The 246,260-nt window shown below is 46.6% G+C and overlaps 3 protein-coding genes and 1 non-coding gene across 23 annotated transcripts; 3 read left to right on the top strand and 1 right to left on the bottom strand.

The window, feature by feature from the left end:
* The first annotated feature begins 19,008 nt into the window (after positions 1–19,008).
* On the top strand, positions 19,009–51,432 carry OLFML1 (olfactomedin like 1). Its single transcript, XM_004016189.6, has 3 exons — positions 19,009–19,286; positions 22,194–22,482; positions 47,992–51,432. The coding sequence occupies exons 1-3, from the start codon at positions 19,158–19,160 to the stop codon at positions 48,780–48,782; spliced, it is 1,209 nt and encodes a 402-aa protein (XP_004016238.1). The 5' UTR covers positions 19,009–19,157; the 3' UTR covers positions 48,783–51,432.
* Positions 51,433–53,229: 1,797 nt separating this feature from the next.
* On the top strand, positions 53,230–216,921 carry PPFIBP2 (PPFIA binding protein 2). 20 transcript variants are annotated; one of them, XM_042233095.2, is made up of 27 exons: positions 85,649–85,750; positions 87,583–87,676; positions 110,105–110,319; positions 141,708–141,800; positions 145,787–145,900; positions 157,851–157,982; positions 170,079–170,171; positions 175,334–175,445; positions 179,214–179,275; positions 180,618–180,693; positions 181,816–181,919; positions 183,974–184,041; positions 185,617–185,674; positions 186,771–186,812; positions 189,729–189,867; positions 191,020–191,052; positions 191,470–191,608; positions 192,245–192,373; positions 200,153–200,303; positions 200,592–200,703; positions 200,918–201,006; positions 201,297–201,419; positions 202,611–202,736; positions 203,371–203,559; positions 204,467–204,643; positions 206,674–206,739; positions 207,834–216,921. In XM_042233095.2, the coding sequence occupies exons 1-27, from the start codon at positions 85,676–85,678 to the stop codon at positions 207,903–207,905; spliced, it is 2,883 nt and encodes a 960-aa protein (XP_042089029.2). In that variant the 5' UTR covers positions 85,649–85,675; the 3' UTR covers positions 207,906–216,921. The 20 variants fall into 20 exon arrangements, with proteins under 20 accessions (XP_042089030.1, XP_060255931.1, XP_060255932.1 ...); XM_042233096.1 differs by lacking the exon at positions 85,649–85,750 and adding an exon at positions 53,230–53,397 and having other exon boundaries at positions 206,674–216,921; XM_060399948.1 differs by lacking the exon at positions 85,649–85,750 and adding an exon at positions 84,749–85,523 and having other exon boundaries at positions 206,674–216,921.
* LOC101106282 (NADH-cytochrome b5 reductase 2) lies at positions 214,884–224,414 on the bottom strand. Its single transcript, XM_060399965.1, has 9 exons — positions 224,179–224,414; positions 222,244–222,387; positions 221,926–221,998; positions 218,870–218,976; positions 218,466–218,595; positions 217,859–217,942; positions 217,079–217,164; positions 215,948–216,047; positions 214,884–215,076 (listed from the first exon to the last, which is right to left on the bottom strand). The coding sequence occupies exons 1-9, from the start codon at positions 224,197–224,199 to the stop codon at positions 214,904–214,906; spliced, it is 918 nt and encodes a 305-aa protein (XP_060255948.1). The 5' UTR covers positions 224,200–224,414; the 3' UTR covers positions 214,884–214,903.
* Positions 224,415–240,062: 15,648 nt separating this feature from the next.
* Positions 240,063–240,166, top strand: LOC114118618 (U6 spliceosomal RNA). The gene has a single exon (XR_003591856.2). It is a non-coding gene; the product is annotated as a U6 spliceosomal RNA (small nuclear RNA).
* Positions 240,167–246,260: the final 6,094 nt, after the last annotated feature.

Genomic DNA, 246,260 nt, shown 5'->3' with positions numbered 1-246,260 from the left:
CCCTAGGACTCTTCTCCTGTCTCTGAAGCTGGGGCCATGCCAGTTGCTCCCGGCTGCTTCTCACATGAAGGCTGGCCTGTTTGTTCTGTGCTCCTTCCATCTCTTGGGTCAGTGTGTCCCTGAGTCTGAGGAACTGCTGTGCCTGTCACGGGGAAAGCCGTGTGGCTAGGGTGGGGCCCAAGCAGTCTGAGATTCCTATTGCCCAGACACCCAAGTGCATACCCTCTGGTGGATGTTTTTCTGAATCTCAGAGAACATCAGCTCTCTGTCCACCTCTTTCATTATTTGAGCTCCTTTTTCTGTGGGTTTGTATTTTTAACAAATGAAAGGAATTTGATTTTGAGAACCTCCTGAAGAATCTTTTAATGATCACTGATGTCTCTTGTGCATTGTAAAACCAGAACTGAAACCCTCAAAGCAGAGGAAATTCCATTCTGAATTAAATACCATACAGATTCTCTCAATCCACCCCTGAGAGTTCATCCTGTTCTGCTTCTTAACTGGAAGGAGGGAAGAGGGCAGCTGCAAAGAGAGCTCCCTGCAAGAAGGACTTCTAGATGTAGTCGTGTGAGATGAAGAAAGGGGAAAGACAGTCTGCATTTGGTTCAGAGTTAAGGCAGGAAAGAGGGAAGATGCTGAGGCTCCTTCCTGGACCTTCATCTTCAGCAACAGCCTGTAATTCCTCACCTCCAGCTTTAATAGAAATCTTGATCCCAGGAAGCTCCGCGGATTTGTCCATTAACTCCCCGTGCAGCTCAGCCCTGTGCTGATAACATCAAGTCAGAGGTGTTTGGGGCACGTACCTTCTTTCTCCAAACCGTGTAGCTCACGCAGGCCAGCATGGCCCATCCACCAGGCCCACATGAGCACTAGCTCAAGATGTGGATTTCTAGGGCCTAATGCTCTGCAGACTGTGGGAACGATTATGAAAACAAAACCACTCTATCCATTCTATCCGTTTAGTCAGTCTGGTTGAGAATATCAATTTATTAGGGGAGGAGGGAGAAAAGTGAGAGGGTTTGTGGGCACTTTTTGTAGATGCCGACTCAATTATTATTATTATTATTTTTTTTTTTTTTTGGTAAATTCTGATTGAAATTTAAATAGGAAAAGGACTAGGACCCTAACCATAGTCAGAAAAGCCTCTGCCCTCTAGTGGAGAAAGGCTCAAACAAATATTTGTGTTGACTATTTCGTTCAGTGTTTGGGCTTGGAACCCTGAACTGGTACCACCCAAGTCGGTGCTCTCTGGGAACATCAGGCGAACCCTTGGCCTCAATTCCTAGGGCCCTGTTCCCAAGGGGTTAAGTGTTCACAGGGCCCCAGAGGCCTCACTTACTTGGGAGCCTGCTCAGCAGAGAAGGAGAGACCAAAAGTACATCCTGTTCTGGGGGAGACACAGAGCCTGGATGAGACTCAGGTTCCCTCACCGACCCTGTATGCTGACAACCCGGCTCCAGGGGCCACTAGGGAAGGAGCCTGAGCTGGTGACGTCATCTCCCAGCCAGCACGTCTTCTCCAGCTGCAGCCACTTCTCTCACACCACCTGAAATCACTCATCTCATTCCGTCCTGGAGCCCATTAATTAGTTCCTGCCCCCCCCCCCCCACCCCCACCCCCCGGCTCTCCACCCTCTGTTCCCAAACATCCCCAGGCTAAGCAGACATCGGCAAGACTTCAGAGGCTTTTGGCTGAAATGAAGTTACCAGGTGCTGTAGGAACAGAGACTCCAAATAGGCCACCTGAGCCTGACCAGCCACAGCTGCCTTGTACAGCATTTGGTGCCAGTTGGGACCCAACACTGTCCTCTGGGGAGACTCAGTTCATAGGCAACTGCCTGGTTTCCAAAGCCAAACCAGAGTGATCAATATCCAGGGACTCTGGTGCACATGGTGTTTATTTCAAAGAGCAGAGTGAGGGGAAAAGGCCCCAGAACTGAAAAGTCTGTGCTCTGAATGGACTCAGGCCAGGAATGAGGAGGGCGGAGGGTAGGAAGAGGTGAGCGAGATCAAGGGAGCATCTTGGGAATTTCTCACTCCTGTCAAACTGTGAAGTTAATGATAAATGAAGAGGTTGGTGACACAGCAGACAGTCTGTGGGCGAGAGGGTACCATAGGTGTTAGACATAGCACAAGCATTTACATATGACTGTCTTGTTTGTTACCTTCTTGGGGATTCTTCCCCGACTTCCCATTTCTTCACACAAATCTCTAAAGAATTTGAAATGATTTCCCAAATATCTCATTATCCACTAGAAAAAAACCAACCTGCTTCAATAATCTCTTACCCCCAAATTCCCAGAACACTCTTCTTACTAATTTAAGTCCCTTCTGCAATATGTCTGTTCCTTTTTATTACATCTTGAAATGGCAATTAATTTCTGCAGCCACTTCCTATGGTTTCATTCCCACCTCCTTCCTTTTCACATAATCCAAAGATTTGAAAAGATGAGAAAAGCAAATTAACATGAAAATTAATACATGGAGGAGAAATCACAGAACTTAAGAAAGGAAGAGGCTGTTTCAAGTCACCCAAGCGCATCATATTTACATACAAGGAGAAGACTCTTAAGAGTCCCTTGGACAGCAAGGAGATCCTACCAGTCCATCCTAAAGGAAATCAGTCCTGAATATTCATTGGAAGGACTGATGCTAAAGCTGAAATTCCAATACTTTGGCCACCTGATGCGAAGAATTGACTCATTGGAAAAGACTCTGATGCTGGGAAAGATTGAAGGCAGTCGGAGAAGGGGATGACAGAGGATGAGATGGTTGGATGGCATCACCGACTCAATGGAGATGAGTTTGAGTAAACTCCAGGAGTTGGTGATGGACAGGGAAGCCTGGCATGCTGCAGTCCATGGGGTCTCAAAGAGTCGGACACGACTGAGTGACTGAACTGAAACCCACATCATCAGGCTTACCTGGTGGCCCAGTGGTAAAGAATCTGCCTGCAGTGCAGGAGCCACAGGAGATGCAGGTTCGATCCCTGAGTCAGGAAAGTCCCCTGGAGTAAGAAATGGCAACCCCCTCCAGTATTCTTGCTTGGAAAATTCCATGGGCAGAGGAGCCTGGCAGGCTACAGTCTGTGGGGCCTCGAAGAGTCAGACACAACTGAGCGACTGAGCCACCAGCCCCCACCTTCACAACTGGATTCTTTTATATTACTAAGTGGGTGGGTGGGTTGGTTAGTGGGTGTGGGTATGTGTGCGTGCTAGTAAATTATAAGCTCCTTGAGGACAAGGTCATGGCCTCTTACTTTCATAGCACACTGGCGTCAATAAAAGGGATTGGCTTCAGGCAGCCATCCCTTGGCATGCTTATTATAAACTATGCTTAACATTCCTTTTCCTGGAGGAGGAAGTGGCAACCCACTCCAGTATTCCTGCCTGGAAAATTCCATGGACAGAGGAGTCTGGTGGGCTACAGTCCATAGAGTCACAAAGAGTAGGACACGACTGAGCACCCACACACGCATGCACCGTCCTTTTTTGGCACTAAAACCAGTTCTTAAGGATTCTAGCTCTGGTTTTCTTACATACTGAAAGGTACTAACCCTGATATTTTTTGACAATATGGTATTTCAGTCCCCCTCTTCATTCAGTCCCCCTCCTCCATCCCAAGTGGTCTGCATTTTCAAGGTTTGACCAGCGTCCTCCAATCATGGAGGCTGGAGGATTCAGATTTACCTTTAGCAGTCTCTCTGAGGGTGGAGCAGAGGTAGAAAGGAAGATGGTTTCATTCTTGAAATGTAGAAGACCCTCTGGAGTTTTATGCTCCCTATTCAGGGAATCCTTTACAGCCCAGTGAGTGAGTGATAGTCACTCAGTCATGTCCAACTCTTTGCGACCCCATGGACTATAGCCTGCCAGGCTCCTCTGTCCATGGAATTTTCCAGGCTAGAATACTGGAATGGATTGCCATTTAGCCTAAGAGGAAACAAAACAAACTTCAGACCCTGAAAAGTCCTTCCTGACCTCTGCCTGTCGAAACTGGCAGTTTCCTTGGGGCAACTTGGGGCAAAGATTGGTGAGCTGTGCAGATGGTATTGGGGCACCACTTGGAAGACAGTGAGAGAAAACAGAGTGAGATTCCGAAGTTAGCCCATCTGAGCAGGTCCCAGATGACTCTACTGGGGTCACTGAGTGGGGTCCCCCTTACCCACTGCTGCTGCTGCTAAGTCGCTTCAGTCGTGTCCAACTCTGTGCGACCCCATAGACGGCAACCCACCAGGCTCCCCCGTCCCTGGGATCCTCCAGGCAAGAACACTGGAGTGGGTTGCCATTTCCTTCTCCAATGCATGAAAGTGAAAAGTGAAAAGTGAAGTCGCTCAGTCGTGTCTGATTCTTAGCGATCCCATGGACTGCAGCCCACCAGTCTCCTCCGTCCATGGGATTTTCCTTACCCACTACTAAGGCATGAACCTAGAGTAAAGATACTAGACGCCAAGGTCTAGAAAGGTGCTAAGATTTAAATCAGAATAATGAGCCCCAATCCAGTTCTAGATTCTATACAAGGCAGAGCCAGAAGGAATTATTGAAACAGATCATGAGCCCAGGAGACGGGGAGATGCAGAGCAGCTGAGTAGTACAATTAGGAAGTAGCCTCAGATATTTTGTGAAGCCTGAGTTGAAATAATCCCAGACTATTTCACATGCCTTGAAGGCTGTGTTTAGTCGCTAAGTTGTGTCTGACTCTTTGAGAACCCATGGACTGCTAGGCTCCTCTGTCCTCCATTATCTCCAGGAGTTTGCTCAAATTCATGTTCATTGAGTTGGTGATGCTATCTAACCATGTTATCCTCTGCCATCTTCTTCTCCTTTTGCCTTCAATCTTTCCCAGCATCAGAGTCTTTTCCAATTAATTGGCCCTTTACCTCAGGTGGTCAAAGTATTTGAGGGTACCAGCGTGATAATGAGCCAGTTTTTTTCTAAAAGGATTGGGTAAGTCAGAGAAGGAAAGGGAAAAAGTCAGAGAAAATATAAAAAGCAGATCCTAGAACTAAAAATCCCAATTGTCCTTACCCAGTAAGTACCAAAGCAAATGCCTCAACATACCTTAATCTCTGAGAGACCCCTGTACACAGTATGATAGCTAATCTTCATAATGTCACCTTATGTCATTAAGAAAATAATAATTGGCTTTTAAAGAAAATAACAAATGGCTATAAATATTTGAAAGATAGTTGGGAAGATTTCCAAGAAAATATTTAAGATTCAAAATATTTTTACATTTTCCAAGGAAAGAGAAAATTTGTACCTTCTGGAAATTGGTTTATGAAGAATATCTCATTCTCCAGCAAGGATAGAGAAAGGAGGCTTTGTGTCCTTAGCAATGCATGGCTTGTAAAACTGACACGTCCTAGGATTCAGTCTTCATAGTCTTGTGGGCTCTGTTGAACCACAGTGAAATGGGCTCACATCTGTCCAACTTCCTTCAAAATAAAATAAGATTTTAAGTCAGTGCTGAAATCCATGAAGTGGGCGTGGGTGTCTGTAATGGAGCTGACGTTTATACATCATCCATGTGAATTTCCACGTGTCTTTCAGAGAGCCTGCTAGGTGGTATGTCCTGGCTGCCAGATGGGAGTGAGCATGGTTTAGATAAGGGACCAGTTCTGGAGGCAGTTGTGAGCCCAGCTCAAGAGGAAAGGTGCCTTTCTGTTTTTCAGGAGTTAGTCTAAGCAGGACTGTATGTCTGCACAAGGCTCTAAGGGCTGAGTGGGAGACCTGTGGCAAACATAAGCAGAGCAGCAGAAATCGGATCCCAAAGAGGCATGCTTGAGCCTGAGGGGTGTCTTGCTGGCCAGAGCCACTCTGAAGGGGCTATCTGCACTCCCGCTACCAGAAGGGCACCTCGCTCACCCCCACTCCTTGGCCTGCTTTCTACTTCAGCTATAGATCTTCATTCAGGGGTAACCTACTTGCAAGGCCTTCCCCGAGCCTGAGGAATTTATTAGGGAGGAATAGGCAGACAGCCAGGGCTTCAAAACAGCAGAATTACATAATGAGGTTTGCAGACTGTCTCCATCACCCTGTCTGCTGTCTGATTGTTAGACTAGAGGGGTCTGCATGGAGGCTGTTGAAAACAATGCAGAATCTGGCCATCGGCCTGACTCCCCCCTCTCCTTACCCCTCATTTGGTCAGGAACCAAGTTCTGTTGATTCTATACTCTAAATATTTCTCAAAGACTTCTGCAGTTCTTTGATGTTCCTTGCAATGCATGTTATCTCCCCCATACCACCAATTCTCCAGTATCAGCCGGGTATCCTCCAATTCAATTCTGATACCACCTACCTGGAGGTAGGGTCAAGTCCCATAGGTTCAGGTCTCAGGCCCACAGGACTGTACCCACTTCAGAGGCCAGGCACAAGTCCAGGTTGTCATGTCACCTGTGCTTCTGACCACCTGGCTATCAATCAGTGGTTCCCACAGTCACCTCCTTGAGTTTGCTTAATTTTCTGGAGCAGCTCACAGAACTCAGAGAAACATTTTACTAGATGACGAGTGTTTTAAAAAAGGATGTAACTCAGGAGCAGTCAGACGGAAGCGATGCAGGGTGCAAGGCATGGGGAAAGGACGTGGCCCTTCCCTGCTCTCTGGGATCAGCCTCTCCTCAATCTCCACATGTTCACCAGCTGGGAAGCTCTCTGAACTCTTTCTCCTTTTAGGATTTCCTGGAGGCCTCATTACAAAGACATGGTTGATTAAATCATTGGCCGTTGGTTGTTATTTTTCAGTGGCTCAGTGTGTGTGACTCTTCGTGACCCCATGGACTGCAGCACCCCAGGCTTCCCTGTCCTTCACCATCTCCCAGAGCTTGCTCAGACTTATGTCCATTGAGTTGGTGGTGCCATTGGTGACTAATGTCAACTTCCAGCCCCTCTTTCCTCTCCCAGATAAGGGGATGGAAGTGAAAGTTTCAACTCTTTAATCACAAGATTGGCTCCACCGACAACCAGCCCCCATTCTTAGGTGATTTCCAAAGCTACCTCATACATAACAAAAGACCCTTCCATTGCTCTCATTTAAAAAAAAAAAAAAAAAAAAAAAAAAAACCTCCAAGGATTTTAGGATCTCTGAACCAGGAACAGTGAAGGAAGACCGAATATATGTATTTCTTATCATCAGTCACAATACCACAACATCCATTTGTCTCTCACTCCGCTGACACTGCTTTCATTCTGGCCCTCATGATCTCTCCATGAGCCGCTGCAGCCTCCTCATCTCTCACCTTGAATCCAGTCTTGCTGCTTTCACCTAGCCTCCAGAGAGGTCTCTCTGATATACACATCTATTTGTATAGCCCACTTCCTTGAAACTCTAATTGTTCTCTCATTCTTCTTCCCATAGCATCTAAAATACCTGGTGTGTATGTCTTACAAACGTGGCAAAGTCTGGCCTCTGCTTATCCTACTGAAGTCGGTTCTATGGCATATTGCTCAAACCTACCCTTCAGGATAAGGACACTCATTCTCTGAGCTGTGTGAGTGTGGCCACTAACAGCTCACAGCTGAGTCCTTCTGCAGGCCTTGTCCTCAGACAGAGGAAGCTGCTGCACTTGAGGCTGTATATGCTTCCTTCCCAGGAAGAACCCTCACCACTGAGTGCTCAGTGTGGGGCTGCCGAGGCATTGGCCCCTGGCCTCCATGCAGGACACATCTGAAGGACCGGCTAGGGCCAGAACGCCTTGTGGGATCGGCTGGGGCCTGTGCTGCAGCTGCATCGCAGTTTAACTTCTCTCTTTGCCCGCCCATGCTCCATTCATCCTCCCGACAGGTATTGCTCTGGAGAATACAGCCCCAGAAATGTCTTGCATCTGTAGGGGACCAAAATTTGCCACCCTAAACGCTCTTTGGCATTTGGATTGTTTCAAGTTAAAAGCAATCAAGGACCAAGACTCAAGAAGAACCTTTGACCTTGCCCCTAACTACCTCAAAGGATGTACAAAGAGGACCTCTTCCCTTATCAATTAACTTATTGAGAGCATCCTGCAGACCCCCACTGCAATCTCTCTCCTTTCTGTCCTCATATTGCTTCCTCTGCAACTCAATGCATGCTCATTAATTTGCTGGGGCTGCCGTAACAAAGTACCACAAACTGGGGAGCTTAACAAACAGGAAATTACTTCTCACAGTTCCGGGACCAGAAGTTCAGGGTCAAAGCGTCAAGAGGTTTGGTCTCCTCCAAGGAGCCTCTCCTTGGCTTGCAGGTGGCCTCCTTCTTACTGTGTCTTCACAGGGTGTTTCCTTTGGTGTCTCTTTTTAGGTTCAAGTTTCCTCTTTTCATCAGGACACTGTGAGATCAGATTAGGGTCCACCCTAGTGACCTCGGTTCAACCTCATTACCCTCTTAGAGGCTCTGTCTCCAAGTGCAGTCACATTCTCAGGCACTAATCAGCTAGGACTTTACCGTCTGGATGTCACAGGGGGACACAGTTCAGCCCATGACACACCTATGTTTCTTTTCCTCTTCCTTCCTCCCTGCCACCCCAGGGGCAGCCAGCCCACATCTCCCCATCAGGGAACCCATGACCAAATGAACCTTCCTCTCAAACTGCCAAGATTCAGATTTCAACATGCCCCTGGAAACAGATAAATGAGGAGGTTATTTTGCCTGAGGTGGAGGTGAGGAGGTGGTAGGAAAACTAGAAGTCTTAAATTTCATAGAGAATGTCGGGGAAATTAGATGTGGCAATTGTAGAGGTTTAATGTGGGGGATGATAAGAGCTAAATAAGAGGGTATAGAGGAGCAGAATTTGCTGCCCCAAATTGTGTCTCTTTGGCAAGAGGATTAATTTAGGCTGATTGTTTTGATTTTCAGGCTGAACTGCCCAAACTTAGTTCCTTGACTAGGGATGAAACCCATGCCCCTGGCAGTAGAAGCGTGGAGTATTGACCACTGGACCACCAGTGAAGTTCCACTTAAGCTGATTGTTTTTAAGGCCCCTAAAGACTCAGAAAGACCATTTCAGCCTCAGTTCAGTCACTCAGTCATGTCCAACTTTTTGTGACCCCATGGACTGCAGCACACCAGGCCTCCCTGTCCATCACCAACTCCTGGAGTTTCCTCAAACTCATCTTCATTGAGTCCGTGGTGCCATCCAACCATCTCATCCTTTGTCATTCCCTTCTCCTCCCACCTTCAACCTTTCCCAGCATCAGGTTCTTTTCCAATGACTCAGTTCTTCGCATCAGGTGGCCAGAGTATTCAAGTTTCAGCTTCAGCATCAGTCCTTCCAATGAATATTCTGGACTGATTTCCTTTAGGATGGACTGGTTGGATCTCCTTGCAGTCCAAGGGACTCTCAAGAGTCTTCTCCAACACCACAGTTCAAAAGCATCAATTCTTTGGTGCTCAGCTTTCTTTGTAGTCCAACTCTCACATCCATACATGACTACTGGAAAAACCATAGCTTTGACTAGACGGACCTTTGCTGGTAAAGTAATATCTCTGCTTTTTTATGGAGAAGGAAATGGCAACCCACTCCAGTACTCTTGCCTGGAGAATCCCTTGGATATAGGAGCCTGGTGGGCTATAGTCCATGCAGTCTCAGAGTCGGACACGACTGAGCGACTGACACACAAAATTGAGGAGATGCTTGACGGCACAAGGGTACACTTTATCTACTCTCCCATCTCCTGCATGAAGCAGGATAGGGCAGGCAGCACCTGGAAGGCAGGATGGCTCCCCAAACCCCCATCCCTTCTGGAAGTCTTGGGGCCTCAGTGCCTGCAACAGCTGGCCTTGGGCAAATAAAAGACTAAGTTGTTTACTGGCAAAATAAATAAATAAAAAGTAATATCTCTGCTTTTTAATACACTGTCTAGGCTGCTCATAACTTTTCTTCCAAGGAGCAGGCATCTTTTAATTTCATGGCTGCAGTCGCCATCTACAGTGATTTTGGAGCCCCCCCAAAATAAAGTCTGACACTGTTTTCACATTTGCCATGGAGGGATGGGACCAGATGCCGTGTTCTTAGTTTTCTGAATGCTGAGTTTTAAGACAACTTTATCACTCTCCTTTCACTTTCATCAAGAGGCTCCTTAGTTCTTCTTCGCTTTCTGCCGTAAGGGTGGTGTCATCTGTATATCTGAGGTTATTGATATTTCTTCCACCAGTCTTGATTCCAGCTTGTGCTTCATCCAGCCCAGCGTTTCTCATGATGTGCTACTGCTGCTGCTAAGTCGCTCAGTCATGTCTGACTCTGTGCAACCCCAGAGACAGCAGCCCACCAGGCTCCCCCATCCCTGGGATTCTCCAGGCAAGAACACTGGAGTGGGTAGTCATTTCCTTCTCCAATGCATGAAAGTGAAAAGTGAAAGTGAAGTCACTCAGTTGTGTCCGACTCTTAGCGACCCCATGGACTGCAGCCTACCATGCTCCTCCGTCCATGGGATTTTCCAGGCAAGAGTACTGGAGTGGGTTGCCATTGCCTTCTCCATCTCATGATGTACTCTGCATATAAGTTAAATAAGCAGGGTGACAATATACAGCCTTGACGTATGCCTTTTCCTATTTGGAACCAGTCTGTTGTTCCATGTCCAGTTCTAACTGTTGCTTCTTGACCTACATACAGATTTCACAGGATGAAGGTAAGGTGGTCTGGTATTCCCATCTCTTTGAGAATTTTTCAGTTTGTTGTAGTCCACACAGTCAAAGGTTTTGGCATAGTCAAGAAAGCAGAAATAGATGTTTTCTGGAACTCTCTTGCTTTTTCGATGATCCAGTGGATGTTGACAATTTGATCTCTGGTTCCTCTGCCTTTTCTAAAACCAACTTGAACATCTGGAAGTTCACAGTTCATGTACTATTGAAGCCTGCCTTGGAGAATTTTGAGCATTACTTTACTAGCATGTGAGATGAGTGCAATTGTGCAGTAGTTTGAGCATTCTTTGGCATTGTCTTTCTTTGGGATTGGAATGAAAACTGACCTTTTCCAGTCCTGTGGCCACTGCTGAGTTTTCCAAATTTGCTGGCATATTGAATGCAGCACTTTCACAGCATCATCTTTTAGGATTTGAAACAGCTCAACTGGAATTCCATCACCTCCACTAGCTTTGTTTGTGTGATGCTTCCTAACACCCACTTGTCTTCACATTTTAGGATGTCTGGCCCTAGGTGAGGGATCGCACCATCATGATTATCTGGGTCATGAAGATCTTTTTTGTATAGTTCTTCTGTGTATTCTTGCCACCTCTTCTTAATATCTTCTGCTTCTGTTAGGTCCATACATTTCTGTCCTTTATTGTGTCCATCTTTGCATGAAATGTTCCCTTGTGTCTCTAATTTTCTTGAAGAGATCTCTAGTCTTTGCCATTCTATTGTTTTCCTCTATTTCTTTGCATTGATCCCTGAGGAAGGCTTTCTTATCTCTCCTTGTTATTCTTTGGAACTCTGCATTCAGATGGGTATATCTTTCCTTTTCTCCTTTACCTTTCCCTTCTCTTCTTTTCACAGCTATTTGTAAGGCCTCCTCAGACAACCGTTTTGCCTTTTTGCATTTCATTTTCTTGGGGATGGTCTTGATCACTGCCTCCTGTACAATGTCACAAACCTCCATCCATAGTTCTTCAGACACTCTATCAGATCTAATCCCTTGGATCTATTTGTAACTTGCACTGTATAATCATAAGGGATTTGAGGGATTCCCTGGTGGCTCAGATGGTAAAGCGTCTGCCCGCGATGCAGGAGACCCAGGTTCCATCCCTTGGTCAGGAAGATCCCCTAGAGAAGGAAATGGCAACCCACTCCAGTACTCTTGCCTAGAAAATTCCATGGATGGAGGAGCCTGGTGGGCTACCGTCCATGGGGTCACAAAGAGTCGAACACGACTGAGTGACTTCACTCACTCACATACCTGAATGGTCTAGTGGGTTTTCCTACTTTCTTCCATTTAAGTCTGAATTTTGCGGTAAGGAGTTCATGATCCGAGCCCCAGTCAGCTCCCGGTCCTGTTTTTGCTGACTGTAGAGAGCTTCTCCATCTTTGGCTGCAAAGAATAAAATCAGTCTGATTTCGGTGTTGACCATCTGGTGATATCCATGTGTAGAGTCTACTCTTGTGTTGTTTGAAGAGGGTGTTTACTATGACCAGTGCGTTCTCTTGGCAAAACTATTAGCCTTTGCTCTGCTTCATTCTGTACTCCAAGGCCAAATTTGCCTGTTACTCCAGGTGTTTCTTGACTTCCTACTTTTGCACTCCAGTCCCCTATAACGAAAATGACAACTTTTTTGGGTGTTAGTTCTAGAAGGTCTTGTAGGTCTTCATAGAACCATTCAACTTCAGCTTCTTTACATTACTGGGTGGAACATAGACTTGGATTACTGCAATACTGAAAAATCATTTGACTTGTCCTAATTGCCTAAATGCATGTAGATAGAGGACCTCTTCCAGGAAGGGAGCTATGGCCATAGATAAGGAAGTATGAATTAGGTGTGTAGATAGGAAGCAATCTAGGAAAATTTGTTAAAATTCCTCTGTGTGTCCCAGTATCTCTACAAAGCCCAGAAACATTTGTTTACCAAACACTTGCTTGTTCATCTCTATGTAAATTGCCTTCCTCCCTTTTGAAGTCCTAAATCACTACACAACCACTTTTGTCTTTAGCTCAGGATGGTATTTAAGCTAAGAGCTTCAGTCGTTTTGGTGAGTTACTCTGTTTTCCTGGGTTTTTCTCCTATATACACATATGTACATATATTTTAAAAATTTTTGTTTGATTTTCTCCTATTAATCTGTCTCATGTCAATTTAATTCTTAGAACCAGCCAGAGGAACCTAGAAGGATAGAGAAAAATTTCTTCCTCCCCACAAGGGGTTGGCTGAGGTCACATTTTCAAGCACTTTCCTTTTGGTATAAAAGCAGCCAATGTTTTGTCTAAAGAGACATAGGTAATTAGAGACCACTCCTCTCACTCAAGCAGGAAACAATGCAGTTAGTTGTAAAAGGCTGGAAGGTTATCTCAATTTACATAGAGATGAACAAGCAAGTGTTTGGTAAACAAATGTTTCTGGGCTTTGTAGAGACACTGGGCCACACAGAGGAAGGAGGATGATTTTAAGGCAAAGAGCTATTAGGGGTGGGGGAACAGGAGTGGTGAATAAAAGATAAAGGGGAAAACCAGGGGTAAAAAGAGAAGAGAGACTTCCTGTTCAGAGCCAAATGATGAATTCTAGTATCCCAGATGGGGTTCTGTTGAATTGGCCTAAGAATACAAGTTCTCCTCCATACAGACTTTCCCAGAGTCAGCCAGCACCTCTCAATAAAGTGGAGAGTGCAGGGAGTAGAGAAGGCTCTAGAAATCAGTAGCGTCAGTTAATATGGAGGCACCAAGCAAAAGGACCACCAGTGATGAAGATGGCAAGGAATTCCAAGAGGACTGGGAAGCTGAGTGAGATCAGCCTCAGTGGGCTGGTTAGGCTGGGCATTGATGTGTCTAGTTCTGACTTGTCACTTAAGGAAAAATAGCAACTCAGGGCTGAGCTTATAGATCAAGGACTAGGGACTCAGATCCAGGCACACTGGAGAGGGACATGGTTGTAGTTGTCAAGGGCTTAAGTTTCCCCTCTCAGGATACCAGGGCAGGAGAGCAGAAGGACCACAAGTGTCACAAACACAAGTGTTAGTCGCTCAGTCCTGCCCGACTCTTGGCGACCCCATGGACTGCAGCCCACCAGGCTCCTCCGTCCATGGGATTTTCCAGGCAAGGATACTGGAGTGGGGTGCCATTTCCTTCTCCAGGGGATCTTCAGTTGCAACGGAGAAAAGGGAGTCACAGTGCTTGGTCACTGTCCTCCTTAAGGAGATTATAGCAGTGGTCAAGGCCAGAGATTAAATGCAAGGGAGGCAGAAGAGCTAAGTGAATGATTTTATCCCAACAGTAGGCTGAGGGCACCAGGCCATCTTTTCTTTCCATTGAGTTAAGGTCTGCTCTGAATAAGAAAGGCCACGGTTGGCCACTGCATATCAGTCAAAGCTGTGACTATCTCCGAAGGAGTTTAATTTTCCTTTGTGAGATTTCTAGTCATAAGAACATGAGGGTTTCCACTCTGGTTCTGCCTCATGGCTCATCAATCCTAATGGATTAGGGGATCCAGCTGCAGACTTTAGTGCCTTGGGAATCACGAGAGTAAAGGTCACCAAGCAAGACCAGGTGTGGGCAGTTAGAGGTCAGAGGCCAGGCGTGTCTCTATGAAGCAGATGAATGAGGAGAGAGCCTGTGGAGCAGAGTGGGAGTGTCTGCCAGGACTGAACTGAGGGCCTCTGACCAAGCTCTTTGGAGCCCCTTTCAGAGGCATGTGGACAAGGGCAGCCCTGGAAGCAGCCCAAGGACACATAGTACAATAAGGCCTCTTGCTTCGTTCTCACTGAGTCCCAGTAATCCTCCACGTGCCATTAGTATTTAATGTATGTGTGTGCATCCATGCTCAGTTCAGTTCAGTCACTCAGTCGTGTCCGACTCTTTGCGACCCCATGAATCACAGCACACCAGGCCTCCCTGTCCATCACCAACTCCCAGAGTTCACTCAGACTCACGTCCATCGAGTCCGTGATGCCATCCAGCCATCTCATCCTCTGTTGTCCCCTTCTCCTCCTGCCCCCAATCCCTCCCAGCATCAGAGTCTTTTCCAAGGAGTCAACTCTTCGCATGAGGTGGCCAAAGTACTGGAGTTTCACCTTCAGCATCATTCCTTCCAAAGAAATCCCAGGGCTGATCTCCTTCAGAATGGACTGGTTGGATCTCCTTGCAGTCCAAGGGACTCTCAAGAGTCTTCTCCAACACCACAGTTCAAAAGCATCAATTCTTCGGTGCCTAGCTTTCTTCACAGTCCAACTCTCACATCCATACATGACCACTGGAAAAACCATAGCCTTGACTAGACAGACCTTTGTTGGCAAAGTAATGTCTCTGCTTTTCAATATACTGTCTAGGTTGGTCATAACTTTCCTTCCAAGGAGTAAGTGTCTTTTAATTTCATGGCTGCAATCACCATCCGCAGTGATTTTGGAGCCCAGAAAAATTAAGTCAGCCTCTGTTTCCACTGTTTCCCTATTTGCCATGAAGTGATGGGACCAGATGCCACGATCTTAGTTTTCTGGATGTCGAGGTTTAAGCCAACTTTTTCACTCTCCTCTTTCACTTTCATCAAGAGCCTTTTTAGTTCCTCTTCACTTTCTGCCATAAGGATGGTGTCATCTGCATATCTGAGGTTATTGATACTTCGCCCAGCAATCTTGATTCCAGCTTGTGTTTCTTTCAGTCCAGCGTTTCTCATGATGTACCCTGCATAGAAGTTAAATAAGCAGGGTGACAATATACAGCCTTGACGTACTCCTTTTCCTATTTGGAACCAGTCTGTTGTTCCATGTCCAGTTCTAAATGTTACTTCCTGACCTGCATATAGGTTTCTCAAGAGGCAGGTCAGGTGGTCTGTATTCCCATCTCTTTCAGAATTTTCCACAGTCTGTTGTGATCCACACAGTCAAAGGCTTTGGCATAGACAAGAAAGCAGAAATAGATGTTTTTCTGGAACTCTCTTGCTTTTTCCATGATCCAGCGGATGTTGGCAATTTGATCTCTGGTTCCTCTGCCTTTTCCAAAACCAACTTGAACATCTGGAAGTTCACAGTTCATGTATTGCTGAAGCCTGGCTTGGAGAATTTTGAGCATTACTTTACTAGCTTGTGAGATGAATGCAATTGTGTGGTAGTTTGAGCATTCTTTTGCATTGCCTGTCTTTGGGATTGGAATGAAAACTAACATTTTCCAGTCCTGTGGCCACTGCTGAATTTTCCAAATTTGCTGGCATATTGAGTGTAGCACTTTCACAGCATTGTCTTTCAGGATTTGAAATAGCTCAACTGGAATTCCATCACCTCTACTAGCTTTGTTCATAGTGATGCTTTCTAAGGCCCACTTGACTTCACATTCCAGGATGTCTGGCTCTAGGTGAGTGATCACACCATCATGATTATCTTGGTTGTGAAGTTCTTTTTTGTATAGTTCTTCTGTATTCTTGCCACCTCTTCTTAATATCTTCTGCTTCTATTAGGTCCATACCATTTCTGTCTTTTATCGAGCCCATCTTTGCATGAAATGTTCCCTTGGTATCTCTAATTTTCTTGAAGAGATCTCTAGTCTTTCCCATCCTGTTCTTTTCTTCTATTTTTTTGCATTGATCGCTGAAGAAGGCTTTTTTATCTCTTCTTGCTATTCTTTGGAACTCTGCATTCAGATGCTGATATCTTTCCTTTTCTCCTTTGCTTTTCACTTCTCTTCTTTTCACAGCTATTTGTAAGGCCTCCTCAGACAGCCATTTTGCTTTTCTGCATTTCTTTTCCATGGGGATGGTCTTGATCCCTGTCTCCTGTACAATGTCACGAACCTCTGTCCATAGTTCATCAGGCACTCTATCTATCAGATCTAGTCCCTTAAATCTATTTCTCACTTCCACTGTATAATCATAAGGGATTTGGTTTAGGTCATACCTAAATGGTCTAGTAGTTTTCCCTACTTTCTTCAATTTAAGTGTGAATTTGGCAATAAGGAATTCATGATCTGAACCACAGTCAGCTCCTGGTCTTGTTTTTGTTGACTGTATAGAGCTTCTCCATCTTTGGCTGCAAAGAATATAATCTATCTGATTCCAGTGTTGACCATCTGGTGATGTCCATGTGTAGAGTCTTCTCTTGTGTTGTTGGAAGAGGGTGTTTGCTATGACCAGTGCATTTGATCTCTGTTTGTTTCCAAGGCAAACCATTCAATATCACAGTTATCCAAGTCTATGCCCAAACCAGTAACGCTGAAGAAGCTGAAGTTGAACGGTTCTATGAAGACCTACAAGACCTTTTAGAACTAACACCCCAAAAAGATATCCTTTTCATTATAGGGGACTGGAATGCAAAAGTAGGAAGTCAAGAAACACCTGGAGTAAAAGGCAAATTTGGCCTTGGAATATGGAATGAAGCAGGGCAAAGACTAATAGAGTTTTGCCAAGAAAATGCACTGGTCATAGCAAACACCCTCTTCCATGCTCAGTCTTGTCTAACTCTTTATGGCCCCATGGACTGTAGCCCATCAGGCTCCTCTGTCCATAGAATTTCCCAGGCAAAATTACTGGAGTGAGCTGCCCTTTTCTATTCCAGGGGATCCTCCCAACCAGGGATCAAACCCACATCTCTTTCATTTCCTGCATTGGCAGGCAGATTCTTTACTACTGTGCCATTTGGAAAGCCCCTAGCATTGAATGTATGAAAGTGAAGTTGCTTAGTCATGTCCGACTCTTCGCAACCCTGTGGACTGTAGCCTACCAGGCTTCTCCATCCATGGGATTCTCTAGGCAAGAATACTGGAGTGTGTTACCATTTCCTTCTCCAGTTGAATGTATACTTCATGGTAAAAATAATGTAACCATGCTATAGAAAACCAAGAAAAAGTATATCCCAAGAAAATGCCACTTCCTAAAAATTGTGTTTCACCTCCACTGGATCTTGTCCATTTTAGTTCACTATCTTGCAGTTAGGAGTTGAGGCATTCATCAAGAAAATCAACCCGAGCACTGTTGGCATAAAACTTTATTTTAAAAAGGCAGGCATGAGAGTTTTCCAAAAGAGCCTTCTTACTTGGGGAAGGAGGCTGAGCCAGCAGTATTTTTATGAGAATTTAAGAGGAAGGGTCAGCAGAGTTTCACCTGTTTCAGAGAATTTCTTTGCCTCTTGATGTCCACAGAGAATTTGTTCTAGGACCAGCGCATTCCCCACCCTGCATCCCAAAGACACCAAAATCCCACAGTACTCACATCCTTTATATGACGTGACTTAGTACACTTACATCAGCAGTCATAGGGGCCTGAACATCATCAAAGATAGTTCTTAGAAATAGGGATTGTCCTTAAGGATGAGGAACCATTGTCTGCGATGATACCAAGAGGGTGAGGAGGGACAGTTAGGCGCTAAAGTCACTTGAAAGAGAGGTAGAGGAACAACCAATGGGAACAAGGACACGCAGGGGCCACACAGGAAAATTCTTTTAGTGTCACTTGCAGGGATCAAATACAAACCTAGGTCTTCCGACTCCTGGTCAGAGTTCTTTTCACTTCTCATAGATACCCAACCTTCTCCACTTTGGTTGGTGATTGAGAAAGAACCATGAGTATCCTGGACCCAACCACAGAAGGAGAGGTTAAAATAAGTAGGCCTCAACAGAAAAGGCAAAAAACCGGAAGATTTTACCACTTGGTACTAAGAATGCGAGTTGAATCCTTTGTATGGCTGGCTTGTTCCTTCCGGTGAAGGGAATTCTGCTACTGGAGAGTGAAAAAACTCAAGGACCTCCTCACTAAGGAGTTCCATTCCTGATGGTTTGGCTCTGAAAGTGCCCCTGTATCAGTAACTGTTTGGTTCTTAATGAAAATCTTCTGAGCTTGAGTTTCAGGTTCCTCAGCTATCTCCCTGGGTGCCTAGGCCTGTGGCCCATGGGCGCTCTCTTCCCCAAGGGGCAATGGGGCCTGTGCCCTGCCTGCTTGAAGACAGACGTGTAAGAGAGCTTTCATTTTTTTCCCTTGCTGTGCCTTTAAGAGCTGCAGGAATGCAAAGAGAGTCTGGAGGCGGGGTGGGGTCTCCCAACAGGATTTCTGGGAAAAGGATCTCAGGAATTTTGGCCAGAAACTAAAATGAGAGTCCAGCTCTGAGAAGTTGGGGGTGGTGTGTATGGGGTCAGGGCTGTGATTGGACTGCACAGTTCTCTAGGGAGGAGGAAAGCAAAAGTAAAAAGAAAAGAGCGGGGAAGAGGGGAGAAATCCTCCCGGCCCCCTCCCCACCCCATACACACTCACCCATGCCTGAAGAGGGGGCAGCCACTATCTGCAGGGGGTCCCCATGTGTCAAAGGTGATGGCAGCAGATGCTGGACCCAGGGAACCCTCTACCCCGAGTTGGCCTGCAAGGCCTCTGGGGACGGACTTGCCAACAGCTGGACTTGATCACCAGTTTGCAAAGTGAGATCACGCATCAGAGGGAGTAACCAGCAGAGTTTGCTGTCCGGCTGTTTTTGGAGGATTTTCTTAACAGCGGCTAAAAAGCAGGAGACCACCACCGGGACCCTTGAGTCTCCTTCGGGAAGCAGCAGCAGGGATTCCCGCCCTGGGTGGTTTGCAGGATGATGCTGGCTCTTAGGCGAGCTTGCATTTTCAGGGCTGTGGTCTTCATGGCCTTCCTGCCCCCGCCGCCACGCGCCCAGGACCCGGCCATGGTGCACTATATCTATCAGCGCTTTCAAGTCTTAGAGGTAGGTGGCATCCATGCCCCTGACCCAGGGAACCTGCCTCCCAGAAGTCACTTTATCTTACCCACACTTCCCTACCTACTGGGATGTGTTTCTCCAGATAGTGAATGATAAGATTGCTAAGGGTACACTGAATATTTTTCATTGTCTAGTGGTTTCTTGAACAGGGCTTTCCTCTGTTGCCTGATTTGGCAGTTTCTCTCATTTGTAAAATGGGGCCATTAATAGAATTTACCTCTTACTAATATTCAGAAGATTTAATGAATTAATTCCTACTTAGAACCTTGCCTGGCATGATGGTAAATGTCTAAAATGTTATTATTCAATTGCTCAGTTTTTAAATAGGAAAATTAAACATTTTGGTCACGTTTTCTTCATGTTTTACTATATCAGGAGGATAGCACATTTTCGTTTTCTTTGTGTCTTTTAATGGTGAGACTTTAGGTCACTGTAAATAGTCATGATATTGGCTTACTGAGAAGCTTGTGCTTCTTTTGCTGAACTAGATTTGATTTTAGAAATGAGCAGGATTCAGCAGTGTTGAACAGAGAGGAAGTTCCGGGGCCTTTTTCCCAAGCATTGTAGCTGCCACTTCATTAAAATTTGCAAAACCCAACATTTTTGCAGCAGGGACAGACTCCCTGGGGCAAATGTAACCCGCTGTCCTAACCTTTAACACACCCTGGCATTGACATCAGCTATTTCTTATGTCCCGCCTTGCTTTTGTACAAGTTAAATTTTGATAAATTATTTTCCTTCTCTGAAAGGTATTTAGTTTCTATATTCCTGAAAACTCTTTAAGTCCAAACTATTTGGTTGCAGTCAGGGTAGAACACTTCCTCAGAGCAGGCTGCACTGGGTTTCTGAGGTCCGCTGAGCTGAGGCCTGGGAGCCACAGATGGAATGTTCCCAGGCCAATGGCCTCTTGCTGCTGCCTCACTGGTTCTCTCCTCAGAGACCTTCCCGATCTCACTTTCTCCCGTGTGCTAGAATTATGCTCAACTGTGGTCCCTCTTCATTTACCGCAGACCCGCCTTGGGGTTCAGGGCGAGTCTCATCCCTGCAAGCTTTCCACAAGACTTGAGTCTGCCTGCAGACGAGGGTATTGAGTACAGATGGATACTTTCATAGCTATGAAGGTGGACTGAAAAGAAGAGGGTATGATTTATGTAGGTCTTCCCACCCTGACTGTGGTGACCTTAGTAGGAAGCCAAGGCCCAGGTGGCTCCACTGTTGGCCAGGCAAACACGTGCAAAGTGATGCGATCCCACATCCAGGGGTTTGTGTGGGGTGGGGGTGGGGTAAGAATAAAAGAGGATAGATGTAGACAATTTCTCTCTCCTCTCTCTCTTTCCCTCTCATCCTCTCTGTTTCTGTCTCTGCTTCTCTCTCTCCCTCTCACACACCTCTCTCTCTCTCAATCTCTCTTTCATTCTTCAGTGAACAGTCTTACATCCTGCTGTTCGAAGTATATATTTTTACAGCTTTTGTGGAGAGCATTTTGGTAAACCACCAAATGGTCTTTAAGTATACATCCTGACCCAGAAACCCATCCCATTTCCATCCTTCATTCACTTATTCCTTTTTTTAAATATATTTTTTAAGTTAATTCTTTTTGGCTGCTGGATCTTTGTTGCTTTGCACGGCTTTTCTCTAGTTGCAGCGAGTGGGGACCACTCTTCATTGCCATGCTCAGGCTTCTCATTGTGGTGGCTTCTCGTGTAGAGCCAGGCTCAAAGTGAGCAGTCCTCAGTATTTGCAGCATGTGGGCTCGGTAGTTGCAGCTCCAGGGCCCTGGCGAGCAGGCTCAGTAGTTGTGGCACACGAGCGTAGTTGCTCCACGGCATGTGGAATCTTCCTGGATCAAGGATTGAACCTGTGTCCCTGCAATGGCAGGCAGACTCCTAACCACTGGACCACCAGGGAAGGCCCCTTAACTTATTCTTTTATTCAGTAAGTTCATATTTAGTGTGACTATGTGCCAGGTGCTGAGCAGGTGCTGGGGGTGGAGCTCACATCTGGAAATGTATCCTAAGAAAATAATCAGAGAAGTACGAATACGTAAAGACAAAGGTTTTCTTCACTATGTTTGAGTGGCGGATCATTGAAAACTACGTAAATGTCCATTATGTTTATGTGTATGTCAGTCGCCCAGTCACGTCTGACTCTGCGACCCCATGGACTGTAGCTCACCAGGCTCCTCTGTCCATGGGATCCTCCAGGCAAGAATACTAGAGTGGGTTGCCATTTCCTTCTCTAGGGGATCTTCCCATCCCAGGATCGAACCCGGGTCTCCCATATTGCAGGCAGATTCTTTACCGTATGAGCCACCAGGGAAGCCCAAATGTTCATTGGAAAGAGTCTAATCAATTTAATGGAATTGTGTTATTAAAATTATGGTATGCTGCTGCTGCTAAGTCACTTCAATCTTGTCCGACTCTGTGCAACCCCAGAGACGGCAGCCCACCAGGCTCCCCCATCCCTGGGATTCTCCAGGCAAGAACACTGGAGTGGGTTGCCATTTCCTTCTCCAGTGCATACAAGTGAAAAGGGAAAGTGAAGTCATTCAGTCGTGTCCAACTCCTAGTGACCTAAATATATATTAATTGGTTTTGAAATATGTTCACAATATATCAGCAAATTTAAAATGTTATAAAACACACATGTAGCAAAATCACATTAACATATGTTTATATGTGTATGACTAAATGCATAGGAAAACCTAAAGATTTGTACACTAAAGTGTCAATAGTTCTTTGAGTTAAGGAATTATGGGTGATTTTTTAAAAATTTCACCCCCTTTTAACTGTTTGTATTTTAAAAGTCTATTTCTATGAATAAGAGCTATTGACATTACTTGGGCAATTTAAATAACTGGAAATAATTTGAGAATTTATTTTCTGACTGAAGCAAGGACTGCAGAAATGTACCCAAGCAACAAGAGCGTACATTCAAGATTTCCAAGAGTTCTCGAAAAACATATCCGTTATGTTGGGACGATGTCACACCTACACAAGTGAGTACAAGAGCGCAGTACACAACCTGGCGCTGAGAGTGGAGCGCGCCCAGCGGGAGCTCGACTACCTGGAGTACCTGCGGGAGGCCGACGCGTGTGCAGAGTCAGAGGACAAGGCGCTGGCAGAGAAGCTGGTCCAAGAAGCCGAGGAAGAGCAGAGGGTCCGGACGCTACTAAACGCAAGTAAGAGAGCTCCATCTTTACCACCCCTTCTGGGGACTTTCAGAACACAGGCCTCACGCAGGTAGGGAGACTGACCAAGTAAGAACTGGGTGTGTGCTCTTGTGGGCACGTGCTGGGAGGGAAATCTTATCAAGGAACAGGTATCCAAAGGAAAACGTATTCTCAGAAAGTGGCTTTCCCGTTTCCAGAGAGTTCCTAAAACCTCCATAGAAGCTCAGGGCGATGGTGTCAGAAGTCAACCCAGGGAAGGGCTTAGTTTGGTAGAGGTGTGTGGTCCCATCCTTCCATGGAGAGTGGCAGGTTGGTGGATTCTCTCAGGGCCCTGGGAGCTGGGAGAGTGTGCCAAGAAGCAATATAAAATTGGAAATGGCCACAGCCAATCCTCAGGGCCAAGGACTACTGTGAATTATTATTGTTTGTGCTGTTGGGATGCTGATATATTCAAGATATTTGTCTCCAATCTTAGGATCCATCAGAATCACTTCCAGGCCATTAAGAATAAGGATTAGGAGCTCAAATGATAATAAAAAGTATCAAGCAACAAAAACATAAATGAGAAGGAAAATTTCCTGTGCATGAGTCCATCTCATTAAAAACAATGAGGGAGACAAGTCCGTGCCTCAGAAGCTGTTTTCTTAGATGGTTTCAATGAAAATAGGAAAACTTTATGTGCTAACTAAGCCTGCCCCAAATATGAGAACATTCCATCAAGTAAACAAGATATAAGCAGCTGAATGCCATCTTTAGGCTAAGCGTTTCATGTATCCTTTCCATGTAATCCTTGTAAAAGCTCCTTTGGTCATTTATAAGAAAGATCTTCCAAAATGAGGTGACGTCTGATCTGAGTTTTGAACACAGTAGTTAGAGAAAGATGAGCAGAGGCCGCGTCAAGCAAGAGCGGCAACAGATCAAAAGCAAGTAGCACTTCCACACATAGATCTGCAGGGACGGCTGAGTGGAAGCTGTGTGGGGCAGGAGAGTGCCGGGGAGCAAGGCTGAAGGGTCAGTAGCACCCAGATAGTGAAAGGCCTTGCTTGCCGAGTCCAGACGGTTAAACGTGACTAAAGAAACTATTGAGAACCATTGAACAATTTTTGAGGGCTGTTTAAGATTTTCTTTTCTTTTTCTAAAAAATTTTATTATTGGAGTTCAACTGCTTTGCAATATTGTCTTGGTTTCTAGTGTACAACATGAGAGAATCAGCTATGTGTTCTGTTCAGTTCATTTCAGTCGTTCAGTCGTGTCCGACTCTTTGAGACCCCATGGACTGAAGCACTCCAGGCCTCCCTGTCCATTACCAGCTCCTGGAGTTTACTCAAACTCATCTCCATTGAGTCGGTGATGCCATCCAACCACCTCATCCTCTGTCGTCCCATTCTCCTCCCACCTTCAATCTTTCCCAGCATCAGAGTCTTTTCAAATGAGTCAATTCTTTGCATCAGGTGGCCAACCTACTGGAATTTTAGCTTCAGCATCAGTCCTTCCAATGAATATTCAGGACTGATTTCCTTTAGGATGGACTGGTTGGATCTTCTCATAGTCCAAGGGACTCTCAAGAGTCTTCTCCAAAACCACAGTTCAAAAGCGTCAATTCTTCGGTGCACAGCTTTCTTTATAGTACAACTCTCATATCCATACATGACCACTGGAAAAACTATAGCCTTGACTAGACAGACCTTTGTTGGCAAAGAAATGTCCCTGCTTTTCAATATGCTATCTAGGTTGGTCATAACTTTCTTTCCAAGGAGTAAGCGTCTTTTAATTTCATGGCTACAGTCAGCATCTGCAGTGATTTTGGAACCCTCCCCCCCGAAAAAAATCTGTCACTGTTTCCACTGTTTCCCCATCTATTGTCCATGAAGTGATGGGACCAGATGCCATGATCTTAGTTTTCTGAATGTTGAGCTTTAAGCCAACTTTTTCCACTCTCCACTTTCACACTCATGAAGAGGCTTTTTAGTTCTTTGCTTTCTGCCATAAGGATGGTCATCTGCATATCTGAAGTTACTGGTATTTCTCCCAGCAATCTTGATTCCAGTTTGCGCTTCATACAGCCTAGTGTTTCTCATGATGTACTCTGCACAGAAGTTGAATAAGCAGGGTGACAGTATACAGCCTTGATGTGCTCTCTTCCCAATTTGGAACCAGTCTGTTGTTCCATGTCCAGTTCTAACTGTTGCTTCCTGACCTGCACACAGATTTCTCAAGAGGCAGGTCAGGTGGTCTGTATTCCCATCTCTTTCAGAATTTTCCACAGTTTATTGTGATCCACACAGTCAAAGGCTTTGGCATAGTCAATAAGGCAGAAGTAGATGTTTTTCTGGAACTCTTGCTTTTTCAGTAATCCAATGGATGTTGGCAGTTTGATCTCTGGTTCCTCTGCCTTTGCTAAATCCAACTTGAACATCTGGAAGTTCACGGTTCACATATTGCTGAAGCCTGGCTTGGAGAATTTTGAGCATTACTTTACTAGCGTGTGAGATGAGTGCAATTGTGCGATAGTTTGAGCATTCTTTGGCATTGTCTTTCTTTGGGATTGAAATGAAAACTGACCTTTTCCAATCCTGTGGGCACTGCTGAGTTTTCCAAATTTGCTGGCATATTGAATGTAGCACTTTCACAGCATTATCTTTCAGGATTTGAAATAGCTCAACTGGTATTCTATCACCTCTACTAGCTTTGTTCGTAGTGATGCTTTCTAAGGCCCACTTGACTTCACATTCCAAGATGTCTGGCTCTAGGTGTGAGTGGTCATACCATCATGATTATCTGGGTCCTGAAGATCTTTTTTGTACAGTTCTTTTGTGTATTCTTGCCACCTCTTCTTAATATCTTCTGTTTCTGCTATGTCCATACCATTTCTGTCCTATATGTATGTGTATGTATATGTGTATATACATATATGTGTTTATATATATACCCTCCCTCTTAAGCCTCCCTCCACTATTGAGCAATTGTAAGCAGAGCCATGAGAGGCAGGAACAGGGCAAGACTAGAGAGAGGACACTAATCAGGGCAATGCTGCAGCAAATGGGCAACAAGTGATCGTCTCTGCATGAAGTGTCAGTGGGGTGGAGAAGGACAGATGGGTTGGAGCGTCATTGAATGTTGGCATATGCATGGCTTTGTGACTGATAATTGAATGTGAAAAATAAGTGAGAAGGGTAAGTCCAAGATGCTTCCTAGGTTTGGAGCTTAGGCCATTGGGTGGTTGGTCTGAAATATGTTGAGATAGGAAACCCAGGAGACATTTTGGAGCACTTACTACTTCACTCTTTTTTGGGTTTTTTTTCCTGGAGCACTTTTTACTCTGAGGTCTTCTAGTTCGTTTATTTACTTGCTGTTCATTTTATGCCTCCCCATCTCATATAAGAGCCTGGATCCTGTGTTTCACGTTCAGTGTTGAGTCCCAGAGCCTAGGGTAGTGTCTATGTTCAACAAATATTTGTCAGTGAGCAAATAAGTGAACAAATGAATGAATGGGCAGAGGGACTGTTCGCGTGGGCAGAGGACTTATTAGGTTTTGATAGAAAAAAGAACACCTTATCTGTGAGTCAGAAGACAGAGAGGAGACTGCCTTATCTACAAGAAGAAGCACTTGGTCAAGCTGGTCAAGTGAGTGTCCTTTTCAGCCTTGTCTCGAGATGAACCTCCTCCTTCTGAGAAGAAGCGTGCGTGCATGCTAAGTCACTTCAGTCAGGTCCACCTCTGTGACTCTATGGACTATAGTCCTCCAGGCTCCTCCGTCCATGGGATTCTCCAGGCAAGAATACTGGGGTGGGTTGCCATTTCCTCCTCCAGGGGATCTTCCCAGCTCAGGGATCAAACCTGCGTCTCTTAAATCTCCTGCATTGGCACACAGGTTCTTTACCACTAGCACCATCTGGGAATATTCTGAAAGGGAACAGCTGAGGGTAAACATGGGTCGAGGGATTAGGCGAAAGGGTAAGGATGAGCCAGTGGAAAATGAACAGCTCCCTAAAAAGCTGACCAGGAGGAAAGAGTGGCTGCCAATGTAGCCTGAGCTAGAATGTGCCTGAACTTTCATGCCGAGGGTCAGGGAGGACCCCAAGCCTGAATCATGGTGCTGGATTGGATCCCTGAGACACTCTAAACCCCTCAGACCTTGAGGTGGCCCCTTTCTACTCCACCTAGAGCTCAACAGAGGTCCTGAGTCTGGACTTTCTGTTTTTATAACCCTTGTCCTTTGCCTCATCCCTCATACCCTGGATGCCTAAAATATCCCCTCTCTCAGCTCCATGGTGAGTGAAAACTCTTTCAACTTTTTAGAAATTGCTGCTTCCATGCCCATTGCCTTGGGAGCCCTCTTTTAATGATCTGTCTGTTTATGATTCAATAAGCACTTTTTGCCCCTACTCTTGGGTGGGCCCTGTGCTGATAGCAGGGACAAAGGAGCAAGCGGAAACACACCTGTATCCTGCGCGGGCTTTTTTACTGCGTCTCTTGCCTCTGGTCTTACCTCCTGCTGCTCTCTGCTGTTACGTGCATCTTCCCAAAACACACACATGCTCTCACTCCTCAGTGTAGACTGTTTTTGTTGTTTGTCATCAATTATCATCGGCAACAAAAAATCCCCTCAAATGGCAGCATTTTAGATGGGGAAGGCCCATCACAAAGTGGCCTGAGCTGATGCCACTCTTCTTCCCCCATAACTCACCCACATGCAGTAGCAATTTTTGTACATATATATATAGAGTTGGAGAAGGCAATGGCACCCCACTCCAGTACTCTCGGCTGGAAAATCCCATGGATGGAGGAGCCTGGTAGGCTGCAGTCCATGGGATCGTGAAGAGTCAGACATGACTGAGCAACTTCACTTTGACTTTTCACTTTCATATATAGGGTAGCCATTCCCTTCTCCAGGGGATTTCCTCGACCCAGGGATTGAACCTGGGTCTTCTGCAGTGCTGGCAGATTCTTTACTGTCTGAGCCCCCAGGGGAGCCCTGGTGGGGAAGCCACTCTAATATATATAATATATATATATATATATAATACATATAATATATATATAATTTTTTCTGCCCACCCTTCATAACTCAAAATTGCTGTGGATTCTCCAAGAACATTTCTGGGGCCCCCACCAGGCGGGTTGGCCCCTAGTGCTCCTAGAGCAGGTCGTTCAGTCTTCTGAGGCAGCACGAACACTCAGCTACACACACCTGTGTGTATTTGACACCTCAACCAGACTGTGCACACACCTGACGTCTTCACTGCTGTACTCACAGATCCAGGGTCAGGACCTGCCGAGGAGCAGTCTGTAAACATTGTCTGTAGAAGAGATGCTGATGGCGGCGCCCCTCAGAGCTTGGTTTAGGGACAGATGTAAACAATCCCAACTGTGTGGTTAGTGCTCTGGCCTACTGTTTGCAGAGGCTCTGTGCCCAGGGATGGACTTTGGGGTGACAGCGTATTCCCCTTCCATGCACTGTTTGTGTTTTACATGTTGTCCCCTCCCCCATTGCTTGGGCCGTTTCTCTTAGTAGCTTTGCCTATGTTAGTTATGCTAATACTGTGTAACAAATTGCCACAACTTTAGCAGTTTTAAATAGTATACGTTTATTGTCTTCGAGTTTCAGTGGATTCAGGAGTCCAGGTACAGCTTATCTGGACATTTCATTCAATAGTCTCTCGAGGGTACAGTCAAGGTGTTACCTGGCCTACATTCTCACCTTGAGCTCAGGTCCCTCTTCCGAGCTCACTGATGTTGACAGAATTGCCCTTCCTGTGGTTGTAGGATGGAGGCCCTCAGCTTTGAGAAGCCGCGCCTCTCCACAGGCAGTGCACAATGTGGTTATTGCTCCTTCAAGGCCGGGAGGAGAGTGCTTCTCTTTGGGAAGTGCTCAGCCCCTGTTTTTTATCTGCTTTAGGTCAAGCCCACCTATAATCATCTTCCTTTTGATTAACTCGAAGACAACTGATTTGGGACCTTTAATATTTTTTGGCTGCACTGAGTCTTCGCTGTGGCACTTGTGCTTTTTCTCCAGTTGCAGCTCATAGGCTTCTGATGTGGAACATGGGCTCTGGAGCATGTGGGCTCAGGAGTCGCAGTGCCTGGGCTCTGCAGTTTGTGGCGCGCAGGTTCTCTAGTTGCAGCATGCAGGCATGGTTGCCCTGAGACGTGGGATTTTAGTTCTCCCACCAGGAATCAAATCTACATCCCCTGCAATGAAAGGCAGATTCTTAACCACAGCACCACCAGGGAAGCCCCTGGGACCTTAATTACATCTTCAGAATTTCCTTAGTTTTGTCTAGTCAAGCAGAACTCTCATATTCACAGGTGCTGCCCTCACTCAAGGGGTGGAAGTTTGTAAGGCATGACCATAGAGGTGGGAACCTTAGAATTCTGTGCGTCCCAGCTGGTGCTGTTTCCTCTACCCACCTTCTTCCCAAAAGGCTCCTATCTTCCTGTCTTCTAGCATTGGCCGCTGGAACTGTGCCAACTCTGGAACTTCCACAGGAATTCTTAAGACTCAAGTCAGAACCCTTGTGTAGCCAAATACGGGATTATGGGCTAGGGAGGGTCACCAGAGGTCACATTAAGAGTTTCATTCATACATACGTGCCATCTCAGAGAGTGTCTTTGAAAACCTTAGAAAGATAGGATATCATAACTTTCTTGGAAAGTTCAACACTGTATCTTAGGAGATTTCCTAAGAAATTTCAACCATCAGTCTAAATGGGATGCTAGGGATAGTAAATAAGGTAGAGTTGCTCTGTAATTAAGCCTTTTTTTTCTAGAGGTGTCCTCCAGTCTTTAGCCTTTATTTAGAAGTAATCCTCAAATGATGTTCATGTGAGGCCCACAATTCCTCACAGATGGGGATGAGAGGGATAAGGTAAAATTCCTCACAGATGAGAGGGATGTTTGGGGATAAGGTAAAATTCTTAGAATCTTAACTCTAACCCATATAGACTCTCTTCTTTCTCTTTCTTTTTTTCCTCCTCTCCTTTTCTGTCTAACACACAATTTAGAATGCAGTGAGTGAAAGTTACCTGAATGCAATTTAACTTATAAAGTCATTCCAAGTCTTTGGTATTAGAATTGCTATCAGTAAAAAGAGAAATTTTGCTGCACTTGGCAACTTATGGCAAAGCACCAGTGGCTCAGATGCCCAGATTAAGAATTTAACTAACAGTCTTTGGCAGATTCCACAGGCTGCATTCTTGTGTGAATCAGAATAATATTAACCTCTTTTTAACTTGTAAACAGCTTATAAAGAAAAATTCTTGAGGCAGTCAAAACAAGTCATTATAGCATTATTTTATTTCCTGTTTTAGTCCAGCTCCTTTATTTGCAAGGATGCTTGCAAATAACCTCCAATAACTCTCTCCTTACTTAAGTAAATAACTCATATCTTTTGTTAGATCATGTTTCAGAGAAAAAAGTGTATTGCTGCAAATTCACATGCCTCTGGGATCCACTCAGGTAGTATACCTTTGAGTGCCTCACATTCAAAACTGTTAAAAATCAAACAAAATAAAACAAACAAGCAAAAATCCCACTGGAAGCCAAATAAAACGTATTTGTGAGCCAGCTCCCCAGGTCCATTAGTTTGTGATGAGTGGAACAAAACATTAAGAGATGTATAGCTCTTAAATTGTAACAGAGAAGAATATCTCCCACAAAGCTGTATACACAGGTGTAAGCGCAAGAGAGTATGAGAGTACTTGTGTTTGTGTGTATGTGTATGTGCACACATATAAACACACACAGAAGCTGCATTCACAAATCCTGGGCAGCAATACCAAATACCAGCAATGCTCAGTACCTGGGCAGTGTACATCCAGCTTATTCTGTGCTGCCTACTGGAGAGTCCCATAGGTCACTGTGCTGCGTTCAAAAAGGCCAGTGTATTTCTTGTGTATCCAACTGGAAGGCCTGTGATCTGTGAGGATACCATTAGGACCATCACACAGGTATTAAAAGAAGGTCCCAAAATTGTTTTTTTTAATATTTACTTATCATTTATTTGGCTGTGCCAGGTCTTAGCTACAGGACACAGCATCTTCAGTCTTCGCTGGGACACGCAGGTTTCTTAGTTTCGGCATGGAAACTCTTGGTTGCAGCACATGGGATCTTAGCTCCCTGACTAGAGGTCGAACCTGGATTTGATCTCACACATGGGATCTTAGTTCCCTGACTAGGGGTCGAACCTGGATTTGATCTCACATTGGAAGTACAGAGTCTTAACCACTAGACCACCAGGGAATCCTTAAGTTGTTTTAGCTGATGGCTTTTGGCTCCAGGTAGAGTGAACCTCCCCATTCATTCTCTCTATGACTCATTCATTTATTCATTCACTCAACAGAAGTCTAACTGAATTTGAGGAATATGTTGGCATTATGCCAGGCATTTGAGATGGAACTTTACCTAGGATAACATTCTTGTCCTCAAGAGGCTTGGAGCCAAGTAGGGAAACCATATAAACAAACCCAGAATAAAAGATGGGGTGATGGCTGCTCTGATGGAGGGTGTCGCAGAAGCACAGGGGCAGGCATTAGTGTGTGGACCCAGCAGTCGCAAGGCAAGGGCTTAGTTGCTCTGCGGCATGTGGGATCTTAATTCCTTGACCAGGGATTGAACTTGCATCCCCTGCATTGCAAGGCAGATTCTTAACCACTGGACCACCAGGGAAGTCTCAAGCTGAGTTTTAATCTTGGAAAAGAACTAATTAAATGGAGAAGAGAGTAGAGGGCACTTCAAGCAAATGACCAGCATATGGAGGTACATAGGCCTAGTCGGGCTTAGTGTTCTGCAGACTTCTGGTGTAGGGGGAAGTCGTAGAGAAGAGATGAAAGAAACAGACAAAAGCTAAACTCCTTTGTACTGAGCCTCTTCACCTTCTAGCTGTGGAGGATGAAAATACAGTGAATAATAGTAGTTAATAGTTATTGAGTGCTTATGATGTACCTTGTAATCTCTAAGTATTTAAAGGAGTCTTATTGGATTACATCAGGTAATTCTCACAACAAACCTATGTGATAAGTATTAGAATTAGTCTTCATTTTATAGATATGGAAATCAGGGCACTGTATAACTAAATCATGTGAACTGTGAGGAGCTAATCCCAGAGGAGGATTCAAACAAAGACAGGCTGACTCCTACACATACTAACCATTCCCACCATGCTGTTTTGCTTACTCCTATGTAAGCATGGGAGTGTCCCGGCTCAGGTAGGGGTTTTTGGAAGATCATTCTTGCCCCAGTGTTCAGAATGGTCTGGCAGTAGGGGAGTTTGGGTGCTCATAAGAGGGAGAGACTAGAGCCAGGCAGGCCATCTCCAGGGCTGTCACAGAGGTCCTCAAGTAGAAGCCCTCTGCTCTGAGTCTAAATGCCTTTATTTAGGGGCATTATTAGGGGCATTAACAAGGGGCCTTATTATTGTGGGACATGCATGAACACCACATCACACCTCTTGGTCATTATTTGATGATTCCTACTCATAAACAATGGCAATCCACTCCAGTACTCTTGCCTGGAAAATCCCATGGACGGACAATCCTGGTAGGCTACAGTCCATGGGGTCGCAAAGAGTCAGACACGACTGAGCGACGTCACTTCACTCATAAACAAATTGCTTTAAATCATTCTTTCAAATCCTGGCCAAGAAGCGTCAATTTCCCGCTCCTGCTAACCCTTGGTTTTTAATTCCCTGCCTTTCCTTCACTTATTTTTAACCAATGAAATTCCTTTGCTTTCCCCAGTGTTTGCTCAGTTAACAGAAGAGCCCCACCACACACTCCTGTGGTGGAAATCTCAGGTGCATTCCTTTGGGCCTCATCTGATAAGTCACCGTATCCAATAGATTCTTCCTTCTGAATATCCCTCAACTTTATTCTTTACCTCTACCCTGCTCTCTCATCGTCTCTAGTCCTGATTATTGTACAAGACTCCTAACTGATCTTCCTGTTCCAGGATTTCATCTTGTATTGCTACCAGGGTTATCATTGCTTTATCATCGTTCAAGGCAACTACAACCTACAGGGTAAAGCAAACCCCATAAAATAACTAAGTCCTTTACAACTTACCCCAATCTAACTTTCTTTAAATAATTTGTTTTGTTATTCTCTCTGAAAGTGATATCTGCTGATTAAATAAAAACTACGGACATAGTATATACTGTATCTATTGTATTTACTGGTTTATAAAAGTAGATAACAAGCCAACAATTGAACACAGCACCTTTTTTATTAGTTTTTTTTTTAATTATTTTTTTATTGACGTATAGGTGATTCACAGTGTTTCAGCAAAGTGATTCAGTTTTATGCATATAAAAATTTGGTTATATGTATATATTCTTTTTCAGATTATTGTTCATTATAGGTTATTACAAGATATAGAATATAGTTCCCTGTGCTATAGAGTTAAGTCCTTGTTTTTTATTTAATACATATATTACTGTCATATCTATTAATCCCAAATTCCTAATTCGTCTCTCCCTCCCTTCCCCCTTTGGTAACCATAAGTTTTGAACACAGCAGTTTTGAACATTTTCAGCTTAGTCTTGTCCCAATACTGTCTATCTCCATCTACCTGATTCTCTATGCTATGTTGAACCTGCTATTCTGAAAGCTTACTTTCATATAGTATACTAAAGTATACTGCATGCATCTCTACACTGTTCATGCTCTTTCCCCAAGTCTAACACAGTACCTGGCACAGAGTAGGGTTCAGTATTTTCTGAATAAACTGAGGAGCAGTTTATTGGAAAGTGGAAGCAACTATTTACCAGGGATCCCATGAAGCCTCTTTTGTCTGGTATGTTGTCCCATACCTATGACAACTCAGCTAGGTAGATACTATTATGACTTCTATTCAGATGATGAAACTGTGACTCAGAGTTTCTTGCTATGTTGAAGACTAAGCACCACCCCCTAGATTCATCTCAGTTTCCCTGTCTGCTCACAGTTCCCTTACCCTGGCCCCGCACCAGGTATCTGCCACCACAGTGCTATATGACAAACCACTTTGAAACTTAGTGGATTAAAACAATCATTGATTATTTCCCAGGAGTCCACAGGGTGGCTGGGCAGTTCTGTCAGCCTGGGCCAGTCTTAGCTGTTCTCAGCAGACTCCCTCGTGCATCCACAGTTAGTGGCATGTTCCCCAGGCGGTGACCGCCTAAGGACAGCCTCAGCTGCTGTGGCTTGGCTCTTCTCCACGTGGCATCTGATCTTTTGGAGACGAACCTGGCCTTGTTCTCATGGTTGAGGAAGATGTCTGAGGGAGAGGGCACACGCATACCAAGATCTGGTTGCTTTCACCAAGTTTTTTTTTGCCAAAGCAAGTTCAAGTCTGGCTCTGGAGCCCATCCTTCCAATAGAACCTCTAATAACATCCGTATGAGACTTTAGGTCTTACTGTTTTGGAAAGAGGCAGTCATCAAGATGAGTTTTTAAGTATGCAAATATCTATATGAAGGCAATGGACGGAGCATTAGTGTGACTGAGGGGAGGCTGAAGAACCTGTCAGAGGGCTGCTGCAGAGTTTAGGATGAGGTCAGCAAGTGCTACACCAGCCTACTTTGAGAAAGTAGAGAACAGCATCAGTATGACTGATTGCATAGGAGGAATTCATGGCAAAATGTCAAAATGATTCTGTTTTCTAGCTAGATAAATGGGAGGATGGCAGTATCACACCTTGACATTGAGAAAATTTTCATCCTTTTCAGTTTAAGTAAGAATATTAAAGGGAAAAAAATAAATAACCCACTATGCAGAAACCAAAACTCAGCTTAGTCTTTAAATAAAAATTAAATAAAAGCAAAAAGTTCATAATTATAAACTTGAAATGCTTAAGATGTTGCAACAGTTAGATAACTAATGCAAAACAGAGGCTGTTTGATCAGAAATTCCTTGGAGGACTGCCCAGTTCCGTGCTTTACTTGTGCATGAGTGTTGACCAGCCTGGATCCTCTAGGACAACAGTTCTCAAACTTTTGTCTCAGAAAGTCATTACATTAAAAACAAAATTACTCAGGACCCTAGAGAGTTTTTGTTGATGTATGTTAACATCTCTTGATATTTAACATATTCACAGTTAAAATAGAGGAATTGTAGTAAGTGCCAGATGCAAATCTAGGACAGGATATCTAGCAGTAAACATAGCACATTAGGCAAAAAGCCCTGCCCTCACAGAACTAACATTCTATGCTGCTAAGTCACTTCAGTCGTGTCCGACTCTTGCGATCCCATAGACGGCAGCCCATCAGGCTCCCCCACCCCTGGGATTCTCCAGGCAAGAACACTGGAGTGGGTTGCCATTTCCTTCTCCAATGCATGAAAGTGAAAAGTGAAAGTGAAGTCACTCAGTCGTATCCAACTCTTAGCGACCCCATGGACTGCAGCCTACCAGGCTCCTCAGTCCATGGGATATTCCAGGCAAGAGTACTGGATTAGGGTGCCATTGCCTTCTCCGTAACATTCTATAAGGGGGGTCAAATGACAAATATGTTAGCATGAAAATTTACCATAGTCAGGTAGAAGTTAAATACTACAGAAGAAAACCAGCTAAGGTAAGGAGGTTATGGAAAGCTGGCCTCTTCTGAAAGGACACACGTGAAGGAGGTTGGCTGTGTTGAACTCCAGCTTTAGAGACTCACAGTGGAAGCTGTGCACTCACCCCTATTCACAGGTCTTCCCAGCCTCCTCACACTCCATTCTGTTGAGCAGCACATAGCCATACAAACCAACAGCCAGGCATCCTCTGTTTTCTTTCTCAGACTCAATGGCTAATCACCAATAAAAGGAAGCCGGCAGGGCTCTGTAGTGGGTGCCATGAAATACTTTTAGAGTTGGGAACCTAGATAAACTTTTGATGTGGTTTTGCTGGGCTTCCCAGGTGGCGCTAGAGGTTAAGAACCTACCTGCCAATGCACAAGACATAAGAGACACAGACAGGTTCAATCCTTGGGACAGGAAGATTCCCTAGACAAAGAAATGGCAACCCATTCCAGTATTCTTGCCCGAAAAATCCCGTGGACAGAGGAGCCCGGCGGGCTACAGTCCACAGGGTCGCAAACAGTAAGACGCAACTGAAGGGACTTAGCATGTGGTTTTGCTAGAGTTCTGTGAAACTCATCAAAATACATAGAGCATGTATTGTACGCCAGGCTCTGTTTAAGCACTCACCCTGGACTCAAGGCCCTTCTGCAGAGCCAGATCTTCCCATGGCTCACTGAGTACCATTCCGTATAAGCTGGTCCTCCTGCCCTCCTGCCTTCCATCTAATCAGGCTTTCTAGACAGTGAAATAGCACATGCTATTGTCCACGTGTACCTCTTGTTATCTGAATCTACTTGATTTCTAAGTTGGCCTAGCATGCATTGGGGTAGCAACTGACCAATACTACATTATCTGAATCTAACTGATTCCTGAGTTTGGACAGTAAGCAATAAAAATTTCAATAGTGAATGGGGCTTCCCTGGTAGCTCAGAGGTTAAAATGTCTGCCTGCAGTGCAGGAGACCTGGGTTTAATCCCTGGGTCGGGAAGATCCCCTGGAGAAGGAAATGGCAACCCACTCCAATATTCTTGCCTGGAGAATCCCATGGACAGAGGAGCCTGGTGGGCTACAGTCCACGGGGTCGCAAAGAGTCGGACACGACTGAGCGACTTCACTTTCAGTTTCACTTTCCCAGGCCCTGTGGATAAAAAGACAGATTAAGCATAGCTTCTGTCTAAAATGCTTGCAAGGAAACAGTGAGTAGGCAATTTCAATTCAGCCCAAGAGTTGCCCTGGAAGAGGACTGCACAGAAAGCTCTGGACACACAAGAAACAGCAAGTAGCTGCTCTGCAAGAGTCAGAGATTTTGTTTTAAAGGACAAGCAGATGTATCTCAAGTTAGCGAAGATGAGCTAAGGAAAAGTAGAGGCAAAATCTCAAACTTGTGAGAGACCACGGCAAGCTTGATGATTACTAATTAGTCCAGTGTGGTGGGGAAGTGACAAAAGAGGTCAGCTGAAGGACCCTGGGTACTATGCTGACGTATCAGAAATGTGTTCTGTGGGAAACAGACTCACAGAGAATGAACTTATGGTTGCTGGGGGAATGGATGCGGGGAAGGGATAGTTAGGGAGTTTGGGATGAACATGTACACACTGCTATATTTAAAATGGATAACCAACAAGGATCTACTCTATAGCACAGGGAACTCTCCTTAGTGTTATGTGGCTTCCTGGATGGTAGGGGAGTTTCAAGGGGAATGAATAAATCTATATGTATAGGTGAGTCCCTTCACTGTTTACCTGAAACTATCACTCCATTAACATTGTTAATCAGCTATACCCCAATACAAAATAAAACGTAAAAGATATATATATATAGGGAAAAAGCATAACTGCCACTAATTTCCAGGACACACCAAATAGCTTGAAGTTTTATAATTGACTACTCATCTGAGAGCTGTCATTTTTGACATCCCCATGTAACTGTCACTTGCTAGGTACTGACAAATGTTTATTACCATGAGCATAATTCAGGTGGTTGAAGGAGTCCAAATCCATTTGCTTTTGGTTGCACTAGGTCCTCCTTGCTGTGTGAGGGCTTTCTCTAGTTGCGGTGAGCGGGGACCTCTCTTCGTTGTGCTGCGTGGATTTTTCATTGCAGCAGCTTCTCCTGCTGCAAACCCCAGGCTCTGAGCACATGGGCTTCAGTAGCTGGAGCACACAGGCTCAGCAGTTGTGACTCGTGGGCTTCAGAGAGCAGGCTTTGCAGTATGTGGCATCCCCCCAGACTCGGCACTGAGCCCTTGTCGCCCGCACTGGCAGGCAAATTCTTAACCACTGGACCGCCAGAGAAGCCCCAGGAAGTCAAAATGTTCCCTTTTGTTGGTTGACCTCAGCACTGTCATGGCACAGGTGGGTGTGCCATTTAGCTTGCTGATGTATTACAAGGAGCGTATAAGGAGGGTCAAGGCCTAGTGGATGTCAAATCTTATGCCATCTTGGGGCTGGTCAGCTCTGATCAGTTTTTGTCATGTCCTCACTGTCATTCTTTTAAAGGTTGTGCTCTGTCCCCTTCCCTCCTATCTCACAAACCTGGGTCTGGCTTATCACTCAGTTCCCACAAACTCGTCAGTTACCTGACCTCTCTTTTTGTTTCTTGAATCTGTGCCCATTTTTTCACTCCCATCACTATTTAGATTTTTCTCATCTGGATTATGCTTTCAGACTCTCCACCTGTCTCCCTGTATCCCCTCTCCTCCACCTCTACCCCCAGTTAATTCTCTGCTAATAACCAGCAGTTTTTATTTTTAAATACTTATTTGGCTGTGCCAGGTCTTTGTTGCGGCATGTGGGATCTTTAGTTATAGCGTATAGGATCTAGTTCCCTGACCAGGGATCAAACCCCAGCCCCCTGTATTAGGAGGACCAAGTCTTAGCTACTAGACCACCAGAAAGTCCCATATCACTGTTTTTAAAATATAACTCTGATTGAGTCACTCCTCATGGAGGGAAAAGTCTCACCGAGTCTGGAGAGTATTACTATTAAATAAGGGGAAAAATATTAAGAACTTTCAAATAAGTGATATTTATAAATGAATTCACTCTGAGGCCTTGGGCCAAATTCTACCCTAATTGCTTGTCTACAATTCTGCCTGAGGAGTAAATCACAGATTTTCATTCTCTGGTTTGCAAAATGTCAGTATCTCTGTTAAATAATTTGCATCTTGGCTGGACTCAAAGGTTTTCAATTTATTTCGTATCCTTCCTCAACCTTTTACTCCCGCTAATTATCTCTTCTAAGAGAGGCACAGCAGGGAGTTTTAACTTTCTCTGTTACTCAAACATTGGAAGTATATTCTCCCCAAATGCCGAAAGAAGAGAAATTTATGAAAAAAATTATAGAATATTCACCTGAATAAACTGTACAACATCCAGGTTAAACCTCTCATTTTATAGGTGGAAAAGCTAAGGCTAGATTGACCAAGGGACTTTTAGGGAGTCACATAGAGAACCAAATGGAGTTCAGACCACTGAGATCTCTGACCCCCAGTCCCAGGTTCCAGCTACAAGGGACAGGAGAAAGCTGAAGGGAGCACACAGAGGAAAATTCTGTGCTTTCTTCCCCAGAACTGTGTTTCCCTGATCAAAACCATCTAGCACTCTCTTGTTTTGCTATTTCTTCGAAGAGGAGGAGAAGGAGGAAGAAGAATGTTTGTATTAATTACTGCTGTGTTATATTATTTTTAAAAATATTCATTTATTTGGCTGTGCCAGGTCTCAGTTGTGGGACGCAGATTTAGCTGGGCATTTGGGATCTAGTTCCCTGATCAGGGATCGAACCCTGGCCCCCTGCATAGAGAGTGTGGAGCTTAACCAGTGGACCACCAGGAAAGTCCCATTTCTGCTGTATTTTAAATGAATATTTTATCACTGATGAGACATGGATTGTGTCTTGTTCTTAGCCATAGTCCCTCATAGCTGGCTACAAGTCTGCTGACTTTCCTCCAAGAGGAATGGGCAGGCTGGGAGCTCCCTAGTCAGGACAGATATCTTATCACCCTGCTAATAGGCCCCAGGGAGTCCATTGCCTTCATCTCTCCCTCTCTAGGCATACTCGGGCTCACTCATTCTCTACCCCTTCCCACCATGTCCACAAGCCCATCCACCATGTCCCTTGAGCTGGCGGGGGGCGGTCCTGGCTAGGGGTGTCCTGGCTGGCCCTGCCTTCCAGCTCAGATTGAGCTCAGAGGCTCCCTTAATTGGGTGATCTATCAGGTTACTTATCCAAACCTTTGCTTTTTTAACTTGGAAGATAGAGATTAAAATATCTACCACTTAGATGAACTGTAAGATCTAGATAAGCAAAGAAGTACCTAATCACAGTACCAAGCATATTACATGTATTTGTAGGTATTTATTAATTTATTAATTTTGTACTTGTTCCACAATAGGGAACAGCTTCTGAGCTTCTCTCATGGCCCATGGGACCACCCCTTTCCCATTAAATGTATCTGTGATCACGTATAGTCCTAAATCCCTGTTCGTTCATCATCTGTCATCACAGAGCTTGTGGGAAGAGGAGAGCATTCACATGAGACAGATTCAGCTGGTGAAACTGAGAAAAGGTATATTGAGCCCCGGCAGAGATAGGTTCTGGTAAACAGGACAGCCCACCCTTCTCTCTTCCACACCACAGCTCACAGCCCTCAGAATTCAGCATGGAGGGGGATCCTTCTGTTAGCTGCTCCTGCAATGCAGACAAAGGACCCTGAGTGCCATGTTGACGTATTTGAAACTTATTCTAAGGTTCCCAGCTGTCCCAGGTGTCTCTACCTTTCCTAGGGATTTGGTCTCTATAACCCAGGCCAACCAGGATGAAGCTGACCCAGAGGCCATAGGGAAACAATCCCCTAGTCTGGTAAAGCAGGTCAGCAATGCGACATGGTGGAAACTGTTGGCTGAGAGACTTCCATAATGATGCTGAAATGACTGCTGTGTACCAGTGTAGAATTGAATCTCAGAGACAGAGTTTGGGTGAAGTAGAAAAGAATATCTTTATTGGTTTGCCAGGCAAAGGGGACACAACTGACTGGTCCCCTGAAAACCTGTAGTCCTAACCTGGGAGGATTTGGTGGTTCTTGGGTGGTAGCTGATAAGGATCAAGATGTGTGCAGGACGTGCCCTCCTTTAATATGGCCTCAGGTGGTTTCTTGATGAGCTTCTCAAGGTTATCAAACTGTGACCTTCTCTTGAATGGAGAATGCTAACATCTTCCAACCTGACCAACCTAGACAGCCTGTTAAAAAGCAGAGACATTACTTTGCCAACAAAGGTCCATCTAGTCCAAGCTATGGTTTTTCCAGTAGTCATGTATGGATGTGAGAGTTGGACTATAAAGAAAGCTGAGTGCCGAAGAATTGATGCTTTTGAACTGTGGTGTTGGAGAAGACTCTTGAGAGTCCCCTGGACTGCAAGAAGATCCAACCAGTCCATCCTAAACGAAATCAGTCCTGAATATTCATTGGAAGGACTGATGTTGAAGGTGAAACTCCAATACTTTGGCCACCTGATACAAAGAGCTGACTCATTTGAATAGACTCTGATGCTGGGAAAGATTGAAGGCAGGAGGAGAAGGGGACGACAGAGGATGAGATGGCTGGATGGCATCACGAACTCGATGGACATGAGTCTGAGTGAACTCTGGGAGTTGGTGATGGACAGGGAGGCCTGGCGTGCTGCGGTCCATGGGGTTGCAAAGAGTCAGGACACAACTGAGCGATTGAACTGAACTGAATTGAGTGTCTTCCATTTGCTAGGGATTTTAGTTCTGCAGAAGAGCTCAAAGATACTATTATATGTATCTCTTGAAGTCAGCCAAGACCCTGCCCCAAGGCTGCACTACTGTTTCTTAACTTTGCCTCCCTCTTCCCTGATTACTGTTCCAATCTGCCCTTTGGAACTCAGGGAAGGTCATGGAAGCTGGAGTCTATTCTCTAGAAACAGGGGACACAGAAAGTCTTCTGAGCCTAGGAGCTCCACAGGGTTCTATTCAGTTTTAATAGCTTGCCCCAAAGTTTGGTCCTGGCCATGGTGTGAGCCGCGCAAGTCCTCTGAGAGCAGCCACAGATGGCATGACTGTTGGAAGGACTGACTCCCTAGGACTTGGTTCTCCCTAACCATATCCCTGCCATATGCTGCCTTGGTGACAATATTGTGTCACATTTTTAAATAAAATAATGCATTTGAAAGTATTGTAAAAACCCTAAAGTGTTTTACAAATTACTATTACTTATGACAGATCTGCAGTCAGAACTCTGGGTGTGCAGCACTATTTAAACCCAAGAAAAACATCTGCTTGAATGAACCTACCTTCCTTACTAATTCAATAGATGTTTATTGAACCCACAGAGCTCTCAGGCAGTAGAGTACAACAGTAAACATGAACACAAAGGCCTTGCTTTTGTGGATCTTATAGTCTAGTGGAGGAGAAGGACAGTGCACCAGTAAATAAAACAGATAACATAATTACAAAACTCAATAAATGATCTCAGGGAAATAAGAGAGATGCTACAGTAGATCATTTTAAATTTAGATACAGCAGTCACAGGAAGCCTCTTAAGGAGATGAAATTGAAACTGAGGTTTGAAGGATGAGTAGGAGCAGACTGTGGAGGATCAAAGTAAAGAACACTCCCAGCAGAGAGAATTTCAAGTGCAAGAGCCCTGAGGCAGAAACAAACTTAACAGCTCCCAGAATAGCCGGAAAGCCGCTGTAATCTTCACACAGTGAGGCAAGGTACAGTGAGGCAAGTTGGGAGTATAAGGAGGAAGTGGAGGATCAATCCCCAGAGACAGGGAGAAGCCAAATCAGATAGATGTTTTAGGCCAAGTTAGGAGGCTCCAGTACTCTTGCCTGGCAAATCCCATGGATGGAGGAGCCTGGTGGGCTGCAGTCCATGGGGTCGCTAGGAGTCGGACACGACTGAGTGACTTCACTTTCATTTTCACTTTCCACTTTCATGCACTGGAGAAGGAAATGGCAACCCACTCCAATGTTCTTGCCTGGAGAATCCCAGAGATGGAGGAGCCTGATGGGCTGCCATCTATGGGGTCAGACAGAGTCGGACACGACTGAAGCGACTTAGCAGGATTTTACTCCAAGAGTGGTAGGGAAAAGTGTTTAGCAAGTCAGTCACATAATTCATGTTTTTATACAGATCACTCCTCTTGCTTTGTGGAGAACATTCTGTAAACTCAGACAAATGAGTGGTAGTGGTCCAGGCAAAAGGTGAGGATTCACAGAGTGTGGGGGAGAGCAGGGGGTGCAAAGAGGAGAATATAGAAATATACTGAGCATTTTAATTTAAGCATAACATCATAATTTAAAGATAGGTTTACTACCAGCACTTGCCAGTCTGGAGAGATGGAAAGAAAGGAATCAAAGATGACTTCTGGACAGGTAATTTGATAGATGATTTTTGCTTGAAATGGGAGAGGAAGAGAGTTTGGGGAATAAAAGCAAGAGTTCTGCTTTGTACAGAGGAAGTTTGAAGGTAGCCAAAGTAGGAACATAAAGTAGGCTGTTGGATGAAAAATTTTGGGGCTAAATAGACATCTAGATAAGATGTCATTCCAGATAGAAATTTTGATTTATTCATTATTCAGAATTTACAGTGCTATTCAGAGCCATGGGAAAGAATGAAGTTACTTGGAAAGTTATCGTAAATAGAGAAAAGAAAAAGTCTGAGGACAAAACACTCCAAGGTGTATGATAAGGGACCAGTCATGAATGCCAAGAGAAAAAAAATCCAGAAAGATGGGAGGACAAAGAAAAGCAAAGGTGTTCTATAATCAAGAGAAGAAAGAGTTTCAGGGAGAAGTAGCAATCAGGTAATCAAAGTTTACTGAGAAGTTGATTAGGATGCAGACTGAGAATTGACCCTTAGATTTTGCAACACGGAGGTTGTTGGTGACCTTGAGAAAAGCTGATCCAGTGGAGCAGGCAGGGGAATTTAGACTATGGAGACCTGGAGCTGATCTGAGTAGCTTAGGGCATAAGTGGAGGTGAGGAACCTCCTCTTTTAAGGAGTTTTATTATAAAGTGGAGCAGAGAAATGAGGTCACACTAGAAAGCTTCTAGGATGATCTGATATCCTGCTTGTTTACAGAGGGGGAGGAAGAGACTGTTGGGCAGGAGAATGGAGGTAATTTCAGGTGCTAAGTCCTTGTGTTGGTGAGGGGAACAAGATTCACTGCAAAAGTAAAGAGAGCAGGAGGGAAGACAAATAGTATGGGTTCATGTGCAATTGATTAATAGATTGGTTAGTCGGAAAACTCATTCATTCAGCAAACACTGGCTTCCTATGTGCCAGTTGCTATCCCAGGGGCAAGATACACAGCAGTGAATGAAACAGATAAGACAATGCCCATGCCCTCAACGAGTTTATACTCTGTTGAGGGGAGCTGAACAATAAATATGTTAACAGATGAATTTATAATACATCAGACAGAAGATGACAAGCACTGTGGAGAACGATGAGCTAGGGTAAGGGGGTTATGCAGAGCTGGAGAAGGGGGCTGCCATTTTCAATAGGGTGATGAGAGGAGACCTTGATAATGAGGGAACATTTGTGAGCAGACCTAAATGGAGCGAGGGAGGAAGGCATGTAGTTATCTTCAGGAAGAGGGCTCCAATCAGAGGGAACAAACTGTGCCAATTTCCTGAGGCAGGAGTGTGCTTGGCACAGTCTGAGGCACAGCAGGGAGGCCAGTGTAGCTGAACAAAATGCTCAAGGTAGGGGAGTTTGCAGAAATCAAGGCAGAGAGGCAGTGGGCAGACAGCCCCGGATGGCCGGGAAGGTAGACCAGAGCTTTACTCTGAGTCAGATGGGAAGTCACTGGTGAGTTTTAAGCAGACAGGGAAATGATCTGACTTACATTTTTCAAAGATACCTTTGGCAGCTGTGGAGAATGGCCTCTAAGGTCAAGGATGGAAGTGTGGCCACTAGGTAGGAGGCTATTGCAGTAATCCATGCCAGAGATGATGTTGTTCTCTGCATCTGTTTTCTTAGTGAAATCAGAGGTGAGATCTTCCTAGGAGAGTGAGGAGGCTATGATGGAGTCTTGAGGAAAGAAGAGAAGGTACAGTCATTGTGGGTGATGAATTGATTAAAGAACTATGGTAGGGTTCCTCACTTGCAGTTATGCCCTAAGCTACTCAGATCAGCTCCAGGTCTCCACAGGTCTAAACTCCCCTGCCTGCTCCACTGGATCAGCTTTTCTCAAGGTCACCAATAATCTCCACGTTGCAAAATCTAAGAGTCAATTCTTGGTCTTCATCCTAATCAACTTCTCAGTAAACTTTGATTACCTGATTGCTACTTCTCCCTGAAACTCTTTCTTCTCTTGATGTAGAACACCTTTGCTTTTCTTTGTCCTCCCATCTTTCTGGATTTTTTTCTCTTGGCATTCATGACTGCTTCCCAAATAGCTGGCAGTACACGCAGTTTGCTAAATGCTTACTCACCTCCCCCTCTGGGACTTCTCTGGCCATACATCTTTCCTCCTTGTGTCCACTCTCTCTCCTTTCACTGTATTTCTTTTCCTCTGACTCCAGTTGGCCTCCAGTTGGCCTGGAGAACCTATGTATTTATTAAGAACAAAATGACAAGCCACTGGTACGTCCAGTTTCTTATACTGAAGCTTTTGGAAGGATTCGCAGAGGCCCGTGGAATGTTCAGTTCTCTTCAAGAGACTGTTATACATTCGACTGTCTCTCCACCACCTCACCCTATAGCAGGCAGTGAGGGAGACCCAGAGACTGCCTGTGCTTTTCTTAAGACTTTCCTCTCCTACCTATGATATAGACCTCGGCAGGATTTGAGGCAGGTGTACAGGATTTCTCATGCTTTTAGTCAGGCCACCACACCCTGCCTCTGTGACACTGCTCACCTCACAACAGACTGTCTAAACAGGGCAGTCCCAGCAACAAGCTCATGACTGGAACTGATGACCACTTTTCCAAAAATGACGAGTGGCATTCATCTAATCTTGACCCACATCTCTCTCTAACTTGTTCACCATGAGAATCCCAAGACCCTGAGGTCTTCTTGAAGATAGCATATGTAAGGGCCAGGTGGAAAGGGCTTATACCACTCTGTCTACATCCCGCTGGACAGGACATAGATCAATGGGTGCAGCTTATGTACAAAGGAGGCTGTGAATGCGTATCTGGAGAAGAGGAAACTGAAACGGCACCTGATGAACACAGACATGTGTCTCTGTGCTGACACAGAGATCAAGGGAGGGCTTCTGTGGTGATTCAGTGGTAAAAATCTGCCTGGTGTGCAGGAAACAGGGGCTCGATCTCTGATCCAGGAAGATCCCACATGCCAGGAAGCAACTAGGCTTGTTCACCACAGCTATTGAGCCCGTGCTCTGGAGCCCAGGAGCCACAATTGCTGAGCTAATGCGCCACAACGACTGAAGCCTGTGTGCCCTAGAGCTCACGCACTGCAACTAGAGAGTAGCCTCGACTTGCTGCCTCTGGAGAAAAGCCCGCACAGCAACAAAGGTTCAGCTCTGCCAAAAAATATACTAGAAATAAGTAAAAAAAAATAAATAAATAAATAAAAAAATATATATATATATTTAAAAGATCGAGGGAGGAAAAAACCTTCAAGAAGGAGGAACTAATCCATATTGCCTTTCTACAGAAAGGTCAGCTAAGATACAGACATAAAAGGTTTAAGTTTTCAGTTAGGAAATCCCTGGTCGTGTTATAAAGGGTCATTTTTGTGAAGTTATAGTGACGTGAAAGAATGGGAGGTGAAGAAATGGGTGCAGAGAGTACGAACTAGGAAAATCTAGTTCTGTAAAATGGTAGAGTGAAGTGAGTTGGAAAAGGTGTCTAATTGTGAGAGAATTGATATTTACAAGCTAAAGCACTAGTAGTGAAGGAGAAAGCTGAGATAGAAAGGGGAATCATTCATGGAGGAAATCTAGAAGACAGGAGTGCAGGTAAACTAATTAGTCTTCACAGGAGGAATGACATGGCTGCTTCTAAGATATGTGGGAGGGGAGCAAGGTTAGGCAGAGAAGGCGATGGCACCCCACTCCAGTACTCTTGCCTGGAAAATCGCATGGATGGAGGAGCCTGGTGGGCTGCAGTCCATGGGGTTGTGAAGAGTCGGACATGACTGAGCAACTTCACTTTCACTTTTCACTTTCATGCATTGGAGAAGGAAATGGCAACCCACTCCAGTGTTCTTACCTGGAGAATCCCAGAGACGGGGGAGCCTGGTGGGCTGCCGTCTATGGGGTCATACAGAGTTGGACATGACTGAAGCGACTTTGCAGCAGCAGCAAGGTTAGGAGTTGAAGAAAAAGTCTATAAGTGAGGAGCAGGAAGTCGAGGAAGTTCATGTCTAGTAGTATTTATGTTTGTAAAGCCATTATTATGAAGCATCGATGGGCTAGTTGTGGGGCAAAGGGAGGGCTTTAAGATAGTTGCCATGTGGAAGATGGGCTGAGCATGGAGAGCAGTGTAGTATTTAGGCCTCACTTGACGTTGGAGACCCCTTAGTGTCATGATACCAGTAGGCACCAATGTGAGATTTTCTTCACCAACACACAGCTCTCAAGGGCAGAGGTGGAACTTTGAACTGATCTAGGATCAAAGAAGGGAGGGTTTTTTGAGAGAGTAATAGTCTGAGTGCCAGTGAGGAGCTAGAGAAACATAGGCCCCTTCTTTTTACTTCATCTTCCTCCACCTAGTTTAGACCCTTTCATCCTGTTTGGATTACAGAAATACCTTCTGCTTGGTTTCCCTCATTTTAGTCTCTTTCCCATGTATCTATTGTACACATGACTACCAGCTTAGTTAGTCCTGTAGAACAGCTTGGCCATGTTTCATTCTTATTCAAAAGCTTCAGTAGCTTCCTACCTTCCTGGAGAATTAAATCCATATTCCTTAGCTCCACCCTCAAGGTTCCAGGCACAGAGCAGGTTTCAACTAGTTTGTTTTATGCATCTAGTTTTATACACAAAGGATTTAGCTTTTACTAGATGAAACTCCGTACTACTTCACCAAGTTTGAAGGACTTTCCCAAATGCAATTTTGTTAACTTTGGGAAAGTTTCTCCTACCCCTTTCAGAATGTCCTTCAAGGTGTTTTTCAAGGGCTAACTCAAAGGCAGGTTCCCCCCTGTATCAAATGATATATCTCTTCTCTGTCCTCTTTTTTGAAAAAAAAAAAAAAAAAATCATTTTAAGCTTTATATCTAGAGTCATGCACCTATTAAGCAAGAACTGTACCTAATTTATCATTGTACCCCAGCCCATTGTACCTCCAGCTTATAACACCTAGCTTAGTATCTCCCTTTTTGTTGGTATCCAGAGTTGGCTGATTAAAGACATGCATGCATTCATGAGTAAATGAGTAATGAGTCAATGGACATGAATTTGAGCAAACTCAAATTTAGGGAGGTAGTGAAGGACAGGGAAGTCTGGCGTGCTGCAGTCCGTGGGGTCACAACTGAGCAACTGAACAATAACAACAATGTTCTAGTAGGGTTAAGAACCGGAATCCTTCCTGGAAGGTCATCTTCTCAAGTTGTAGGGTTGATATTATAATTGTTATCCTTAGTACTTAGCACTGTTCTAAGACAGTGCTGTAAGCTAAGTATACAGCAGAGACCTAGTAAAATCTTGGCAAACACAATTGAATTAGGTGGTTCCATACTCAGTGGGTCACCTGAAGTGCTCTGGAGAGTGAACAGAGCCTAGAACACAGCAAATAGTTGTTTATATCTTGATTTGATTAACTTAACTAATGAATACTCTTATAACTGGACAGAAACTCCCTTCACAGACTCAGTTATTCTTTAAAATCTTTGATTCATTGAATCCTACAATCATTGACTGATCTTTGTGTGATAATTTAATATTAGATACTGAAGGGAAAAAAAAAGCAATCTGTGAGAAAAGCAGACATCTCATATGTTCATAAAGTAACCTCTCCTTTTCCTCCTTTGTGGCCAGGCTGTGACAATATGCTGATGGGCATAAAGTCTCTGAAAATAGTGAAGAAGACGATGGACACAGATGGCTCTTGGATGAAAGATGCTGTCAGTGACTCTCCAAAGGTTTATGTCTTCATTGGGTCCAGAAACAACACTGTCTGGGAATTTGCCAATATACGGGCCTTCATGGAAGATAGCACCAAGCCAGCCCCCCGGAAGCTGATTCTAACACATTCCTGGCAGGGAACAGGCCAAGTGATCTACAAAGGTTTCCTATTTTTTCACAGCCAAGGGACTCCCAATGAGATCATCAAATATAATCTGCAAAAGAGGACTGTAGAAGACCGGATGCTTCTCTTTGGAGGAGCAGGCAGAGCCCTGGCCTACCAGCACTCCCCTTCGACTTACATTGACCTGGCTGTGGATGAGCACGGGCTCTGGGCCATCCACTCAGGGCCAGGCATCCGCAGCCATTTGGTTCTCACGAAAATTGAGCCTGACACGCTGGGAGTAGAACACTCATGGGACACTCCATGCAGAAGCCAGGACGCTGAAGCCTCGTTCCTCTTGTGTGGGGTCCTCTACGTGGTCTACAGTTCTGGAGGCCATGGCCCACATCGCATCACCTGTGTCTATGATCCTCTTGGCACCATCACTGAAGAGAATCTGCCCAACTTGTTCTTTCCCAGGCGGCCGAGAAGTCACTCCATGATCCATTACAACCCCAGAGATAAGCAGCTCTATGCCTGGAATGATGGAAATCAGATCATTTACAAACTCCAGACCAGGAGAAAGCAGCCTCTCCAGTGATGCATTACAGTGGGGAGGGAGATGGCCAGGGATGCTGTGCTCCAGGATGGGGGCCAGGGCCCCTCTGCAATATACTGTAGTATTAATATATTAATAGCATCCCACTCATGGCACACAGGGAAATGAGGGGCTGCAAGTGGGGATGCACACACATCCTTTTCTGGATGGTACTGCCTTTTGTATCTTCTAAGAGCTTAGATGACAGTCTGTCATTCAGGAATTTTCAGGAACTTCCATTACCTATCCCAATGCCTTGGTGCTCAAGGCCTTCCACATCCTGATCCAGCTTACTTCCAACCTTTCCTTTTTAGTAAAGCATTTTGGCATGTACTTTAATAACTCTCCCCACTCTCACCTTCTCAGCCATTAGAAATGTAGGCCGGACACTCACTCCTAGCTTTTCTCCCCTCTGGCCTTTGCCCAAGCTTTCCTCTTTTATAGTTGCCTGTTGCTATTCTTCTATTATTCACTGCCCAACTGAAATACTATTTTTTGGATTAATTTTTATTCGAGTATAGTTGCTTTCAATGTTGTGTTAGTTTCTACTGTACAGCAAAATGAATCAGCCCTGCATACGCACTTATCCCCTCCCTTTTGGGCTTCCTTCCCATTCAGGTCACCACAGTGCATTAAGCAGAATTCCCTGTACTGCTACACAGTAGGTTCTCATTAGTTATCTATTCTATACATAGTATCAATAGTGTAAAGTAATATTTCTAGTTGATGTTTAATTTTGATTTCCCCTGGTACTGTCCCTACACCAAGCAAGGCGGTCGTAAAAAGAAAGTGAAAATATTACTATTTGAATACCACTTTCCAGTTATAAAGTGTCTGCACCTGTGTTAGAACTCCTCTCATCCTTATGAGATAAATGGGACAAGCCTTTATAGACAGAGGGTTTCGGTGAGTCATTCAAAGTACCAAAGCTACAAAAGGAAAGAGCTAGAAAATACCGCAAAGCCCATAATCTTGTCATTGTCCAAGAAAGCATCAAATATATGTTTGTTCACCCAACCTTTTCTCAGAAATTTGTTAATCATTTCAGCCGAAAAATAATAGCCTGCCCCTTTAGCTAGTTTCATGCCTGCACAAGACCCTCCTTTAGGCCTTTGAAAAGCTACTTCCTCTAGAAAACCAGCCTAAGGCTGAGGACCCTTCTGTAGACTCATCTTGCCTTACCTTCCCCTGCTTCTTTCTTCTTGCCTGAAACACAATAAAAGTAACACTAAGCAAATAAACCTCATCAGGTTGTATTTGCCTACATGCCCTCAGCATAAACGTTTCAGGGAGTGCTGCCTGTGCCTGGATTTACTGTGAACAATCCCCAACTCACTGAGGCCTTCAGTAAGTATTCTGGAATCTGGATGGATGCCAGATAGCAGGCAAGGGACTCCCTGCCACAGCAGGCGTGCCACGTGGCTCAGGGGACAGAGACCACCTGGGCCTGTCTGGAGGGGCTTCTTCAAACTCTTTCCCACACATTTGTTCACTGCAGGCTGGTTCGGGCCACAAGTGCAGGCTGTGGTGCCAGTCTGTGTCATGTGCTGGGGCCTCTGTCTCCCCAGGTTGGTCACATGAGAGGGTTTGCTCTGTGTGTTTGCAGCTGTTTTCGACCTCTGCCAAGCCCAGGCTGGGACCATAGGCAGTGAAGAGAGGGGTGGTTGTTTTTTCTTTTTCTTTCCCATAGCATTTGAGTAGCTGTTTGGCAGAATGGAATTGCTAACCCCATGGACATAGCACAGTTACCCACAGTTCTAACAGAGTGATACAGAGAGCTCAAATCCATTGTGGAATGAGGCAGGTATGAATAAATAAATGTGGTGATATTACCCATTCCATGGACTGGGGGCCATTTGCTGCCTCATGGGTAAAATAACATTACCTGTTTCACAGGGAAAAGGAATGTGCCTCACAGATGAGGGTAGCAGGGGCATTAATCAGAGTGGGATTACTCATAAATCCTGCATACACGGTTCCTTTGGAGGCGCAGAGAGGCTGCCTGTGATGTGCTGTCTACCATTCATGTGTGATATGCTTTGCTTTGACAGTTATGCAGGGCACACCTGCCACTAACATCACACTCTCATGCCTTAAATTTCTGTAGCTAGAATCACTTTTTTAGGTTAAGACATTTTCTCCTGGAAGCCCCCGTTAACAGGGCACTTTGTTTCCTGGGAGCCAGGGGTAAACATGTAGGTCTGTGGACACTTCTTGGGCTTCTTTCAGATGAGCTTTTCAGTTCTGGTCTCTTGTTGGATTTTACTGAGGATTGAAGCTCCTAAGATCTAGACCAGTGGTTCTTAAACCTGACTGCACCTAAGAATTACCTGAGGAGCTTTTAAAAATCCTGATGCCAAGCCATACCCCCAGATCATTCAATCAGAGCCTCTGGAGGAGGGACAAGACAGTGCTGTAATTTTTAAGTTCCCTCCCCTAAAATGGTTCCAAAGTGTGAGTAAGCAGGAAAGTCAATTATTTACACCATTTTTAAAAAATTAAAGTATAATTGATATACAATGTTGTATTAGTTTCAGGTGTACAGCAAAGTGATGCAGTATATTCTTTTTCACATTCTTTTAATTATAGGTTATTACAAAATATTGAATATAGTCCCCTGTGCTATACAGTAAATCCTTGTTTATTATATAAATTAGTGTGTACCTGTGTGTGAAGTCGCTCAGTCGTGTCCGACTCTTTGCGACCCCGTGGACTGAAGCCCACCAGGCTCCTCCGTCCATAGGACTCTCCAGGGAAGAATACTGGAGTGGGTTGCTGTTTCCTTCTCCAGGGGATCTTCCCCACCCAGGGATCGAACCCAGGTCTCCTGCATTGCAGGCAGATGCTTTAAACTCTGAGCTACCAGGGAAGCTGCTAATCCCAAACTCCTAGTTTATTCATCACTCCCCTTTCCCTTTCGGTAACCAGAATTTATTTTCAATGTCTGTAACTTACACCATTTTTAAAGATGATTTTTAAAAAGTAATGTATAGTTCTAAAGAACAGACTACCATTTTCTGAGGACTGCAGGTCCACTAGGGCAATAACATGTGGGATCTGGAAACACCCATGAACTCGTGTGAACCATGGCAGCCGCCTCTATAAAAGCCTCTGAGCTATTTTAAGGAAGTGAAAGAGAACTGAAGAGTGTCCTGTTGTAACACAACTCTTGTGGGCCCCAGCCTTCCTCTGCTGGCTTTGCCCTTGGCCTGCCTCTGGCCAGGTTCCTGCAGTGACCAGAGTCTCATGTTTGCCAGGGTGGCTTAAGTTTTGTTTGCATGTACAAGTCTGGGCACACTGGTAATTTCAGACCATCAGGATAATATAAAAAATAATGTGTCTTGTGGAGTTGATCAACAACCCAGCCTGTAGAAATGTAGATAAAAACTGAGGTTAGGGAGGTAGTGACTCCTGCCAGAGCTGGGGACTATGCCAGAGTCCTTGGTGTCGATGCCATCTGAGGCCCACAGGGATTTTAATCCGCTGAACTGAGCAACCAAGTCTTGGGGCCCAGACAGGGCAACAATCTAGCAGTACCACCAAAGGGGATTCATGCCCTACACCGGGAGAAGGCCTTGGACTAGGTCCCCAAAGGCCCAGTCCTGCCCCGATCCTATAGTCCATTCCTGTGCTCAGCAAAGCTTTTGTTGTGCCTGTGGAACCCCCGCCTAAATGCTGGGCACAGGACAGGACTACTTGTCCCCAGCTGTTCACAAGAACGGGCGCCGGCGCCGTTGACTGACGCTGACCGCTAGAGGGACCTCCACTACAGGTCGCGGGGTTCGAGAGCGGCCAGATCCTAGGGTGACTCAGTCTTCCGAATTGGGGGCGCTCAGAGACAAGAAATGAGACTGCCATCAGGCCAACCTCAATTTGAACTAGATCGCTTGGGCCCAGAAGTCCGCACACCCGACGGTTGCTGCTCTGGGACTGCCTCTAAAACATTCTTTCTATGACAACTCTTTTTGCAATTCTCGACCCAAGTTCCCTTTCTGCTTTTCGCTTTTCTTCCCTATGGCCAAGGAACGGTGCTCAAGGTCTGGAGAAGCCCAGGGAACAGGGAGCCGAGGACCGCCAGGCATCACCCGGGGCAGGAAGGGTGCTGGAGAGGGAGGTGACAAGGGCAGGGGCGGGGCTCTTAGGGGGCGTGGCCGCCGAAGAGAGGCGGGGCTTAGGGGAACGGTAAAGTCGGCTTAGGAGGCGGTGCTGGAGCTGGGGCTGGGCGGGGCTGGGGCTGGACCGGCCGGGGCTGAGCAGGTCCGAAGGGGCGGGGTTGACGAGGCAGGTCGCTAAGGAACTAGAACTCGTGGCGGTTGGGTCCCTGCGGGCTGCCACGGAGCCTAGAGGGAGGGGGCGTGGCGGAGGGGCGGTCCCGGGGGAAGGTGGGCGGTCTGGGAGCCGGCGCTCCTGGACTAGCCTCCCGAGTCTGCCGTGGGTCCCCGCCCCCGTCACGTGGGCTCCGGACGCGGCCGCTGCCGGTCGGTCCGCTGGTTGGTCGGTTAGTTGGTCGGTGGGTCAGTGGCCTGCTGTTCGTTTCTCGGCTCTCATGTTCGGAGGTGGGGGGGACAAGTGAAAGGCCCGCACACCTGAGCTGTCCGGAGAGGAGCCCCAAACTCAGGTCAGTGGGTTCTCCCCACGCCCCCCGGGCCCACTGCGCAGGCTGAACTGGGAGCCCCCGCAGGGGAATTGGCTTAGGAACTGAGATCCCCGAGTGTATCCCAGACGCGAGGGCGGGGACCCTCCTCCCCTTCTTTTGCCAGATTGCGAGGAGACTATAACTCCTGGGGATTTGCTTCGTGTCTCCTCCCAGTCCTGTCTGGAGTCTACGGACTGTCCGCGCCCCTACAGGTGCCGGGATGGCCCTAGAGATGCGCAGGGTGGCCAGTCATCCTAGTTGTGTGTAGTGTGTCAGAGCTCTGCTCAGTCGGTTGGAGCAGCGGCGTAGTCTAGAGAGATAGCCCAAGGTGGTCGGGAAGCTTACGGTCCGTTTTGCCCAAGCAAATCGATGTTCCACAGAGCGTGCGTCCAGCTACAACGCCTTAGCTGAAATCAACTCTGTATTGTAATTGGAAAAATGCAACAGGCTTTTCCAAACCTCAAGCCACAGCGTCCCAATAGACGGCAAAACGGGGATGGTTCTGTTTGAAAGAGGGTTCCTCTCCTTCATGACATCCTGACTCCAGACCTTCAGTTGTTACTCAGATGAAAATAAGATTATATATTTAAAGACCAGGGCTTCCAAAGTGCGCATAAGATCAAAACAGGCACTCTAGCCAGCATTTAGTCAGTCCTCTTAAAAGACAAATCCAGAGCATTTTTACTTTTAGAGCAGCTGGATGTTTGTCTCCCTTTGTATATTTTAGTTCACTTCCTGTCTCATATCTTTCTCCCAGTACCTTAATCAATTATACTACAAATCTGCAATGTTACCAAATTTTATGTTGCATTCTATGAAGTTTAATGCCCAACAAAGGCAGTTGGCTGTACACAGAATTCATCTTCTGTTTGTTCAGTCTTTGCTTGTTATTTGTACTACATGAAAAAATACTTGATTTAGAGGTTTTCTTTTTTACTTGAGGCTTAGGTAGTCTGTATGTAATCTGCTTATATTTAGATGATTTTGAAGTGGGAGATGAGGGGGAATGGTGGACTTTTACTGCACTCGTTCATAATTTTTACTTAATAATACATTATTGTTAGTATTACTTGAGATTCAGTGATGTGCCAGTTATTAGCATATTGCTACTACAGAGATAAACAGCATTATGGTCTCTTTACTGGGTCAGCTATGTGCCACAGGTGCCTGACAAGTAGAATGAAATAAATGGTATGAAGGAGGTAAGAGCAAAGTGTTGTAGGAATTTATTTTTCATCTGACTGTGTAAAACCTGGGATAATTTCAGGAAGGGGGTGACACGTGCATGGTGGACCTTGAAGGATTTCTCCAGGCAGAGGTAGGTAGAGTGTCACCTGCCCTGTGAGAGGCAGGCAAGCACTTCATAGCCTGAGAAGTAGCAAGTGGCTCAGCTTGACTCCAGTGGCAAGTGAGAGACAATAAAGCTGGTGATGAGGAAGAAACCTGTTCCCAGCGGGCCATGAAGGCCAGGTGGAGAAGTCTGGGCTTTGAAATCATGAGCCTCAATAATGGCTTTTAAGCAGGAGATTGATTGATGGTTGTCTGAATTTAAAGTCTGGGACCTTGGCCCTTGACCCTTTCAGCCTCCCAAACCTCTAGCCCAGTGGAGAAAATCTAGTAAATATTTGTGGAATGAATGATCTGGCAACACTTGGTAGCAGTGCTTTTCAACCTTTAACAAGCTTAAGAGTCACCTGGGGATCTCGTTCAAATGCAAATTCTGATTCCTAGGTCGGGGTGGAACCTGACATTCTGCATTTCTCGGAAGTTCTCAGCAGTACAGCCCCTTCACTTATGTATAGCAAGGATTTAAAAAAAAAAAAAAAAAACAGTTTGCAAACCTGGCTGAGACTCAGAATTGCCTAGGGAGCTTTTAAAATTACTCAGATTAAGTAGGTCTGGCATGTTCTTACCAAATTCCTCTGTGATTCTAATGAAGGCCAAGTGGAAACTGCTGGGTAAGAGACCCTCAGGTTGGTGAAGCCCAGCGGAAGATCAATTAAGATAGAAGTGACTAGGGCCTGTGCTGGATCCCAGAGAGGATACAGGTAGGAGAGACTAGAGAGACAGAATCTATGGGCTAGGGGGCCAGATGGAGAAGTGAGGAGGGAGGAACAGTCCTGAAAGAATTGCGCTCTCGAAAAGGAATGGCGTACGTAGCCTTAGGCTGTCACATTTGCGGTAATTTTTGGAAGCTGTTTTTCACTTGGCTATCAAAAACATTTCCTTCCTGATACATAGATTTGTTCATGACACTTCTGCTTGAAATCTTCTGGTGGATCCCCTTTTGCAAAACATGGGAAGGAATAGCTAATATGAACAGCACCGTTGAGGCATTTAAATGTTGAGGCAATAAACTTAAAGGTTTATTAAGTTGCCAGACTGAGCACCCTCATTCAAGAAGTAATCACTCAGGGGAAAAAAAAAAAAAAAAGATGTCACACTGTCATCACTTGGTGTGGGCACAACTAGGCTGACACTCTTGGCAGCTTTGTGTTTTCCTGAGTCTCTATTTTTCCTGCTTCCTCCTTCCTCAGAGCAGTTCCACTTGTTTTCCTAGCATCGTGCTTTGGTTTCAACACTTGATGACACCTGTGTGTCTCAGTTTTTGCAGAATCCAGTGCTGGTCCCAGAAGGGTGGGCTGTATCCTTTATAGACTCTGAAAGCCAGGACTTGCAGATCTTCATGAGGGCCATTCTTATCTCTCATGCAGTGAATGCTCTGCTAGGAGAAGCTGTCTTAGAGCATCTGTTTACCTTTAGACCTAGATCTCCTCAAGGCTTTGAGAGTTCCAGGGTGCTGCTCACTCTCAGCTTTATCTTTGGGAAATTTATGATTTCTGTTAGTGCTTCTAGGTAGTCCTTACTACGGTGCTTCCTTGTAATTCTTACTTTGATTTCCTCTTTCAGTCACAAACACATTTATGCACACGAGAACCCAGCTTTCACCATGCACAGTGCTTTTAGTCATCATGTTCCATGTTGTATAGTAATCTTGGCTTCTGTAACACGTTTGTAGATGGAAGGTATAGACAAGATGGAATAGGCTTGCCTCTGAAAGGGATAAAGTATACCATCCTTATTTGGCATTCAGAGTTCCACAGAGGCTGGCAATAATTTGACTCACCAGCTGCATCTCCACTGTTCCCCAAACCAAGTAGCTTAACAATTTCTACATTTTGTGCCTCTCTGCCTTTACATACACTATTTTCTCTTCCTGGGAAGTCCTTTTGTCCCTGCTCTGCAAGATGCATGCACTCTTGCTAATCCTTCAGGAGGCAGATCAAAGTCTTGAAACACCTCTCCCTCCCCAACCCCCAAGTCATTTTTGCTGTAGCATCCGGTTAGGATCTCTGCTATGGTACTTAATGTACATCATTTGCATGTCTCTCTGTCCACACCCTCTCCAAACTCTGAGCTGCCCTGGGGCTGCGTCAGCCCTTCTGTTCCAGCCAGCACTCAGCAGATGTTGAGGAAGAGTTTGTGGCAGAGGAGGGCCTTGAGCTAGCTGGTGTTACAGTGTTGCCTTCAGTAAAAGAGGGTAAAGACAGATGGTTTTGTGCTGGAGATAAGGCAAGGAACAAGAGCAGAACCTGAAAGACTAGGACAAGATTGATGAGTGGCCTGCAGGGCTGGGGTCATAGGGTGGGCTGGGGAGAGGACTCTGGGAGAAGTGAGGCTGGAGTCTTAGGCTGGGGAGAGATCCTGGAAGGTCTTGAAAGCTGAAGTTAAAGAATTTAAATGTAATGTCGATGACCTTGAGACTAGGTGAAGGCTGTGCTTTCAGGAGGATTCCAGGCTAAGAAGGGCAGGTTGGAGAGAGAGGGAGGGGTTAATGAGAATGTGCTATTGGAATAACCCATTGCAGTAGATTAGGACCTAAATCAAGTCAATGGGTGGAGAGGAGTGAACAGAGGTGAATGAGCTTGCCAAGAAATCCTGCAGGATTTGGTGACTGATTGGATTTGAGGGAGAGAGAAAAGAGTCAAACTGGACACTGACATTTTGTGCTAGTTTGCTGGGAGAAGAATGAAGCAATTGTTAGCAGCATGAGAGTATGGAGGAGCTCCTTGGAAGGGGGAAGGGAGATGAGGGTGGTTGACTCCCTTTGGAGTCAGGAGGGAGCCTTGGGTAGTTTCTCGCATGCTCCCTATATTTTTACCCGTGAGGATGATGACATCCACAGACACCTACCCAGGGTCACCCAGCTGCTGGTGGCAGAAATCAGGCCTTCTGGCCCTGGGTTCTGTCCTATGTAGCTCAGTGGGTTTGAACAGATGAGTGTTGTCGGAAAGTCCAGATGGAGACTCCATTAGGCAATGAAAAACGAGAAAGAGACCAGGTTTGGGGCAAATTCAGCCTGCAGAACAGCTAAGACTGGAGACTTAAAGGTCAAAGACTCAGAGGGAAGTGTCTGTAGCAGCCAAAGCCACTGGCGGTGTGAAGGCTCATGAGATCTTTCTGTTTTGTGGTGATGGGAAGTAGGGAGTGCTTTATGGTATCAGCACTCTTATACTTGTTAGTGCTTAGTGCAAGTACATGGGTATTAAATGGTTTTTCTGGGAATGCAAGCATCAATCCGTCAGTTCCACGGAAAGATGTATTCTAAGGACCCAAATGTCCCCCACCCTGCCCTCTTCTTACCACCAGCAAGTTTTAGGGACACATCCAAAGAGTTATGAGAAGTTTCCTGTGTAGTATTGGAGTGAGGGTGGTGGGGATGCCTATCTGGGGAAGGCAGTCAACCTTGAGAACCTTTTCTAGGCAAAGACCTGTGTGTAGGGCCAGTGTCAGGGATTTAGGTGGTTGAGTGAGGGACAGAGCTGTCCAATAAGGAGGGAAGGCCTTTTCTAGAATCTATACTGCTGCCAAGAGACTCAGTGGCCCTGAGGTTGGATTTCCTCCCCTCCTTACCTTTCCCTTCCGTACCTCTCTACCTGGCCAGGCTCCCCAGCCTTTCAGGATGAGTCCTACCTTTGTCGTGACACAGTGGTTACCTTGGTTTGCAGGCAGAGCTGGGTTAACATGTGTGAAGCCTTTAGATGATTACCTGGCATATGATAATTGCCCAGTAAAAACAAAGACACAAGAAATGCTGGGATTCAACTTTGAGTCAAACTTGCAAGCCTCTTGGTTCTTTTGAGTTATGTAGCTGGGTCTGACAAGTTTCTATTTCATCTTGTTTTGAGTGTGTGTGTATTTTACTGAGACCAAAGTGTGTGCATGAGCCTGCTGACCCATGCTAAAGTACCAGTGACAGCCCTAGATTGCAGACTGGATACTTGAGTTGTCCCTGTCTCTGAAACAGCTTATTCAGAGTCAAGTGGGTGGCAGGCCTACTAACAAACCTCCAGGAAGACGTTGTCAACCCAGGTGAGGCTATGGGGAACTGATCTGTCACAGCCGCTCCCTCACCTCTCAGGGTTGTGCTCTTGAGCACCTCTGTTTCCTCCCAGGATGAGGACAGGTGTCAGCAAGGAAGTAACCCAAATCCCAGGATTGCTCTGCTGGCTCAGGGACGCCAGTGTCTGCTGGTCGCCAGGCATTTTTCGTGGGCACAGTCAGAGCCATGCCCAGACCCCCAGCTAAAGACATAAATCCACAGTGCCTTGTGAGCATGGTTGGAAAGGCCCACTCAGCTGTGGCTGGGCAGGGAGCACTCTGACCAGGAGGACCATTCCTATGACCGCACTGGGGTGTCCTAAGAGGTCTGAGCAAACGTCTTCAAACTGCTCCTGATAGAAAGGTCCAGAGAGCCCACCAGAAGGAACTCCTTGTGTTGACAGTATGTGTGTATATGTGAGAGAGAGAGTTGTGTAGGAGCCAGGGGATCTGCTACAGGGACCAAGGGAGCAGAGAAGGGCAGAGCCACAGCTCAGGTTCGGAAGACCAAGAACAGGTTGCTCTTGTTCCTTGCATGCACACGTGACAACTCCTCTCTTCAGGGCAACGGTTTCCTTCCCGCAACAGGCTCTGTTTCCCTAATTCAGAGGTTTCTGCATGAACTGCAGAGGTTTCTAGCTTGACACTGAACTGCTTCCTGGATGAAACAGTTGTATGTAGACTGACCTGGGAAAGCTGCCTCCAGAGGGAAGGCAGAGAGGAACTTCTGGCTTTGGTGGGTTTTACAAAGGGCTAGTCTCCTGAGGTGGGCAGTGTTATTCCCATTTATGCGAGGGGAGCAGGTGCCAGGGAAGGAAAGTGTGTGTGTGTTAGTTTCTAGAATAGTCAATTTAATTTATTGTCCAAACTGGGACACTTCTGAGAGCGAAAGGAGGAGGCAAATGCTGAGCTGGACGGGATCCTGGGATGACTGGACTGTCTCAGGCGTCCTGGGATGTGTGGTCTCAAACTCCAAATTCAGTAAATAACTGGGAGAGGGGCTGGGGGAATAAGGGTTAATGTAGGGCGGGGGGGGGGGTGGTGCGGGTGGTGGTGGCAGGAAGGAGTTAGAACTCAAATTCGGTTGAGAAAGGAGGATTCTTTTAATTCGACATTTTACCGCAGCACAGGAGTAGTTCTTGGCTCTGACACCTGACCTCTGCTGCTTGTCATGAGAAAGTTTTATTACATAAGCTCTTCCTGCAACCAGCCAAGACATCTGGTTCTTCGATGCAGTGCCGCTCTCCCGGTAACAACAGGCACCACTGCCCTGCGTGGCCAGCTAGGTTTTCACTGCATGGCTCACTGGAGCTGCACAAAGCCTCTGACAGAGGTGTTGCCCTGCTGCTGGAGATGAGAAAACTGACTCCTCAGACACCCCCTTGACAAGGGTATGGCGGGCGGCGGGTGTCTGCCACCCTGGGGACTTGGCTTATCTCGTCGCTGAGGGCTCTGCCAGCTCAGACAGTCCTTCATTTAAATCCTGGCTCTCCTCAGACCTTCTGTTGTTCCTTTGAGCCAGTCTCCCTCTCTGAGCTTGAGATTCCTCACCTGTCATGGGAACAGTGATGGGTCGATTTCATTTGGATGTTGTGGGATGACGACACGTTATTAAATGTTGGCTGTAGCATTTGGCTCATCATAAGTACTAAGTGGCATTATTAGCCTCCTTGGCTCAGGAAGCCTGGCAAATAGACTTCGTCAAGAGGAGTGGGGTCCATCACCCAGAGGGTTTATAATGAAATTTCAGGGGGCAAGTAGTATTGTCTGGGCCTCCAGGTGTAACCCCTACAGTGGAGGTGAGCAGGAGGTCCAGGAGGCAAGAGTCCATGGCAGGGTGAGGGGACAGGCTGATTGCTGATGGCCAGTCACCAGTGTGCGGGACAAGGACAACAGAGCTCAGAGCTCAAACCAGCTCAATGGGACGTGGCGGGGTAAAGGCAAAGTCCTGCCCTTAGGCTCCCAAAATCAATTCGTACCTTTTCTACCCAGCCTCGTAGAAAAGCCCACAGAACTTGGCTTTAGCTTGCCTGCGTTAATAGAAGTCCTGGCTTTAGACCTTGCTGGGGAGGGGGTTGTCCTATTTTTCCCTGAAGTGGCCAAGGCAGGCCACACCTGAAGGTGGTACCCTGGGCACCACACTTCGGGAGCAGTAGAGGAGAGCCCCTTACTGCATCAAAACTGGAATCCCTGTCTTGTAAGCCCTGTAAGGTCCTGGGACAGACAGCAAATACAACGGTTGTGACTGTGCATTTCAGCTGCCATATTCTGTGTTGCTCAGAGAGCAGGACTGAGGAGTCACGGTGGTGATGGTAGAGAGGATTACAGAAGAGGTAGGTTTCAGTTTGACATGATGTAGGAAATTCCAAATAACTCAAGCTTCTCTCTAGGGCCAGTGACTGTTTTAGAGCATGTATTGGAATCTACCTGTAGAGGGTATTGTCCAGCCAGCATTGACTAGAGAGGAATTTGTAAAATAACAGAGAAGGCAGACTTTGCTGAAAGGTTGGAGGTCTTACTAAAAGTGCTGTAGGATCTGGAGGGATGAATGGTGTCTTCTGAGCAGAGAAGCAGTGACTTGCAGCTGATGTAGGTGGTGGGGAACCAGGGTGGAAGGCTGGGGAAGGGTGGCGGTGAAGCTGTGAAGAAGCTTCTCCATCCTAGGTCATAGGATGAAGTCCCACCCAGTGCAGGAGTTGGGAGACTGGAAGGGCTCTGAGGATGTGCCTTTGTGGGATGAACTTTTGAGGCCATGATCCCAATGTGATTGCACTACATGTATTCCCTGCTGATGCCTTGCCCTGACCACCTGACTGGGGCACCAAGGCTCTTACAGACTCGTGGGCCCTTCCTTGAAGGTTTTGCAAACACGGAGTCCTGGTACCTGGAGGACCAGGGCCACGTGGTCTGAGACACTGAGCTCGTTGAGGGAGCTCCCATCCTAGAGGGAACGGTGGGTGTAGAAGGGAAAGGTCCAGGAGGGCGGTGGGCACAACACCAGGAATTCTGATCTACTGTCTGTAGCCTGGGACACAGAGCCAGCTCCCAGCCCCGAGAGGAGGCAGGGAAGGGCTGTGGGGAGCAGGGCCTTCTTCATGTAGGCTGAGGTTTTGGGTGGGACATGCGGTGGGATGATAGAGAGTGCTGTGGTTAAGCAACGTGGATGCCTGACGAGCACACAGTCCCAGCCAGGGTGGCAGGGAGGGGAGCCTGGTAAGGCTGGTGGGAGGCCAAGGAAGCCCCCAAATGAGCGTTGTCCCACTGGATCTAGGAAAACTCTTTTAGCTGCAGAGATGGAACATAATTCCTAAGTATCCTAGAGTCAATAGACTTGTGACCTCGTTTATCATTTCAGTCATTTTTATGATTTTTTTAAAAAAATCATCTTCCATGTGGAGAACTGTTACGGTGGGAACACAGGATGAGTAAGAACATGTCCCCTGCCTGGATGGAATTTAAGGAATGTACCCCCCACTCCAAGTAGACAGTAATAACCGCAGAGAAAGCACGATGGATGCTCAAGAGGAAAGAGGGGTTGGGGCACCTGGCTTGCCAAGGAGAGGGCATTTGAGGTGTGTCTTGAAGGAAGGTTGGACCAGAGACACCCCTTTCTGTGGAGGTAAAGGAGGGCATTTCTACCAGAGGGAAAGGCGATGTACAAAGCAAGGCATGGATGGTGAGTTAAGGGGCATGTGTGGAAAACAGCCAGTGGTTTGGTTTGGCTAGAGCTGGAGGAGTGAGGGAGGTTAGCGAGGGATCCGGGGACTGGAGACTGTCATTTACTAAGCATGCAGTGTGCATCAGATGTGCTCACTTACATCTCACAGGAGCCTGTCAGGGCTCTAGCTGAGGAGGACCCTGACTCAGGATAAGTGACTTTCCCACGGTTCCCTGGCTGACGAGTGGCCGAAATAAGACTGATGCCCAATCTACCTGATCCTCAAACCGTGATTTTTCCACTGTATTGTGCCACCGCATTGAGAGTTCAGATTATTCAGAGTCTTTGGTTTATCAGGAAGATCAGCTCTTCATGTTGAGGCAGGAAGGTGGTCAGACGGCATTAGCCTGTTAGAAGCACTTGGCGGACAGGGCCAGGTTGCCGTGATGTATACTGGCCCCAACGTAATATATGCACACGCTTGCATGTGCACACACATTTATAAATTAAATCTCTAAAATAGGAGGTCGCACAGTTGTACATGGTGTCACAGAAACTCATGTTTCCTAATTGGCACTTGCTGATTTCCTGGCTGAATTCCTCTATTTTCCCTCCCACTCAAAATATAACCCAAGATAAGCCAGAATCATTTCTAATTTATACAAAAAGATTCTTGACTTTAGCTGCCTTATCGTTAGCAACAAGTTCCTTATACCCCACCTGTTAGGACCCCTATGGTGTCAGCTGTCAAGGGATGTTAAGCAAGATGGTGGGTTGGAAGAGTGGGGTGAGGGTGAGAGAGAAACCTGGGTGGTAGCCTAGGTGGAGGTGTGGAGGTGGAGAGGAGAGGCCGGCTATTCTGGAAGCGTTTGCTGGGAGCCTGCCCGTGCAGGGGTGTGGAGTGGGCACTGGGATACCTGCGTGAAAGGAGAGCATTGTTCTCATTGTTGCCATAGTGTCATGTTCAGGGTCTGAGCAGGTGGGTGCTGCTGGTGGCTGCCTGCTGCAGTTGGGAGCTCTTTCTTGTCCTGTGTCCTGTGGAGTCTGCCCCTTACCGCTGATCAATCAGGCTTACACGGGGCCCCTGCTGTTCAGTTCGGCCTCCCTCCTGGAGCTTAGAACCCAGACCCAGCCCTGGCAGCCACACCCAGCTTTTGTCCTCAGGGCAGTCCTGGAGTCCTTCAGGCTTCTAATTGGAAGGTTTCCCTCAGCCCGGGAGGAAGCCAGAGAAGACTGCCTAAGAAGGCTGATGTGCTAAGGAGCGTGTATGTGGGCTGCAGTGTCTTGGGATCTCATGTTAACAGGGCACTTAAGGGGCGGACAGCGCTCTACCTTCATGTCCTGTCTGCTCATCCTGAGCACTTGGGAAACTGTTAGGGGCTGCTCCAGGGTCAGAAATCCAGGCCTCATATGTCATGATTACTTACATTTCAAAGAAAAGTTTACTTTTAATTTTTTTGGCCATACCGTGCAGTTTGCAGGGTCTCAGTTCTCAGACCAGGGATTGAACCTGGGTCCCAGCAGTGAAAGCCTGGAATCCTAACCACTAGGCCACCAGGGAACTCTTGAAAGAGAATTTCAAATAAGCCTGGTTACAATCAAGTGAGGAATGACATTCACAGGAGGATTCTACAGGCCATGTGAAGCATGCGTCTCATTGCATCCCAGTTACACACGTGTATGGAAACCGTTCCTTAGTGACTTGGGAGTGTTGCCTGTTTGATTCTAGGTGTCTATGAGAGTGCGATGTCCACTGGGAGCAATCGTGGGCCTCTCTGGGACACCAGTACAAGTTGGCGGTCTCCTTGCAAGGCCATCTCTGAGTTACTAAGGGCTTGCCCGACATCAGTGCCTGGGGCTGGGGACCTCCAGCTCCATGGATATGGTCAGGATTTGGTCTTTCCTCTCCTCAACCCCTGGAATTTAGCCTCCATGTTTGGGATCCCCCAGGTCCATCTCCCCAGCTGTGACTTCTCTGACAGGTGCCTGCCTCCAGATGGCCCTTGAGCATCATAAACTCTGCCTCTCCGCCTCCCTAAGCTGAGTGCTGGGTGGGACTGGCAGAATGGCTGAGGAAGGCGCATGTCATCAATAGGAACCTTACCTTCTGAAGGCCCTGCAATTAATTAGGGGGACCCTACCCCAGGGTCCCCCTAATTAATTGCAGGCTGGCCTCAGGAGATTTGACAGTTTCTTAAAGAGAGTCAGTGTTGGATATGTATTTTTTCTGGATCCCAACATTTAGGCCCTGCTAAGGAGTCTTGGCTAACAGTGCAGCGGGGACACAATCCCCAAGAGGGGCCAGGCTCTGAGCCAGCTGGTTGACTGCGACCCCTCCTAACCCTCTGACCAGCCCTGTGTGAGACAGATGGTAATACCTCCAGTACACAGTGACCTAGAGGTTAATCTGTGTTACCCAAGGTCAGAAACTAGCCCAGCTCTAAGTAGTGGAGCCAGGATTTAACCCCAGGTCGGTCTGAGTCCAAAGCCTGGACTCTGTTGCACTGTGCTCTGCTCCTTCAGGTGAAGGAGGAAGGAACCACAGAGACCTGGAGCCCGTATTGGGCTGGGCGCTGGGCCTCTGGTGTCAGGACTGCCTTCCCCTTCTGTGGCCACTTTACAACACACGGGCTTCCACACCTTCCACTTTGAGACAGAGGAACTTTTCGGGTGTCTCCCATGGGGAAGTAATGGCCCTGCTTGATGGAAAAGAATGGTTGAGAAAGGTGGAAGAGAGGCCCCCTGGAGCTCTTACAGGTGCTCCCACTCCCCTGCCATCACACTGACAGACTTCCAGGAGCCAGACCTCATGGATGCCCAGGGAGGCGACACCTCGTGCAGGGCAGTCCCCAGCCGGCTGGCCTGTGAGTGTGTGTGCAAATGGGGGATTCCTGGATCGCTTTTCTTAGGAAAGTCCCTGAGCCACTCCGGCCTAAGTGCCCTTAAGGGAGGGAAATGATCTGAGTGGCAAGTGTCTTGTGACTGGTGAGCTGAGGTTAAGGGGACTGGCTTAGCCCCTCCCTTCACCCATCAAACGCTGGATTGTTGAATTGCCTTGAAGAGAAGAAGGCTGCGCTCAGGGCTCGTGGCTCCTTGAATGCAGCTTGACAGCTGGTCAAGCTGTGAGGTCTTTGGGTTTCCTACCTACAACATACCAGTGGTCTCACTGAATGGTCTTCGTCCCTAGGCAGGACTTGACTCAGAGCTGATTTACAAAGAAAAGAGAGAAAGGACTGCTAGAAACTGTCCTTACCTGGATGTTGTTTACGGTCTGGAGATACAAAGCCATCTCTTAGACTGAGAGGGAAGAGAAAACCAGTGGATGAGAACAGACACCCATGTCTCTGGAGAGGAGACTGCCTTCTTCCCGTAGCTTTGCCCAGCATGCTTCCCAGATCAGAAGGGGGAGTGTGTCAGTCTGCTGGGGCTGCCTTAACAAAATAACCACAGACTAGGTGGGTTAAGCAAGAGAACTTTTTCTTCTCATGATTCTGGACGCTAGCAGTCTAAGATCAAGGAGTCGGCAAGATTGGTCTCTTCCGAGGCCCCACTCTTTGGCTTGTGAATAGTCATCTCCTCCGTGTGTCTTCACGAGCTCTTCCCTCCGTACCCGTCTGCGTCCTTATAAGGACACCAGTCAGATTGGATTAGGGCTCACCCTAATCATGTCATTTTAACTTAATTACCCCTTTAGAGATCTTATTTCTAAATACAGTCACATTCTGAGATCCTAGGGGTTAGGACTTGAACATCTGAGTTTGGGAGAGGGGGACACAATCCAGGGTGTCCCCAGTAACAGGGTGTTTCCCAGATTCTCAGTGAACAAGGCCAGGTGTCATGATGAGGGTTGGAGAGGCATCACTGCCAGTCCTGCCAAGGGACCAGGAGAGGCAGGTAGACTCGGCCCAGCTAGTGGAGGAAGTGGGATTGGCTTCGTCCAAAGGCTCAGCCCAGAACAGTCCAGGCCAAACCATTCCCTATATTCTCTCTGGCAGCAGTGGGTTCTGCATGGTGGTTTCACCCAATTTCCATGTCCCCTCAGACCTCCAGGGAAGACAGAGTTGCTAATCCTCCACTAACACTCTCTAGCTGGCCTATAGAGAGAGCCCCCTTCTCCGCTGATGAAGGCAGGAGCCAGGCTGTTGCTGGTGCACACATCCTGTCTTTAACTTTAGTTACCTCCTATTGGTTTAAACTTTTTTATATACAAAAGGAAAGCTATTGCAATGTTTCAAAACTAAACTCTTTAACACATGTTGAAATGAATGTTCAAAATACAGAATAAATGTTGATTAATTCAATTAGTATTTACCAGGAGCCTGCCAAAATTCTGGGGCCTGTGCTCCTCCCCAGGCAGCTTGGGAGGCTCGTAGGAGGTAGCTGGCTGAAGGCAAAAGTTATGCATGAGGCCCCGAAACTCTAGATGATAGAGAAAACTTGCCAATTCAGATCTGTTTATTTCCTTGTTGCTTAGCACTCTCAAATAATAGAATCAAGAGAAATGCCTGGTTTTATCATCCATTAAGGGAAGTTACATCTTCTTCTCCCATTGGTGCTTTGTGACTATAATTGCATCATCAGTTAGCTCATGCCAACACCAACCGTGGCCAGGTTCCTCTTCTGGCAGAGCTGCTTTCGCCTCTGAGTATCAGACGACAAAGAGAGGGGCTTCAGGTGTGGTGAAAGTAAGGAAGTGGATACTGGTTGTGGTTCTCTGAGGAGACAAGTGAATAACACATCCTCCTTGCTCTCAAGCATCTTAATTTGGAAGGGGAGCCAGATATATTGAGAAATCATATAAATAGAGCTGGAAGGGAGATGATAAAGGGGAATGCAAGTGTGTCAGGAGCAGAGTGGAGGCAGTTAGCACCTTGGGGCCCCAAGGGAGGGGTGTCAAGAAAGGCTTCTTCAGGTTGGTGCATTTGTATAAAGACTTAGAATGGGTGAGTTTTGAAAGTACAGATGTAGAAAAGCATCCCAAACAGAGGAAATAGAGAAACAGGAAAACCTTTCTGTATTGAGGGAGTACAATACAACCTCTGTATTGACTGAGAGGTGGCTCAGTGGTAAAGAATCCTCCTGCCAATGCAGGAGATGCAGGTTTGATCCCTGGGTCTGGGAGGATCCCCTGGAGAAGGAAATGGCAACCCACTCCAGTATTCTTGTCAGGAATATCCAATGGGCAGAGGAGCTGGTTGGATGGACCACAGTCCATGGGGTCACAATAGAGTTGGACATGATTGAGTGACTAAACAACAGCAAGTGATGGAGAGCACAGTGAGAAGTGCAGCTGGGGAGGTGGTTCTTTCCCGAGAACTTTGATGGCAGAGCTACAGCATGCAGCTTTGCTCTGAAACAGTGGAGAGCCATGAGGGGCTGAGAGCAGAGGAGGGATGTCAGGAGCTTCGGGAAACTTACCCTGCCTTCTCTGGGAAAGATGAGTTGAAGAAGGGTGAACTAGAAGCAGGAAGTTGAGGGAAACAGCTTTGGAAATCCAGACAAGAAACAGTGAGGGTCTGGACAGTGGTGGTGAGAGTTTGCTTAGATGTGAGGACTTTCAGGGAGGCTGAACGGCCCTGCAGAAGGAACACCGTCTGCATTGTCAGGAACTTAGGTTCATATCTCAGTTCTGTTGGCTCCGAATCTGGTGTCACTCTCTGGAAAAGTCTAGATCCCTAAGTGGTGGGTTAAAGAAATAAGCAAACTTGTGTTATTTTTAAAAAAGCCTCAAACATACATACAAGTGGAAGGAATAGTTTAATGAATCTGCCTACCCCAAACCCAGCTTGAACACTCACTTCTCACTGGTTCTGTTTTTATGGGATGATCTTTGAGATAAGGCTTTTGAAAGTGTTCAGGCTGGGGCTGCATTGCAGCATGTCTGAATCTGTCCACTATCAGGTCCAGATGGTGAAATGACTTGAGGTCCATTTGTTCTTCCTGGGGCCTAAAGTTGGGTGCACGTGTGTGAGTGTGTGTCCATTTTCTCTGCCATGAGAGGAACCGAGAGGGTAGCTGCCTTTGAAGGGTGTGTGCTGGGCTGAGGAACCCCGCCCCCCTCCCAGAGGCTCCTGTCAGTGAGATAGAGTTCTGTCTGCCCCAGGGACAGGTGGGTGCGGACCGGGGAGAGGACAGAGGTGAGGATGATGTGCAGGTCCGTGGGCTGGGTCAGACACCCTCATCTTCCATCCATCGGAGGCTCCTTGTGGCCTGGGGTCTGATTCATGCTGACCAGACTGACAGGCCTGGGCTATAAACCAGACACCAACAGACTTATTTGCTTTGGCCGATGTCATCCAGCGGCCACTACGAATGCCTGTTTTCCCACCTTCCTGGCATGACCACAGCTGGGAAAGTGAATTATAAGGTCATCCCCAGGTGGCTGGGGAGCCAGGCTCCCAGAGAGAAGGCACCCTGTGGATGGGGGCATGTCACCCCAGGCTGCCATGAGGCTGCCTTGTAGTGATCACTGCTCGTACCCCCAGAGATGGTGTATCTGTGCCGCAGACCAACCCTGACCAGTGCTTCTGTTGGTACTGTTGCTTCATCCTTCACTGAAAGTGACCCTGGTTGTCAGGGGGGAGGGGTGTGTGGTAAGTGTACCACTTAAATGCCCTCTGAGTTTGGCATTAATTGAAAAATAAGACCAAGAGTCAGACAAGTGGAGACCAAGATATCAGTTCCAGGGCTAATAAAGGTGTTTAGAGAATGTGGCTAATAGTACTCAGTGTATCCTTTTGTTTTTTAATGTAAGTTTATTCATCTGTTAATTTTTGGCTGTGCTGGGTCTTTGTTGGTGTGTGGTGGCAGTGTGGGAGCGACTCTTCATTGCGAAGTGCAGGCTCTAGGGCACATGGGTTTCAGTAGTTGTGGCACACGGGCTTAGTAGCTCCGCAGCATGTGGACCACTTCCCTCTGGCAAGGCAGCCCCAGAAACAGAGGGAAGGATAAGGCTGGGCTGCATGGCTCAGTTCCCTCTCGCATTCCCACCAACCAGATGCTCAGTTGCCCTCAGCGAAAATGATCAGGAAAGATAGACTGGCACGGTCCTCCCACTGGCTGTCCCCATGGCAACACGAAATGGAAACTGAATGAAGGTGTGAGCATGTGCCCTGGGTCTCAGCAGAAGTTCTCTTGCACAGGTAGTGGTGGGAATGCTATCTTAGAGGAAGGAGAATCATCTGGACCTTATAAAATTAGTCCTGTTGGACAGACGGGAGAAAGGACCTTTAGCTTGAGGGAACATGAAAGGGCATGGCAAAATGAGAGTGCTCTCCTGGGGCTGGAGTAACAGGAATTCAGAAAGATGTGGTTGGAAGTGACCAGGCTGGAGAGGAAGTGCTGCAGAATGATTAAGAGCATGACCTTGGCGGGAACTCTGGCAGTCCAGTGATAGGACTCTGTGCTTCCACTGCAGGGGGTGCGGGTTCAATCCCTGGCTGGGGAACTGAGATCCTGCATGCCACAGGTCACGGCCAAAAATAAAAAGGAAAATGACCCTGGGACCAGACTGCCTGGGTTCACAGCCCATCTCATCTACTCCCTGGTTGTGTGATTCTACCATGGTGGTTAGTGTCTCCAAGCTTCAGTTTCCTTGTCTATAAAAATTGGATCGTAACAGTTCTGACTATTGAGATAAGAAATAACATACACTTGCTTAAGTCAAAGCAGGGTGAGTGCTCAACAAATGGCAGCCATTATTATTACTGTCCTATGTCTAGGATAATTTGGGATCAGGCTTGGATGCCAGACTTCTGAGCTTGGACTGCCATGGAAGAGGCCATGTACTGCTCAGGTGAGAGGAATCCCTTCAGTGTCTAGTTCTGAACACCTGAACCCCAGCTGGGCCAGCTGGATTGGAAAGTTTGAGATGGAGAAGCACACCCTTTAGAGAGCAAGGCCCAGGAGGCGGAGAGGAGAACCCCCAAGAAGTTCAGGGTATGCAGTCCAGGAGGCTTGGAGCTCTCAAATAGGGGCAGGATCATGTTGAGCGTTTCTGATCACGCTGAATCTCAGGGGCTGCTAAGATGTAGCCAGAAAGCTGGTGAGTCTTTGGGTATTTGAGTCTGGAGCTTATAGGAACATTCTAGTGTTATATGAGTTATAACCACGGAGATGGAATATGGTCTGTCCAGGGGGAAGCCATAGAAAGAAACAAGAATCAGCCCTCTCACCCGGGCAGTGAGAGTAGCTGAAGTGCAGGGCATTCAGTGAAGGAAGGACCCCAAGAACACTTGTCCCCAAATGCCAGAGGAGGAGCGTCCCTGGGATTTGCTGAGGAAGGCGAACCCAGCTGATGCTGACTGATCACTGGTCTCATTTAACCTTCACAACCACCTTTGAGAAAGTACTTTTATTATTCTCATCTGTATGAGGAAGCGGAGGCCCAGAGAGCAGGCGTCCTAGCCTAGGACTTGTGCATAGCCATGAGGGTAGGGAGCCGGTATTCTGACCCAGGCAGTCTGGTTCTCCAGCTTGTGCTTTAACCTCACCCTGCACGTGCTGCCCCTCAGGGAAATAAGAACTGAAAAAGCTCTGATGAGAGAGCCCCTCAGGCGTGAAAGTGGAAATCTCATCAAGGAGGGAGTGGAAGGTGAGCTCTTTGGCAGTGAAGCAGAGGAGGAGGATGAAATGGTAGCTGTGGGATGCGGGCCCAAGGAAGTGTTTTAGGGTGGCAGAGGCTTTGATGTCTGTAGGGTTTAGGAGGAAAGAACAGAAGCAGGGTAGAGATGAGGATTCAGCCCAGAGAGGGAATAATTAAGAGGTTGGGCCTCAGGGGTGACAGATTAGGGGAGGTTTGAGGTGGAAAGGGACTTGAGGGATCCCGTTTCTAAAGATGCATGGGCATTTGCTCAAGAGGAGTCTGAGAGGAAGGAAGTTTGAGGTTAAAGATCGGGTGCAAGAGTGTCTGATGGAGCTATATGCGTGGTTTCATGTCATTGAGCAGGAGGAAAGGGAGACACCTGCTCTCCAGCTCACTCTGCCTTTCTGACCATGACTTGTCCTGACTGCCCCACCTCCTCATGTCTGGGAGGCAGAGTGAACAGTGGAGCAGGTTTGGTGCAGCTGGGGGTGTGGGAGGAGAGAGGCAGGCAGAGATTTAGGGGATGGTCCTGTCTGCTGACTGCAAACGGCCCGCAGTAAGAGGCCTCCATCCTCACTGTCCAGAATGAGGGTGTGGTGAGAGGGGAAGGCGAGTCAGAGAAGTTGGGGAGAGTGTTGGAGGATTCCTGAGGTGGGGAAGGGGGAACAGGCTACCATAGGCTGGTTTACTCCAGGTGGAGGCTTTCATGGAGCCCTGAGAGCTTCTCTGAGAAGGATCCTTCCCCCAGGTCCTTGCTTTCGTTGCTGTTGTTCAGTCACTCAGTCGTGTCCGACTCTTTGTTGCTGGGGTCCAGCCCTGGTGGATCCAGGGTAATTCGAAGCAGGGACGGCATGGGTGAGGAAAAACTTATTTATTTATTTAATTAGAAATATATGATTAGATTAGGAAGAAGTGGTATAGTAGGAAAATTTAGTGGAGAAAAGAGGCTGAATAACTTGGTTTACGTGGAAAGCCAATAAAGTTCCAGACAAGGAGCTTGCACCATCTACGTTAGGCCACTGGCGTCCTCTTGAATAGTTGGGGGTGCCCCACCTTGGGCTCCCTCTCGTGTGGATCTTAGAAGCCAGGGCAAGTAAGTAGACATGGCGAGCCTCCACGCCCCAGATGGGGATTTAGCCAGAAAATAGAGTAAAGAGGAGACACGGGGAAACCAGTCCAGTGACTGGCCCGGCCTCTATTGTCTAGAAAGGCCTTTTATACCTTTTTGATTGTACATAGAGATCAATGGGTAATACAAAATTATGCAGCATCAGCAGCTCTGACTCATCAAAACCAGGCTTTCTCTCTGCATACCTAATTGTGTACACAGGTCTTAGGTGATTTACATCATCTTCTAGCCAGAGGGCCAATTAACATTTTACAGCCCTTTTCTGATAAGGGTTTGTCAGCCAGAAGACTTATTTGTGTTGTTCTACCCAAAGTCTGGTGCCACTCTCAGAAAGCACTAAATAAAGTTACATTCTTACGTAGCAAAGATACAACAATTTGTAACAAGTAAAAGGAGTACAGTGATTTATAACAAAGAAAAGTAACTAACTCAAAAGTCTAGTGTTGCTAACATCAGAACTACTACATTCCTATTTCTATATCCCTATTACATTGATTAATATCCTTCAGATGTCTAAAAGATAAAGAATATGGAGGCCTGGCACCAGTCATTGAGTCAACAGTGAAAACCCATCACCAATACGATTTTTAGCTCTTAGAAAAGGCTCTGTATCTTAAGATGCTTTAAGCTTTGTGCCTCTTGTGGTTGAGGGGCTGTAAACAATCCACAAATTGTAAAAGTCTCTAACTGTCAGGCAAGTTAGAGAGCCATCAGAGGGATTTGAGCTGAGACACTCCTTTTGCAGGAGACTGTTAACTACAGCCCCGAGTTTACTCTTCCCAGAGAGTAGTGGTGGTGTGCAGGCAGACTCTGGTTTTTGGGGGGTAGATATTCAGGAAAACTCAGGGGGAACCCCTGAAGCTAGATCACGCCTTTGCGTTTTGTCTGGCTTCCTTCCTCATGACCATTGCCTTGGGCGGGATTCCTCACACTGGCTCCCGGGACTTTGTGACCCCATGGACTGCAGCACACCAGGCTTCCCTGCCCTTCACTATCTCCTGGGGCTTGCTCAAGTTCATATCCATTAAGGCGGTAATGCCATCCAACCATCTCATCCTCTGTCATTTGCTTCTCCTCCTGCCCTCAATCTTTCCCAGCATTAGGGTCTTTTCCAGTGAGTTGGCCCTTTGCATCAGGTGGTCAAAGTACTGGAGCTTCAGCTTCAGCGTCAGTCCTTCCAGTGAATATACAGGGTTGATTTCCTTTAGGATTGACTGCTTTGATGATCTCCTTGCTGCCCAAGGGACTTTCAAGAGTCTTTTCCAGCACCATAATTCGAAAGCATCAGTTCTTCAGTGCTAAGTCTGCTTTATGGTCCAACTCTTACAGCCGTACATGACTACTGGAAAAACCATAGCTTTGACTACACTCAGCTTTGTCAGCAAATGATTGTCTCTGCTTTTTAATACACTGTCTAGGTTTGTCATAGCTTTTCTCCCAAGGAGCAAGTGTCTTTTAATTTCACGGCTGCAGTTACCATCTGCAGTGATTTTGGAGCCCAAGAAAATAAAATCTGCCACTGTTTCAATTGTTTCCCCATCTATTTGCCATGAAGTGATGGGACCATATGCCATGATCTTCGTTTTTTTAATGCTGAGTTTTAAGCTAGCTTTTTCACTTTCATCAAGAGGCTCTTTAGTTCCTCTTCGCTTTCTGCCATTTAGGGTGGTATCATCTGCATATCTGAGGTTATTGATATTTCTCCCAGCATTCTTGATTCCTGCTTGTGCTTCGTCCAGCCTGGCATTTTGCATGATGTACTCTGCATATGAGTTAAATAAGCAGGATTGCAATATACAGTCTTGGTGTACTCCTTTCCTTGTTTGCTTCTGCGTTATTGCTGGAGAAGAACAGGCAGCTTCTAGGTAGCTCCTGTCAGTGGTTCCCCGTGTCTGATGGATAAAGGCCAAGTTCTAAGGGTGAGATCCTGTGAGAGGCCCTTCACAGGCTAGTCCTGGGTTCACTAGCTGCCACTCTTTCCCAGTTGTTCTCTGGCCACACGGAGCTCTCTGTATACCCACCCCTCCCCATACCTTGAGGGTATGCTTTTTAGTCTTGCAATGTATTTGCACCAGTGCCTGCAGTCCACTTGGAGAAATCTCACTTCCTCCATGAAGCCTTCTAGGATTTCCCACACTGCACTGGTCCTTCCTCCTGCTGCTGCCCTGCTCTGAGTCTGCTGAACTTCCCTCTCGCAGGAGCACACCTCCTGCTGTGTTGTTGCTTTGTGTGTGTGTGTGTGTGTGTGTGTGTGTGTGTCTGTCTGTCTGTCTTTCTCCCTGGAAATCCCCAGGTTCTCCATGGTGCCAGGCACCCAGGAGGTTCCCCTGGGATGTTGATCAGCTTGAGTGAATGGATGAAAAGGTGAACCTCATTGTCCATAAGATGCTCAGGAAATGGCTGATTTTTGCAGTTCCACTTGTCTGAAACTAATACAAACTTGCTTGTTGAGCTAGTGACATCGGAGAATTGACATTTCACAGTTAATTGCCATCTGAACTTAATTTTAGAGAGGATGGGAATTTCAGGGAAATGATGTTTTTCTTCTCACAAAAGCATACCATGGCTGCTTTAAAATTAGACCATTAATTTATGAATTTCTGAAGTCTTAAGTTGGCAAAAGGCAAAATTTGTTAGCTTTGGCTCACAGATCCCAGATAGAGGCCAAATTCTACACGAAGCCTTCATAGTCTAATTGACATGGATGAGAGATGAAAGATTCGTGGTCTGGGGGAGATAAATCACAGAGTCTTAAATTCACTTTTTTTTTTTTCCCCTCTCATAGCATCTACCACAATGTTCACTGATGAAAGTGGGGGAAATAGTATTCGTTAAATAGATAATCCAAAAGAAATAATATGTTGATTTTGGGGGGGGTCGTACATTTTTATGAGAACTGTGTGTCTTTTCTCAGGTAAGATACTGAATTGTAACAGAGTTGGAGGGGGGCAGCGGGCAGAGTCCCCGTGAAGAATCTCAGAGCAGTGATTAGTCTCATGTCTGTAGGTGGTTTGAGCTCTTTTCGTTTGGACATGGACACCAACTTTGCCATCTTCCAGCTCTTTACTGCACTGAGCAAATTAGGATAGGGCAGTGTGGCTGGGAGAGCAGGTGCGGACTTAGGTGAGAAACAGGACCTTGTGGGTGAGCTTCAGCTGTGTGGCCTTGGCACTATTTTAACATCTTTGTATCTCAGGTGCCTCTTTTGTTCGTGGGGCTGATAACTGCACTACATCCCTCACAGGATTCTATATTATTACCAAGAAGATTAAATGAGATAATGATGACAAAGTCTATTTACACGGGCTGTTGCCACTGTAAGAGGGAGGAAGGAAACCCTCTGTGAACTTCCAGACAGATGGCTTTTACAGCTAGATGGAGACTGCACGAGCGTGGTGGGAACTGCCATCATTTGATGGATGGTGGCTGGCCAGCGGTGGGGCTCACCACGGTCTCAGTTACATCTTCCTGTTGGGGAGATGTTTGTTATCTGGGCTGGTCCTTCACATCCTAGCCTTGAAGGGGACACCCTCAGACAGGCTCTTCTGAGACTCTCAGCAGGAAGGAGAAGAACCTCCCATCCCGACTTCTCTGGGTGGCTGTAGTGAGGATACGGATGTACTTGTCATAAGCACAGTGTTGAGGAGCAAACTGATGAGGGGGCTTGGTGATGCTCTGCCCCCTGGACAGAGCTCCCCATCCCACTCCTCCCAAAAGCTCAGATTCCTGCCTCATCACCTGGTTTCCCAATCCCTCTCCTTGATGGAGCACCTGTATCCTTTGTCCTTTGAGATCTGCCCAAGCCATTCATTGGCAGGCTCACTTTAAGGCCCATGGCCTTGATCCCTGAGATTGTTGTGACCTCTTTTACACAATAATAAATCCTTGACTTGGGGGAAAAGACCAGCTTGGGGGCGGAAGGTCAAGAGCAGAACATGGGAAGTGAGGACAGTCAGGCAGGTAAAACGAAGCACTGAGGGAAACCCAGTGTCGGCTCTCCCGCCCCTTAGCCCGGACGGTCTGCTGTGCTGTCTGGGTGTGAGCCTGACACCCTCGCGTGTCTCACACCCATTTCCCAGCCAGGCCCTGGCTCCTCCTTGTGGGAGGGGCTTGTGGTGTCTCATGCTCCTGTCTTTGGGGCGGCGCTTCTCTGAAGAAGCCTGCCATTCCAAGGAAGAGAAGCATGCCAGTCCTGCATCTGGGGAACAGCTAAGCCAAGGGGAGTCAGACCCTGGTGTCTGGAGGTGAGGTTCAGTCCCCGGTGCTGTCCATTCCTTTCTTCAGAGAATAGTGTTAAGCTTTGGGACTGAACCCCTATGGCACACTGGTGGAAGAGCTGTTTGGGATCATGCAACCCTATTTAAAGGGCTGTGGTTTGGTGAGAAGGGTGAGTGCTTTTTGGGTAAATGCCAAGTGGAAGCATCTGGGTCCAGACGTGCCAAAGGAGGCTGCTGGAGGAGCAGTGACGTGTGACAGGAGCTGGGCAGGGCTTTAAATGGAAGGGCCAGAAAGCAAAGGGACTCCTTTCTGTGGGTTCAGCAGAGCTGGGCTCCAGTGCAGATATTCTTAGGGATCTTTTGGAACTCGCCCAACAGGGAGTGGCTGGGAATGCCCAGTGCACATAGCTCACTAACCTGGTACAGCAGGAAAAAGACACCAGGCAAGAAATGTTGCATCCGTCCACTGCTGTCAGCTGGCACCTCCAGCCTGCACCTAGGTTTAGGACCCTTCGGTGAGTCTGATGGATCTTGGCATCCACTGGGCTCAGCTTAACTGTCTCACTAATCCGAAAAGTCTGATCTGGGATGTTTAGGTGGGAATGAGAAGCCTTGTGTGTGAAAAACATTTCTGAAGCCAAAAGCTTTAAACAAATGCTTGTTATTAGAGTGACTGATACCATGATTAGACAAGGACAAGTTAAACGTGCTTGTTCACCTTAAGTGGCATTCTTTTATTTTCTCCTGTGCAGTTTTTCTTAGGCTGTTTAAGCTTCTATTCATTGACAAAGGAAATCAAGGCTCTGCCTCTTCGCTTTTATTAGACTCAAAGGCAGTCACCAATTCTGATGGTAGCTTTTTCAGTATCCTGGTCCCTCTACCCTGCTCTAACTCCCCTGGAGTGTCCTGACAGGATGTCTCTCTGTGTCTGGCTCCTCTGTCCTGGTGGAAAAATAATGGCCGTGGCCTTGTCCTTGGGTCCTGATACTGCGTGGGTGTCTGTGAGCCCTGGCATGGTCCTGCAGCCAGGTGTGATGCTCTTCTGCACCATCAGGCCCATCCCCTTGGGGACAAAGACCTCAAGGCTGGACAGGACCTCAGCCAGCCTCAGGGTCCCGTATGCAGACTTGCCTGCCATCCCTGTAGCCTCTCAGCTTCTAGTCAAGACTGCTGCTGCTGCTGCTAAGTTGCTTCAGTCATGTTCTACTCTTTGTGATCCCATAGGCGGCAGCCCACCAAGCTCCCCCATCCCTGGGATTCTCCAGGCAAGAACACTGGAGTGGGTTGTCATTTCCTTCTCCAATGCCTGAAAGTGAAAAGTGAAAGTGAAGTTGCTCAGTCGTGTCTGACTCCTAGAGACCCAATGGACTGCAGCCTACCAGACTCCTCCATCCATGGGATTTTCCAGGCAAGAGTACTGGAGTGAGTTGCCATTGCTTTCTCCGCCAGTCAAAACTAGTGACCTTTATTTTTTCCATTTTCTCCCTTCTGGAATGGGAATGTCTATCCTGTCCCTGTCCAGCTGTATTTTGGAAGGAGACAACTTGTTTCACGGATACACAGACAGAAAGGAATTTTTCTCCTGGTCAGCCTCCAGCTGCCTTCCTCAGACAGATGTGTGGTTCTCTTCATCCATCCAACAAGTGTAGCTGACTGGCTGCTATGGGCCAGGTGCTGGGCCCCTCTGGGCCCAGAGACATAGCTCTGCCCACTAGGAGCTGCTGCTCAGACAAAGGACCCCACATGGCTAGTGCTCTAGAGGGTTCTCTGAGGGAGTCTGGCATGGGCATGGAGAGAGGGACCGAGCCTAGGCAGTCACTTCTATCTGGGGGAAGGAGAGGATCCTGGAATCAGTGATGCTGGAATTGGGCCTTGAAAGAGGAGAGGGAATGGAGCAGGTGGGAAGGGGATCTTGGCCAAAAACATTGCATCCTGAGCAGGCCTTAGAGTAAAAGCAGTGGGGATAAAACTAGTTTGGCTGTTGTATCTAAGGAATTTTAACTGCTGTGCTTGTACACTCTCACTCAGCTATATGCAGAGGGCTTCCACATGCATTGTCTCATGGAATGTCCACAATCCTACCACATGTATGTTTCCACCTACATTTTATAATAGGGAAATAAGCTCAGCATGTTAGGAACTTGTCCAAGGTCTGGCGGGTGATGGGAAAAAAGTGGCTTCAAATGGAAGCCTGGCTACAGAGCACACACTCTTGACTATCTCCTGGGTCCTTAACTTCCTCTCTGGATGGTTTCCTGGGTGACAGGAAGCAGGTGAATTATTGTACAAGAGCTGAGGTACTATGGTTATATTTGTGCAAGACCCAGTGTGGAGGATGAGTGGGGCATGGGTTTTCCTGCAGGCAAGGAAAGCAGCCAGGAAGCCAGTGCAGCCATTCTGATGGGAGATGATGTGGCCTGAGGCCAGACAGGTGAGGATGAGAGGACAGACCAGAGAGTGGGTGAGGAAGGAGACTTTACTGGACATGGTGACCAACCGGATGTGGGTGAGGGGCAGGAAAGCTAGGGATGACCCCCAAGTTTGTGGCTTGGAGACTGTGGTGGCATGACTGAGGCGGTTTGGGGAAGACCCTATGTATTGGGGCCTGCTGAGTGTGAGGCCAAGAAGGGGGAGGTGGGTGTCAGTGTGGGGGAAGGGGTGGGCCACCTGCTGCCACTCCTCCTCCAAGCCCCCACAACTCCCAGGCTTTAGTTTCCCTCTGTTTAATGTTTGTTGTTCAGTTGCTAAGTCGTGTCCGACTCTTTGCAACCCCATGGACTATAGTCCTCCAGGCTCAGCTGTCCATGGGATTTCCCAGGCCAGGAGGGGGGATGCTCTCAGGGGCCCAGTCACATGTAAGGCTTCTGGGGAGATGGCTGCGCACAGCTGCTCTCAGCCTTTTCCTGCAAGATCAAAGATGGGGTGATCACATTTAGGTGAGCAGGTTAAACATGGTGCATTTTGTAAGCCTCTAAGGCCTGTTCTTGCCCAGCTTCAAGACCGAAGAGCGAGCCCAGAGTCGTCAACAGAGATACAAACATGCGTAGTTTAATGGAGTGGCTTACATGTCTGAAGCAAGGTCCTGGAGCAACTCCCTACCCTGTACAGCAGACAGCAGGCAGGACATGGTGGCAGTCTTTGCTCGGGAGAAAGAGAGATTACTAATTATAGGGGGAATTGATGTCAGGTGGGCTCATTAGTTACCGGGAAACCACTAGAGGGACACGCCCCTCACCATCCCTTTGATAAGCTGGGGCCTGGGGCAAGTATGCAGGAAGGTCAGTCATGTACTTAAGATAAGGGTGAAGCAGGCGCTGGTTGGGCAGAGGATGTACAGAGAGCAAGAGAACAGCCATCTCAAGTGACCTGACTGTACACAGGGTTTTCTGGAAGAGCTGGCTCAAAGAGAAGATGGAAGGTTAGCCAGCGTGGGCATAAAAGCTGGAAAGCTCCTGGATTCAGACAGTTAATGCTTAGAATCTGCCTGCTGATAGTAAGACATTGGTTGGGATGGGGTTGAGGTTTGCCATGGTGTAAGATGGACATGGGCTTCCCTGGTTGCTCAGAGGTTAAAGCGTCTGCCTCCAATGTGGGAGACCCGGGTTCAGTCCCTGGGTTGGGAAGATCCCCTGGAGAAGGAAACGGTAACCCACTCCAGTATTCTTGCCTGGAGAATCCCATGGACGGAGAAGCCTGGTAGGCTACAGTCCATGGGGTCGCAAAGAGTCGGACACAACTGAGCGACTTCACTATACTATACTATGATGGACACGTAGAGTTGCAGCTGATGTAGGTTGAATCAACTTGGTAAGAAGCATAATTCTACCCTGGCTGGTGGTGGGCCCCTGAAACTCTCCACAAGCAGTTGAGTGCCCGGTTGGGAGCTGTGTTTGCATTGCATCAACTTTGGTCAGCCTCAGGATCACCTGAGCCTCTTGCACCATTAACTCTCTAGGTGCTTCTAACAAACACGAAGGTTTGAGGAGCGTTGAGTCAGTGAGCCTTCAGTGCAGGGCGAGTGGAGAGGCTGTCTAGGGGCAGGGCAGTCAGTCAGGCTCTTGCCGTCCAGGGTGCGTGCGGTAAGGCTGGGGCAGGTAAGGTTGTGGAGCAGGTAAGGTCACCCCCAGCGAGTCTCTGGAGAGAAGATGGCCTCTGGGCTGACTCAGCAACACGTGGCACCCCTGGTTTTGTCCTCCGCTGGAAACTTTTCACATGGTTTATAGTGCACCCCGTCTCAGTTCTCCTGGCTGTTCCTCCTCCGTCCCTTTCATTGATTCTCCTCCCTGACTGCACATTTGGAGTGTTTCAAAGAGTCCTGGAGCCTCTTTTTTTTTTTTTTTTTTGGTCTCACACTACTTTTTAAGTTACTTCCTGCGGTTGTTTAAATACTGCCTTTATGCAAACGGTTCCCAGAATATCTCCAGTCCAGATTTCTCCAAATATCTTGAACTTCCAAATGGCTACTGTACTCAGCATCTCTCTCTAGGTGTCCCTGGGCATCTTAAACTGAATATTTCCAAAACCAACCTCCTAATTTCACACCCTTCCCACCCCACCCTCTCCAGCATTGTTGTTCCCACAGTTCTCCCCACTCTCCCAGAAGCTCAGGGCAAAAGCCTGGGGTTTCACTTTCTCCTGCCCACACCCAGCCTATCAGTAGAGCTTACAAGCTTTGTCCTCAACATGTATTAAGGATCAGAACATCTACCACAAGTATTCTGGCCCAAGCTACCTTTATCTCTTGCCTGGTTTTCTTGTGTTCACTGCTGCACCCCCCCCACCCCTTCACCCCCCTACCCCCAGTTCAAGTAGCAGCCAAATAATCCTTTTGAAAGGTAAGTTAGACCCTCCTGTGCTCAAAGCCCTCTACTAGGTGGGTTCCTGCCTCAAAGGAAAAGTTTAAGGAAGGGAGGAAAAACAGGGCGAATCCTCAAGCACTTTGCTTTATCTGTCTGTAAAGGGGGAGAATAATTCCTAAGTGGCACGTGGGGATTAAGTGAGAGAGTGTTGGATAAACTCTTAGCAGGCAGCTACTGACACTTGCCTGATATACAGTAGCTACAAGGAGAAATGAGTACCCAGTAATCAAGTCTCGACTCTGTGCCAGGCACACCACACACATTATCTCTTTTAATTCTTCTGATTTTTTTTAATCACTACTATATATATGCACAGTGTGAAGGCTCAAATAATCGTATACGATTTGTTAAAGTGGCCGTCTCCCCATCTACACACCCCTATTGCTCTTCCTGAGATGGAGCCACTTCAGACTCAGTATTTTTATCCATGTTACTAGAAAAAATGCTTGTTCTGCTACTTTATTCTTTTTTCAGTTGTCATTATCTAGTGACTTCTGAACTCCCACCCTGGAAGATGAATCAGCTGTCTCCAACCTTGTTCCCATCACTCAGGAGCACTTTTCCATCCCCACATCCTGTCAGTGCCGCTTCTGTTAAATCCGCATGTATGCGGTGTTTTGTTGCAAGGACTAAGATTATTTTTACTTTCTGGTTTTCTCGGAGTTCTTTTGTCATTGCTTGGTTCTCATTTTCTTATCATGGAATTAAATTCTTCAACTTTATAAATTTCTAAAGCTGTTTAGATGCATTAGATATTCCTTTAATTTCATATTACTGAAGAAATCTTTCAGAGCTTTGGAAGCCCTCCCACATGGACCAACTGCCCTTTCCTGCTTGCTGCATAGCTATTGCCCTGGCATCTCCCTTGTGTCTCTTATCACATTCTCCATGTCCTTGTGGGCTTATGTCTTTCAAAATAAATTCCTCTACTATTGTTTCAGTGGTAGCTAAATTAGATGTTTGACTTCAATCTCCTATATTTTTCTGAGCTCTGTCTCTTGTTTACTTTTGCCCATAACAATGGTGTCGGTTTTATACTGATTTTATACATAAGACAGTTGAGGCTCAGAGAAGTAATCTGCCTAAAGGCCCTATCGACTTGCAGCAGAGCCCAGGTTTTAACTCAAGACTGTCAGGCTATAAACCCGACATTCTTTCTTATTTGTCCTTTTAAAAGAATGTTAATCTTGGTTGATACGGGATGTGATAGAGAATGTAGGCACTGCCATCAACTGTCTTTGTACACCATCCTCCATCTTTATTGTTATTTTTTCATGCTAAAAATGGCTTCTTGCTCAATTATCCCAAAGATAGACGTTTCCCATATACTTTTAAGAAGCTGTCTCCTCAGTTTAGGAATAAAAACAGATATTCCTTTAAATGACCATTTGAAGAGCCAGCCACTGTGGTTTATGGATGACCAGTAAATTGTGGGGAAAGTCTCCAGTTTGTGGCGATAAACCACAAAGTATGTGGTGATGCTTCTTTACCACCTGTTGGCCACTGAGGGCCAGAGAGGTCTGAGATGAATCTGAGTTCAGTAGTGGTGGATTCTTGGCTGAGGGTTCCTCCCCGGATCTTTCTTTGTACAGGGATGCTGGGGCACGTCTGGCTGCCGCTGTGAGGAGTCAGCAGACCCTGGAGGGACCAGGACCTACTCCTGATTCCTCCGTCCAGGACACTCTGAGCCTGCCCAAAACACTTGGCATCTCTAACCACCTTTACTGAGAGAAAAGTGGCTTACTAAATGGAATGGCAGCTTGCATTTCAGCCTGGATGGAGACAAGTTAAGATTTACTTGCTCAAGCCTTACCTTAGTCAGCTGTTCCTGCCTACTTCTGATCCTCCTTTGCTCAACACAAAGGTAGTTAATACCATATCTAAGTAACTGCCTTAGAGGCCACCAGGCATTGGGTGGCTAATTGCGGCTCACCTAACCCTGCCCCTTATTCAAGTTCACAGTGCCACAGGCATCTGTGTGGTGCAGATCACTTGACTCTGGCACCTATCACAGCTGGACTCACAGCTGCAGGGTGGTTTCCTCCCTGGCTGGTAGCAGAGGGGAGGGTCTGTTGAGGGGAGCCCAGCGTTGGGGACCATGACAGGTAGGAGGATGACAGCATCTAGAGAGGCCTGTGGGGGAAGAGAAGGATGCATGAGCAATGGACCACACCTTTCCTTAAACAACATTCCTTACCTTATCTCTGCAGCTCGGTGTGAGCCAGTTTCTTGGTGTGAGAAGACCGCCTGCTCGTCAGGGTCAAATGCAGGGCTCTGTTAATAGTCCACGTGTCCAGAGAGAAAGAAAACTGCTTTTGGCCAATTTAACTACTGTCACTAGACAGTAGACTGTGTTAAGAGCACCGTGTCCTCCTCTGCCTGCACCTCTCTTTCTTGGGCTTGTGGGGTTGCCTTCGAGTCCTCAGGGCACACCATCAGTTCCTCTGCTGTCCAGCCTCCAACACCTGCTTGGGGACTGTCCTGGATCCTGCTCTCTTTCCCAGCCCTGGGGTTGCTGACTCTTTCCGGTGCGCCCTCTTCACCTTGCTTCTCTGCGGAGCCCTCCTCGCAGGCAGCTGCTGATGCTCTGTGCACTTAACCCCCACATCCCCGACGAACCCAGGTTCCTGGGGAGGCGCTGTGTCACTGTGGGGATGAACAGACACACTGAGTTCAGCTGGATGACACGTTTGCTTCTGAGACCCCCAATTCCGTGAGAGCAGGGACTGTCCCAGGGTGCGTTACTGATGGGAAGCGCCAAACTGGTGAGGGGAGAAAATGGCTGAGGCTGCCAGAGTGGGAATGGTTGGCAAATGGAATCATGGCTTCCCTGTTCAGTCAGAGTGTCCGTGCTCACAGAAGGGCCTGGAGACATCACTCCTGTGGTGTGTTTGGCCCTTCAGCGCTTCCCCCAGTACCCAACACCACTGACTTCTCACAGGGGCTGGCAGAGCCTGTTCTCCCTGCATCCTGCCATCACCTTAGACCCAGAACTGAGCTCATCAGTCGCCCAAAGCAGGTTCCGGCTCCTGAGCACTCCCAGTCTTACTGGCCCAGGTTCTGGACCGTAAAGATGATACATCTTTGACTCATGTTTCACTTCTTGCCAGCTCCCACGGGTCCACCCAACTTGCCATTTGCCAAGTACAAACATCCTTAGGCAGAGGGCCTGTGAGTTGTTTTTATGGCCTTTCTGTTGCAGGTGTCCTAAAGGGCTCGGCACTTTCTAACTGACCTCTCACCTTGCACCCCAGGACTAAGACCCCCAGTGGAGCCAGTCTGCTGAAATACAAGGTCCTTCTCTTAAAAAATCTCCATCAAGTTTACATCTGAGGCCACTTGAGCTGCCCAGCGTGCATCCAGATCCCTGATGCTGTGGGTGTGATTCCCAAGCTCCTCTTATTGAACTGCCTTAGTCACGCTTACGTAAATCCCGTGGAGGGCTTTGACTCATAGTGAGCAGCTGGGTGCTCCTGTATAATCTCGCCAACCGTTTTGGCATTTGCCACCTACATCTTGTCTTTACACGCTTCCTTCCCTTTCACACTTCCCTGGTGGCTCTGTCTACAATGCGAGAGACCTGGGTTCGATCCCTGGGTTGGGAAGATTCCCTGGAGAAGGAAGTGGCAACCCACTCCAGTACTCTTGCCCTGAAAATCCCGTGGACGGAGGAGCTTGTTGCAGGCTACTGTCCATGGGGTCGCAAAGAGTCGGGCACGACTGAGCGACTTCACTTTCCCTTTCACACACTGCCCCCCTCTGCCTGGAATCACCCTTCTCTGCTGAGAAAGTTCTTTCTCAGCCCTTATGGACCAGGGAAACTGCATACCAGCCTCTATCAGCATACCTCACATTGCATCCTAATTATTCCTAATTCTGTCTTCTCCACTACACTGCATGGTCTGAGGGAATAGGATTGAGTTCTGATTCATCAATATCCCCTCCACCCCCAGTGCCCAGCACAGCAGGATTTAGGCAGTGTTGGCCATACGGATCTATCATTTATTCACAACTATTTACTCTTAAGTTTCCTTGGGCCAGTCACTCTGCTGGGCACACAGGGGTGAGCAAAGCAGACAGGCTCGCCAGCTTCCAGGCAGAGGGTTTGCAAGGCCAGTCAGCGAGGAAGCATAGATGGACAAGATACTTTGGAACCGCTGTGCTGCCGAGGGGCTGCTTTAGATGCCGGTGTGCAAGGAAGGCGTCTCTTGAGGCCTGAGGGATGAGGCTGGATCAGCCGTGCAGAGACCCGGGATGGTGATTTCAGGACAGAGGAATGGTAGGTGCAGTTTCAGGGGAGGCAGAGGGGCTCAGAGTGCTGGGGGAATGGACAGTGCCTGAGGCTGCCAAAGCAGGGAGGTCAGGGGGGCGGGCCTTGTGGGGTTGTCCCAGCCGGATCCTGCCAAGCTGCTTCCGCAGGTCACGGTATGGATGCCAAGCTGCTTCCGCAGGTCACGGTATGGACTTTGGATTTCTTCCTGGGAGCGGCTGGGGAGGCCTTGGAGGGTAGGATGGATTTCACACTTGTACTGTCTGTATGGCTAAGCAGGTGAAGGTGCTGAAACCGGCCCTCCTCTCTCCTCCCCTTTTCCTGCTGCCTCTTCTCCAACCCCCACCTCCCAGCCTCACTTCCACTCAGACCCTGAGACCTACACCCGCGTGTGCTTTGAGCCACCTGGCTGCTCCTTGCTGCAGCCTGCCTGGCGCCTGCCACTGCCCCGAGGTGCCAGGGAGGCTCCCCACCCCTCCACGAGCCCTCATTCTCACTCCCCTGAGCTGACTGCACCCTGGTTCTTACATTTCTGACTCTTTTTGGCCTTTGCCCCTGTGACTCAGAGCCCTCCCCCCTCCCCCCCTCCAACTTGCTTACCTTGCTTTGCTGTGCCTACCTCCCCCACAGGGCCAGCCTCTTGGACATACCTAGGTTCCCCCTCCCTAAACCTGACCCACTTTAAAGTCCCTCATCCTGTGAACTATCCTGGCACAAATACGTCCTGTAAAAATGGCTAATGTTTATTGGAGCTTCCCTGGTGGCTCAGTGTTTACTGAGCCCTTACTACATGCAAGGCCTGCATTTTTAATGAAGTGTTAATTACTCATTTAACTGTGACATCAACCCTGTGAGTTTGGTACTGTCATCCTCCCCACTTTACAGAAGAAGATACTGAGGTTCAGAGATCACAGAGGAAATGGCAGAGCCAGCTTTGAACCCAGGGTGTTTAACTGTTCCTGCCTGGTAGTGCCGTTCAGCGTGGTTCTTTGTGGTCTTGACATCCTTATCCACACCCTCTCCAAACCACTTTCCTGTGGTTGCTCACGTTCCTCTCTTCACTCTGAAGATATAACTCTATGGGGGAAAGGAGCAACAGATCTCCTGTTGCCCGACCTGCTCTATCCACCCTCGGATCTGGGAGCCCTGCCTCTCTTCTCTGCAGCACTTATGCCCATTGGGCACACATGTGGGCTCTGCTGAATGAGCAGACAAACAATAGCACCTGCCTCCAGTTTACAGATGCAAGTTACGTCTAAGGATTACAACTGCTCCTTTAAGTCTCTGTCTGACACCCAGGGAGAGGGTGGGAAGTGAGAAAAATGAGACGAGGCTGCAGGAAGATAGTTTAGCTTAAAGACCTTGCTGAGTGGCAGAGTTGTCTGGAGATGGAACCAATTGCCACCTCTCTCATTAGAAGGGAGGCTCAGCATCATAGAAATGGCTAGACAGTGTATTTTTTGAGACATTCTTCCATGCTGAGAAGATGGGATTCTGCGCCTTAAATGGTCCTGGGTGGAGTAGGAAGGACTAAAATGAGAGACTGTGCTCTCCCCGCAACAGTGTGCCTGAAACCTTCCTAGACGGGGCCCACTGGCCCCCATGAGAAGCGAAAGTGGCAGCTGAGGCCTCTCAGCCTGGATCATACCTGCCCTAGGAGAGCACCGCAGGAGTGGGACAGATGCAGGTAGAAGACCGCAAATGCCTGCTGTGGCCCAGGGCTGCAGGGCATGCCTGATGGAGTCCTCGCTGTGTGCCTTCTCGAGCCTTCCCCAGGGTGGCTGCAGCTTCTGGAGCTGGGACTGTGATGATGGTGGTAGTGGCAATCGCTGCCTTGCTGCCACAGGTGACCCTGGAGAGCCCCAGTGGCTTTTCATGACAGAAACAAGTGGGATCACCTGCTAAAGATTCATGGAGTACGTGTGCTGGGACGTGGCAGAAACCCACTGTGGGCCACTCAGATTCCTATGAGAGTGCGGTTACCATGGTGGAATGAGAGGGCTCAGTGGTCTTGGTATGTAACATGAAATACTCTAATTTTTCCTTTGTGCTGTGTTTGAATCTTCAGTCGGAGGGGACGAAGGAGAGAAAAGGACTCATGGCTTCAGAGGCCAGTCATGTGCTAGAAGCTGCCCTGGAGCAGATGGACGGAATCATTGCAGGTATGCTCAGGGGTCCTGGGGACCTCCGCACTGAGAAACCATTTTCCTCTCACTGGACTTCTCCTTTGGGTGCAGAGACAAGGCCCCTGTTGGATTTCTCTTATTTTACTGTGTGTGCACTCTTTTTCAACAGTGCAAACTCAGACTCTGATAGCTGGTCAGGGTCTAGGTCTCTGCTGAGACTGCGGCTGCACCATGTATTAGCACGTGAATAACTGTCCCACCTTGGATCCTGGCTGCAACAGGTGCAGTGGCACTGATTTTATCATGAAGTTTTCAGAGTACAGCATGGTTTCAGTCAAGCTGAAACTTGCAATATTGCGGACTTTGCCCTCTAACACCAGTGTCATTTCCCTTCCCTGGCTGGTCTCCAGTATGTCTGTCAGGTAGTGATTTTGTATTGATTCACTTAATCACCTGAAGAATGTTCTTTATGCCATATTATTGCAACTGTTTGGCTTCATGTTTGTATGAACCAGTTAGGAACATTCTTTTGAAAAGATCCAGCAAAGCTGTTTAATTGGAAAGTCGCCGTGGGCTGTCTGGGCTGATTAACTCCTTGATGGGGGACAACTGAAGCCTGTACTGATTGAAACAAGCTTGTCATTGGAGATTTTTCTCTGCAGGCCGCAGGCCTTACCTGATACAAGTCAGTGACCTTATTTGCCGACTGGGCATTTCTTTGGGACTTTACTACTCGTTGTGTGGAGCTATGGCTGCAGGAGGCATGTTTGGGTTGAGTGTGACTAGAACCCAGGGCGTGCACAGGGCACCTGACTTTGCCCGGTGTCTGTCCTTCCATCCTGCAGAGAGACACCCAAGGCACTGAGGTTCTGGGTGTTTGCGCCTGGGGCAGAGGAGGTAGGTGTTTCGTGTCTTGAAACTTCTGTGTGTTGTGGTGCACAGATGACATGTTCCAGCTGTCATCTGTCAGGCTCTTCATTTTTCAGTGAACAGAAAGGGTCCTCAGGAGGTCGACCAACATCCAGGTTTTCAGAGAATCCGAGATTGGGATGTTTTGCCCCAGGTGAGGGTCCCAGAAGCCCTACTGAGAGGAGATGATCAACAGTGTGGGTTTCCTGGCAGTCTTTTCAGAGAGTCTCCCCTAGAAGTTTCCAGGCATTGAGATCAGAGTCAGGCTCTGAGACTAGCTCAGGTGGTCAGCACTGCCGAGCCCCCAGCCCAGGGGCAAGAAGGAGACTGTGAGAGTCCCTGGAGCAGGCGGAGCTCTTAGACAGCTGGGACAGGTGAGTGGGATACCTCCTTAAAGAGGCAGCCAGTGTGGGGTCACTTCCTCCTGCTGCCTCTGAAGTTCCCCACGCAGACACCCCTGAAATGACAAAGTGCCTGGCATGGTTCCTCTGTCTGTGAGCGAGGACTATGGGTCTGAATACTTGGGGCCTTGGCTTGGCTGGGGACCTGCGGTGGGTGTGGTTCCTGGAGCAGAACCAGGGACTCCCATCCTGTTCCTTTCCAGCATTGCGTGCTCCCCCATCTCCTGTTTCCTTAGGCCTCCACCCTGGCAGACTCCTTTTGGAAGGGCCCTGGGTGTCTCTGGAACAGATACAAGAGTTGTGCTGAGAGGTGGTCTAAAACATTCCAAGGAGTTCTTTGGTTGGAGGAACACCTGTAGCCAGACTGCTTGTTTCAAATCCTAGCTCTGCATCAAGTTACCTGCATGATATGTGCTTCAGCTTCCTCATATTTAAAATGGGTATAATAATATAACCCACCTAAGAAGATTGCTGTGCTTATACATGTAGGGGCTTAACACAGAGCCTGCCATATACTACGCACTATAAAGTGTCAGCTCTTGATAAATTGAGTTCTCGTTTATTCAGGTCCTTGTTTCACCCATTTGTGTGCTGTGGTTTTCATTGTCTAGCTAAGGCTTGTTCATGCCTCTTAGGCTTGCCTGGGGTCTACAAGATTAATGCAGAGTCTCTGAGTGGGCTCTGCTCTGCTCTTGCCCCCTTGTAGACTTTCTTCCACAGAGCAGCAGAGGAATCAGATCACACCACTCTCCCGACAACTCCTCAATGCCTTCGCATTTCAGGATAAACATCTAAAGTCCCCATTATAGGCAGCAATGCTGTATGCGTGCGATTTGGCCTGTGGCTGCCTGTGTGGCTGCACCTCCCATACCTTCCATCTGGCGTCTCTTGCTTTAGCAAAGGCTGTCTCAGGGCCTGTGTACTTGCTGTCCCTCTGCTGGAATGTTCTCCAAGTACACTGAGGTCAGATCTCTGCTGAAATGTCACCATGCAGAGGCCTTCCCTGACGCTCTCTCATGTAGCATCCCTACATCCCCTCCTCCCATCCTCGCATCCCGTTTTTATTTCTTTATAGCACTTACTACCATTTGACCCATTAGGTTCATATTCATCTGTTTATTATCTGCCTCCTGCACCAGGATGTAAGCTCTGTGACAGCAGAGGCTTTGCTGCTGCATCTCAGTGCAGCACAGAATACTTGTTTAATAGATGTTTGGGTCCCATGTGTATTTTATTTACTTCTGTGAATAAGCTCCCCTTTTCATTTATTAGATGGCAGTTACTGGTTTCTGTACCTATCCCCTGTCTGTCTGCATGCTGAACTTCATTGATTATTTTCTCTCTTGTATCTTTGGCTCATTCTTGTGGAATAATAAATCACTAATTTTTTCTTTTTTTAAGACTCTGTGGTTAGCATGTCCTGTGAGCCATCTCTTAAGCAGTAATTGGCTCACCCAGACATTTGACAGGAGCTATTTGGCAGATAATTCAACACTGAGGTTATTAGCGAGTGTCTGGAGGGCATATGTTCTGTGCCATTTGCGATGAAAAGAATAATAATTATTGAATGCTATTGTGTGGGATACTTTTCCTCAAGATTATTAAAGCCACCCTCATTTTCAAGCTGACTGGGCCAAAGAGCTTAGGGATTTTTGTGGTTATTAATGTAAACTGCAGTTAGACTGTTGGAGTTAGAATCCCAGCTCAGCCACTTATTACTGGCTGTGGAGTCTTTGGGCAAATTGCTTGATCCCCTTGAGCCTCAGTTTCCTCATAGTATATAGACAGTGGTAATAACAGTGCCATCTCATGTTATTGGGGAGATTAAATTAAGGTAAAGAAGGCACTTAGAATAGCGCCTGTTACCTAGTAAGTGCTCACCGGCTCTAAATTACCTTGGTTTTGTTGATACTACTATTGACATTATTTTTGCCACTTGAGCTATAGTACTGGTAAATGACAGAACTAAGATTCGAGTCCCGGCTAGCTGAGATCCAGATGTCTTCCTGGCTCGTTTCACTCCTGGGCTCATCTCATGGTGATGTGCAGCACAGCCCCTGGGGTTGTGCAGGGCTGTCTAGGGAGTTCACTGGGAGGAGGGTCCAGTCCTGTCCTTGTCCCCAGTATGTGGGTCACAGTGGCTTTGCTCTCTTCCCTTCTACATTCAGCTTCCAAGTAAGAGCTCGTTTGCTTGAGCATAGAGCAGCTAGAAGGAAGTTGAAGACTGTGGCACCAACATCATGAATCAGATTCTGTAGAGATTACATCTTTGTGTGAACATTTATATTGTCCTTTCTTTGTTTCTATTCTGTCACTAATTTGAAGTTGAAGGGTGTCAAGTACTACTTCCAGCTGGTAAAGGACTCAAACCACTACATGCTCTCACTTTATGAAAACACAGTTATGCTTATCTTAGTGAAGAAGTTTTTATGGGCTTCCTACATGCCCTAAATAGCAAGCATTTATGTAGAAACAAATGGATTCCTACTCAAATGGACACAGTTTCCTTCAGTAATGGTTATTAATGATTATAACACTGTATAACCAGAACTTTCCCTTATTAATTACTCTACAGTATGACAGGCTACTCTTCACTTTCCAAAACTCTTTCCAAAAGAGTTTCCAGAAGAGTATACTTAGGGCATGTGATATCAATGTGTATATAATTAAGCCTTTAATGCAAAAAAAAGTGCCCTCTCCTTCTGGTCAATGTAAACAGTACAGACGGTGCAAGAGATGATCATTCACAGAAGCAACCAGGCCAGGAAAACTCAGAGGACATCCTGATACACAAGTGCCAAATACGCCCCTGCCGAGGCAAGCATGGTGACCCTCATCATCGGCAGGCATTCATCTGCTCTGGAGACATGAGATAAATGCCTTCTAAGCAGAAGTAGGAAATGAAGCAGAAACACGAAGTGAAACTCCTTGTAAAGCTGAATTCTTGAAATCTGAATGGGTGTATCCCGAGTGTGATTGTATTTAAATAGGACCCAAGAATTTCATACCAGAAAGTTAGGACAAGGTGACTTAGAAAACCCAGAACCTTTGTCCAAATGAGCTGTTTCTAATACAAAAGACCAGTATTATAACTTCCAGTAAGATGTTAACCTTTGATCTGATCTTCCTCTTGATTAGTCCCTGTGATTCAGCCTACAAATAATACCATAATTGAATTACACTGTTGATGATTGAAATTGAACACTATGCTGCTTAATTGCATCCCTGTGGATGACCCTGAGCAACGACCGCATACACTAATTTTGTGTAGGGCTTCATCTGTGGGCAAATGGGGTCAGCGGCTGCTCCAGGAGGCTGTGTGTGTGTGTTGTGTGTGTGTATGACCAGAGAACCCCTTGTCAGGACACAGAGGGCCACTTATTTCTCTTCACTGTGCTGGAGGTTACTCATGGGGTTATCTACAAGCTATACCCACTGCTGGAGAACAGTTAAAAGGAATCTGTTTAATGACAGTTGAACAAAGAGGTTGCTCTGTCTGGGCCTTTTTTCCAACTCTTTTTTTCTTTTTTAAAGATTTTTTTTTGATGTGGACCTTTTTATTTTTTTAAAGTATTATTGAATTTGTTACAATATTGCTTCTGTTTTGGGTTTTGGGTTTTTGGCTTCGAGGCATGTGAAGTCTCAGCTCCCCAGGACTGGAAACTGTGTACCCCTTGCATTGAAAGAAGTCTTAACCACTGGACCAGCGAAATCCCCCTGCCAACCCTGACTAGTGTCCATTTTTTGTTTTTGTTTTTTTGTTTGTTTGCTTTCAAGATTGTGTGAGGGCAGAGAAAGTTCTGATCAAGACTGGAATTATTCCTGTGGGCCCATGAATGATTTCAGCTGTGGCATTCAAGGCTGATGATGCATCCACACTCTGAACAGTTAGTTGGCCTTATCTCCAGCCTCTCCAAGGCCAGTCAGTGTGGAGTGGTCATCAGTCACAAAGCCACCTGTTTCCAAGTCAGGACTCAGGTTGAGAGTCCTCTACTTTGACACTGACCCAAGGAGAGCTGGCGGAATTTTGGAGGTGTCTAGTGGGCTGAGATGTTAAAGGCTGCCTTTGTGTAAAGAGGTTGAGATGGCCCACAGTGGGGCTCGGAGCCCTGTTGAACAGCTGCATTCTGATTTTTACCCTTGCTGGCAGAGTCCATATCTCCAACCTCATTTTCTGTTCTCTGAAAGTGTGTAGGTAAATTAGGAATTATCATTTGTTCATTAAATATTTGCTTATAGTTAAAATTATAGGAACTGACCTGCAAAACCATCTGGACCTTGTATTTTCTCATGTCTTTTCTTAATGGCTAGGGGTAGTCAGGGTTTAATTTTTCCTCTATTGAGTTCTGGCATGCTGTATTTTTCTAGATATTTGTGTATTTTACCAGTATTTTCCATTTTGTTAGCATATGGTTGCTTATTATGTTTTATCTTTTTAAGGTCTGCTACACTTGTTATATATGTTTTTATTCGTAGTATTGCTTGTTTGTTTGCCTTTTCTTTATTTTTTGATCAGTCTTGACAAAGACTATTTTTTAATGACTGTTTTCGAAGAATTATTTTTGCTGATTAGTCCCCATAGTAGGTGTGTATATTATTTACTCTATAATTAGATAAATGTGTGTATGTATTAGCTCAGGTTCTTCAGAGAAACAGAACCAATAGGGTGTGTGTGTGTTTGTGTGTATGTATGTGGAGAGAGACAGAGAGAAAGAGACATTTATTTTAAGGAATTGGCTCATATGAATGTGGAAGTTGGCAAGTTCAAAATCTGCAGGGTAAGCCAGCAGCCTGGAGGGCCAAGGAAGAGCCAGTTTTGCAGTTCAAATCCAAAGACCATCTGCTGGCAAATCTCCACTTCTTTCAGAGAAGTCAGTTTTGTTTTTTTTTTTCCTATTAAGATCTTCCACTGATTGGGTAAGGCCCACCCATGTTATGGAGGATAGTCTGCTTTGTCAAAGTCTACTGATTTAAATATTAATTTTATTGAAAAACATATCTTCACAGAAACATCTAGAATAATATTTGACTAAATATCTGAGTATTGTGACCTAGCCAAATAGACACAAACAACTAACCATCCATATATATATATATATATATATACATATATATATATATATATACATATATATATATACACACACACATTATGTATTTATGCTTTATATATCTGCCTCTTGAGAAACCTATATGCAGGTCAGGAAGCAACAGTTAGAACTAGGCATGGAACAACAGACTGGTTCCAAATAGGAAAAGGAGTACGTCAAGGCTGTATATTGTCACCCTGCTCGTTTAACTTCTGTGCAGAGTACATCATGAGAAATGCTGGACTGGAAGAAGCACAAGCTGGAATCGAGATTGGGAGAAATATCAATAAGATATGCAGATGACACCACCCTTATGGCAGAAAGTGAAGAACTAAAAAGCTTCTTGATGAAAGAGGAGAGTGAAAAAGTTGGCCTAAAGCTCAACATTCAGAAAACGAAGATCATGGCATCTGATCCCATCACTTCATGGGAAATAGATGGGGAAACAGTGAAACAGTGTCAGACTTTATATTTTTGGGCTCCAAAATCACTGCAGATGGTGACTGCAGCCATGAAATTAAAAGACACTTACTCCTTGGAAGGAAAGTTATGACCAACCTAGATAGCATATTGAAAAGCAGAGACATTACTTTGCCAACAAAGGTCCGTCTAGTCAAGGCTATGGTTTTCCCAGTAGTCATGTATGGATGTGAGAGCTGGACTGTGAAGAAAGCTGAGTACTGATGAATTGATGTTTTTGAACTGTGGTGAAGACTTTTGAGAGTCCCTTGGACTGCAAGGAGATCCAGCCAATCCATTGTGAAGGAGATCAGTCCTGCATGTTCATTGGAAGGACTGATGCTAAAGCTGAAACTCCAGTACTTTGGCCACCTCATGTGAAGAGTTGACCGATTGGAAAAGACTCTGATGATGGAAGGGATTGGGGGCAGGAGGAGAAGGGGACAACAGAGGATGAGATGGCTGGATGGCATCACTGATTCGATGGACATGAGTTTGAGTGAACTCCGGGAGTTGGTGATGGACAGGGAGGCCTGGCGTGCTGCAATTCATGGGGTTACAAAGAGCCTGACACGACTGAGTGACTGAACTGAACTGATGTACATATTTAACTTCTTTGGTTATATATTCTTTATCATTTTCTGTTCTATTTACTTGAATCTATCTGTTCAGCTTAACAAATCAATAATATATAATATTATGTATTTAAAATTGACTGCTAACTTAATTGTAGTGGTTAAAGAGGTTTCCGATCCTTTTTGGAATTTATTGATTCTTGCTTTGTCACTTTGACTAGAACATTGTCTGTTTCTGTTTTGTAAATAAGTTTATTTGTATCATTATTTTAGATTCCACATTTAAGTGCTATCATATGGTTTTTGTCTTTCTCCTTCTGACTTACTTCACTTAGTATGATAATCTTTAAGTTCATCCATGTTGCGGTAAATGGCATTATTTCATTCTTTTCTGTGACTGAGTGATATTCTATTCTGTGTGTGTGTGTGTGTGTGTGTGTAGAAAATCTTTATCCATTGTTTCATCTGATGATGGACACCTAGGTTCCTTCCATGTCTTAGCTATTGCAGATAGTGCTGCTGTGAACATTGGGGTGCCTGTATCTTTTCAAGTTACACTTTTCATCCTTTCCAGATATATGCCCAGTAGTGGGATTGCTGGATCATGTGGTAACTCTAATTTTAGTTTCTCCATTCTGTTCTCCATAAGGGCCCCACCAATTTACATTCCTACCAACAGCATAGCAGAATTCTTTTTTCTCCACACCCTCTCCAGAATTTGTATTTGTTGACTTTTGGATGATGGCCATTCTGACAGTTGTGAGATGATATCTCAAGTAGTTTTGATTTGCATTTCTCTAATAATTAGTGATGATATTGAGCATCTTTTCATATGCCTGTTGGCCATCTGTGTGTCTTATGGATAAAAGGCTAGGTCCTTTGCCCTTTTTGAAATGGGTTGTTGCTTTTTTGTTGTTGAGTTGCGTAAGCTGTTTGTATATTTTGAAAATTAATCCATTTCAGCAGTATCATATGCAAATATATTCTCCTGTTCCTTAGGTTGTCTTTTTGTTGATGGTTTCCTCTGTTTTGTGAAAGCTTATGTTGACTAGGTCTCATTTGTTTATCAACTTTTTATTTTTTGATTTCTGCACTTATCTTCCTTCACTTCTCCTACCCTTCTTTTAATGTTTGAAAACATAGAATTGTTTATGTGTGTTCATATTCCAGCATCAAGGCCAAGTTCAGTGGGTGATTTTTTTCTAGTGACAGGCTGAGGGTATTGCCCTTTGTTTCCTGGCCTTATGCAGAGGTCTCCCATTTGACCTCTTCCTTTGCTCTGGCCTTGAACTTTGTCTCCTGTCCTCAAGCGGCCCATTCAAGCCCAGGTGTGCCAGGAACATGAGCTCAAATGCTCTTTTTCTCCTGAGCTCTGAAATTTCCTTCAGTTCAGTTGCTTTAAAAAGTATATGTTTTTTTTAAAATAAACTTTTTTAAAAGTATATGTTTTTTTTAAATATGTGTTTTTTAATTTTAGGGTGTCCTTTGGGATTTTTCTGAGTACACCTAGTCTGTCATGATGTGCCCTATTGCAGCTGTAATACCGTCACCATCCTTGGTTCACAACCCCTTCCTTCATCTTCAAAGCCAGCAGTGGCAGGGCGAGTCCTCATGTCATATCTCTCTGACCCATTCTTCTGCCTCCCTTTTCTAAGAGCTCATGTGATTAAAAATCCAGGATAATATCTCCATCTCATGATTCTTAATCATGTCCGTAGAGTCCCTTCTGCTATATTAGGTAACAAACACACCCGTACTTTCCAGGGGTGGGATGTGGACATCTTTGGGAGGGTCATTATTCTACCACAAAGGTAATAACTGACATCCCTTACAATGTTGTAAATCAACTATACTTAAATAAAAAATTTAAAAAGAATGGCATCCATTTATTCCCCTGCTTATTTGGTTCTGCGGATCAAGATTACCGGGAGAAATATCAGTAACCTCAGATATGCAGATGACACCACCCTTATGGCAGAAAGTGAAGAGGAACTAAGAAGCCTCTCGATAAAAGTGAAAGGGGAGAGTGTAAAAGTTGCCTTAAAGCTCAACATTTAGAAAACGAAGATCATGGCATCTGGTCCCATCACTTCATGGGAAATAGATGGGGAAACAGTGGAAACAGCGTCAGACTTTATTCTTTTGGGCGCCAAAATAAAATCACTGCAGATGGTGACTGCAGCCATGAAATTAAAAGATGCTTACTCCTTGGAAGGAAAGTTATGACCAACCTAGATAGCGTATTGAAAAGCAGAGACATTACTTTGCCAACAAAGGTCCGTCTAGTCAAGGCTATGGTTTTTCCAGTGGTCATGTATGGACGTGAGAGTTGGACTGTGAAGAAAGCTGAGCGCCGAAGAATTGATGCTTTTGAACTGTGGTGTTGGAGAAGACTCCTGAGAGTCCCTTGGACTGCAAGGAGATCCAACCAGTCCATTCTAAAGGAGATCAGCCCTGGGTGTTCTTTGGAAGGAATGATGCTAAAGCTGAAGCTCCAGTACTTTGGCCACCTCATGCGAAGAGTTGACTCTGATGCTGGGAGGGATAGGGGGCAGGAGGAGAAGTGGACGATAGAGGATGAGATGGCTGGATGGCATCACCGACTTGATGAACGTGAGTTTGAGTGAACTCTGGGAGTTGGTGATGGACAGGGAGGCCTGGCGTGCTGCAATTCATGGGGTCGCAAAGAGTCAGACACAGCTGAGCAACTGAACTGAACTGAGGGAACAGACAAAGGAGTCAGATAGAAAGAGATCAAAGTATCAGCTTTATCATTAGTTTAACTGACTAGGAACCTTAACTGGACCTGAAGCCACACTCAGGATCTTGAATCCACTCATCCTACACACTTCCTTGAATTGAATGTAATCCCAAACTTCTAGACTTCCATCTTGCTAGGGGTGGAGCTGGTCTCAGAAAGCTTCCTTGGAAGATAATGCCTGCATATGGGGACAGGCATCTCTAGGGAGAATTCCATCTTTCAGTTCTGTCATCAGGTGTATTCCTCTGTTGAGGAAGAGCTGTGTGAGGGGAGATAGGTGGAAACCATTCTCTCCTCCCACAGAAATATGGAGATTGGGATAGTACCCATAATAGCAATTCTTGATTTTTGCTAAGAATTCCTGTATGGCCTAGTCTATGGTCATTTTTGAAAAAGGCTTTATGTGTGCTTGAACACCATGTACTGTCTCTAGTGTTTAGCACATCGTTCTTTATATGTCTTTGGCTGTATCACCACTGAAGTTTTTATTTTGGGGCCTGCTTGATCTGTCATTTCCCAAGGGAGAGGGTCTTTTTTATACACTGTGCAATTTGGTTTGTAAATTTATATTTAAGATTTGATATGTAGGGCTTCCCTGGTGGCTCAGACAGTAAAAAATCTGCCTGCTATGTGGGAGATGCAAGGGAGAGGGTCGTATTTATACACTGTGAGAATTACTCTGTACATTTCTGTTTAGGAGTTGATATGTAAGTTCATCAGTGAGAAAGGTTGTAATTTGCCTTTGTAGTACTCAGAACTGCTAAATAATTGTTCAGTTACAGGGGTCACCATTCACAGTCTGGTCTATAAGTTGTACTGGCAGCTATCCTTATTGAAGCAGTTTGGAACAATCCCTCTTTTTCTATACTGAACACAAGAGTTAAATGAGAATCATTCACTTCATGAACATTGACTAGAGCTAACTTGTAAAAGTATGTGGCCTGGTATGTTTGCTGTGGAAAAATATCAAATTATGATTCAACTTTTTATAGGTTTGTTCAAATGGTTTTTTAAATCTTTTTATCTAGTGATTATATGTATATGTGATTAGTCTTAATTTTTTTTTTGATCAAAAGTACATACATCAATGCACTCTCCTCTTTCACCACCATCAAGAGGCTCTTCAGTTCCTCTTCATTTTCTGTCATTATAGTTTGATCATCTGCATATTCGAGGTTGTTGATATTTCTCCTGGCAATCTTGATTCCAACTGGTGATTTATCCAGCTCAGCATTTCACATGATGTGTGTATATAAGTTAAATAAGCAGGGTGACAGTATAAAGCCTTAGCATACTCTTTCCCAAGTTTGAACCAGTCTGTTGTTCCATATCCAGTTCTAACAGTTGCTTCCTGACTCACATACAGGTTTCTCAGGAGACATGAAGGTGGTCTGGTACTCCCATCTCATTAAGAATTTTCATGATTTGAGAGAATAGCATTGAAACATATACATTACCATATGTAAAACATTACCATATGTAGAACAGTGGGAGTTTATTGTAAGATGCAGGGAACCCAAAGCTGGGGCTTTGTGATAACCTAGAGGGGTGGGATGGGGAGGGAGGTGGGAAGTAGGTTCGAGAGGAAGGGGATATGTGTATACCTGTGGCCAATTCATGTTGATGACACAAATGACACGAATGTGATGGTATGACAAAAACCATCATAATATTGTTAAGGCAGTTCGTTCAGTCACTTAGTTGTGTCCAACTCTTTGCAACCCCACGGACTGCAGCATGCTGGGCTTTCCTGTCCATCACCAACTCCTGGAGCCTACTCAAAATCATGTCTGTTGCATTGGTGATGCCATCCAACCATCTCATCCTCTGTCGTCCACTTCTCCTCCTGCCTTCAATCTTTCCCAGCATCAGGGTCTTTTCCAATGAGTCAGTTCTTTGCATCAGGTGGCCAAAGTGTTGGAGTTTCAGCTTCAGCATCAGTCCTTCCAATGAGTATTCAGGACTGATTTCCTTTAGGATTGACTGGTTGGATCTCCTTGCAGTCCAAGGAACTCTCAAGAGTCTTCTCCAACACCAAGTTCAAAAGCATCAATTCTTTGGCACTCAGCCTTCTTTATAGTTCAACTCTCACATCCACACATGACCACTGGAAAAACCATAGCTTTGACTAGATAGACCTTCGTTGGTAAAGTAATGTCTTTGCTTTTGAATATGCTGTCTAGGTGAGTCATATCTTTTCTTGCAAGGAGCAGGTGTCTTTTAATTTCATGGCTGCAGTCACCATCTGCAATGATTTTGGAGCCCAGAAAAAATAAAGTCTGTCACTGTTTGCATTGTCATGTCATGTCACTGCATTTGTCTGCCCATCACTTTGCCATAAAGTGATGGGACCGGATGCCATGGTCCTAGTCTTCTGAATGTTGAGTTTTAAGCCAACTTTTTCACTGTCCTCTTTCACTTTCATCAACAGGACCCTTAGGTCTTCTTTGCTTTCTGCCATAAGGGTGGTGTCATTTGCATATCTGAGGTTATTGATATGTCTCCCATCAATCTTGATTCCAGCTTGTGCTTTATCAAGACGCATTTCACATGAAGTGCTCTGCATAGAAGTTAAATAAATGGAGTGGCAATATACAGCCTTGACGTACTCCTTTCCTGATTTGGAACCAGTCTGTTGTTCCATGTCTGGTTCTAACTGTTGCTTCTTGACCTGAATACAGGTTTCTCAGGAGGCAGGTCAGGTGGTCTGGTATTCCCATCTCTTGAAGAATTTTCCACAGTTTGTTGTGATCCACACAGTCAAAGGCCTTGGTGTAGTCAATAAAGGAAAAGTAGATGTTTTTTTTGGAGTTCTCTTGCTTTTTCAATAATCCAGTGGATGTTGGCAATTTGATCTCTTGTTCCTCTGCCTTTTCTAAAACCAGCTTGAACATTTGGAAGTTCACGGTTCACATACTGTTGAAGCCTGGCTTGGAGAATTTTGAACATTACTTTGCTAGTGTGTGAGATGAGTGCAATTGTGCAGTAGTTTGAACATTCTTTGGCATTGCCTTTCTTTGAGATTAGAATGAAAACTGACCTTTACCAATCCTATGGCCACTGCTGAGTTTTCCAGATTTGCTGGCATATTGAGTACAGCACTTTCACAGCATCATCTTTTAGGATTTTAAATATTTGAGCAGGAATTCTCTCACCTTCACTAGCTTTGTTCATATTAATATTTCCTAAGGCCCACTTTACACTTCAGGATGTCCAGCTCTAGGTGAGTGACCACACCATTATGGTAATCAGGGTCATTAAGACCCTTTTTCTTTCCCTTATGTTCTTTCTTCAGGTTTTTCTAAAGCTTTCTCAGACAACCACTTTGCCATCTTGAATTTCTTCTTCTTTGGGCTGGTTTTGGTTACTGCCTCCTGTACAATGTTATAAACCTCCATCCATAGTTCTTCAGGCCCTCTGTCTACCAGATTTAACCCCTTGAATCTATTTGTTACTTCCACTGTATAATGATAATGAATTTGATTTAGGTCATACCTGAATGGCCTAGTGGATTTCCCTATTGTGTTCAATTTAAACCTGAATTTTTCAATAAGGAGTTCATGGTTTGAGCCAATCAGTTCCAAGTCTTGTTTTTGCTGACCATATCGGCAAAAGATGAGCTTCTCCATCTTTGGTTGCAAATAATATAATCAATCTGATTTTGGTATTGATGTGATCATGGTATCTGGTCCTGTCACTTCATTGCAAGCAGATGGGGAAACAGTGGAAATAGCGACATACTTTATTTTCTTGGGCTCCAAAATCACTGCAGATGGTGACTACAGCCATGAAATTAAAAGACACTTGCTCCTTGGAAGGAAAGCTATGACTCACCTAGACAGCATATGAAAAAACAAAGATAGTACTTTGCCAACAAAGTTTCATCTAGTCAAAGCTATGGTTTTTCCAATAGTCCTATATGGATGTGAGGGTTGGACCATAAAGAAAGCTGAGTGTTGAAGAACTGATGGTTTTGAACTGTGGTGTTGGAGAAGACTCTTGAGAGTCCCTTGGACTGCAGGAGATCCAATTCGTCAATCCTACAGGATATCAGTCCTGAATACTCATTGTAAGGATTGATGATGAAGCTGAAGCTCCAATACTTTGGCCACCTGATGTGAAGAACTGACTCACTGGAAAAGACCCTAATGCTGGGAAAGATTTGAAGGTAGAAGGAGAAGGGAATGACAGAGGATGAGATGATTGGATGGCATCACCAACTAGATGGACAAGAGTTTGAGCAAGCTCCACGAGCTGGTGATAGGGAAGCCTGGCATGCTGCAGTCTAGGTGGTCACAAAAAGTTGGACATGACTGAGTGATTGAACTGATTTGGTGATATCCACGTGTAGAGTCATCTCTTGTATTGTTAGAAGAGGGTGTTTGCTATGACCAGTGTATTCTGTTGACAAAACTGTTAGCTTTTGCCCTGCTTTATTTTGTATTCCAAGGCCAAACTTACCTTTTATTCCAGGTATCTCTTGACTTCCCACTTTTGCATTCCAATCTCCTATGATGAAATGGTCATCCTTTTTTTTTTTGGTATTACTTCTAGAAGGTCTTGTAGGTCTTCATAGAACCAGTCAGTTTCAGCTTCTTGGGCATCAGTGGTTGGGCATAGACTTGGATTACTGTGATGTTGTATGGTGTGCCTTGAAAATGAACCAAGATCATTCTGTTGTTTTTGAAGTTGCATCCAAGTACTGAATTTCAGACTCTTTTTTTGACTATGAGAGCTATTCCATTTCTTCTAAGGGATTCTTGTCCACGGTAGTGGATATAATGGTCATCTCAATTAAATTCACCCATTCCTGTCTATTTTAATTCACTGATTCCTAAGATGTTGATGTTCAATCTTGCCATCTCCTGTTTGACCACATCCAATTTACCTTGATTCATGGACCTGACTTTTCAGGTTCCAAACAACAGACTGGTTCCAAATAGGAAAAGGAGTACGTCAAGGCTATATATTGTCACTCTGCTTATTTAACTTATATGCAGAGTACATCATGAGAAATGCTGGGCTGGAAGAAGCACAAGCTGGAATCAAGATTGCTGGGAGAAATATCAATAACCTCAGATATGCAGATGACACCACCCTTATAGCAGAAAGTGAAGAGGAACTAAAAAGCCTCTTGATGAAAGTGAAAGAGGAGAGTGAAAAAGTTGGCTTAAAGCTCAACATTCAGAAAACTAAGATCATGGCATCTGGTCCCATCAGCTCCTGGCAAATAGATAGGGAAACAATGGAAACAGTGTCAGACTTTATTTTTTGGGGCTCCAAAATCACTGCAGATGGTGACTGCAGCCATGAAATTAAAAGACGCTTACTCCTTGGAAGGAAAGTTATGACCAACCTAGATAGCATATTCAAAAGCAGAGACGTTACTTTGCCAACAAAGGTCCATCTAGTCAAGGCTATGGTTTTTCCAGTGGTCATGTATGGACGTGAGAGTTGGACTGTGAAGAAAGCTGAGTGCCGAAGAATTGATGCTTTTGAACTGTGGTGTTGGAGAAGACTCCTGAGAGTCCCTTGGACTGCAAGGAGATCCAACCAGTCCATTCTAAAGGAGATCAGCCCTGGGTATTCTTTGGAAGGAATGATGCTAAAGCTGAAGCTCCAGTACTTTGGCCACCTCATGCGAAGAGTTGACTGATTGGAAAAGACTCTGATGCTGGGAGGGATTGGGGGCAGGAGGAGAAGTGGACGACAGAGGATGAGATGGCTGGATGGCATCACTGACTCTATGGACGTGAGTTTGAGTGAACTCCAGGAGTTGGTGATGGACAGGGAGGCCTGGCGTGCTGCGATTCATGGGGTCGCAAAGAGTCAGACACAACTGAGCGACTGAACTGAACTGAAGCCATATTGTCGTTTACAACATTACTTTACTTTCAACATTGTACTCTACATTCACCTCTAGACATATCTGCAGCTGAGCATTGTTTCCACTTTGGCCTAGTGGTTTCATTCTTTCTGGAGCTATTAGTAATTGCCCTCCAGTCTTCCCCAGTGTTAACTCTTTGCAACACCATTGACTATAGCTTGCCAGGCTCCTCTCTCCATGGAATTCTCCAGGCAAGAATACTGGAGTGGATAGCCATTCCCTTCTCCAGGCAATCTTCTTGACTCAAGTATTGAACCTGGGTCTCCTGCTTTGCAGGTGAATTTTACCATTTGAGCCACCAGGGAATACACTGGACACCTACCAATCTAGGGGATTCATCTCCTGGTGTCATATCTTTTTTCCTTTTCATACTGTCCATGAGATTCTCTAGGCAAGAACACTGGGATGGGTTGCCGTTCCCTCCTCCAGGGGACCATGTTTTGTCAGAACTCTTCACTATGACCCGTCTGTCTTGGGTGGCTGCAAGCATGCTCATAGCTTCATTCAGTTACCCAAGCCCCTTTGCCATGACAAGACTGTGATCCTTGAAGGGGAGTATATAGATAGGTATGTGCTTATTTCTCCATTTTAGGTTTTTGTTTCTTTTTAACTTTTTTTTTTTTTAACTTGTTTTTGGTTTTGCCTTGCTGGCCTCTGTTGTATTGATCAAGTTGTTTTTATATCTCTGTTAGGAAGTCAAACATCTATTTCTGTATTTTTAATGCTCATCCTTACATTTTTAGTATGAATCCTTACCACAAAGGTGAAATACAAATATCTTTATAGAATAATTCTGTCTTCCTCTTCAGTAGTACATGAGTGTTAGAATGCTTTAATTCCCATCAGTGCCCCGTCTTCCATAGTTTTGTATTCTGGTATCATCTTTATTTATAGTCCCCCGAGTATTGTGCTATTTATTATTATTCATTGAACATTTATTTTTTATCAGATATCATAGAGCATTACTTGACCTCATCTTTATGAAAATTGTGAAAGATAAAAAGTGTTGCTATCCCTTTTTTACAGACAGAAAATTGAGGCATAGAAAGATTAACTGGAAAGCATAATTAGGAAAAAATACTAAATCCATTGAATCTCAAAATCCAAGTTTTTTTTTATCATCCCGTATTTCATAAACTAGTCTTAGCTCTCAAAGAAAAATGTTGAAATAAAGACCTTAGGTCTAAGTAGTTGTTAGAGAATGTACAGGCCATATGGTCCAGTGGTCTCCATTCTGGGTCTTCAGTGGAGGTGTCTGATGGGGCCCAAGGGGCTGCAGATCTGTGTCTTGAGGGTGAAGCTGCAGCTCCTCTCCATTTCAAAGGCTCCGCCTGAGTAACAGCTATCTATAAATACTCCTGTCATGTGCATTTTGTCATACTGTATACCACTGAAGAGCATCAAGAAGAAATGGAAAATAGTTCTGGAGGCTGAAAAATCTGAGATCAAGGTGCCAACAGGGTTGATTTCTGGTAAGACCTCTCTAACTGCTTGTGGACTATTTTTTTCTCACTGTGTTCTCACATGGTCTTTCTTCTGCTTGTCTTGGAAGAGAGACAGGGGGTGGCTGCAGCTGGCCCTGGGGAAACAGACCCTGGGTTCAACCACTCTTCAGAGCTGCCCCTCTCCCCTGCCATGCGGGTTTTTTAAACTGACAGTATTTATTTTGTTTAATGAACAATTTAAACAACTTCTCTGACAGAATTGATTGTTCTATCCCCCTCCTTTTTAGCTGGTGCAGTTTTTCCTGCTTCATGAAGCAGATCTTTTAAAATCCCTTCAGAAATACTCTGCCAGTAATGAATTGCACGCGTCACTTATGTGAAAAATGTCCTAATTTTATTCTTAAATCTTGAGTGGTAGTTTATCTTGTACAGATTATAGGTTGGTCGCTACCTGAAGATATTTTGTGGTCATCGGGACTTATTGCTGATGAGAAGTCTTTGACAGTCTAATTGTAGAATATCTTTTATCTCTGGTTGCTTTTAAATTTCTTTTATCTTTGTCTTCAGTTTCACTGTGTTGTTGCTAGGATTTGTTTTAATGTATCCCTTTGGGGACTCAATGTGTGTCTTTAAACTGAGAAGACTGAAGATTTTTTTTAATTTAATTTATTTATTTTTGGCTGTTCTGGGCCTTTGTTGCAGCGAGGGCTTGTCTCTAGTTCTGTTGCACGGGCTTCTCATTGTGGTGGCTTCTCTTGTTGCAGACCACAGGCTCTAGGGCGCTTCAATAATTGCAGCATGTGGGCTCAGCAGTTGTGGCTCCCAGGCTCTCGAGCGCAGGCTCAGTGTTTGTGGCTTAGCTGCTCTGCAGCATGTGGGGTCTTCTTGGATCAGGGCTGGAACCTGTGTCTCCTGCTTTCACAGGCACATTCACTACCACCGAGCCACCAGGGAAGCCCGAATAAAGATTTTATTGGTGATAAATCCATAACCATTTTCTCTTTCGCCTCTGCTTCAATAGCTTCTTCCACCTTCCATTCCAGTAATTCTCTTCTCTGTTTAACCTATGCACTTAATTTTCTAAGCTGAGTAACTGTATTCTTTGTGTTTTGGTTTCCAGTTGGTTCTTTTCCAAATTTCTGTTCTTTTCTCATGCTTTCTTGTCCTTTCATTAAAGTTTCTACATCTTCCTTTTTTACTTCCCTTTAGGTAAAACATATGTCCAAATATATTCCCAAATAGACAAGTACTCATAATATTTAGTCACATGTGTATTTACAGACACTAATTTGCAGAAAATTACGAATTTTTTGTCTCACCAGCACATTTTAAATAATACTTTTATTCAAGCATTTTACCTTTATCCGAACATACTATTTCTGTCATTATAAGAGCTAGTTTCTGAATAAAAATATAGCATCCCAGAGCAGTTGAAGAGCATTTGGGGATGTCGATAAATGTAGAGGTGGGGCCTGAGAGTCTGCATTTGCACCACACTCCCAGGTAGTGCTGGAGCTACCAACATGTATAACGCTTTTGATGTGCAGAGTTTTAGAGTCCATATTTTAAATTTTAAGTTGTTGTAAACACAGCACTTTGAAAATTCACATACAAGGCTGTCATCAGTTATTTCATCTCATGTCGAAGAACCTCATTTGTTTGATAAAGATCGTTTTTAAAAAGTTTACCTCGTTTGTATGTATGTATCTCTGAATTGTGTAACATATATCATGTAAATGAAGACAGGCTAAGTCATCACGCTGCAGTAACAAACAGTCCCACAGTATCAGTTGCCTTGGAACAGCTTATACCACAAGTTCCCCCACTGCCCCAGGTCTGCTTAGGGCTCTGGTCTGTGTCATCATCTCTTTGGAACATGGGTAGATTCAGTTCCCACCATTGCCAGAGGCCGGAGCAAGTGAAAGGGATAAAAGGAATTATGTTCTTGTTCCTAAAGACCTTCTTCTAGAAGTGACGATGTCACTTTTCATGTTTATTGGTCAGAGGAAGTCATGTGGCTGTGAGTAGCTTCAAGGGGCAGAAGGTTGTCCCAGTATGAGCTTAAGTGGAGGAGATCCAAAACATTTCTGAATAATCCTAATAACTGCTACACATACTTAGTTGCTTTTGAACATGACCATTGAAAGGCTTTCGATAAAATCCTATAATTGCATTTTGGGTTGTTTCATCTCCCCCTAACAATTACTGAATCTGTATTAAATTTTGGTTTTAATGTGCTTCAGATAAAAATTCTCAGGAGTGTCCTCTCTAAACCTCAAAACTTGGCATTGATTAATTTGATTTGCTGCTGCTGCTGCTGTCGCTTCAGTCGTGTCTGACTCTGTGTGACCCCATAGATGGCAGCCCACCAGGCTCCCCTGTCCCTGGGATTCTCCAGGCAAGAACACTGGAGTGGGTTGCCATTTCCTTCTCCGATGCATGAAAGTGAAAAGTGAAAGTGAAGTCACTCAGTCGTGTCCGACTCTTCGCGACCCCATGGACTGCAGCCTACCAGACTCCTCCGTCCATGGGATTTTCAGGCAAGAGTACTGGAGTGGGGTGCCATTGCCCTTTCCGTTTGATTTGCTAGTCAATGGTTTCCACTTAAAGTGCACACTGGAATCACCTGGGGAGCTTTTCGTTATCCCAGATCAGCCTCAGACCAATCAAACTAGAACCCTGGAGGCGGGACTCTGGCATCTGTAGAGAATTTCAGTATGTATATAAAACTGAAGCCCTTTGTATTAATCTGTCTTCTCCAAAGAATGCTTTATTGTTCAAGATAAAGTAATTGAGAGATTGCCCCCAAAGAGAAACTTTATTAGGGCTTGAACAGGAGGTGAGCCACTGTTTTCTGAGAGGCATTTTAGGGGTCAACATCTTGCCTTCTGTTATTGTCACTTCTGTGTTGTTTTGTTAAACCCAGGTATGAGGGTATGCAGTTGCTTAATTGTTGCGTCTGATAGTCCTGTTTTCATGTGTTTCCCTCTGTGACTGTAGTTTTTCCGAAGCAGTCCGTTGGCTGTAGAGAATCTGTGTGGCATGTGGAACTGGGTCCTCTGGGTAATTGTTACTTTTGCTAGTGCTAGGCCTAAGGAGTTTCACCATTTTGGACCATTTTCTGAGCCTATATATTGATGTAAATTGTAAAGAAATAAAAATTAAAGCCTTTTATGTATGTACACATTACATGCAAAAATGGACACAGATACGCACACACTCATACACCTTTACACACACATACAGTAGTTGAATAGTAAGAAAATCCCAAGGCTTTGGGGGCAGGGAGTGGCCCGCAGAATGGAAGGGACTCATCCAAGGACTCACTGATAGAAAGTGAATGAAAATCAGTCTTCCCACATACTTCTGGCCTGACTTATCCGACATTTGTAAATGCGCGCGCGCGCGTGTGTGTGTGTGTGTGTGTGTGTGTGTGTGTGTGTGTGTAGGAGTGTGTTCAGGATGGAGAGGCATGATTTAGCATTTGTTCAGAGACGGGGGGTCTTGCTCCACTTCTGTCCGTTTTCTTTCTTGAAGTTTTTGACTGTGACCTTTCCTAGGCAACTCTTAATTGGATTTGTAGAAGCCAGAAAGTGGTGAGCACACATCAGAGTTGGGGTAACGGGGCCATCTCCTAGCTCCCCAGAGCCACGGACTTGTTTGTGGATTGTGATCCACAATTCCCTCTAACCTGCACTTTCAGAAAGCAAACCAGCAATCTAAAAGTAATTGTTTCCTTCTGTGTGGATTTCTCATTCCAAAGACTGCCATGGCAAGTAGGAAGTTGGCTTTGAAAAGAGTAGAGGAACCTGGAATTAGACGACAGGCCTGCAGTGTAACCGTGGATGTGGTGGCTCTACAGCCCACATTTTCCAGCAAGAGTCCTGATTTCAAATATTTTATTCTGTTGGCTTTATAAACAATTCAAATGCCCTGGAAATTCCACCATGAACCATATTTTCTAAAATATTTCTTAACTGATGAAAGAAGCACAGAAATCCTTTGTTAGACTCTGTTGTCCCAGTTTTGGTTTAGAAAATATATCGCCATCTGTGCAAAGAAGACTTTTTTTTTTCTTCTTCTTTTTTAATGGTGGGGTTTAGAAAGGCAAATTGGGACATACCAATTTAGAAAAAGCTGACCCAGTATCCCAGATCTCTGTGGAAATCCAGGCATTCTTGCTCTTAGCTACTCATCCAAGCATATATACAGACATTCAGCCAGTTCCCCTCACAGTCTACTGGGCAGGGGGCATGATAACTGTGTCAGCCAATGATAACAGGGGCTCTGCCCTCAGAGACTTCACAGTCCATGAAGGGAGATGAAATATGGATACACACAGTGTTAAATACACGTCAAAGGTGTGAGTGTATCAGAGGATATAGAATCGCCCAACTGGGAAGATCTAGAAAGATTTTGATTCACTCCTTCTCACCATATCCCACACAGCATCATTTCCTCTGCATCCTGTTGGTCAGAGCAAGTCATTAGACCAGCCCAGAGTGAGGATCCACCTTGGGGTGAGGCGGGTGGAATGGGCATACAAGGATGTGCGGCTCTCTGTGCATACAGTTTACCGCTTTAAGTTCAAAGACATATTTATTCATCTCACAGCTGGGGACTGGCATCTCACTGTTTTAGCACACAAGTACTTAATCGCAGGTGAGGTCTGGCTGTGCCCTCCTGCTTCTCTGAGCATGTGAGGTTCCCCCAGCCAGCCACAATGGGCACAGTCATCTTCTTTCTCATGCCCAACCCAGGATGAAAGATGATTTCTGCAAAGTTCACTTTGTGAGTGATTCTGTGAGATCGAAGTGGCCATCTAGTCTTCTGATCCGTCCTTCTCCCCTCCTCTTTCACCAACTTTGCTCTTTACCAGTTCCTTGCCCATGGCATCCACCATTCTTACTCAGATTCCCACCTCTCTCTTGTTCCAGGAACTAAAACAGGGGCAGATATTAGCGATGGTACCTGTGAGCCTGGACCGGCCTCCCCAGCCTCCTACATGAACCCCTTCCCAGTGCTCCATCTCGTCGAGGACTTGAGGCTGGCCTTGGAGATGCTGGAGCATCCTCAGGAGAGGGCAGCCCTCCTGAGCCAGATCCCGGGCCCCACAGCTGCCTACATAAAGGAGTGGTTCAAGGAGAGCTCGGTGAGTAGGCCCACGGCCTGGGTGGGGGAGCACAGTCATGGGGCCCGTGGAATGCCATCAGGTTTATCCGAGGTGCCCTAGCTCCTCCTCTTCAGGACTCCGTCGATAGTCACATCCCCATGCCTTCCTCTGAACACTGATGAATTCTTTATCATGTTCATGATATGTGTTGTTCAATATTTTTGTTACGTAGGCTGTCAACCTAGGGTTCTGTAACATGCCCATGCCAGGGTGGTAGGGAGAATAATGATCTTCTGAAGATGCTTACATCCTGATTGCCGGAACCTGTGAATAAGTTTCCATATGTGGTGGAAGGAATCAGGTGGAATTAAGGTTGCTAATCAGCTGAACTTAAAGTGGGAAGAGTGGTCTGAGTTATCCAGGTGGGCTCAGTGTAATCTCTGGCATCCTTGTAAAAGGAAGGGGAGGCAGAAGAGTCAGTGTTGGAGTGATGGGATGGGCGAAGGACTCACACCCCACCCCCCAACCGCTGCTGGCTTTGAAGATGGAAGGGCCAAGAACCAGGGGACACAGGCAGCCACTAGGAGCTGGAAAACTGGCCTGTCCTCCAGAAAGGAAAGCAGTCTTACCCACAGCTTGATTTTAGCCCAGTAAGAACCATTTTAGACTTCTGACCTCCAGAACTGTAAGATAATGAATTTGTGTCCTTGCAAGTCACTGAGTTTGTGGTAATTAGTTACAGCAGCAACCGAGATTGCCCACAGAGGAAGGTGAAGGCTCCTGGGTGGGTCTTGGCCTGTTACAGTTCTGGTTTGCAGACCAGCTTCTCATCCCTTCCCTGCATGAAGACGGTTCTTGGTGGTTCTCTCAGACTGATGATAAAAGCCCCCACCTGCTTCTCCACAGGCTCTTTTTATTTATTTGCTGCTTTATTTTTGGCTGTGTGGGGTCCATTGCTGCGTGTGGGCTTTCTCTAGCTGTGGTGGTGGGGGCTAGGGCTACCCTCTAATTGTGTGTGGGGGCTTCTCATTGCCGTGGCTTCTCTTGTGGAGCACGGGCTCCAGAGCATGTGGGATCAATAGTTTCGTCTCGAAGGTTCTAGAGGGAGGGCTCAGTAATTGTGGCTCATGGAATTAGTTGCCCTGCAGCATGAGGGATCTTTCCAGACCAGGGATCAAACCCATGCACTGGACTACTGGGGAAGCCCTCCACATGCTCTTTTAACTAGGTTGGAAATTGCCGGGGAATGGCTTAGGTAGGTTGGTCCTCTTTTTCCCCAGCTAGAGGATCCCCTTTGCCTCCCTAGAGAGGCATGCCCAGGCTGTTACTGTATTTGCTCTATGATGCTGGTCCTGGCTTCTGCCCTGTCCCATCTGACCATCTGCTGCTCATCTCTTTGTGCGGCTGCGACTCTCTAGCTCACTTTACTCCTGGCATGGACATCTATCCCTCCTTGCAATCCTGCTAGTACTGACTCAGGCTGCAGTGTTTACAGAAAATTTTATGAAGCCTCAAGAAAATGATACAGGTTCATAATTCATTAGCCTGAAATCCTTGGGTCTAGATGCATTTTAGAACTCAGAGCTTATTAAACTTTAGAAAGGTGAGACGGTGCACATGTATTGGATAATATGTACCATTTCTAGCCAGTGCAGGGCAGGAAACACTGAACATTTTTTCAGCAAAACTTGTGAATATCTGCATGAAGCAGGATAAAGACAGACTATCAATACATAATTTGCAGTGACTATGTATATTTACCTTGCACAGATGTGCCTGAATTTATGTAGCCATTCCTCTAATATTGAATTGAGATAACGTGGCATTGCTGTAGAGACTGTCTTTGTCTAGAAATATTTATCTCTAAATATTTTCTTCAGATGGACTCGTGAAAGTAGAATAATAGTTAAAGCAGGCTTAACAGATAAAATGCAGAATGTTCCGTTAAGTTGGAATTTTAGATAAATGATATTTTTTAATAAGTGTGTTTCATGCAGTTTGCTAAGTCTGGCAAACTCTGATCAAAGGTATTAATATCTTTAAGCCTTGTGACACATTTTTTCCAAACTGCTTTTCAGAAAGATTTTGCCCATTTATATTTTCTTTGGCAGGGTTTGAGGTACATCCTGATCAACAACAAGCACTAAGATTGAAAAAACAGCTAATTTCATAGGAAAAAGATTTTCATTTTATCTTTCCATTTCCTTGTTTAGTAGAAAGGCTGAATTTTTAAATAAGCTTATTGATATTTATTCTTCTGTATGGTTTCCAAACTTTTGATCTCATACCCCAATATGAAAAAAAAAATTCAGTCTCCAAATATACATATTCATATATGGAGAATTGTCCTAATATATGTAAGTTATAAAACATAGTCCCAGTAGAAGATCCTTTTTAAAAGACCAGTTAAGAAAATAGTTTTAATATTTTCTTCACATACGCAACCCAGCGGTTATTTTGAGTCTCTTGGCTGTGCCTGCTGTAGTCTGATCTGTTAGCATCTGTATTCTTGCCTCCTTGACCCTATTTGGGTTTTAGTGCTTTTCTTATATTTAATGACTTTTTACTAGCTCTTTGCTTTGTGGTGTTCCTTTTCCTCACTTTCGTTTTTAAATGTAGTTTTTGGTGTTTTTTTTTTTTTTTTAAATTATAAAAGAATTGTAATTTTATCAATCATTCCTGTTTGAGCTTCTTTTCTTTCTAGAAAGGTCCTACTTGACCAATAATATTCACCTGTATACTCTCCCCAGTAGGTTTATAGTTTGATTTGTATTCATCTGCAGTCTTTTTAGAAATAAGGATCTAACTTTTATAATTTACCAAAAGAGGTTCTTAAAAAACTATTTTGGATCTAAAAGTAGTGGTGGTTGGTTTTGCAAGATCCATCCCAGAAAACAGCTTGCGTTCAGATTTGCAGATCTGTTTTGGTGCCTCTTTATAACAGTTGGGGAAATGCTTGCCTTGGGATAGATGTTTCTAAAAGTTGTTGCATTCATAAATCTTTTGGAGTAATTATGGCCATCAGCAACCTATGAGTGGTGTACTTTCAGGGGGGCGGGGTCAAAAGTTCATATAAACATTCCAAGATACCAGGGCTGGTTGTTAGGGTTTTGATTCTGGACGGAGACCACCTGTGTGTATTTTCGTTTTCCCAGATTTAAAGTCATTTTACAAGCTGGTGCACACACAGTCCATAGCGGGTCTTATCTGTATGGAAATAGAATTCAAGGCAGTGAACAAACCCACAGCTCCTCTTCAGATTAATTTTAGATTGCCTTAGGTTGGTACTTTCATTTATTTATTTAAAATTTTATTTGTTTATTTTTGGCTGCACTGGGTCTTTTTTGCTGTGTGTAGGCTTTTTCTATTTGTGGTGAGGGGGGCTACTCTCTAGTTGCTATGCGTGGTCTTCTCATTGCGGTGGCTTCTCTTTGTGGAGCCTGGGCTCAGCAGTTGTGGTGCACGAGCTTAGCTACCCCGTGGCATATGGAATCTTCCCAGTCCAGGGATCAAACCCTTGTCGCCTGCATTGGTGGGCAGATTCTTAACCACTGGACCACCAGGGAAGTCTAGTTTGATACTTTTAATTAGAAGGTATTGCTGTTCAAATTGTAGTTTCTGGACCAGCAGCTTTGGCATTCCCTGATAACTTGTCTTAAAGAAAAAAATAGCTAGACTTTGCCTCTCCCCTCCCCAATCCGCTGAACCATTTCCAGGTGATTCATATTCACTTTAAAGTTTGTAGAGCACTGCCTTAAACCAGAGACTCACACAAATTGTTACCCTCCTAACCCCCACAAAAACACACAAAACACATGTGACTCAGAATTGGAACTAATAAGATAGCTTGAAGCCAGGCTCTCATTTCTCATTCATGGTATCTTGGATGTTTGCACTGTTCTCCTTCGCCATAAATGTCAGTTGTCATAATCTGGCCTAGCATGACCCAGCCCTGCCTCATGACATCTGTCAGTGGGGATTCTTTCTTAATAAAATATGAACAGTAAGGAGGTTTATATCTCACTAACATTATATGTTATGTTACTAACATATAACTAATAATACATGTATTAGTTATATGTAACTAATAAATGTCCAGGGGATGGGTGGTCCCAGGGTTAAATCAGTGGCTCTGGGATGACGTTATAGACACTGACCTTTCTTATCTTTCTCCCTCCCCATCTCCAGGGGTTGGTTTTTCCTGAGGCATGTCCCCTAACACAGGGGTCCCCAAGCTGTAGGCTGCAGACCAGTACTTCCTGTCAGATCAGCAGTGGCATTAGGTTAGAAATAAAGGGCACATAAAGGTAATGAGCTTGAATCATTCTGAAACCATTCACCCCACCCCCACCCATGGAAAAATTGTCTTCCATGAAATTGATCCCTGGTGCTAAAAAGGTTGGGGTACTGCTGCCCTAAGAAGTAAGGCAAGTTGCAAGAAGGCTACTTGCATCTCTGGGCAGCCTCCCTTCACACAGATAGTTGTGTCCAGAGGTAGAACATGTCCTCTTCTTATAAACTGGGGAGGAAAACCTCTATGTGAAACCTCCCAGCAGCTTCCCATATGGTCCCAGTGGTCAAGATTTGTTTGCATGTGCGTACCCTAGCTGCAAGGGAGGCTGGCACTCTCATCACAGTGGAGGGGAACCTCTGTCAGGGAGGAACCAAGAAGTAGGGGAAACGAATGGCCATTAGGAAGAGAGCTCATGGTGACTGCCATACATCCTTTAGGTCTGATGTTAGTCTTCTTGTTGACTGACAAGTTCATGTTTTCTGTGTATGTGTGTTAACCCCCGAAGGAGAGAATCTCATTGACCTAATTCAGAATTTTTGGACTAAGTCCTCCAAGTATATGAAGAAATATCAAATGCAAAAGAAATAGAAATTAAAGACATTCTCACTTACACTCAGCTATGGACTAGCTGCCTTTGGGTCAGATGTCCACCCAAAGGCCAGTAATTAGCTGTGGTGAGAGGGGAGAGGATCATATGGTAGGAATCACAGTCTTCTGTTCATCAGTAGCTGCAACGGGGATCTTCAGGCTCAGATGATGGCGACTGTAGTGCACAGAAACAGGGGCTGCTGAAGGGGCCATGGTGGATGTCGGGGAGTGGTTGGTGGTTACAGCAAGCAGCAGACTCGTCCTGGTCCCCTGCCCTTATGTCTTAAGTGGTGAGGGAGCTCTGGTCCTAGTGCACTGTGGTCAGAAAGACTGTCTATGGGCAGCTGTGTTTCTTTACAGTGGGGCTGGTTCCTCCTCTGCTGGGTGCTGGCAGGGGTGGGCACAGTGGCCATCAGCAGCAAGGATCCTTGGCCTGGAAAAAGTTATAAATAGGCCAGACTTGTGGTAAAGATACAGTGGAACAGAACTGCCCAGGATTCAGGGGTACTGGATTGTGAGCATATTTCCAGAGCTTTGGGGCCTAAAATAGGATCCTTCCTTTCTGGGCAGGAAGAGTAGGCTTTAGGTCTGGAAGTGTGTGTGTGTGTGTGTGTGTGTGTGTGTGGGCTCTCTATGCTGGAGACCCTCTGGGGCTTCAGTGATAAAAGGAATGAAGGGCCCGGATTCCCTTGTTCTAGGAGCAGTGCGTGCTCAGTCGTGTCTGACTTTTTGTGACCACATGGATTCCTCTGTCCATGGAATTCTCCAGGCAAGAATACTGAGGATCTTGCTGACCCAGGGACTGAACCTGTGTCTCTTGCATCTCCTGCATTGGCAGGTGGATTCCTGACCACTGAGCCACCTGGGAAAGGAACAGTACTGTTGCCCAACCAGATCTGTTTGTCTGACACACAGCAAGTCAAACACTGAGGTACCACAGTTTACAGCCAAGAAAGAGTTTATTCTCAAGGTAGCTGAGAAGACAGGAGACTCTGTCTCAGATCTGCCTCACTGAAGGTGAGGGAGCTGGAGTGTTTATGGGATGAGCAGGGTGGTCTTAGGGGAGAGGTGACTGTGAGGAAATCCGTGTTCTGTGCAGGTGCGTCTGGACTCACGTTTCCGCATGTTGGAGATGGAGACCCTTAGCATCATCTGAGGGTGGAGTTCTCCAATCCTCTGACGTCAAAAGGCCATTCATTCAGACATCTGCACAGACTCAGCTTTAGGCTGGTGCCAACCAGCCCCTGCCCAGCTCATGCTGGTCAGGTAATGATTCCAAGTAATTGGAAAATAGCTGGGCTGCGTGAAGCTGGAAAGATATGCTATTAAAGGGAGGAAAATAGAAGGAAAGAAATAGACCAAGTCAGCTTAATCAAGGAGGGCAGTTTATAAGCAAAAGAGTTTTAACAAGCTATTCCCTTATGTGTTGTTCTATAAGACAAATTCAGGAATTTCTATTATTAGCTTCTGTAAACTCTGTGGGGCACAGTTTCAGTATCTGTGTCTGAACTCTGGGCTTATCCTCAAAGTTGGTGGCACACCACGGAGCTTTGGACAGGGCTTTTGTACAGGAAAGGTTCCTGAAGTCCAAGACAAGCAGGCTTCATGGAGCCTGGCCTGCAGAGTAGCATCAATGAGGCCAGCCTTTGACAGTATAAGATTGAGACCCTCTTTCATGGCTGGCAGACCAGGCCAAGCTCAGGGTCAGGACTTTCAGGAGATGAAGCTGAGGCCCATGCCAGAAGGCTACAGCATCTCTGCTGTGACGGGAATGGAGGCGAGTTCCAAAAAGAGGCCGCCTCTTTCCCCTCCGTGCAGGTAAGCTTGTGGTGACCTAGGGGTGAAGCTCTCAGGGGGAGTGGAGCCCATAAGGAGCTGGAAACAGCCAACTAGTGAGAAGCCAACCAGTAAGACTCTGATGCTATGAAAGATTGAAGGCAGGAGGAGAAGGGGGCAACAGAGGATGAAATGGTTGGATGGCGTCACCAACCTAATGTCCATGAGTTTAAGCAAACTCTGGGAGTTGGTGATGGACAGGGAAGCCTGTGTGCCACAGTCCATGGGGTTGCAAAGAGTCAGACATGACTGAGCGACTGAACTGAACTGAGTGAGAAAGGGAGGGGTGATTAGACCCAGTGAGCCTGGTTCCTGGGAGGTGCCCAAGCAATACTAGAGCCAGCAGAGTCTCCAGATGGAGCATCTCTGGGGGCTTCTCTAATAGCCGGGTACACACATTCTTCATCCACAAGGCATCGGACTGTCCCACTGTTTAATCACTTCAGATGTGGGTCCACGGGATTTTTTGGTGAAAACCTGAGGTTTCAGGGACTAAAGTCTGAGCAAAGACAAACCCAGAAGCAGCAGAGGGGAGGGTGGGTAAGGGGAGAGCTTGGCAGAGACCCTCCAGAGGGACTGTATTCTGTGCTACTTTCTGGAAGTGGGGTTCATGGAACAGGCCTGGCCTCCCAGGGGAACCCAGGCTCTCCTTGGCCAGGCTGCAGGTGTCCTGCTCAGCGTGTTCAGGCAGGTGGAAGGGAATGGACCAGGTGAGGCAGTGTGGGAGGGAGGGATGAGCCAAAAGGCCAGCTCTATGCCACCCTCATGTGGATGTGAGTGGACTTCGTTTCCCTCCTCTGGGACTCAGTTTCCCTACCGGAAATGACAGCTGGTTTGACAATACCTCTGTAGGATCTGGCCACGCATTCCAGTTCTGCAGTTTAAGGGCTTTAGAGCAGCCCCCTGGTAACCATCAGTCCCTGCCTTCCTCAGTCTGGACTTTTGTTAAAAATATATTTATTTATTTAACTGTGCTGGGTCTTAGTTTCGGCATGCAGGATCTAGTTCCCTGACCAGGGATTGAACCCTGGGCCCCCTGCATTGGGAGTGTGGATTCTTAGTCCCTGAACCACCAGAGAAGTCCCTCAGTCTGGACCTTTAAGTTTGCAAAGTAGAGACAAATTAGGGAACCTCTCTTGGTATAGCTGCTCCATGTCAGGGCTCAGCCAAAGCCGTCATCTCTGGAGCGGTGAAATGGGATGCCCTGACCGGGGAGCCTCCTCTGAGCCTGCTCAGCTGGTCCGGGGAGGTGAATCCCATCTTAGGTCTCACCTCTGTCCGTCTATATATCAGATATTCATGTGCCCTCAGTTACCTTCTTAACCAGATTCTCCAGAAATAAGGAAATAAACCAGACCCAGGAGGGCACATGGCCACCCCCCACCAGCCCCCATCCGCTCAGCCACCTTGTCACAGATGGCGGCTCCTCAAACAAAGCCCCTGCGTTCCTGCCAGAGTCAGCCTGCAGTCTTTCATTCTGGCCAGAGGAGCAAATCTGTTCACCATATTGAAAAGCCAGAGTTTAGGGGGAGAAAAAAAAGGATGGAGGAAGCTGTTTTATGAATTATAAGCCGTCAGCTTGCCCTGCAATTCTCTGTATCTCTGTCCTCCACCTAGGGCCTGGAGTGAGAGATGGATGGATGGGGTATTTGTGTGGCAAATGCGTTCATTTTGAAAAGTTACAGGCAGGAATTATATAGGAAAATGTTGGCTTTCTGGATGTTAGAAAAGGGGAAATTTGGTGATTGTTTTTCATTAAAAAAAAAAAAAAATGAAGGCTTTGTGAGTCAGTTTCCAGTGTGTGTCCTGCTATAGGTGTGAACTTGAGAGCTCAGACTTGTAGGTACTTTCTCTCCTGTCCTCTCTCCTGATGCCTGGTGTGCGGGTTGGAGGAGGGCCCTTGTCTCTGTGCAGTACTGGAAAAAGCCACTAGGTGGGAGTCAGGGACAAATGCTGGAAAGTCTAAAGCTCAGGAACCCGCTTTGTGAGAAAAATAACTGCCTGCTTCCGCTCACCCCCAGCCAGCCACGTTGAAAGAGGACATAAGCTCCTCTCATTAGTGAAGTTGCTGGACAGTGTACCTGAGTCAGCTGGCAAAAAGAATTATTTTCCTTGGAAGCCAGTGGACAAAGGATAGGCCTGGGATGCCTCCACTGCTTGTGCCCCCGCCCTTCTCCTTGGGGGAGGAGACCAGAGGGATGACTGCTGGTCCTGGGAGCAGAGGTCTGACCTTCCATTATCAAAGCTAAGAAGCTCTCTCCAGACACCTTTAATCCCAGTGCCTTTTACTAGCACACTATTACTTAGGATGGCTCTCCATTTCCTGACCTGTGTTTTTCAGGCCCTGTCCTAGAGAGGTTTCCTATACCTTGGGGATTTTGAAAGTTTTTTTTTTCCTGGCATAACACCCCAAACTGGGGCCTTTAGCCATTGCAAACTTAGCAGTTTTAATTTTCCTGAATTTGGGTGTTTTTTTTTTTTTTGCCCTCTTCCAAGTAATTGCACCTTACTAAAATTCTGGAGATCTGGATTCTTTCAGACCTGACTCGAGACTAGTTCAGCCCCTAAGAACCAATGTTTATAAATGAGCAAGAATGTGCAAACACTGGTGGGAGAGCAAATAAATCCTTCCCCGCTCAGTTTCCTGCTCCGGGCCCAGGGGACATGGTGGGCGGTGTTGCCGGGTTAGCATGACCTGAGGTCTGAGCATGTAGACACCCGCCCACCCTCTGCCTGCAAAGAGGGCATGCCAGAGTCACAGCGCTGGGCGTCCTGCCCTTTCAGGCAGGTAGGAAGGTTCAGGAGGAGTCGTACTTCAGGCAAACTGCTCAGTAGCCTGTGCTCCAAGGAACTTCTGAAAATAGTTTCCTTTTACTCCTCAAATATAGTCATTAAGACTGGCAGGATGGGGAGACTGTTAGCGATGCCCAGTCTCGGGCCCGATTCCCAACCTGCTGGGCCTGAATCTGCATTTTTACAAGAGTGCCCTCTGTCCCTGGAGATTCATTATAGAGAGACATCATCCTCACCCGGGGGTCAGCAATCTAGGGTCTGTATTTGGTCTGCTGCCTATCTGTTATTCCCTGAAAGCCAAGCATGATTTTTTGTGATTTCCAGTGATTGATGGGAAATCACAAGAAGACTAATTTGTGATGTGAAAATGATGTGAAATTTAAATCTTACTGTTCACACACACACATAAAGTGTCACTGGAACACAGCCACCCTCACTGGCTTCCACATTAGCTGTGGCTGCTTTTGTGCTGTAAATGAGAGAGTCGACTGTAACAAACCATATGGCCCGCAAGCCTGAAACGTTTGCCATCTGGCCCTCTACAGGCAGAGTGTGCCGCCCCTTCTGTTACCCATTTTGGAGACGGGTCTTCATGCCTGGACACTGTGGGTACCTGGGCTATGGGGCCAGGATGCTGTTGCACAAGCAGGACCTTGCAGCCCAAAGGACCACCCACGGTCCTCAGGCCGTCCCTTCCTCTCCCAGAGGTAGGCTCACGGTGCAGCATGCCTGCTGAAGGACATAAGCCTGTGTTTGATGTATCAGGGTGTCCTGGCACCTATCATCATGGCCCAGAGGCCAAGGCTCAGCCCTGAGCTGGAGCTCAGGATGCAGGCCAGAGGTCAGCTGACTAGCTCATGACCCTTCTCTGTCCATAGTTGTGCCTGATTCCTGGCCACCAGCAGGAGGAGCAAATCTCAGAACTCCATCCACAGTCATTCCCGCATACGTGGGATTCCAGCCAGATAAGCAGCTCTCCTGAGGTCTCCCCGCTGGACCCTGGGATGAATTCACTGATGGCTCTGGCCTCATAGGTGTGTTTTCACTCCCGCAAATGATCAGGTGCCTGCTCTTTGCCTTCAGCTGGCTGCCTCATGTTCCAGACAGTAATGAATTGAGTCTCACTGACCTTGACTTGCTTTTGGGAAGGCTCTGAGGGCTATAGGGTTACCGTAATGAATCTTATTGGTGTATCCTGTGTGGCTCCTGAAGACTTCTCCCTTTAGTGATGGATCCAGGGAGTCCCTGAGGCTCTGCCTCGCAGGGCAGTACAGTAGAAGTGGGACCACCCCCACCATGCTTAATAAGGGCAGCCTAATCCTTTCCAAGTAACTACTTAGATGGGCTAAAACCCAGGCTTTCAATCTTTTGGGAGTCATGGATCATTTTGATGATCTGATGAAAACTATTTCAGAGAAATAGTGATTTATACATACTCATAGTGCTTTGTATACATTTTACGGATGTAGTCAAGAGCCTGTCTGATCCCCCAAAGCCCCTCTGTGACTCACTGTGAGGAGCCTCTGGCTGGGTGGGCTTCTGAGTGAGGGGGCACAGCTATGGGTTTGATCCTATGCCTTTAGAGTGCTATTTGTGGATTGAGTTAATTACAATATAAAATTTAGGGTTTCAAAGGAAAAAAAGAACTGAGGTAAGAATTACTACTTGAGGTACCATAAAAATATGTCAAGAATTTAGCTGCAGTTTATCTGGATTTCCTCCCTCCTCCCCTCTTCCCTACTCTCTTCTCTCTTCCCCTCCTGCCTCCTGTCTGTCTCCTCTCCTCCCGTTCCCTCCTCCCCTCCTGTGCTCCCCTTCTCCCTGTCCCCTCCCATTCCTCTTCCCCTCTCTCCCCCTCCCTTCCTCCTCCCCTCCCGCTTCTCTTTCCCCTCTCTCCCCTTTTCCTGCCCTCCCCGCCCCCCCAACCTCCAATTCATCACACATGAGTTGAGCTAATAGATGAAGCTGACCCTATCTCTCTTCTCTGAGTCAAGCATCTTTACCTCTGGGGAGCTCATTCCCTCCAAGTAGTTTCAGGCTTATCTTGCCAGTTTCACCATTTGAGCCTCATTCTTTCATTCAAAGATCATTGAAGTTGTTACTGTGTGCTAAGAATTGTGCTAGGTGTAGAAACTAGAGATGTGAATCAGAGCTCAGACACATGTCCTCCTGTCTGAAGTGGGAACAGGTGTGATTGAGTACCACAGGGCAGGCAGTGATGTGGGGAGGGGCATGGGTAGCAGGGAGCCAGCCCACGTGCAGTGGAAGGCAGCTACATTGCTGTCCAGTCCTCTCTTTTCTCCTCTCACACTGGAACCTTCCAAAGGATACCAGTCTTTCTCCAAGGGTGTACAGGCCTTTCCCCATACAGACCCTCAAATTGACTTTGCTTCTTCCTCCCCAGCACCCCAGAAATACCTTTATTACGTGGCACGTGGAAATTCTTCATTTGCCCAGAGCAGGAAGTTGGTTTCAGTTGCTTTGGATGCTGGGCAAATGTGTATTGACCAAAATGAAGACTTTTCCAGGTTTTTAGACAGGAAAAAAAAAAAAAAAAAAAAAGAAAGGTCTAGCTACCCCTGCAACCTTAGGGATCTTGACTAGCACATCCTGCCCTCGTCCAGGTCAGGGGACCTCAGCAAGTAGGGCTCGCACTGCACTCTGGAACTGGGCCAGAGGCAGAAGGCGGCTTGAGAGCTCAGGGCATGGGCAGCTGAGCCTGCTTTTTCTTTCTGGCCTCTGATCTGGGTGTGTCTCCAGGAATCTACTCCTCCCCCTCGTGCCAGCTGCTGGCCAGAGCCCTCCTCCTGCCGCCTCTGTGTCCTCTGTGGACGGGACCAGCCTGCGGGGGACTGTGCGTGTTTTCTGCTTTGTCCTCAGGCCCTGCTTCTGGGCTGTGGACAGCGAAGATACCATGATAAGCGGCATGCCTTCTCTTCAGGCTAGGAGCTCCAGGAAACTCCCTGCTGACTCCCAAGGTGCGCCAGGAAGGCCCACGCAGTCACAAGATGTGTGTCTGCAAGTCATTTATGGCAGCGGAGCTCAGAGCCCTTGCATGTAACCACAGTTCCCCTTGCACCCACATCAAAGACCACTTTCATAACCAGTCAGAGCCAATGGCCACATGTTGCGGGTTGGGCAAGGGAGAAAAGCTGTTTTTAAGAGAGCTCTCAAAGGAGGTGGGAATGTGAAGAGGAGGGGGCCAGCATGTGGGGAGTGCTGGGGAGACCACCCTGGAAAGCCAGCATGGGACCTGCCAGTAGGAAGGCAGGCCCAGCTCCCCGGCTCCTACCCGGAGCGCTCCCTAGACCTCACGGACACACGTCTGGGGTGGGGACCGCCAGCGAGGCAGGCCTGGGACTCGCTCTTTCCCACCTGTCCCTGTGCAGAATGCGGCCTCAGGGAGCCCCGGAGCGACGGCTGGGAGCAGAGCTCTCCAAGGTGGCAACACTGGATGGTGCCGCCAGCGCCCAGGATGGCAAACCCCCAGCCGGGCCAAGAAGCCGAACTGGAGCTGGTTCTGAATCTGTTCTTTTTTGGAAACAATCAGCTTCCCTCAGGGCACAGCCCGACGCCGGCCTGGAAGAGAAGGGGTAGGCGTGGGCTGCTGGGTGGGGGTCAGGCTGTGTGTGGGAACCAGCAGTCCTCCAAGAGCTGCACTTATTTTTAGTCCTCTCCCCAGTCCCAGATAAACCAAGAGCAGCTGGGAGCCTGTGGGTAAATGCAGAATGAAGCAGAGACAGGAAACCGGGGTCTCTCCCTAATGAGTTCCAGCCACTCCAGAAGGGGGAAGCCAGACGAGGAATTTTCTTCAGGACTGTTTCCCTCTGGCAGCCTCTGGTATTATCACCAAAAAGAATGTTCGTGTGTGTGTGTGTGTGTGTGTGTGTTTGCAACTCTTGTCCAAGTCTGTCTTTCTCCCCCACCTTTTGCTAGGTTCCCTCACTCTGCAGGCTCTGCGTCCCAGAGCTGGTGCCTGTGTGCGTCTGTGGGGGCGGATACGGGAGCAGCACGGTCTGGTCTGAGCTGCTGTGTCTCTGAAACCTCTCAGGGCAAGACTGAAGGACGCAGGCCAGGGACGTGTGGGGAAATCTGAACACAGCTTGACGTTCCTGAGAGGGAGGGGGCAGAGGCAAGAAAGAGGAGAGACTTTGGTATCTGGCCAGAAGGAGGGCTTTTTCAACCAAGGAATCTAACTGCTGACATGGGTGCCCAGCATGGATGGGGACATTGATGTTTACAAGCATTTCGCGTGGCTGAAGCGGGTAAGTGACTGACTGCTTTGTGTGGGTCTCCGTCGAGATGAGTGAGGAGAGAGACACTGTGTGTGTGTGTGTGTGTGTGTGTGTGTGTGTGTGTGTGTGTATGTATGTGTATTGAGGGGGGAGGTGTTTGTCCAGCGAAGCCCTGTTGCCGCCAAGTTCTCCATGAGAATCTAATTATAGACACTTGCAGAGAAAACAGTCAGCTGTCTTTGTTTCTCCTCTGACATTCTAGTGAATGAGCCTCTGTGCAGAAAGGCAACAATGAAGTGAGGAAAGTTCCTTATTTTTGACTCTGGCACTTGAACAATTGGAGGGTCCAAACACCGTGACCAGAAAAAAGCATCCACCGCTTTTTGGTGTGAGGACTCAGAGAGGAAGCCGCTGCCTTTCAACCGCACAGGGTTCACAAGTTATCGGGCTTCTCCCCTGCTCGGAAGTTATCCGGCATGGAGATTAGTCAGCTGTCAGCCGAAAGAGCTGCCGCGTTTCCGGGGGAGGCCCTGGGAGTTCTGCATGTTTTCCAGAGGCCAAGGGTTTGGGTTTCAAGTTGCTCCTGTCGACTCTTTATGAGTGTGTGGAGTGAGCGACAGTGGGCGAATGTTGGGGGCTGGAGTCGCATCCACGTTCACAGAAACTGTGCTCTTGCTTTTTTGGTCACCATCTCTGAACTGGCAGTGGCAGCCCACTCCAGTGTCCTTGCCTGGAGACCACATGGACAGAGGAGCCTGATGTGGGCTACAGTCCATAGGGCCGCAAAAGTGTCGGGCACAACTTAGCGACTGAACAACCACTGAACTGGCGAAGATGGGTATCCATTAATTTTCACATGGAGGCAGCATGTTTCCAGAAGCAGAAAGGGCAAAAGCAGCTGACAGATAAGAGGTCTGATATTGTAGAAGAACAGGAGGGACACGAAGTGCCCTGCTTGGAAGGTCCCCGACCCTCACGCCCCAACACTAGGCCTGCTGGCTTCTGTGGGCATCCTCTGCACCTCTCACTCAGCAAATACTTACCCAGTTCTGGGTCCTGGGTGTCCAGTTGTAAGCAACAAAGTAAAACCAGTCTCTGCCCTTGTGGATCTTCCATACATTGCTTGGGAGAGGGCAGTTAAATAGTCCGGAGGAAATAAGCTTGAAATTTACAAGTTGATAGATACTGCCAAGAAGAGGAACTGTTAAATGGCCATCCCAAAGGACTGTTACTGATTGAGAAAGAGTGGTCAGGACCCTCTTTGTGGAAGTAACACTTCACTGAAAAGTGAAGGAGAAGTAGGAGTGAGTCCAGTGAAAACTGGGGTAAAGAACACATATGTGAACTCAGTGATGGAGGAGACGTGGGCGGGGTCCCGGAGCACACAGGACAGGGAGGGTGGCAGGCAGGTTGTGCGGGTCAGGGTTTGCATAATGGGAGACGTGCTGCTTGGAAGTGGCATGAGATACATTGAGGGATATAATTTGTATTTTAAGAAAATTACTCTAGCTATGATGTGGTGTATGGTAAGCTGTGCTGCAAAAAGCAAGGCAAATGAACCTAATTAGCTCAAGGGTTTGTTGGGATCAACTAGTACGAACCCCTCATTTAAAAAAGTCCAAGAGGCTAAGAACCTCATGGCTATTAGTGGTGCAACCTGATCTTCGACCCTGTTCTCTGTCTCCCAGTCCAGTTCTCTACCCTCATTTCTTCAACCAAATATGTAGAAAATTATGGGTTTAGAACCCAGCAGGAATCCTGTTTGTGCTCAGCCTCTGTCCAGCTTTGGAATGGGGTCATTGCAGCCACCAAAGAGTGCGCTACGGTGACCTGACATTTTAGCAAAGATTCGCATCATTGTCTTAAGAATTGTAAAAACCTTTCTAAAGAGGTTTTGAAGGAGATAAGAGGTGCCCTTCCCATCACTTCGTCTTTATTTTCCTGTATCCAACTGAAGTTCTTTAATCAAGAGGTCTTGGGACCAGGAGCTGTGATGTGCTTGAGATCACTCAGTGTCCCAGCTGCTGGGATAGATGTTGTACCTTGTGCAGAAGTTCTGTCTGCAGAGAAATAAATCCTGCATGTGAGGCAATGTAAGAAGGCTCTTCTGTCCTGACTCCCAGGTTGGCAGCTCTGGCTCCCGTGTAAGGAAGGGAAGCGCTAGGTGAGGAGACTTCAGGACCCCCCGTAGGTGACTCATAGCAAAACATATTTTTCTTCTAGTTTTAAGGAGCATTAAAAAAAGCACAAAGTATTAGATATGTCATAGGCAGTATAATTGGTATCTTTCCTATTTTCTACCTTAAACACTACTGTCAGATTCTTCTTTTTAAAATCCCCTTAAAAAAAAAAATTCCCTTTCATCCTGTGACCCTGATCATAAGCCCAGGACTTGCCCTTAGTCTGAATGAGAAAGCTCAGTTTTCTGCCTGGTGGGCTTTAAAACACTTTTTAAACCTGGCCTCAACTTAGCTTTCAGTTTCGCCTTTTATATCTACTCTTCTGAGCTCCCAGGCATACTTCCTGCCTTCTGTGTCCTTTGCTGACCTCATCCCTGTACTGCTCCTACTGGAGTCCAGCCCGAGTCTCTAGTACTTTCCATTTGCCTGGCTCACCCACTGCTTCTCACGTGCTTTCTTAAGCCTCTAGTGGCTTAGAGAGCAGGTTTCTCTTAGCCCAGTTTTTTTTTTCTTCCCCTATTTGGCTGCACTGGGTCTTCATTGCTTTTTTGTTGTTGTTGCGTGGGCTTTCTCTAGTTGCAGTAGTAGGGGCTACTCCTCGTGTGGTTCTCGGGCTTCTCATTGTGGTGGCTTCTCTCATGGAGCACAGGCTCTAGGCGTGCAGGCATCAGTAGCTGTGGCACGCAGCTTAGTTGCTTTGCAGCACGTGGAATCTTCCCAGACCAGGGATTGAACCTGCATCCCCTGCATTGGCCGGTGGATTCCTATTCCTGCGCCATCAGGGAAGTCCTTAGCCCAGGTTTTTGAAGATGGAAACATGCTCTTTCATGTTCCCATGCAGAGGGGGTGGTTGTGGCAGAATAGGTACCGGGATGAGGTGTGGCCTGGCAGGAGCGCAGGAACACTTGCTCTTGCACCAGTCCTAGAGGGTGATGCCTTGGAGCAAGACAGTCTTTGAATTTGGAAGCTGTAAGGGAGATGTTTCTGGCCAAGAATGCACTGAGATAGAGGAAAGCATTTGTGAGAAAAGAGACATTGTCTTGTGGCCTTTAGGGGACGGGATACTACATATTGTTTTAGTTAAGAACATGCAGTTTGAAGTAAAGCCTAGGTTGGGCTCTTGGCTTTGCTGTGTGATTTTAGGCAGATTACCTCAAATCTTGGATTTCCCCATCTATAAAATAAGGAGGATAAAAGTGCCTGCCACATACAGGTTTTATGAGGGTCAAGTAAGATAACGCATGTCAAATGCTTAGCAGAGTACCATGCATGAGGGAACATTCAATAAAAGTTAACTGCTACTGGCCATAACCAGGAAGGGAGATCTTGAGCAGATGGGATGTTCTCTTCTCTCCTTGGAGTGCATCTTAGGCCATCATTCCTTCCACTTAGGGCCCCTTTCCACATTTTAGGTCAAAGTCTCAAACCAAAGCCCTATGGGATACAGCTGGGACCTGGCCCACCGTGAGTAGCCAGAGGCCCCAGTGGCTACTGCTCTGGCCAGCTTAGCTATGGCTACTGAGAGAAGGCTGACCAGGGCTGGTCCTCCAGCTCCTTCCCCAACAGGCAGAGCCCTGGGATAAGGTAATCTGCCGTGAGTATCCACAGGGCCTCCGCTTTTCAGCTGTCTGGTTCCTGACTGGCCAAACTCACAAACAGTTCACACCTGCCCTGCTTTGAGATCCGAGTGGCTCTAACCCACATAGTCCTGAAAGAGCCTCTTAAAATAGCTAGAAGCAGGGTCTGTGGGGTTCACCCACCGCCCCCTGAGCAGGAGCTTTTTCCCAGGAACAGAAACCCTAGCACTTGTCAGCATCTTCATACTGCTGCTGGCTTCTAGAACTCTGTTGAAACTGAATTCCAAACTAAAGTCATAACCCTGTCCACCATCCCCCCCCCCCCCCCCCACCAAAAAAAAAAAAAAAAAGTCAAAAACGGAATCACCACGACTCCTCCATGCAATTGACTTGGGTTCTGTAGTAGAATGTGGAATGAGGTCAGACTGTTAATGTAAGACTTTATTCTGTGTCATCTGGTGCTCAAATGGTTGATCCAGTAGCCTGGCCACTTGTGCCAGAAGAGCTGGGAAGACATCCTGGCCCCAGACATTGACTTGTCTTGCTCTCAAGTCAGACTGCAGTGAAGTTGAGGTTGAAGTAGGCAGCGGCTTCTGTGACAGCTGCTCCTATTGGCTAAGACCACAGATCTCTGCGTCCAACTCCTTGGGTTCATATCTCAGCTCTGTGTGACCTTGGACAGTTGATTAATCTCCCAGATAGTCAGCTCTCTTGTTTGTAAAATATAGATAAGTAATTCAATGTCTGTAAAGTGCTTAGAAAGTGCTTCATAGGTGTTACGATGATGATCACCTTGGCCACAACTGACAGCCTCTGGTTATTGCAGAGTCGTGTGCCCAGGCTTGATTCTGGACAGAGGTATTTTCAGACCAGAAGGAGGGTGACTGTCAGTATGGCTACCCAAAGGTTTTTCTGTGCTGTGTTTAGTCCCTCAGTCGTTTCCAACTCTTTGTGACCCCATGGACTATAGCCCTCCAGGTTCCTCTGCCCATGGGGATTCTCCAGGCAAGACTACTGGAGTGGGTTGCCATGCCCTCCTCCAGGGAAAGGTATGTCCCCTGTTCTAGCTGTCCCCAGTTTCCCAAGGGTACATCCCATTTTTAGCCAATGCCCCCAGTGTACCTACCCATCATATTCCCCAGTATAATTTAGGAGCTCAAATTCTGCCATCTCTGACCACCAGCACCTGTGACTCCCGTGTACCAGCTGTTTGAAGAGGGCCTCATGCCTCTTTCCCAGTAGAGTTTAACAAAGTGGCATCATACCAGGGTCATTTGCTGAGCAGCTTGCAGGTTCTCCAGAGCAGCCACTGGTAGTTCTGTGAGCTGGCAACAGCACGTGGTGGGTGGGCGGGGCGGGGGCGTGATCACTTGACTCCTCCCTGCATTCTCTGTCCACCTCATCCCAGTATCAGCTCTTTCATACTTTTCCATCGGTCCCCAATCTTGACCCCCTCTCACTTGATACCTACTAAGAAATTTGCCAGGTATAGATGAGTATCTTATCTTCCCTTCACCACAAAATGTAACAGTGTTCCCAACCATTATTTTTTAGCTTCCTTTGATTTCATGGGTCAAGAGTCCCTTCTCTCTGCCAAGGCTATCCTGGTATCTTGTCCTCCTGATCCAAAGCTGTTCTACATCCTCTTGTTCTCTGATTGTTTCTTCTATTTATTTACTCGGCCCTGCCTACTTGTCCCTTGTCCTTGGCAGAAAACTCCTCTGTAATTCTTAGAGAAAAACAAAACTCTCTCTGACTACGTTCTCTCTCTATGCTGCCTTATAGAACTTAATGTTCCTTTCACCATCGGGAATCTTGAAATCGAAAGCAGGCTAAAAACTCACCATCTGCACTCCTTCCTGGTTACTTACCCCCAGACCCACTTCACACTGGCTTTGTCCCTAAGAAAGCTTTCAAAGTTCTTCTGTAATGTTATCACCTCTAGTTCCCAAGTAACACTTCTCATTCATTTCCCCTAGAATTCATTCCCATTTGGGCATCTTGTAGGGCTAATAAAATTCTTGTGACCAAAGGACCAGCCCCTTACTTTGGCTTTTACCTACTCCCATATTTTCCACCTATGGATCTTTCATGCCTGTTTGATGCTTGGATTGTCTGAACCTTCTGTCTGAAGAGCCAAGAAGCATCAGGAAGTTTGCTTCTAATGATTCCAAGTGAATCATTAAAACAGTCACAGTGCCGCTGCTATCCCCAACCCTGATACCTGATGTTGCCCGTCTCTGACAGGGGTTTTTAATAATCATGAATTAGGTTTGGAGTTGGCAAGATGAGGAAAGAGCACTACTCAAAGAGGCTCCTGTTTTTACTCTGCTCCTGGCTTTAATATAATCCCTTTGCAAGATACCAACACACTTATAAATACCACTTGTACAGTCAAGTGTTGTAGGTTCCCTACACATCCAGCCACGTGATCAAGAGAATTGAGCAGAGACTAAGCTCATGCAAGGCTATTATTTTGGAACAAGATCTTGGTTAATCAAATGCATTCCTCTCTCTTCCTCATTCTACTTTCCAGGATGATCAATTACAAGCCTTCATGTACATCACACTAGCTCCTTGGTTGGAAAGCTTACAGACAGTCTTCAAGACATCCTTTGTTTTCTGTGTTCTTGGAGACCCAGAGTAGCTGAAGGGTGGCAATTGTCATGGTTTCACGGATAGCCTAGCTGTATCAGGAAAGACTCTTTCCAAAGGTGCTGTTCTCTCTTCTTCTGGGGGAATTCCTTCATTGTTTTCAAGACAGTCTTTCAAGTGAGGACTCCACTATAAATCCACTCCACTCCCTTGAAGGTATTATTGATTCGTCCATCCCCTGTGCCACTCCTACTGGCTTATGACATCTAACGCTACAACTACAGAGCTTTTTCAAGGCAGGGACTGCCTAGCACAGAGCGTGGCACCTCATAGGTGTTCAGGAATATTTGAGTCACTGAATAGATAAATGAATGAAACATGATTGCATAAACATTGGTTGCTATTTGTGAACTTTGCTTTGCTCTTCCCTAATGGTGAAATATTTGATAGTGATGACCCCACTGGCAACCCTCAGTCACCTCTTACAAAATTGCAACCAAGGGCATAAGGAGGTCAAAGTCAGGATACGATCTCTCTTGTTGGAGTCCTGGTAGCTAAGGATTTGATTGTGCTCTGTTCGCACTGCATTTCAAAGAAGCTCTGTGCCAAAGATAATGGATTGCCTTAGTTGTTCCTTATCTAGAAAAAGTGGCTTTATAATAACTGCCAGAAGGCCCTTAAACTCCTTAACCAAAATATTGAGGAGAGGCTTTCCTTTTTACAAGCACCCGCCTGCACTCATTCCATTTGGCTTCCTTGCCTGTTACACCGGAACCATGTAATAGGAATTGTAGCTTTTATGATCTACTTTTTATTTTTAAATTTTTTGGTTTCCCCCTTTTTAATGTGTGATTTTGATAATTGTTAATTTATTTTTGGCTGCACTGGGCCTTCGTTGCTGCAGGCATGGGCTTTCTCTGGTTGAGGTGAGTGAGAGCTACTCCAGTTGTGGTGTGCAGGCTTCTCATTGCGGTGGCTTCTCTCGTTGCAGAGCACAGGCTCTAGGGTGCCCAGGTTCAGTAGGTGTGGCACGTGGGCTCTGTAGCTGCAGCTCCCAGGCTCCAGAGCACACGTTCAGTAGTTGTGACATGTGGGTTTAGTGACCCCGTGGCATGTAGGATCTTCCCAGACCGAGGATTGAACCAATGTCCCGTGCGTTGTAAGGCAGATTATTATCCACTGGACAAGGGAAGCCCTCTCACCCTTATTTTTTAAGGTCTACATTTTCCAAGTTTCTAAAAAGCTTGATATGTGAGTGGTAGTCCTAAGCTTGAAGTATAGTCTTAGTGACTTTGACATCTCCCTGGGCCTGGCAGCCATGGCTCCCTGGAGATGGGTTTTCTGGATTTGATATGATCCCCTTGACTGGGCAGCTTGGAAACATGACTGGAGCCGTCTCACTGGGGAGCTGACTGCTTTAGTCTTTTCCCGCAGTCCGTGCCTGCATACCGAATGACACCCCCATGTGGCCTCTCCTCCACCCCACTTGACTGTTCTGGAACCAGCTCTTTCCTCATATTCAGTGAGGTGCCATGCCGACAGGAGGACCCCTAGGACATGCCCCCAAAGGAATGCTGCAGAACTGCCCTCACTCAGCACCCCTGAGGACGTACCAGAGCACAGGAAGAAGGCGCACCCTCCCAGCAGAGGCCAGCCAGCCTGCGAACGAGTCAGACTCCTGGGGATTCCTCATGGCCTGCATCTGTGGCACTCACCCCCTCTAGAGTTCTGCAGAGACCTAATATGGCCATCCCTTGGCCAGGCTACTCAGTACAATGGAGGGACTAGGCCAAGAGTGAGCAAGCACCGGGGAATCTGACTGGCCACTAGAGTCAGAGGGTGATGACTCTGAGGAGGCTGCCAGGGGCTTGGGTGGGGGTTCAGCTGGAAAACTCATGTTTAATTAATTGACCTGAGTTTCAGATTGGAACAGGAAAAAAATTTAAGTACTTATGATCGGCCGTTATTAACTTTGGAAATTCTCTTTGTGGTGATCATAAGCATGTATGTAGCACCGAGGACTTAGAGTACGGTAGTAGGATGCTCATAGAAAAGAAAGACTGTGGCCATGTAGATATGACTCTAGACGTGGGCACGTTTCAGGGACAATGGAAAGAACAGGTTCTCAGCTGTTGGCACCGCAGGCATGATTCCAGAGCTCTTAGCTAACAGTGGGTTCTGTGTTGTTCCTTAGGCACTTTGTTTCTTTCCAGCCCCAAAGCATTTGGGTTATTGTTCCCCTGGGTTGTTTGTTCAGATCTTTAGATATTTCATAGGTGTCTATGGGAAATGTTGCCTTTTTTGTTCTCTTGCGCAAAAAGAATGAGTTAATTAAAGCCGACAGTGCAAGGGATGAGCTGTGTCTAACTATATTTTGGTCTTTTAGCTTAAACAAAGCCATTTAAATGAGTTCCATGTTTCCACGATCATTCAAAAACTGTTTATATTACACAGAGGAAGCATTAGAGCATCTTGCTCTCAAGAGCACTGTGCATATTTATTCCCACACGTCTTTGTGTTTAATGACCTAATTGACCCTCTGGGTCCCTCTGTGAGGTATAACTTCCTCTATTTAAGCTTGAGATGAGGTGACCTACCCGAGCTGGTGCATGGTTAGTGCAGCCCCGCCTCCTGATTATTCCCAGCTGTCACTCTGGGCAGGAGGTCCTGCCTTTTGGAGGAGGAGGCTATAGGAATTCTGTACATGAATATGGAAGCCCCCTCTCAAAAATCTCCCCAGGGACCCCCCTGCCTGGAAGTCCAGATGAGCAAAGGGTAGAGCATGGAAGCTGCTGCTTTCAGACCTGGCATTTGTACAGCTATATAGAGCATGTTATTCTTTCAACATAACTTCTTAAACATGTTGTTAGGTATTTTATGTTCTTTTTTTTTTTTTTTGCTGTGCTGGGTCTTTGTGGTGGTGTGTGGGCTTTTCTAGATGCAGCACATGGGTTCTGCAGTGTGCAGGCTTAGTAGTTGCTCCACCGCACGTGGGATCTTAGTTTCCCGACCAGGGATCAAACCCATGTCCCCTGCATTGGAAGGCTGATTCTTAACCACGGGACCACCAGGAAAGTCCCTGTTTTTGTAGCCTGTTGCCCTTCATTTATTCATTTCCCATCCACTCTATGTCTTTTAGCCCTACTTTTAGATTCCTGTTCATTTTTGTTGTGCTTTAACCTATTTTTCTTTATTTCATCTCTCCTCCACACACATCTAGTTGATGCCCATGGGCCTAATGCATCTTGTATTATTCCCTTCTTAACCTTCTTGCTCTACTGGAGAAGTAAGAATGGAGGTAAACAGTTAGTGGACGTAAAGTCACCTGTTTCACACACGAAGGAGAATGGGTGCCTCTTTCATCCCCATGCATCCCACATAGACACACCCTGTGCCACAAAGCAGATCCCTGTTGGCCCTTGCTGATAGTCCTGGTTTTAACTATAGTTGGCTCCGAACTGACAGTTCTTTCTTAACAATTGCCAGTTCAACCAATTCAGGAAACAGTAGGCAGAATCCTTTTGTAATTCAGTCCTATAGCCAAGTAGCGGGAATACTTTCTAGTAAGTGTGTTTCCACAGGAGTAAATTTCACTTACTGGACTGATCACCATTTGAGACAAAGGCTTTAGCCAGGACTTCAGTTGCATGAACTGAAACTTGGTTTGAGCCACTAGAGGCCAACAGGGGACCAACAGGAAGGGCAGGGTTGTATCATTGTCTTTGGACAGCAAGAACCAGGGTGAGAATGCCACCAATCTCTTTCTTGGTTTTCATTTGTGTTTCCATGAATGCTGGCTTCATAGCTGACTCATGTCACAAACCAACTTCCTCCATGTGGAAAAAGACTTGGCCACTGACAACCTTAGAACCTTCTAGCACAACTACCATTATCTGTTCCTTAGTTTAAAAATTCAGAGGAAGGATTCAACCAACCAGGCTTCGCATCAGAGGCTGGGAAAGGTGAGGAAACCTCCAAGAAGATGGCAGCCCTCACTTGTGCCAAATAGTTATAGCGAAGGTAATGATCCCAGCCTGTTGTTTTCTCTCAGCAAGAAAGCAAGAGGGAAACTGAGGAAAGAACTAATGATGAGGGTTTGGGGGGGGGAGGTGGGCATCTTAAATATCCTCGACTTCCCTGGTGGCTCAGACAGTAAAGCGCCTGTCTAAAACGTGGGAGACCTGGGTTCGATCCCTGGGTTGGGAAGTTCCCTAGAGAAGGAAATAGCAACCCACTCTAGTACTCTTGCCTAGAAAACCCCATGGACAGAGGAGCCTGGTGTCCATGGGGTGGCAAAGAGTCAGACACAACTGAGCGACTTCATTTTCTTTCTTTCACTTTCTTAAATATCCTCTGATAACTTAAATAACTCATCCCTAATAAAAATGCAATACCCCCAAGATATGGAAAACCTGTGTTATTTCTCAAGTCTGCTAATATCCAGCTCTTGGCATGAGGAACTTAACTAATGGTAAACCCCTTATTCACTGACCCATGGAACAGGTAGGGGGCAGGACTCAGATTAAGCTTTGTGTAGCCCCAAATACCCTTTCTGTAGAGGCTCTGTTCATGCTGGAATCTTCGTGTTCAGTCCGATACTTCCTGGGCCCATACACCTGGGCTCTCTCCACCCTCCCACTTCTCTCCTAATGACTGAAGCTAATGAGCTAGCATGTTCAACTCCATGACCCCCAACCATAGATCACCCTGCATGCCTGCTTCCTCATCGTGAAGCTGCTCTCTTCCATTTAGAGATGGCTTAGAACATAACCCCACTATAGGCTGTTGACTGCTGGAGCTGTACATTAGGCCTGCCCAGTCCCAGCATCAATAGCATGTTGGGTCTTCTAGAAAGAGCCACAGCCTGTAGGAGTCAAGATCCTGTATTGTCTCTGTTCCTGAGGACTTACCAATATCACTCTCAAGGCCTGGGAAATGCTTTTTTTTAAAAAATTGAAGTATAGTTCATTTTATAATGTTAGTTTCTGTTATACAGCAAAGTGATTCAGTTATATAGATACAGATATTCTTTTTCAGATTCTTTTATAGTTATTACAAGATTTTGAACATAGTTCCCTGTGCTATACAGTAGGATCTTGCTGTTTATCGGTTTTATGTACACTAGTGTGTGTATGTTAATCCCCAGTTCCTAATTTATCCCTTCCCTCCCCCCTTCCTCTTTGGTAACCGTAAGTTTGTTTCTATGTCTGTGAGTCTGTTTGTTGTTGTTTAGTCGCTCAGTCATGTCCAGCTCTTTTCAACCCCATGAACTGTAGCCATGCCAGGCTTCCCTGTCCTTCACTGTCTCCCAGAGCTTGCCTCAAACTCATGTTCATTGAGTCAATGATGCCATCCAACCATCTCGTCCTCTGTCGCCCTCTTCTCCTCCTGCCCTCAATCTTTCCCAGCATCAGAGTCTTTTCCAATGGGTTAGCTCTTCACATCAGGTGGCCAAAGTGAGTCTGTTTATATTTTATAAATAAGTTCATTTGTATATTTTAGATCCATAAGTAAGTGATATTATGTGATATTTGTCTTTGACTTGCTTAACGTGATAATCTCTATGTCCATCCATGTTGCTGCAAATGGCATAAGTTCGATCTTTTTATGGCTGAGTCAGACTCCATCATGAGAACATGTCACATCTTCTTATCTGTTCATCTGTTGATGGACACTTAGGTCATTTCTATATCTTGGCTAGGTGTACATATATCTTTTTGAATTAAAGTTTTCTCCAGATAAATGCCCAGGAGTGGGATTTCTGGATCATGTGGTAACTCCATTTTTAATATTTTAAGGAACCTCCATACTGTTTTTCATAGTGGCTGCAGCAATTTACACTCCTATCAGCAGAATCGGCAGATTTCTTTTTCTCCACACCCTCTCCAGCATTTATTATTTGTAGACTTTTGGGGATGGTCATTCTGACCTGTGTAAGGTGGTACCTCATTGTTTTTTTCTTTTTAAATTTTATTTATTAAGTCTATGCTGGGTCTTTGTTGCTCTGCCCAGGTTTTCTCTAGTTATAGTGAGCAAGGGCTACTCTCTAGTTGCAGTGTGGACTTCTCATTGCAGCAGCTTCACTTGTGGAGGGCATGGGGACTCCATAGTTGTGGTACACGAGCTTAGTTGCCTCATGGTATGTGGGATCTTCCCAGACCAGGAATCGAATCCATGTCCCCTGCATTGGCAGGGAGATTCTTAACCACTGAACCACTAGGGAAGTCCTCATCATAATTTTGATGTGCATTTGTCTGTTACTGATGTTGAACATCTGGGGAAGACCTTGATGTGGTATTTCTGAATTGTGTTTTATATTTCCCTTGGAGTGATCTGGGTTTTACAGGATGGATTCCTTTATCTAAGACTTTGCCCAGCTTCTTGATAGCAAAGCTTTGATAGAAGCAAAGGTGGCTTGGCTTCAGTAGTATTGACAATATACACACAAGAACACCCGTGCTGATTCATTTCTGTGATGTGAGAGGGTATATACGTCACTGTGGCATCCCTCAGTAAGAGGTGCAAGAGGAATGGCAGCGGCAATCTGTGGTCGCTACTTCACTTCCGCAGGATACACTGGCCCCTTGCCTTCACGATATCTCTTGGTCCCACAAAACATTATATCAGGTAACTAACATGAATTGTAGTTTTAAGAATAGCTCTAATCATGGAAAGTTTGGATGAGAAGATTCAGTTTTCCCCTCTGTCACGTTTGTAGAAATAACCATCAGAAGAGGAGAAAATTTGATCAAGTATATGTATATTATACCTTGCTGCTGCTAAGTCACTTCAGTCGGGTACATCAGAATTTCATTGTATAGATCCAGCCTAGGAGCTAACAATGTGTTGAACAATGACCTCTTTTTTAAAAAAATTATATTCATCAATGGGATGAGCATCCTTAATAGGGTAGAACTGTACAGAACTCTCTTTAGATCACTTGCTGTCCCAGGTGGGAAGAAATAGAAACTTAGCACTTTCTATTAGATTCCTTCAGAATTCAGTGTGACTTTCTCCTTCTCAGTGGAATGTTGACATGGTTTTCTCTCTCTGACTTCATGCATGGAGAGCTGGGCAACTTCTCCACCACCGATTTACCTAATAGAGAATATGGACCAGACTTTTCAGAGACTCCCAAATCTTGGAATCACTCAGGGATCCAGCTGATGATGTCAGTATTGATCTAAACCTTCTACTGCAATGCCACTGTTATAATTAAGGAAGCAGGTGTACCCTCTGACAAAGCAAGCTCTTCTTAAAGTGAGGCAAAACAGAGTTGTGTCCCAAACCTGTCTTTTTAATTTAAATAATTTTCATAGCCATCTGGCTTTTTAATGCCCTAATGATACTGACATTTTATAATCCAAGAATGATGCCAACAAGTGACTGAACTTATTGCTCAATTACTGGAAGACAGAATGCATTTATTCACTAAAGCTCAAATCCACACCTTTGGCTGATGAATGTTGGCATTCAACAAGGTGATTCTAAAGTAATCTTCTTGGCCCTGTGTTCTGATGCTTTCCAGGTTCTTCAAGTAGAAGTGGTGTTTTATCCTGGTCTGTGCCTGGTTAAGGCTTGTGTGCAGTTTTTCTGAGAGCTGTCAACCTTATGTGGAAGAGAAAACACAGGACTTTGAACTTTACCAAAAGCAAAGGATGATAATACAGCAGACTTCTGTCTGGGACATTGTCTCACTGCTGCTTAATACCTTTTAAAAACTTGCTGGAGAAGAACAGTGACTTTTGCACACTGTAGGAGAGGAAGATGCCCTGTTCCTCTAGAGCGGTGACTTGGGTTGAGGGAAGGACTTTTCTGCCATGAGCAGCAGTTACACGGGCAGACTGCCAGCAGAGGACATGCGCCTCAGGTCTGCTGTGTGTGTGTGTGTCCTCAGTCGCTTCAGTCGAGTCCAGCTCTGAGACCCTATGGACTGTAGCCTGCCAGGCTCCTCTGTCCATGGGATTCTCCAGGCAAGAATAGTGGAGTGGGTTGCCATTTCCTCCTTCAGGAGATCTTCCTGACCCAGGGATTGAACCGGTGGTTCTTAGGTCTCCTGCGTTGGCAGGTAGGTTCTTTACCACTATGCCACCGGGGAAGCCACTCAAGTCTGCTAGGGGAGGAAAAAAGCTCCTAGAACTACTCTTGTAGTTTCTCAAACAGTGCTTCTAGGTTTTGAAATGTATTTTAATTACTTGAGTATATATATTTTTGTAAAAAGCTCAAATATTGTGGTTAAAGTAAAAACCAATCTTGACCAAATCTCCCAGTCTCAGCTATTCATAGCCCAGAAATTTCCCCAGAAGAGAGCACTGTTAAGGGTTGTTCTGTAACCTTCCAGACACTTGATTTATTTTCATGCATATATCAATACTTATGGAACTGGATAGTATTTTTTTTTAATATTTATTTTATTTGGCTGTACCTGGTCTTAGTTGCAGCATGTGGGATCTAATTCCCTGCCCAGAGATTGAACCTGGGCCCCCTGCATTGGGAGCGCAGAGTTTCAGCCACTGGACCACCAGGGAAGTCCCTGGATAGTATTTTTTCTAGTATCACACTGTATGATTCTTTGAATCTTGCTACTTTCACTATCCAGTATGTCTTTTATTTGTAGGATGGTTTGTAAATACTTGCCTCATATGTTAAGATGCTACAAGTTGTACATAAAATGGGTGGACCGTAGTGTTTTTTTTTTTAATCCACTTCTCTATTAAAGAATACTGAAGTTCATAGAGCATTTTAAAATATTATACTTTAAGTGAACTTTCATACAATCCCAATGTGTGAAACAAAATTTATACTGATCTGCTCCTCAGTTAAGCTATAACAGAGAGCTTACTAATTTAATATGTAGTAATTTAGACAAATAATCCATTTGTGCCTTGTCCGTACACTTTGCATGGCAGTTTCTTTCAGTGTAAAATTAGAATAAAAATAGCACCCAGCCTGGCGGGCTGCCGTCTATGGGGTCGCACAGAGTTGGACACGGCTAAAGTGACTTAGCAGCAGCGGCGGGAAGAATTAAATGAATTCGTATATGGAAAGTGGTCTCAACAGTGCCTGGCGCATGGTGATCTCTGCCTTGCTGCCTGCTTTGTGTGTAGAGCACAGTGCTTGGACCACATTGTATTAGTTTCCATGGAATTGCTTCAATCTCTGGCCCATGAATTGACTAACCTTTGACCTATTTGAGAGCATCGTAGGAGAGCAGTGAATTTTCTGCTTGGCTCTGTTTACTGTGAGGCTATCCCCATGAACACTGTTTATCCTACTACACAGTCTCTCTGTGAAAAGAAGGGAAGTTTCTCCCTTCCTTAGGAAGAGTTGTGCTTTTCCTAGAGTCACCTGGAGTTTCTTGTACTCATCTGTGCATCTTTTAAGTCAGTTGTGCTTCCGTTTTCCCATTGGCTGCTAGAGTGGATTCAGATCTTTTTTTTTTTTTTTAATCTACTTCTATGACTCTGTGGCATGCAGTTTGTGTATTAACTGAACTTACAATGTCAACTTCCTGACTTTTTTGTTAAGTAGCTGCTTCTCTGGGTGATTGTGGGGGTAGATCTTTCACTGCATGAGCACACCACTCCATCTGACAGAGGCCCGGGTGGTGAGGTAGCTTACTGCAGTCTTGTGGAAGGAGCCTTCCCTTCACCTCCTGTGGGACAAGTGGCAGCTGCCAGTGCAGGGTGGCCCTGTGCACGTGCTGACTTGGGCACTGGGTTTGGACATGCACAACTTCACTTGGATGCCTGGGTCCTTTCCATTGTTTCCTTCCTCTGAAAATCGCCATCATGTGAGTTCTTGGACATAGAAGCAATTGACCTGCTGTTAAGAACTATTTTCCTCTCTTGTTAGGTTCTGAGAAAATGTTGGTTATAATTATCTTTGGATACTAGTCAGTGTTTGACCATGGGATAACTGGAATATTGATTAATAGAATAATAATAAACTGCTATCAACACAGAGAAGCCTTTGGTGCTTGTCAAGGCCCTTTGTTTATGATATGAAAGAGCGTCCATAACAATGAACAAGGTGCAGGCTGGAGAGGGGCTGGAGGAAGAGGCAGTGGAAGGGCAGGGGTGCCCTGTCTGTCTGGCCTGTGTCTGGCACAGCCGCCCTGGGAAGTGGCCCCTGGGCTCGCCCTCCCACTGCATCTTCAACAAACAGCCGGTCCTTCTCTCACAAGTGACACTCCGAGGCTTGAATAAAGAATTCTTGGTCCCTGTTCCTTTTTTAGAGCCAGGCCTGTCTCTGCCACCTGCCCTCACCTAGGCAGTGCACTGGGGATGGGGCAGGACAAGATCAGGAAGGTGATGTCTTTTCTTAATGAAAGAGGATTGGAAAGTGCATTCTGAAGGTTGGAATGTGGTTCTGACTTGGGCCTTAAATTCATTGTGGAGGAAGGGTATGTGGGAGATGCCAGTCCAGTTCAGTTCCATTAGCAGCTGCCTCCCTCCTCCCTGCCTACAACCAGGGCAGACACACCCAGAAAAGTGACTGCAGCTCCTGTCTCTAGCTCAAGACATTTTATAAGATTTGCCTCTCTCCTGCTGTATCAAACCTCCTTCACCTTTGATTTCCATGGTTTCTGGCTTTGTATTTCCTGTGTTTTCCTTTTGCTTGGCCCTAGAGATCCCTCTGGCTGTCATTTGGGTTCTTCTCAAGACGTTTCATCTTGGCTTTCTCTTCTCAGCTCTAGCACTGCAACTCCATGTGCCACCCTGGCTGGCAAAGCCCTTATTGGGGGGTGGGATTGTCCGTTTCTGGAAGGGAACATGTGAGTGGATGAAGAGCCTTGCAGTTGGCATCCCTCATCCTTCATGCTCTCTGCAGTGTTCAGGATGGGTCTCCATGCTGTAAGTTGTGTCTCGGCTTTGGAGAACCCTGGCAGAAGAGTCAGGAGAGGAGGTCTGTTCCGGAGTTGTTCCCATATGGTTCCTCGGTGAATGGTATCAGCTCCCTGGTCTCCTCAAAGAGGCAGACCCTTATTGCTGTTGGTGCAGCTGGCAGGCTATGCCTCCAACCAAACCAGACCCAACACGCCCAGTCATGTCAAGCACCGCCGGGTCTGGAGTTCCATGAGAGCCTCTCTAGCCAAAGGTGAGGTCATTCAGGGGGTGGTTTTGCCAACTTTCACGGCACACCTATCGCTGGCATCTGGTCTGGTCCTTGTTGAAATGGTTTCGACATCTTGTGGTTTCCTGTTGAGGTGAGTTGTTTTGCGTAGATAATCAGTGAAACTGTCCTCACCAGTTGCATACTTCATTTGGAAGTTGGTAAGATGTTTTGTCAGCCTTTTAAGTGTGTGTGTTTTTCATTTTCCCTTTAGTCCCAGGTAAATCACCACAGTGCTGCCGGTAATGAAACGTACCAGGAACGCTTAGCACGCCTAGAAGGAGATAAGGAGTCCCTCATATTACAGGTGAGTCCTTTCTGGTGGGAATCACTTTGTTCTGTTACCTCCAACTCCCACATTGCAGTAGCTGCTTTAAGTGGGAGGGAAGTACTAAGGGTTTTCTCTGTGGGGTATCTCCTGTTCCCAGAGTGTATGTTTCTCAAAAGACTTTTCCTGAAACAAAGCAGAAAGTAACTGGGGCCACAGTTTAACTCTGACCTTGACTTTGGGAGGCTGTGAATGGATTCATTTATTTATCATGGGTGGGCTTCTGTTTATGGGGTCGCACAGAGTTGGGCACAGCTGAAGCGACTTAGTAGCAGCAGCTGCATGAGAGTACTTGCCTCTATGCGCTGGAAGCTCTATGACCAGGCTGATTAAATGGGGCCCTGTCCTTCAGGAGTCTTGCAAAGGAGAAAAGATGTGTCCCCATGGCACTAGTAAAATAAAGCCTCTTTAAAAGCCCCAGGATGGATGCTCACAGGATCAGTCTCAATTCATCTGAAGTTGGATCCAAGCTGATCACTTTGAGCCCAATCCCCCTGGAGCTGTTAACATGGGTTAATAAGCCTTGGTGACTCTCTTACTTTGAAGAAAAGTGAAAGTGAAAGTCGCTCAGTCATGCAACTCTTTGCAACCCTATGGACTATAGTCCATGGAATTCTCCAGGCCAGAATACTGGAGTGGGTAGCCTTTCCCTTCTCCAGGGGATTTTCCCAACCCAGGGATAGAAGCCAGGTCTCCCGCATTGCACGTGGATTCTTTACTTTGAAGAAAGGAACTCGAAAACTTTTCAGAAACAAAGAGTCAAAGATAGTTTTGGGTCTGAAAACTTGCTTCACTTTCTGAAAAGCTGAGTGCTGTTCACGCATCAGACACTGTGACTGATGATTTGGAGAATAATAAGACTAATATCCTAATCCCAGCTCCTAAAAACTTGGAGGGTGGTGATTAAGACTGATAGTGGAACAGAAGGGAGGAGGCAAGTGTAGGATTCTGGGCCTCTCCCTAGACTATGGGCCTTAGCTTAGAGCGCTAGAGTTGGCACTAATGTTTAGAGGCTACAGTATGTTTGGCTTTTTCACATCTATTTTACCTTATTTCTTTATTCATTTCACTTTATTTTATGAATGGAAGTATTGATAGAACATATTATTTTAGAAACTTTGGGACATCAAAAAGAATTTAACACGGCCGTTTCTTCCAGTCTTTTTATTTCTCCTGTCCTGCCCCTATTTTAAAAAATTAAGCTCAGGGCAAATATACAACTACACAATTTTGCATCCTAGGATTTTTTTTCCTTCACTTCATTGATTTGTTTATTAAAAAATATTTGCATGCCCACAACTCAGTAGACACTGGTTTTAGGTGCTGGGGAGGTAGCTGTGAAGAATATAGACAAAGTCCTTGCTCTCAAGCTTCCATGCATGTGTGTGTGTATGTACAATAAACTAATTCACAAAATGTTTCCGGTGATGATAAATACTATGGAAGAAAATAAAGCAGGATAAGGACTGTGTAGTCAGGGAAGACCTCCCTGATAGGAGGAGACCTAAGGCACTGGGGAGGGAGCTCCATGGAGACTGGGAGAAGCACATTCCAGGCAGAGGAGGAGGTCCATCCAGCGCACACCCTGAGGTGGGAGTGATCTTGGTGTGTGGGAAGAACAGGAAGGGCCTGTGTGGCTGGAGCTGGTGACCATGAAGAAGCCGGGGAACTGCCTTCAGAGAGGTAGCAGGGGCCAGATTATATAGAGCAGTAGAGTGCAGATGTTTTGAGGGGTGTGTAATTTTAACCTCCATCCCAATGACATGACTAATAAAAGTGTCCAATTTAGAATTTTGCTACAAACAGTAATGAAATTGCAAGCTATTGAACCAGGAACCTTCGTAGCTGAAATAAGACATTCCTATTTAGAGGACCTGGGAAGGAAATGGTAGTCCAATTCAATATTCTTGCCTGGGAGATCCCATGGCCAGGAGGAGCCTGGAGGGCTACAGTTCATAGGGTTACAAAAGAGTCAGACATGACTTAGCAACTAAACAACCACAGTAATTTAGAGGACTACAGTTTAGTACAGAAGTACTCTCGTTGATAGTTTTAAAATCCCAAATTCTTGAATAATCCTTATTAAAATAATTCTAGCATAGTCGGGAAGCTGCTTACAAGAAAAGTCAGAAGTGGATTGTTGTTGTTCAGTCCCTAAGTCATGTCCAACTCTTTGTGACCCCATGGACTGTAGGGTGTCAGGTTCCTTCGGGCCATTGTAGTGGTTTCTATTCCTCCAGGAGCTTGTGGACAGGCTGTCAGAGTTGCTCTTACGTGCTCACCACTGTTTCTAGAGGCTCCATGGAACGGACACGACCCCCAGCGTGGGAGAGCCTTGCTTAATTCACAAGGCAGCTCAGCCAGACCCAACTCATTGGAGCCCTTGGTCCAGAATGTTCTCCTGGCTTTACCTGGACAAGAACAAGGGGAATCAGGACAAAATTTGTTGCCTCCAGAATTAAAAGCAAATAAAACCTAAGTCTTTTATTAATATATCTTCCTTGGAATGTAACTAGCTTAGACTGAATATTCATGTTCAGAGTATTTGTAGCCCTGGGTATCTTGAGTCACATGATTAGCTGGGCTGTAAGCTATAGGGGGCCAGAGACCATGCATTATTCTTCTGGGTACTCCGGTGCATGACCCCACAGTTGGGTATAGACTCTTTAGGTGTCAGTCTTCACAGTAAGATTAATCACAGCATATCCTTCCCAAACAGAAACTCTGGGACCCAAGGAGCAAAGGCCACCCCTGGAATGCTACTGTTTTGAAAGTAGAGGAAGTAGTTGGAAAGGCCCAGACTGCTGATCATGTTAGGTGGCAAGGATAAGGTGCCCATTTTGGGATTATAATCGAAATGTTAGCACACCATGCATCAGCTCCAGGAATATGTTTCAATAATTCATTAATCACTTAGGAACATAAAAATGAAAGGCTTAAAGCAGCCATATTCATTAAGATTGGTTCCTCTGTAAAAGGGAGCCTTATACTTCATAAAGTTTGTCTAAACACTCATAAAGGAATTCACACTAAGGCTCATCCTCCAGCTATCTTTCCTTTACAGATTGAGAAATAATTTACCATCATGGATATGTAAATAGCGATGAGTCAACCATTGGTTAAAAACAAGGCTGTAGAGGATTTCGGTTTATCATTACCAGTACTTGATTTCTTTATTTTGGCAGAGGTTTCTCATGCGCTTTCTTCCTCTTTCTGCTCTGAGTCACCTTTTAATAACAAACAAGGAAAAGGGTCCTGAGGCTGTTTGCTGATAGAGAAGGCTACGAAAATCCTCTCAATCTGTATTTTGGGTACAGTTTAAATGACTTATTGTAAATGGATTTTTATGAACTAACAGTTCCAATAGATAGTCTCACTGTTCTTCAGAAAGACAGTTTTTTTTCCTGCTACTGTCTATGCAGTGTGGCTTGTATATATTTATGACTTAGAGTCATGTTTTGGCCTGTGAAGCGCAAAAGCCTCTCTGCAGCCAAGTGTTGTCAGTGCTAATACATGCCCTTTACGTCCCACATTCCTTAATTGCTTCAGAAGCCTTGCCTGATAGGTGAGCGGTCCTCACACCCTGATGAGAGGGGGAAGGTCATTGGCTCGTCTGCACAGAAGTTTGGATTGTGCTTCCACGTGAAGTGGCAGAAGCCCTGGCCAGCCAGCCGAGGCAGCCCTGTGGAGGCACAGGGAGCCAGAGTCTAGCCCGGAGGCCACTCTTGTGGCTGCTGGGTGTTTTCCCCCTGAGTCTGTCAAGAGCCCGAAATGTGACCGACCTTGTCAGGGTGGTGGCTGAGACTTCCTGGCCAGGTAAGAAAATAACCTGGGTTTCCTTCATCTAAGACATTTCCACCACCTGCCACCTGCCAAAAAGAACGGTCATTCTTCTCGCATCCAGAGTCAGTGGTGTGTGGGGAGCCAGTCCTGATTCTCAACCTGTGCTTTATCTCTTGGGACAGGTGAGTGTCCTCACAGACCAAGTGGAAGCCCAGGGAGAGAAGATTCGGGACCTGGAAGTGTGTCTGGAAGGGCACCAGGTGAAACTCAATGCTGCCGAAGAGATGCTTCAACAGGTACGGGCGGGTGAGGCCCAGGGCCTTGGGTCCTGCCGCTGCTCCTGTGCGTGAGCCCCTTTCTGGGTCCAGGTTGAAGAGCTCCCTGCTTCCTTTCCAGTCCGACCTGCAGGGACGGTTGGACGCCCAGCTTGCGGTGTTTACACAGCAGGTGAAACCATAGGGGGAGGGCGGGGAAGGGCAGGCCTGAGAGGAATAACCTGTCGGGCTGGTTCCACAGATCCCCAAGGTACTTTCTCCAGGCCTGGTTTAGTGAGGAGCTCCCCCTCATGTTACCACGCCAACCACATGGGACACTTTGGCTAACTCCTCGTGACCAAGTAGTCCTCAGTTCTGGCACGGCCCTGCTACTGCCTTTGCCCTATGAGTGGCATCTGGGGTTTTCAAAAGTCGGTTAGCTTATTTTGCGCCTCTTTCCACCCTCACTCTTCCCCTACTTGCTCTGTGTGCCTTTCTTTGATAAAATTGATCACATTATTACATAAATAATATTTTAATGTAGTTTAATATGTATCAAAATGAAAAAAAATTAGCTGCTCTTTAAACATTCAAAAACATCTCTTTAATGTCTTCTTGTTTCTCATTGGCCCTTTTATGTGTACATATGATATACAAAACATATTTTTACCAGAGATGTGATTTAGTTCTCAGATTTTCTATGCATAACATCATAGAGGGAGTGGGTTTTTTTTTTTTTTTTGCCACTTTTAAATGTTGCTGTTGTTGTCTTTACTATCACTTAAAAGATTTTTTTTTTTTTTGTAAAAATGTTATAGTTAATTGACTTCCTGAACAATCTGACCCCATTGTAAATAATGAGCAGCAGTTTTCAGGAAGAGGTGTTGAATTTTTGTTTAGTGTTTTCAGAATCTGTTGAGATGCTAATTAGAAGTTGTATTTCATGAACTAATGTGATATATCTCGTTAATAGGTTTCCTTAACTTGCGTTATTTTTGCATTTCAGTTATTTTGAAAAATAAACCATTACTGAAGTTCATGTGTGTACACTTTGTAGCTCTTGGTATAGTACCTGGCACATAAAATGTGCACACTAGTTATTTAAAGAATGAAAGTCCTTTTAAAATGAGTGGGTTCAGTTAGAAGACTGCTTATAATCCTTTCCCCCAAGTTCTAACTGTTTTTTTTTTACTGGTCAGCATAAAATTCAAATTATTTCTCTACAGAATAGTAATGAACACAGGCTTTGAATATAACCTCTGGTCTCAGGATAAGTGTCTTACTTCCCAGGTATTTTTTAGCTTTGAGTGCATTTGAATAACTTAAAAAAAAAAATCAGTATTTTTATGCAAATGTCTTTGTAGAAACTAGTTCCAACAGCTCTGAAACTGTTTTTAGTTTATCCTTTCACTGCTGATTAACAAGTTACCATGTTTGTGGCTTCATTTGATTTTCTGTTTAAATTGTGTGCCATTTCTCTTGCTCATGTTCCCTGGAAATCTGAATGACAATAGGAGTTCTTTTTATTTTTAAAATTTGAATCTTCCTTTTGAAGACTCAGGAAAAAAAAAAAAAATAGCCTGGTGGAAAAATCTCAAATAGCAGAAAAGCATTTTCACAGGAATGCATAGGATAACCCACTAGATTATATTTTCAAGAAGGCAGAAGGTGCAGTTCTGAGACAGGCACTAGGGAGGAAGATGACGGAATGCTGTAAAAAAAAAAGAAAAGAAAAGAAAAAGAGCTTAGACGTAGTCCAGGAAAACTTGCATGTGGAAGGGGACGTGTCAGAAAAATGGCAGAAGGTTAATGTTTCAGGAAAGTTGTGCCTGGTGAGTAACCAGTCACATAATCGGAGGTTAGAAAATGGTCCATTGTGGTACCTGAGCTCTCTGACCACTGCCCTTCTGCTCATCCAGGCCCCTCTACGCCCCTCTCAAGACAACGTTTCTGCTTCCTTGTTGAGTCTCTGTACCAAGGAGTTTGATGTTGGCTCCCAGCCCCACCTCAGGGAGGTTGTCTTGTCCTCCTAAGCATTATCCCATAGACTGGATTTTAGACTTTAAAAAAAAATTATTGTTTTTCATTTTTGGTGGTGCTGGGTCTTCATTGGTGCACAAGGGCTTTCTCTGGTTGCAGCGAACAGAGGCTACTCACTGGTTGCGGTGCTCAGGCTTCTCGTTGTGGTGGCTTCTCCCGTTGCACAGCACAGGCTCTAGGGTGTAGGCTTAGTAGTTTCGGCTCTCAGACTCAGTAGTTACGGCGCACGGACTTAGTTCCCCTGTGGCATGTGGAATCTTCCCAGACCAGGGATCAAACCCTTGTTCCCTGCATTAGCAGGCAGATTCTTACCACTGGACCACCAGAGAAGTTCAGTAGACTTTTTTAAAAAGTTGTAAGCTCAACTACTCCTTTCATCGTGTTTATATTCCAAATCTTCTTTCTTGTGTGCTGTGGGTGAGGTAGCAGTCATGTGGTTTGCACGTACCATAGGTGGATGTCTTGGCTTGATAGATTTTAGAAGGTAGTAGCTCTGACTCGCTCCCTCTGGGGTTGAAAGATCTTCCTGAACTTAACCAAGTTATTTTTACGCCCATAACTTTGACCATGTTCTCTCTCAGTCCTTCAAGGGTAAAATGAAAGCAATGTGCTAATGTACTCCTCTCCTGGAGGATTCTGAGTTCAGTTCTTATGGGGCCTCCGAGGCATCGCTCCCACTCATGTGTTTGCTGGGCTTGGTGGTGCCTGAACTGGAGATGGTTGGGTTGCCAGCTCTAAGTCCCACGTTGAATGTTCTGCACGTGCTAATGCTTCTCTGAAATCTGCTTGATGCTGTTTGAAAAGATGCTTAATTATTGCACCACAGTGCTGATGTAATGCCATCTATAGCTTGGAGTGTGTACATAAGCGTCCTCTTAACTGGGGACAGGCAGAGACTTGCCTGATCTGACTGTGATATCCTGGGCCCCGGGCTCATGGTAGAAGCAGGCATGACTCATGTCTTTGAGGCAGAAAATGGACACAAACAATTGCCTCTTTCTGCCAGCCCTCGAGACCATTCTTACCTGAGCCAACCTGGCCTCCTGTTAAAGGCCCAGGAGCTCTGAAGGAGCATGGGGCCTGCTGACTGCACATGGACACTGCTTCCCTTGGAAATGCGTTCCTAGCAGCCCTGCTCTTTGAACAAGTCCTGTCTTAAGTGGCAGCTGACCACCCGTGGATGCCCAGTATTGCTAGATGTTCCAGTTTTCACAAGAAGCTGGGAATTCACATATAAGGATTTAAAGATTGGTCTAGTTTAACATCTTACTGACCAGAGACATATTAATATGTCTTTTGTTCCCTAAATGTTATTGACTGGAGTGTTTCAATATTATTCACTAACATAACAAATCAGCTGCAGCAGGTATTAGTGTCTGTAAAAATCCCCAATAATGTGTTAAAAAAAAAAAAAAAGGCAGCCAATTTAATGGCAACCAATGGGAAAAAGAAAAAAAGTTTGAACCACACAATATTTACCATCAGGCTAAACCTGGCCCATGGACCTCTGATCTTGATTCCAGACTTGGCCCCTTGGGCCAGCTGGAAGACCACTGTTGAGGCAGGGTGGACTTACGGAAACCCATACTCAACCATGTAACCCAAACCCTGTGCATCCATGAGCTCCAAACCCCACTGTGCTGTCTCTCCCCACAACTGTTCTCCTGACCACTGTCAGCCTCCCTCCAGGAGCCCAAGAGGGAGGAAGTTAGTTTCACACCTGACTTGTGAGCCAAGGACCCCTCAGCCTGGTTTGGCCTGCCCGCTCTCCTAAGTGCTGATCTCTTTGTTGTTGTTCAGTCACTAAGTTGTGTCTAGTTCCTTATGACCCCATGAACTGCAGCACACCAGGCTTCCCTGTCCTTTATTATCTCCCAGAGTTTCCTCAAACTCATGTCCATTGAGTCGCTGATGCCATCCAACCATCTCATCCTCTGTTATCCCCTTCTTCTCCTGCACTCAATCTTTTCTAGCATCAGGGTCTTTTCTAATGAGTCAGCTCTTCTCATCAGGTGGCCAAAGTATTGGAGCTTCAGCATCAGTCCTTCCAGTGAATATTCAGGGTTGATTTCCTTTAAGATTGACTAGTTTGATCTCCTTGCTGTCCAGGGACTCTCTCCAGCACCACAAATTGAAAGTATCAATTTTTCAGCGCTCAACCTCCTTTATGGTCCAACTCTCACATCTGTACACGACTACTGATCTCTTAGCTCTCATCTGTTTTCTTCTACACACTTAACCATCTGGTCTCCAGAAAGGGAGAGCATGAAGACCTGTAGGGATAGACAAGTGAACCAGGACCAAACCGAATCAGCACAGAGACAGGGCTACGTGAGATACACATAGATTATGGATACGTTTGAGGGCAAAATACTTCTTATCTGTAGTCTGTTGAAGAACATAGGGTGGGAACAGAGCATCCATAAATACTCCTTAGGACTGACTGTGATAACACCTACTCTGTATGGTCTCTGACTCACTGAGCATGTCTAGATTCCCCAGGGAACCTTCCCCATTAGGAAGAAACATTTCCCAGTGTAAGAAGCGCTGTGGGAAGAAGGAGCCACCCCTATGGACCGTTGATCAGGGCCTTTTATTGGGCGGTTGCTCTCGGGCAGAACTCCCGGGGGCGGGTAAGCAAGGAAGTGAGGGGGGTCTGCGAAGCAAAGGGAGTCTGCGGGGTCTGCGGAGTCTGCGAGGTGTGAGGGGTGGGGAAGGGTTTTATAGCCCTGGCGGGGCTCCCATATAAGGAAGAAAACGCGGGCTCAGCAGTGATTGGTGTCCAAGGGCTCCGTGTCAGCTCCTGATTGGGCGGTGAGGGCTTTGTGTCGGCTCCTGATTGGTCGGCTTGGTTGCCGGCCCGTCTCCGGGGCGTGTCTGCAGCACTCTCGGCCGGGACATGTCCGGACATGCCTGGGCATGCCCAGGCATGCCTCAACACGCCTGACCTTGCCCTGACCTTTCACCCAGGAAATGTACAAGTGGGTCTTCAAAGGGCCACAGCCTGAGTCTATTTTCACTGGTCTGAGTATGGAGCCCACAGGGCTGAGATTTGCCCCTTGGTTCCTTAAGCAGGTCATGAAGTCCCTGGTGGCTTTTTCTAGAGCTGCCTCCCTGGGTTCTCTGGGAGGTTCCTCTGCCTCTGATTGCTGACCCTTCTCCAGAGGGTGATGATTTCAGGGAAGAAGCCAGTGCGTTCAGTGGAGATGAGCTTTCATACAGAGCTGGCAGCCAAAGGGAGTACTTTCCAGAGACTGGCCGTCAGCAGATGTAATCAATGTCAAGAACAGAAGCCATGTTTAGTGCCAAGAAGAAGAAAGGATATGGAATCCGAGGTGGGAGGAGGAAACCTGCAGAGCTCCTTGGAAGACATAGTCCAGCTTTGGGGAAACTGGAAGGCCCCCTGGCTCTATTTCAGTCCTCCTACCTGACCTGGAGCTCTAGGCATCAGGTAACCTCATTTGTGTTGGCTGCCTTTTTGAGGTGTGTGCTATGCTTAGTCACTCAGTCATGTCCTACTCTTTGCGACCCCAGAGACTGTAGCCCGCCAGGCTCCCATGTCCATGAGGATTCTCCAGGCAAGAATACTGGAGTGGGTTGCCATGCAACTAATTTAAATGAAAATTAACCCAGGGATCGAACCCATGTTTCCTGCATTGCAGGCAGATTCTCTACCCTCTGAGCCACCAGGGAAGGTGAGAGATGGAGAATGACAAATGGAGGGGGTTTGGAATCTGCAGACATGACTTTCTGCAGATTTAACACTTGAGCTTGATCTGGATAAGTCAGTGAACCTCTGTTCTTATTTATAGAGACTGAGGATGACAGTATGGACTCTGTTCTGCCCACCTCTTAGAGCTGTAGTACAGTTCTTCCAGTTTTGTAAAAAATTGGACCATCGCCTAATGGCCGGGAGAGTGAGGGACCCAGGCTCAGCTCCAGCCCCTGAGTTGAGTGAGGGACCAATGTGCCCAGATGTGTGAACACAGCAAAGCGTCGTCAGCACCCAGTTCATAAATTCCTAAAGAGCACCTTGAGGGAGGTATTTCTGCCTCAGAAAGGACATTAAACAGAGCTATGCACATGCTCCTGTGGGAACACAAATCTGTCCAAGGAGACAGGCCACTTGAGTCATGAGTGAAGAAAACAGGGATTTGCTGGTTGTTCCGTAAAACTCCCCACGGGAGATTCATGAGGCAGACGACCGCTTTTCTCAGGTTTATCTCATTTGCTGTTGAATCGCCAGACCACAACGTGAAGTAGGTGCTTTACCCCTTTTTACAGATAAAGTAAAGGGACAGAGGTTCAGAGAGATGATTTAGTTAGTGGGGACTGAGTCAAATCCAGCTTGAGTACGAGCCCCTCTCCCTGAAAGAGACTTCCTGGCAAGGCCTTGGCCTCTTACCTCAAAGGGCAAAGGGACACATTTTTCCTTTCAAGTCTTTCCATGGCCCGAACTCTCATTCTGGTTTCAGGTTGCCAGTCTGGCTACAGCCCTCCATCATTGGCCAGTAAGTCCCTGGGTCAGGTTCCATGCTTAAAGATGGAGGTAATTACTTCAAGATGTGGCCCTTTAAGGAGAGTCTAGTTGAAAGGCAAGCTCTTTTTATCAGCCCCACTCAGACTCTGAGCTTTGGAAAAAGGAAATGACCGTTTGCTCTGAGAGGGAAGCTTTTTTTTTCATCTCCAAGAAAGGAGATGTATTTGCCCTTCTGGAAGAGATTACTGGTCGTGGTGAAGTGAGGGGGGTGGGTGATAATTTTATTCATTGGTTTTCTCCCTAAAGTTTCATTATCCAGTTTCATGGCCCTTCATAGTAAGAAACACAAACCACCCTCGTCTCATACCACCCTCTGTTTATCCCCTGCCTTCTCTCATTTATAGAGGCAGCCTTGAAACAATCAGGAGAGCAGACGTTATGAAATCGTTGCCTCTCATCAGCCCCCTGCCTGCTCATACTGCCCCCACCCCACCCATTATAGTAGCTGTATGATTGGGATAGATCCCAGCAGAATCCCACCCTGTGGGTCTGAGTAGGTGCCGAACCTTCTAGACAAATAGGCTGGACCCAGAAATCACTCCAGTCTTGGGGATGGGTGCTCAGGATCCAAGAATGTTATTCTTAAAGGGTAACCAGGATAAAAGAAGCTAGCAAATGACAGGAAAAAGGGAAAAAGAAAGGTCAGGGAAATGGAAAGGGAAGATGGAGTTACACTGATGAGAGGATTCAGGGCGAGTCAGTGGGTAGAGAGCTGAGAAGTGAAAGTGTGGGCATCGATCCCCGGAGCCAGGACGGCTTCTGTATTCTGCCCGCTGAAGGCCGAAGCTGAGTTGCAGGCATGCAGACGCTTTCTTGAGAAGTAACACGAAGATGAGGAAGAGGCAGCAAGAGTAGATTATTCTGTTCAGGGCTTGGCTGTGAGGGGAAGAAGGGAGTGGAGAGAGAAAGAGAGCCAGTGTTCGCACTCACACCACACACAGAGTATGCCTGCCCAGTCCGAGCACTAGGGAGCTGACGGTGGTCGCTGGAGGGGAAGGAGGTCAAGAGGGAGGTTTCTTTCAAATGTCAGAAATTTGATCATGTTTATAGCCTGAGGGATGGAGGCTGATGGTGAGGGAGAGATTAAATGCCTGTCAGATCCGGATGATTAATGGCCCTACCCTGGAGTAGGCCAGACTTGGTGGGAACTTCCTCTAAAGGCAGTACAGAGGTGAGGGAGGGCCCAGGTCCCTGAGAGCAGGCTTCACTCTGCTCTACCAGCTAGAGGGAGAAACAGAACTAGGACTTAGAACAAAGCCCAATGCTACTGATTAACCAGGGAGTAACCTGAGTCTTCGTTCAGGCTGAGAGAGGATGGCGTGGAGGACTGTTCAGCCACAGGAAGGTGGGTCAACTGGGGCAGTTCAGAAGAAAATCCTGGAATCTATGTGTCTTTTAACATATGCTTTTATTGTGCAACCTGGAAACTTACTGGGCTCGGGAGCAGTTCTTTTTTTTTTTTTAATTAATTTATTTTTTAATTGAAAGATAATTGCTTTGCAGAATTTTGTTCTTTTCTGTGAAACTCGGGAACGGTTCTTAAGATGGTAGAGACTCACAGAGGTTCTGATGGTTGCTGCGTTCAGTCATGTCAGGCTAGCCTCAGAAAGGAGTTGTGGGCTTGCTTTCTCTGGGACATGATTCAAGAGAGAGAAATGAGGGCTTCCAGGAAACTTTGAAACAGAAGGATGCAAATTCAATGACTGATCAGATGATCTTTAAGCATCTTTTCAGTAAATACAAGGAGAGGTTATTTGAGAAGAGGGGAATAGGGTGGGGTTTAGAGCTCAAAGAGAATGGAAAAGATTTGGAACAATCTCTGAAAGAAACCAGCCAGAGAAGAATACAAGTTTTGCCAGGCAGTGTTGGAATATCAGCTGTAATTAGATAGAGTAAATTTGTGTGGAAACAAGTTGGCATCATTAAGTGACTTTTACCAGCAGTTCTCAGGCCATGGGGAGTGGAAACATAGGCAACAGTCTGAGGTTTGGCACGGACTGGGCACTGGTGAAGCAAACACTTCAGACCTAGGGGCAAGAATGAGTTGGAGGGAGAATTTTCTGGTGCAGAAATGGCACAATGGAGATGACAAGCCTTAAGGTATACGGTGGCTATGGAGGCAAATACTGCATAAAGGAAGTTGATAAACTAGGAAAATAGAGAGTTATTAAGTAACTAGTAGCCACAGAAGTCAAAATTAAAGATGTTTTGAGTAAGTAAAGGTGCTAGTTGAAAGGTCAGAGTATTGTGGCTAGAGGAGAGAATTTCAGAGTTGAAGATTTTAGAAGCAAAACACATACATTCTGGATCAAGATGAGGGTCAAGTAGTAGCTTAGATGGTAAAGAATCTGCCTGCAATGCAGGAGACCCAGGTTCAGTCCCTGGGTTGGGAAGATCTCCAGGAGAAAGGAATGGATACCCACTCCAGTATTCTTGCCTGGAGAATCCCATGGACAGAGGAGCCTGGCGGGCTACAGTCCATGAGGTTGCAAAGAGTTGGACATGGCTGAGTGACTAAGCACACACATGATAATTAGGATAGAGGTCGTAGCACACAACAATGGCTGGAGACTGTGCTGGGCTTGGAGATGAGGAGGTGGAGCTGGGCTGGGATAAGACTGGCGAAGGCTGATTTTGAGTTCAGGGACTAGGATGGTACTTCTCCATATAAATGACAAAGACTGGGATGATGATAATGAAAGGGGGAAGCACATGCTAATAGATGCAAGCTAGGAGAGAGTAGGTAGAAGTTTTACTAACAGTAAACCATGTGAAATTAAGCAACCCCAGGTTTCTAATTAAGACTTTGGTGTGTCTAATTGAAATGTCCACTTGGAAGGTTAGTATGACCAATCAGAACACTGCCATTATCAATTGGAATGCTATTGGAACTTTAATGCAACCAATTTGAACATTATCCTTGTCAACTTTAACATTGGTATGACCAGTTACAACCTGGCATTTAAAACAGCCAGAGGGATTCTGGCAATAAAGGAAGCAGAGTAGATTCTTATCTTTAAGAGAGATGCCTTATGAAGCTTTTTTGAATCCCACTTGTCTTGGTAGGATTGGGTCAAGATATTGTATATTGGGTCAATATCTAGGTCAAGATATTGTCTTATATCTTGACCACTAGTCAATAGACGACTGCATAAATACCATCTTAAAAGACTCAAGCACTCCACAGGAGCTGTGTTTTTAACTCTCCTGTCCCTAGGCCTTGGCATCTGATAGTTGAACAAATGATTGAAGTCTCATGGAAGAAAACTGTCTCAGTTCTCAGCACTCCAAAGCAATTGTTATTATCCTATGGATCTGGACTTCTAGAATCATCCATTTTTCCTTTTGCACTGCTGGCTGGGAAATTCACACACATTGTACTTAATCTCTAGCTGTGAATAGAACTTTCAGTTCAGTTCAGTCACTCAGTCATGTCCTACTCTTTGCAACCCCATGGACTGCAGCACACCAGGTATCGCTGTCCATCACCAACTCCCAGAGTTTACTCAAACTCATGTCTTTCATGGTGATGCCATCCAACCATCTCATCCTCTGTCATCCCCCTCTCCTCCTGCCTTCAATCTTTCCCATCATTAGGGTCTTTTCCAATGAGTCAGTTCTTTGCATCAGATGGCCAAAGTATTGAAGTTTCAGCTTCAGCATCAGTCCTTCCAATGAATATTCAGCACTGATTTCCTTTAGGATGGACTGATTGGATCTCCTTGCAGTCCAAGGGACTCTCAAGAGTCTTCTCCAACACCCCAGTTCAAAAGCATTAATATAGATAATAATGATCATCGATAAAGAATAGAACTTTAGGGTCTGAGTTTTATGCCAGAAGCCACTCTGGCTTCATCTTCTTTCCTTACCTGATTTAATTTTTACAGTTTATTTTTTAACTTGAATTGTCTATTTGCAAACTGCCTCAAGTAGATGAAAGGACCAATAAATCTTGGGCTCGTTTCTTCGTCTTGAAATAGGGATGATAATGTTGACTGCCTAGTCCCTGGGTGAGGGTTTGTTGAGACAATATATGTAAAGCACCCAGCAGTGTTGAGCACAGAGGAGGTACTCAGTGAATCTGTGTCCACCCACCCCTGCTCTCAACACTGGGCTCCCTTATCTGGCTAACTCTTCATGACCAAGGGGCCCCACCTTTGCCCTGTAAGCCAGTTTCACATCTGGCTGGCTCAGGAAGAGCTGGCCTCCTCAGACCAGTGCAAAGCTCATTTTGCTGAATTCTTTGGGTTCTCGATACTTACTCTCTCAGGTTAGCAAATGGATGGTTTGTAGCCTGGCTTTCAGTGATACTAACGGTCCTTGGCCTAGGAAATCATCTTGTCCAAGTTAAAATCTGTGTCTCGTGTGGTTTGGTTTTATGAGTTGAAGACGGTTCAGAACACATTTGTGGCTGTAGGGTCAGATTGTTGAGATCACCATTCTTGTACTAGGGTTGGGTTGCTTAAGATGACACAGAAAGTTCAGACCATGGCAGGATGCCCTTTCCACCTGCTCATGTCAGTGGTTGCCTTTAGGGCCTCTGAGGGCCGTATCATAGTCTCCTTGCCAGGACTTGTGTGTCCAGTGTCTGTCGGGTGGCAGGATTTGGGATCTTGTGGAACATTGCCTTTTTGCCCATGGAGAAATGTTACCCCTGGACTGTGGGAGATCCGCCTGGCTTTTGAGACCCTTCATAATTCCTAGTAGTGCTAAGCAGGTATTTCGCCTATCACCTTTGTTTTTCATCTTATTTATGCTTATTAAGTGCACGCATTAATGGCAGGTTGTTGTCTGCTGCTGCTTTAGACTTGGCAGGACTACTAGGAAAGATATATATCACAGAAGATTATACTATAACCATTCAGTAAATAATCACCGAATATCTGCTTTATGCCCTAGCTCCCTGCTAGGTTCATTGCAGCGAGGTCTTAACAGTGAGATGTGTGGAAGACTGGGCTGAATATTGAACTAAGCCCAGGAGATGATATGGAGACTTTGGTTTTGAAACATATATTATTAACATTAGCTTATTTTTTGTTTGTTTGTTTATTTTGGTGCAGAGAATCTGCTGCCTTTGCTTTAAAAATAGACATGGAGAAATTTTGTTCTCTGAGCCAACCCATCTATTTTTCTCTAACCTGGAAATAATAATTTTTGTCTAACCTGGTTTCTATGGACAAATGTGTTTTCTTGAGAAACATAGCTCACATTGACTCTCAGAGCACAGAGGATAGCATCAGGGACTGTGCAATCCCTGAGTAATCCACCATCAACCCAGGCCTGTTCCAGTGTGACTCACATGTAACGGTTTCAATGTACAATGTAGAGACTGCCTTACGTGCTATGCATGGAGTTACAGTTGTTCCTACTGCTATGGAGCTTTGTGATTTTGAGATCTGTTTTTGCCTGCAGGAGCTACTAAGTCGTACATCTCTTGAGACCCAGAAGCTCAATCTGATGACCGAAGTGTCTGAGCTGAAGCTCAAGCTGGTGGGCATGGAGAAGGAACAGAAGGAGCAGGAGGAGAAGCAGAAAAAAGCAGAGGTGAGTGTGATAAACCACCCATACTGTCCTAAGCTCAGATCAGGGGAAGCTATCGTAATGTGGCCTCAGGCCATCTGGTCAACCCCAAGCCTGACAGCCACTGAGTGCCAGAAACATCTATGCATCAGAGACTCAGTGATCTGTTAATACCAAGTTATCAGGTTTTGCTGTGGCTGCAGATTTCAGCAGTGCCCAAACCACCCCATTTTGGCTCTAGGCTTTATCCTACCTCAGGCTGCTGGCAAGGATGGAAAGGAGCAGACAAGACTCAGAGGGGCATAAGAGGTCTCCTGTGAGAGATGACCATGTGCTGGGATGGCCACTGTCATTGTTCATGGAGTCTGGAGACATCCTTTAATATGCATTTCAGTGACCCAGTTGCAACCCCTAGATTTTGTGTTTCTTTTCTCCTGATGGCTCCTGTGGGTGAGCCTGTACACAGGCTTTCTCTTAGAGAATGTTTTCCTGTGACTTGTTTTGGTTTTGTTTTCTTAGGCTTCATATGCCATTGATTGGAGCATCCACCTTCTGTGTGTCTCTACCCACAAGCCTCTCTATTCGTATACTGTGCATTCTGAGATGTGGCATTGTGAGATGTGACAAGAAGAGTAGCCTTTAGGTTTAGAAATGCTTTGGCTCAATTAACTGACCTAACTGATTAATACCTCTTTGAATTTCAGCAAGTTAACTACTTAATCTCTCTGAACTTCCATTTCTTTATCTGTAAACTGGGTAATTATCTTATGAAATCAGAAAAAAAAAAATAACAAAAGTTAAGTCTGTATCGTATGATCTGGCATCCTTGCTTCCATTAAGGAATATCTAAAATCTAAAGATGGACATTGTTCCTTTCAATTAAGCACAGACATCATTGTCCCCTGAAACCTGGCACATTTGTGTTCACTGGGTAAATGCTGGCGATGGAGACACTGCTAATATGTGGGGCATATTCCTTGTGTTGCTTTTGAGAACATGCTCATAATAGTAAGAAGTATAGTTTCCAAAAGAAAATTTATCTCCATTAAGCTGAGGACACTATCTTCCAGGGATTAAGAGTACACGCTCTTGAATCAGATCTCTTGGCTGTAATCCAAGCTCAGCTACTCCGTAGCTCTGTGATCTTAGAAAAGTAATTGAACCCCCGCCCCCAAACCTGTGTTTCTTCTTCTGTGAAATGGAGATTAGTAATATGATTTGCTCAGTTGTTCTGAGGACGGAAGGACATCATGTGTATGCACAGTCCTTAGCACAGTGCTGGATAGCAAGCTTTTATTAGTTACTGCTGATTGTGTTGTTGAGTGTGCTACATTATTGACCTACTGCAGAGTTCACACAGACTGAAAGCCTCTCTGTGTGAAGTGTCAATTGAATAGACTATACTTCTTCAATGTCCAGAGAGAAGCAACTGCATTTTCTCCAGATTTAGAGTTCTTTTACCAATATTTCAAGACATGTGACCACATGTGGATATACATTCAGGCTTGGGGGCAGAAGACTTAAAATCATAGAGACCAAAACCACGGAAAGAAGGAAGGAAAAGAAACGAAAGGGGGGGGGGGTGCTATTAAGTCACATAACTGGAACAGTCTAGGGTTTCAAAAGCTGATCACATTAGATCCAGTTGGCTTTACCATGTCGTTAGAAATCAGGTATAATGTCTCATTTGTTCTTGGCTTCCCAGATGGCTCAGTGGTAAAGAATCCACCTGCCAATGTATAAGGTATAACAGATGCCAGTTAGATCCCTGGGTTAGGAAGATTCCCTGGAGAAGGAAATGGCAACCTGCTCCAGTATTCTTGCCTGGAAAATTCTGTGAACAGAGGAGCCTGGCGGGCTACTGTCCATGGTGTTGCAAAGAGTCGGACATGAATGAGCATGCATGCATCAGCTTATTCTCAGGAAGGCTCTCCCACGTGTGACGAAGGTGGCCAAAGTTAGCCTTAGATCCTACTATAGTGGCCTCTGCAGAGAGAGTTTCTCTTTCAAAGGTTCCCCAGGATTGCATCTCACTGGGCTAGTTTCGCTCAAGTGCTTTGTTCTGAACCAGTCACTGTAGTGGATGTGGGCCTTAGAGAGTCAGTTCATGGCAGCAGAATGCTGGGTTAGCACTGAGCTGAATCAGTTCAGCTCCTTTCTGGAGAAGGAAGGGGAGCCCCCACTTCTAGGCCACTTACCACTAATACAGTCATTTTACTGTTTGCTTTAATTTTTCTTTTCTGAAGGATTATTTTTCAGTCTGAGTTTTTGTTTTTGTTTTCCATTAGGCTGTTCATATATGGGGCACCATAAGCCCTAAGCCCCTGGCCTCAGTTCTACCAGATAACAGCCCTTCCCAGCTGCTAGTACAAGCATTAGGTTTCCTTCCACGTGGAGGAATTTTTCAGGCCGTTGAACTTGTGATATTCAGTGACCAGCCCCCTGACCTGAAACAACTTTCTCATTCTTGTAATTGAACAGGATCTTTGCTGGTGTGTTCAGACCCAACACTACCGTCTGTAACTCTCTGGAGCGTCTGAGGCTCAGAGCCATGCAGAGGGCTGCTTAAGCTGCACTATTGTCCTGTGCGTGAAGGTGTTTATTTTGTGTGAGATGTTTGGCCAGCTCAGGTCACTGAGGGCGTAGTAACATGATTAAAGGGAATGTTGCTTCTCATCCTATGCTGCTGCTATTTTTCTAGTGAATGTACTTAGCCTAAGGCCTGATTGCTTACAGTTTGAAAGAGGCAAGCCTTTTTTTTTTTTTCTTTTTTCTTTTGAGGTAGTCAGATCTGAACAAACTTTCTCTGTGTAGCTCAGGATTTATCCTAAGCCAGTATCCTGCTGCCCTATAGTCAGTATGAAAGTGATTACAAATGTTCATATATAAACCTGAGGACTTTGAGGAGTAGGTTTCCTGTTAAACGAATACAATCCTGACAGCCAGCTCACTCAGGAGTCGCTGGTGACCCTTATGAGACGTGGGTGAATACTGGGTTTCCTGTTTACTGTACCTTTTCCTCTGAGCCTTTTGCGGTGGTTCTGGGTCATTTCAGGGGACCCATGTTTGGGTCTGTTAGGTTTATGCCTGAAAAGTAGGATGATAGGAAAAGTGACCGGTGCGAAAAGTGATAGATACCACAACTGGGAGGATGGGACATGAAAGAAAGCGATCCAGAGACAAAGGAAAACCTCTGGGTTGCGCCCCTACAGAGTTATGGCCCTTGGAGAGATCTTCCTTGGAGAAGGGCATCTGGCTTCCAGCACTGGCTATGCAGGGAGCCTGCAGCTGCATCCCCTTCTGCGTGTAGTACCAGAGCAGCCTTCCAAAAGGGGACCAGGGACCCAGCGTGTGCTGGGAAATGGAGTCACCGGATGGGTCAGGAATATCAGAGAGAGACCCAGAAACAGTCTCTAGGATTTCCTGGCAGAAAATGGAATGTCTTATAGCACAGATGCTGTTGTAATGCTCACTTTCTCTCTATGGGTGGGACTTTGGAAAGGAAGGGTTCTGATTTCTGAACTGGGCCAATCAGAATGATGGACTTGGAGTACAGAGCAAAGGCTGGCATGATTGTGTTTGCTCCGAGAGGCGCTAGCCTGACTTAGGAGAGTTTTACTATTCTTGTTTTTATTTTATTTACTCATTTTTATTTGTATAGGAAATATACTCCAACAATTCATAAGTTTAGAGCTCAGAAAGGTATATGCAGTAAAATCTCTTCTTCCCCAGCCAGCAGGCAGGCGCCAGTGTTGTCAGTTTGTTTTGTATCCTTCAGAATTATCCTATATATGGATAAGCAAATTTAGGTGGATAGATTATCTTCCTCATTTTTGCACAGATACACATAACTTTAGATTTTCTCTTTTTTAATGAGCAGAGTTCATTTCATATCAAGCACATTAAAATTTTTCTTTCCTCATTTATATTTATATATTATTTCACTCTCTACCCCCATTTATTTAGCCATTTCTCTCTTTTTGGGAGAACATTTGTTTCCAAGTGTTTGTTCTTATAAGTAATGCTGTTGTGAATAAATTTGTAAATGTGTGAAAATATTGACGTGAAATTGAAGCGTCAAAGGGTACATGCATTTGACCTTTTGACAGGTGTGGAGGTGGTATTCCCACCCTGACATGTCAGAGTGCCAGGATGGTACTAAACTGAGCATGAAGTAAGAGGGAGAAAAACAGCTAAGTAAAACTGTGAACAAGTTTAACAGGTAGGATAGGATAGGAAAGACTGATTATGGGAGCTGCCCAGTAGTCTCTCACAGAAAAGTATCATTAAAAAAAGAGAAATTTGATGGTTAGCAAAGCAGGAGGAGTAAATAAAATGAGCTGAGATTACAGAGTAGTGATTAGAACCTCATAAATGTCACCTGGACTTCATGACGTGAGGCCCGAGAATGGAAACACTGCTACAAAAGGCTCCACCGTATGGGAGAGAGACAGACCTGTTGAGAGGGGAAATGGGCTAGCTCTGAAAATAAAGGATTTTAAAGTACATTGAAGTGGCAGGCCTGAGGATGCACATGCTGGAGAACAGCGCTGCCACATGGATAGGAGGTTGAGGGGAGAGTGTTCCAGAATTGCTGGGGTGCACCACGTGGTTACAGGAAGTGGAGGAGGAAAATAGGTGCACTCCTGATCCAGATCCCCAGGCTGATGGAGGCAGACAAGGGCAGGAATGGGAGGGAGCAGCAATTTGGAGAGTTCCTAAAAAGACTCCTCTAGGCTTCCCTAGTGACTCAGACAGTAAAGAATCTGCCTGCAGTGCAGGACAGCAACATTCAGTCTCTAGGATGGGAAGATTCCCTGGAGAAAGGAATGGCAGTGCACTCCAGCATTCTTGCTTGGGAAATCTCATGAACAGAGGAGCCTGGCGGGTTACAGTCCACAGGGCTTCAAAGAGTTGGACACGACTGAGCGACTCACACTTTTACTTTCAAAAGATTCCTCCAGCTAAACACCTAAGTATTGAAAGGCTGCTTTTTGTTTTTGCTTCTTCCCTACCCCTCTTGTTTTTAGTTTCTGCCCTGAATGTAGATAAACCAGGAAAACTCCCACTCTGGCTCTAATGCTAAAGCAAAGCTAGAAACTAGTTTATGAAGTAGAAGTGAAGAGTGTCTTGGGAGCGAGTAGCCATTGTTATTTTGAGACTTCATGACAGTGGAGGAGGGGAAACTCATAGACTGCCATGCACTGTAGACTTTGGTAAAGCTTAGCTTTGAAAGTTCAGACAAAGAAGAGATGACTCAAAAATATTGAACTGCTTAGAAATATAATTATTTCTGACTGTGTAACCTCACAAATAATACCAATAAAAAGGAGAAGCTTAGAGATACCTTGAGAGAAACTAGTTTTCAAAGGGGCTTGTTCAAAAGGTCGAAAGGACAAATAAAAGTGCACCTGTATGAAGTTATCAGGAAGGGCAAACCCCACTCAAAGGGACAGTGCCGAGGGCAATAGGGAGATTTCCCTTTAAAGTTCCCTGCTCAGTGAGAAGGTCAAAGAAAGAATGGGCTTGGTTCCGCTGACGCTTCTCACAGGTGCACAGGTGCTTGCTGTGAGTGAATTTTAAGGAATCTGAGAAATCTGTGAGTTGCTGAAGAACTGGAAGTAACCATTTTCTCCTCCTCCTCTTTTTTCAAAATGGCAAAGAAAGAAGGGTTCTACAAAATTCAGTCTGTTGAGTTTGAAGTCAACCCTGTGATGGTTTGTGAGAAGCTAGAAGACAAAGTAGGGGTCTGTGTTTGTTAAGAGCAAGTCATGTCTGTTGGGCCTCACTGGTTTGGCCAGGAGTACATCTTGCAGCATTAGGCCTGGAAAATGCCCACTTTAGTGAGGCATCACATGTGGAAACACTGCTTGGGATAGTCTTGTGGATAAGATATAGGAATTTAGGATGAATGTCAAAATAGGTACCAGTTCAGTTGCTCAGTCGTATCTGACTCTGTGACCCCATGGACTGCAGCACACCAGGCCTCCCTGTCCATCACCAACTCCTGGAGTTTACTCAAACTCATGTCCATTGAGCTGGTGATGCCATCCAACCATCTCATCCTCTGTCATCCCACCATCTCATCCTCTGTCATCCCCTTCTCCCACTTTCAATCTTTCCCAGCATTGGGGTCTTTTCAAATGAGTCAGTTCTTCACATCAGATGGTCAGAGTATTGGAGCTTCAGCTTCAGCATCAGTCTTTCCAATGAATATTCAGGACTGATCTTCTTTAGGATGGACTGGTTGGGTGTCCTTGCTGTCCAAGGGACTCTCAAGAGTCTTCTCCAACACCACAGTTCAAAAGCATCAATTCTTCAGTGCTCAGCTTTCTTTATAGTCCAACTCTCACATCCATACATGACTACTGGAGAACCATAGCTTTGACTAGATGGACCTTTGTTGGCAAAGTAATGTTTCTGCTTTTTAATAAACTGTCTAGGTTGGTCATAACTTTTCTTCCAAGGAGCAAGCATCTTATTGGTACCCAAATGATAATGAATAGTGCCTTAAGGTTCCTGCTAGGAAGATTTTTTTTGTAGAGAGTCATGCTATCTGCCCTTAGTCTTCCTGCCTGGTGAGCATTTTTAGTCCGTTGGATGCTGAAATAGAAGGCCTTGAAGTTGTGATGGCAGGAAGCCAAAGAAAAACTAAACAAGTCAGTTGACATTGGGATTCATGAAGACCCACAGGCTGCAGTGATGGATAAGTTGGCAGGAAAAGAGTAAAAGAGAGGCCAGAAGAACCTGAGTAGTTCAGAGTTCCTGAAGGTAAGGAGTAAAAAGAGGGAGCACGCAGCTTGAGGACGGAGAACACGTGTTTGGATCTGACCAGGAGGCGGGCACTGACCCCTTGTGTGGTGGAGACAGAGCTCCAGCTCATTTGCCTGGAGACTAGAGATGGGGATGAGGTGATGAAAATCAGGGTCAGTGGGTCTAGACCCCTCACTTGAGAGAGGCACCAATGAAGGGAGCAAGAGAAGAGTGAGGGCACCAAAGTTCTTGAAACTTACGTAAGCGAGAGAAGAACAGGTCTGAAGACAGGCGGGGCCAGTGACTAGGAGAGACTAAAGGTTCTGCAAGAGTGGCCAGTATGGGAAGCGAGCCTGGGCTTTTGTTGTCAGCGATCAATGTCACGCGGGCCTTCACTATGTCCCGTGACCTTGAGATGTTTGTGATTGCTCTCCCAGTTTGTCTCCTTCATTCCTTACGGGTCAAGTACTTGGTGGCAAAAGAAGCACTGGGGGAAAGTGAACTCCCATTTATCGAAGGCCCCTGTGTGCCAGGCGCCATGCAAGCTGTTTACCAAAGTCAGCTGAGCCCAGGGCGGCCTGCCTTCTGTCACGGATTCTGGGTGAAGACAGGGTGGGGCCCTCTCCAGGCTGGTTTGGGTGAGCTAGCTCCAGGGCAGAGTGGCCGGGAGGCCAGGGGCCCGCTCACAACAGCCACGCCTGCAGTGTAGCTCCCCAGGTTCAAGTGGAGCGGCTGGCGAGCCCAAGCCCAGTGTCCTCTCAGCCCCAAGCTGCCACCTGGACCCGACAAGGTTAGGGGCGAGGAGCCTTTCTTTTTAAAGAAAACACAGTTTCTCTTGGGGATGGAAACCTTGCCTGCCTGGGCAGGGAGCAGGAGTTAGACCCCTCAGCACGGTGCTTAGAACGTCAGTGAAGGTGGGCAGAAAGGGGCCAAACACTGTGATTGGCTGCCACCCCGGCCACCCTAGGCTCTGTCTAGATCTATTGCCAGCCATCTGCTTCACTCTGCCCACAGTCTTCCCCAGCCTCTCGGGTATCTTGTTGATGTGAGCAGTACCGTCATCTACCATATCCCCCAGTTCCCGACTCCTTGTCTCCTTTACCCCCACCCAGGTGAGGGGTCAAGAATGTGCCTTCTTGACATCACTGCGACTTGTCCCATCTCTGACCTGACCCAGGCAGAATTAGTCCCTCACCACTCTTTGAAAGCCCCACTGTCTTCCTGGCATAGCACTTATAACCATTTGTGGTTTTTATTTGTGTGTTTCTCCTCACTCACCCATGAGTGCCACTGCTTACTGTGGCCTTGGGTCCCTGAAGAATGCCACTAAATGTCTGTGGAGTAGGTAAAGGAAAGCCCAGTGGAGCTGCTAGTCCAAGAGATTCAGAACTAAGTACGTATGAATTCTAAAAGTTGCAGTATTTTTCCGAAGTTGACATAAAAGGCCAAAATGTTCTTGAGGCTTCAGAGGAGTCAGGTGTGGTGTTGGGCGTGAGGGAGTGCTTAGGGTTGGGACCTCTGAACGTGTTGTGTGCTGTATGTCCCTGGTACTCAGGTGTTGGTATATTTGGGGGGGGGGGAGTTGGTGTGTGTAGAAGGGGTGTGTCCACATGTATGCCCATCTCTGGTGTTGCTGGACTCTGCGTCTCGGACCCGGACAGGTAATGATGGCCCCCAGTACGGCACGAAGGCATTGGCGGGGCGTAGTTCAAATTGCAAGACAGGCCTGTGGATGGGGCAGGTGAGGGAAAACACCGCATCTTTTGGTTCCTGTGAAGAAAGCAGGTGATCGTGGACAGTGTCCCCTGGGTGCCCCGCCGCACGCTTCCGTCCTTCTGTTCTGCTTTCCCAGGGAGTTCCGTGTGCGAGCGCAGACTGACCCTGAGTGCTTTTCTCTCCTCTCTCTTCCTTCCTACAGTCGGTTCTGAATGTGATCAGTGAGCTGCAGGAGCAGATGTGTAGGCTGCAGCTGGACATCCACAGGCAGATGCAAGAGCGCCTCTCCCTCAGTAGGGACTATCCTGAGGAGGTGGCGGCTGGCGACGGTGTGGCCCGGCCCCAGCCCTGCGGCCAGGACTGTGCCCACGGGGAGGGGTCACCTGTAGGCACCACACTTAAGTATATGGGAGCATGTGTGTGTGGGGCGTCTCATGGCGGAGGGACCGGGGTGTCTCCTAACCAGAACCGTGTACGCTAGCTTAACATGGATCTGCAGCCACCTCTGGGGAGAGCTTGGGACTCCCCCTTGAGGGCCGTGAGCTGAACTCTGTGACACTCCGCCAGCAGGATCTGAGCCAGAGAGGCCAGCCCTCTGATGGGTGACTGCACTTACCTCCCTCAGGGCCGGGAATGAGGTGTGTCAGGTGCCCCAAATGATGGGGCATTAGTGTAAAAGGAAGCTTCAGGAGTTCCCTTCCCAGGTCTGACTCAAACATCAGCTCTTCCTGCTGGGCTGGGAGATTAAATGAAGTTTCATCTCATGTGATTTCTTTTTTTTTTTTTTTTTTAATTTAAGAAAAAAATAGCATCATGAAAGAATCCTTTCAAGTTTATATTTAAAGGGATTTATCCCCAGTGAGAAAATAGAACACAAGTTTCCATATGTTTGACAACTGTCATCATCTCAGTTTCTGGGGAAAATTCTCCCACATGATCACGTTTGCGGGACCTCACCACCTCTGGGCCTGTGGAGTGTATCTGACTGGGATTCTGGACTTGACCCCTCATACTGGTGTCATCAGTGTTTTGTGATGGCAGCTGCACAGCCACGATCTGTGCCTCCAAGGCTCCGTACTGAAGAGGACCAGGAAGGTCAAGGTCACGATAGTCATGTCTGTAGGAAGTTGCCGTGATGTTATTCTCAACTATGGGACATGTTGAAAATCTCTACTCTGACTTGGGCGTGAGGGGGCAGGGCTCGGTGGGGAACAAAATGAGAGTCAAGATGAGGTGCAGATTTGGAAAGGGGGAGCTCTGCAAAGTGCTGGCCCCATGGAGAGCGGGTCACCCCAGAAAGACTTGTGAGAGAAATCAGAGTGGGCACCAGTGTTAATAGCTCACGATGGGCAACAAATAGCTGAGAAGGAAGAGGCTGGGCCCAAGAGGTCACCAAGCCTGGAGATGGCCCTGCTCGGTGTCGCCATAATGGCCGCTCCTCAGCAGTAACCTGCACACTTTGGGTTCTGCCATCAGCAGGCTTGGCGTCCCCCTCAAGCACAGCTACTCAGAAAATGATCTTGGGTCTACTACAAGTCACAACAGGCCTTAAAGTCTAATGTTGCAGATCAAGGAGGCAATAATCTTAGGTTGGAAGACATTTTTTTTTAAGGGCAGCAACAAATGGTCACCTCAGTTATAAAAAAAAATCTTAGTAAAGATTTTTAGTAAAAAAAAAAAAATCTTAGTAATACCTACACAGTTCAAGTGGAAGCAATGCCACTTTCCGGTGGATTGTCTCAGAATGCAAAGAGCTCCAGGCCAGTTAAAAGATGGCTTGAGTTGCATGTGTTCATTCATTAAGAAATAATGCCTACTTGACTATGTGCCAGAGGTTAGCAAGGCTCATGAAGTTCAGAGTATAGGCGGATAACCAGCCACTAGCAGTCACACTGGTAAATGTTTAAATGCAAATGATGTAAAAGATGATACAGATACCACAAGAGTATAGAAGGGAGATCTGAGGAAGTATGGTGGTTGGGATAGCTTTGCTCAAGGCAGTCTGAACGATGGGCAGGGATTAACCTGGCAGACAGCTCCAGACTGAGGGAGCTGCAGGTGCAAGGGCCCAAGTCAGATGGAACTAACAAGCACGGGTGTGGCTGGAATAGAACTGCGGAGAGCTAGTAATACAAGAGGCAGGCAGGGTGCGGCGTCAGGCCTGGCTGTGTTGGTCACGGGTTAAATTTCAGGCCCTTTGAAGAGCAGGGAAGGCCAGGATCAGACTTAGGCTTCAGTCGTATTGTTCCCCTGGATGCCATGGGGCCAATGGATTCAAGAAGGGCAAGACGACAGAGAACCAGCCGGCAGAGACTGTCCAGGCTGTCAGCACTGACTGCTGGATCAGAGGAGCCACAGTAGAGCTGGAGATAAACAAGAGACTCAGGCAATTTCCGTGAAGGTAGAATTCACAAGGCTCTGTAGATTACGTATGTAGTGTGGAAAGACCAAAGAGATGCCAAGGAGGGATCCTGGGTTTCTGGCGCAAGATGGAGATGCCATTTAGTGAGACAGGGACATCTAAAAGGGGGAACTGAGAGTTCCACCTGGGCGATGACAGTTGGAAGAGGCCCAGATGCCATCCATGTGGAGATGTTAAGTGGAAAGTTACATGAGTTTGGAGTTCAGAAAGTCTATGGAAGTAATCACCTTTATGCTAATTTTTCTGAATGAAACCAATCAACAGGACCATTTGTCTGTTAAAACGACCCTAGGTTTGGGACAAGGGTGCTCAGTGATGTCTTTACTGAAGGGGTACTGTAGAAAGCAGGGGCCCAGGGGTCAGAAGATAACAGGCCTGATTTCCAGCTCCACCATCAGCAAGTTGTTTTAATATCACCTTCCCACTCAGCAACCTTCAGTGGCTTCCTATAATACGATCTAAAGAATGGCTTCAGAATTCTTTATATTCTCATCCAACAGCCTTTACAGTAAGGCCCCACCTTATCTCCTGGCCTCAGTTCCCACTGAAAGCTGCCCATCCTCTGCTCCAGCCCAACAGGCTGTCTGCCCTCATGCTTCCTGTCTGCCCTCTCCCTAGACGCCTCCCCTCTTCCTCCTCTCTTCAAGCCAACTCCCTCCTCTGAACTAGAACAGCCAGGCCAGCCTTTACATGTCACACTTTAGCATTTGTCCTTGCAGTGTTTGATTTCTATCCTGCTGGCTTGTCACTTCCTCCCTGACCCTCCCTTTAGGCTCCTTGACTCCCAGGCGCAGAGATGCTCCCACTTAGCACGCTTCCCGTCCCTTTGTCCATAAGGAGCTGCCTTGTATTTGTTTGTTTGGTTTTTTGCATCTCTGTTTCTCTTGCTCCCAAACCCTACCTCTCCTGCCCTTTACACTTGTGTGCATGGTTTGGGTACCCCCGACAGGGAATGCAGATGCTAGAAAGGTGCAGGGGAGCAGATTCTAAAAGAAAAAACTGTCTCTTCCTTATGTCTGAAACTCCAGGCCTTTGTTTTGTAATGGGCACACAGCTCTTCCTGAAGCAAGGACCGGCCATCTTTAAAGATCGGAGCCAGCTGCAGTGCGGAGCCTGATGGTGGCTCGTGCCTTGGCGTCATCCTCTGTGCATGTGCTTATGCAGGGTTGTAGATCCTGGCAACACCCTGCTCTTTAACCATCAGAACTCTGTCTTGCTCACTCGTCTAGGAGTTACTGCAGGAGCTACGGCACCTTAAAATCAAGGTGGAAGAGTTGGAAAATGAACGGAATCAGTACGAATGGAAACTGAAGGCCACCAAGGTAAGAAGCAGTCCTGCTGTTCATGAAGAGGCTTTGAGCCCAGTGGGGAGGGTCTGTGTCTGAGCCTGGGGTGTGCAGTAGCCTTCGCTTGAGAAATGTGAATTGACCCCATTGTATGCACAGGCAACAGTGTGCAGATTGTGTAAGCAGATGGATCTAATCCAGGAGGGCTCTTCCCCTGGAGAAAGCCCCCAAGATTCTGAGTTGCTAAAGTCACAAAGTCTCTGTGCCCCACAGCAACCCCCAGGCTGAGGCGCTATGAGTGATGAGTTTTAGGGCAGATGAATGCCAACATTATCTTGGCTGCATTGTTTTAAATTTAGCGGTCCCTGTAGTAATCAGTTTCTAAAAAGAGGCATGCTTTATTTTTAGCAATTCCTAAAAATATGTACTTGTCTTTTTTTTTTTTAAACCAAACCATATTTCTATTGAACTGAAGAGCCTGCTGTTTAAAGGATACCAGTGATATATTATTTTTGCAAAATAAGTGTTATTCTTCCCTGTTTTGTTTCTTCTTTCATTTTCTCTACTAATTGAAATGGATTCAGCCCACACATTTATTGTCTTGGCCAGAACATTGTATTTTAAAACTTTGAATTAGCTTGCACTTAAGCAATAGGAAATTTCACATTAAAATACAGAGTTAGACTTCCTTGGGGGCAGAGGAAGGACGATCTGGAGTTAAGGGAAGGAAACCTTAAAACCCTGAAGCAACTTTCTTGCCTGAGGAACTGAACTGGGCTACCTAGGGTGCACACATGCCTGCCTTTCCACCAAGAGCTCTGCAGCGCCACCCACAGGCATCACCAGGTACTCCCATAGGCATTTTCATCTTATTGCTAAGTGAAAGTCGCTCAGTCCTGTCCGACTCTTGGAGACCCCATGGGCTATGCAGTCTGTGGAATTCTCCAGGCCAGAATACAGGAGTGGGTAGCCTTTCCCTTCTCTAGGGGATCTTCCCAACCAGGGATCGAACCCAGGTCTCCCTCACTGCGGGTGGATTCTTTACCAGCTGAGCCACAAGGGAAGTCCAAGAATACTAGAGTGGGTAGCCTATCCCTTCTCCAACAGACCTTCCCAACCCAGGGATCGAACTGGGGTCTTCTGCATTGCAGGAGGATTCTTTACCAACTGAGCTATCAGGGAAGCCCATTTTCATCTTAGAATTTTTTTCCCCAACATCTAGTTTATACTTTGTTTTATTTTTCTATAACTTTAAATGATTATAAAAACAATAATAATCATTAGAGATAAGTTTTAAATCACAAAAATTTAAAGGAGTAAGAATCACTAGTATACCACCCAGGAGTTAACCACTATTAATATTTCCTTCCAGGCATTTCTCTTTTTTTGGAGGAAGGGGGGTCTCTCTGTTAATTTTTGGTATTGATAATTTATTCACAATTTTATACCATATTGTTTAAAAAAAAATATCTGTGATGTTGATGTATATATAAGTGTAAATAGTTTTCTTAACTACTTTATTGATGAGGAAACTGAGGCACAGAATAGTTAGGTAACTTTCCCCAGATCTTATAGCTATTCAGCAGCAGCACTAGACAATCTAGTCTGTCTTTATCTAAGTGTCCCTTGTATGCTCTATGCATCCCAGTCCCCAGTTCTAGGAGCACTGTTTCTGTAACATCTCAGAACCTTGATCCACTCAAGCAAGTCCTGTCTTGGTGAAACCTTTTAAGTTATACATACTGCCTTCTATTATAAAACCAAGTAGCTCTTAAATCACCAAAGCGCTCTGCCTTGGCACATAGACCTTTGAGATACTATGGGTTATTTAATAACCACCAGGTCTGGAACCCCTCTTTGTGCCAGGATGTGTCAAGCCCTTTGCACACGTTTTCTCATTTGGGCCATGAAGTAACCCAGCGAGGTGTGTTGATTTATTATCTTCATTTTTCTGCTGAGGAAACAGGCTCAGAGTGGCCACGGCAAGGTTTTGATCTGGGTCTGTGTCATTCTGTCATCCTAATTTCCTGCAATTGAAACCTGTCTTGTTTGTTAAAGTTCTTTAGTTTTCTGTGCAAAGCTTCTCGGTCCCTAAAGGTAGCAGTGCAGCGGCTATAAGGGCCTGGTCCCTGGGTTTCATTAAGGGAGGTGGAGCACCCCGTCTCTGCTTGGCACCGGTCTGCATGACTTTGTCCCAAACCTCTTGCCACACAACTCCAGTCTCAGTGGCCATGGAAGTACCATACTTTTTCTGATGGTCAGATGCAGGGCCTCTGCACTGTTGTAGACTTCCCAGCTTTGGAACAGACACCTCTCTAAGCATAAGAGAGCACCTGTCATTTCTGGCCTGTTCTGTGAGAACTGGCATTCAGGGAGGGGCACTCAGCCAGGTGGTCTGTAGAGTTGTAAATAAATGACCTCACCCAGACGGAGGCCTCAGAGAGAAGAACCTGGGCTCTCCCATGATAGATAGGCCCCTGGACATCACTGGTGTCCACTGTGGGGCCTGCAGACAAGAATCAGGCATGTGGATTCCTAGCAGAAACTAGACTTCACCTTATCTGCAAAGAAGGGGAGAAATGGGTGTAGAAGGTGCAAGAAAAGTTAAGAGACTATCTTCCGAGATTAGTCTGGCCCTTATGGAAATGAGACAGTAAAGAGTCTGCCTGCAATGCAGGAGACCCCAGGTTCAAACCCTGGTTCAGGAAGACCCACTGGAGAAGGGAGAGAATGGCTACTCACTCCAGTATTCTTCCTGGAGAACTCCATGGACAGAGCAACCTGGCAGGCTATAGTCAATGGGGTCACAAAGAGTTGCACACGACTGAGCTAATACTTTCATTTTTCATTATAGAAATGAGAGGCATTTGGATCAAGTCCCAGGGCTAAGGGGTTTCCCAGGTGGTGCTTGTGATAAAGAACCCGCCTGCCAATGCAGACGACATAAGAGATGCAGGTTCAACCCCTGGGTCAGGAAGATCCTCTGGAGAAGGGCATGTCAACCCACTTCAGTATTCTTGCCTGGAGAATCCCATGGACAGAGCAGCCTGGCGGGCTGTAGTCCATAGGATCGCACAGAGTCGGACACTACTAGAGAGACCTGGCACGCATGCACACGCTAATGTTTTCTGAAGCCACTGTCACCATTAATTATAAGCCCATGGGCTCCAAGGCCCTGAGTTAGCTGTGAGAAGCTGCCACCTGACTGCAAGTCTCCACAAACCGTTTGGCACATCTGGCCTCAGGTCTCCGTACTCTGTGGGTGGAAACCAAGCAGAGGGACAGTGCTCTGTAGGGACTTCGGGTAAGGAAACCACTCCTTACCACCTCTTTGTTTTCACATGGTCCCAATTAGGGGACATTAAGATTTGTCCAGACCCTTGGAGGAAGGCTCTGGGTGCCCTAGCCCCATAAGGGCAGCCGTCATCTGTCTATCCTTAGTCGAATCCTTCACTGCTCCTGCTTTCTCCCCAGTGATGTACAGGGATAGTTCTTCATCCCTTGGTTTCCTGTGAGAGTTGGTGTAAGAATGCAATGAGCACAGAGTCAATGGAAAGTGGACACTCTGTCCATGTTTCCTGAAACTGAACACAGGAATGTTTGGTGGAAGAGCCACCAACAGGCCTGTGCTCATTTGGTTACTTGAGTTGTTCAAAGATGACCTCATGAAAGGACAGCTCCATGACATAACCTTGCACAATTAAGGTGGGACACCATTGGGCTACCATGGGGGAGGGGTGCTCAGAGTAGAAGCTGTTGCTGTGTGTGCTGTTGTCTGGCTGGGAGTCAGTTCTCACCCCTTTCTTAGTCTGACTTGATGCTCAGAGAACTAACTAGCTACCCATAAGGGAAGGAATAGGATGAGAACAGCATAGAAGTAGCATTGATGAGGACTTACTGTCTACCAAGCATGAGGCTAAGTTGTTTGTAACCATTATCATATTTACTCCTTACTAGAGCTCATGAGCTAAATGCTATGCTCCTGGCTTTGTAGATGAACCAAGACTCAGAAAAGCTAAACCACTTACCCAGCTAGGAAATGAGAGAATCCAAGTTTGTTTGACTCCAAAGCCAGTGTATCTCTTAGGATGGGACCCATCCAGTTCTGATCTTCTCATGAGTATGAAAGGCAGGGACAACCTCCTGTGTGCCTCCATGCTCGGTTGTATTCGACTCTTTGTGACCCCATGGACTGCAGACTGCTAGGCTCCTCTGTCCATGGGATTCTCCAGGCAAGGTTATTGGAGAGGGTTGCCAAGTCCTCCTCCAGGGGATCTCCTTGACCTGGGGACTGAACCCGTGTCTGCCTGCATCTCCTGCATTGCAGGCGGATTCTTTACCCACTGAGCCACCTGGGAAACCCCAGGAACAACCTCACATCCTGTTATGTGTGGAATTTAATCTGCTGTACTCAGTAGACATTTGGGTACTACCCAGTGCAGCTGCCTATGTGAATGTGTGTGCACACCTGTGTTGCACTCACATGCTTAATTTACACAAGAATGTCCACTCAGCATACCTGAGTGCTTGTATGTAATTACATTTGAGGAAAGGAGCATCAGTGCCTGAGGTTGGGCTGAGGCAGTGGCTGTGCATTCAGGGTGGGAGAGTTTGAGGGAGGGAACTCTCGGCTCACTCATTATCTACTCGTGGTGATCTGCTTTCCACTGTATTTCCTGTATGGGGTGGAAAAATGAAAGATGCACATACTTGTTACAGTGGTGTATATACATGCTGTCGCAGGAGTATCTTGGGAGGAAGGAGACCGTGTCTAGAAAGAGTATTCATCTTTGGACCAAGGGCAGCCCTCCGATTACACACACTCGCACCTCCTCAGGCCTCAGTGGTGTGTGGACTGCAGGAGGCAGGGCAAGGAAAGAGTCCAGTCCAGTCGGGGAGGAGGAAGCAGGAGAAAGCTAGGAAGCTAGGATGGTCAGAGCAGGGTGGGGAGGTGGAGAGGTGAGGGGAGGGCCAGCGTCCAGAATGGCCAGGAAGAGCACGTTTATTCCCCAGAGCGCCACCTTGTGGAGAGGGCAGTAAACACCTCTCACTGCTCGCCTCTTCCTGCTTTGCTCTTGCTCTGACCTGTTAACTTCCTAATGGGTCCTAGGACCCGTGGGCCCTGGACTCTGACTGGAAGTGCTTTGTTATGGTCTGGTGGTCCCTCTGAGCTGGTCGGTTGCCTTTTTCTCTTCCAGGCGGAGGTAGCCCAGCTGCAAGAGCAGGTGGCCCTGAAGGATGCAGAAATTGAGCGTCTGCACAGCCAGCTCTCCAGGTCAGCAGCTCTGCACAATGACCACGCAGAAAAAGGTAACTGGCTCGGCCGTTGCAGAGTGCAGTCGCCCCTCGGCCTGGGTTCTCATTCTTACAAGTGGGCTTGTGAGTCTCTGGGTGTGAACAGCGGTGTGAGGAGGCAGGCGGTGTGCACATACGTGTGTGTGTTCGTGTGTGCACACACGGGTCTGTAAAGCCCAGCTCGCTTGTTGAGCCGTGGCCGTGAACTCCTCCCTGTTCGAGGCCTCACCTCTGGAGGCTTTGCTCAGATGCGCCGTCACCACTGGAGCCCTCTGGGCCTCTGCCTCTGGAGCGTTCACTCTTCCCCTTCAGTGTCTTTGTGTCATCACCACAGAGGAGGCTTTAGCAATTCATTTGGTCACGCGGTGGCTCCCTGCCTGATACACACTCAAGGGCCTGAGTGACGGAACAAATCACCCTGTGGATCTCAGCTTAAGTGTTACCTCTCGGAAAGACCCAACCTGGCCATCCTACTTCACTTAGGTGCCCCTACTTTTCTCAGAATCATCATTCCTGTTGTTTCTTTCAGAGCATTTACTATAACCGGTGCTGTGTTTTTTTAAGTCCCTTTGAATAGACTGTCGTCCTTCCTCGGTGGCAGAGACTGTGACTGCCCTACCTGAGAGCATATCCACAGAGCCTCACACAGCATTCAGTCCATAGCTGCCAAGGAATATTTTTTGAATAAATGAAAGGATAGTGAATGGTCCCTAGGGAGTTCAAGTCTTGCTGATTAAAAAGAGAGGCTAAATCCTCAGATATTCTTATTAATATGTATTTAATATTTGCATACAAAATGATCACACACCTTCCAGCTTCTCCTCTTGCCCTCAGGCTGCAGAGTGTTGCTGGAGGAGGACATGTGGCCCTGTGAACTGGCTCCACTACTGAGTCTCCTCCGGGCCTCAGCATCACTTAGCTTGGATCCCTGGCTGGAGTGGGGAGGCTGGAGAAGGAAATAGTGACAGATATGCTCATCCCTCCACCAGCCTTTCTCAGTGTCTTCACCAGCCATTGAGTGTGTCATCTATCTATCTCCCATGGTCTAATGTGGAGCGTGCAGACCCCTAAGATACTCTAGACTGTCTATGATGCTAAATTTGGATAGGGAACTCCCCAGGCCATGATTTCAGGTCAGGCAGGCTTCCCCCTGCACCCTATGCCTCCCCACAGACCATACTTTCCAGGCCCTGCCTCGGGTACCTCTTGGAGCTGATCTTTAGGGCCTTGTCCTGGTTAGGCCGTGCCGAAAGCATCAAGATTTGCAGTCTTCATCTGGAGCTTACCACCCTTTACTCCACAAACCACCAAGAGCCTAAGACACAAAGCAGCACTCTACACCTTCCTCTGAAAAATGTATCCCTACGTCTATTTACACAAAGTCTGTCAACCCATTCTTCCTGCTCTTGTTGGCTATAGCAAGCATCCAGAGGAGATGGGGTGCCCATTCCTACTTTTGTCCCCTTGTCTCCTGAACTTTACTTACGTTGACATACCTATTTGCTGTAGGATCCAGTTTGGGATGGGTATGGGGCTTTGTTTTGGAAAAACGATGCGCTAATTGCTCAGTTCAGTTCAGTCTCTCAGTCATGTCTGACTCTTTGTGACCCCATGAATTGCAGCATGCCAGGCCTCCCTGTCCATCAGCAACTCCCGGAGTTCACTCAAACTCATGTCCATCGAGTCGGTGATGCCATCCAGCCATCTCATCCTGTGTCGTCCCCTTCTCCTCCTGCCCCCAATCCCTCCCAGCATCAGAGTCTTTTCCAATCAGTCAACTCTTCGCATGAGGTGGCCAAAGTACTGGAGTTTCAGCTTTAGCATCAGTCCTTCCAATGAACACCCAGGACTGATCTCCTTGAGAATGGACTGGTTGGATCTCTTTGCAGTCCAAGGGACTCTCAAGAGTCTTCTCCAACACCACAGTTCAAAAGCATCAATTCTCTGGTGCTCAGCTTTCTTCACAGTCCAACTCTCACATCCATACATGACCAGTGGAAAAACCATAGCCTTGACTAGATAGACCTTTGTTGGCAAATTAATGTCTCTGCTTTTTGATATGCTATCTAGGTTGGTCATAACTTTTCTTCTAAGGAGTAAACGTCTTTTAATTTCATGGCTGCAGTCACCATCTGCAGTGATTTTGGAGCCCCCCAAAATAAAAGTCTGACACTGTTTCCCCATCTATTTCCCATGAAGTGATGGGACCAGATGCCATGATCTTCGTTTTCTGAATGTTGAGCTTCAAGCCAACATTTTCCTTCTCCTCTTTCACTTTCTCATCAAGAGGCTTTTTAGTTCCTCTTCACTTTTTGCCATAAAGGTGGTGTCATCTGCATATCTGAGGTTATTAATATTTCTCCCAGCAATCTTGATTCCAGCTTGTGCTTCTTCCAGCCCAGCGTTTCTCATGATGTACTCTGCATATAAGTTAAATAAGTAGGGTGACAATATACAGCCTTGACATATTCCTTTTCCTATTTGGAACCAGTCTGTTGTTTCATGTCCAGTTCTGACTATTGCTTCCTGACCTGCATATACGTTTCTCAAGAGGCAAGTCAGGTGGTCTGGTATTCCTATCTCTCTCAGAATTTTCCACAGTTTATTGTGATCCACACAATCAAAGGCTTTAGCATAGTCAATAAAGCAGAAATAGATGTTTTTCTGGAACTCTCTTGCTTTTTCCATGATCCAGCAGATGTTGGCAATTTGATCTCTGGTTCCTCTGACTGTTCTAAATCCAGCTTGAACATCTGGCAGTTCACGGTTCATGTATTGCTGAAGCCTGGCTTGGAGAATTTTGAGCATTACTTTTCTAGCATGTGAGATGAGTGCAATTGTGTGGTAGTTTGAGCATTCTTTGGCATTGCCTTTCTTTGGGATTGGAATGAAAACGGACCTTTTCCAGTCCTGTGGCCACTGCTGAGTTTTCCAAATTTGCTGGCATATTGAGTGCAGCACTTTCACAGCATCATCTTTCAGGATTTGAAATAGCTAATTCCTAGACCTCCACCTATTTGGCGGAATGACTCCCAGCCCATTTAGGCTTTGTCCTTTGACCTGGCTCTCCAGACTAGTTTGTGAAGAATTCCAGAGTCTCTGTTGGGTCCAGAGTGGGAGAAGGCCAACTGTCATCTACCACAGACTGACAAAGACCCCTGGGCGCATAGGGAAATTCTGCAGGTTTATGATGAACTAAGATTGTTTTCCTTGACTGTAGAGTTGTTTCAATATATTTATAGATCCAATTAAACATTGTTAGTCAATTCTGACTATGCCTTTCCTAATTGAGTCAAGTACCTGGCTCTTTTTACATAATCATTCTTTCCCTGTCTCTGTTTGGCTGGAGACTCTTTTTCTTCCCATTTTAAATTCTCCTCTGGTATAATCCATGGGACTGTGTGATTCTTGATTCTCTCTGAAACTAGTTAGCAGCCCTAGTACCTGCCTACTCAAGTTATAAAGGATAAATGTCAAATTCCTTCTGGGATATCAATTGTAGAAAGTTTGGGAGTTCTTCGACGACATCCTTGAGTAAATAACATTTTGTTCCCCCCCCCAAAAAATGTCTATATAGAGAAGACAAAATACCAGTTTAATTTGTTGAATTATCCAACAAATATTTAATGAGACTGACTGTGTGCCAGACACCATCCTGGGCTCTTTGAAGAAGTAAGGAGTGATGTGTAATTTATTCACACAGAAAGTTGTAGCATCTCAGCAGGTAGAACTAGCTGTCTGCATTTTATGTAAATAATTCTTCCTACACTTAAATTCTTTTAGACCAAGAAATTCAACGTCTGAAAATGGGGATGGAAACTTTGCTTGTTGCCAATGAAGACAAGGTAAGATGGCCATTGAGCCGCCCTGTCCTTTCCCTGCTGACCTTCCTGGTTCTGTTTGGTCCCTTCTGGTCTCTGATACTTTGGGCAGGGCTGAGCCCATCAGGACACTGACTCAGGGAAGTGTCAGGAGATCCGCCTCTGCGTCCTGGAGACTCGGCTCAGTTACCTGCTTTTGACTTTGATGCCTGGGAGTTTTGCCTAAATGGAATCTCTCAAAGGCAGAATGAAGCCATATCTGTTCAGGCTGGTTTTGGGGACAAAATACACTGTGGTTACTGCCTATGTCATAGCTGTTGCTCAGACTCCTAACAAAACTTGAGAGCCATCCACCAGTCCCCCATGTTCATGATCTGGTGATAGACCCTTCATAAAACTGGCGAGAGACCCATCAGCCTTATTTGTTCTTCACATTGAATCCCTGCACAATCATAACATAGCCACCTCCATAGTACAGAGCACCTATCTGGCACAAAGGTCAGCTCTAAGGATCACAGCCCTGCATTTTACAGACCAGGAAACTGAGACTCAAAGTGCTTGAGTAGTGTTGCCCAAGGTCAGGTAACAGCAGATAGCAGAGCCAGGGTCATACCCACGTTTATCTAACTCTGAAATTTGTGTGTTGTCCCAAGTCCCCAGCCTTTGCTGGGGAAGAATTGATACCCTCTGGGAATTTCCTCTGTTATGTAAGGAATCTCAGACTCCTAAGGTATTGAGATAAATACGACAGCTTTATTTTAGTGGTTTTTTTCTTTTTTTTTTTTGGCATGTAGCTTCAGAGGACAATGGGCTTCCCATGTGGCTCAGTGGTAAAGAATGTCACCTGCCAAGCAGGAGACACGGGTTCAGTCCCTGAATGGGAAGGAAATGGCAACCATCTCTAGTATTCTTGCCTGGGAAATCCCATGGACAGAAGGAGCCTGGCAGGGCTGCAGTCCACTGGGTCGCAAAGAGTCGGGCATTACTGAGCGACTAAACAAGGACAACTAGAGGACAGTGCTTAGACCAGGAGGCAGGTTTCCGTGGCTGCATCAGGAGGGTAGGGAGACCGTTTCCTGCCTCAGCAAACGTGTGAGCCATTTGAAGGCTGTATCAGACAGGGGTTGTTTTCTAAGTAGAGATTGGACTCATAGCCTTCAGGGAGAGCAGGAGTGTTTACGGCAGCCGAGGAGGCCGACCACTGAGAACCCCAGACCTTGGGCACTCTGTCTCCCTTTGAAGTGTTCTAGAGGTTCCACACAGCTTTTCCTTTCTGTGTGCCCAGAACATAGCCTGGGCCCCAAATGAAATCACCTCAGGCGCCAGTGTTGTTGTTTACATGGAAATCTGTCTTGCTCTGTGACAGGACCGTCGGATAGAGGAGCTTACTGGGCTGTTAAACCAGTACCGAAGGGTGAATGAGATTGTGATGGCAACCCAAGGTAAGAGCAGCGGGGAGCTTACCATCGTCTCCCCAAGGTATTCCATCTCTACTGTGTTAAATGCTGGGCAGTCCTGCCAGAGGAGTCTTCATTTTTATTTGGAAAAATGCCCTGCAGGAAGATGGAGCTGGTTAGACTGCCCTGGATGGTAGGAAACTGGCAGCTCTTGATTTCCAGAAATTTCATCAAATGGCAGACAGTTCAGTACTTCCAGGGACTAAACTATCCAGATCATCAAGAAAGGAAAGCCTTCAACTTGACCCATTGGGAAACCCCACCCTCAGGAGGGCTATGCATCTCCCTGGCATACTTCTTAGAGGCAGTGAGTGCAGTCAAACCTGGATCCAAAGGCAGTTTAGTACCCTCACTGGGAATTAGAGCCTATCCACCTCCTGGAGAACCTAAAAGCATCCCTAGCAGTTGCCAGGACACTTGGGGAGCCTTCTTTGAGTTCCTGGGTGCTTGGGTTCCCATAGGAAGTCACAGGGCAGGGAGAGCTGTTTGTGTTTCATACTTACTGCCCAGACTGAATGCAGCACTCGGGCAGCATCCGTGTTGTGTGGGCATCCTGGGGCAGATGCCCGATTGCCTGCCTTGTTGGTCACGCTATTGACCCAGGCTCCCATTACAGATCCCGAGGAAGCAGCTGTTTCACAGGAGAGGGCTGCTATAGGGGTGCTCAGGAACCTCTCATTCAGGCTGAGCTGCTGCTGCCTCTTGGGGAAAAGCCAACCCCTAGTTCGGGTTGTGGCTGACTGGTTGTCACCTAGGCCACTGCCAGCCCTGCACACATGTCACAGGCTAATTTCCTCTAATCCTTTTGGATCTTGGGTTAGATGAGGGCCTGAATGCCTGTGGCCAAGGAATGAGAAGATTGGAGAGGAATAATTGGGGGTTGGGGACTTCTCTTGTTTCCCCCAGCATGAGCTCTGACCTTGAAACGGCCTCCTGGAAGCCTGTGCACAGATGCTCCAATGAATATTCTGAATCACACTTTTAATCTCCGCTAATGTTTTTCTTTGTCCCTCTTAATGAAGGAGAGACGGTGTTAGAATTTTGTGGTACAATTACAGGTTTCTAAACAAGCCATGTGGTGGTAATGATCTGCATTAATGCTTCCAGGGCCTTCAGAAAGAACTCTCTCCATCAATGAGGAAGAACTGGAGGGAGGCTTCAGGAACTGGAACACTGCAAATAAAGGCCCCGAAGACCTGTTTAAATCAGAGGTACTGTGTTTCCACTAACGATGTGGGGTTTCTGCAGGCCCCAGGAGCTTGCCCTGAACCTGGGGGAGGATCTAATCGGGAACCTGCCAGGTATAAATCTTGACAGGTAGAAAAATTAAAGCAGTGGAGTCACCCCAGAGGCTTTGGGGAGACACTGAGGGTGGAAGGAGCCAGGGCACAGGCCTGTGTTCCTGCTGGGGAGAACAGCAGAGTGGACACTAGACTTCTGAGGATAGAAATCTCCTGTTCTCTCTTCTAGACTTTGTTTTGGCCGTGCGGGGTCTTCGCTGCAGTGAGGGCTCTTCTCTAGTTGCAGCCCGTATGGGCTGCTCTCCGGCTCTGGTGTGTGGGCTTCCGTCATTGCGGAGCACGGGCTCTAGAGCGCGTGGGCTTCAGTCGTTGCGGCATGCGGGCTCCAGAGCACGGGCTCAGTACTTGTGAAGCACAGGCTTCGTTGCTTCGTGGCGTGTGCAATCTTCCCAGACCATGGATAGAACCCATGTCTCCTGCATTGGCAGGCAGATTCTTCACCACTGAGCCACCAGGGAGGCCCCAACTTTTCTTTTTCAGTTGGTTTCCTTGTTTATTTTTGCCTTTACTCTCTGGAATATGAGCATAGACCAAAGGGATATTTTTATTTACCACTGCCTCTCCAGGATCTGCAGTGATGCCCAATACCCAGTTAAATTCAACAAATATTTCTTTAATGAATGAATGCATCTTGCCCATTTGGAGGGAATTTTGAAGTGATACATTCCTGTTTCACAGACAACCTCTCTTCCCTGTAGCCAGCATACAGATTTCCTTTTCTCTTGTTTAAAATCTGGTCCAGTTCTAAGGCTGTCTCTGGACTTGGTCTAGATACACTGGGCAAATAAACTTATAGTTACAGATCTCAGAAGAAGAGGGACTTCAGTCCAGAATTTAAAAGGTTCTTAAAACTCCAGAAGAGTCACACTGAGGAGGGTCTTAGTCCAGCGAAACCCTTTTAATTAAGGGAGGGGCAAATGTGTCATCTAGTGGCGCAGTTTGTCAGAGCAACCACCCCAGATTGCTGGCAGTAGTGGCAGTAACTGATATCCCGTACCCATGTGATTAGCACTGTACATGACTCACCTCATGTATGCCTCATGACTCCCCACTGGGGATTCTTCTTTTATTGTGCTGCAGCTGAGGCTCAGAGAGGGTAAGTACTCTGCTCTAGGTCACACAGCAAGTAGGTAGCAGAACTTGGACTTGAGCCCAAAAGCCCAGGCTTTTAACAACACTACGTACTATAATGCCAGGGTTCTTTCTAAGTAGACCAGGAAGATACCAGGCTCTAAAGAAAGACAGCCCTTAGAGTCAGTGAAGACATTAAATTGCGTCCTTCTCTACCACCATTAGCTTGCGTTCATTCCACCTGTGAGACCCTTGCTTTTCGACCTTGCTAAGCCCATTCTCATCTCTCAAGATTCAGCTTGAAATTTCTCCCTTCTGAAGCCTCCCTGACCTTCCCACCAGTGAGAAGGGTCCCTTCCATTCCCATTCTATTAATATATTATAGGACATGTTGCATTGATCTTTCATCCTAATTAACTTACCCACCTCCCTGATGGCCTGTCAGGCAGTGGATGCTGCTCCTGTTTGTTGATCGACTGTATGAATTACAGTGTTGTTCATTGCAAGCAGAAATCCACTCTGGCTAAGTTACAACAAGGAATGCTTTTGAAAGGGTGCACAGTGGTTCACTGAATGAAAGGAAAAGCTCAGAACCAAGCTCAGAAAGGACAGGGCGCAGGGATTCGGGTGTCAGGACTAACTTGTCAGGACTCTACTGCAAGGATGTGAGCTTGGGGCCTAGAAGGAGAGGCAAGTTGGCCATGGCTTTCAATATATCTTGCTTGTTGGCATCTCAAAAAAGCAAGGCACCAGTGTTGTTGTAGCCCCTGTGGCTATACCCAGGGTGGGAGATGTACCTCCCCAGGAGGAATTGTCCAAACAAGGGGAAAGGATGGTGGCCGGTCTCCAGGCAGTGACTGTTCTTTCCAGTGACTCTTCTGGTTCCCATGCAGGTATCTCCAAGAGGCAGCTCTCCCACGGCGGGGCCACCCCCGCTACCGCAGAAATCACTGGAAACCAGGTAGGAGGCCCAGGCGTTTCCGTGGAGCTGCTGTGCTCTCAGGCCCCTCTCAGGGCTCCAGACGAGGCAGTGATCACAGCCACCCTGTCCTGGTCCCGCCTGCCCTCCCATAGTCAGGGCAGCACTCCAGGCCCCAGCAGCGGCCGCAGCAGGGCCAGAATGGTGGCTCAGTCATGAACCATGCCCACCTCCCCTGGCTGCAGAAGGGCTTCCCTACCCACAGGCCGAGGGGCCAGGCTCTAGTCACTGAGAGGAGATCTGGCCAGGGTTTGGGGCCTCGGGGAGGGGGCTGCACCTTCTTTGTGCCCCCAGGGGCTCCTCAGAGCAGAGAGTGCCCTGCGCCATGAACCTGTCATTGCCACCAGCCCCTTTGGCAAGGCCTTCCTGCTCTCAGAGGGAGGCCAGCCCTGTGACAACACTCCACTCTCTCTCCAGGGAGGGCCTTTTCTTCTCACAGGGAGGTTGGTCCATTTGCTTTGAGGAAGCTTCAGATAGCAATGAGCTTACTGTGGGCTCGCCTATGTGGTCACCAACTACCTCCTAACTGATACCCTCGAAAATCAACCTACTTCTAGTTACAGATGTCAGCTCTTTAGAACACGTTTCCAAGGAACCGGGATCTGGAGCTCCACTGCCAAGGGCAGGCTGTCTCTTTCAGCCAAGTGACGGGAGTTTCCCCAGAAGGGCGCTGAGTCTCCACAGCCTAGGCACTCAGAACCCCCCGTTTTCCATAAAGCCATGTTACTGAGCTTTTAGCCCCAGAGGAATAGTCATGCCAGGGATGGCGACTGGCCAATTTTTAGTTTTGCAGAATAAGAAATTTGGTTGATGAGTTCACTCAGAATGAAGTCAACATGGAGTGACTCACACTGACTAAACTCATAAGAGACTAGTGTAGCAACAGATGCTGATTTATTCATATGAACTGAGAAACATCACTGCCAAGGAGCCTTGTCACAGGTAACCCTTGTGACCGGGTGGTGGTGCAGCTTCTCTATCCAGTTGGTTCCCTCCTCTGCAAAATAGTGCCCAAGAAAGCTGATTCCTCTGAGCAGACTGCTCCGGGCTCACAGGGTTGGAGCAGAGGGACAGAGGACCCCAGCAGGCGATGCTTTGGAGCTGTGGCCGACGTGCTCATCTGCACTCTCAGGTGGCACCGCCCCCTCCCTGGGTTACTCTCACACTCACAGACCAGGCAGTATTGGCCCCCTTTCCTCTCTTTTGACTCCACAGACATTGGCTTTCTCTTATGACCGCACAACAGCCAGCGCCCACTGATGCCACTGAATTGTGTATTGTTGGTCTTTGAGGACTGTTAAGGACTTTTGATTTGGATTTCAGTGATGCTCTCATGCATTACCAACACATGGTCAGACCAGACCATCCCCAGAGTGGACCAGACTCATCTTACATGTAACAGTTACGATGACAGGGTGTTGAGTTTTCTCCTGACCTTGACTCTGAGCCCAAGATAGAATACCAGTTAAACATTGAAATATCCTCTGCACGAATGATGCTAAGTTCCTCCTTCTCCAGTAACTGTTTCCCTTTTTGTTTTCTTTTGTGTTTTTCCAGGGCTCAGAAAAAACTCTCCTGTAGTCTCGAAGACTTGAGAAGTGAATCTGTGGATAAGGTCAGTCCATCAGTCTATACATAAAGATGACTGAGTTATTTCTTTGAGGTCAGCACAGTGCCCGGACCCGCAGGCCAGGTGCTGTCCCTACCTCATGGAGGCTTTTATCAAGTTGCTGGGGGGGCAGGGATTTTATGAACATTTTGAGAAAACTGGTCAGCTATGGCTCAAGGCATCCTAGGGGCAGGGTGAGTCAGAACACGCTGCCTGGAGTTGGTTAGAAAAGATGTTAAGGTGGGCATGGATAGGTTTGGGGAAATGGTTTGGGGAGCAGGAGGTGGTAAGGTCAGAGGCGGGAGTCAGATGGAGCCAGAGTTCTTAAATCCTGGCCCTATTTCCCCAGGGCACTTGGAATGTTGCAGAGGTTTTGAATGAGGATGAAAGTGAAGTCGCTCAGTCGTGTCCGACTCTGCGACTCCATGGACTGTAGCCCACCAGGCTCCTCTGTCCATGGGATTCTCCAGGCAAGAATACTGGAGTGGGTTTCCATTTCCTTCTCCAGGGGATCTTTCTGACCCAGGGATTGAACCCAGGTCTCCCGCACTGCAGGCAGATGCTTTAACCTATGTGGATAAAGATGCCCCTGGGAGTGGGTTATGGAATAAAGTAGAAGATTGGAGAGGAAGCTTCTTAAAGAGTCTAAAAAGACACGAGGAGGGCTTTGTGGCTCCTTATATGGGGCTGGCCCTTGACCACATGGGTGCCCCTGTGCTGGAGAGGAGGGTCACAGATTCTTGGGCAGCGAGGTCATTGGACACACAGGGGTGCTGCCCTGTAGCACTCCAGTGACCTTGCTGTGTAGATCCCTTGGGGTCCAGCAGTAGGCCAGGCTCCCTGGTGATACAGTGGAAAACCAGGAAGGCAGGAGCCCGCAGTGGCTTTGTTCCCATCACATGCCTGAGGCTCCCTCCGGTCTGTCCATGCAGCTGGACAGTGACCTGTGTTACCTCCACCGACTGTTGATCTGACAGGGATGGGGAGGGAGCGAGGGGCGAGCCTTGCAGATCCAGGCCGGCGGGCGGCCCTGAGTTGCTGCCGTGACTAACGCGGGTCTCTTTCTCTCCACATAACTGAAATGCTCCTTGCCACCCCACAGTGTGTTGGTGGGAACCAGCCCTCCCCCGTGGTAGAACCCAAGGTAGTATACGTTAACCGCATGTCCCTGTTGTCGGTATGAGGCTGCGCTGTTTGCTAGTCTTTTCATTTAGCAAGTTAGAGCTTTAGAAACCTTATAATATGTTACCTGTAAGGGGTGAAAGGAAAGATGAAACCTCCTCTCCCGCTTTCTTCTTCCGTGCCCTCAGCTGGATCCTGTGCTTTCATCTCCCTTATCTGTGCAATAGGACTTCTTCTTATCTCCCCCATCTCACAGGCTCTGAGAAATCCACTTTCAAGGCAGAGTTGTTCTGATCTCTGGGGAGGGAGATGTTATGATCTCAGCACACAAGCAGAGGAGTGAGACAGCCCTCGTCCTTTCTGTAGTGATAAGTCATGGTTAAAACACCCAGGGGCACACTCAGCACAGGCGCACGGCTCCTTCTGCAGTGTCCCCACACATGGATGTCTGGCCTTTGCTTTCTATGACTAAGAACTCTTGACATTGTAAGACACCCTCTGTATTCTTCTCCAGCCCTGTTAGATGCATGTCTGGACTTTCCTAGAATGTGCCTCCACTGATGGGCTCTCCCTGTGGAGTCCACGCAATGAGTCAGTCTCCCCTGCTCCTGACAGCTCTGGAATTGGAGTCCCTCGGGCCCTGTCTCAGTTACCATCTCCTGTGCACAGGTCACAGACCCTGAAAGGTCCTATTCCATATCCTTGGAGCGAGCAGTGAGTCCTCTCTATTGTGCCGGGACCACACTTGAGCCTGATGTAGATGGGGTCTGCCCCCTGCCTTCCTCGCTCCAGGGACTGATCTTGTCGTTAACTGCTGTCGCTGTAGACCTCGGGTGTGTGATATTCTGTGCCTCTGTGTCCTTGTGTGCTAGGCCAGGGGCAGAAATTGTTATCCTCTGTTTAGAAACAATAAAATGGAGGTTCTGAGGGGCTAAAGAGAAAGAACTTGGCCGGAGTTGGTCTGACTCCCAGCCTAGGCTCTCCTGCTCAGGTGCGCTGCCTCTGTGCTCTTTCAGGGCAGCGGGGTCTTCAGCCGTCTGCTTGGGATTTCCAGCCTTGCCTGGGATTTCCATCCCCCTAACCAGGGTCATTCTTCTCAGAGACTGCAATGCGGGACTGGCTTCGGGCACTTCCGTTTCCCCTGTGTGGTGTCCTGATGTTGCATCGCCTTCTCCAGCAATGAGTCCCTCCTTCCCAGCGTCTCTTCTTGGCTGAGCAGAGCTGAGAGCCCTTTCCAGTGCCCTTGGTTCTTTCACTGTCTTTTTCACGTGCCTGAGCTGCCTTTGAAGCCATCGTCCACAAGGCTCTGCCCTCTGTAAGTCTCAGCCCTTCAGCGAGCTCCTGGGGCAGTCCTCACGGGTGTAGCCTCGGCTGTCTCTGCCCTGTCTTAGAGGAGTGTGTATGATGATAACGGCAGGATGTCTGTTTCTGAACCCTTCCCCACTCCCATATTTCCTGTATAAAATGGAACTTGGAGCCGTACCCTTCAGCTCTCAAAAATTTGTGAATGCCGCCTTCCCCACAGTCAGCGGTTCCCGGGTCTGACTGTACGTCAGAGCAATCTGAGACGCGTGTTAAAAACACAGACTCCCAGGGTGCCTCCCACAGGGGCTGATTCATGGGTGCGGCGGGACCTGGGTTTTTATATTTACAAGTGTCCCAGGTGATTATAAACCAGCCCGTGTCGGGGCTGGTGTTTGGAAACTGTTGCTGTGGACCATAAGTCTTAACAGGTCCAATCTGTCCCTCATGGGTCATCATGAACTTAAAAACTGTGTGGTGTCCATCTCTTCAAGTTCAGTTATCCCTCCTTTACCAGCCAGTTCCTGCAGAATCCCTTGAAAATTTAGCCCCCTATTCTCATCTCTATTCTTTCTGAGCTGATTTATATAGGGTTAGTATTCAGTTTTCAATGACTAAATTGAATTTCAAACAATTTCTAAGGCATACCTTTATAAGGAAACTGAATTCAGAAATTTATTGGGCACTTGGCTTTTAACTAAATGAAAGATGTCACAGTCACTGAAGTCTCCCACTAGTCTTCTGACTTGTTCATTTTGAAATTGGTTTCATCTTTCTTCTTTTCGACTTCTGCATCTGATCAAGTGACCCACAGTTGATTCCCTTGGTAACATTGCTTTAATTTCTCTTTTCTTTTCACTCAAATGAATTTACTACTGTGTTTCCCTCAGGTTTGTGGGTTTAGGGCCCATTAAATCCTTCTTGACCAAATAAGTGCAATTCTTTTTTTTTTTTTTTAATGCAATTCTTCTTCATCTCGCAATCAACTTTTCTTTTTGGAACCCTTTCCATGGCCAGAGTCTGAGCACAGGGCACACTGCCCTGGGCTGAACCTCATGCAGACTGTGATCCTAAGTTCCCAGGAAACTTCATGCTGGGAGGTGGCCCTCTGACCCACTTCCTGTTGACATCTCCCCTGACTGTGTTCTTACCTTCTTGCTTCACCTTAACCTGCTGTCTTTCAAAATAACTATTATTGTGATTTATAAATATGATCAATAGATACTATTATCTACTACAGTAAAGCAATAGGTATAACATTTGTTGGAATTCTGGTTTGTATGCTCAGAGAGCTTGAAAGGTAATTCTCGGCTGTTGATCCCTTAACCTCTGAGCACAAGGCCAGACAGCAAGGGCTTCGCTTCCTGTTCAGACATGGCTTCTGTCAGCCCTCGATTTGAGCTCGTCTCTGTCCCCATCTCGCTATGCGGCTTTGGGCAAGTTTCTTTCTTTCTCGGAGCTCTGGTCCTATTGCCTGGCCTAGACTAATTGGCCTTTGAGGGGCTTCAAGTTGGCCTCAGTTTACAAATGGTTCTTGGAGAACAGGGAGTTGTTCCTGCATCCAGAGATTTCCTGATTGGGTTTGAGGTGGAAAGTGACAGCTAATTCAACATCTCCCTCCCTCTCCTTCCCTTAGGATGGCCCTTTCCTGGCGGAGCACAAGTACCCCACGTTACCTGGGAAGCTTCCGGGAGCCACGCCCAATGGAGAGCCTGCCAAGTCTCCACCCGCCACCTCCCCAGTGGACCCCGCAGGGAGCAGCCCGCTGAGGCTGAGTGAGTGTCCAGACCCCAGGCTGGCGGCTTCTGGTGCCTCGGCCTTGGCACTTCCATTGTTGCACGAGGTCCCTGCACCCTCCCCACCACAGCCCACATCTGGAGAGCAGTGGGGGTGGGTGGACGGGGCAAGTCGTACCTCAGGGTGATCCCATGTCCAGAGACGATGGCTGTCTTTCTGGGCTCACTGTTCCCTTCCAGAGCCCAGGAATCAGGGTGTGTGCCCACCTTCTTTCCACCTGTGATTATTCTACCCCCTTTTTCTCTTCTCCTCTGTTCCTCCTCTCTTGACGCCTTCCTGGCCTTCCTGTTTTTCCTCTTTCCCTCCCTGCTAGACACCACACTCCACCCTCCCTGGCCCTCCCCATTCCTCCTCTGTCCTCCTGATCTCTTTCCTGTCTCTGCCTTCCTCTCTGCAGCCTCCCTCTTACCAGTAGGGTGACATTATGTGCTCGTCCAAGGAAGAGCATTTCCTTAGAGAAGTGGAGTCAGTGGGCAAGGGTGCCAGTCCACCAGTAGCCTTTTGGTGCTTAGGATCTGATGAAGGTCTTTGCACAATAGTCTGTATTTCTCCAATAGCGGCAGCAGATCAGTGGCGGGGGTCGGGGGTGCTAGAAGGGAGCATTCTGGTCCTGACCGAGCTTTCCCCGCCCCTGACTCCTCATCTCTGGCTGTTTCCGAGCCAGCCAGTGTACAGGCTTCTGCCCTTGGCTGGTACTGCCTTTGGCTGCAGAAACTCCAGAGAAGCCCTTGAATGAATGTGTCCTAGCGACACTCAGACTGTGGCCTTTCCTGCAGCTTCAGATCATTGTAGTCTGATCTGAGTGAGCTCTGACACGTGCACACGGGCAGTGGGCGGCCTGGCATATTCGGCCCTCACAGCCACCCCTCTCACTCCATGTGTGTGGATGCCTTACCTGCGAGGAAGTGGCACCAGGAGCATTTGGTCCCCTCACTGCATGACCCTGCAGGTCAGGCTCAGTCACCCTTCACCCCACCCTTCCTTGTGGGATTATTTTTCTTTCTGTTTGAGTTTTTCCCTCTTGCTCGATGACTCTTGTTTATTTCTTTGCTTCCCTATAACTCTGTTGGGCTGGACTTTGGCCTCTCTTGCTTCTTCATGTGGCTTCTCTGCTTCTTGGTTGGCTGGAGACCGTGGCCGGAGTGTCAGTGCCCCCGTATTAGGTACTGTACCCTTCCAGGTGAGGTGGACAGTGAGACGCCCTTGCTTGCCTCCCGGGACACCCTCCCTTTTCCAAACATTCAGCCAGGTCTCCCTGCTGCCTGCACGCCCACGTCTCCCTGGGGGGAGAGAGGAAGCTCCTTGCTGGAGTTATCCTGAAAGTAGTGGGCCCCCATATGAAGACATTTGCTCACCCAGATTTGAAGCCTTAAGCTCACTAACTCCCCAGAGAGAAAACCTGGGGTACGCCTGAGCCCCTACTGGTCTCCGAGATCTTGTTGTAAAGTTCTGCCCTGAAAACAGGGCTGGGCAGACTATTCTCGACTCCTACTGAGGGAATGGCCCAGGCTTGGGGAAAAGGTTTGCAGAGGTAAGTTCCTTCTTGTCGTTCACATGTCATTTCATTTTTTCAATCTCAGGAGACACAGAAAGTGGCTGGGACGACACTGCCGTGGCCAATGACTCATCCATGTCATCGGGCACCGAGTCCAGCCCCCAGTCTCCCCTGACACCAGATGGTAAACGGAGCCCCAAAGGCATCAAGAAGTTCTGGGGAAAGTAAGTTGGTGGTGATGATCATTAATTACATTGTTCAGAATTAATATTCTTGGCTGAGCAAAGTGTCTCCATAACCCCCCTGTTTAATTAGATGTTGGAATAGCAGGAAGCACAGAGTGGTTACATGTAGAGAGAAGACTTTGGCCCAGAGAAGGAGAACTATGAAAGGCACTCCTTAAGTAGAGCCAGTTGCTGTACATGTCATTCATTTTAGGCATCAGTCCATCCCACAGACCCTGAGAGCATCCTCTGTGGCTATGCCTCACGTGCTTTGGAGAGACGCATGGGTGAGAGCAGTTTCTTCCTCCTCAGGGCTCAGTCTGTGTCTTAAGCGATCTTTGACGATAGAGCGCTGAGTCTTTGCTGGCCTTGCTGACCCAGTCTGCAAAATAAGGCAGAAACTGGGGCCTCCTCCCAGGCAGCACTTTGACCCCCCCAGGGAGAGGGGCCTCATCATCCCAGAGGCACAGTTAGAATTGAGGCTGGGCCTTGATGCTGGCCCTCGGGGGGGGCACTGGGAAGCAGGGCCATCCCGAGCCCTGGGTGTGGCTTGTGAGGCCCTATGTAGGGGGAGTGCACTGACCTCGGGCTTCCAGCCTGCCCTCTGACGGTCTCCATGGATTCCTGTCCACACAGGATCCGAAGGACTCAGTCAGGAAACTTCAACACTGATGCCCCAGGGGTGGCCGAGTTTCGACGAGGTGGGCTCCGGGCAACTGCAGGGCCAAGACTGTCCAGGACCAGAGACCCCAAGGCTCAGAAAAGGTAAGCCTCCCTCCAATCCATCTGCAAAGAATCGTGTAAAATCATGCCCAGGATGAGTGAGGATGGGGGCTGGATGCCCCAGAGCCTCCAGAGATGGAAGGCAGGAGCCCCTAGCCCACAGCTTCTCGGCCTGTCCCTTTGACACATGTGGACATTGCTCATGCTTATATCTAGGTGCACTGAGGCAGAGGCAGGGGCTGCCTACAGCCAGGATGTGGGGTAGGAGGCGGCGCTCCAGCCCCACAAGTAAACCTCAGTCTCCTTATCTATGAAGTGTGGGGTTAAAAACAGTTGCTTGTGAAAGTTCTTATGAGGCTCACGTGAGCTCCTACACATTTAACTCTGGCGTCAGCTGGCCACATTCAAGGGTCCCCTTCCCCCCGGGAGACTGGTGGAAAGAGAGCACAGCCTGCTTCTGGGGAAGCCCCTCCTTTCACACAGACCTGCAAAAGGGTGCAGGGGCAGCAGGCAGATCTGCCCTGATCCCTCGTGACACACGGTACCAAACCCTCCTGCAGTGGCAGCCTGGAAGGGCTTATAAAGGGATCAGAATGGGAGATTTTTATACGACTGTTCCCCTCACACCCTAATAAAAAAAGCATTAAAAGAAACTTTTCCAGAGATCGCCCTGGTGGACACCCTCTCGCCACCAGCTTTATCCCCCTGCTTTCCCCGCATCTCCCTACTCGGAGAAGAGCCTCTCCCTTCCGACCTGCCCAGGTGAGCCTTTAGTCCTGTGTCTTAGGGAAACCCTTTTCCGTAACCTCTGCTCCCATCAGATGATCTCCGCAGTCTATCATCTCGAGCGGAATATCTCCTACTGAAGTCCGAGTTTCTCAGACATGAACAGGATCCGGGGGGCCTTTCTCGAGGTTGGACTGTGACATTCTAAATTTAGCCAAACAGTAGGAAGTAAGGATGTTTTGTTTCGGCTGTGCTGAGCCTTCACTGCTGTGCATGGGCTCTCTCGCTGCGGTGAGGGCGGGCCTGCTCTTCGTCACAGCGCTCAGGCTTCTCGGCGGTGGCCTCTCCTGCTGAGCACAGGCTGTAGGTGCACCGGCTTCCGTAGCTGCAGCACAGGGACTCAGGAGATGCAGCATGTGGGCTTTAGGGTACACAGGCTTCAGTAATTGTGGTGCGTGAACACAGTTGCTCCACGGCCTGTGGGATCTTCCCAGACTAGGGATCAAACCTGTGTTCCCAGCATTGGCAGGTGGATTCTCATCCTCTGTACCATCAGGGAATTCCAAAATGTAAGGTTTAACCCTCTTAATTTTCACCCTCCTGAGACTGCCAGACACCAGGGGCAAGTGCACGTTAAGACTAAGATGTGCACAACTTGCAAACTATTCTAAGTCCAGACCTTAGTGAAGGGGGAGTGATGGTTCCCTGGTGTGGCATGCTGTTCACAGACCTGCACCCCTGTGGAAGGGAGCATATGTGGACATACCCTGCTTCCCCACCCAGCCCCCTCCAGTTTCCAGGCCTTGTCAGGCTCTCCCATGTATACTCTCAGGACCTTCGGTGAGTGTCCCCAGACCCATCCTCCAAGTGTCTTGCAGAGAAAACCCGAGGATGCGTAGTCCTCCTCGTCCTGCTCTGTGAGGCTCATGGATCCATGTTTACATTCTAGTCAGACATGTAAATGCTCAGCAAATGTTAGTTTTTAGAGGCTAGAGAATCTAAGGATATGGTCTGAGAAGGCAGAGACCGGTTCAGAGCCATTAGAAAATAAGCTGCAGGAAGCTTTTCCATATATTCGATGAGTATTCTAATCTACTTGGCAGTCTTCTGACTTTAGACATTAATGGTTCTGGGATGAAAAAATAAAGCCACCATAAGCTTGAATGATGAAATTTTGTTCCACTTCTGGCTTTCCTTTGGATTTATTCTTGAAGAGGGGATCATTGGTTGGGTGTAAGAACTTCTCTAAGACCCTTGGGCGTTTTTCCTTAGAGCAGGACTGCATGGTTAAGGGGCCCCATTCACTGTCTGCCAAGTCACTTGGGTGTGGGGTGGCTAGTGTGGGGAACTTTCTCTGCCAAAGGCAGAACTGCAGTTCCAACCACAGAGCTGCTTTGTTTGGATGTCTTTGTGCTTTGTTAACAATAACAATGGATGACAAGGAGAATGGGAATGAAGGCCTGATAAGACTGTATGTTTATCACAGCTGTGCTTGTGGTAACAAAAATGAGCTTGCTGGTGGGAAAGAAAAGCCTTTATTACTCTTTAGCAGAAATTTGATATAATTATATGCTAATACTCTCTGGTATTTATAGTTTATAGATATTTAGGTGTAGTCTTTAAAAAATATTGTCACCAGTATTCCTATAGGAAAAGTTCATTGTTATTGAAAGTCTCCAGCCCTAATCTTTTCTTTTTTTTCCAGTGGAACAGTTGTTTGCTAATATAATATTTGATAATGACATTTTATAGGAACTCTCAGGTTATAGAAGAATCCATGTTTAAAAATTTCCCTGTTTTGCTGATTTACGTTCCAATGGACAGAGGAGCCTGACTGGCCACAGTCCATGGGATCGCCGAGTCAGACATGACTGAGCGACTAACACACACAGACACACACACACACACACACACACACACACACACAGCACTTCTGTACGGTGAGTGCTTGTTGCACCTACAACCTTCTCAGCATTAACTGTTTGCAGCTTTTCTTTGTTTAAACTTCTAGTTTTATAGGCCTCCCCAAATTACATTCTTATTGTTAATTTTGCTTACATGTTTATTTCTTTTGTGAATTGTGAGCATTTTTGCCCATTTTATTTAGTTATGAATATCTTTTAATTATTTAATTTCTATTTGTTCTCTATACAGTATATTAAGATATTAAGCCACATCTAAAAATTGTGATAGGTCATGTTTCAGGTTTGTTGCAGACTTTACTTTGATATATGAAATTTTTAGGTTTGTGTACAATAAGTTACCAACTTTTCCTTTGTGATATCTTTCATTATTTTGTTTTAAAATTTTTCAATGATTTTTTAAAAACTGGTTTTAAACAATGAATTTTTAAAAAGTAATTTTTAAAAACTTCAAAAGCCATCTATTTAGAGATTTATTTTGGTGTGGAGTGACAGAGTTTTTTTTCCCCAAGAAAAAATAGAGTGTAAATGTTTAAGTCAGCCAGACTTTAAAGCCACATTTCTGGCCCCCATCTCTGGAGGGGTTTTCTGAGTTCGTCTACAGAGTGTATTGCCTTAGTGACTCTAGCTTATGAGTCGTCTCTGATCAGAGTGCTTCCCTGCCTCCCTTCCCTGCCCCATTTCACTGCCTTTGTCCCAAGGTCATTTACTTGTCTGGGCCCCTTCCACAGTCCAGAGAGGGTTCACCCAATGTACTGACAAAGCCCTGTGTTTGGAAATTTTTTCATAAGTAAGACATTTCAAATACAAGCAGTTTTGAGACTGCTGACTCTTTACTCCAACTTTCCCTTGGTCTATGCTTAGACTAATGTCAGATGACACTGGAATAGCTGTGGGCATTGCGTTTGGTGGAATTACGTTTATGTGGTTTGGAATCACTTTGTGTTTAGTTTACTAAGGTTTCATTAATTAGCTGTCCTACTATAAAAATGGCTTCCGGTGTGCCAGGGTGCCCAGCACTCTGACGCAGAGATTCAAAGTCAGAGATCTTGTTCCAAAACGAACTTGTCCTCTGGCATTTGGTTTCAGAAGTATGGGGTAGTGGGAAAAGAAAGAACATTTGAAATATACAAAACCAAAAGCTAGTCTGTGGAAAGTCTTTCCAGTCATCAGATTTGCATAATCCTAAACAGGAGATTTGGGTCTCTTGGTGCTTTTTCAAAACAGAAGTCCTCTCTTTTCAGAAAAGGACTAATGAAATACATGCAATGATAAGGGCACCCTGTGTTCTCCGTCTGCCATGGGAATGGCCTGTTTGATAAATCACACTTACATCATTTTAACTGCAATTTGGAAAGATGTTTTGGAGCATGTTAGTAAAACAAGTGGTTTGGCTGTATATGAAAGGTACTTTCTCTGTCATCTCTAAATCACTTAACACCATGTTCAGCCCCGGACAAGAGTATGGGAGACCCTGGCACTGACAGAATTCCAGGAGGTGGGAAGGCTGGGTTTGCTACTGTGGGAATACCACAAGCTTAGGAGAGCAGAGACCATTCACAAAGCAAGAAATGGGAATACGATTAAGGGTAGAGGAGCATGTCAAAGCTCTAGGATGTTTTGAAAAGGTCTACAGGACAGAGGCACTCAAATTACAGTCTCAAAAACACTTACTTCACCTCAGAACTAAAATGTCTCTCTGATATGTAGAACATTTGTTTCTTCCCAATTCCCAGAAACTTAGAAACTAAAATTAAAAGGTAATAGAAGTGATAAAGTAAGCACTGACATTAAAAGAAACTATTCTGATATTAAGAAAAATATATACACAAAAAATCCCAGATCAAACCAAATGCAATAATTCACCACCAGCAACAGATAAATTCCAAACAAAATAGTGAATTTTGTGGTTGTTGTTCAGTTGCTAAGTCATGTCTGACTCTGCGACCCCATGAACTGCAGTACGCCAGGCTTCCCTGTCCTTCACTGTCTCCCTGAGTTTGCTCAAACTCATGTCCATTGAGTCAGTGACGCCATCCAACCATTTCATCCTCCATCACCCCCTTCTCTTGCTTTCAATCTTTCTCAGCATCAGGGTCTTTTCCAGTGAGTCAGCTCTTTGCCTCAGGTGGCCCAAGTATTGGAGCTTCAGCATAAGTCCTTCCAATGAATATTCAGGGTTGATTTCCTTTAGGATTGACTGCTATCTAAGGAACTCCCAAGAGTCTTCTCCAGCACCACAGTTTGAAAGAATCAGTTCTTTGGCGCTCAGCCTTCTATATGTCTAACTCTCACATCCGTACGTGACCACTGGAAAAACCATAGCTTTGACTAGACGGACCTTTGTCGGCAAAGGGATGTCTCTGCTTTTAATACGCTGTCTAGGTTTGTCAGCTTTTCTTCCAAGGAGCAAGTGTCTTCTAATTTCATGGCTGCAGTCATTGTCGGCAGTGATTTTGGAGACCAAGAAAATAAAGTCTGTCGCTGTTTCCATTGTTTCCCCATCTGTTTGCCATGAAGTGATGGGACCAGATGCCATGATTTGCGGTTTTTTGGTGTTGAGTTTGAAGCCAGCGTTTTCACTTTCCTCGTTCACTTTCATCAAGAGGCTCTTTAGCTCCTCTTCGCTTTCTTCCATTAGTGTGGTATCATCTGCCTATCTGAAGTTGTTGATATTTCTCCCAGCAATCTGGATTCCAGCTTGTGCTTTATCCAGCCCCACATTTTGCATGATATACTCAAAATAGTGAGTAGGTCTCTTGATTGTTGTTCAATAAAGTGAATCATATGAACACAATGGCAAAAGATGAAAATTTCTTGATTTTACATGATACACTAACTTTGACCAAGATGATGTTGCCTAATATGCAACAGCCACAGGGACATTAAATAAATGTCAACTCAAAAAATATTTAATAAATACCAGAAAGCTTGAACGCTGTGGAATTTTACAGCTCATATCTAAAGGACACTTTATAGTTTTCCTAAATTTAATGATTCTAAAATTGTATTTAACAATACCATTTTTAAATTGTGAAGCTGAAAGGTTTTTTAAAAATACTATCAAAATAACAAATATTGGTCCATTGTGCTACAAGGAAGGTGGAATTAAGCTTCCCACAGAAAATACAGCCCTGCCCCACACACAGATTCAAATAACCACATACCAGATTTCTACTGGTTGAATCCATGGATGCAGAACTCACAAATACAGAGGGCTGAGTGAACTATGCCATTTTATCTAGAGGGCTTGAGCATCCCTGGATTTTGGTGTCTTTGGGGTCCTGGAACCAATCCCCTAGCAGATATAGAGGGACAGCTATGTTATTGAGTTGTTGACATATGAAGCAAGCAGAGAATACCAAATATGAAGGTAAAGCACTATAGAAGTGTATTTGGAATTAATGAAAACATTATTTTTCTGGATTCCACGATATTTTTCCATTTTAGCTAGATTTGTAACTTTTGTGATTTTTTTTTATTCTAAATACACATTTTGTTCCTAATTTTGTATTCAAATCATGCATTCACATATTCCATCTGCATTCAATTCTTAAAGAGGTCCCCCGCCCCAGATTTGATAAGTTCCAGGTCTCAAAAAACCTAGATCTGCACGTATTCATGATTTATTAGAAACCTAGGCTCCAGGCTGGGTGACCAGCACCTGCTCTAAGGCACACACCATCTCCTGCACCTGCTCTAACATGCTGCTTCCTGGTCATCCTGGCTCTTTAAGAAATCCTCTCACTTTCAAGGAATTTTTTAACGCCTCATTCAGGCATTAAAATTTTTCTTATTTTAACCAGCATTTTAGAAGTACGTCCTTAGAAGCAGTCTTTTAGAATAGCCAGTCTTCTATATTCCGTGAATCCGCCTTTATTTAAAAAAAAAAAAAAGGATATAAAATTGCTTTGTCAACCTCCCCCCACCCCCCACAACTCAACTGGGATTTGCATGTGCCATTATATTCAGACTGTAAATGAAAAATTGATGTCTGTAAGAATTGATGGCTTTGTAAAACCCAGGCTTCCTGTCGAGGAACATGATCTAGCTCTTCATTTATTCATATCCTTTTTATGCTGCTCAGTTGAGTGTCATAGTTACCACCTCCCCCATCCCCACACACAAGGACCCACTCAATTCTCGTAAAGGCAGCGCTTAGACATTTTATAATTTTGGTTGCTATCAGTGGGATTTAAAATTATTTTAACAAAAATAGTAGTGTCTGTGCATTGGTATATAGAAAATCATGTATGTCATGTAAATATTAAGAGTATGTGTATTTTATAACTGGCCACCTCACTGAGTTCTCTTGGGTTTTCTAGGTAGACAATCATGTCATTCTGAAAAGAGTGGCTTTATTTCTACCTTTCTAAGAGCTATATTTTTGCTTTTTATTTTATCTCTTATACTTACTGCAACTCTGACCGGTGTTACTAGTGTGATAAAAAAGTTTTTTTATTGATTTTAATTTGAATGCTCCTAGTATTTCATTAGTAAATAAGATTTTAACTACTGATAATTGGAGTTTTTTTTTTAATGTTTGAGTAGTGATACTTTCTCTAGCTTTCTAAGCATTTTGGTAAAAATGATATTAAACACTGTGTAAAACATGATTCAGGTGTGGATCTAAATCCTAACGGGGCTGTGACTCTGGGCTTTGGTTCAGGTGTGTATGTATGTGGACTGTGTGTTCATGTGAGCGCAGCTCCCTGTGTATGTGTGTGTTAAGTCCCTCAGTCATGTCTGACTCTTTGCGACACCATGGACTGTAGCCCTCCAGGCTCCTCTGTCCATGGGATTTTCCAGGTAAGAATACTGGAATGGGTTGTCATTTCCTAGTCCAGGGGATCTTACCAACATTAAACCCATATCTCCTGTGTCCCCTGCATTGGCAGGCAGATTCTTTACCACTGCGCCATCAGTGAAGCTCTTGAGCACAGCTTCCTGAGGCGCGTGTAACTGCCCCAAGCTCTCAGCAGCTGCAGATCTGAGATTCCCACCAGGTGTTATCCCAGGACACTCAAGAGTCTATCTTGAATGAGTATGTTGTGGTTCAACTGGATCACATTATGGGGGTTGTTTGTTTAAACCTAATCCCTTTTTGTGAGGCACTATTATGTTCAGATGAAGCCCAGGCTCTCATGCTAACAGGGTCATTTCCTGCTTCCAGTGACGCCAATGCCCCCTTTGCCCAATGGAGCACGGAGCGTGTATGCATGTGGCTGGAGGACTTCGGCCTCGCTCAGTATGTGATCTTTGCGAGGCAATGGGTGACTTCCGGCCACACTTTACTGACAGCTACCCCTCAGGACATGGAAAAGGTACGGGCTGAGCCCTGGGTGAGGAGGCTCCTACTTCTCCCCAAACCAATGCATGGGAAGATGAATTCCCCCCCATTCCTTCCCACCCACCACCCCGACAACATGCCCACACATAGGAAGATGGGCAAAGGAGGCCAAGATTCTGTTGCTGCAGGTTGATCCCAGGGCGGTGGGCAGAGGTCTGCTGTTATGCTCCACCCAGTGCAGGATCTCCACCCAGACACAGGAGCCTCTGAGAGCTGGGTTGCCTGCCGAGATTTCACAGCTGTCTCCATCTTTCACTTGCAGGAGCTGGGAATTAAGCACCCTCTTCACAGGAAAAAGCTGGTTTTAGCAGTGAAAGCCATCAACACTAAGCAGGAGGAGAAGTCTGCACTGCTGGACCACATTTGGGTAACACGTAAGGACAGGCAGATGTGTGTATATTTCTGGCAGCTCCCTGCGAATGTGTGCCTCAAAGGCAGCTGTCTCCTTGGGATAGGCAGACAGATTACTAAACTTTAGGGGAAACACAGCTGGAACTTGAATGATAATTTGCTGCTGCTTTCTTTTTATGTTTTTTTTTGCATCCACAGTCTCCGATTTTCACAAGTCTCACTTCCCCATTTCTATAGGTTGGCTTGATGACATTGGCTTACCCCAGTACAAAGACCAGTTTCATGAATCCAGAGTTGATGGGCGAATGCTGCAGTACCTGACGGTGGTGAGGACCCTCCCTCCAGTGTTTCAGTCATCCCTGTGAGCACCCAGCTCAACGCAGGCGTCCCCATGGAGGTTATTTTACACTTGATCCCACCACCTCTAGCATATCCTTAAGGTCTTAAAACAGTGTCATTTGTCACATAAGACACCCCAAGTAGCAAAGTACCAACTGTTATGCCAAGGAGAACTGTTGCCGTGTCCATATTGTATTGAATGGTCTGGAAAGGATCCTCTTGGGGTGTCTGTCACTTCAGAAGCTCTGGTTCATGCACCAAAACTTTGTTCTTCCAGAATGATCTCCTCTTCCTAAAAGTCACCAGCCAGCTACATCATCTCAGCATCAAATGTGCCATTCACGTGCTACATGTCAACAAGTTCAACCCTCACTGCCTGCACCGGCGGCCGGCTGACGAGGTGAGGGCAGGGTGTGCCCTGTCCAGGTAGCCCTGAGCCAGGACACACAAGATAGGGCATTAGAAAGCCAGGACATTATCGCCACTCACTAAATGGCTGCATTTGGGACCGTGGTGCTGTGGATTCTTCCCTTTGCTGGGGCTTCATGATGCCCCAACATGCCTGTGGCCTGAACTCTGTGTCCATCGCAGCCACTATACCTCCAATGTCCATCTCCCTGGGGGAGATGCATGCTATGGGCCGGAGGGCAGTGGCAGCAAGTCTTTTAAAGACATTATTATGATTAAAGGGGACAAGGAAGTGGAGCAAAGGGGAGCGAGAGGGGTGAGACAAAATGGAAAGATGGTGTCAACGTATGCAGAGGAGTGGAAAAGAGCCTGTGAGGAAACCAGGTATTTCAGAATCTCTGGGTAGCTAGAACATTAACTGACCTCCAGCTCCAGATTCACAGGGAATCCATGAGCAGGTTTTTCTAGAGAAGAAATAGTAGAGTTAACTCAGCGACCCACAGCCTGGGGAATTCCCTGATAATCTTCTGTGACCCTCAGAGTTCTTCTACAAGGTTGTCAGTAACACCCTGCCTCCTGTGTTCTGGGAACTAAGTCTAACCCTGCTTTAAGAGTACTACTCAGCTTCCCAGGGGATTGAAAACTCCTAGCCGTACTCTCTATCCCCTCTTTTCTCCCTGTTCAACAAAGCACGTTTTGAATGTCTTTATATGTCAGGCACAGTGCTGGGCATTTTGAAGACCCAGATGCCACCTGAGGGCACTCAGGTGTAAGTATCTTAATATGTATTCTCTGAAAACATTTGGCCACGCCAGTGAGATCGTTATTCTATAAAACGCTCAGCTCGTCATTGGTAGTCCTCTTTTAAAGTGCTTCTGGATCACTGAATGAATAACTCCATGCCTTCATGTGTTAGTCTCGAAGTAATCAGAGAGTCAGGGAGTAACGGGATTCTGCAATTAGATATCTCGGAGTAGGAAGATCCTGCAGGTTGAGTGAGAGCTTCACTTCTTGGGAATGAGGCAGGCTCTCAGGCAGCTGGCATGGAGGCCTGGGTCAGTAGGCATAAGGTAGGCCTGGGTGAGGCTTCTAGGGCTGACTGACTCCCAGGGGCTGGCTCCACAGAGGAGCCTGGTAGGACCTGTAGGCCTAACTTCTCCACTCTCCTTCTCCCCTCTCACAGAGTAACCTCTCTCCTTCAGAAGTTGTGCAGTGGTCCAACCACAGGGTGATGGAGTGGTTGCGGTCTGTGGACCTGGCAGAATACGCGCCCAACCTTCGTGGGAGTGGCGTCCACGGAGGGCTCATTGTGAGTGGCTCTTTGAGCTGGTCCACTTGCCTCAGTGCTCCTGGGGTATTCAAGAACTGATGTCTAAGGGCTAGACATGCATCCCAGTAAGAAAGTTGATACTTCATTGGAACTCCTTGCATAAATTGCTATCTCAAAATAGAATTTGATCTGTTGTGGCTGAGATTTAATAGGCTTCATGGAAATAAGATGGGCTCTGGGAAGACTTTCCCAGCTACAGGCCCAGAGGAGTCCAGATCCAGGACAAGGGGTCTGCATGAAAACTGCCCATTAACCAGGCAGCTCCACCTGCTGCTAGAGGAACATGGGGCTGGGCAGGGAGAGGGCACCTAGGTGTCACCTCCTGCTTGTCATGGGACGATCCGTCTCAGCACTCAGCATTATCAAGAGGCAAAGCTGGCAGAGAAATGAGGAAGGGGTGATGACAGGGATGAGAAGCGAGACAGCCTTGGCTAAGAGGGCACAGCTCTCCTCTGGTCAATCACAGAGTCGGGCCCGTGCCAGGAAGCAAGCAGGGCGGGGACACAGGACAAGTGCCCTGGAGGCCCCCAGGTCGATGGCGGCCTCTTTCTCAGTGTCATCACCTGGAACCACTGGTGGTCATCGCTGGCTGACTTGTCTGGTTTCTTCTTAGATCCTAGAGCCACGCTTCACAGGGGACACCCTGGCCATGCTTCTCAACATCCCGCCACAAAAGACGCTCCTCAGACGTCACCTGACCACCAAATTCAACGCCTTGATCGGCCCTGAGGCTGAGCAGGAGAAACGAGAGAAAATGACCTCACCTGCTTACACACCACTGACCACCACAGCCAAAGTCCGGGTGAGTTGCCAGACCCTTTCTGGGGTGGCCACAGGGACCTGCTTTCTGGTCCTTAACTTGGGCAGCAGATAAGCCCGGACCTGGTGCCAAACTCAAGTGGGCTGCCTGGACGAGGAGGCTCTCGTGACTTCTGCTTTGGCTTCTACCTTTGGTTTGATTTTATGTTACTCTTTGTTAGGCCAGTTCCCAGGGACTCTTGAGTCCAAGGGTGTGCAGGTTTCTTTACACAGAAATGATGTGCAGGCAGCATCCAGTCCTCTTTCCTGATGCTACCTTGACTCGTTTTGCGAAGCAGACAAGTTCCCGAGTGTGGGCGCCCTGTGCCAATTAGAGCTGTCTTACCAACTCAGTGAGTGGCCCTGTGGGCAGCCAGCCCTGGAGGTGGCCAGCACACAGATAGCAGAGGTCCCGAGGTCATCTAAGCACCAGCTCCACTCAGAGGGGCTCTGAATCTCACACATCCCCGCTGCCTGAGCTGTCCTGCCAACTCAGCACAGCTCCGGTGCTGGAGCAGGCAGGAAGGGCTATCCATGTGGCTGCCCTAGGTGCTGTGAGAAGGCAGGGGGTGCTCCCTGTGTGGTTGCAAGTCCTGTGAACTTGGCCTCTGAACAGACTGCAGCATCTTCAGGGAGTCCCGAGTCCTCCCAGGGAATGTCAGCATCACAGGGCAAGAGTTTTGGGCACGGAGCCTTGAAGGAGCAGCTCTGCTTGCTCAGGACAGTTGATCTGTTGGCCTCTCCCCAGCAGGCCAGTTGCTTCCAGGAGTGCTAGTTTGTGAAGAGAGTTTTTCTGGAAGCAGTTTGCCTTATTCCTTCCCTCACAGGCCTGCTCTAAAATGTGTTGTCAGGTGAGCTCCATACCAGCTCAGTCATCTCTTTCTCATCGTTTTGCATCTGCTGTGTTTTAGCCAAGGAAGCTGGGATTTTCACATTTTGGAAACATAAGAAAAAAGAAGTTTGATGAGTCGACGGACTACATTTGCCCAATGGAGCCCGGCAACAGTGTCGGTGATGGTCACAGGGCCTACAGTGGCGCCCAGGGCCTCAGCACCCTCGATGCCCCTGAACTGGACGGGTTGGAGCAGGTGGGACCGATCAGCTGATGCCTCTGTCACCCGCACTGCCTGTGCGTCCTGCAAGCTCACAGTAACTCTGCGTGTGTCACCACATAACTCACCTCACCCCCGCGTGTGCGCATGACCCGCAGAGAACATTTCAGCCATTGCGCACCCCTGGGCGTCTTTCTCCGAACCCTGCGGGTGGTGTGGAGAAAGGTATGGAGGTACCTTTCTCCATGGAGAAAGGAGCTGCATCCTTGCTAAGGGGCCAGACTTGGGGACTCAGGAGGAAGGACACTTTAGGATGCTTATACATTTTCGGTAAGTCTGAATGTCCAGCTATAGCACTGGTGGCCACACCTGAGCTTGGACACAGGTCCCAAGACCGCAGACAACCCCGAGGGGCTCAGCTCTCAGGCCCCTCAGCTGCTCCCCCATGGAGGGCAGTCCCAAGTGCCTTGGGCCTGTGGCCAGAGTTTTGGCTACAGGGACAGAGCAGGGCCTTCTGCTGCGGGGACAGTGGAACTATCGTGACTTCATTCAGCGGTGGTCTCTTCTTTCAGTAATAAAACCCGTATTTATGTAGAAAGCGAGCAGCACAGCCTATCTCTAAGCGTGTCCAGGGGAGTGAGGTGGGCACATGGACAGCTGGAGTGCTGCTCAAGAGCCCACACTGCTGAGCTGGGCTGTGATTTGCAGGTGTCCTGAGCGAGGGGGATGGGGCAAGGAGGCACCCTCTCCCAGCCTTTGGAGGAGCCTGTGGCCTCACTTCAGGGTACACGGCCCAGTGGGAAGCCCAGAGGCACTTTGCACCTCACATTCTGCTGTTGTGCAGACCCTGAAGCTGGTCTCCATTCTTGCGAGGGGAAACCAGCCTGCCTTGCTGGCAAGCCTCTCTTCTTGCGTGTGTTGTGCGGGCTCCGCTGTGACTGCCCTCCCTGGGCCTGTGTAGGGGTTGCTCTGCCTTGGTGGAGCTGGAAGAGACCTGGCTTCCTGTTTTAGAGGCTGACTGACTGAAAGTGGGTCTTCTAGCTGGGCCTGGTCTGGCCAAGGACAGGGGAGGGATGCACCCGCCAGTCTGGGCTCCTGCTCATGAAATCCCAGTTGGGCCCAGTGCAGCTTTTGGCTCCACTGGGTCTCCTGGGCCTTGTCTGCAGAATCCAGACAGCAGCCTCATAACTGGTGGCCGCAGCAGGGCCTCACAAGCCCAGTTTGAACTCTGGTTCTGTTCCAGATGGAGGTGATGCAAAGTACCAGCAGCCTCAGGCCATGGCCTCCCAGCCTCCTTTGAAGTCCAGTTAGCAAGGAATGTGGGCACTGGCTTGCAAGTTGTTAGCACAGCTGCTGTTTGATCCCAGGGCCGGGACTACTGACGAGAGGTGCTCCCCGGGGCTGAGAGCTGGGCACAGCGGTTTGGAGCTGTAGTCAGGGCAGGCTTTACCCCTTGTTCCTCTCTCATGTCCTGGTGGGAGACTCTCCGCATGTGCCTGCTTTCAAACCCTGCATGGGACTGCGATGTCACTAACTCTGTGCGGCCTCAAGCAAGTCCTGTATCTCTTGGTGGGGCCCAGTTTTCCCACCTGTAAAATGATGGGTTATATGCAATGCCCTCAAAGGGCAAATTTACAATGTCCACAAAGGTTTTGGGGAGGAGGAGCGGACCGGCATTGCCTGAGCAGGTGGGACCGGAGGTTCCTGGCAGTGAGGATACCTGGCTATGCCTACACTGGGGCATCAGTGTCTGAGGTCCTGCTGGTCCTTTCTGAGGTCGGCATCAGAAAGGCCTTCATCCCACTCTCCATGCTCCTGTGTCCCCTCAGAGCTGGCACTGAAGTGGGACCGCGGCAGTGTAAGTGACGGTGTGGGACAGTGGAAGCTCTGCCTTTCCCCAGGGATGAGCAGTGCGTGCTTCACCCCTATGTCGCTCCCCAGGGCCTGGCCCACTCCTTGCCCACTCTCCCAGGGAGCAGGCCCAGGCAGGATAGGACTTGCAAACCACCTCTGCAAATCCTGAGCTCAGTCCATGAGCACTGACCAGGCCACTGCCCATTTTACAGATGGCACCTTCGGAAGGCACCGTGACGCAGATAGGGCTCCTCTCCCAAGACATTCACCGCCTCACGGTAGGACTCTGGCCCTCTCTCTATAGTAGGACCCGTGCTGGGGAGGCCCCGGGAGTTTGGTGTGGGGCTGGCTTAGCCCCGCTGTCTAATCCAGAGCCTGTAGCACCAGCGCTTCTGCTGGGGGAGAGCAGATGGGACGGAGGGCTGGTGCCGGAGATGAGCCAGCCCTGAGGCAGATAGAGGCCCAGAGGCCTTCTCCACTGGCCTGCTGCTACTCTTGAGCCAAAACCAGCTAAAGTGTTCTAGGTCGCAGGCCCTCTGTCCAGGCCTGGGGCTGGTGAGGAGACCAAGATACTCAGCAGTTCTGGGTCACCTGCCTTGTCAGCCCAAAGCCCAGGCCTCACCCCTGCCTGATGGACAGGGCTCTGCCCTCTCTGCCCTTGAGACACACATTTCCTGTCACGCCTCTGACTTTACGGACATCACAGGCACGAGTCCATCCTGGCATGTCCAGCTGGGACGAACTGCACCATGTGAAGCAGCTCAGACCCAGGGGGAGGAGCCACTCTGGAGGGAGACTGACTGTCCCTGTCTGCGACCTTGGGCAAGTCACTGTCTGTCAAGCAGGGCTGATAACATCCTCCTTGCCAGGCTGGCAGGCAGACCAGAGCTGGTGGAAAAAGGCCAGAGAGCAGAATCACATTGGTGAGGCCCGGTGCCTCCCAGGGCCTGTCAGTTCTGGACTGCCCCAGCATGAGCTCACTGGCCACAGCGTCCACCTCGCTGAGGCCTTTGCTGGTTTATTGAGCAGATTATAAAGGCCGAACCCAAGGCAAGACAAGATTGGGGGACTTTCCCTGAGTCCAAAGAGGATCACTTTTGTCAATTTGTTTTTTCTTGGCTCGCACACTGAAATGAACCCACCCAGCCTTGTCCTTCTCACTTCTGACAGACCTTTGGTGGCCATGAGCTGGCACCTTTAAAGGTCGGAGCAATCTACTGTTGACAGTGTTGGTGTCCCTGGGACACCATGAACTTACAGGGCGCTGGTGTCAGGGCCAACCCAGGACCCTGCTGCTCCCCATGGAGCAGCTGCAGGGCAGCCTTGACCTGTTGAATGCTGTTGAGCAGGGCCTTCGGCTGTGTCCTTTCAGACGATGCTGAGCCAGGACCAGCTGCTGACCGACTCCCGCCTGGCCACTCCCAGATCTGAGGACTGGAGATGACTCTCTTCGTGGCTGGCAGCCCAGAGAGGCACGTGTGTGGGCCCGAGTCCGCTTCGATGGGAAGCTCGCCCACGGCCACCCACAGAGCCCAGACTGGGCCCCAGGGCATCTCCGACGTGGGTGCTGACAGGACAATGCGAGGCTGTGGAACAGATGTCCACAAGGTGGCCCACAGGTTTTCAGCTGTGCTGTGCTCTCCACCACAGCTTTTGTACTTTTTATACTTTTATAAGTGGACTGTAGAGTGCTTTTGCAGGGAGGGCAGTGAGATGCCCACACACACTCAATGACTCAGGCCATCCCTAGCAACAGCCGGGGGCACTTACACCAAAGGGGAAGGGCTGTGAGTCACAAAAGCTTTGCTGGAAAAAAAAAATTCTGAATGTTCTGAGCTGACTGAAGGGATAGGAAGCCCCCTCCGGGGCTGCTTCCGTATGAAAGCTTGTAGTGCATTTCCGTTCCCAGGAACCTGGCTGGAGTGACAGCAGGGAAGGAGGAATGGACTCCCTTGACAAGGCTGCCCTTTTCTGCAGTGGTGTCTCAGGTTCTCAGGGCTGTGGGGCCTCCCAGCACCTGAGCGGACATCTCTGCGGCCTTTCCCTTGTCAGCCTCAGAGGCAATTTATCTGATCAAACAGCTCCCTCGAGTGGAAGGCCCTTTCCATTGCAAGACATCTCAGGTATGTCCTACCTCAGGGAGAGGCGCCTGCTCAGCGGCCACACCTCACCCTCCCAACTAGCCTTCCCCCCTGAGCAACGGCCCTAACTCCTCCCTGTGGCAGTGCTAGCTCTGGCCTCATCTCTCTAACTTCCTCGGGGGCGGCGGGGTGGGGAGGGTCTCCCACTTGGTCCCCTCTGGGTGTTCTCTGTACAATCCCTGGAGGTGCCTCCCCAAAGCGCTGTTTTCATCCTGCTAAGAACTCAGTGCCGCAACCACCACAGGTTAGCCTTCAAAAGCCTCGGCACCCAAGGCCCCTCTGAATCTTCAGCATTCGTGAGCCCGTGCTCCTGCCTTTCCCTCACCGGAATGTAGTTTTCTCCTCCTCCCTGTCATGAGGCTGAATCCTGTCTGCCGAGGTTCAGATCAGCCCAGCCTCTTTGAGGAGGCTTTCACTGAGGGTTGGAGGTCCCCACCCCAGGGTGCTGTCTCACCTGAGCACCTCCTGGCTCTCCTTGAGGTGGTGTGGCACCTGTCTGCACCCATGCACAGCACAAGCTCACCTGAGCACCAGCTACAGACAGGCTCCTGCAGACAAGAGTAAGGCCCTTCTCCATCGTCACATTCCCTCACATGTGTGGGTTAAATACCTTCCATTCTGGGCCAAGGAGCACTGGGGATACAGGGGTGAATGCCAAGGTCTTTGCCTGAGGGTGTGGATGGTCCAGGGTAGGAGTACAGGTCTGTTTCAGACAAGAGCATGTGCTGAGCATTACAGAGGCTCCAGTAGAAGTGTCTACAGCCTCAAAGAGCAAATTGTCATTTTTAACGGAGGGCTGGGGAGGGGGACTGAAAAGCCTCCAAGGAAGAGGTGATACTTGAATTTTGAAAGATGAGTCAGGGCCAAGTATGCCAGAGGGGAAAGGCACTCCAGGCGGATGGACCTGAACCATCCCAGCACGCCCAAGGAAGTACCTGAAGTTGGTATGACAAGAGCGGAGCTTCTTGGCCCCTGCATTGCTGTCTTTTGGGGCTGGTACGTCACTGTGCTGGGGCCATCCCGTGTGCTCTAGGATGGTTAGCAACATCCTTGGTCTCTCCCTCTAGATGTCAATAGCTCCCCTCTAGTTGAGGACCACTGAGCCAGAGAAGGAGGCCCAAGGAAGGAAGGATCTGGTGAGGTCAGCTGGAGCCCTGATCAAGAAAGGCCAGCCTCCTGGAATTGACCTTGGAGACAACAGTGTCCAGGGAGGGACTACTGGAAGCAGTGAGAGGTTTAAAGCAGGGGACAGGCATGGGATGATTTGTGATTAAAAGAAACATCTGAAGGGAGGACCTACCTTACTCATCGTGCAGTGCCCGGCACTGTGTCTTTCTCTGAGTAGGGACCTCACTGAGGATGAGCTCAATAGGCTAAGCTGCCACCATCTCCCCCAGCCCCCACTGGCCCTCTGAGAGACTGACCTGTGTCACGCCGCCACTGTACTTCAGAGAATTCTCTCGAGCTGTCTTCCTCTTTCTCTCTCTCCTGTATCCCTCACTCTGCCCCGCTACCCACATGTACACGTGCGTAAGAAATCCAGTGACACCAGGTTCAAACAATGCTGCTACTCTGCCAGTTTTTGCAAAAAGTGAACCACTTGGAGTTAAACTCAAGTTTAAAGCCCAGCTCTGCCACCTACTGGCTGAATGACCTAGGGACAAGAGCTTCACGTCTAAGTTTCCACGTCTGTAAGACATGGAACAAAATCTGCACGGGATTTCTGACTCAGCAGAGGGGAGAGCAGCCAAGATAGCAGAGTAACGAGATCCAGAGTGCACCTGCTCTCACGGGCACACCAAAATCACAACTGTCTGCAGAACAACCATCGATAAAAAAAAGACCGTAGAGATCTTCTACAGTTAACGACAAGAAGGAACCACGACGAAACAGGTAGGAAGGATGGACTTTCAGTACAGTCAAATCCCATACCACCTCCCCAGGGCGGGCGACCCAGACTAGGGAATAATTATATTAGAGAGATTCTCCCACAAGAGCAAGAGTTCTGAGCCCCATGTCAGGCCGCCAAGCCCAGGGCTCTGGTCCGATCTCTCCAGAGCAGCTGTTTCTGAAGCCAGTGGGGCTTAACTGCAGAAGCCATACCCCGAAGCATTCAGGAGCTTAAACATGGTTGATGGTGGCAGCTGACAGCTTGGCTTAGTAGCTCAAGGACCACACCCTGCCCAGTGGCCTACAGGCAACAGTACTGGGCCACCTCAGGCCAAAGAACTGGGTTGGAACACAGCCTCACTTATCAGCAGACAGGCTATCTAAAGACTAAGGAGCCCACAACTGCTTCTGGGTTCACCCCTCAACATAGCCCAACTCACCAGGCTAAGACCTGGCTTGTAAAGCAAGAAAACTACAATTCCCCAACGCAGGCCAGACTGTACCCTGGGACCAGGTGGGTCCCGACACCCCAGGTCCCAAGCCCAACTGTGTTAGGAACCAATGACCTCAAACTCTAGGGTCCTTGGCCCAACAGTCAGACTTCAGGAACTAGCTCTGCCTGCCGGTAGTCTGGCCCTAACCCCAGGAACTGGTTTCATCTGTCAGTAGGTGGGCAACAGCCCCAGGATCTTTGTGACCCTGATTCTGCCCACCAGTGAGCCAGCACTAGCCCTGGGGCCTCCTTGGGTTACCACACCCAACCAGACCAGGGGGCCATCCAAGCCCAATGCGCCACAGCATAAAGACCCACGCTGCCCTCTGAGGGGGAACCCTAGAACACATAGCTTGGGTAAGGAGAGGAATACACCGCAAGGATGCTTCCTACACAAGGCCACTTCTCCAAGGTCAAGAAATGTAACTAACCTACCACTTACATACAAATAGTAATGCAGACAGAATGAGGTGGCAGAGGAAACCACCACTGCTGAAAAGAAAAAAAGGGAAAAGAATGAAATGAGGTGAGCGTAAGAGAACTCTGGGACAACATCAAGCACACTAATATTTGCATTACTGGGGTCCTGAAGAGGGAAAGGGCTCGAGAAAATATTTGAAGACAGAATAGCTGAAAATCTCCCCAACTTGGGAAAAGAGTCACCCAAGTCCAGGAAATGCAGAGGCCCCCAAAGAGAAACATAGCAAGACACGTTGTCAAAATGACAAAAATTAAAGCTAAAGAGAGAATACTAAAAGCAGCAAATAACATTAAAGGGAACTCCCATAAAACTATTAGCTAATTTTTCAGCAGAAACTCTGCAGGTCAGAAGGGAGTGGCATGATACATTTAAAGAGTGAAAGGGAAAACGCAACCAAGAATACTCTACCCACCGAGGCTGTCATTCAGATTTGAAGGAGAAGTCAAAAACTTTAAAGACAAGCAAAAGCTAAACAAATTCATCACTAAACTAGCTTTACAAGAAATGCTAAAGGAACGTGTCTAGTGGAAAAAGGAAAGGCTGCCAGTGTAAATAACAAAATTATGGAATGAAAAATTCACCAGTAAAGGCAAACATACAGTAAAGGCATGAAATCAGCCTCCCGCAAAGCTAGTAGGGATGATAAAAAACAAAAGTAGTAAAGTCATCTCTATCCACAATAAGCAATTAAGGGATAAACCAAACAACTAGATGTAAAATATCAGGAAGAGTAATTGTAAGGGTGGGGAAAGTACAAATGCAAGGTATTTAAAATGCAGTTGAAAGAGATCAACAGCTTAATCATATATACATACAGACTGCTGTACAAAACCCTCAAGGTAACTGCAAACCAAAAATCTATAATATAAATACTGCTGCTGATGCTAAGTCGCTTCAGTCGTGTCCGACTCTGTGCGACCCCATAGATGGCAGCCCACTAGGCTCCTCTGTCTCTGGGATTCTCCAGGCAAGAATACTGGAGTGGGCTGCCATTTCCTTCTCCAATAAATACACACAAAGGACTCCAAATGTAACACTTAAGATAGTCATCAAGTCACGAGAGAACAAAAGAAGGGGGAGAAAAAGACCTTCAAAAACAAATCCAAAGCAACACAATGGCAGTAAGAAAATATATGTTGATAATTACTTTAAGTGCAAATGGTCTAAAGAAAAGACACAGACTGGCTGAATGGACACAAAAAGATGATTCTTGTGTTTGCTGACTACAAGAGGTTCCTTTCAAATCTAGGGTCACTCACAGACTGAAAGCGAGAGGAGGAGAAAAGACATACCATGCAAATGGAAATCAAAAGAAAGCTGGAGTAGCAATACTTACAGATGAAACAGACTTAAAGACTGTTAAAAGAGACGACCAATGGATCACTGAAGAAATCAAAGAGGAAATAAATACCTAGACACAAATATGAAAACACAATGTTCCAAACCCTGCGATGCAGCAAAAGCAGTTTTAAGAGGGAAGTTCATAGTGATACAAGCTTACACCTAAAGCAACTAAAGAAAGAAGAATGAACAAAACACAAAGTTGGCAGAAGGAAAGAAATCATAAAGATGAGAGCAGGAATTAATGAAATGGAGGCTACAAAAAAATAGGAAATATCAGTGAAACTGAAAGCTGTTTCTTGGAAAAGATACACAAAAATTGCTAAACCTTTACCAAGACTCATCAAGAAAAAACAGAGAGGCCTAAATCAGTAAAGTCAGAAATGAAAGTTAACAACTGACACCACGGAAATGCGAAGGATTGCAAGAGGCTATTTCAAGCAACAATGAGCCAACAAAATGGACAATCTGGAAGGAATGAACAAAGTTAGAAAGGTATGCTCTCTCAAGACTGAACCAGGAAGAAAGAAAATATGAACAGACCAACTACCAGTACTGAAATTTGAATCAGTAACTTTAAATCTCCCCCAACAAACAAAAGTCACACATGAATTCTATCAAACATTAGAGAAGAGATAACACCCTTCTGAAACTATTCCAAAAAATTGGAGAGAAAGGAACACATCTGAACTCATTCTATGAGGCAATTGTTATCCTGATAATGAAAATCAGACAAAAGTATCACAAAAAAAAGAAAATTAAAAACACTTATCACTGATGAGCATAGCTGCAAAAGTTCTCAGCAAAATACTGGCAAACCTACCCCCAACAATACGTTAAAAGGATTGTACACCATGAAGTGGGAACTATCCAAGAGCTGCAGAGATTTTTTTCAATATCTACAAATCAATCAGTGTGATACACCACATTCACAAACTGAAGAATAAAAACCACAGGATCATCTCAATAGATGCACAAAAAGCTTTTGATAAAACTGAACATCCATTTGATAAAAATTCTCCAGAAAGTGGGCATAGAAGGAATATACATAAACATAATAAAGGCTATACATAGCTTTCCATGCCTAGGTATAGCTAACATCATAGTCAACAGTGAAAAGCTGACAGCATTTCCTCTAAGATCAGGAACAAAACAAAGATATCCACTCTCACCTCTTTTATCCAAGTGTTCTGGAAGTCCCAACTGCAGCAATCAAAGAAAAAGGAAATAAAAGGAATCCAAACTGAAAAAGAATTAAAACTGTCACTGTTGCAGATGACTCTATATAGAAAGTACTAAAGGCAGGCCCACGTTACTGGAGGTCATCAGTGAATTCAGTAAAGTTGCAGGATACAAAGTTAATATATAGGTGTTTGTAATAACCACCCCTAACCCACCCACCACTCCAGAATAGGACTTGGCATTTAGACAATGCTAACAAAGACACACCTCTTACCTCCATTTGTTGTGCCAAGTACAAGGAATCTAGGATTCTGGGGCCCACCTTGACTACTGCCCTGATGTGTATTTTAAACACCATTCACATTTCAGGGTCTCCCACAAGAGAAGGAAGCGTGCATGTGGAGGGTGCCTGAGCACTCTAATAGGTCTGGCCTTAAAAACCGCACTCTAGAAAGAATGGGGTCAAGAGAAATTATCACAAGTTGACGTGACCCCACGTGGATTCTCCTGGAGTTCTGCCCCAGCATTTTTTGACAGTTCTGACCTCCCAAGGACACAAGATGCCAGTTCACATGTGGAGCAAGCCAAGGCCTTCTACCTGTCCAGCGGGTCACCCTCAGACCCACACTCACGGGCTATCTGCCCTGCACTGAATTTTATCTCACTGAACTATGGGAAAAGATATACTGAAAGGGAGTTCCTTCAAACTTCACCAGGCAAGGAGGCGCCAGAAGCCCCTTTATCTCCTGCCTCTCGAACCTTTTTCTTAGGCCCACACCAAAAGAGAGGAGTACCAGCGTACCCGAGGGTACATGACAAGGGTCTTTGGATACTTCCCAGGTTAACATGGTGAAGCTGAGCTCACCGTGAACCATGAACAGGACCAGGCAAATCAGGAAAGAGCAAGAGAGACTTTAGTAGGTGAAAATCATGTCCTTGGTATAACCCAGTTTCTTCAGGTTAGGGTGTGCAGCTGTCTGGATCAGGGGTGGTGGGCCACACACCAGGATGAGCGTGGACTCCCCAGGGGCAGGGAGGTGCTCCTTGATCATGTCCTTGGTAATGAAGCCTGAGCTGTACTTCCAGTCTGGGGTTAAGCATAAAAAAGCTGTAGGCGGAGCCAGTTTGCATCCTTGACCCCAGGCCTCCTCCCCTCCCTCCCTTTAAGCCTGGGAGCTTTGTTGGCCAAAGCTTAGACATCTGTGCTGCTGTTTTCTGCAGAAACTTGAGAGTAGAGGATGTGGGTGGGTCCAGGCAGCCCTCTTAAGTATTTACCCCAGATCCCAGGCTCACTGCTGGGATTCTGAGTCCCTGGCTGGTGTCTGTCGGCTGTAAGCACTGACGAGGGTGAACAGCACAGTGAGACAGATGCACCCACGTGTAGCGGAAACTGTGCCCAGCAGAGGACGCAGTGGTGTTTGGGGGCCGGCTCAGTTGTATGGAGCCCTCTGCTGGCCAGAGAGCTCTATGACAAGGCAGGCCTAAGTGCTGTGTGGGAGAGGCAGCCTGCCAGCGGTGTGAGGTCTCTGCAGGGTGCAGTGTACACTGCGGCCACTGGGTGCTGGCTGGGGCTGCAGCCACTGTCTGCGGTTCAACTTGCAAGGACTGCTGTCCTAGGTGAGGTGAACGGTGCCAGGTGAAGGGGTAAGTCTCCATACTGGATGCAGTGAGTGATGACTCTGTGGGATGCTGTGTGGAGTGGATGCTCAGCGTAACCCAGGGATCCCTCTGATGTCACGGGGCAGTGTGTGGAGTGCCGCTGAGATGCTGGACACCTACCCTCTCCTGCCCTTACAAACAAGTCAGCCCAAATCGTCTCTCTCTCAGATTCCTGCATTTCCCAGTAGGGACATAGCCCAAGGCCTCAGCCACCAAGCTCACAACCAATCAACCAACCCAGGGACTGGTTGGATCCAAGGTTGGAGCTGACCCATGCTGGGGACAAAAGGGGACCATACCAACAGGAGGCCTGTCCAGCGTGTACCACAGGTTGAACTGCATTGGATGAGTTCTGGCAACTTCTTCAAGCTCGTTTCTCATCAAGATATCCTCCTCTGTCTAGCAAAAAAAAAAGGGGCAGCATGAGCTGAGCTCCTCCAGGGCATCCTACTTGTTCCCCGCACTAAGCTCGTGGGTCCGCACATTCCTGTGCCAGTCATCCAGTACTAGTTTGAGTGCTACCTGCAGACTCTGGGGCAACAAGTTCTGCTGAGGCTCCGGCACAACAAACACCCTCTGGTGGAGGGAAGCGGTGGGTGACTGCCCTCCACCTGGAAGGCTGTGTCTGAGCACTGGGCATCCCGGCCCAGCTCCTGCGTCCACCCTGAGTGCCAGGCAAGGCAAAGCCAGGAGAGCTACCGCAGAAGACAGAGGCTGTAGCCTCCACTAGGGAAAGTGAGCAAAGCCAAAAGATCTGTTGCAGGCTCAGAGATTTGCTGCACACGAGTCCTGGACCTTAAAACTCATCACAATCCTTGTCCTAACAATTTCACGTCTAGGATTCTGTTTAAGAAAATAATCTAAGTGTGATCGAGCCTAGGCACAGTTACTCATCACTGTATCATTTATAACCATGAAAACTGAGAGTAGCCTGGAAAAGGAAATTTAGTAAATGATGGTACAACTTGATATAGACTGATAAAAGTATTTACAAAGTAATAATGAGAAGAAAATGCCTGTGAGGTAATACTGAGTGGAAAAAAATGAAAAACTATAATTGTGACTATAAAGCACGTATAGGACAAAGACAAAAAAATGAAGTAAATTATTTATATGCTTTTGTATTTCCTGAAATTTCCACTAAAGGCATCTATGATTTTATATTGGGGAAAAGCACAGAACTATGTATTAAAGAAGGAAAGCTTAGTGCTTATGGTTGGTTGGAGAGACAGAGTTTAAAAAAAAAACAAACAAATAAACAAATGGAAAAACAGGCCTAGACTCAGTTTCTCTGGCTGCCAGCAGCCCTGCTTGAGCCTAGAAGCCCTTCCACAGCCACAGGCACAGATTAGCATGAGCTCAGTGAGCAGGGAGGGGCCGCAAACAGTGGAACATTATTTCCCTGTTCAGGCCTGCTCAGCAGAACTGACCTGGTTGGCGAAGATAAGGGACATCACGGTCTTGTCACTGGGCCTCCTGGTGACGCAGCGGATGAGCTGCAGCATGGGCGTGATCCCTGGAACACAGTGAGCACGCAGGCCGGCTTTCCCTCCCCCTCTGATGCCCGCCGTCCCTGCTCAGCAGCAGCTTCACAGGTTCCCTTGATCTTGATTACTTTTCTCACATCTGTGCCCAGAACTCAACGTGCAGAACTGCCCTTCATCTTGGTTTCTCTTCTAACGCAACAGTCCATCAAAAGCCCTTCTCACTTTCACATGGCAGCATCGGCTTTGAAACTGGACTGCATTTAACGTCCTGCTCCCTCACTGTCTGAGCTTTCTAGTGTCCTCGTTTGTAAAACAGAGCCAATGACAAGTAAATGTGATAGTTTTTTTTAATGCCCATTATGGTGCCTGGCGCGTAGTAGTTCACATTACGTGATTGTTCTCATCTGTTAGGCATTCATTTTCAAGGGATAGGGAGTGTCAGGCTTGAATAGGATCCAGGAGCCCTTGGAGGCCATGTGTGGGCTGGCCCAGCCTGCCCCGCAAACTCACCTTAGAAGCTCCAGGGGCTCCTGGTGTAGCCCCCATGTTGGTTAAGGGGAGCAGGGCATCCAAGGTCAGAGTCGAGAACTGCCATTGACTTTGCATCCCCATTTCAAACAGCCAGGGAAAGAATCTCTTACATCGCCTCTTCCAGGACCATGACTCCAAAGTGAGAAAGGTCTCAGGGTTCACCCTGTGGATGAAGCCCCCGTAGCCTCTTACCTGTGCCCCCAGCAATCATTCCCAGCTGATGCACCAGTTTAGTTTCAGGCTCACTCGTTTTGTATGGTTTGAATACAAACTTCCCTGAAATCACAAGAGGGTACTTCTCATGTCTACAACTTGCATGAACATCATCTTGGGCCTCCTCAGCCAGCCCTGGTCCACCAGGGCCCAAAGCAGGAATAGAGCTGGGGCATTCTTGGGGAGTAACTATCTTTTCTCCTGAGGAAGGAGGAAGGCATGCTGAAGATAACATGGAGCCTCACAGAGCACTCTCACCCAAGCTAGTGAATGAGTAAGTGACGAGTGTGTGAGTAAATGGGTGAGTGTGCATTCCTTCCACCCATCAACGCTTTATCCACTTTTCAGCAACAGCCAAGTGCCTTTTGTGTATCAGGCATTGTGCAGGAGATACAGTGATGAGGAAATACCAATCACCCCTTTACCTTCATGAACCTTATAATCTCATGAAGTGGGTATGTGAATGAATGTATGAGGACTTCAAGGACAAGAGCATGTGACTCAAATCTTAGGCGTTTTCTAGAACGATGCAACAAGAGTGGGGATATTCCTCCCAGCTGGAGGCCTAGTGTGAAGCTCCCAGTACCTGACCCATGATAGAACAGGCTCCCAGATGGCCCTTGAAAAAGGATGGTGTCCCCAATTTTCATGTTCTCCAAGTACTGAGTCATCTTCCCCCCTTCTGGGTGATTAGGATGCACATTTTTGAAGTAGATCTGAAAAATAAAGCAGCACAGTTTTCACACCTTTAGACCCGAGACTGCAGCCACATACAACTCAGGGATATATTTGCTACCAGAAACTGTCAGGAGCAAATCCACTGTGCTCACGGTTGCTCTGAGCAACCCCTGAAGACTTCACTAGGGCGACAGCTTCACTGTTAAATGCCACTGCCAGGAAGCCCTGTCCAGCGCATGCACCCCTTCTCCACCCACTGCCCTGAACAGGCTTGCGACAGTGAGGCAGCTGGATGTGGCAGGCATCCTTTACCTTGATGATTAAGTCCACAAAGCCTAGGTCGTCATCACTGGACACAGGCGTGTAAGCCCTGACCACCAGAACACCGTCAATTTTGGCCAAGAGATGAACATAGTTACCTACAGAAAAGACACCACATGTTAAGACAGCAGGGCCAGCCTAAACAGGACCCAGAGTTTCTCTAAAGCAGCGGTCCCCAAAGTGTTTGGCACCAGGAACTGGTTTTGTGGAAGACAGATTTTCCACAGACCAGGGCAGAAGAGTGGTCTGGGGATGGTTCAAGCACATTGCATTTATTGTGCACTTTATTTCCATTTTGTGGCAATCTCAGGATATTCCACCATGACTTTAGGGCTAGGATTTGGGTTCCTATGGGAATCTAATGCCACGGCTGATTTGACAGGACGCAGAGATCAGGCAATAATGTGAGCGATGGGGAGCGGCTGTAAATAGACAAAGCTCCACTTGCTGGCCTACCGCTCACCTCCTGCTGTGCAGCCTGGGTCCTAACAGGCCACAGACCAGTACCTGATCATGGCTGGGGACTCCTGCTCTAAAGGGTTAAGCTTACAGGGGTGAGGGGGTGCACAGTGTGGCAGGGTGCATGGGAGGAGGACCAAGAAGGGAAGGAGTCCAAGCCCAGGATGCCTGGATCCTAGGCCTGCCCTTATCACCACATGTGCAACCCTGAACAAGTCACTTCACCCATACACCTGCCCTGACTCCGTCATTGTGCTTACTGTGTCCAAGTACTCTGTGGAGCAGGAAGAGCTAACTAAAGTTGGAGGCTGAGTATTAAAAATTATAGAAAAGTGTTTCGTTTTTAAAGCAAAACATGCTGCCTTCATAAAGTCATTTCTTCCTAGACTGGATGTATCCCTGGGGTCTATGAATGAATCACAGCCCCCTCATCTGTATCCTGCTGCCTGGGATGGAGCAGGCCTGGGCTCACAGGTATGTGGAGCCTCAGGATTTAGATATCCATAGACCATGAGTTCCAGCAGAAGCACTGTCTCCCTGGCCCATGGCTCTGCTGAAGGGCAGAGTGAAGTTTTGAACCACGTAATTCTGCCTCTCCAAGGTAGACATGAGCAGACCACGGTGGCCAGAGTCCTATGGATTCAGCAACACATGATGAGCTGGGCCACTCAGGTTTCTGTTGGATCCAACCTGGGAGACTTAAGTGACTAAGGCAATAGTGGTGAGGTCAAAAGCTGCAATCAAGAGATGGCAAGAGGCAAGGGCAAGAGGAAGTTCTATGCCAGAGTATCTGAGGGAGGAGAAGCCGTGTGTGCACAGGACAAACAGAGAATATGCAGACAGAAGCAGAGATCCAGGGGGAAGGAGGAAAAGGATGGAGGGGTCATAAACCAACGTCTTTGAGGGGCCCTAAAGCCTGACTATGGGTTAAGAAAGAACAGGCTTAGGATGGATAGACAACAAGGACTTACTGTATGGCACAGCAAACTATACTTAATATCCTGTGATAAACCATCATGCGAAAGAATATGAAGAAGAAGATATAAAACTGTCACTTTGAAATTAACAGAACATTGTAAATCAACTTTACTTCAATAAAATTTTAAAAAGGACTAGCTCAATGTCTCTGGCTATGGCCTGGTTGGTCACCAGGGATACCCAGGAATAAACACCTGCAGCAGCTTCTTGCTGAGAACTCATTTGATGCTAGAAACCTCAGAAAGGCTCTTTCAGATGCAGACAACCTGGGCCTGGCATGGCAGCAACCTCAAAGAAAATGGGTCCACAACTGGTCCCGAGCCCCCATCTATGACCAGCTTCATTTCAGCAGAGCTGGGATGCGTGAGCACTCCTTGAGTCTTCGTAGCCGACTCTCCCAGAAGCCTCTAAACTACGTTTCCCACTAACTGTGCACTGCCCACACCAGGACTGAGGCGAATGGGTCATGGCAGTTTCTAAGAAATTCTACTTCTCAGAGGTTTTCATTCTTTAGCTTTCTTGCCAATAGGACTGGCCTCAGAGGCCAGGCAGAGGGCTGCAAAGCAAGCTGACACTCAGCTCTTAGGGCTGAAGAAGAGAGGAAGAAGCAAGGAGGCTTCTTCCTCAGAAACCTGAGTGGCCCAGCTCATCATGTGTTGCTGAATCTTCTGGATGAGGATCTCCACCAGGAAGGCAGACAGCACTAGCAGTTTGTACAAAGTTTCAGGCTCTGGGCCTGGCAGACACTAAGATAGACTCAGCCATCTGGTGGTGGTACAGATTGGCGTTGCTGTGCTCAGCTGCTCAGTCATGTCCGATTCTGTGCGACCCTATGGACTGTAGCCTGCCAAGCTCTTCTGTCCATGGGATTTTCCAGGCAAGAATACTGGAGTGGGTTGCCATTTCCTACTCCAAGGGATCTTCCTGACCCAGGGATCAAACCTGCATCTCCTGCATTGGCAGGCGGCTTCTTTACCACTGTGCCCCCTGGGAAGCCTGGTGGTACAGATTAGAAACCGTATTAACTCGGAACCCTAGGACTGTTCAGGCTCGTACCCACAATGGGTACCTCTGTGTGTGCATGGGTCTGAAGCCCCCGCTGAGAATCCATGTAGTGGGGTCGGGGGAGGACACCAATTTCCTCCTGCTTCTCCAAACATTCAGGGCCTTTCTCCCTACAGTAGGGGAACATCAATTCCTCCCATCCCTCCCAAGTGCACAGCACTTTACAGTTTGAATTTCACATCCATCCGTCACTTCTCACAATACCACCAGTGGCAGACAGGCCTGGGAAGCCCCATTTTATAGACAGAGGCTCAGAGAGGTGAGGGACTTGTCTACACTTGCCCAGCAAGGAGCTGACAATGGGATCTTAGACATTCTGACTCTAGAGTTGCTTCTTTTCAATGCTCATCACAGTATCAGTGCTGTGTCAGCCCACATGGAACAATGAGAAGGGGAATGGACTGTCCCCAAGCCCATCTCCCCAGCTCTCTGAGCTTATGTGGCTCAAGCAAGGTAGCAGGGTAACCTCTGCACCTCAGCCGAGTTTCTGATGGGAGCAGAGTGCCTGCAGCACCCAGGTCCGGTGGTGACAAAACCCCACTCACCTACAGGAAGCCCTAAGGCATGGTCCAGGGAGGGCAGTCCAAAGCGAAACCTCCGAGTGTTGTGGCTGATTTGCTGATAAAGTAGAGACAGGTTCTGTCAGCTTTCTGGAAGTCTTGCTGGGCAGCTCAGATGCCTGGGAAAGGAGCTCTCCACACACATACACAGACATGTGTATGCTCTGGAGAGCAAACCAGGGGCCATGAATGCCCACCCCACTGCCCTGGCCTCCCCAGGCACCACATGCCCCACACCTTGTCTTCCTCTCACATCACCCCATCCGCATCCCTGACAGCAGAGGGGGAGGGCTGCCCCATCACCTCTTTCTCAATCAAAGGCAGTGGGTACTTGGTATCAGAGTTCTGTAAGGTGATGTGACGACTCTTCATCACGTTCTTGCTCTTCAGGGCAAGCAGGAGCACAGTGATCCCAATAACAGTGACAGCAAAGAGCAGGGACGGGTCCTACCGGACACAATGTGAGCAGGCCCCTCAGGTCCTGCCTGCCTTGGGCAGCACAGCCCTCAGGCTCGGCGGAACCCTCTCCACACCAAAGGCATGTGTGAAGCTGGACTGTGCCTGAAACTAGGCAGAAGTAAAGGTGCCAGAATGGAAGGCGGCTGAGCCTCCAGCAGACCTGAGTGTGGGGAGGGGCCAGCTACAGATCAGACTAGCTGGGAGGTGTTAAACTCCCAGCCAGATGGCCCAGGAGTGCTAATGTCACCAGACATTTCAAGCCCATCTATCTCTATTTTGTCTACAGTCTAGGGTGCAAGTCCTGGAAGTCTCTCCCTTGAGGTGGAGGGGTGCTTCTAATACACAATTTGGAATGAAGGCCTCAATCCTCAGGGACAGAGCTAAAGAGGGGGGATTAGCTGTTGATATCTAAGAGGTATAGGGCTCCCCTCCCCTACTCCCTCCTTCCAGGTCCGGCTAAGGCAGAGGTAGGGGTGGGGTGAGTACCCCGGGTGCCAGAGCTGCTCCAGGTCTTTGCTCAGAATCCACCAACTCCCACCCTTAGCAAGAGTGTCCTTGCTCACAACCTGCCAACTCCCACCCTACCCACCCTTAGCAGGAGTGGACATAAATCTTTAAGTTGAAGGGTTCAGAGATAAAGGAAGTTATATGCACCCACAAAAGGAAAAAAAGAACAAAACAGATGGAACCAGTTGAGACCACAATGGCAATGAATCTGACCTCCAGCAGACCCTGAGTCCTCATCTTGCTATATGAGTGTATTAAATGACACACCTATTAGTAGCTGGGCTTCCCTGGTAGCTCAGCTGGTAAAGAATCCACCTGCGATGTAGGAGATCACTGTTTGATTCCTGGGTCAGGAAGATCCCCTGGAGAAGGGATAGGCTGCCCACTCCAGTATTCTTGGGCTTCCCTTGTGGCTCAAAGAGTAAAGAATCTGCCTGCAATGCGAGAGCCTGGGTTTGATCCCTGGGATGGGAAGTTCCCCTGGAGGAGTGCATGGCAACCCACTCCAGTATTCTTGCCTGGAGAATCCCCACGGACAGAGGAGCCTAGTGGGCTCACAAAGAGTAGGACATGACTGAGCAACTAAGCACAGCGCAGCACTGGTAGCCAGGACCAGACATTAAGGACCAAAAAGGGAGAAGAAGGGGGTAGCACTCCACTCCCTCATAAAAAGCCCTGCCCTTTCCCCATAGACTAATGCATTTTATCCTTGTTGCCCTTTAAATACACACTGCCAGGTGGGCAAGGAGTTGATCTGTGAACTTAGTTCCCTCTTCTCCATTCTTTGGCCACTGAATCAAGCTTGTGCCTTATACTCGCCTACGCAAACCCGAGTGGAAAAGGCACTCCCTGCCACCAAGCGAGGGCCCCAACTGAATTCCCTAACAGCTGATTTGGGATACTCCGTTACCTTAGCACCCAGGATACACCCACACCCTTCGAGGCAAGCCAGTGAGGCCTTGGCACTCACCTGCCAGGGACTCTGCGGGGCTCCCGCATCCACCCCCGACCCTGCCACCCCTGCAGCGAGAGGCCCGCCGGCAGGTGGATTTGGGAAAGGTCCTCCCGGCCCTCTTCTCACGCTGGGAGATCCCCGCCCCGCACAGGGCCTTCTCAGGCTCCGCCCCGCCCAGTGCCGGCCCCTCCCAGGCCCGGCCAGGGTGACAGCGTCTCCGGGCTCCTCAAGGCCTGCGGGGTCGGGGGACTCTGCCCGGCTCCCGCCCTGGCTTCTCTGGCCGCTTCCCGCCAGGCCCCCTGCTGCTGGGAACCCACCCGGAACCAGCCGCTGAACATGTCGGAAGGGCGCTGTCTGGGAGGCGGGGAGGACTCCAGGGACAGGGGCTAGGCCTGGAAACGGGCACCCAGGATGGTCGGTGGGCCGCTCTGTCGTCCCCACCCTGAGGGCCAGTGTTCCGAAGCTTCCTCCTCGCGGGATTCCGGCTCTGCTCCAGCCCTGTCCCCAGGACCCCAATCCAGGGGCTTCCAGGGCGGAGCTGAGGCCCCGCCCTGGGAGCTGGGGCCGGCCTCGCTCCTCGTGTAACATCCCTTGTTTATTACGTGGCTGCCTCCGCATCCTGGTCCTCTCGCCGGACACGCTGAGCCGCTCGGGTGAACTTCCTCTACTTGCTTGTTTACACAAGGCAAGGCTGGAGGAAGGCTCTGCTGGTCAAAGAAATGGGAATCCACTGCAATTCAGAAAGCACAGAAATATATACAGCAGACATCCAGAATGAGCTCCTACTCTGAGCCTAGTCCTTGACCAGGTGTTTGGAGGGGGCGGGAGGTGATTGAGTTAAAGAGGACAAAGCATTCATTCATTCTCTGTTGGGAGAGATGATAGGTACCCAACGCAAGCCCAAAAAGGGTACAGAATGGCAGGCGTAGATACCTTTAGGGGGACTTCACAGCAAATTTCAGAACCTTGGTGGTCCCCTCCCCCCATCAATTCTCCCATCACCAGTGGCAAGGGTGAATCCTTGCCTCCAGGGCCTGAGTAAGACAGAGAAGCCAAGAAATGGACTCCACTCCCAGCCCCACACACCACCACAGGCACATGCATAATGGAAGCCTCCCCACCCCAACACCTGCAGGTGCCAGCATTTCATTGTCAGACACTTTAATTTTTGGCAGTCTATTAGACAAGAGCCCAGTTTTGGGCCCTGGAAGGGGTCCGCCTTCCTGCAACAAATGGCGACTCTGGTGGGATTCTTCTTTGCTGAGACTGACATCCTGACCACTCGGGGTACTCAGGGGCCAGCTTGCCTGCCAATGGACCAGACCCAGCAGCTGCAACTGAGACCCTTTTGTCCCTGGTCTCCTCCTGACGCGGACAACTGGCCAGAGTGCCCCGATCGGTAAGGAACAAGAGACTTTATTGACTTCTCTCCCTTTCCCTCTCTCTTTCCTCTCCTTAACCCTTCCTATCCTTCCCTGTTTTTCTAGTCCCCCAGTACTGGATGCAGGAATCTGGTTGAACGGTCCTCAGCCTGAGCTGAGGATTGGAGACAGATCACCTCCTCTTGGCAGAGAACTCGAATTCTGGTTCTGGTCTGTTCTGATTTCTGGTAGGGCCGAGTTCCAGTCCTCCCTTCCCTGGAGGCCCAGGGAAAAGCCCTGTAACGCCTGGGTATCTGTAGGTGGCAGGAGACTATAAGGCCACCCCTTTCGCGCCCCCCCACCCCGGCCTCCTCCCCTTTCTTCTTTCAACATGGCTTCCTTTCCTCCCTTGAAACCTTTGATGTTAGTACTTGGATCTGAAGTTCTGTGTCTCTATAGGAGGTTTTCTGAGAGACTGTGTTCTTGTATTTAAGGGCTTCCCTGGTAGTGCAGAGGTTAAAGCATCTGCCTGCAATGTGGGAGACCTGGCTTTGATCCCTGGATTGGGAAGATGCCCTGGAGAAGGAATGGCAACCCACTCCAGTATTCTTGCCTGGAGAATCCCAGGCATGGAGGAGCTTGGTGGGCTACAGTCCGTGGGTTGCAAAGAGTCAGACACGACTAAGTGACTTCACTTTCACTTATTAATTGTAAAATGATGGCTTGTGAACTAGTTTCATTACCTAATTACTAAGGAGGTTGAACATCTTACTTTTTTTTCTCATGGAGTTTCTTTCTTTGAAAAAAAAAAAAATGATGCCTGCTTATGACTTTTGCCCATCTTTGTATTGAGTTGTCTTTTTCTCACTGACTCTTAGGAGTCATATATATTTTAGAGATTGCTTCTTTGCCAATTATATCAGTTACAAATATTTCCTCCTGGTCGGCAGCTACTCTTCCTTCTTTTCTTCCATAGTGTTTTTTCTTTCTCCCTCCATCTTTGGATATAGAAGTTTGTAATTGTACTGTGGTCAAATGTATCAAGCTTCAATCTTTTTCCCCTTATGGTTAGTGCTTTTTGTGACTTATCTATTGCTACCCAAGGTCAAGATATTCTATATTTTCTCTGGCAAGACTTAAAGTTTTTTCCTTTTAAGTTTTTCAATCACCCAGAATTGATTTCTGTGAAATTAAATGATGTGAAGTAGGGATCCAGTTTAATTTTTTCTATATGGATTATGCACTGTCTTGGTAACATTTATTGTATTGCTTGCACCTGGTCACTAACCTGCAATGCCACCGCTGTCAAATATCAGTTGTTACATATTTATGAGTCCAGTTCTGGCCTCCCTGTTCTCTTACACTGATCTAGTTGCCCCTCTCCTGTGACAATGCCATAGTTCTCTAATTTCAATAGTCTATAACAACTGTTTATATCTTTTACTCTTATTTGGGTTTCAGTTCAAATATTACTTCCTTAGAGATGCCTGTTCCAATGCCCCAATTTAAGGATATGTACATATTACATTCTATTCATAGCTGTTACTTTGGTTTGTAGCTGCTATTTCTGAGTATTTGTTAAATGTCTGACTCACATTAGTCTGGAAATCCCACTATGGCAGAGATTTTGTGTCCCCAGGGCTTAGTACAGTGACTGTCACGTAGATAACATCTAATAAACATTTAACAAAGGAGTGAATGCATCCATCTCTGCCCTGTAGCATTTAGCACACTGCCTGACACAGAGTAGATACTTATAAATACAATGCATAGTAGATGCTCCAGAAATACTGAAGAAAGAACCAATCCTTTCCAAAAGTACTCTGTATGCCTTGCTTGCTTAATTTGTCTCTGTAAGATGTATCACCAGGTGCTAAACTACATATCTTACCTACTAGCCTACTGTCTTTCTCTTCCTGCCAGGATATAAGCTCCATGAGGACAGGATTTACTTTGCTTTAACTCCTAAAACAGTGCCTAGGATTTATTGCATGAATGAATGAATGAACTTCATTTTTTCCTTTGATTCAATTAAAAGTCTTTATTGGCTTTGGAATCTAAAGATGCCTCGCTTTGTTTTATGGCTTTCTTAGTGTTTTGCCTTTACCCTCTAGTCTCTCTTCTCATGTTCCCTGCATAGCATGGTCCCTCTGTGTGACCAGAGGGGCAGATGGCACATCTTGCTTTCCTTAATCTTGGGGCAGGATGAACGTGAAAGTGTTAGTCACTCAGTTGTGTCTGACTCTTTGCAACTCTATGGACTATAGCCCGCCAAGCTCCTCTCCAGGCAAGAATACTTGAGTTGGTAGCTATTCCCTTCTCCAGGGGATCTTCCAGACCCAGGGATCGAACCTGGGTCTCCTCCATTGCAGGCAAATTCTTTATTGTCTGAGCCACAAAGGCAGGCATTTATCTGGGCTCCCAGTAATTTCAAGAGGGTGATGATTCCCCTATCTCCTTAGCTCTTCTACATGCTTTTTATGGGTCCCTCAGATGCTCGTGTGTGGCCAGATTTTGGTTCATCTTCTACTCATTTCCTGAAATAGACCATGAGCACATGTCTCAAAAGCCCTCAGCAAGTGTTAGCTGGAAAAAAAAGAATGAACATCTGTGGTCACTATTTGAGCCTGTGTAATGGTACCGAGCCTCTCTCATTGCTGAGAATTCCCTGGGGTAAACCGGTGCTCTGACTAAGTTGACGTTTGGAGTATGTGCTTCTTAAATCACCAGCTTGTTGTGGGGTTTTCATTAGCTTTTAACTTTGAAAATGATTTATTTCTATTTTATCCTTTGAACAAATGAGCAACTCTGGCCATTTTAAGCTTAAATTGTGGTAGGCTCAGTAAGAGTCACCCAGATGTACCACATCCCAATCCTGCCTAATGCTGCCTTATAGCTGCAGTGAAGTTAAAGACTTTGGGTTAAGACTTTCCTGGACTGTCTCATGGGCCCACACAATCATGATATTCTTTATAAGAAAGACACAGGAGGGAATTCCCTGGTGGTTCAGTGGCTAAGACTCCATGCTTCCAATGCAGGTCTGGGTTTGATCCCTGGTCAGGGAATTAGGTCCCACACCCTGCAACCAGGGTCCTGCATGTCACAACTAAAAGATCTTGGATGTCACAATTAAGACCCAGCACAGCCAAATAAATAAATAAATATATAAATATATATATATATATATATATATATATATATATATATATTTAAATAGAAGGACATAGGAAGGGAGAGATAAGAAGGTGATGTGATGCCAGAAGCTGCAACTGAAGTGACATATTTTGAAGATGGAGGAATGGGCCAGAAATCAAAGAACACAGGCACCACTAGAAGATGAAAAGGGAAAAGGGAAAGGATTTTCCCCTTGAGCCCTTTGAAGGAAGTATCTCTACTGGTATCTTGACTCTAGCCCAGTGAAACTGATTTTATAACTCTGGCTTCTAGAACTGTAAGGGAGGGACTTCCCTGGTAGCAGAGTGGTTAAGAATCTGCCTTTCAACACAGGGGACACTGTTAAGATCCCACATGCCATGGGGCAAACCTGAGCACTGCGGCTAGAGAGGTCACGTGCTCAAGAGCCCACATGCCACAATGATTGAGCCCACACATTGCAACCACTGAGCCCACAGGCCTCAGTGAAAGTCCTGTGTGCTGCAGCTAAGACCCAATGTGGCCAAATGAATATTAAAAAAAAAAAAGAACTGTAGGAGGATAAACTCGTGCCGCTTAAGGCCAGTAGATTTGTGGTAATTTGTTACAGCAGCAATGGGAAACTAATGCACTGAATGAACTATGGTTTTGTCTCTTGTTATTCAGGTGCCAAGTTGTGTTCAACTCTGCAACTTCACAGTACTGCAGCATTCCAGGCTTCCCTGTCACTCACCATCTCCCAAAGTTTGCCCAAGTTAATGTCCATTGAATCAGTGATGCCATCCAACCATCTCATCTTCTGTCCCTCTCTTCTCCTTCTGTCTTCAATCTTTCCCAGCATTAGGGTCTTTTCCAATGAGTCAGCTGGCCAAAGTATTGGAGCTTCAGCTTCAGTATTCAGGGTTGATTTCTTTTAAGATTAACTGGTTTGATCTTGCTTTCCAAGCACTCTGAAGAGTCTTCTCCAGCACCACAGTTCAAAAGCATCAATTCTTCAGCGCTCTGCCTTCTTAATTGTGCAGCTCTCATCTTTGTACATGAGCACCAGAAAGACCATAGCCTTGACTATATGGACCTTTGTCAACAAGTCTCTTAGGACTTGTTCATTTATACTTAGATTTACTTAAAAATATATTTCCTGTAATTTGGATAAGAGAAGGCAGGAGGTGGCACTCCCTTCTGATCCTGATGTTCTCCTTGCTCTAATTATGGGTATCTTTTAAAAATCTTAGCAGTCTCCTGCTGTTTGGCTACAACTTCAACTTGTTGTCTCTGCCAGGCCACGTGAGCAGCTCACCCATTCCACCACTTCTTCTGTACCCTGGCTCTCTCCTATCCTCTGTGCATTGTCCAAAAGTGTCATCCTGAACAAAGGACCTTGGCAGGCAAATTTAGTTGATTAGGGTGAACTTTATGAGAGAACACAGATGGAGAACTCAAGCAATCAAACATGACCTAGGCAGAATACTACTTGAATTGGAGTTTCTTTGGTTTTCCTCTTCAAGGATTTTAAACTAAAGTATGTTGATGCTGGGCTTCCCTGGCGGAGCTGTGGTAAAGAATCCACCTGCCAAGTGGGAGGCCTGGGTTCGATCACTGGGTAGGGAAGATCGCCTGGCAAAGGAAATGGCAACCCACTCCAGTATTCTTGCCTGGGAAATCCCCTGGACAGAGGAGTCTGGTGGGCTATAGTCCATGGAGTCGCCAAAGAGTTGGATATGATTGAACAACCAAATAGCAACAATATTTATGCTACCTGATCAGAATTCAACACTGAGCCCTGCAAATGGACATAAAGCAATGGTAATGCTTTGCTTTCTGGAAGTTTCAGCCTGGACTTGTAGAACAGAAATGTGGCATGAAAAACTTGGCAAGCTCCTGGCAATTTGGGGCTGACACAGGCCTGATGGGATAAGACTTTATAAAGGCAAAAGGCTTAAGACCTTGGGAGTGACCAGAATTTGCCAAAAACACTATCTTTGGGAGGAATCAAAAGAATAGCTTGAGACAGTGTCATGAAATAAATCATGGACATAGAGAACAGATATGTGGTTGCCAAGTGGGAGGGGGTTGGGGGTAGGATGGAGTGGAAGGTTGGGGTTAGCAGATGTAAGCGTTTATACGTAAAATGGATGAACAACAAGGTCTTACTATATAGCACAGAAATCTATATTCAATATCCTATGATAAACCAAAATTGGAAAAGAATATAAAAAAGAATGTATGCATAAAACCAAATCACTTTGCTGTATAGCAGAGATTAGCACAACATTGTATATCAACTATATACTTCAGTTAAATATATATATATATATATATAGAGAGAGAGAGAGAGAGAGAGAGAGAGAGAAAATAAAAACATTTCAAAAAAGGAGACTAGCTTGAGGAGTCCTTTTCTTGTCATCCCTCCCACACCCAGAAGAATCCTCCCTGAGCAGCTTTGTGGGCAGAGCTTCACCAATGATGCTAGTCGAGTTCCCCCCAATGTTTATAGCAGTTGCTTCAACTCTTCCCAAACAGCATCTGTAGTGGTGGGGCTGGGGTAGAGCCTCCAGAAGGTAGTGTGTAATTGTGAGTTCACAGCTTGGGCTGTGGAGACAATAGGGAGTAACTAGGACAGCAAATGAAGCTTCCAGGGGTGGAGTTCCACCTACACAGACAGGTGTGGCTGCCTGCCCAGGCTGGGAGCCTCAGACCTATATTAGGAGAAAGGCTGGTCTCCAGAAAGGGAGAAGGGGGAAATGTCCCAAAGAAAGATATGGAAGAAGGCATTGCCGTCTCCTAGTTGAATACAATCAGCAATTTCTGTTTTGTTTTTTTTTTTTTCTTTTTTTGAAAGCAATAACAAGTGAAGATGGAATAAACCAGGCTAAAGCTTCCATTCTAAGAATCATGATAGCACATTCTTTCTCATGGAACTGTAGGGTTTACAAAGCACTTCCCAGAGTGGAAGATATCCCTCTGAAATTATTGTGGTCCTTTTATGACCACTTTAGTTTGGAATAAAGAACCTCCAAGAGATTCCATGTCTTGTGTAAGGTCATAAAGCTAAGACACAGGCCATGTTCCTGAATGTAGGTCTTTCCCCTATACCACGGCAACCCATGATACAGTCAATGCACAAAAAGCATTTTGTTCGTGAGCCATACAGACTTAAACTCAATTCCTGACTTCAAATTTAAAGAAACCTTCCCTTTTTCAGCTGCCAAACTGAAGCCCAGAAATGTCAAATGATGCTTTTGGAGAAAGGACTGTAATTGGGTCATCAGTACTGAGATTTCAGTCTTTTAGAGCCTGCAGTTTGATTAAGAGCAAGTGTAAGTTTGTTCCATTGTGGAAGAGAGCTCAGATGGTACAGAAGTGTAGAAAGGCGTCTTTTTTCTCTGCCTTCCCTCCTGTTAACCGTGTGTCACCTGCCATGTTCCCATCTAAGGTCTCTTCCCCTCTGATCTGCTACGGAACATTGCCCCAGCAATTCTTCCATCTTTTCCTTTCAATATCAGTTCCTTGTCTCTGCTTGACAATTCCTGGCAGAGTACATGTGTTCTGAAATTTTTCTCATGTTAAAAAATTGGTGGTCCAGTGGTTGAGAATCTACCTGCCAATGCAGGGGACACACCTCTAGAGCCCTCAAGCTACAACCACTGTGCTCACATGCTGCAAGCCCTTGCCTAGAGCCCGTGCTCAGCAACAAGAGAAGCCACGCAACAAGAACCCTGTGCACCTCAGTAAAGACACTCTCTGAAACTAGAGAAAACCCATAGGCATCAATGAAGACCCAACAGAGCCAAAAATAAGTAAATCAATTTTTTAAAAAGTGATAAAGCCTTCTCTTGACTTCCATACCTACATTGAGATGCTATTCCGTTTCTGAGTTTCCAGTTACAATAAAATTTCTTGAAGGAGTTACCTGTACAAGTCATCTTCAAATCTGTCTATCCAATTCTCTCTTGAGTCTACTCCAAAAAAGCTTTCACTCTTGCCACCATTGTTGAGATTTCAATATGCCAGTGGTCCAAAACCTAATGATCAGTTCTCCATCAATTCCTTCTCATTTCTACCTCCTGTAAACATTGAAGTGCTCCAGAACTCAAATCTCAGCTTCCTTGGCGATCTTGTCCTTTGACAGTTTAAATATCAACAATATGCTTATTCTACATACACAGCCTGGATCTTTTCCCCTGAACTCCATGTTCATATATTCAGCTGTCTGCCGGGGTCCAGCCCCGGTGGATCCAGGGAATTCGAAGGGTGGACGGTGTTGGTGTGGAAAGACTTGTTTATTTATTAATATAAGATTAGATTAAGAAACTATAGTGTAGTAAGAAGATTAAGTGGAGGAAGAGGGCTGAATAGCTTGGTTTACACGGAAGGCCAATAAAATTCCAGACAAGGAATTTGCACCATCTACGTTGGGCCACCGGCGCCCGCTTGAATATCTAAGGGTGCCTCGCCTTAAGCTCCCTTTCGAGCGGGTCTTAACAGCCAGGGCAAGTAAGTAGACCTGGCGAGCCTCCGCGCCCCAGGTGGAGATTCAGCCTGAAGTTAAAGTAAAGAGCAGAGAGAGGGAAAGGGAGAGAAGAAGAAAGAGAGAGAAAGACAAGGGGGGAGCCAGAGTCCCAAGAAACCAGGCCGAGAGACTAGTTCGAGAAACTGGTCCGAGAAGTTGGTCCCAGAAACTGGTCCCATCCTTTATTGTTCAGAAGGCCTTTTATACTTTTGATAAAAACATGGAGATCAATGGGTAACACAAAATTATGTAGTGTTTGCGCCCAGACTCTTTCTGTATATCATTTTGTATACAAAAGGTCTCAGGTGATTTACATTATCTTCTGGCCAAGAGGCTTGTTAACACTTTTTGGCTCTCTTCTTTAATGAATGTTAATTTTGTTTCCCCTGAAGTGTTTTTCTTTAATCTGCATCTCCTTAAAGCATTAAAGTTACATCTCTATAGAACAAAGGTGCAGTGGGTTATAACAAAGAAAGTACTTAACTCAAAGATCTAATGTTGCTAATACCAGGTCTACTACTTGTTTTTCTATATACCAACTATATCTAAAAATAAAGGATATGAAAATTTGGCAGCAAGCATTGACTCAACAAATGAAACCTTTAATCAGTCCTATTCTAAAGATTTTGACTCCTCGGAAGCCCCTAAGTTCCTAGGATGTTTTAAGCTTCCTGTGCCTCCTGCGGTCAGGAGGCCTCAAACAATCACACGCGCAGCTGTACGAGTCCTGCAGGCAGGCTAGAAAGCCATCAGAGGGGTATTTGGATTGAAACACTCTTTCAAATGCAGAAGACTAAAGCCCTGAATTGACTTTTTCCAGAAAATGTCAGAAGAGTGGAAAAGCAGAGCACAAAAGCTGGCAGATTTTTGTTGGGGTACATGCTTAGGAATTTCCAGAGGGGCCCCTAAAGTCTGAGCACGCCTTGCGTATGTCAGCTTCCTTCCTCATGACCTTGTCACGGGCGGGATTCCTCACACTGGCTCCCGGCAGCTGTCCACTTGATATTTCCTCTTGAACGGCAATAGGCAATTCAGACTTAATGTGATCAGATATAAAGTCACAATTCTCCCCCACAATCCTGTGCCTTATAGCCATCTAAGGAAGTCATCTCAGGAGGAGAATACCCGAGATCAAAATAGTCATATGTAAATAGTTTAGATGCTTTCTTTGCCATGTTGGTTAGTGTACATTGTCCAAAACATCTCGTTTCAGGAAATGGCAGCATTGTACTTCCAGTTGCTCAGGCCAAAACCACTGGGGTCATTTTTCACTTCTTCTTTTATACCTTAATTCTATTTCTCTGGAAGTCGTGTTGGCTCTTAGTTCAATGTCTGTCTGCTTCTCACCATGTCCACTGCTTCTACTCAGATGTCAGTTTTTTACCCTGGTTATTGCAATAGTCTCCCAACTGATCTCCTTGCTTTGTCCCATGCCTTCTCCCAGTGGTCTAGTTTCAACATAGGAGCAAGAGTGAACTTGTTTAAATGGGTTGAGGCCCTGCTTCTCCACTCGATGTCTTTTCACTTGGAGTAAAACTATAAAACCCAATGTCTTTTCACTTGGAGGAAAACCCAGTGTCTTTCCGCTAGCCCATAAGGTCCCACACAAGCTGCCTTCCCTCCAGCGTCTCTGATCTCCCTGGGTTCATGCCTCTCCTGGCTACTGACCTTCTGGTGGGTTTCGGTATGTCTCAGACATGCTCCCACCTCAGGTCTTTAGCACTTGCCATCCTCTGTGGCTAGAATGCTTTAGTCTCCAGATATCTACCTAGCCTTCACCCTTACCACCTTCAGATCTTTTCTCAGATGTGTCCTTATCAGTTTTCCCTGGACCATAGATTTTTTTTAAATTGCAAACATCCTTCTATTTTGCATTCACTATCGCTTATCCCTGATTTATTTCACTCTATCATTTATTACCAACTGCTATATATTTTTTACTTCTTTATTATCTGCCTCCCCATCTCCACTAGACTTTTGTCCATTTTGCTCACTGAAGTATCCCTTGTGACTAGATACCTGATGCAGATAGAGCCACTTACAAATGTTTGTTGATTAAATGAAGAGAGAAACCTAAGAAGAGCCTAAAGAGCACCCGTATCCCATCAGAAAGAAAAGCCCTACTAGCCCCTTGCAATACATCATGTTAGAGTTCTTATTCTGGATATTTAAATTATGAGCTGGGCAGGAATTAGTGGCATAAAAGCAAGTCAGCCTCCTCCACCCCTTAAGTTAGGGAAAAAAAGACCAAAACTTTTTCAAGATGTGAAAAGATATATAAAATACTCCAGAGTATATTAAAGTTATTGATAAACAGCAGTGGTTCAAAATACTTATTTTTGAGAAAACATGATTTCAGCCACATTGTCATGTTCATAATCTTGTTTCAAGTCAATCTGATTTCATTCAAAACAATTTGGAACCACAGTCTTGTTGGAATGGGTTTTCAGGATGCAAACACCCGAGAACAATGCAGTCGTGTAACAGTAGTTCAAATCTTCCCTGTTCCACATGTTAATGTATATTGTTCAAAGCAAATATTATTCTAAGAAAACTAGAATGCCTACTATGTGAGTTGGTTGTCTACAGGGGCAAATTCATGTGGCCCTAGAACTCCCAAGGATGACCTGAATTGACGCATAATGAGCGAGGCTAGCTTGCCTGGAAAATCCCATGGACGGAGGAACCTGGTGGGCTGCAGTCCATGGGGTCGCTAGGAGTCAGACACGACTGAGCAAATTCACTTTCACTTTTCACTTTCATGTACTGGAGAAGGAAATGGCAACCCAGTCCAGTGTTCTTGCCTGGAGAATCCCAGGGATGGGGGAGCCTGGTGGGCTGCCATCTGTGGGGTCGCACAGAGTTGGACACAACTGAAGCGATTTAGCAGCAGTAGCAGCAGCTTTCTGTAACAGGTGGCACATTGTTAACTATCATTGAATGTCTACTATATGCAGGCACTGGGCTAGTCTCATTACAATCCAGGACATTGTTTATAAATAGATGACTGTAGATATTAGGGAATACCTGAATCCGATCACATTGTTTAGGGTGCAGTATACTGTGTGTAGCACCACTATGATTAAGAAATCTATGCTCTGAGTCATTGTATTACAGCCTATCCTGAAGACAGACTGTTAACATGAGATGGGTATTCATGGGGCCTGAGAGAAGGGAAGTCAGAGAGCAGGGCTCAGCTCCGGTATTTACTACCCTGCTTGGCATCAGAGCATTCTGCTTCCTGGAAGGGTGACAGGGCTGCCCCCGAGGGTGATGCCCGGTCTCTGTTGTCCTTCAAAAAAGTTTGGCAGCAGAAGTTGGGAAGAGTGGATGTACATATCCCATATCACATATTCCATTCACTAGAAGTGAACTGCCCCAGCCCTGCATTAAAACACTCACCTTTGTGTTTATATATCCTTCCGCTGATCCTGGGACTCATTTCCACGAGCCTCCTCACTAAGAAAATCTTGACACAGTTGAGTTTCCGGTCTGACAGGGCTGAGGACCTGGACTCATTGGACACCTCCAGGGCTTCATTTGAGGAGCCAGACACCCTCCCTGAAACAGAAACATTTCTTTCATTGGCTCTTAAATCAAGCTTCAACAAGCATTAAGAGCTTATTTCTTGCTTCTTTCTTCTTACTTTTTGATCTTGTGCCCAGAATCTTATGTGTAACACAGAAATTAACCCCAATAATTATGGTGTATGGAGTATCTATAGGACTTAGTTAATTTTCTTACGTAGGAATGGGTTTCAGCTTGAGTCCAAGTGGTTTCAGACTCTTCCAGGGATGTTTAACAGGGATGGGATGGAATTAGCAGACGTCTATTTGCTTAGGGCTGAAGAGATTCCTGAGAAAGAATTTATAGTGAGGGAGAATGATCCAGATAGAAAAACTCTGAGGAGATGACAAAGACTTAATCATTTTAAGGGGTCAACTCTGAGAATATCATGGTGTCTTCTGTTCTTTTTTCCCAATTAAAAAAATGTAGTAAAATATGCAACATAAAATTTACCATCTTAACCATTTCGAGTGTATAGTTCAGTGGTATTAAATACATTATTACTGTGCAACCAACATCACCATCCTTCTCCATAACGTTTTTTCATCTTGCAGAACTGAAACTATATAATTTTTAAACAATAACTCCCCATCCCTCCCTCCCTGCTCCCAGCTCCAGTAAGCTGACCCAGTGATAGAACCTGCATCTCTTGCGTCTCCTGCACTGAAAGGTGGATTCTTTTACCACTGCACCACCTGGGAAACCTCAATTATTAACATACAAAATTTACATATGTTAATAATAAGTCTTGTGAGACTTGAGGAGGAATAATGAATACATGATTTATTGACTATAGTCTACCTGTCCAAATAGGATGAAATAGATCTTTTGAAGCCATAGAATTGCCCGCCCTACTCTATGCTGCAATCAGTAGTGATCTGATTCTGGAAGCAAGGAGAAAGGAAACTGAAAGCCTGAAAATAGAAAAGGAAGATCCTTTTCCTTATTTCCTATCTGGAGTGGGATGCTTCTGAAAATCCAAAAAAAAAGTGCTTTTATAAAGGACTATTCCATTCTCAGAAGAAGTTCTTTAAAACTGTCTACAGAGTGTCCCTGAGCATCCGGGAGATTCTAACCTCCCATTGTTCCAGCAGCTCCACTAGAGGCCCCCTTACCAAGCCACCAGGTGACAACTAGAATCTTTCCCACAGGTAGCTAACTCCCCAGTCCCCCATGAGCTTTGTGAGAGAGGAGAGAGACGGTGGGTGGAGAGCGTACCAGTGGGAATCCATGCCTCCCGAGAAGGAAAGCCACAGCACTGTCCACAGGATCCCTGGAGAGAGGGACGCACAAACACCTGGAGGCTTCAGAGGCAAGGATGACGATGCTGAGCTGCAGTAACTTGTTGGCCTTCTCTCCACCTTGAGGGCAAGAAATCTCTTTGTTAAGGTCAATTAATGTCTAGAAAAAAAATGGCAGAATATATTTTTAAGGGGATATTTGGGCATTTTATTTGTGAAGACAAAGGGAAAGAGGATTCTACTGTGTGAATTAAAAGGTGTGTGATGTTTCTTGGCAAGCTGTCAAAGAAAATTATATTACCCGAAACATTTATAAGAAGTGATGGCTGTGAGAATAAGAAAGAGGGGCTACTACATGATTTTAATACAGTGCCTTCAAAGACTAAGGCTGAGAAATAAGTGGCTATCGGGATCATGCTAGTGTTTTAGTCTACATCCATGAATCCTGAAGCCAGGAGCATCAGCAGCCCAGAGACTAGCCACTGTACTTCGAGACCATTCTTCAGAGAAGGAAGTCTGTCTCTCTGTGGCTTCTTGGTCAGCTCCTGTTTATTCTCCTTCTTGAGCCATCACACCACGGAATCTTGACTTACTGAGATTACCCACAAGCTGCCAATGGCCAAATCAAAAGACCTCTTTCCCCATTCTTACAGGACTAGATTTTGTCCAGCATTTTACATTATTGGCCATCCTTCTTTTTGAACCCTAAGCTCTCTCCCCGCCTTCCATGCTCTGTCCTTCTCCCCCTCCCCTTCTGCTCCCTCCTTCAGCCCCTCCTCAGCTTCTCCTCTCTCCCTTTCTCCTTTTCCTCTGAAAATGGCCTTTTCCAAGGCTGCAACCGTCACCCTCACCCATATCTGCCACCTCTCAAATCACATCACCCGTGGCTGTTTTCACAGTCCCTATACATCTGTAGCTGGACATCCCACAAGTATCAACCTAAACTCACCTGTACCCCTCACATCCTCCCCACATCTGCTTCTGCTATGATATTTCTTTTTTGGGCCAAGAGTACATGCAGAGGCAGTATAGTACAGTGGTTAGGAGCACCAAGTTCTGATTTCAGACAGTCCTGGCTTGGAATCCCTATTAGGCCACTTACTGGAGCAAAGAAATTGATCACTGAGCTTCAGTTTCTTCATCTGTAAAATTAGGGTTAAGAATAGTACCAGTTTCTCAGGTTTACTGAGAGGATTCTATGCACATAAAGGGTTTGGCCCAGAGTAAGGAATAAATGTCAACTATTGTATGAACAGGGATCAGCTGTGGGCTGGGAAGGGTGGCACGGCACCAGAGCAGCATGGAATTAGCCCCAAAGCGGGGCTGTGCAAGGATGGCTGGGCTTAAGCTGAGTCTAGTGCAGGCTCTGTCTCTGCAGTTGTGTGACTCTGTCACCTCAGCTTTATGAGCCTGTTTCTTTTCGTGAACACAGGGTAAGGGTCCTCACCTGTTCACACGTCAGGGGCAGTGTGAGAGACGCTGAGAGCAGGTGTGCAAGTCAGAAGACTGTGAAGGGCTGTGACGATGGAAGGTTCCCGGGACGCTCGTGTGAGGCCGATTGCAGATGTGGATGGGGCCCCCATCCTGTGGCTGTGCCCCACGCTGGAAGCAGCTGCCCATTGCCTCTCACAGGCACTCGGGCTGGAAGAAGGTGGTGATGCAAGTGAAGCAAGGCTACCGGCTGCGGTGGTGCCAAGTCGTAGTCTGCAGGGGTGCTGCAGGAGGCAGGGTAGCTTGCGAGGTAGGTGACGGACCTTTTCTAATAAGACGGAAAGAGTGTTAAATAAGCCCATGGAAGAAGAGAGGCTCATGGAGCCTGAGTGCTTGAACTCCCCCTGAAGGGGAAACAGCATGAAGTGAGGGTAGCTGGTCACCATGTGGGATGCTGTCAGACTGCCCCTTGTAAGTGCCCGCACGGCTCTAGGCAGACAAGGGCTCCAGGGAGGGGTCCCTAAATGACTAGCTTGTTCTGCAGTCTTGCAGGGCGGGAAACAAGGGAAAGTGGCCTGTGGGCAGAAGAGGGTTCCCAGGAGAGGAGGAGGCCTCGACTGTGAAGCTAGACACAACCGACAAACCTGGAATTGGCTCTTAAATCCTGTTTCTCTCTTTATAAAGAGAAGGGAGGCTCAGTCCAAATCCGGTACTCTGGGCCAGAAACATCTATGAACGAGCAACCTCTGGTCAATGCTGGGGAAAGCCCATGGTCTGTGGGGCTGCAGCAGTCACGGTGATGCTGGTGGCCAGGCAGGCTGGAGAGAGGGAGGCGCCGAGGTCTCTTACCTGAGGGGAGCCGTTGGCCAAGTCACGGATGCTTGCTTTCACCACCCAGGTAACGAGAAAGTGAGAAGAAAAGAAATCACAGATACGGGGTGCTTGCTTCAGCAGCACATATACTAAAACTGGAACGAAACAGAGATCAGCACGGCTTCTGTGCAAGGCTGACACACAAACGTGTGAGGCGCTCCATATGTTTGTGTAAAATAGATGACCAGTGCAAGTTGGATGCATGAAGCAGGGCACCCAAAGCCAGAGGGATAGGGTGGAGAGGGAGGTGGGAGGGTGTTCAGAATGGGGGGCACAAGTATACCCGTGGCTGACTCATGTTGATGTAAGGCAAACACCATCACAATATTGTAAAGTAATTATCCTCCAATTAAAATAATAATAAAAAAATCACAGATATGGCCTCATTAAGAAAATATGGGGTTAGGGGACTTCCCTGGTGGTTCAATGGCTCAGAAACCATGCTCCCAATGCAGGGGGCCTGGGTTTACTCCCTGGTCAAGGAACTAGATCTCACGTGCCACAACTGAGTTCATGTGCCACAACTAAGACCCAGCACAGCAAAATAAATATATACATATTAAGAAAATCTGAGGTTAGGAGGTGGCTCTCCAGGGAGCCCTAGAATCGGAGGGAAAGCAAAGCCATCATCTTGACCACTGCAATAAAGGCAGCAGCAGTCCTTCCAGAAGCCCAGCGAGGCTCTAGAGACTGCTCTCTTTTCTAAGTATATAGATGATCCTAGGGCTCAGTCTGTTTGACATCACCTGATGATTTAAGAGCTCTGACAGGAGCATAATCAAGACTTGCAGCTGCATTCTAATGGTTATAGCTATGCATGTTCATCAACTGCAGGAAATAACTCAGAGCCACGGTCTCAAGGCCCTGGTTACCCTGCCTGTCTGGGTTAGCTGAAGAGACTCAAGAGGGTGCAGCCACAGGAAATAGGTTCATTACCAAACTAACAGTTTTCTGAAATAAAAATAATATTTCTATAAAATGACAAGATCCTAGGCTAGTCTAGTTTTTTTAAAAAGATTTTGAAAATATCCAAAATTGGGAAAGTAGAAAATATCACAAGGTATTATGGGGAAATATTTTGTACAACTCAGAGCAATTAGTAGGAAAATCTGAGTGTTATAGCTGTTATTAGGAGCTGATAAATGATCAAAATTGAGTGAAGGTGAAAATTTTAAGCCTAAAACCTAGCAATCAGGAAGGAAACAGAAAGTTATTGTTAACATCTTCAAGGAGTAGATGGCTAGTATATTTAATCACATGACATCATTATTTATTACTCTCCAGTTGTAAGCTTATGCAAAGCATAGAGCAAGAAGGAAAGCTCTAAGAGAAAGTTGCTAAAAGAATAGATCTTAAAAGTTATCATCACAAGGAAAAACAACTGTAACTATGCGGGGTGGTAGAAATTGACTACACTTACTGCAGAGATCATTTTGCAAAAATACAAATATCAAACCATTATATTGTACACCTGAAACTAATATGTTACATGTCAATTATACCTCAGTTAAAGGAGTGTTCTCAGTTCTTTTCACGAAGAATGGTGATAACCAAAGTCTGACAAAGGCAGATGATAGAAAACCATAGCCAGTGGTTCTCAAACCTTTTGGTCTCAAGTCACCTTTACACTTTGAAAAATATCACTGAAAATTCTAAAGAGCTTTTGTTTATGGAAGTAATATTTATCAATAGTTAACATGCTAGAAATTAAAGCAGAAATTGTTTAGATTATGCATTTTTAAGATAACCACAGTAGAACTATTAGGTATTAACAAATAACATGTATTCAAATAACCAAATCTTCTAAAATAAAAAAAAAATTTACATTTAACTGGCATTGTTTCCCATTTCTTCAAAACCGTTTAATGTTTGGCTAAACAGAAGATAGATGGAATTTCCTATCTGCTTTTTACATGCAGTCTGTTGAGATATCACATGTTATACAGTCTCTGGAAAACTCTATGATACATCCCTGAGAGAATGGGAGTGAAAGAGAATAATATGTGTTAGTATTACTATGGAAGTGTTAGCCCCTCAGTCATGTCTGACTATTTGTGAAGCCATGGACTGTAGCCTGCCAAGCTTCTCTGTCCATGGAATTCTCCAGGCAAAAATACTGGAGTGGGTAGCCATTGCCTTCTCCGGGGGATCTTCCCAACCCAGGGACTGAACACAGGTCTCCTGCATTGCAGGCAGGTTATTTACCATCTGAGCCCCCAGGGAATGCTGGGAAACATTGAGGGCAGGAGAAGAAGGTGACAGGATGAGATGGTTGGATGGCATTACCCACTCAGTGGACATAAGTTTGAGCAAACTCCAAGAGATAGTGAATTACAGGGAAGCCTGGCATGCTGCAGTTCATGGGGTGGCAAAGAGTTGGACACAACTTAGCAACTGAACAGCAATTACTATGAAAAGCATTTTGACCTTGCAGACCCCCTAAAAGGATCTTGGAGATCCCCATCGGTCTCCAGACCACATTTTGAGAACCTCCACTGTAAGTCAGTTTCAATGATGAATGTTGATGCAAAAATCTGAATGAAACATTAGTAACAGAGCCCAGCAGTACATTGAAAGATGAATGTCTGAGTCGGATTCAGAACTGTAGGAACATTAAGTCTGCCAGGCTTCTCTGTCCATGGGATTCTCCAGGCAAGAATACTGGAGTGGGTTGCCATTTCCTTCTCCAGGAGAACATCCCGATCCAGGGATCAAACCCAAGTCTCCTGCTTTGCAGGCCAGCTCTTTACCATCAGAGCCACAAGGGAAGCCCTTAGGAAATCTATTAACATAGATTTAATGTACTCATAAGTCAAAGGAGAGAATCAGTCATTACAATAGATGCTAAAAAATTTCACAAAATTCAATATTCATTTCTGATTTAAAGATCTTAGGAAGAGAGATATAGTAAAATATATCTCTGTCCAACAACCAGCCTCCTGTTTAATTAAAATATACTAGAAGCATATTTTAGTGTGAAATAGTGTGAAGGGGCAGAAATTTCCCAAGCACTCGGGAACTCAAGTTCTGCTGGGGAAGCAGATTGCCTGTGACGGTGGTAAATGGGGAAGCAGCAGAAGACCCTAGTAGATGACAGAGATGGTAGCTGAAAAATTAATGATCAATCAAGTTAAACCACTAGCTTCCACCATGCTCCAATTTCCAGGTGTACTTACGTATTGGTGAAGCAGTGAGCAAGGGTGCTGGTCTTCCCAGCTACGCTTGGTGGCAATCTGCACACTGACCTGCTATGGCCAAGAACTGACCATGGCCTCCTGCCTCCCACAGTCTGGCTGAGAAGGGACCTGGCAAGGGGGAGAGAGAGTGGTGCTGCAAAGCCCACCTGGAAGGGGGCCAACGAGATACAACTTAGCTACCCATGAAACCTCATCATCAAGTCCAGGTCTGAGCAACTCTAATGATACCTGGAAATAATGAGAAATGCTTATTGCATTCTAGAAATTATATATATACACACACACACACATATATATAACATATATAACTGGAAATTATGTTTTACCCAAGAATAAAATATCAAGCTCACGCTTGACTTTTTTTTTCAGTACCACTTATCAAGTCTCCAAACACTTTAGATCCTATATTCACAATATATCTTGAATCCATCTTTTGTCTTTGGGCTTGGATCTTCAACATTGCTAACCTGGACTACTCTCCCTGGGGTTAATCTTTCCCTGTCCTCTCACTCCCAAATGAACCATTGAAGAGGGCTTGCTTTGATTACATCACTCCCCTGATTACAACCATCCAAGGGTTCCCCACAGTGTATGCAATAAAGTTGACATCCTATTTTTCTTTGTCAAACAGCCCCAGTCAAAGAGCAGTGTCCTAATTACCTCAGAAGTTATTTCTTGTATTTTCTGGTATTCAGGATTTTCTTGTATTGTGGTTTTTGGGGCACATTTCCCCATTTGTTGTCAACTTTATGGCAATCCCACTCCAGTACTCTTGCCTGGAAAATCCCATGGATGGAGAAGCCTGGTGGGCTGCAGTTCATGGGGTCGCTGAGGGTCGGACACGACTGAGTGACTTCACTTTCACTTTTCACTTTCATGCATTGGAGAAGGAAATGGCAACCGACTCCAGTGTTCTTGCCTGGAAAATCCCATAGACGGAGGAGCCGGGTAGGCTACAGTCCATGGGGTCGCAAAGAGTCGGACACGACTGAGCGATTTCACTTTCTTTCACTTTGTCAACTTTATTAAAGTAACATCTATACAGAAATATACTCAAATAATAAAACACTTTAAATGAATTTCTAAGAAGTACAACTGGAACCCAGATCAAGATTTAGACTATTAGAATCTCTAAAGATACTTCAGGAGTCCAGTCCAGTCACTATGCCTCCAAAGCATAACTGCTATCCTGGCATCTAACACCATCTATTAGTTTTGAATGCTTTTAGTTTTACACAAGTCTACTGCATTCCGTGGCGTAGGAAATGGCAACGCACTCCACTGTGCTTGCTGGAAAATTCCATGGACAGAGGAGCCTGGTGGACTACAGTCCATGGGGTTGCAAAGAGTAGGCTGTGAGTGAGCACATACGCACTCTCTCTCTGTACATGTAACTTTCATTATTAGGATATAAAGCCCTTTAAGATATCTAGGTTAGTACCTATGTAGTTCTCTGTACCCATCTCCCCCACGCCCTGGGCTCTGGTACAGAGATTCATCCAAAGAGGACACCAAATCAGGGCACCGTATCAAGACAACATGACAGGATGCCAACAGCTGAGGAATATATACAGGAGTTCATGGATTATTCTTCCATCTCTTGTGTAGATTTGAAAATTTTCAAAATAAAAGTGAAAGACAAAATAGCTTATTGGATGACTTATGCAATCCAGTTTGGGTGTGCTATTTAAAACAGGACACATGTAAACTCTTTATCTTATCCTCTGTAAGTTTTTGTGTATTTGTATAAGGGAAGAAACGCCCCCAAAGTAGGTGGGTGTTCAGTGAGAGGGAACCAGGAAAGCCTCCCTTACTGGAGCTATTTGTGGGTTATTTACTTTCAGTCATCAAATATTTATTTGGCATTTCCTGTGTCCTGGGCATTGTGATAGGCACTGGGAATAAAATGATGAATAAAATCTAGCCGAGAGTAGTAATGAGACTCCTTGGCAGATAACCTGTGTAGTTCAGGCTGAGAAGACTTTGTTGACTATATCTCCCCCTGGTGGCCAAGAGCAGGAACCACTGCAGACACACCGCAAAGAGGTTCCATCCGGGGTTTCGATGACTCATGCCGTCCAAGAAGCCAAAAAACAAAACCCAGAAAATTCAGACTGCTTCTATACTTCCTCATTAAAAGGAATACTCACCCAGCACACTCTGTTTTTCTGTGCTCCATGTGTCAGATAATTTATAAAATTTAAGAAATTTTAGTTAAAAATAAGGTGATTTTTCTTTTGACGAAATATCAAAATGGCAATCTGAAAGTTCCCTTACCCTCGGCCTCTACTGCCCCCTCATCACGTTTCCCACAGGAACTTGGATGTCACACGTGGATGTCAGTGATGTTACAGAGGAAACAAGGAAAAGAGAAAGCCCAGCTTCTCAGTGCTTGCCTGCATACAGACATAGCAGTTCACTCACTCTGTTCGCAGCGGATGGATCTTGTAAGTCAGATCAGATCTGGTAAACTATTTACCCAACCCTACTGCATGAATCACTTGAATTGGGAATTTGATTCTGTGACTGAAAGTATTTCAGTGCTGCTTTGAGCAAAGGGACAGTGACCACATCCCATCTAGCTCTATGTGATGACTTTTTTGATATGGCAACTTGGCCAGGCTACAGCCTCCAGTTATTCAATAAAACATTAGTCTAGATGTTGCTATGAAGGGATTTTGCAGATGTAATTAAAGTCCCTAATCAGTTGACTTTAGGTAAGGAAGACCGTCTTGGATTGTCTGAGTGGGCCTGACATCATTAGTTGGAAAGGCCTTAACACAGAAGGCTCCCCAGAAGAGAAAAGAAGAGAGCTTGTGGAGAATGGCCTCAGCCCACATCTGTGAAATTCCAGAGTCCTGTGATCTTCCCTTCCTGCCTGCCTGCCTTATAAATAGACTTGCTTAGTCAGCCCCCAAATCCTGTAAGCCAGTTCCTGGCGACTTAGCTTGCTAGATCTACCATAATAAAATATCACAGACAGGGTGACTTAGACAAAAATTTATTGCATCACAGTTCTGGAGCTTAGAGGTCTGAGATGAAGGTGTTGGGAAGGTTGAGTCCTTC

The sequence above is a fragment of the Ovis aries genome, chromosome 15 (assembly GCF_016772045.2).
Source record: "Ovis aries strain OAR_USU_Benz2616 breed Rambouillet chromosome 15, ARS-UI_Ramb_v3.0, whole genome shotgun sequence".
Taxonomy (NCBI): Eukaryota; Metazoa; Chordata; class Mammalia; order Artiodactyla; family Bovidae; genus Ovis; species Ovis aries.
Note: the sequence above shows the minus strand (reverse complement) of the source record. Positions and strands in the feature narration are given on the sequence as shown.

Excerpts from the sequence above, each read along its gene's own strand:
- PPFIBP2 (XM_042233094.2), top strand. The coding sequence starts at position 85,676 with ATGCCAAGCTGCTTCCGCAGGTCACGGTATGGACTTTGGATTTCTTCC. Across the intron at positions 186,813-189,728 it reads CCCCCGTGGTAGAACCCAAG|GATGGCCCTTTCCTGGCGGA; the intron begins GTAGTATACGTT and ends TCCTTCCCTTAG. Across the intron at positions 201,007-201,296 it reads TGCTGCAGTACCTGACGGTG|AATGATCTCCTCTTCCTAAA; the intron begins GTGAGGACCCTC and ends TTGTTCTTCCAG.
- OLFML1 (XM_004016189.6), top strand. The coding sequence starts at position 19,158 with ATGATGCTGGCTCTTAGGCGAGCTTGCATTTTCAGGGCTGTGGTCTTC. Across the intron at positions 19,287-22,193 it reads AGCGCTTTCAAGTCTTAGAG|CAAGGACTGCAGAAATGTAC; the intron begins GTAGGTGGCATC and ends TTCTGACTGAAG. Across the intron at positions 22,483-47,991 it reads CCGGACGCTACTAAACGCAA|GCTGTGACAATATGCTGATG; the intron begins GTAAGAGAGCTC and ends CTTTGTGGCCAG.
- LOC101106282 (XM_060399965.1), bottom strand. The coding sequence starts at position 224,199 with ATGTTCAGCGGCTGGTTCCGG. Across the intron at positions 222,388-224,178 it reads TGTTCAGCGGCTGGTTCCGG|GACCCGTCCCTGCTCTTTGC; the intron begins GTGGGTTCCCAG and ends TGTGTCCGGTAG. Across the intron at positions 217,165-217,858 it reads AATGATTGCTGGGGGCACAG|GGATCACGCCCATGCTGCAG; the intron begins GTAAGAGGCTAC and ends ACTGTGTTCCAG.